The 288,358-nt window shown below is 36.5% G+C and overlaps 2 protein-coding genes and 6 long non-coding RNA genes across 8 annotated transcripts; 5 read left to right on the forward strand and 3 right to left on the reverse strand.

The window, feature by feature from the left end:
- Positions 1-10,024: 10,024 nt before the first annotated feature.
- Positions 10,025-154,483, reverse strand: LOC134757177 (uncharacterized). The gene is made up of 4 exons (XR_010130872.1): positions 154,216-154,483; positions 152,656-152,710; positions 54,513-54,567; positions 10,025-10,344 (listed from the first exon to the last, which is right to left on the reverse strand). It is a non-coding gene; the product is annotated as an uncharacterized lncRNA (long non-coding RNA).
- Positions 70,156-85,269, forward strand: LOC134757176 (uncharacterized). Its single transcript, XR_010130871.1, has 3 exons — positions 70,156-70,268; positions 79,078-79,147; positions 85,139-85,269. It is a non-coding gene; the product is annotated as an uncharacterized lncRNA (long non-coding RNA).
- Positions 154,484-154,564: 81 nt separating the features above from the next.
- On the forward strand, positions 154,565-184,419 carry LOC134757112 (uncharacterized). The gene is made up of 4 exons (XR_010130734.1): positions 154,565-154,646; positions 159,522-159,613; positions 164,839-164,916; positions 184,294-184,419. It is a non-coding gene; the product is annotated as an uncharacterized lncRNA (long non-coding RNA).
- A 2,628-nt stretch (positions 184,420-187,047) lies between these two features.
- On the reverse strand, positions 187,048-217,768 carry LOC101138784 (uncharacterized protein encoded by LINC01551). Its single transcript, XM_063697722.1, has 4 exons — positions 217,456-217,768; positions 211,355-211,416; positions 210,783-210,856; positions 187,048-192,347 (listed from the first exon to the last, which is right to left on the reverse strand). Exons 2-4 carry the CDS (start codon positions 211,400-211,402, stop codon positions 191,966-191,968), a joined length of 504 nt encoding a protein of 167 aa, XP_063553792.1. The 5' UTR covers positions 211,403-211,416; positions 217,456-217,768; the 3' UTR covers positions 187,048-191,965.
- On the reverse strand, positions 214,517-217,431 carry FOXG1 (forkhead box G1). Its single transcript, XM_019010253.4, has one exon. It carries the CDS (start codon positions 216,903-216,905, stop codon positions 215,436-215,438), a length of 1,470 nt encoding a protein of 489 aa, XP_018865798.2. The 5' UTR covers positions 216,906-217,431; the 3' UTR covers positions 214,517-215,435.
- A 1,005-nt stretch (positions 217,769-218,773) lies between the features above and the next one.
- Positions 218,774-226,530, forward strand: LOC129526563 (uncharacterized). The gene is made up of 3 exons (XR_010130733.1): positions 218,774-219,035; positions 221,680-221,822; positions 224,384-226,530. It is a non-coding gene; the product is annotated as an uncharacterized lncRNA (long non-coding RNA).
- An 18,795-nt stretch (positions 226,531-245,325) lies between these two features.
- On the forward strand, positions 245,326-255,181 carry LOC109023303 (uncharacterized). Its single transcript, XR_008671235.2, has 3 exons — positions 245,326-245,446; positions 254,790-254,944; positions 255,098-255,181. It is a non-coding gene; the product is annotated as an uncharacterized lncRNA (long non-coding RNA).
- A 3,763-nt stretch (positions 255,182-258,944) lies between these two features.
- On the forward strand, positions 258,945-263,432 carry LOC134757113 (uncharacterized). Its single transcript, XR_010130735.1, has 3 exons — positions 258,945-259,110; positions 259,942-260,062; positions 263,328-263,432. It is a non-coding gene; the product is annotated as an uncharacterized lncRNA (long non-coding RNA).
- Positions 263,433-288,358: the final 24,926 nt, after the last annotated feature.

Raw genomic sequence — 288,358 nt, forward strand, 5'->3', positions numbered from 1 at the left:
GGAAAAACGCTTAGCTACTTGAAAAAAAAGTAATAGGAGTTATTTCAAAGAATTTTTTATACACATAGGGCTACTAATAAAATGAGTTCAAGATATTTTGTTTCTATGAAGTGGGAAAAGCACAGGATGAATGGGGGAGATACATTCAAATGAGCTTTTTAGAAAGGAGAGAGTAAGAAACACGTCTGTTGGCAAATCATCCTTCATAAATAATATCGTGTTGAAAAATATAACTAATTATGTTATATATAAACTTGAGCAGGAGCACATTTCTGAACACTAGACCTTTTTATTACAGTATAGAAAGGAAAAATATGATTTTGTAGAGCCATTTTCTCAATGTTTACAATTAGAAACGAAAGGTGAATATTAAGTATATTTTAAAAATTACAATTCTTTAAACAGTTGAAAACTCTATGATCATAAAAACATTAAATAGGATTTAAATGATCATTATGTTTATAAATATATTAATGGCACAATAAAGGTAGCATTTTTCCCCTTAAATGCATTACTTAAAAAATCCGTAAAATGAAGGGAAATTAATATCAAAAATTTTTTTTTAATTAAAGTTTCTCAGTTCCTTGGTAACAATGTATTATAAGTAGCAAATGTGTAATTAAAGCAGTCATTATATGTATATTTAGATCATCAATATGCAGTCTTCAATTTATTTAACAGAAAGTAGAAAACATTACAAAATGAGAAGCTTTGTGATGTTTTTCTTCATTTAATTCTGAGCTTTAATCCCTCCTCCCCAATTGTAATGTATAAATTCTATAATTTAGCCCCAATCTAAAATCCAGGAAAGAAAATATTTAGGAGGGAGATAATCAATTCAAAGAAGGTAAAAATATTAACTGTGTCATATTACCAAGGCAATCAGAGAATGAAGGCACTGCTGTTTGAAAGTGGAAATTACCTGTAATTTTAGGATTTTAAATGAAGAACTCTATAACAGAGAATGCAAATTTGGAAAACTATCCACATAAACTGAAATGTCTTTTCTTTATTTTAACCTATTCTGCATGAGAGAGCACCAAAGTCAGATTATGCATCTACAAATTTGGAGGCCTTCCACTTCTGAGATCTGAGAAGAAATTGCTTCTCTATGACTTGGCCTCTGGATTTAAAAGTATAAAGAGTATTTAAATGCCATGAAGCTAAACAAGGGTTGCTAGAGTAGTCCATCTCTATGGAAAAAAATGGCTCCACCAACCTTCATAATGATGATAGCCTGGTTCGTGGACCCAGAAACATGGGCTCCAGAAATAAACTATCTTGAACAATATCTTGTGGTCCAAGAAATAGGCAGTGTAGACTTTGAAGTCCGAGACCAGATATCAAATAATGGCTTTGAGAATAAGTATTGGGAGAGTTACCCAACCTTTCAGTGCTTCAGTTTCCTTATCTATAAATATTTCGATAATAGCAGAATGTATTTCATTAGTGTTTTTGAGAGGTTCAGATCAGATGAACATGGAAAGATCTTGGCAAAGTAGATTATTTAAATATTATTAAATTCACGTTTGCTATTGATGCTTTTACATGAAATTGTAAGATTTGCTTAAGTATAATCATACTTTACAATTCAGGAAAACCCCATTATTTTCTGAATTAGTAGATTATCAAGATGGTATTATATGATGTGACATTATATAATAGGTAAAAATAACAAATATAATATATAATATACAATACAATATAACAAATAATTTTAGATCCAAAAGGAACCTTAGAGATTTTACTGCATAATCAATCACGACTCAGCTTAGAAATGTGAAGTGTATTCCCAAAATCAGTGTTGGGGTTTTTTTTAAGTGTAAAACATAGGTTCCAAAAGTAAAACTTAGAAAACATTTTTTTCCTCTCAAAACCATTAAGAGATTGGAAAGTGTGCTGTTCCATTGGACTCTCTATTAACTCTTTCTACTAATTCTATTTTTATTAGTTGAAGTAATCAACCTCTGTATAAATTGGCTGGTCTACCAAACCATTTAAGAATAACAGAAGGCCCTTGTGAAAGATTTGTACTTGTGTTAATGATGTCAGATGACAGGGTCAGGAACACACAGCAGAGATGCCTACTGGCAGCAGAGATATTTTTATATTATTAATCACATCCAAAAATTATCTTAGGAAAGTAGAATTAATATTCCCACATGCCATGGAAAAGCTGAATTGTTAATAGCCTCCCTAGGGCTTTGATTATTTCTGCGGCATCTTCAATGACTTTGTCAATGTTTAAACATTATAAACTATCACAATTTTTCCTCATAAAATGAAATCCAGTGCTTTGGAGGCCTTGCTTTCTTTAAAATAAAGGATGCTAAACTGCTTAAAAATTAATAGATGAGGCCGGGCGCAGTGGCTCACGCCTGTAATCCCAGCACTTTGGGAGGCCGAGGCGGGTGGATCACGAGGCCAGGAGATCCAGACCACACTGGCTAACAAGGTGAAATCCCATCTCTACTAAAAAAATACAAAAAAAATTTACCTGGGCGTGGTGGCGGGCGCCTGTAGTCCCAGCTGCTCGGTGGCCTGAGGCAGGAGAATGGCGTGAACCCGGGAGGCGGAGCTTGCAGTGAGCCCAGATCGCGCCACTGCACTCCAGCCTGGGCAACAGAGCAAGACTCCATCTCAAAAAAAAGAAAAAAAAAAGAAAATTAATAGATGAGGCCAGGCACGGTGGCTCACACTTGTAATCCCAGCACTTTGGGAGGCCGAGGCGGGAGGATCACTTGAGTTCAGGAGTTCCAAACCAGCCTGGACAACATGGTGAAACCCCGTCTCTACTAAAAATACAAAAATTAGCCGGGTATGGTGGCGAGCGCCTGTAATCCCAGCTACTCGGGAGGCTGAGGTAGGAAAATCGCTTAAACCTGGGAGGCGGAGGTTGCAGTGAGCTGAGATCAGGTCACCGCACTCCAGAATGAGACTCTGTCTCAAACAAACAAACAACAACAAAAAAATTAATAGATGATTGGACCATACAAAATTAGTACAAAATAATAAAACTGTAGAGATTGATTTATAGAGACCAACATCCCAGAGTAATAAAATAAGCTGGATAACTGACAAGTTCCTTCTTCAAGTTGCTCCTTTATTGATCAGGTGCTGCATTCTCCATTATTGTCATATGTTAAGGAGAAACAGATAATGACATAGTTCAGTTTGAAGAGAAGTAAATATATTAATAAGGTACTTAATAAATAAAAATATGATAGAATATAAATTTGTATTGACAATTTGATAATTAATAGTAAATTAATAATAGAAAAGTTTTCATAGTCATTAAAAGGATTGTGAATCTCTGAAACATGGGACACTTCAGAATGTACCTTACGATAAATGTTCAGCCTTAAGATGAATGTCATTCTCATTGGATTATAAACTGAGCTGTAACTGAGTTGGAGAAGCAATCTAATGAGCTGGATGAAAAAATCTGACTTCAAAGCCCAAGTAGACTTACAGGTTGAAACAAAATGAGGGTTTCTAAACAGAAAGGTGGCCATTAATGCCCATTCAATTTACTACAGATAGGTGGATGCGCACTTGGATGTAAGAATGAGGATTTATGTCTCCTGTGACTGTACCAAAAATTAATGCTTCAGTCATTATAGGTACCATTTGACAAATAATTTCTTTCAGGTCAAAATGTTTTATTCCTATATAAATAGGGAGAATAAATTCTATAATATAAATTTCAAGAATAGATACATAAGGCATCATTTTCATTCCAATAAAAATGTGTTAAGCCATTTTTTACTTTTCAAATGTATTGTCGTGAATTTTTAATAAAACAGATTTTGTTTAAATTTACCTAACATTTTTCAGTGCTGGCATTACTCGTCATAATATAAAGACTATCAGAGAACAAAACTTGTTTTTTAATTTTTTTGTTTTAGATCTAATGATTCTTAATTAGTGAATCAGAATCAGTAAGAATAGTAAGAATTTTAAGTAAGAATACACGGACCTTTGAAATACATATTCTTCAAAGATCAATGAGCTGTTACGACTATAGAGACTATAGAGATAAGCCACATAAAAATATGTGCCAAAGTGCTGCAAGCAAATAATTCAGTGTTCAAACCCAAATCCTAATATATTTTCCTTCATCTCTCCCTTCCTTCTATTTCTCATTCCTTTTTCTTTCCTTTCATTGACTCGTGAATGTTCACAGTCAATTGGGAATAACAAGCATATAAATAATATGTGAACTAAGAATAATAATAGCACAGAGGAGACAAATGGTTATTACCCAAGTCTGAAGGAGAGCCAAGGAAGCTTTAAAAGCAACCAAAATGAGTTGGACATTGAAGGGTAGCAGGACATTACCAGGTGGGTGAGGATGGAGACATTGGAAATTTTAGAAAGAAAAAAAATCTTGGCCGGGTGCAGTGGCTCACTCCTGTAATCCCAGCACTTTGGGAGGACAAGGTGGGTGGATCACGAGGTCAGGAGATTGAGACCATCCTGACTAACACGGTGAAACCCCATCTCTACTAAAACACACAAAAAAATTAGCCAGGCATGGTGGTGGGCGCCTGTAGTCCCAGCTACTCGGGGGACTGAGGCAGGAGAATGGCGTGAACCCAGGAGGAGGAGGTTGCAGTGAGCCGAGATTGCACCACTGCACTCCAGCCTGGGAGACATAGGGAGACTCCGTCTCCAAAAAACAAACAAACAAAAAACCTTTTACAAAGTCTTCTCAAATTCTCTTTTTTGGTTGTGTCTCTGCCCAGCTTTGGTATCAGAATGATGCTGGCCTCATAAAATGAGTTAGGGAGGATTCCCTCTTTTTCTATTGATTGGAATAGTTTCAGAAGGGGGAAACTAGTTCAACCATTGTGGAAGTCAGTGTGGCGATTCCTCAGGGATCTAGAACTAGAAATACCATTTGACCCAGCCATCCCATTACTGGGTATATACCCAAAGGACTATAAATCATGCTGCTATAAAGACACATGCACACGTATGTTTATTGCGGCATTATTCACAATAGCAAAGACTTGGAACCAACCCAAATGTCCAACAATGATAGACTGGATTAAGAAAATGTGGCACATATACATCATGGAATACTATGCAGCCATAAAAAATGATGAGTTCATGTCCTTTGTAGGGACATGGATGAAATTGGAAACCATCATTCTCAGTAAACTATCGCAAGAACAAAAAACCAAACACCACATATTCTCACTCATAGGTGGGAATTGAACAATGAGATCACATGGACACAGGAAGGGGAATATCACACTCTGGGGACTGTGGTGGGGTGGGGGGAGGGGGGAGGGATAGCATTGGGAGATATACCTAATGCTAGATGACGAGTTAGTGGGTGCAGCGCACCAGCATGGCACATGTATACATATGTAACTAACCTGCACAATGTGCACATGTACCCTAAAACTTAAAGTATAATAAAAAAAAAAAAACAAAAAAAACCAAAGTCTTCTCAAAGGACAGAATTGCTTAATTCTCTCCTCCTTGTATAACCTCAGTTTTTATGTACCTTTGGGGATTTGTATGCTGTCCTCCCACAGCTGCCATGTAAACAAGGTGGTAGCCATTGGCTTGGTCTTGCTCATTCAAGACATAATATACCTTTTCTCCTGGTAGTAGGACTTACTGGCTTTCAAGATTGCTCCTCTGAGGAAATAAGGCTTGGAAAGAAGTCGACTTTTAAAAAAATGAGATCGATTATTGTGTGTGGCTAAGTGAGAATCGACCTAAGGACCAAGGTCATAGATTAAGAAGAAACTTCGGAAAACAGTACCTGAAATTCAGGGAGAGTTAATTTTCCAAAACTTAACAGCCCAGTAGTCATTGCTCCTTAGCTTCTGAGAAAATATAAAAGAAGGAAGACCCTATTAATTGTCAGAATTTGGGAGATATTTTTGGACATAGTTTATAATATGCTATGTGAATCTAAAGTAGGTCCAGTTTGGCCAGGCGTGGTGGCTCACGGTTGTAATCCCAGGATTTTGGGAGGCTGAGGTGGGCGGATCACAAGGTCAGGAAATCGAGACCATCCTGGCCAACATGGTGAAACACCGTCTCTACCAAAAAAATACAAAAATTAGTTGGGTGTGGTGGCATGCGCCTGTAATCCCAGCTACTCTGGAGGCTGCCGCAGGGGAATCGCTTGAACCCGGGAGGCGGAGGTTGCAGTGAGCCGAGATCGCGCCACTGCACTCCAGCCTGGGCGACAGAGCAAGACTCCGTCTCAGAAAAAAAAAAAAGAAAGAGAGAGATACAGTTCGTACCTAACTCATAGAGATTTTAAAGATTTTATGAGCCAAAATTGCCTAATCTCCTAATTTCACCCTGCTCAGGATAAATGTCAAGGATAGGGAAAGTGGTGAGGAGATTTTAGATAACTTTACAAGTAATTACATAACAAGACAACTTACAACTAGTACCTAGAATGGCCTGGCACACAGTAGGTGTTAAGCAAATATTTATCAATAAGTAAATGAGTGCTTTTCTCCACAAAAAAAAAATGGAAGTTTCTTGTGCTATCTTGTCTCTTGACATTAATTTTACATCAGCTCTGTGGCATTAAATGGAGTAGGGAGTAAGCTAGCAAGCTTTTGGACTGAAAAACAAAGGTTCTTATATTCTTTGTTGGGATATTATTCTCAACCAGGAGGCACTCAGGATAATTAAATTATAAAGGATAGGTAATGAGAAACTTTGGGAGAAAACATATGCGTATATGGAGAGAGTGAGAGAAAAAATAGAGACTCCAAAAGATATATTTTAAAGTATATCAAATCTACAAAAGTTAGTATGCTTTTAATTTTATTATATATACAAGGGAATTTTGGTAATCTTACACTAGTTGTCAGAATAATCTCAAACTATTTAACTTCTTAAACTTTAATAATTTTAGGAACTATTTTAACTAAACTAAATTGCCTTCATGAACAAAATTTAAATATACTTATAGATACATTGTTTTCAGACATAGTGATACAAGGTATTGTAAAAGAGATTTTAGCATTGATACAAGTTGAGTGATATTATAACATCAAACAAATTAAAGTCTTCTTAAATTTATTAAATACCTTCATGTAGAGAACTGATGTCTTGGGATAGGAGAAGGTGCATTTGTTCTAGTATTTTTCTTCATTGTGGCAGGTTGAGATGAGTGACTTCGGAGCAAATTTTATAAAGAAAACAAAGCCTTGATTCCTAGCAAATATATATTTTATTTACATTAAATTATTATTCCATGTATTCATTTAGCAAACAGTTTTTGAGCCTCCACAATATGCTAGTCATCACCCCTGAGCCCCATAAATAAAATGAAAATGAAAATTCAGGGACACGAATGGAGCTGGAGGCCATTATCTTTACCAAACTAATGCAAGAACAGAAAACCAAATACTGCATGTTCTCACTTATAAGTGGGAGCTAAATGGTGAGAACACGTGAACACATAATGGGGAATCACACACACTAGGGCCTATTGGAGATTGGAGGGTAGGAGGAGGGAATGGATCAGGCAAAATAACTAGTGGGCACTAGGAATAATACCACAGTGATGAAATAATCTGTAAAACGAATCCCCATGATACAAGTTTACCTATATTACAAACCTGCACATGCACCCCTGAACTTAAAAGTTAAAAAGTCAAATAATAAAGTACTTAAAAATTTGAAATTAACAAAACTCAGGGAGTTTACTGTTTATTCAGTCAACCCTTCTCAGAGGACAGTCATGTAGCTAAGAAGACTGCCTAGGACTAGAGTGGAGTATCATTTTGGAGATGCAAAGAGGTCTCTGAAGAGAAAGCAGCATATAGAAAGGATCGTGGCTAACCACTGGGTAACTCTTCCTTGGTTGATCTGCCTTGTGTTGATTCAATAATAATAATAATAACACATTGCAGTGATAATATAGAATATTCATAAATGATAAACATTTTCAGAGAAGACTAGGAAATCAATGTCAATTAAGATTCAGGCTAAAATTTGAAGTTATGAAATTTGCTGGTGCCTTGAAGCTATTTGCTCACAGGAGGGAGACTTTCTGGAAGAACTCTTTGAACAGGTTTTTTTCAACCAACAAAACTTCATAATAGCATAAAATGAATGATCCAGATTTATAGCTTCAGGCAGCATCTTTTGATTACCATTTTGTGTATTATACCTGAGAAAAAGGAGGTGTAAACAATCAATTATATAAGATTCAAATATTTTGAAATCTCTCTCTCTCTCTGTCACATACACACACACACACACACACACACATATGAAACAAACAAAAAACAGAAAAATAAATAGAACGTGACCCAGAATTCTTGTTCTCTAATTGAAATATGTAGACTTCGGAGGTTAAGTAATCAAGATAGAAATCCTGCCCGTCCCATTTATTATTGTGTGATAATTTTTTATGATCCTCAGTTTCCTTGTTTGTCAAAATGGGGCTAATGATATTTTTGGCATTGTTTGCAAGAATTAGAAGCAATGCATGTCAAGAGCTATACACAATTCAAGTATTACTTGACCAGAGGTTTTATCTAAAAGAAAAGATGTCCATCCAGCTAATAGCAATATTTTTTTCAGAGTCAACAGTGTCTAGACATTTAAAAAGTGAAAACTCCATTTACTTGATTTCAAATCTTACTCCTGTATTGTTTTAAATTCATACTAATCTGCTATATTAATCACTTGGGCTTTTGAACACTTTTGTAGAAAAGACTTACAGAAGATTTGCACTTCATCCTTAGATGCTTTGTTAATTTTAATTCATTTCAGAAAATGTCTAAAGTCTTTAATGAAGTGCTATCTTCATTTATTAGTTGTACTATAATTCGGTGAACTTCAGCAGCTCAAAGTAAAAGGATGACATAATCAATTCTAATTGTTTTAGAAATGTTTTTGCCTTAATTTTTTTAAAAGCTCTAAGGTAATAATAGCACTTTTCATCAGCAAAGTACTTTATAAAGGTGAACAGGAAAAAGTGTTCTCTGGTGGTTCAATAAGACATTGAGAGTTCAGAAAATCGAGGCTGTTTCTTTCTCCTTTATTGACTTCAATGATTTTTGGATAACTTACCTAACATAGGTGGTGCTCTTCATATATAATGTTTCTTGCTTTACAATAGGTCAAAGAACTATTATCTGGCTACTTCTCTTGTATAGGATAATTAGATAATTCCCCCCACCATCTATGTCACCCTATTTCTTACTTGTCTTTTCTGGCTTTATTTCCTAGCTTGTATATCTTTTAGTATTTTATATATTGGGAGATAATGATGAATATTAATCTAAAATAAAGGCTTCAATTTGGAGACAGAAGACGATCAATTTAAATTTCGATTATCTCTTAAATTGGCTGCATGGCCTTGGGCAAGTAACTTTACTATTCTGAATTGTTTTCTTACATGTAGAGTTAGTGTTAATTGTTTCTTACAGCTGATCTAAGGAGTAAATTAAATATATTTGATATGTTTTATTATCACCTAACTAGGCCTCTGATTGGCTTCGTCATTTGGTGTAGTACTTGAAATCATAAAAAGGTTTCTCATCTTGCTTTTATAAAAAAAATACAAAATATTTACAATGAACCACTGTCACTGAAATTTCTACCTACTTTTTCTGCTTTCCCCAAAATACACACACACACACACACACACACACACAGCTTCTCATTATGTCTATTATCTCATTTCTTGATAATTCTCTTTCTCTCTTATGAATTCCTTTTTAGCCATGCTAGCATCCTTGCCTTCTCTAAACATACAGAATTACTCCTACCTCAGTGCCTTTGCACCTATTCTTCCTTTTTCTGGAAACTTCCTCCCATGGATAGCTTACTCTCTCAGTTCCTCCAAAGTTTTGCTTAAATGTTAAAATCTGATTGAGACCTTCTCTGATGATGCTGTATAAATTACCATGTTTCTCACTTCATTCTTCCAGCACTAGCTATCTCCTTTCCCTGCTTAATTTTTCTCTATGTGTATTAATTATCTATTGTTTTATATCAAATTACTTCAAAACTTCATGGCTTAAAACAACAAAAATTTATTTTTTTTACATTTTCTGTGGGGCAGGCAGGATTCCTGGCATAGCTTTACTACATGCCTGTGGCTCAAGGTCCCTCATGAGATTGTTTTCAAGCTTATGGCTGGGGCTGTGGTCTCATCTGAAGGTTTGTCTGGGAAAGAGTATACTTCAAAGTTTGTTCCTGTGATTGTTGGTCAGATTCAGTTCTTGTGGGTTGTCGGACTGACAGCCTCAGTTTCTTGAAGTCTGTTGCCTGGATGCCACCCTCAGTTCCTTGCCACATATGGCTCTCCATAAACTCAAAACACAGCCATTGGCTTTCCTTAGAGAAAGTGAGACAAAGTGAGAATTTCCAAGACAGAAGTGGCAAATGTTTGTAACCTATGCTCTGAACTGACACTTATACGATATTCTATTTATTAGAAATAAGTTACTAGGTTTAGCCTACGCCCAAGGGAAAGACATTATACAAGGGGGTGAATACTAGGGAGTGAAGATCATTACGGGCTATTTTAGAAGCTAACTAAAACACCATGCTTGTATGGAATTTTGCCTGTTTTGTTCATTGTTATATCCCAAGAGTTTAGAACAATGCTTGACACATAGTGTATTTTCTATACATATTTGTTGAATGCATGAATCTAATACAGAATCTGCATGTAGTTGGTGTATAATAAATGATGGTTACATTATACATTCTTAAATAAGAATTTTCCTAATCATTCTTGTTATTCCTTAAATTATTTATATTGGATTTGATTTTCTATGATGCTACTAAATTAGATAATAAGAAAGAGCATCATAGGGTGCTTCCTCTAAAATTTTCATGCTTTAGAGAAAATATACTTCCTTTGGCTATCAAAGCTGCAAATTATAGGAAGATCAGGATGGCTACATCAAAGACTATAAGAGACTAGTAGCAAAGAAAATTAAAGGTTGATAATACTCATCAGATTAGACTGTGTGTGTAGCTCAAGGCTTTGATGGAAAAATGAGGTTTATGGGGGAAAAAATCTGAAGATTTCTGATTCATAACAGCTATAAAATTTTATGTTTCTATTTTTATTTTCTTTTCTGAAGAAGTCTGGATTGCTGTTAAGGAATCAGTATTCATTTCTAAAAGCTCTTCTCCTTCATTAAATAAAGATCTTACCCTCACTTAGACATAGTTTACCAGGGATTTTATAACTTTTAATGTCATTGAATTAGGGAAATCCTAGAATTAGAAATCAGCAGTACAAGAACATCCAAAGCATAAAGAACATCTTGTTCCCATTTGAAGCTAGGTGAGATTCAACTGAAAAAAAGTATACAGTTTGATGAGCTCAACAACATCTGTTTCTCTTGTTTTTAACTGTTCTTGTGAGTTAATGAATAAATGACAGGTGCTGAAGGAGAGGAATGCCAATAGAGGTTGACTAGGAATGGGCTGCTTTCCTTAATGGCAACTGTGCAATGCCAGAAGGCCTAGATGTCCATCAAGCTGGTGGAAGATACTAAGCACCTATCCTGTGTGTGATCCAGGACAGCAGCCCCTGAAGACGAGCTGAGAACCACATCTAATGTGATACCTGTGTGATATGTCTGATGAAACAGGAAAACAATCACTCTTTGCATTTTCACTTTGATTCATCTTTGCTCTTTATACTGTTACTTCAGTTAATCAGTAACTTCTTACTTAAGTTATTCCTGAAAATAATCGGTAACTTCTTACTTAGGTTATTCCTGAAAATGTCAGTTAATAATTGGTAACTTTTTACTTATGTTACTCCTGAAAATGAGGTAGTTGTATGTTCAGGAACTGACACATCTACCTTTCAGTTATACTGGACCTGACTGCTTAAAGACCTTGTCATCATATTGAGGAGATGAAGATCCTTTTCACCTCTTGTGGCCATTGACCCCAAGAAATGGACATTAAAGTTTGTGCCCAAAACAGAAGGGTGCAACAATTGCATGTCTCAGTTGTACACTTACTTCTTCAGGACCACCGAGTAAGGGAAATCAACTGCACAAACACCTACACTCTGATGCTAATTTGGTCTATGTGAAAGTTTTAACTGAAGAAGGATGGAGACTCACACTCTGTATATTGGAGATGGAGGGAGTTGGTGAGGCTGAAGCCCCCTTCACTTCCTCCATGAACCCTATACCGCAAGGAAGGCAAGGAGTGGTTGTCTAATGGCCTTCCTTTGAGAAAACAAAAGCCTTGAGGGTATTAAGTGACTTTTCTTAGAACTATACAGCTTATTAACACCAGAATTGTAATTTTAAACAAGCAATCAGGAAGTACTGGAGAAAAAATATTTAAATGATTACACCAAGAATAAAAATAAACTTCTCTTTATCAGCAGTGAGATTAGAAAGATGACATTTTTTCTTTGATATTATCTGGAAGTTAAACTGATGAGTGTCTGAGAGAATACACTTAGTTTCTCTGCAAACAATTGAAATATTAGATCATTTTAATTATATTAAAATTACTCCCATGTAAGCTGCAATTGCATTTGTGCAGCAGCAATGGAATATGAGAAAGTGTAAGTGCAGGGGAGTTGAAGGCTTTAATTAGAATTGAAAAACAAGAACACTGATGTACTATTCCTTTTAGAATAGATCTAGCTTCATTTAATTTAGAATTCAAAGATTTGCAAAAGAATGGGACAAATATGGTTAGGCGAGAGGTAGCAAAAAAGTGTAAAAACAGTCAGCAAAAATATGCTAAATAAAAGCTGTTATTTACATTAGCACTTAACAGAGTAAACAAGAAAAAAGATTGTCGTACTAATAAAGACAAAGGTAACAATACAGTTGTAACAATTCAGGTTTAAAACTGTATTTCAATCATTTAGAAGGCATTAATAAAAACCGCTGTTAAACCAAATATAAACAACTGTGAAAGGAAAGATGTAGCGTTGTCTTGTGGATAGAGCATTGAACTAGAAATATCTTTCCTTGAAAATTCTTTGCAGCTGGGCCTCTGATTCCTCATGAGGCATAGGGAAAGGCACTTTATTCCTCAACGCCACTGTTTTCTCATCTGCAAATCAGAACCCATAAAAAATCTCAACCCTATATAACTCCTGGACATACCATGTGATGTATTGGTTCTATTTCAGATATGCAGAAACTTGCAAAAACATATCTAAACATTTCTTCTGTATCAATTTATTTGGCCTTGCTGCTTTTTCTCTATAAGATAAGACCAGGGAAGCTTTAGCACATTAAGCAAATCAAAGTAAAGTTGCTCTTTTGGAACTGAGGAATGCAAGGAACACCACCCTCCCACCTACTCAGCTACCCTCATTTGCTCCACTCTGTCTGCTTCTAAAAGGGGCTTCACAAAATCCCACAACTCTGTTGATTACAGTTCTAAAATTCTCATCTTCACGATGCTCACAGCTGAATATTTTGGATGAATCAAATAAATATTTTTCTCCACTTTTCATTCAGCTTTTTTCATGTATAGAGTTTTAATAGAATGATAATTTTAAACCACATTAAACCATAAAAGGTATTATTAAGATCCAAGCTTTAGAAATCATTTTTTCTTCTCAATCAAAAAGTAAGTAAAAAACAAAATTACTGAATCCTGAAGTTATGTTTCGATTTGTTGGATAAGACCAAAAATAAACATCTCCTGCAAGAATTCCTGCTTTTAAAGAATTCAATTCAAAGGAAATCCAAGTGTCAGTAAAAAACTCTTCACACTAAAAATTAAGACTTGATACCCGAGTTCTAGCCCTGGTTTCTTCTTTAATTGACCACATGGTTTTGAAAACTTCCCAAAATACATTTCCTCCATATTCCATATTTACATAATATGTAAAACGGGAATCATACATAAGTGATAAGCTGTATAGAGATAATGTTTATAGTGAACAGTGGGGTCAGGGATCATAGCCTCTTTGGTTATTTTAGTAAAGGCATAGCTTTTTTTTGGCTACATATTTTATGTATGAGAGAAAGAAGAGAATATACGTGTATATACACATATATACACATATATATATGTACACATACATACACATATACACACATATATACACATATATACACATATACACATACATATATACACATATACACATACATATATACACATATACACATACATATATACACATACACACATATATGTGTATATACACATATATATGTATAAAATTATCTACCAATAGATTTCTAATATGAAGTCTCGCTGTGTCTCTCTGAACTAAAACTGATTCTTGCATTTGTAATTTCAAATCACAATATCTGAGAAGAAACATGACCAGTGACTATCAAATGAGTCAGAAAACAAAAACGGTTATACCTCAGGACATTAAGATACTATGAATATAGACCCAGAACCCACGTACATTGGAAGGAAAGACATGTTAAATTATAAGACTTTTCTGTGATTTCAAAATTTTAATATGTTATTCTTTAATGGTTCCTTTATACCTTCTACTGCCCCTCCTTTCACTCACACCTGCTCAAAGTCACTCCTCCTCCTCTCTGCTCCTCCCTCCTCCTCATTTTCTTCAGTTCCACCACTGAATTTTCCAGCTCACTCATGTATCAAAGTTCTAATTGGTTTCTGGATTTTCAACAAACCTACAGTGACTTTTTCTTAACTTTGCCCACATAGTTACAGGACATATAATTATACTAAGATGTGGATAATGTTTAAGTCAGTTAAAAGAATTAATGTATATCCCATTAGATAAGAAGCTATTAGATGAATAGCAGCAAAGTGGGTGTTGGCATTCTTACACTTCTCTACTTAAATCTCAGAAAATTGAAATCATCAAAAGATAGAGCAGTTTGGCTGTCAATACTACATTATTACTCATGTCCTGACCAACTCTTCTTTGTGCAACGTTCATTTTATTATAATGACAACTAAAGAAAGGTATTGCATTAGCACTTTCTTGATCAGACCCTATTAAGGGTATTTTGAAGTAAATCCCTTCAAATTGTTTGAATGTAAAAAGGAGTCATTTTGATTATGTAGATGACATCTTCGTCATCTGAAAAGTATCAAAACAAAAATTTCTAGACTTTAAACTAAAATACACCCTTTTCTTCAGTTCCAATAAAGATGCAACACAATATGACATTAATTTTTAATGTACACAAAATTTTCACCATGTTTTATATAAAAACACATCACAGTCTGATATATTCTCTATTTTACTTGTAAATAATTCATTTATGGATAAAAGCTCTTAGGTTAGAATTTTAAAGTACTTTAACAGTAGAGTGTTTTATGTATACAGGCACACCTAGTTTTATTGTGCTTCACTTTACTGCATTTCACAGATTTCACACTTTTTAAAAATGAAGGTTTGCAGTAACCTTGCATGGAACAAGTCTGTTGGGACTATTTTTCCAATGTCGTGTACTCACTTCATGTCTCTATGTCACATTTTGGTAGGTCTAGAAATATTTTAAATGTTTCACTATTATTACATCTGTTATAAAGATCTGTACTCAATGATCTTTAATGTTACTATCATAATGTTACCCCCAGCCACATTCATGTAAGTTGACAAACTTAATAAATATTGTGTGTCTGACTGCTCCACTCACCGCCCATTCCCATTCCCCCATCTCTCTCCCTCTGCTCAAACCTATCTACTCCCTGAAAAACAACAATATTGAAATTAGGGCAGTTAGTAACCGGACAATGGCCTTTAAGTGTTCAAGTGAAAGGAAGAGTCTCACATCTTTCACTTTAAATAAAAAACTAGAAACTATTGAGCTTACAGAGGCAGGCATGTCAAAATCCAAAATAGGCCAAAAGCTAGACTTATTGTGCCAAACAGTTAGCCAAGCTGTGAATGCAAAGGAAAAGTTCTTGAAGGAAATAAAAAGCACTACTGCAGTGAACACACCAATGATAAGAAAGCGAAACAGCCTTATTGCTGATACGGAGAAAGTTGTAGTGCTCTGTATAGAAAATCAGACAAGTCACAACATTCCTTAAGCCAAAGCCTAATCCAGAGCAAGACTCTACCTTTCTTCAATTCTATGAAGGCTAAGAGAGGTGGGAAATCTGCAGAAGAAAAGTTGGAAACTAGCAGAGGTTGGTTAATTAGGTTAAGGAAAGAAACTGCCTCCATAACGTAAAAGTAGAAGGTGAAGCAGCAAATGCCGATATAGAAGCTGCTGCAAGTTCTTCAGAAGATCTAATTAAGATCATTGATGGAGTTGGCTACATTAAACAACAGATTTTCAAGGCAGATGAAACAGTCCTATATTGGAAGAAAATGTCATCTGGGATGTTCTTAGCTAGAGAAGTCAGTGCCTGGCTCCAAAGCTTCAAAGAATAGGTTGACCCTCTTTTTAGAGGCTAATGCAGCTGGTGACTTTAAGTTGAAGCCAATACTTATTTATCATTTCACAAATTCTAGAACCATTAGGAATTATGCTAAATCTACTCTGCTTGTGCTTTATAAATGGACCAACAAGGCCTGGTTAACAGTACATGTGTTTACAGCAGGGTTTACTGAATATCTTAACCCTACTGAGAACTATTGCTCAGAAAAAAACAATTCCTTTTAAAATACTACTGCTCATTGACAATGAACCTAGTTACCTAAGAACTATGACTGAAATGTATAAAGAGATTAATATTGTTTTAGTACCTGTTCACACAATAAGAATTATGCAGCCCATGGATTAAAGAGTAATTTTGACTTTCATGTCTGATTATTTAAGAAAGACAATACATAAGGCTATAGCTGCCACACATGGTGTTACCTCTGATGGATCTGGACAAAGTAAATTGAAAATCTTCTGTGGTCCTTAGACACAGGAAGGGGAACATCACACACCGGGGCCTGTCGTGGGGTGCGGGGAGGGGGGCATAGCATTAGGAGATATACCTAATGTAAATGACGAGTTAATGGGTGCAGCACACCAACATGGCACATGTATACATATGTAACAAACCTGCACATTGTGCACATGTACCCTAGAACTTAAAGTATAATAATAATAATAATAATAATAATAATAATAATAATAAAAGAAAACCTGAAAAGGACTCACTATTCTAGATGCCAATCAGAAGATTCGTGACTCATGGAAGGAGAGGTCAAAAGAAGTAAACTGAAAATCTTCTGGAAAGGATTTGCTATTTTAGATGCCAATCAGAACATCTGTGACTCATGGGAGGAGGTCAAAATATCAACATTAATAGGAATTTGGAAGAAGTTGGTTCCAACCATCATGAATGACTTGGAGGGATTCAACACTTCTGTGGAGGAAGTAACTGCAGATGTGGCAGAAATACAAGAGAACTAGAATTAGAAGTAGAGCCTAAAGATGTGACTGAATTGTTGCAACCTCATGATCAAACTTGGAGAGATGAGGAGTTGCTTATAGATGAGGAAAATGTTTCATTAAGATGAACTCGGGGAGGAGCCAAGATGGCCAAATAGGAACAGCTCCGGTCTACAGCTCCCAGCGTGAGCTACAGAGAAGACGGGTGATTTCTGCATTTCCATCTGAGGTACCGGGTTCATCTCACTAGGGAGCGCCAGACAGTGGGCGCAGGCCAGTGGGTGCGCGCACCGTGCGCGAGCCGAAGCAGGGCGAGGCATTGCCTCACCTGGGAAGCGCAAGGGGTCAGGGAGTTCCCTTTCCGAGTCAAAGAAAGGGGTGACGGACGCACCTGGAAAATTGGGTCACTCCCACCCGAATATTGCGCTTTTCAGACCGGCTTAAAAAACGGCGCACCACGAGACTATATCCCACACCTGACTCGGAGGGTCCTACGCCCACGGAGTCTCGCTGATTGCTAGCACAGCAGTCTGAGATCAAACTGCAAGGCGGCAGCGAGGCTGGGGGAGGGGCGCCCGCCATTGCCCAGGCTTGCTTAGGTAAACAAAGCAGCCCGGAAGCTCGAACTGGGTGGAGCCCACCACAGCTCAAGGAGGCTTGCATGCCTCTGTAGGCTCCACCTCTGGGGGCAGGGCACAGACAAACAAAAAGACAGCAGTAACCTCTGCAGACTTAAATGTCCCTGTCTGACAGCTTTGAAGAGAGCAGTGGTTCTCCCAGCACGCAGCTGGAGATCTGAGAACGGGCAGACTGCCTCCTCAAGTGGGTCCCTGACCCCTGACCCCCGAGCAGCCTAACTGGGAGGCACCCCCCAGCAGGGGTACACTGACACCTCACACGGCAGGGTATTCCAACAGACCTGCAGCTGAGCGTCCTGTCTGTTAGAAGGAAAACTAACAAACAGAAAGGACATCCACACCGAAAACCCATCTGTACATCACCATCATCAAAGACCAAAAGTAGATAAAACCACAAAGATGGGGAAAAAACAGAACAGAAAAACTGGAAACTCTAAAACGCAGAGCACCTCTCCTCCTCCAAAGGAACGCAGTTCCTCACCAGCAACGGAACAAAGCTGGATGGAGAATGATTTTGACGAGCTGAGAGAAGAAGGCTTCAGACGATCAAATTACTCTGAGCTACGGGAGGACATTCAAACCAAAGGTAAAGAAGTTGAAAACTTTGAAAAAAATTTAGACGAATGTATAACTAGAATAACCAATACAGAGAAGTGCTTAAAGGAGCTGATGGAGCTGAAAACCAAGGCTCGAGAACTACGTGAAGAATGCAGAAGCCTCAGGAGCCGATGCGATCAACTGGAAGAAAGGGTATCAGCAATGGAAGATGAAATGAATGAAATGAAGCGAGAAGGGAAGTCTAGAGAAAAAAGAATAAAAAGAAATGAGCAAAGCCTCCAAGAAATATGGGACTATGTGAAAAGACCAAATCTACGTCTGATTGGTGTAGCTGAAAGTGATGCGGAGAATGAAACCAAGTTGGAAAACACTCTGCAGGATATTATCCAGGAGAACTTCCCCAATCTAGCAAGGCAGGCCAACATTCAGATTCAGGAAATACAGAGAACGCCACAAAGATACTCCTCAAGAAGAGCAACTCCAAGACACATAATTGTCAGATTCACCAAAGTTGAAATGAAGGAAAAAATGTTAAGGGCAGCCAGAGAGAAAGGTCGGGTTACCCTCAAAGGGAAGCCCATCAGACTAACAGCGGATTTCTCGGCAGAAACCCTACAAGCCAGAAGAGAGTGGGGGCCAATATTCAACATTCTTAAAGAAAAGAATTTTCAACCCAGAATTTCATATCCAGCCAAACTAAGCTTCATAAGTGAAGGAGGAATAAAATACTTTACAGACAAGCAAATGCTGAGAGATTTTGTCACCACCAGGCCTGCCCTAAAAGAGCTCCTGAAGGAAGCGCTAAACATGGAAAGGAACAACCGGTACCAGCTGCTGCAAAATCATGCCAAAATGTAAAGACCATCGAGACTAGGAAGAAACTGCATCAACTAATGAGCAAAATCACCAGCTAACATCATAATGACAGGATCAAATTCACACATAACAATATTGACTTTAAATGTAAATGCACTAAATTCTCCAATTAAAAGACACAGACTGGCAAGTTGGATAAAGAGTCAAGACCCATCAGTGTGCTGTATTCAGGAAACCCATCTCACGTGCAGAGACACACATAGGCTCAAAATAAAAGGATGGAGGAAGATCTACCAAGCAAATGGAAAACAAAAAAAGGCAGGGGTTGCAAACCTAGTCTCTGATAAAACAGACTTTAAACCAACAAAGATCAAAAGAGACAAAGAAGGCCATTACATAATGGTAAAGGGATCAATTCAACAAGAGGAGCTAACTATCCTAAATATATATGCACCCAATACAGGAGCACCCAGATTCATAAAGCAAGTCCTGAGTGACCTACAAAGAGACTTAGACTCCCACACATTAATAATGGGAGACTTTAACACCCCACTGTCAACATTAGACAGATCAACGAGACAGAAAGTCAACAAGGATACCCAGGAATTGAACTCAGCTCTGCACCAAGCGGACCTAATAGACATCTACAGAACTCTCCACCCCAAATCAACAGAATATACATTTTTTTCAGCACCACACCACACCTATTCCAAAATTGACCACATAGTTGGAAGTAAAGCTCTCCTCAGCAAATGCAAAAGAACAGAAATTATAACAAACTATCTCTCAGACCACAGTGCAATCAAACTAGAACTCAGGATTAAAAATCTCACTCAAAGCCGCTCAACTACATGGAAACTGAACAACGTGCTCCTGAATGACTACTGGGTACATAACGAAATGAAGGCAGAAATAAAGATGTTCTTTGAAACCAACGAGAACAAAGACACAACATACCAGAATCTCTGGGATGCATTCAAAGCAGTGTGTAGAGGGAAATTTATAGCACTAAGTGCCCACAAGAGAAAGCAGGAAAGATCCAAAATTGACACCCTAACATCACAATTAAAAGAACTAGAAAAGCAAGAGCAAACACATTCAAAAGCTAGCAGAAGGCAAGAAATAACTAAAATCAGAGCAGAACTGAAGGAAATAGAGACACAAAAAACCCTTCAAAAAATCAATGAATCCAGGAGCTGGTTTTTTGAAAGGACCAACAAAATTGATAGACCGCTAGCAAGACTAATAAAGAAAAAAAGAGAGAAGAATCAAATAGACACAATAAAAAATGATAAAGGGGATATCACCACCGATCCCACAGAAATACAAACTACCATCAGAGAATACTACAAACACCTCTACGCAAATAAACTAGAAAATCTAGAAGAAATGGATACATTCCTCGACACATACACTCTCCCAAGACTAAACCAGGAAGAAGTTGCATCTCTGAATAGACCAATAACAGGAGCTGAAATTGTGGCAATAATCAATAGTTTACCAACCAAAAAGAGTCCAGGACCAGATGGATTCACAGCCGAATTCTACCAGAGGTACAAGGAGGAACTGGTACACCATTGCTTCTGAAACTATTCCAATCAATAGAAAAAGAGGGAATCCTCCCTAACTCTTTTTATGAGGCCAGCATCATTCTGATACCAAAGCCGGGCAGAGACACAACCAAAAAAGAGAATTTTAGACCAATATCGTTGATGAACATTGATGCAAAAATCCTCAATAAAATACTGGCAAACCGAATCCAGCAGCACATCAAAAAGCTTATCCACCACGATCAAGTGGGCTTCATCCCTGGGATGCAAGGCTGGTTCAATATATGCAAATCAATAAATGTAATCCAGCATATAAACAGAGCCAAAGACAAAAACCACATGATTATCTCAATAGATGCAGAAAAAGCCTTTGACAAAATTCAACAACCCTTCATGCTAAAAACTCTCAATAAATTAGGTATTGATGGGACGTATTTCAAAATAATAAGAGCTATCTATGACAAACCCACAGCCAATATCATACTGAATGGGCAAAAACTGGAAGCATTCCCTTTGAAAACTGGCACAAGACAGGGATGCCCTCTCTCACCACTCCTATTCAACATAGTGTTGGAAGTTCTGGCAAGGACAATCAGGCAAAAGAAATAAATAAACGGTATTCAATTAGGAAAAGAGGAAGTCCAATTGTCCCTGTTTGCAGACGACATGATTGTTTATCTAGAAAACCCCATTGTCTCAGCCCAAAATCTCCTTAAGCTGATAAGCAACTTCAGCAAAGTCTCAGGATACAAAATCAATGTACAAAAATCACAAGCATTCTTATACACCAACAACAGACAAACAGAGAGCCAAATCATGAGTGAACTCCCATTCACAATTGCTTCAAAGAGAATAAAATACCTAGGAATCCAACTTACAAGGGATGTGAAGGACCTCTTCAAGGAGAACTACAAACCACTGCTCAAGGAAATAAAAGAGGATACAAACAAATGGAAGAACATTCCATGCTCATGGGTAGGAAGAATCAATATCGTGAAAATGGCCATACTGCCCAAGGTCATTTACAGATTCAATGCCATCCCCATCAAGCTACCAATGACTTTCTTCACAGAATTGAAAAAACTACTTTAAAGTTCATATGGAACCAAAAAAGAGCCCGCATTGCCAAGTCAATCCTAAGCCAAAGGAACAAAGCTGGAGGCATCACACTACCTGACTTCAAACTATACTACAAGGCTACAGTAACAAAAATAGCACGGTACTGGTACCAAAACAGAGATATAGATCAATGGAACAGAACAGAGCCCTCAGAAATAACGCCGCATACCTACAACTATCTGATCTTTGACAAACCTGAGAAAAACAAGCAATGGGGAAAGGATTCCCTATTTAATAAATGGTGCTGGGAAAACTGGCTAGCCATATGTAGAAAGCTGAAACTGGATCCCTTCCTTACACCTTATACAAAAATCAATTCAAGATGGATTAAAGATTTAAACGTTAGACCTAAAACCATAAAAACCCTAGAAGAAAACCTAGGCATTACCATTCAGGACATAGGCGTGGGCAAGGACTTCATGTCTAAAACACCAAAAGCAATGGCAACAAAAGACAAAATTGACAAATGGGATCTAATTAAACTAAAGAGCTTCTGCACAGCAAAAGAAACTACCATCAGAGTGAACAGGCAACCTACAACATGGGAGAAAATGTTCACAACCTACTCATCTGACAAAGGGCTAATATCCAGAATCTACAATGAACTCAAACAAATTTACAAGAAAAAAACAAACAACCCCATCAAAAAGTGGGCGAAGGATATGAACAGACACTTCTCAAAAGAAGACATTTATGCAGCCAAAAAACACATGAAAAAATGCTCATCATCACTGGCCATCAGAGAAATGCAAATCAAAACCACTATGAGATATCATCTCACACCAGTTAGAATGGCAATCATTAAAAAGTCAGGAAACAACAGGTGCTGGAGAGGATGTGGAGAAATAGGAACACTTTTACACTGTTGGTGGGACTGGAAACTAGTTCAACCATTGGGGAAGTCAGTGTGGCGATTCCTCAGGGATCTAGAACTAGAAATACCATTTGACCCAGCCATCCCATTACTGTGTATATACCCAAAGGACTATAAATCATGCTGCTATAAAGACACATGCACACGTATGTTTATTGCGGCATTATTCACAATAGCAAAGACTTGGAACCAACCCAAATGTCCAACAATGATAGACTGGATTAAGAAAATGTGGCACATATACACCATGGAATACTATGCAGCCATAAAAAATGATGAGTTCATGTCCTTTGTAGGGACATGGATGAAACTGGAAACCATCATTCTCAGTAAACTATCGCAAGAACAAAAAACCAAACACCGCATATTCTCACTCATAGGTGGGAATTGAACAATGAGATCACATGGACACAGGAAGGGGAATATCACACTCTGGGGACTGTTGTGGGGTGGGGGGAGGGGGGAGGGATAGCATTGGGAGATATACCTAATGCTAGATGACGAGTTAGTGGGTGCAGCGCACCAGCATGGCACATGTATACATATGTAACTAACCTGCACAATGTGCACATGTACCCTAAAACTTAAAGTATAATAAAAAAAAAAAGAAAGAAAAAAAAAAAAGCTAAAAAAAAAAAAATATGAACTCTACTCCTAGTGAAGATGCTGTGAACACTATTGAAGTAACTACGAAGTATTTAGAATCTTATATAAACTGAGTTGGTGCAGACTCAGACCTTAAGAGGATTGACTTCAATATTAAAAGAAGTTCTGCTGTAGGTAAAATGCTATCAAACAGCATTGCATGCTACAGAGAAATCTTTTGTGAAAGGAAGAGTCAATCAATGTGGCAAACTTCATTGTTTCTTGTTTCAAGAAATTGTCAACCTTCAGCAACCATCATTCTGGCAAATCAGTAGTCATCAACAGAAAGGCAAATCCCTCTAACAAAAAAAAAGATTATGACTAGCTAAAGGCTCAGATGATCATTACCATTTTTTATTTATCAAGAAAGTATTTTTAAATGAAGGTGTATACATTTTTTTTTAGACAAAATTCTATTGCTCGCTTAGACTAAAATATAATGTAAATAAAACTTTTATATGCACTGGGAGACCAAAAAATTTGTGTGACTCACTTTACTGTAATATTTGCTATATTGCAGAGGTCTGGAAACAAACACATAAAACCTCCATTGTACGTCTATATATATGAAATTTTAAAAGACAAATTATAGAGCTTATAGTTTTCAACAATGAATAACATGCTTGGGTTAACAATGACTATAATTTGCACTGTATTAGGCTTTAACCAATTTTTTTCAAATCTCGAGTCTTTCCATCAGTTTCTTAATTTCAATTTTTTATTTTTATTTTTTAAATTATACTTGAAGTTCTGGGATACATGTGCAGAACTCGCAGGTTTGTTACATAGGAATACACTTGCCATGGTGGTTTGCTGCACCCATCAACCCGTCATCTACATTAGGTATTTCTCCTAATGCAATCCCTCCCCCAGCACCCACCCCCAGACAGGGCTCGGTGTGTGATGTTCCCCTGCCTGTGTCCATATGTTCTCATTGTTCATCTCCCACTATGAGAACACGCAGTGCTTGGTTTTCTGATCCTGTGTTAGATTGCTGAGAATGATGGTTTCCTGCTTCATCCATGTCCCCACAAAGCACATGAACTCATCCTTTTTTATGGCTGCATAGTATTCCATGGTGTATATGTGTCCCATTTTCTTTATCCAGTCTATCATTGATGGGCATTTCAGTTGGTTCCAAGTCTTTGCTATTGTGAATAGTGCTGCAATAAACATACATGTGCATGGGTCTTATAGTAAAATGATTTATAATCCTTTGGGTATATACCCAGTAATGGGATGGCTGTGTCAAATGGTATTTCTGGTTTTAGATCCTTGAGGAATCACCACACTGTCTTCCACAATGGTTGAACTAATTTACACTACCACCAACAGTGTAAAAGCATTCCTATATCTCTGCATCCCCTCCAGTATCTGTTGTTTCCAGACTTTTTAATGTTTGCCATTCTAAATGGCGTGAGATGGCATCTCATTGTGATTTCGATTTGCATTTCTCTGATGACCAGTAGATGATGAGCTTTTTTTCATATGCTTTTTGGCCGCATAAATGTCTTCTTTTGAGAAGTGTCTGTTCATATCCTTTGCCCACTTTTTGATGGAGTTGTTTGTTTTCTTCTTGTAAATTTGTTTGTGTTCCTTGTAAATTCTAGATTTTAGCCCTTTGTCACATGAATAGATTACAAAAATTTTCTCCCATTCTGTAGGTTGCCTATTCACTCTGATGATAGTTTGTTTTGCTGGGCAGAAGCTATTAATTTAATTAGATAACGTGTCAATTTTGGCTTTTGTTGCCATTGCTTTTGATGTTTCATTTGTGAAGTGTTTGCCCATACCTATGTCCTGAATTGTATTGCCTAGGTTTTCTTCTAGGGTTTTTATGGTTTCAGGTCTTACGTTTAAGTCTTTAATCCATCTTGACTTAATTTTTGTATAAGTTGTAAGGAAGAAGTCCAGTTTCAGTTTTCTGCATATGGCTAGCCAGTTTTCCCAACAACATTTATTAAGTAGGGAATCCTTTCCCCATTGCTTGTTTTTCTTGGGTTTGTGAAAGATCAGATACATGCAAATATGTGATATTATTTCTGAGGCCTCTGTTCTGTTCCATTGGTCTATATATCTGTTTTGGTACCAGTACCATGCTGTTTTGGTTACTGTATCCTTGTAGTATAGTTTGAAGTCAGGTAGCATGATGCCTCCAGCTTTGTTCTTTTTGCTTAGGATTGTCTTGGCTATACAAACTCTTTTTTGGCTCCATATGAAATTTAAAGTAGTTTTATTCTAATTCTGTGAAGAAAGTCAGTGGTAGCTTGATGGGGATAGCACTGAATCTTTAAATTACTCTGGGCAGTATGGCCATTTTTGTGATATTGATTCTTCCAATCCATGAGGATGGAATGTTTTTTCATTTGTTTGTGTCCTTTCTTATTGCCTTGAGCAGTGGTTTGTAGTTCTCCTTGAAAAGGTCCTTCACATCCCTTGTAAGTTGTATTTCTAGGTATTTTATAATCTTTGTAGCAATTGTGAATAGGAGTTCACTCATGATTTGGCTCTCTGATTGTCTATTATTGGTGTAGGAGTGCTTGTGATTTTTGCACATTGATTTTGTATCCTGAGACTTTGCTGAAGTTGCTTATCAGCTTAAGGAGATTTTGCGCTGAGACAACAAGGTTTTCTAAATATACAATCATATCATCTGTGAACAGGGACTATTTGACTTCCTCTCTTCCTATTTGAAAACGCTTTATTTCTTTCTCTTGCCTGACTACCTGGCCAGATCTTCCAATACTATATTGAATAGGAGTGGTGAGAGAGGGCATCCTTGCCTTATGCTGGTTTTCAAAGAAAAAGCTTCCAGCTTTTGCCCATTCAGTATGATATTGTCTGTGAGTTTGTCATAAATAGCTCTTATTATTTTAAGATACATTCCATCAATACCTAGTTTACTGAGAGTTTTTAGCATGAAGGCGTGTTGACTTTTATTGAAGACCCTTTTGCATCTCTTGAGATGATCATGTGGTTTTTGTCATTGGTTCTGTTTATGTGATGAATTACGTTTATTGATTTGCATATCTTGAACCAGCCTTGCATCCCAGGGATGAAGCCAACTTGATTGTGTTGGATAGGCTTTTTGATAGGCTGCTAGATTTGTTTTTCCATTATCTTATTGAAGATGATCACATCAATGTTCCCCTGGGATACTGGCCTAAAATTTTCTTTTTTTGTTGTGTCTCTGCCAGGTTTTGGTATCAGGATGATGCTGGCCTCATAAAATAAGTTAGGGAGGATTTCCTCTTTTTCTATTGTTTGGAATAGTTTCAGAAGGAATGGTACCAGCTCCTCTTTGTACCTCTGGTAGAATTTGGCTGTGAATCCGTCTGGTCCTTGGCTTTTTTTCTTTGGTGGGTTGTTAATTACTGCCTCAATTTCAGAACTTGTTATTAGCCTATTCAGGTATTTGCTTTCTTCCTGGTTAATCTTGGGAGGGCATAAGTTTCTGAGAATTTATCCATTTCTTCTATATTTGCTAGTTTATTTGTGTAGAGGTGTTTACAGTATTTTCTGATGGTAGTTTGTATTTCTTTGGGATCAGCAGTGTTCTCTCCTTTACCATTTTTTATTGTGTCTATTTGATTCTTCTCTCTTTTCTTATTAGTCTGGCTAGCTGTCTATTTTGTTAATCTTTTCAAAAAATCAGCTCCTGGATTCATTGATTTTTTGAAGGGGTTTTCGTGTCTCTATCTCCTTCAGTTCTACTCTGATCTTAGTTATTTCTTGTCTTCTGCTAGCTTTTGAATTTGTTTGCTCTTGTTTCTCTAGTTAGTTTAATTGTGATGTTAGGGTGTCAATTTTTGATCTTTCCTGCTTTCTCCTGTGGGCAGTTAGTGCTATAAATTTCCCTCTAAACACTGCTTTAGCTGTGTCCCAGAGATTCTGGTACATTGTGTTTTTGTTCTCAACAGTTTCAAAGAACTTATTTATTTCTGCCTTAATTACATTATTTATCCAGTAGTCATTCAGGAGCAGGTTGTTCAGTTTCCATGTAGTTGTGCGATTTTGAGTGAGTTTCTTAATCCTGAATTCTAATTTGATTGCACTGTGGTCTGAGAGACTGTTAGTTATGATTTCTGTTCTTTTGCATTTGCTGAGGAGTGTTTTGCTTCCAATTACATGGTCAATTTTAAAATAAGTGTGATGTGGTGCTGAGAAGAATGTATTTTCTGTTGATTTGTGGTGGAGAGTTCTGTAGATGTCTCTTACGTCCGCTTGGTCCTTAGCTGAGTTCAAGTCCTGAATATCCTTGTTAATTTTCTGTCCTTGTTAAATTTCTGTCTAATATTGATAGTGGGGTGTTAAAGTCTCCCACTATTATTGTGTGGGAGTTTAAGTCTCTTTGTATGTCTCTAAGTACTTTTTACCACTATGTAATATCCTTGTCTTTCTTGACCTTTGCTGGTTTATAGTCTGTTTTACCAGAGACTTGGATTGCAACCCCTGGTTTTTTTTTCTTTCCATTTCTTGGTAAATATCCCTCCATCCGTTTATTTTGAGCCTATGTGTGTCTGCACATAAGATGGGTCTCCTGAATACAGCACACCAATAGGTCTTGATTCTTTATCCAATTTGCCAGTCTGTGTCCTTTAATTGTGGCATGTAGCCCGTTTACATTTAAGATTAATATTGTTACGTGTGAATTTGATCCCATCATTAACGGTGCTAGCTGGTTATTTTGCCTGTTAGATGATGCAGTTTTTCATAGTGTCTATGGTCTTTACAATTTGGTACATTTTTGCAGTAGCTGGTACCAGTTTTTCCTTTTCATATTTAGTGCTTCCTTCAGGAGCTCTTGTAAGGTAGGCCTGGTGGTGACAAAAATCTCGCAGCATTTGCTTGTTTATAGGGATTTTATTTCTCCTTTGCTTATGAAGCTTAGTTTGGCTGGATATGAAATTCTGGGAAATAATGGCTCATAGGGTTTCTGCAGAGATCCACTGTTAGTCTGATGGGCTTCCCTTTCTGGGTAACCCGGCCTTTCTCTCTGGCTGCCCTTAACATTTTTTCCTTCATTTCAACCTTGGTGAATCTGATGATTACGTGTCTTGGGGTTGTTCTTTTCGAGGAGTATCTTTGTGGTGTTCTCCTGAAGTCTCCTGAAGCTGCTCCCACAGCCACCACTTCCCCTAGCTGCTCTGTCCCAGGGAGACACCTGACTGGGGCTGCTCCCTTTCTTTCAGAGATGGCTGCCCAGAGAGGAGGAATCTAGAGAGGCAGTCTGCCTATAGCAGCTTTGTGGAGCTGTGGTGGGCTCCACCGAGTTCAAACTTCCCTGCGGCTTTGTTTACACTGTAAGGGGAAAATTGCCTAGTCAAGCCTCAGTAATGGCAGATGCCCCTCCCCCTACCAAGCTCAAGAGTTCTAGGTTTACTTCAGACTGCTGTGCTGGCAGCAAGAATTTCAAGCCAGTTGGTCTTAGTTTTCTGGTCTCTGTAGGGATGGGATCTGCTGAGCTAGACCACTTGGCTCCCTGGCTTCAGCCCCCTTTCCAGGGCAGTGAACGATTCTGTCTCACTGGCATTCCAGGTGCCACTGGGGTATGAAAAAAAAAACTCCTGCAGCTAGCTCGGTGTCTGCCCAAATGGCCATCTAGTTTTGTGCTTGAAATCCAGGGCCCTGGTGCTATAGGCACCCGAGGGAATCTCCTTGTCTGTGGATTGCAAAGACCATGGGAAAAGCGTAGTATCTGGGCTGGAATGTGCCATTCCTCATAGCACAGTCACTCATGGCTTCCCTTGGCTAGGGGAGGGAGTTCCTCAGCCCCTTGCACTTCCTGGGGGAGGTGATGCCCTACCCTGCTTTGGCTCACCCTCCATGGGCTGCACCCACTGTCTAACCAGTCCCAGTGAGATGAGCTGGGTACCTCAGTTGGAAATGCAGAAATCACCTGCCTTCTGAGTTGATCTTGCTGGGAGCTGCAGACCGGAGCTTTTCCTGTTTGGCCATCTTGGTCCACGTCTGTATATCACTCCAATTATTTTTAAAACCTATTGTTACTAAAAGGAAACTCTGTGCTTGGTGTCAAAGACATTAAGAAATACAACAGGGTACAGCCAAACCTTAAAAACAGTTATTTTCATATGAGTTTACTGATTTTCATTGTTTTACAATGCCATTATCATTATAAGTATTATGATTAAAGTATGAAGAAAGTGTATCCGATTTCAATTTGAATGATGGTCAAAGATGGAGTTGCTCAATTTGACCTAAAAGTCTTACTACGATGAAACTTTGAGATGATTACTAGATTATTTTCTCTATCCTTAGGTAAAAACTAAAGTTCTCCTAACCCTGAGTTGTTTTCTCATTTCATTCTCCCTTAATAATATCACATTTTCACATCATCCTTTTCTGACCTTCACATTTATTAGGCCATTGTAATGGGGTTATTCAAATATGGCCTTGTAATGTGAACACTTCCAGAAAGTGTATCCTATTTAGCTGAATGGGAAGACAGTAGCCACCTACCTTACATATTACTGAAGAACAACAACTGGTAACTGGTGTTCTGTTTTCTAATTCCACAGTTTCAGTCAACTCACATAAAAGATGAAAAGCATATGCTTTCCACTAGTCACCTTGGAATAGAATATTTAGAGAGCAGCAGCATTCTTTCACTTGTACTGTTCAGTGCAGCACCTAGCACTTCTTGGGTGCTTAATAAATATTGAACAATCTAGCAATCAAGCCCTCCAGGCAATGGCTGCAGTTGTTATTCGACACATATGCAGACTGTACACAGTAGGAATTGCCAATCAAACAGCCAGATCTGAACACACAGAAAATAGCAGAGACAACAACAGCAGCATCACCTTCAAATACAAAGGACAATCTATATGTATATATTGTGCTATGTATGAATTTAATAGTATTCATGGTTGCCTTTGCATTCTACTCTGCATTTACATAACTCACCGCATGTGAAATTAGCCAAATGCTAAAAACTGTTCAATGAATATGCTTAACAAAAGGTCAACAGTCTCAAATCATTTTTTTAAATAAATGATGCATTTGCCTGAACTAAGTTCAAAATTGCCCTGGATGTGGGATATCTAACACTTTTATGCTATCAAACATGGAATTTCCTTGGTCCTACAAGCTAAAAATTGCTCACTCATGAATTCCACAAGTCTGAGAGTCCACTGAGAAATATGTCCCCTCATTAATATGTCTGATTAATAATTAATGTAAACTTTGCCTTTAGCACAAGATAGTACTTTGAATTATAAACCTTTATAATTAAGAACTATCATTTTGCTTTCAGACAATAAAGATGCCATTTAGTAGACTGCGTTGTTGCCCTTTCTGCAACATTGTTTTCCTGGGAGCCTTGAAGAGTTAATGAATCTCCAAATATCCCTAATCTGTGTGCAAAAATTTAGCTCTTCCTAAGGGATCTGACCCAGTTCTTTAAAATAAAAATTAAACCTCATATGAAAAGCAAGATAAATGAAGGTATGACTGTACTGAGGTGATAGGAAAAGCCTTAACATACTTATCATTTCCCTTCTCACCTACATTTTCCTGTGATACTTGCTCTTGTGTCAACCCTTTAGTGAATATTGCTTGAGCTGCTTAAAATTATATATTCAATGTCAGCTTTATGCTCTAAGGAATATTTAATGTGAGACATCATTCACTTTTGCATAGCAATTAGCTCTGTAGTGTGAAAACTGGCTTCAGGTGAATTCTACTTTAAAAAAAATGCAAGCGAGAACAGGAAGAACCTCCAAGCATGCACCACTAGCAGCTGGAGGGTCCAGTATATACAGAAGATTGTCTTATACACAGATCAATGGAGTCTATTTACTGTACAAAAAAATACATCCAAATTAGGAAAAATAAGAGTCCTGGGATATGTAAGACATGCACAGAACATGTTTATTCCTTTAAATCTCAAGAACATTGTGAACTTGACTCACACTTTGACATTTAAGAAGGCACTGAAAACACACTCAGCACAGTGAAGACCTTGTCTTTACTTGCTCTTTGAAATGCATCTTGATACACTCTTATTCCTCCTGACCAGCAGGTTATATTGAGTTACCTAATCCAAACATAGCACTTGGCTGATTTGAATCATTTATTCAATATTTACTGAGTGCTTATGATGTGCCAGGCCTAGTAACAGCTGCAAACTGTGAATAAGTAAGACATGCCCCCTCCTGCTCTTAGGAAACACACACTCCAGAAGAGAAGATAGATATACACAGATCATTACAATGCAGTGTGGTAAAGGCCTAAATAGAAGCATGAACAAAATAGATACTTGGGGAGCAAAAGCCAGGGAGAAGCTAATCAGAGCTGGAAAATAATAAGACAGAATATGTAGGTTTTAAATACAGTTAAAAGCGTGATCAAAGTAGACCGTACATTCCAGGAAAAAAGAGCAGTTGCCCATATCCTCTAATAATTTTTCCACTAGCTCCTTCACAACATCCAATTCTAGGGACACAGAGATTTCCCATTCAAGAGGATGGTGATGCAGAGTTATTCTTCACTCTAAAAGGTAGAAACACTTAGGATATCTCTGAATAACTTAATATTAATCTGTTTGTCACTTAATAGGAGGTGGATTTCTACTAATTTCCCTAATGTCAGCAAAAGTCATAGAGATCACTCTAAGCTTGGCACTAGATATATAAAGATGAATATAATTTGCTGCATGATCATCAGGAGTTTGCATTCCAAGGAGACAGACAGCTATATAATGATGGCATACTAACACAATCTGCTAAGTGCAATTAGGAAAAGATGCCTTCCATGCAATGCAAACATGAAAGAATGGACAATTAGCCCATCTAGGAAGGCATCAGAGAAGGAAGGATTCTTTAATCATTGAGTACTAAAGAAGAAATAAGAGATAGACAAAGAAAATTAGAAAGAGAAACCAGACAGAAGAACTGGATGAACTAACTCATAGAAGCACCAAAGAGCACTATACCAGCATCTTAAAAATCTTTTTTTTTATTATTATACTTTAAGTTTTAAGGTACATGTGCACAACGTGCAGGTTAGTTATATATGTATACATGTGCCATATTGATGTGCTGCACCCATTAACTCATCATTTAACATTAGGTATATCTCCTAATGCTATCCCTCCCCACTCCCCCCACCTTACGTATCATGGAGCATAAGGAAGAAGGCAAAGGAGAAATGTGAACCCAGGAGGTAAACAGTTACCAGATGCGTGCACAATATTACATGTTTTCAGAAGGAGCTCTGTATTATTATGGTCTAGTCAGTGGGCAGACATTTTATAAAAGAGAAAACAGAGATGCTAAAAATTTAGTCACTGGCCAAGGTTGCAAAAAATGTAAGTAGCAAAGCCAGAGGTCAGAGTCAGGTCGGTCCTCTTCCAGAGCCCACCCTTGACTACTATGACTCTGTAAGTGAGTTGTGGGGCTATTTTCAGGTCTTCCATCAAGTTACTTTGCCTTCTTGTTCCTCTCATTATCGATTGATGATATAGTGGGATGAGCTATAGCAAGAATGTGTTTGGGATTCACAAAGATGGAAAACATGAGATTGTTTGGAAGAAGAATGCCACACAAGTACTAATATGATGTCAGAAGCCAGTGTGATTTTTTTCCCACTAAAGCAACAGAGTGTTTTGAAATTAAAGTCATAATTGGACCTAGAATGCTAATTGGTGCAGCTGTACAACCTGATCAGTAAACAAAGATGACAAACAGAGAGAAAGAAAATAGAATGTAAGAATGCAGGGCAACTGAACATGTAGCCTAAATAATTTGAAGAAGAAGAGGCATGGGTGTAATATTAGCATAAAATATATAAAATAATGATTCTTAGGTGAAGGGAAATTAATTATATTATCTGGCAATGATATAATCAGAAACATTGGACTTCATTGGTGAGAGAATAGTAGCCTATATAGTAGAAAACATTTTAGAAGTAAGATCAACTGCAGAGTAGCAAGATTTTTTATATGTGGAAGAAAAAAGTACTTACAATTTTCACTTGCAGTTTTCCAGAGTAATTGAGTCTATTTTCTTTATACCAGAATCCTTCAACACTGGACAGGGGCTGATGAACATAGGTGACTTAACAGGGGTCCTTTCCTTTCTGCCGTAAGTTTTCAATGATGCTCTGATATCATATCAAGTTTCAAGAAAACACTCTCTTTGTAGCAATTGTAAACGGGAGTTCATTCATGATTTGGCTCTCTGCTTGTCTATTGGTGAATAGCAATGCTTGTGATTTTTACACATTGATTTTCTATCCCAAGACTTTACTGAAGTTACTTATCAGCTTAAGAAGCTTTTGGGCTGAGACAATGGGGTTTTCTAGATATAGGATCATTTAATTTGCAAAGAGGAATACAGCTAACAAGGGAAGTGAAGGACCTCTTCAAGGAGAACTACAAACCACTGTTCAAGGAAATCAGAGAGGACACAAACAAATGGAAAAACATTCCATGCTCATGGATAGGAAGAATAAATATTGTAAAAATGGCCATACTGCCCAAAGTAATTTATAGATTCAATGCTATTTCTATTAAACTACAATTGACACATCACATAACTAGAAAAAAAACTACTTTAAAATTCACATGGAACCAAAAAAAGAGTCTGTACAGCTAAGACAAACCTAAGCAATAAGAACAAAGCTGAAGGCATCACGCTACCCAACTTCAAACTATACTACAAGTCTACTGTAACCAAAACAACACGGTACTGGCAGAAAAACAGATATATAAATAAATGGAACAGAATAGAGATCTCAGAAATAAGACCACATATCTACAGCCATCTGATCTTTGACAAAAGTGACAAAAACAAGCAATGGAGAAAGGACTCCCTATTTAATAAATGGTGCTGGGAAACCTGGCTAGCCATATGCAGAAAATTGAAACTGAACTCCTACTTTACACCATATACAAAAATTAACTCAAGTTGTATTAAATACTTAAATGTAAAATCCAAAACTATAAAAACCCTAGAAGAAAATCCAGGTAATACCATTCAGGGCATAGGCACAGGGAAAAATTTCATGATGAAAACATCAAAAGCAAAAATTGACAAATGGGATCTAATTAAATAAAGAGCTTCTGCATAGCAAAAGAAACTATCATCAAAATGAACAGACATCCTACAGAATGGAAGAAGAGTTTTGTAATCTATCCATCTGACAAAGGTCTAATATCTAGAATCTACATGGAACTTAAACAAACTTACAAGAAAAAAACAAACAACCCCATTAAAAGGTAGGCAGAGGACATGAACAGACACTTCTCAAAGAGAAGTCATTTATGCTGCCAGCAAACATGAAAAAAAAGCTCAACATCACTGATCATTAGAGAAATGCAAATCAAAACCACAACAAGATATCATCTCATGCCAACCTCATGCCAGTCAGAATAGCAATTACTAAAAAGTCAAGGAACAACAGATGCTGGTGAGGCTGTGGAGAAGTAGAAATGCTTTTTTTTTTTTTTTTTTTTTGAGGTGGAGTCTCGCTCTGTCACCCAGGCTGGAGTGCAGTGGCGCGATCTCAGCTGACTGCAAGCTCTGCCTCCCGGGTTCACACCATTCTCCTGCCTCAACCTCCCGAGTAGCTGGGACTACAGGTGCCCACCACCTCACCCAGCTAATTTTTTGTATTTTTAGTAGAGATGGGGTTTCACCGTGTTAGCGAGGATGGTCTTGATCTCCTGACCTCGTAATCCGCCCGCCTCTGCCTCCCAAAGTACTGGGATTACAGGTGTGAGCCACTCCACCTGGCCCCGAAATGGTTTTACACAGTTGGTGGGAGTGTAAATTAGTTCTACCATTGTGGAAGACTGTGCGGCAATTCCTCAAAGACATAGAGGCAGAAATACCATTTGACCCAGCAATCCCATTACTGGTACATAACCAAATAAATACAAATCATTCTATTATAAAGAAACATGCATGCGATTGTTCATTGCAGTGCTATTCACAATAGCAAAGGCATGGAATCAACCTAAATGCCCATCAATGATACGCTGGATAAAGAAGATGTGGGGCTGGGGGTGGTGGCTCATGCCTGTAATCCCAGCACTTTGGGAGGCCAAGGTGGGTGGATCACCTGAGGTCAGGAGTTTAAGACCAGCCTGGCCAACATGGTGAAACCCTGTCTCTACTGAAAATACAAAAATTAGCCGGGCATGGTGGCATGTGCCCATTAGTAATCCCAGCTACTCAGGAAGCTGAGGCAGGAGAATTGCTTGAACTTGGGAGGCAGAAGTGGCAGTGAGCTGAGATCATGCCACTACACTTGAGCCTGGGTTACAGAGCAAGACTTTGTCTCAAAAAAAAAAAAAAAAAAGGAAGGAAGGAAAGAAGGAAGGAAGGAAGGAAGGAAAGAAGGAAATATGGTATATATACACCATGGAATACCCTGCAACCATAAAGTGGAATGAGATCGTGTCCTTTGCAGGGACTTGGATAGAACTAGAAGCCATTATCCTCAGCAAATTAATGCAGGAACAGAAAACCAAACACCACATACTCTCACTTATCAGTGGGAGCTTAACAAGGAGAACACATGGACAAAGGTAGGGGAACAACACACACTGGTGCCTGTTGTAGGGTGCAAGGGGGAAGGGAGAGCATCAGGATAAATAGCTAATGCATGAGGGGCTTAATACCTAGGTGATTAGTTGACAGGTGCAGCAAACCACCATGGCACACATTTACCTATGTAACAAATATTCACCTTCTGTGCATGTATTCTGAAACTTAAAATTAAATTAAATTTTTTAAAAGTTTCAAGAAAATACTGTCCAGGAAAATGGGTTGATGTACTCTTTGAAAGAACAATACTGTGTTAATAAAGACTGACAATGGAAGGAAACCATGATTACTCTCAAACACAACGACAACCCGACCCTCTCATTTTCTCCATTTCTAAGTGAAATGCTGGAGGCAGGGGAAGGTGTTGAAGTTAAAATAAGAATTAAAGAATTGGCACTGCCATGCATGCTCTTTGAGCTAATGTTATTAACATATCCTCTGTCCAGCAATTTATTCAGGTTAAACATCAGAAAGGGGTAAGGTAAGTGTCTATTTTTACAATACAGCTGGGGTTTGAAAACTTACGGTTTGAACACAAAACACGTTATTAAGCTGAGGTTTTTCAAAGCAGGAACATCTCATGAAATTGATTTGCTAGGGTTTCATTTGAAAATGTAATGACAAGTATTCAGTTGAAGACCAGGATCCCAATCTCTGCATGCATATTTATCAATTTCTTTTGGGGGAAAAATCCAGGTGACTCCAAATTTAGATTTTGGCCCTGATCTTGTTTATTTTGTACCTGAAACATGTTACATACAGCCTAGGTCAATGGGACAATAAGTCATTCTTTAAGGTAATTACTGAGTGCCTGCTATTTTAATTGAATTTTAGGGACAGCAAGATGTATGATGAAGTACATCATATAAGGGTCTTCAAGGAACTTGTAAAATTTTGAGAAAATAGGTGACTACATTAAAGGATTTTAATGTAAAGTAGTACAAGTGATTGATACAGAATATAAGAGTCAGCGGAGTGATAGAGAACATTATTCTTTACAATCTGAATCATGTTACATGAAATGACAGTAATTCAATCCTCAACTAGAAATCTCAACTAGACGTCAGTATTGCCTGAGTATGTTCACTCTCCACAGTTCAAAACAGCCGTTTGGTATCCTTTTCTCTCTTCTCAAACCATTAACATTCCTCCCCAACTCTAGGCTCATGACCCAGCTCCGTAATTCATTAAAGAAATAAAAACAGTCATAATTCAGATTACCTCACTCTCCAGCTAAAAGCTATATAAAAGCTTCCCACTGCCTTAAAATAGAATCCAAACTTTTACCTACAAGTATGCAAGGCTGCAGATGATGTCTTCTCTGCTTCCCTCTCCCTCCCCATTTTCATACTTCTCTCCACTCTGCACTCTTGGTTCCACTCTCATTGACATTTTACTTCCTTGAATAGACCCAACTTATTGCTGTCTAATGACTTTGTACCCACAGTTACCTTTGCCACAAATATCCTTCCTTTCCTTTGGCTTTCTCATGGTCAGCTTCTACTTATCATTCATTTCTCAGCTCAAATTCCACCTCTTAAGAAATGCTTTCCTAAACCTGGGTGTCCATCAACAGATGAATAGATAAAGAAAATTGGGTACATATACACAATGGATTACTATTCAACCATAAAAAAGAATGAGATCCTCTCATTTGCAACAACATAGATGGAATTGGAGGACATTAAATTAAGTGAAATAAGCCAGGTACAGAAAGAAAAACTTAGCATATTCTCACTAATCTGTGGTAGCTGAAAATTAAAGCAATTGAACTCATGGAGATAGAGAGTAGAAGGATGGTTACTAGAGGCTGGGAAGGGTATTTGGGAGTGGGAAGGAAGTAGGGATGGTTAATGGGTACAAAAATATAATTAGAAGGAATGAATCAGATCTAGTATTTGATAGCACAACAGGGTGATTACAGTCAACAATAATTTATTGTATATTTTATAATAACTAGAGAAGTATAATTTGAATGTTTATAACACAAATTATAAATGTTTGAGGTGACAGATACTCCATTTACCCTGATATGATTATGCATTGTCTGTATCAAAATATCTTGTGTATCCCATAAATATAGACATCTACTATATACCCATAAATTTTTTAGTGCCTTTCCTTACTATCTTATCTAAAGAAGCTCTACTGCATCCCTTCCCCTAAATTAAGCATTTTCTTTTGTATAGCTTATCTTGTTTTTACTTTAGGACTGTGGCTTTCTAAAATTATCTTGTTTATTTATCTACTTTGGTTTTGACTGTCTTGTACCACTGGAATGGAAGTTCTATTGGGAAAGGAACCTGTCTGACATCTCCAGTGGCTTACCCTATGCCTGATTTATGAAACTCAAAAAATATCTGCTGATTGAATTAATGAATGCATAACTAACAGAATGGCTAAGCCTGAAAGTAAATGTGCAAAGGAGAGCTATACAATGTGTGATATTTGTAGATTAATCCTTAGACTTGATGGAGCAGTATTGGCTTCCAAACCTGATATTCAAGTATAGAGACACTCTTTCTCCCTTTGTTGTCAGTAAGTGTATGGTTACCTTATAGCATCAGAAAAATCCAATTTATCTGTGGTTTGAGCTGATAGTCAAAGGAGTAACAAATATTTATTAAATGATATTGACTTTATATTATTTTCACCCACTAATTTTGCACTTATGTATTTTTATAATATTTCCTGTTGTCCAGCTAGTTGGACAGTTCTTCTATCAATAACAAATTTGTTAGTGTAATACAGCACAATTACATATTCATAAGTATGCCAAAGAATGCAAATACCCTTGAGTAATTAACGTTCTCTAGTTATATTACCCAGAAACCTATGGTATGACACCCTCCTCTAAACCCCTAAAGAATAAGAAGATTCTAGTTTACATGAGCTGTACTATCGAAAAGCTGAAAGAATATTTACTGTTGCATAGGATGTTATGCTTTCTTAATGAAGTGAAGAACACATTCAGTGAAATATGTATTTCTCTTAATGTTTCTTAATTTAATATTGAACATTTCTTTCTTTAAGTGGACTTTGGGAGAGTAAAAAGAAATCCAACAGATTCAAATTGGAGGAAGCAGTCAAGAGTGTTAAAATAATTCTCTACACATTTTTCTTTGCACACATTTAATTTACATGAATCTCAGCAATAGCTTTGAAAAGCAAGTACCTCTTAAGAGACTTTTAGTTACTTTTAGTACCACTCTCTGGGTTCTTATAGCCACTTTAAAATTAAGGTGGCTTGGGGAAAAACTCATACCATTCCTGAAAAGAAGCTCTTCAAGTAAAAAGAAAAAAAAAAAACCTTTTTTCTTCTCTTAATTTTATTCTTCCCACTATTTCCTTTAATGTACTTACTAATATAATGCAAGATAATGTTGCACATAAGTTCTGAACATGTAGTTTTGGACTGATAATTTCATAGGTTAGAAGATTCAGTCAGAACACTCATTAGATTACTATGTCTTCTATCCTATTCTATAATTTTTCTTATATCCATATGTCTATCCAAACACAAAAGACAGTGGCTGCTCTCTGCTGAGAAATGAAATGGAAATCTCCATTACAATACATTGTCTCCTGTATGAATGCTCTGCATTTCCAGCTGTCTTCACTGTATTAACTGATGTCATCTTGTAGATTTGTAGCCTTGTCTAAACTGCTCTTGCAATGACACTAATAATAAAAAGATACATCATGAGCAGCAGTTATTAATATATAACACTAATTACATAAAACATTGCTTTGTCTAGCACTACGATATTACATTAAAAACTGCCCTATCATCTTCACTTAACATCAACATAGTCTATACATGGAGAACTATATTTTGAAAGGGAACTTGGTTAACTCTTTTTAAAGTCTTATGAAAAGTGGCTTTGAAATTATGCTATATCACCAACCAAGCCATTATATAAATTTGCTTTTGTGAATGAAGATCAATCTGAGTAGCAAAAGTTTAATAATACAAAACGAATATGAATTATTCAAAAAGGAGCAAGCATTTAATGTTTTTTAATGAAAATGCAGATAATAAAAGTGGAAATGTCCTACCAATTTGGGGCTTTTTTGCAATTTTGTACTTCCCACTCATGTAACTATAAAAAATGCTTTGCAATATGGAAAGAGCATGGAAATCACCATTTTGAAACATACTGAATCAATGTATGCCTTTATTGGCTAGAACTTTTCTTGCTAATTGCATACTTAAATACCTTGCAGTCGAGAGATAGATTGGAAAGGGAGAGAATGTAACCAAATTTTATTAATCAATAATTTATAGTAGAGCATGAAATGTTTAAAATTCTATCTGGGATCACAATAAAATGTGTCAAATGGTCATGGTCTTTAGGACATTAGTCTTTCAGTAAGCCTGGCTAACTCTAGCAGTGCCCCAGAAATGGATATATGAGAAGAAACTCTAGATGTTGGCATCAGAATTACAACTGTGTTTCTCATTTTTCTGTCCGGTCATTCCCACATTTGGTTTTCTTGTTTTTTCCACCCTCCAGTTCTTTTAAAGTTATAAGTTAGATCTCAGTCCCCACCCACCTCCTTGGTTTGTCAATTGGTTTCTATTATCCCAACATATGTCAATATCCAAGATGCTATTTCTATTGTCTACCTGGTGGCTTTATGAACTTTGATCATAAGTAAGAGAAGAGGTACTATTCCTCCTCATCTTTTCACCTGCTCTTCATTGGGCCTTCCCACTTCAAACCAGTCACTTATACCTCAACTTTGTCCTTGCTAGGTCCTTCCTTGTGTAATAGAGGAACGAACAGGTGCCAGTACCTCTCAGGTGGTTGAGCCTCTGGAAAATGGTGGGGGGATGGTATCTAAAACAGAGGACTATCTCAAGGGCATCATCAGAGTATGCAGTGGATGCTTGATTAGAGCCTGAGGAATTTTCAGTGATTCAATCACATACATTGCTGAATGAGAGGGAATGTGTCACAGCTATCTGCAAATGTCATATGAGGCAAATGTGCACATGTTCTACAGAAAAAAAAGGGGCAACCAACAGGACTTCCATTTCCATAAAAATGTTACTTATGTGTTAGATTGAATGTTACATTTTTTAGTCCAAGGCAAAAGATTAATATCTATCTTAGGTTGTATCTGAGTGGAGAGAAGAATCCAACAAACATTGTTTAAGGAACTATGAGTCTAGACAACTTGGAATCTCTAGTTCTTAGACCTGGTATGTGTAGGGTACCTACTAAATTAATGAATGCTACACGGAAAAATAAATTAATAAAATAAGCTGGCATTCTAAAAAGAAAAATACAATTTCAACAAATAGGATCTTTGAAGAAAATGCTTTTCAAATAAAATAATGAAGAAATTGCACAAACAATGTGAATTTAGATAGGTAAACAAAGCAAGAAGAAAATAATATAATCTGTGTATGGGTAGAAATATAAAGACTATAATAGTTTTAAAATCAAGGAGGCAAAATATAGAACTGACTAGGAAAATGGATATGGCATAATGTTCTTTTTGGTCCTGTGAGCAGATCAACGATAACTTCTACTTATTCTGTACACTCTGAAAGACTGATAATTGAGGAGGTAAACTCAGTAAAGGCAAAGAATCTGTGAGTCACCAAAATAAATAAATAAATAAAATAGTCTGATTCTGATGGATTTTGGTTGGACTTAGAATGTGTTTTAGAGATACACTACAAAACATAGGCCCTTCAAAAGAAACAAGAATTGTATGGCGCATCTACCTCCAACTCTGTAGACTACTATAAAATTTTCAAATTTGAGGAATACTTCAAAGTAACCAAAAATATTATAACTTTATCAATCTGGTAAGTTCTCTGTCAGGACCGATTCATTTGCTATTTATTGTATTACCTCATTTGCTATTCATTGCCATTTGTACTTTTATCATCATAACTTAGCATTAATTACCACAGCATTAAAATAAAATTCCATTGTAATTCTATATTAATGGCATAAATGTCTCAAAGTGACACCTATGTTTAGCAATTTATTTTATCTATCAAACAGATGTCCATTTATTTTTAAAGACCTTTTCCACATAATTATAGGTAATGTCTAATTATCAAGTCAATATATTGATTATTTTTCATTAGAGTTATCTAATGGAGACTTGCCATTCTATTATTTGAGAACGAGAATTTCATCATTAATTGAATCTTGATTTTATAAATAAGAAAAAAATAATAATTTACTTTTACAAAGGGGCTTTTTTTCTCATTAGAATACACTTAGTTAATTCTATTCATTATCTAACCAACTATAAATTATCTTCCCAATAATTTTTAATATGGTTTGATATGTTCTTAAAAAGAAATCCTAATTATAACGCATCTCTATGTCAGTCATCTGTCAAAAGTGGTTTTAGTTCATAACTTTGACATGCAGAATATTCAATATTCTCCTTAATTCATTGTATATTTTGGCCTCTATTTTCTTTGCAAATATAATTAGTCAGCATATTGTATCTCTTTTGTCAGGAAAAGACAAACCTGACTCTAATCTTAATTAAATAATCCAGCCCAAAAATCAGATATCAGATCTGTATCATACAATAAGATTCACTTATTGAAGGACCCATTTTGGGAGTGATCCTTAGACTGCTCCATAATCCCTGGACTAGGGAAACCAAAGAGCACTACTGTCACTGAAAAATATCAGTTGGGCCAAGAGACTAGATCCAAGAAAATTTGACTAACAAACTCTGCAGCTTCAAACTATAGCTACACTTACTATTTAAAAAAAAACCCACTGTGTAAAAATTAAACACCTCTCATTTTTCTGTTAGCAATTATCAAACTTTGGAGTATGAAAGAATCACTAATTTCCAATCCCAGAAATTCTGATACTCATGGATCTGTGGGTACAGCCCAGCCACTGCATTTTTACCAATAGGTCATGGAATGCCAGTGCAAATGAATAATGTTCAACACATAGACAAATATCCTGAAACTCTAGAACATAAAATATTTTTAATAGAATAAATACATCTTATGAGGATATGCAAATTAATCATAATTTTTTCATCTCTTTCTGAGTTTAAGCTACAGGTTGATCACATTGCTCAAGAATCAGACCAGACTATTAGAAAGAGCTACAGAGGCCGGGCGCAGTGGCTTATGCCTGTAATCCCAGCACTTTGGGAGGCAGAGGCGGGCATATCATGAGGTCAGGAGACTGAGACCATCCTGGCTAACAAGGTGAAGCCCTGTCTCTACTAAAAATACAAAAATTAGCCAGGTGTGGTGGCACACACCTGTAATCCCAGCTACTCGGGAGGCTGAGGCAGGACAATTGCTTGAACCTGGGAGGTGGAGGTTGTAGTGAGCAGAGATTACGCCACTGCAATCAAGTCTGGTGACAGAGCGAGACTCCGTCTCAAGAAATAAAAATAAATAAATAAATAAATAAAAATTAAAAAAAGAAAAGAAAGAGTTACAGAAAGACATTTGGTCCCAAGGTGACACTGGACTCTCTGAACTTGAGGGAAAGTGTAGAATTCAAAAGGGTTCCAAAAAGAGCTGTCTCTTCTCCATCTACTAGGTTACTTGAGCCTATCTGAAAGGAGTTTTAAAATCCATGGATAGATAAAATCTCTAAAAAATTAACTCTTGCCAGGTGCAGTGGCTCATGCCTGTAATCCCAGCACTTTGGGAGGCTGAGGCGGGAGGATCACGAGGTCAGGAGATCAAGACCATCCTGGCTAACAAGGTGAAACACCATCTCTACCAAAAATACAAAAAAAATTAGTCTGGCTTGGTGGCGGGCACCTGTAGTCCCAGCTACTCAGGAGGCTGAGGCAGGAGAATGGCGTGAAGCCAGGAGGCAGAGCTTGCAGTGAGCCAAGATCACGCCACTGCACTCCAGCCTGGGTGACAGCACGAGACTCCGTCTCAAAAAAAAAAAAAAAAAAAAATTAACTCTTGCCTGTGACTCTAAAAATTTTACAAGCAGCTTTGAGGAAACAAAGTATGTTTAAAGCTTTTCAGTCCCAGTAATATTAATTGACGAATATTATAGCACTCTATAGAACACAGTGTGAATACTGAAACCAAGTGTTTGTGAATGCGTGTGTCAGTCCCATCACCTCAATTTAAAGATGTGTTACCTGCTATGATTTACAGGTACGAGGAACTAAAAAAAAGACACTACCACTTCACACCATGAAGTGGTCCAATCATACCCTGTTACCTGTGTTAATAATTAACAGTTGCAGAAATATAAGGATATAGGTCTATAATTCTCTGTTAATTATGTTATGTGTGAATATGCTAATACAACCCTGATTTTGTCTTAAGACTTCTAATGAAATTGAACTCAAATACTTTTTATAACCGAAAATATTTTAAAGTAAGTTTGAAAATCTAGAGTTCCTCTATTTATGACAAACCAACAGCCAATACCATACTGAATGGGCAAAAACTGGAAGCATTCCCTTTGAAAACTGGCACAAGATAGGGATGCCCTCTCCCAGCACTCCTATTCAACACAGTATTAGAAGTTCTGGCTAGGGCAATCAGGCAAGAGAAAGAGATCAAGGGTATTCAATTAGGAAAAGAGGAAATCAAATTGTCCTTGTTTGCAGATGACCTGATTTTATATTTAGAAAACCCCACCATCTCAGCCCAAAATCTCCTTAAGCTGATAAGCAACTTGAGCAAAGTCTCAGGATACAAAATCAATGTGCAAAAATCACAAGCATTCCTATACACCAATAACAGACAAACAGAGAGCCAAATCATGAGTGAACTCCCATTCACAATTGCTACAAAGAGAAAAAAATACCTAGGATTCCAACTTACAAGGGATGTGAAGGACCTCTTCAAGGAGAACTACAAACCACTGTTCAATGAAATGAAAGAGGACACAAACAAATGGAAGAACATTCCATGCTCATGGATAGGAAGAATCAATATCGTGAAAATGGCCATACTGCCCAAGGTAATTTATAGATTCAATGCCATTCCCATCAAGCTACCAATGACTTTCTTCACAGAATTGGAAAAAACTACTTTAAATTTCATATGGAACCAAAACAGAGCCTGTATTGCCAAGACAATCCTAAGCAAAAAGAACAAAGCTGGAGGCATCACGCTACCTGACTTCAAACTATACTACAAGGCTACAGTAACCAAAACAGCATGGTATTGGTAACAAAACAGAGATATAGACCAATGGAACAGAACAGAGGTCTCAGAAATAACACCACACGTCTACAACCATCTGATCTTTGGCAAACCTGACAAGAACAGGAAATGGGGAAAGGATTCCCTATTTAATAAATGGTGCTAGGAAAACTGGCTAGCCATATGTAGAAAGATGAAACTGGATCCCTTCCTTACACTTTACACAAAAATTAATTCAAGAAGGATTAAAGACTTAAACGTTACACCTAAAACCATAAAAACCCTAGAAGAAAACCTAGGCAATACCATTCAGGACATAGGCATGGGCAAGAACTTCCTGTCTAAAACACCAAAAGCAATGGCAACGAAAGCCAAAATTGACAAATGGGATATAATTAAACTCAAGAGCTTCTGCACAGCAAAAGAAACTATCAGAGTGAACAGGCAACCTACAGAATGGGAGAACATTTTTGCAATCTACCCATCTGACACAGGACTCATATCCAGAATCTACAAAGAACTTAAACAAATTTACAAGAAAAAAACAACCACATCAAAAAATGGACAAAGGATACGAACAGACACTTCTCAAAAGAAGACATTTATGCCACCAACAGACACATGAAAAAATGCTCATCATCACTGGTCATCAGAGAAATGCAAATCAAAACCACAATGAGATACCATCTCACACTAGTTAGAATGGTGATCATTAAAAAGTCAGGAAACAACAAATGCTGGAGAGGATGTGGAGAAACAGGAACGCTTTTACACTGTTGATGGGAGTGGAAACTATTTCAACCATTGTGGAAGACAGTGTGGCGATTCCTCAAGGATCTAGAACTAGAAATACCATTTGACCCAGCCATCCCATTACTGGGTATATACCCAAAGGATTATAAATCATGCTACTATAAAGACACATGCACACGTATGTTTATTGTGGCACTATTCACAATAGGAAAAACTTGGAACCAACCCAAATGTCCAACAATGATAGATTGGATTAAGAAAATGTGGCACATATACACCATGCAATACTATGCAGCCATAAAAAGGATGAGTTCATGTCCTTTGCAGGGACATGGATGAAGCTGGAAACCATCATTCTCAGCAAACTATCGCAAGGATAGAAAACCAAAGACTGTATCTTCTCACTCATAGGTCAGAATTGAACAATGAGAACACTTGGACACAGGGCCAGGAACATCACACATGGGGGTCTGTAGTGGGGTGGGGAGCAGGGGGATGGATAGCATTAGGAGAAATACCTAATGTAAATGACAAGTTAATGGGTGCAGCAAACCAACATGGCACATGTATACCTATGTAACAAACCTGCATGTTGTGCCCATGTACCCTAGAACTTAAAATATAATAATAAAAAAAGAAAATCTAGAGCTCCTATTTTATGGAATATGTCTGATATTACTTTTTCTAAAACATACATAGTATTTAGCTATAGGCTGTGTGTCTCCTTGCCAAAGTTAAAATATTTTTTTTTACAATCTAGATAAATTAGATGAATAATAAATATGACTGACATCAGAAAAATCAGTTCAATAGACATACAATTATTCACTTAATTTGGGGAAGAAGGGAAGTTACTAAAGATTGCTCCCATTAAGGACTAGATAGATGCAGGCAGCAACTGATGAATCAACTAGTACATCCTAAAGCATTGTCTTCAAATAAACTACACATTTTTACTGATTATATCTGCATATGTGTGAGTGGTTATACACCCCCATACACACACATTCACATACATATATACACACACACATATACAACACACATATATAAAGAGAGACATACTATTTTTTTAGATTATGTGAACCCCTAACAGTTTCTTTCTTAAAGTCTTGTACCAAATTGCCACAAACACCAACCATGATGTAAATAAAGTAGTATTTGTGAAAATAACTTTCACTCAAATTATTTTGGAGTAAAACTTACTAAATATTTTAGAAGCAATATTAAGAAAATGGTAATATTATAATATATTATGTTATTTTCTCTCACTTTTGAAGGAATTTGACTTCCTGAAGTCCACTAAGCAAGAAGAAAAAATAAAAGAATAAATTACTGCCTAAATGTCTTTTTAAACAATCTTTTCAAAATTATTTTTTGTTTTGTGGAATAACCCTTCAATTCAAATGAACTAAACAATGAAACTGGCAACATAAAATATAAAAAATTTTTAGCAGCTGAAATGTTTTTTAAAATACCTACCTATTTAATATTTACTTTCATTTAAAAGGTTCAATGCTTTATGGAAAGTAAAAGAAAATATTGAACTCACCAAGCTCCAGTTTATTTCTTTAAATTTAGATTTCAGTCTGCAGTGTGATGTATAGCCTTGTAAATGTATGACTTACATTTATATGATTAGTGTATCTGTGACAAACCTTCAACTGTCTTTTTTGTATACAGTAAATCATAATCAGCCTGTGAACTTTTATGTGGAAAGTGCTGTTTTACATTTATCAGGCTTTACATTTTCTAACTCTGTGGATCCAAGTAATTTACTAGGCACAAGATAGCACTGAGTAAACATTTGTTGAATTTTTTAAAACAGTAATTATAAAAACAGACTAAGTTAATATAAATAAAAATATTGAAGAGTAAAAATTTTAGAAATATTTAATAATATATATTAGTTAGAACAAATTCTGTCTATGTAAAGTTTGGCTAACAATAATTAGCAATATAAATCCCTTGAATTGGTAGCCAGACTCTCAGAGAGTGAGCATATAAAAACTTTATTTGAAAACCTATTAAAATATAGATAAACAGTTTTTGGCATAGAACAGTGAGGAGATGCAAGTAAGGACCACGGAAGCAAGATAAATTGAGATCACTCATTCCTGACATCATGATGATATTGCAATCTTGGATATCAAATATAGAAATTAAATCTAAGAAAAAACTTGTCTGTCTGGAAGGTGCAAAATTAACATCTAGAGTACATCAAGAAAAAAAAGTTTAATAATTGGGGAACCGTTGGGGGAAAAGATGGATTTTATGCTATTTTTAATATTAAGCAGGAATGCAGTTTATCATTTTTGGCATTCAGAAGTGGACCACCCATGAACCCCAACAATAGAAATTCGTGCTCATGGACTCCAACTCCAATTTCCTCTTCTTGTCGACCCCACCAACCTGCCCATTCAGAATCTATGGCCAGACTGACTGGTGAAGGGTTTTCCCTCCCAAAGTCGGTCTACAATGACTGGTAGAAGCGACTACTTCTTCAAGTGCACAGACACCAAGGCAAGGCAGCAAGGATAATAAAGAATCAGGGAAACAAAACATCACCTAAGGGACAAAATAAAACCCCAATAATAAACCCTCAACACTAGAGATCTATAAACTAACTGACAAAGAATTCAAAGTAATAATATTGAAGAAGCTCAGTAAGCTACAACAAATACAGATAAACAACAATAAAAATCAGGAAAACAATACAAGATTTTGGCAAAAATATAGAAAGCATGCAAAAGAACCAAACAGAAGTTCTGGAGCTAAAAAATACAATAACTGAACTGAATACTTCAATAAAGAACTTGAAGAGCAGCTCAATCAAGCAGAATAGTCAATAAACTCCAAGACAGGTCATTTGAAATTATCCAGTCACAGGAGAAAAGAGAATAAAGAAGAAATAAACTCTATAGAACTTACTGGACACTGTCAAGTGAACTAAAATACGCATTATGAGAATTTCAAAAAGAGAAGAGACAGGGAAAGGAATAGAAAGCTAATTTAGAGAATTAATGACTGAAAACTTGCTGAAAGTAGGAAGGGAAATGGACATTCAGATATTGAAGTCCCAAAGTCCTCAAATAAGTTAAACTTAAAAAAGTCTACAGTAAGACACATTAATGAAATTATCGAAGATGAAGAGACAGTAAGCAGCAAGAGAAAGCAACTCACCACATTCAAGAAGGCTTACATAAGACTATCAGTGATTCCTCAAAAGAGACACACAGGCCTGAAGATAGTAGAGTGATATAGTCAGCGAAAGAAAGCAAAACACTATCAACTAAGAATACTATACCTAGCAAAACTGTCCTTTAAAAATGAAGGAGCAATAAAGACTTCCCAGACAAACAAAAATAGAGAGAGTTCATCACCACTAGATGCCTTAGAGAAATGTTAAAGTGGATTTTTCAAGTTGAAATGAAAGAACACTAAACAGCAACATGAAAACCCATCAGAGTATAAATCTGAATGGTAATTGTAAATATATAGACAAATACAGAATAATGCAACCACTTTACTCTAGCATAAACATTAAAAGACAAAAGTATTAAGCATGACTATAACCACAAAAACTTTTAATGAATAATAATATAAAAACAAAGAAATTCTGGCATCAATAATATCAACTGTATGTGAGGGATGTGGAAGTACAGAGTTTTGTATGTAATTGAAGTTAAGTTGTTTTCAGCTTAAAATATACAATTATAATTATAAGAAGTTTTATGCAAGCCTCATGGTAACTACAAAGAAAAACTTCTAGCATATCCCAACGAGTAATAATAATACATAGAAAGGGATAGAAGTATGTAACTTTAAAAAATTATCAAATAACAAATACAACAAGAGAGGATAAGGGAAATAAGAGAACTACAAAATAGAAAACAATTAACAACATGGCAATAATAATTCCTTAGCTATCAATAATTACTTTAAATGTTAATGAATTAAACTCACCAATTAGAAATAGAATAGATAAATGGGTTAAAGAATTAGATCCAACTGTATAATCCATACAAGAGATGCACTTTTCATTTAGGTACACAAATAGGCTGAGAGTGAAGGAATTTCACTGGAAAAAGATACTTCATGCAAATGGTAACCAAAGGAGATCAGGAGTGGCTCTTTTTATATAAGACAAAATAGAGATATTAGTCCAAAACTGTCACAAAAGGCAAAGAAGGTCATTATATAATAAAATTGTCAATTTGACCAGAACTTATAACAATTATAAATAAATATGCATCAAAATCAGAGCATCTAACTATATAAAATAAACATTGACAGCTCTGAAGGAGAAATAGATAGCAATACCATAATAGTTGAAGACTTCATATCCCACTTTTAATCATGGAAAAAATGGGCAAAGAACTGAATAGACATTTTCTCAAAGAATATGTACAAATGGCCAACAGGTATATGAAAAAATGCTCAATATCATTAGTCATCAGGGAAATGCAAATTAATATCACAATAAAATTAAATTAAAACCTCACACCTGTTATAATGACTAATATTTAAAAAATAACAATTGGTAGTGAGGATGTGAAGAGAAAGAAACTCTTGTACTAATGGTGGCACTGTTAATTGCTATAGCCGCTATGGAAAAGGGTGTAGAGATTCCTCAAAAGAACAAAAATAAAACTTCCGTACAATCCAGCAATTTGATGTCTGGTTGTATATCCAAAGGAATAGAAATCAGGATTTCGAAGACATATCTGCACTCCTATGTTCATTTCAGCATATTCACAACAGTCAAGATACGAAAGCAACATAAAAGCTCATAAATGGATAAAATGATAATGAAAACGTGGCACATAAATGCAAGAAATATGACTAAGTCTTAAAAAGAAAGGCAATCCTGCCATTTGCAACAACATGAATGAACCTGAAGGACATTATGGTAAGTGAAGTAAGTCAGACACAGAAGGACAAATACTGCATGAAACCACTTATATGAGGTATCTAAAATAGTGAAACTCACAGAAACAGAGTAGAAAGGTGGCTATCAGGGGTTAGGGAATGGCGAAATAGAGAGATATTAGGAAAGGGGTACAAAGTTTCAGTTGCACAAGATAAATAAGTTCTACAGATGTACTTTACAATGTAGTGCCTATAGTTAATAATATTGTATTACATACTTAAATATTTACTCAGAGTAGATCTTAAGTGTTATTATCACAAATAACAACAATAACAAATTAATTAATAAATAAGGCAAGAAGGAAGAAGTGGATGACCCATGAACTGAGTTAAAAAGAATGCTGTATCAGTAAAGTTAGACGGCATATGGGATTGGAGAGAGTGGCACACAATATCCATTCCATCTTCCTTTCAACGTGTTATATTTCCAAGATTCCTTTGCAGATGGGTTGAGATGTTATCCATGCTCAAGCAATATGAGAAACTAACATGAGATTTGGAAGCAGGAGCATGGTAGGTCTGTGCTCCCACTGATTCTGCTGTTTCTGCTTATTGGCATGTTCATGGTAACACTGGACTTTTCTGTGGCAGCATCAGCAGAAGTCCCAGTGACGAGTGACCAACTTAATAGGTATTGAAAGCCAAAACGGAGCACATTCATTTTAGTACATTTTTCTCCTGTAATGAGAATATATGATCTGGAAATTGAGGGTGTGTTCTTTTGCAAAAATTTCCTTCTTCATCCCACAACATTGACCTCTTTTGATTTAGAGGCTATAATTTCCAAGAAAGTAATATTTCCACAAGATAGCACACTGGTTCCTACAACTGGAAGTTAAAACTACTAACAGGCTATTTGGGTGTCCTTATGACCATAAAGTTTTTTTTAAAAAAGAGGAGAAAAAAAGAGGTTACTCTGTTGGATAGGAAGATTGATCTTGGTTTTAAGGGGATTCAGGGTTGGTATTAAAGTGTGTATCAGGCAGCTTGTAAGAATCTGTGTTTTACAGGACTTGTTGGGATGTGTCATCAAATTACCATGTCCAGAGTTAAAAATTCATGTACAATTTCAGCAGTTCAAGATAGCCAAGGCCACCAGTGGCTCAGACCCATAAAGAATGAAGATTGGCTTTAACCCACCCACCATCTAATGCCATAGAGCTAAGGATATAACAGGAGCATGAAATTCAGAGTAGAAAAAGGATGCTCTGAATACCAATCATCATCTTATGACCATTCAGATAAACAAATGCCATATTTACTTCCGTTTTCTTTATGTATTTTATTCTATGTAGACATATTTCCTTTTTTATATTCCATTCTCCCACTTCATAGTATGTGTTGTTTTTTGATAACTTTATTAAATATGTAGACGGGAAGATAAGTGCACTGGAAGAGGAATTGACATCATCCAGAGGAGTCTATGACTAATAGAAGCTTGGCTTCTTTTGGGAACAGTATAAGTAGGTTTTATTTGTATGGGAGAATCATTGCATTGGATTGGGTGAAAATTGATTGTTGTAGATAATATTGTTTGGAAATGTATGTACATGAAGAGAAGCATGAATGGTCAGGAAATGGACAAACAGAAGAATAGTGGGAGTTCTGGTGGATTTGTGCTCACTGTCCACACCACCATCAATACTAAGCTTTCCTACACTTTTGATGCTGATAAGCTAAAATCCACATTTCTGAGTCTCTTTTGCAGATGGAACACAGAATGTGGTTTAGGTTTGGACAATAAAATATAGTAACGTGATATTTGAAAGGAGGGTAGTTTGAAAGCCACAGGTCTACCGTTTCTGTTGGTCAGCATAATCATAGGGGCCCTGGATTTTTCTACAACAGCATTTTCACAGATCCCAGTGCCCAATAATTTCTGAATATTGAAAGGCCTCCAGGCATCCATTTTTGCTTGTGCCAATATAACAGATGTAATGTGGCTCTGGAGTCAACAGTACATAGTTTTCTAATCTATGGGTTGCATACCTAAAGCTGTATTTCTAGAGCGTATGGTTGCAGTGACAGTACTACAGATCCTTAATTACAACAGAAGTAGAAATTCTCCGGGTGGGTTACTTCTGAGGTACTGGATCCTGTTATCCCGGCTTTCCAATAAATTTGTATGAACTTAATTCCTGTATTAAATCCTTTTCTGCTTTAAATAGCCAGAGTAGTTTCAGATATCTTCAACTTAAGCCTGATTCAAACAGATGGTATACTGAGAAAGAAACACAATTAACCAAATTAAACCATTCTATGTGATGAAAATCCGTCCTTTCTGAGCATAATGTGAACTGGAAACAATAATGTGTTGGGAATAGAGATAATTTCAGTAGAAACGATGTTGACTGATTTATCAAGAAATTAAACAGAGTTATAATTTTCAATAAGTTCTTGCTTTTTATTGTTTTATAGCTAAGTTAAATGACTTCATTAATATAACTAGTTCTTTCTTACTTTGAACCCTGAGCTATCAGCTTTATTTATTAGTCACACACGTATTTTTATTTGAATTTGAATTTCATATTACTTTAATAGTCACAGTTTGTTATTTGCCACTTATTTGCTTCTTATAAACTATATATTTATCCACAAATTTTGACACCTGAAAAGCAATGATGCATATCCATATGGATGTTTTCATACTATAGAGATGAAAAAATGTATGTTATACAGATGATAAAATCTAACAGTTTTAGGAGAAAATGTCCTTATCTGTAAACAGAAAGAAAACTCATAATTAGGTTCAGTTAAGATCAAGTATTCAAATATAAATTAAATACTTTTATATTGATTTAATTTTTGTTGTAATCTCCAATTCTTTTTCAAGTCAAACTGAGGTATTTAAAGAAAGACACTCAGAGACACAGTAATTGGGTCATGTAAGTTTCTGAAATGGTGGCTGATTACAAAGGTCCAATCTGGGGTTAAAGAGGGCAATTTACCTGCAGTTTACTCAAAACACCAAATGTCTGATCAATTTAGTAGTTATCTAGCATGGATTTTGTTTGGATCTCCTGCTTCCACTTCTTTTCTTCTCAAGATGTCAAAAATGTGGAGTTGTGCAACCTTCTTATACTACCAAGGTGCATAGAATCACAGGTAATTAAGAAATATAGGTGGTCAGGGAAACATTATTAACTTTATTTAGCTTTGCTTGCCTGAACTAAAGCAGAAAGGACTTTCAGCTCTAAATAGGAAAAGAAGTAAACATCTACCTTAAGTAGCAATGCAGAATCTATTTTCCACAGATACTGAGGATTCACATTATCAGTAATTTTAGCATAAAAACAATTCTAGTAGCCATAAATTGTACATTCAAAGACAGTTCACCATCATAACTACAGGATTAAAAAAAATTCCCATGTAATACCTAATATACTGTTTCTACATTCTATGTTCTAATTCTCTGGATTTATAAATAATGACTGATATGTTCACTCTAGTTTTAATTTGTGTGAGTCTGATTTTGTTTTCCTACCATTGGAGAGAATAGACACATATATGTGTTTGGAAGACAGGAGTTTCTTTAAGATTTAATTATAGGTATAAATGTCCTATTTGAACTAGGCAAAATGCGTATTAAAAATGAAAGTTGTAATACATTACTTACCAAGTTGATTTCCTATTTTGTTAGGTATTGCTAGATGTACAACCTTTTTAAAATGCTGTAATTTCAAAAAAGTGAAAAACAATCATTAGAATATTTCTTGGAAATAATATAATAAAATATCAAATGATAGTTTTTTCCCAAAATACCAGCCCACATACATGGAATAATTCGATGTTGAAAAAATAAAAATTGTATAATTAGGAAAATAGTTTACACATGATGGATCCAGTGACTGTTCCTTTGCCAAAGGCTTTCTTTCCTTTCAAATGTTTCTGGAAGCTTATAGGATAGAAGTAAATTGTATGATAAAATGACTTCTAAATATCTTGGAGCCAACAGTACTTTATGTTGTCTCATCCCTACAGACAGCAGGAAACCCTCTTGTTGTCTAAGACAGTGTTTGATAATAACCTTTTGCTCCTTGTTATATTACTTGAAGTGCTCATCATTTGAGATATGTAATGTGTTGGGAATCTCCTACTGTCCTCTTCAATTGCCACACACCATACCTTCCATATTCTCTCTGCAAGCCATTTTTTAAAATCCTACTTTCCAGCTGAGTAGATGGAGGCACACAATATTTTCTGAGTATCCCATGAATTTCACATATGGAATTGGCAAGAAAATATGTGCTGACCTGTCCACCCTACCCCCACCCCCATGTATAGTCATAACAGACAGCAAAAACAAAGTTATAGTTGATATTTCCCCCTTTATCCATAATGTATCCAACACTTCAAATGTTGAATAGCATCTTAGAAAAGAAAAATAAAATTTGAACTAGATAAGAAATTAAGTTGCAAAACTCCCAAGAAGAGCAATATCTTTTAATACAAGATTTTAAATGAAATTAAAAGCAAAAAAACAAAAAAAAAACGGAAAAATGTCTTGGTGGCATGGATGCTTAAATTTTGGCACTAAATGCAGTGTAATTACCTGAGTAGTTATGGTTAGCTGGTAAAAGGAACAGTGTTACTGAAAGAGACATATCTCGACTCTTTTATAATTGAGTAACAAAGTATAATTTTGAACTAGATCTTGAAGCCAAGATACAGCTAAAATTGGCATCTCTACATTATCAACAGTCAAATATCTATATATACATCTTACGAGAAAAAATACATGATTTAATCCTGAGTCTTTAATCACACATAAACACAGAAATATGCACAAAAACATATATACACTCATATATATGCACATATTAATACACACATGTAGGCACAAATACATACAATTTCCTTCACTTAAATATGTACACACGTACTCATCCATATATATGTGTACATATACACATACACACACAGACTTGCCCTTTCTCAGAACATATGGCAGGACACTGGCCTAGCCCTAGTTTGATGTCTTTTTATAAAAGATTTATGCCCCCTCTCCACCTTCTCTAGATTTTTTACAGCGCTAAAGCAGGGGTCAGCAAACTACAGTCCATGAGCCAAATCCTCTGTACTACTTGTTTTTCCAGGGTCTGCAAGCTAAGAACAGTGTTTACATTGTTAAATGGTTTGAAAAAAATAAAAGAGGCCTAATACTTCATGACATACGAGAATTATATGAAATTCATATTTCAGTGTCCACAAATAAAGTTTTCTTGAAACATAGCAATGGTCATTCACATATATACTTACCTAGGGCTGTTTTGAGCTACAAAAGTAGAGATATTGCTCCAGAGACTGCACGTGTCTCTCTCAGTGTTTCACAGTGATGCCCAGGACACTACAAATCCCAGTGTTACAGTTAACAATCGACAGCATTTCAGGCATCACATGTGTCTGCATACCGTGACATTTTACTATTATTCTTATTATGCATGCATATCCATTATGTCAAAACAAAAAAAAAAGAAAAGCTTTTAAGATATAGTGGAGTGTGGATTTGTTATTGAATTTGGTAAAATAAAATTTATTTACACTATAACTATGCTAAAAGTACAAAATATAAGTTGACATTACCAGAGCAAGTATTCATCATAGCAGCCCCAATTCACCATGATGGTTAGAAAAATTAGTAAATGCAAAATGGAATTTATTATCACGGCAGCATTTTTATACACACACACACACACACACACACACACACACACTCACATTGAAATGAGCATAAAACTACAGTTTCTGAGAGGTTCATTTGTTAGCCAAGCAAGGAATGTGATTCACCAATGGCGAGTTAATTAAATCATATTTGATTGCAACAGACAAATAAAAACGTCTATAGAAAATAAATTTAAGACTATTAGCCTTTTAGCGAGAACAGTTGTTCAACAAACTAAGGACAAGAGGTGAAAAAAACAGTAAGTTAAAAAACAAGGTATGAATATTATACTGAAATTCCTAGCAAGAATAAGATGCAAGATAAAGAAGTAAAAGGCATAAAATTGGAGGAAAAGAAGTGAATCAGCCTTTATTTGCAAATGATATAATTAGATATGTAGAAAATCTCACAGACACTACAAAAATCTCCTGGAACGAATAAGTGAAAATTGCAAGGTCACAGGATAGAGATGAACATAAAAGATCAATTTTATTCTTATATGCTAGCAATGAACAATTAGAGTATGAAATTCAAAGTCATCAACCATCTACAACAGCACAAATAAAAAAGGAAGTACTTAAGTAATAAATCTACTATACAGAAAACTACAGGACACTGATGAAAGAAACACATAATATCTAAATAAGTGGAGATATATACAATGTTCATAAATTGGAAGGCTTTATATTGTTAAGATGTCAGTTCTCTCCAATTTGGTCTATAGATTCAATGCAATCTCAATCAAAATCTAAACAAGCTTTTTTGTTGGTATAAGCAAGCTCATTCTAAACTCCATATGGAAAGGCAAAGATCTAAAATAGCCAAGATGATTCTGAAAAAGAAGAAAGTTGGAATACTCACATTACCAGATTTCCAGACTTATTATAAAGCTACAGTAATGAAAACAGTGTGTTATTTAAAAAAGTATAGATGTATGTTAACAATAAAACAGAATAAAGAGTCCACACAAATATAATCAATTGATTGCTGGCAAATAGGGGGAGGTAACTCAGGGGAGAAAGGATAGTTTTTCAACAAATGTTGCTAGGAAAATGGGATATGAATATGCAAAAAAGAATAGTATAGACACATACTTAACATCTTAAACAAAAGTTAACTAAAAATAGATCATAGACCTAACTTAAAACGTAAAACTAAAATTTCTAGAAAAATAATCTGCATGACCTTGGGTTTGGTGATGGTTTTTTAGATAAAATACCCAAAGCACAATTCATAAAAAAAAATGTGATTGAATTTAAAAAAAGAAGTAGTACTTTGGCAAACTTAAATAGTTTTGCTCTGTAAAAGACTGAGAAGAGAATAAAAACACAAATCACGGGCCAGGATAAAATATTTGCAAATGACATACCTGATAAATGACTTGCACTCAGCATATGTAAGTATAACTTAAAACTCAACAATAAAAATCAAGTTAAAATAGCAAAATATCTGGGCAGACACTTTACTCAAAAATGATATATGAGATGGCAAATAAACACATGAAAAGGGGATCAACATAATTTCATTAAAGAAATGCAAATCAAAATCACAATGAGATACCACTATACATCTATTAGAATGCCTAAAATTCCAAAAGTGAACAGTAAGAAATGCTGACTAGGATGTGGAACAATCGTAACTTTCATTCACTACTTGGAGAATGCAAAATAATACAGCCACTTTACAAGGCAGTTTGGCAGTTTCTTTTAAATTAAACATAGACCTCCCATATAATCCAGCAATTGCACTCCTAGGTATTCACCCAAATGTTTTTAAAAACCCATGTCCACACAAATACTTGAATGTCAATGTTTACAACAATTCCATGGCTTAGTAGTGGTAAAGTTTTATTGTGGTTTTGTTTAACCTCAGGGTCAAGATTGAATTTTTTTAATAAGAAGAAGCATACTCAACCAATATTATCAAATATGGAGTGGCTTTGGAAATAAGCTTTTGCTGCAGAATTGGTAGTGTTTATTAATAAATTCAAGCTAAAATTACAAGGAAAACAGTGGTTAGTTCATGAGAAATATACTATGGTAAAGTTAATTTTAAGACAACTAATACTGTTTGGATAACAAGTAAATGAAGCTGCTTTATACATTTCCCACAAGGACACAAGTTAAAACAAGATGTAAGATATCCATTCTCAGAAAAAAATAAATTAGTGGTTGTATTTTATGAACTCAGACTATATTTCCAGCAGTGTTTTTCAGGCTTCAATGCAAGTGCAAAGGAAATTTATATATTTCAAATGCCTTTTACCTGTGCAGCTAAAGAGTCTCCACCTAACTTCTAACTGGAAGTGACTAATCTGCAATGTAATGAAATGCTGAAGGGCAAATATCAACAGAAAAATCTAACAATTCTATAAATGCTTATAAGTGAAAAATGTTTAATTTGGGCCATAACTAGTGGACTGCTATCAGTATTTGGCAATACTTATCTGTGCAAAAAGATATTTTAAAAGATAAATTATGTAACACTTTCTTACAGATCAACTTTAACAGACAAATATGTGAAATTGATTTGATGAGGAATACTGATTTTGAACCAAAATTCAGCAAAATACTATCCATAGATCCAATTTATTAGAAAGTACATAATTATTATTACATTTTGAAATTATCAGTAAAAATTGTGGAAATTTTCTCTTTTGTTTATAAGTACCTATATATCTTCATTTTTGCCTGTTGAACCACAAAGCAAGATATTTACTATCTTGCCTTTTGCATAAGTTTGCCAAACTCTGCCATAGAGTATTTAACATCAGTGCCTTCCTAATTAGTTATGTATGTACTTGTGAGTGTATGTACATGTATCTTTTATGAGTATGAGTGTCTTAGTCCATTTTGCTGCTATAACAGAACAACTGAGACTGGATAATTTATAATGAACAGAAATTTATTGGCTTATAGTTCCAGAGGCTGGGAAGTCAAAGATTGAGGGGCCAGCATCTGGTGAGCACATTCTTGCTGCACCATCCTATAGCAGAAGGCAGAAGGGCAAGAGAGGGCAAGAGGAGTCCAAACTTATCCAAACTTATCCTTACCCATGAGGCTGGAGTTCTCATTGCCTAGTCACCTCTCAAAGTTCTCACCTCTTAATACTGCTACAAGGGCAATTAAATTTTAACATGAGTTTTAGAAGGGAAACATTCCAAGCATTGTATGTAATTGAGTAAACACTCAGGGACAGATCTTGCCCCTCTTCCACAAGGCATATGGACATATGATTAATTTTGTGTTGATAATTTGGAGATGCCTATGCATTAGCTACATCTTTGCTTCATGATCTAGTTCAAAGTACATCAAACAAACATACCACAAATTGGAAATGGGTGGGCAGAAAAAAGTGGAACTACGAACTTCTAGTACTTCTGTTTCCAGGCACTGTTCACTTCCATTCATACCATAATACTGAGCTGTTTATGGAGGTTTTAATTATCATTGTATTGCCTTGGAAATTTTTGAAATGATTTTTTTCATGTTTAAGTATGTAATAATTTTATTTGTAGAAAGTTTTCTGTATTTTTTACTTCCCTATATTTGTTTATTAATTATCTTCCTTTTTGAATAGTTTATGTCCCAGTATGCTCTGGTATATTATGAAATAAGAGTGAGTAGAAAACATATTCTTAACTTATTCTTATTTTTAAAGAGAATAACCATATTGTCTCAATTAAGTATAATGTTATCTACAGGTTTTAAATATACACTCTGTCATGCTGAGAATGAAATACACCAAACATAATTTTTAGTGTTTTAATTAAGAACAGGTAAAAATCATCTTCTCATCATTTATTGAAGTAATTATACATTTTTTGAATTATCTTTCCTACTAATGTGAACTATATTAATAATTGCTCCTACTTTATACTAGCATTCCTTGGCTGTGCTATATTCTATTCAGTCATAATGGAAACATACATAATTTAATTTTTTTTACTCTGTGATATGAGCTAAAATGTTACTTAAAGTTTTAATATCTCAATTTATGAATGAAGTTACTTGTCACTTTCTTTGGTTTGATCTTCTAACGTAGTTTATTCATTTTATTCCTAACTGTAACAAAGATAAGTTATATATTCTTTCTTTGAATTAGGATCATTTTCTATATAAAGAAATAATGTTCTTAATAATTTTTTCTTTAAAAAATTAAGTAACAATTTTTAAATAAATCTATCTGAGTCAAAAGTAAGACAAATAAAAAAAAAGAGTGCAATTTCTCAAATGTGGCCTGGGGTATACCTTCTTCAAAAATCATTTGAGAAGATTCTTAAAAATACCCCATTTAGACTTACTAACAGGGATACTTTATGATTTTTGTGAGCCACAGGCACTTCTGGAGTTCTTGATATATTCTGGATATTAACTCCTTTTCAGTCATATAATTTTCAAATATTTTCTCTGATTCTGTGGGTTGCCTTTTCACTCTGTTGATTGTGTCCTTTGGTACACAAGTTTCTAATTTTGGTGTAGATCAATTTATCTGTTAATTCTTTTGTTGCCTGTGAGTTTGGTGCAATATCTAACAAATAATTGCTAAATTCAGCATCATGAAGATTTTTCTTTATGTTTTCTCCTAACAGTTTTATAGTTTTAGCTTTTATATGTAGAACTTTTATCCATTTTAAGTTAATTTTCGTATGTGGTACAAAGTAAGAGCCAAATTTCATTCTTTTGCCTGTCCTTTTCCCAATGAATGATTTTGACATCCTTGTCAAAAATCATTTGTTCGTATATGTGAGTGTTTATCTCTGGGCTGTCTCATCTATTTTACTGGTCTATGTGTCTGTCTCTTGCAAGTACCTCACTGGTTTGATTACTGTAGCTTTGTATAAGTTTTGAGATCAGGTGTGAGACCACTCTGATTTTCTTTTTCAAGACTGTTTTGGCTGCTCAGAGTCCCTTGAGGTTTCATATAAATTTTAGGATTTTTTTTTTTTACTTTTGCAATAACATGTTGGAATTTTGATAGGGATCATATTATTATTATCATACTTGTTGCAAGATTCATAAAACTTAAGCTTGGAGAAGATAAGTTGCCGAATAAGAATCAACTCCTAGGCTGGGCCTGGTGGCTCACACCTGTAATCCCAGCAGTTTGGGAGGCTAAGGCCAGTGGATCACCTGAGGTCAGGAGTTTGAGACCAGCCTGGCCAACATGGTGAAACACCGTCTCTACTAAAAATACAAAAATTAACCGGGCATGGTGGCCGGTGCCTGTAATCCCAGCTACTCAGGAGGCTGAGGCAGGAGAATCACTTGAACTGGGGAGGCAGAGGTTGCAGTGAGCCGAGATCGCGCCACTGTAATCTAGTATGGGAGACAAGAGGGAAACTCCGTCTCAAAAAACAAAACAAAACAAAACAAAAAGAGAGAGAGAGAGAATCCACTATTAATCATTACACTTTATTTCATTTTTATTTTCACTAAACAAGCCAGTTCATCAATTTTGTCATCCACAAGGTACTTATTGGTGATAAAAAGTTTATATTTCTTCCAACTTTTCCTATCTCCTCTTTCTCTCCTTCCTCCTCCTTCTCCTTTTCTTATCTTCTTGTATTTTGTCTCATTTAATTATTTCTATTTCCATTTTATCTTTAGTGTTCAAGTCCAAAGGCTTTAGATATAAAAATTAGCATTTTTATTGCCATATTCCATTATTTACTTTTGTGGATTCTTTTTTTTTTTTGGTTTGCTGCCTTCTGTAATACTTTTACTAATGCTTATATCTGCACAAACTACCATTGTGATTTCGGATTAAATATATCAACATTATATTTCTGTTCTTTCTAGTTTTTTTTTTAACTTTCATGTCTTATGTTGCTACTATCTGGAACATATAGTTCAATATTACTAGGTTTTCCTTATTTGATGATCTATTAATATACTGTCAAATTATTTATTTCTTTTAATATTTATTTTAATATTTAAAACAGTGAAAGCTACTGTACCAAAAAGGATTATAGTAACCTCTTTTTCTTTATTTCCATAGGCTAAAGTACCTTAGATGATTCAAAAATATTTGTCCATTTGGTTTTAATAGTATCACTTAAAGGCAAAAGATTGCTAGAGCTTGTTTGCTATTCAGTCAATCATTTTTCTCTTCCAAGAGAACTATTTATATTTAGTGGGATAATTGATAGATTTATGTCACTCTTCTCTCATAGTTATTGTTTTGTGTTGTTATTGTTTTTGCTTTGCTTTTTGCTTATACAATTTCTGTGGTTTCTGCAGTGTAAAAGTTCATTTTAAAATAATCTAGTATTTTTCAAATATTTCTACCATTAATATATTTTACATCAGTCCCAAATAGTTTACACTCATTTCCACTATCTTAAAAAACATTAAATTCTGTCCCCAGAGAGATAAGAAATCCAGATACTTGAATGTGTCATATTCACCTGAAAATTTCTTTTTGAGGTTTTTATATTCATATAAGTACCTAATCTTTAGTTTAAGTTAAAATTAATTCTATTTTATTATATTAACCATACTTTTTATTAATGTTATCATTTCCTTATCTCTTGTAGATGTTTTTCATTTATTTTTAGGTTTTCATTGTCTCTTCTAGTGATCTTTAAGCTGTGAAACTTTAATGTCAAATTGTCAAGTTAATTTTTATTCTAAATTTAGTACTTAGAAATACTACTGATATTTCTAATACTGGTAATACTACTGGTATTTTTTTTCCAAAATTGTCAAGTAAGGTTTAAAGACACAATTTATCTCTTACATCTGTAAAATAACTAGTTTTACTTTTTGTAACTTGTAAGGATTATCACTGCTGTTTTCAAACCTATAAAACTTGAGAAATAGTTGTGTAATGCAGAGTCCACAAAATATAGACTGAGCCCAAATCTAGCTTGTGCTTCTTGTTATAATAAAGTTTTATTGGAACACAGCTATGGTCAATCATTTTTAAATATGTCGTCTATGGCTGCTTTCATGCTATATTGGCAGAGTTAAGAAGTTAGAAGTTATGACAGAGACTACCTGACAAGTCCTAACATATTTACTATCTGGCTCTTTAAAGAAAAAGTTCGCTGTCCCTTGGTCTAGAGGGTCTTTCATTTCAAGAAAATTTTCATTTTTCTTATTATTATTATTTTCAAATTACTAACTGCTACATTTCCTAAGAAATTTCTTGTTGTTTTTCTATTTCCATCATTTTCTCTAATATTGCAATCATCTCTTATTTTACTATAATTCAAGATCTTCTTGGTAGTAAGATTATAGCACCACTAATTTTTCACTCTACAGAATTAGTTTTGTTCTACACTTTAACATTTCTTTAAGCTACTTATGGGGTATGAAAGTTTAACACACGTTTTCCAAATGCAACTTTTTTTTTTTTTTTTTTTTTTTTTTTTGAGACGGAGTTTTGCTCTTGTTGCCCAGGCTGGAGTGCAATGGCAGGATCTCTGCGCACCACAAGCTCCACCTCCTGGGTTCAAGCGATTCTCCTGCCTCAGCCTCCCGAGTAACTGGGATTACAGGCACCTGCCACCATGCCCGGCTAACTTTTGTATTTTTAGTAGAGACGGGGTTTCTCTGTGTTGGTCAGGCTAGTCTCGAACTCCCGACCTTAGGTGATACGCCCGCCTCGGCCTTCCAAAGTGCTGGGATTACAGGCGTGAGCCACAGCGCCCAGCCTTAAACGCCACTTTTATTTGAGGACAGTAATTTTGTTTTCCTGTCTTCAGATGATATCGTAGATGCCACCTTTGGAAGGAACTTCTACGGGGTACCAGAATCTTCCCCTTATGATGAAATAATATTGTAGTTGGACTTGAGATTTGTCAGGCTTTTCAATTATTAAGGTTAATTTCCTGGCGCTGGGTTATAGTTTTTGTTTTTTGTTTGTTTGTTTTAGTCATTTTAAGTATTGTTGTATTTCGGAGGTAAGATTAGTCAAGAGGCAGAAACCTGCATCTTTCTGAAATTCATTTCTTGCTTCTTGCACTTAGATAATGTAAAGTAATAACTTATTTTCACATGATTTGTAGTAGGCAAATGGCTAATTTTGATATTTCATTCCTAAATCCCCTTACATATTTAATTAAATGATCCAGTCAAAGCTGGAAAAGACTGACATTATTCATTTAAAGCTTTAATGTGTAATTTTTAATTGGATTTTACCCCAACTTAAAAAGTAAGTAAAATGAATTCCATTTACTTAGCTCTTGGTAAAACAAAATAAAATGAAACAACAACAACAACAACAACAACAACAAATCCACAACCATTATAACTGAAAGAGTAGTTTCATCAACCCACAAAAACTTCTGGAAACTAAATACAGGAACTAAATCAAACATCTTGCTTTTCATTTAAAATTAACAAGAAGTTTTCTTTTTAGATTTGATTGACTATCTCAGTTTCTCATTGTTAATACCTAATTTTTAAACCCTGCTATAATTTTACCACCTCTGTCTTCAAGATATGATTGAGGAAGTAAGTGCTCACCACTAAGAGACTTTTTGTTACAGATATCACATTGCTAATTGTTGGCTAGATCATCACCTTGCTATTTTTTAATTTTTTTCCAGATATCATAAAAATATGTCATTTTTACATTATTATCCCATGAAACATACAGCATGTGCCTTTTCTTCTAAAACCATCTCCAAAGATAGGAGAATAGGTAAGTTTATTATGTGTACAAATAAGGAAACTAACATAATTAGAGCAAGTTTCTTCAGCTAGTAGAACCTAGTAATACTGTAGTAAAATTGTAACTACAGTCCAGGGATCTCACTTCCAATGCAATGTTGATTTTGTTTTTTATTGAAGAAATCTGTCTCCCATCTTAGCAAAGTATAATAACTGCTCTCATTCCTAAAAGACTTTCCTATGCCAGGTCAACTATATATTCATAGTTATAATATAAACAATGTAAATTGGTTTTATGTTCTCACTGTAAGTGCCAAAAATGCAATGTTTACAAAACAAAATTAAACAAACAAATATCCAAAAAATCAAGTATATCATGGATGGAATTCTAGAACATGTTAGACAGTGAGTTTTCTTCTTAAAAGTTCAACTTATACATATCTTAGATTCTATTTTTGGCCATACAAAGTGTTGGGATAAAAAATCAGAGTTAAGTTTCTTAAGTACTCAGAGGTTTAATTTTTGTAAAATGTCATGACATCTATCTCCTGAGCCTTTTGAGAGGATTCTTCTCAAAAAATTAATTCTATTTAAAAATTTTGTGTGTGTTGAAATAAATTTGAAGTCAAACTTATGTTTAAAAAACTAAATCATATAGCTAATAACCAGTGGGATCTTAAAGGAAAGCTTGTTTTCTTGGGCAAAGTTTGGAATCATTTTTCACAATAATAAACCCGAAAATAAAAATTATATATCCATCTTGGACTGAGATGTTATTAGGTTGCATTTCTAATCAAATGTAGTGTTTGAAGGAAACAAAACTTTCAACTAGATAAGCTCCTAACATAGGTTTAATAAAAACATTGCAAATATCCATGCACACCATTTGAACTTTTGGACGATTTTAGCATGTGTATGTACCATCCATGGAACAGTAGTCATCTTGGCTTTTTTTTTTTTTTTTTGGTGGGGGGAGGGGCAGCTACTGAAATTCTGGCTTCTAAAAATTTTTTTTTATATATATACTTTAAGTTCTAGGGTACATGTGCACAACGTGCAGGTTTGATTCACAGGTATACCTGTGCCATGTTGGTTTGCTTCACCCATCAACTCATCATTTACATTAGGTATTTCTCCTAATGCTATCCCTCCCCCAGTCCCCCACTCCTTGACAGGCCCCCGTGTGTGAGGTTCCCCGCCCTGTGTCAAGCGATCTCATTGTTCAATACCCACTTATGTGTGAGAATATGCGGTGTTTGGTTTTCTGTCCTTGTGATAGTTTGCTGAGAATGATGGTTTCCAGCTTCATCCATGTCCCTACAAAGGACATAAACTCATCCTGTCTTATGCCTGCATAGTATTCCATGGTGTATATGTGCCATCTTGGTTTTTAAGAAACAACAGGCAGCCGGGCACGGTGGTTCACGCCTGTAATCCCAGCACTTTGGGAGTCCTAGGCAGGTGGATCACGAGTTCAGGAGCTCAAGACCAGCCTGACCAATATGTTGAAACCCCATCTCTACTAAAGATACAAAAATTAGCCAAGCATAGTAGTGTGTGGCTGTAATCCCAGCTACTCAGGAGTTAGAAAACTTGCTTGAACTTGGGTGGTGGAGGTTGCAGTGAGCTGAGATCACACCACTGCACTCCAGCCTGGGCAACAGAGTGTAACTTGGTCTCAAAAAAAAAAAAAAAAAGAAAGAAAGAGAGAAACAACAGGCACATTATTTTCCCAAGAAAGGAGAAACAAATATGAATTATTAAAAATACAAAACACTTAATCACCCTGATATTTACGTCTTTTGTTGCCACTTCTTTAAATAAACAATGTGAGAGGTGGTGATGAAGCAAGTACAATAATGACCACTGGAAATTTATTTCTGTCCTGTGGGATTTGATAGTATTTGTAAAAAGTGAAAGCAAATCTTCATCATAATGCCAGGTATCCGTAGGTAGGAACTCAGCAGAATAATTGTTATCCACCTGCCATAGTATGGAATACTATATGTATAGGAGATGAAATTAGTGTATGATTTGAATCTAAAATGCATGCTTACTATTTCTAAAAATTTTAAAGCCTTTTTCCTTTAATGTAAGGATTACATAAATCAATAATGAGGGCCATTATTACTTAAGTAGTAGAATTGTAGCCTTTTATTCTATTTTCTCAGAAAAAAATGCATAAATTGTCAGATACACTCTTCTTAAAAATGTTTGGTTCTTTTTGTTAAAATTTATTGATGTCAGTTGTGTCAAATTCTGATCTTGCAGTCCAATTCTTGTTACTATTAATGTATATACTTTTGTAGTCAAAATTCCTTTGTTCTGCTATACTACCCTAAGTGCAGTTTTTATTTAGCACTTTATTACTCTTTTTTATAATTGTTTATCTTGGCCATTTTTTGTGAACTGTTGACATCTTGAGGGCAGTGACAGTGTCTAGAACAGTACCTATATTAACAAGAATACAAATATTTCTTGAATTAGTGAATTAATAAAATATTTTATACATTTCTCACTTGATAATGGTAAACATAGTTAATACATATTAAGTGGCTAGACTGGGCCAGACACATTCAATAACTCATTCAGTCCTCACCACAACACTGTGAGACAGGTACCATTACCACAAATATAAAGACTTAAAAAGTGAAACATAAAGAAGCTAAAGAGTGTTCTCAAAACCAAACAACTAGTAAATGGCAGAGCTGCGAATTGAAGCCACACAGCCTTACCCCAGAGAACATCATTTAATTACTGCCCTGGGCTAACATATTAGAATACCTATCTCACATAAATCGTATTACACACACAGGGTGAGATGGTGAGTGGAGGCAGCCTTCTGAATCATTGCATTTAAAAGAAAACCCTTTTATCCATGGGAAAAGGGACTTTTAAAGCCACTTGACATACGCCTGTTTAAATGAGTGTATGGGATCCATGTTAATGTCTACAAAATAGCAATAGGTAGAGTGTCCTTAAATGTTAAAAAGGAATGGTTAGTGAAAGAAATTGGCCCTACAAATATATTTTAGTTAACAAATATAATTCCTGAAATCAAAGTTCCTAAAAATAGCACCACTATGTCATGAATTCATCATACTATTGTGTTGTTTAACACAACAGCCCAAAGGAAACTATGTTTTATAATGTATATGTACCTTACTTTTAAAGATAACCAGAAAAATATAAATATTTTTGTTTTAATATTATTGTAAAAATTATCCTAATCTCAGAAACAATTGAACAGCAAAAATAAAAAATGGTTTACTTTGTTCACAGCAAGGGTACACCGACTTTTTGAAAAGCTTCTCAATCAATGTATAAGTAACTTCAGGAATTATACCAAATAAAGTTTGTAATAATTGCAATGCTCCTATTCACTGCTAAGTACAAGAGTAAGTTCATAGAAATCAGTTCTTCTTTATGACTTATGGTTTTAAGATTAAAATGGTTTTATTTTTCATTCTTAATGTACACCACTTGGCATTTTCTCTCATGTAATCCACAGCAACTTATAAGGTATTGTGATGGTTAATACTGAGTGTCAACTTGATTGTATTGAAGGATGCAAAGTATTAATCTTGGGTGTGTCTGTGAGGGTGTTGCCAAAGGAGATTAACATTTCAGTCAGTGGACTGGGAAAGGCAGACCCACCCTCAATCTTGGTGGGCACCATCTAATCAGTTGCCAGCGGGGCTAGAATAAAGCAGGCAGAAGAGCATGAAAGGACTTGACTTGCTGAGCCTTCCAGACTTCATCTTTCTCTTGTGCTGGATGCTCCCTGCCCTCAAACATCAGACTCCAAGTTCTTCAGCTTTTGGACTTTTAGATTTACACTAGTGGTTTGCCAGGGCCTCTCGGGCGTTTGGCCACAGACTAAAGGCTGCACTGTCGGCCTCCCTGCCTTTCAGATTTTGGGACTTGGACTGAATTCCCATCTCCTCAGCTTGCAGACAGCCTTGTGGGACTTCGCCTTGTGATCATGTGAGTCAATTTGCCCTGATAAACTCCCTATCATCTAACCTATTAGTTCTGTCCCTTTAGAGAACCCTAATTCAGGTACCATCTACAGAATAAGTTACAATTATTAAAGCATCCTCTACACAATTTCTTTGAAGACATGTATTCCTGTCAGTATAAGACCTCAATAGTCATGCTCTAAGCTTTATTACTAGGTCTGTGTCAATGAAAATTTTAATATCTTTTCATTTTGGAGAGTCTTTTCTTATTTCATCACTTTGTTTTGGGTATATAATAAACTTTATGATTATTGCTCTGTTATAGTCATTTTCCCATTACGTTTTTGATTCTGTAGCCAAACTAGCAGCTCCACAATTTGCAAGCATTTATTGATTTTAAGACATCCTGCACCAAAACTCTTTAAATTAAAACTTGTGAAACTGTACTCACCTAAAAATAACATGTCTCCCGCAATACGGTGTTCTATTAGACATAGTGTGGATGAGGCCCATACCTTTCCAGGACTCAGCCATAGATAATCAACTAGTTAACATTCTGTTTGGATTATTTTCCATTTGAAAAACCAGATAACACAATTAACTGCATACTTACATTCAGGATGTTTTATGGGAAAGGGTAATAGGTGTTGATGTATTTTTAATAGCATTTCCATTGGTAGGAGGGAGAAGAATAGTCACAATATCAAATTTGGAGAGATATGTACAAAACGAGCATCAAGTAGGGATGAGGAAAGAAAAAACAATTTTAGTTTTTCTAAACTAAATGCTAAGAATTTCATGCGTAGCAAACTGAATATTTATGTACTCTGAGTATTTATATTAAATGTCTCTTTGGGAAAGAAAAAGGTGCTATGTTAGATGCTTTGGAAGGATATAAACTTGGGTAAGAAAACTCTTTTTCTAAACTCTAGGAATCACTGTTCCAGAGGCTGAGTTCCAAACACAAACAACACAATAGCAATAGAATTCAGCAGGTGAAACTGATACTCTTCACTTAAACCTTGAGATCTGACCAGTCTGCACAGATCAGAAGCATGAAAACGCTAAGAAAACATTTGAGAGTTTAGAGGAAAGGAATATCCCATCCTGTTAAGGAAGAATTCAAGGTAAGAAACATATGATGTGCACTCACCTATGAAAAGCTAGGAATAGTAAAGTGTATCGCAGAGGGAAGAAAATACAGGAGCAAACAGAAAGACAAGACATACTTAGAGAGAGGCAAAATTATTCAATTTAAGAGTGTCAACTGCATAAAGGGGTTACTTACTACAAAATGTAGATAGCATTCACATTATAGGCAGATAATAAAAAACCTTAAATGTTTTAATAGGTTAGAAGTTTTGAAACCTATGTGTAATGCATTCAGCAAGTAGTTGAAGAGTCACGCCTGGCATTTAGACCTGGACCTAGTGATTTGGACATTACTTATGAAGAAATAATTGACACATATACATAACGGTCATGTATCAAGAAAGACAAACATGATGAAAAAAACTAGAGATTGGCTGAGAACAGATTCATGGTTTTTCTCTTTTAAGGTTTGCCTGTTTTATTTAGTTTATCTATGTTTATTTACATGATTTGCCTCTTTTAAAGGACAATAGTAGTGAAGAATAAAAAAAGAAGATGGAAAAAAATAATTATCAGAGAGGTGGAAGAAGGTGACATTAGAGAGCCAAGGAAAGGCATGGCATGGAGAAGACTCAGTTGGAAAAGGGTCAAACACTCCAGAGAGTCATTAGTCATTTCCAAGAAAGCAGTATCTGAAGAGTAATGGGAAAAGAAAGGCAATTGAGTGTGGAAAAGAGAAATCTACAAATGGAAAGTTGTCTCCTTGATATTTGTGTAGTAAATAAAAAGAGAGGGAAATTGAAGAAACAGAAGTATTTTTAGGCTAGAAGATACCTAAGTCTCTTCATAGACAAGTGGAGATAATCTAACGGAGTGAGATTGATGATGCAAGGAAAGGTAATAATTCACAAGGAAAAGAAGAGGGAACATAATAGGAGCATGGGGACATGATCTAGCTCACAGGGTAGGAGGAAGACCCTTTCCTCTGAGAAAGAATCTAAGTATGAAATAATAGTGAAATACACAGATATATTTTAACAAATGGAGAATAGCACATGGCAGAATATAATTTAAATGCTTTTGATTTTAAACACAGGAAATGGATACTTTGTTATCTATGCATGTTGAGAACAAACATAAGTTTGGGTTTTTCAGGCTGTAAACATTTTTGAACTCATTGTGATGGAAAATTTAATGGGAAATTGAACATTTTCTGAGAAATACAAATAATTGTTCCGATGTGGATCTAGTCAAAATTAGTTAACATGCATTTATAGTGGGCTTTATGTGCATAGTTAACAATACTCATACACACAGCTATCCACCTTGGGCACAAAGTATAGGACATAAGAAGTGGAGAATTTTCCAGGTAATGATAATAATAATAGGTCTGGAGAGGTTCATGAAATTAAAGAGATCATAGATTCTATAATGTTAAGGTTTCATTACATGGTTGACTATAATAAAGATTCCAGGTATGCAAACATAGACCAGTGTATTCAACGAATGAGAAGACTAAAGTACATTGTGAGGATGTGAAGCAGATTTCAAAAAAGTGAAAAGAAATGAAGGAAACCTGGGTGCGGTGGCTCACGCCTGTAATCCCAGCACTTTGGGAGGCTGAGGTGCATGGATCACTTGAGGTCAGGAGTTCAAGACAGCCTGGCCAACACAGTGAAAGCCCATCTCTACTAAAAAAATACAAAAATTAGCTGGGCATGGTAGCAAGCACCTGTAATCCCAGCTACTCGGGAGGGTGGCTGAGGTAGCAGAATCGCTTGAATCTGGGAGGCAGAGGTTGCAGTGAGCCAAGATTGCACCACTGCACTCCAGCCTGGGCGACAGAGCAAGACTCTGTCTCAAAAACAAACAAACAAACAAAATGAAGGAAGAGGATAACAAGTAATAATTAGATATTGTAAATACATTTGTTCCTTTGTGTGCCCGGTAAGAGAGCTAGTTTAAAGGTAAGCAAAGGGTCAAAAGGGTGAAATAAAAAAAATTAATCCTGTTAAAACACAAAATATAAAATCAATAAATGACTTGCTGTATTCCAGATGATAGAACTATCTGGGGTATACATATTTAGAGCATACATAAAATGAGGAGCAACTCCCCTCTTGCCAGATACAAAGTATCCTTAGAAAATGGTTAAGTTATGATGCAGGTATCAATTCATTTCTTTGGGTAAAAAAAAATGTGGAAATTTGACTGGTATCAAATGACATACTTGGTAAAATGAGATTGCTCAATTTAAAATTTATTTCCACATCAAAGCCCACTTGAAGTAATACAAAATTGCCTTCCATGACTTATCCCTGTACCCCAAAATCTCCTGCTAAGTGGGAATCCCAGCTTAGATCTTAGTATCCCTGGGGTGTGAAACTGTCCTTCAAATAACATAGAAAAAGCTGCTACTTTGTAAGTTTGAAATAATTGATACATTCCTTGTGATTGTGTAATATTACATTACATGGAAATATTTTGTTTTGAAGTGTTTTGATTTAATTTATAGAGGAAAACACTTAGCATGCATTTTGGAAAGTGTGTCAAGGCAATGAAAGCTTCTTAATAACAGAAATAGTCTCACTGGAAATTGCCTGACAAAGTAAAACATTTTAATGATGTCAACCTTTCTGAAGCCGAACCCAGTCATTGCTAAAATAGATACAATTTGTCTTTTAATTCAGTAATAATTCTAGTCCACTTTAAACTAGTCTTTCATAATTTTAACAATAAAAGGTAGTTTGCTGAATTAATATTATTTTAAAAGAATATTTATCCTTTTTATTGAATTTTTACAGCAAAGAACATCTAACAGTTATCTTTCATAAATTATACAAAATTAGTATTTTACCATTCCAGAATTCACACACATTTTGGTCTCCATTCAAGATACTTGAGAGCAGCATGAAATTAAATTCTTAGTAACAGAAGACTACTTCAAAATGGTGGGGAAGCCAGAAAAAAAAAAAGATAGGCTTGAACAAATTGCATGAAACAACAACTGAGAACAAATTACAGAAAATAATTTAATAAACAACCAGCAGGATATTTTAGTGATGTATCTTGGAAAAAGTAATTTCAGTATACAGAAGATGCACAAAAGATAGCTCAGGTCTAATAAACTTACTGAAAGCTTATATCCCAAATTCCATTTACCAAATTTGGATTCCACATCTAACATTGAGCAAGTGAGTATATAGATATGCAAATAAGAGATTAAGCAGAAGAACTTAAAATTTTATAAGAATTCACTCTTAAAATTGAGAATCTATATTTATTTAATCATACAGCAAATATTAATTTAGTGTCATCATGCTGGTATGGAACCTACAAAACTTAATAAGCCATGAATTGCTCACTGTTTAGTAAAGGAAAAAGACAAAGAAAAAAACAAATAAGTATAATTTAAATTTCTGTTTAGATTCCTGTTTTTTATTTGTCATGTTTATACTTACTTATGTAAAGAAATATGGTACAGTGTGAAAGTAAAATACTAGGTTTGTATAAAACAATGTAGTTATTACATAAATAGACTTCCACTGCTAACAACCTGAACTCAACTCCCAGCTCCATCAGTAACTAGTTGTTAAGTTACTTTAGGTTTCTCATCTGTAAATAGTATAATTCTTCCCTCAAAGAGTTGTTGTAATGAAGGTTGAGATAATGCATCAACCATCTATTAAAGTGCATTTGTTATTTAATAATCATGTGATAAATGTTGCTTAAATAATTATCATTATTTGTAGTATAGGTAACAGCTTTACATATGAGAAAACCATTAATTCTCTGATAGAGGCAGAGAAGGTATGACAGTGGAGATAATCTGTGAATTATACTACAAAGGAGGAATAAGAGTTTGCCAAACAAATTATGGAGGTGTTAGCGTACAAAATGTAGATGTAGAAAAATAAGACGTCATGTGTGGTGACATTTTTCTTAGCCTCTTTCTTCCTATCTACTTTTAAAAACTGGAGTTCCTCAAAATAAAATCCTGGATCCTCCTCTGTTATTTTTCTACATTCTTTCTAGGACACGTCAATTATTCCCTTGGTCATAAATGCCATCTAAATGCTGATTATTGCCAAATCGTGGTTTTGTTTGTTTGTTTGTTGGAGTGCAGTGGCGCGATCTCGGCTCACTCCAACCTCCGCCTCCCAGGTTCAAGCGATTCTCCTGCCTCAGCCTCCTGAGTAACGGATTACAGGCACGTGCCATCACACCCAGCTAATTTTGTTTTTGTATTTTTAGTAGACATGGGGTTTCACCGTGTTAGGCAGGATGGTCTCAATCTCCTGACCTCGTGATCTACCTGCCTAAGTCTCCCAATGTGCTGGGATTACAGGCGTGAGCCACCACGCCTGGCCTCAAATTGGTATTTCTAATTCAAATGTTTTTTTTGTATTCTAGTATCAAGAAATATATAACTTCCAACCATTCATTTCATTAACTGGCATCAATGTCCACACAGTGGCTCAAATCAGGGACTTGGTAATCATCATTTACCTATTCTCTGAGGCCATATATCAGCAAATCATTTTGATAACTCATTTTATCTCCAAAATATGTCTCCACTTGCTACTACCTCTTCCAATCTACTTCGATAGTTTACTTGTTTCCACTCTTGTTTTCTTCCAGTCCTTCCACAAAGAAGCAGTTATCTTTTTTTTTTTTTAATACCTTAAGTTCTGGGATACACGTGCAGAATGTGCAGGTTTGTTACATAGGTATACATGTGCCGTGGTGGATTGCTGCACCCATCAACCCGTCATGTAGTATTTTTCCTAATGCTATCCCTCCCCTAGCACCCCACCCATCTACAGGCCCTGGAGTGTGATGTTCCCCTCCCTGTGTCCATGTGTTCTCATTGTTAAACTCCCACTTATGAGTGAGAACATGCGGTGTTTGGTTTTCTGTTCCTGTGTCAGTTTGCTGAGAATGATGGTTCCCAGCTTCATCCATGTCCCTGCAAAGGACATGAACTCATCCTTTTTTATGGCTGCATAGTATTCCATGGTGTATATTTGCCACATTTTCTTTATCCAGTCTATCATTGATGGGCATTTAGGTTGGTTCCAAGTCTTTGCTATTGTGAATGGTGCTGCAATAAATGTATGTGTGCATGTGTCTTTATAGTAGAATGATTTATAATCCTTTGGGTATATGCCCAGTAATGGGACTGCTGGGTCAAATGGTATTTCTAGTTCTAGATCCTTGAGGAATTGCCACACTGTCTTCCACAATGGCTGAACATATTTACACTCCCACCAACTGTATAAAAGGGTTCGTATTTCTCTGCATCCTCTCCAGCATCTGTTGTTTCCCAGCTTTTTTTCCTTTTTTTTTTTTTTTTGGAGGAGGGGATGGAGTCTCACTCTGTTGCCCAAGCTAGAGTGCAGTGGTGTGATCCCGGCTCACTGCAAGCTCTACCTCCCAGGTTCATGCTGTTCTCCTGCCTCAGCCTCCCAAGTAGCTAGGACTACAGGCGCCCACCACCATCCCCGGCTAATTTTTTGCATTTTTAGTCGGGACGGAGTTTCACCGTGTTAGCCAGGATGGTCTCGATTTCATGACCTCGTGATCCGTCCACCCCAGCCTCCCAAAGTGCTGGGATTACAGGCATGAGCCACCACACCTGGCCTGTTTCCTGACTTTTTAATGATCACCATTCGAACTGGCATGAGATGGGATCTCATTGTGGTTTTGATTTGCATTTATCTAATGATCAGTGATGATGAGCCTTTTTTCCTATTTTTTTGGCCACATAAATGTCTTCTTTTGAGAAATGTCTGTTCATAGCCACTTTTTTATGGGGTTGTTTGTTTTTTTCTTGTTAATTTGTTTAAGTTCCTTGATTATGGATATTAGCTCTTTGTCAGATGGATAGATTGCAAAAATTTTCTTCCGTTCTGTAGGTCGCTGTTCACTCTGATGACAGTTTCTTTTGCTGTGCAGAAGCCCTCTCTCACCACTCGTATTCAGCATAGTATTGGAAGTTATGGCCAGGACAATCAGGCAAGAGAAAGAAATACAGGGGTATTCAAATAGGAAAAGAAGAAATCAAATTGTCACTGTTCACAGATGACATGATTGTATATTTACAAAACCTTGTTGTCTCAGCGCAAAATCTCCTTAAGCTGATAAGTAACTTCAGCAAAGTCTCAGGATACAAAATCATGGTGCAAAAATCACAAGCACTCCTCTACACCAATAATAGACAATCAGAGAACCAAATCATGAGTGAACTCCCATTCACAATTTCTACAAAGAGAATAAAATATCTAGGATTCCAACTTACAAGGGATGTGAAGGACCTCTTCAAGGAGAACTACAAACCACTGCTCAACGAAATAAAAGAGGACACAAACAAATGGAAAAACATTCCATGCTCATGGATAGGAAGAATCAATATTGTGAACATGGCCATACTACCCAAAGTAATTTACAGATTCAATGCTATCCCCATCAAGCCACCATTGACTTTCTTGACAGAATTAGAGAAAACTATTTTAAATTTGATATGGAACCAAATAAAAGCTCACATAGCCAAGACAATCCTAAGCGAAAAGAACAAAGCTGGAGACATCACTCTACGTGACTTCAAACTATACTACAAGGCTGCAGTAATCAAAACAGCATGGTACTGGTACTAAAACAGAGAGATAGACAAATGGAACAGAACAGAGGCCTCAGAAATAACACCACACATCTACAACGATCTGTCTTTGACAAACCTGACAAAAGCAAGCAATGAGGAAAGGATTCTCTATTTAACAAATGATGTTGAGACAACCGGGTGGCCATATGTAGAAAGCTGAAACTGGATCCCTTCATTACACCTTATACAAAAATTAACTCAAGATGGATTAAAGACTTAAAAGACCTAAAACCATAAAAACCCTAGAAGAAAACCTAGGCAATACCATTCAGGTCATAGGCATGGGCAAAGACTTCATGACGAAAACACCAAAAGCAATGGCAACAAAAGCCAAAATAGACAAATGAGATCTAACTAAACTAAAGAAGTAGTTATCTTCTATAAACACAAATTGTTTTGTGTCATATCCATTCTTAAAAATTGTAGCTGGTAAAATAATCAGTACTAGTTACCAGACTAAGATCCAGAAAGATCTATTTCCTGCCTAATTTTCCAAACATAGTTATTTCTCATAAAAGTTCAATGCACATTGGCTGTCTTTAAGTTTTGTGAAACAGGCAAGAGCTTTCCCATCCCAGTGATGTTCTCCTGGAATTCCTTGTACACAGTCTTCACCAGAGTAGGGCCTTCTCAGTCTACAAGGTTCTATTTAAAATATATCAAGTCAAAGGAGACCAGAAATGAATCCATGCATTTATACTCAACTGATTTCAACAAAGGTGCCAAAAACACACAATGAGGAGAGGACAATCTCTTCAATGAATAGTGAATATCTACATGCAGAAAAATGAAATTATACCCTTATCTCTTACCATACAGAAAAATCAATTCAAAATAGAATAAAGGCTGAAATTTAAGACACAAAACTATTAAACTTCTAGAAGAAAACTTAGGGGAAAACGTCAATGACATTGGTCTGGGCGGTTTTTGAATATGACCCCAAAAGCACAGACAACAAAAGAAAAAATAGAGAAATGGAATTACATCCAATTAAAAATCTGCAAAACAAAGGAAATGATCAACAGAATGAAGAGACAACTCATACAATATAACAAAATATTTGCAAACTATACGTCTTAAAAGGAGTTAATATCCAAAACATATAAGGAACTCTACTCAATAACAAGAAAAGACATAAGCTTATTTTAAATGGGAAAATGACCTGAATAGACATTTCTCAATAGAAGACATAAAAATGGCCAAAAAGTATATGAAAAAATGGTCAACATCACTAATCAGAGAAATAAAAATTTAAACCACAATGAGATATTACTTCACCCATGTTAGAATGTCTATCATATAAAATACAAAATATAACAAGTGTTGGTGAAAAGGTGGAGAAAAGGATATTCCCATTGGATGGAAATGTAAATTAGAGCAGCCATTATGAAAAACAGTATGGAGGTTCCTCAAACAATTAAAAATATGGCTACAATATGACATAGGTATCCCACTACCGGGTATATAGCCAAAGAAAATGAAATCTTATCAGAGATATCTGCATTTCCATGTTTATGATAGAATTATTTACAGTAGCCAAAATATGGAAACAGCTTGTCCCCATCAACCAATGAATAGATACAGAAAAGTGGTATATACATATATACATAATGGAATACTATTCAGCCATAAAGAAGAAGGAAATGTTGTCATTTGTGAACACCTGGATGAGTCTAGAGGACACTGTGTTAAGCAAAATAGGCACAGAAGGACAAATACCACATGATTTCACTCATACGTGGAATCTAAACAAGTTGACCTTATAGAAGTAGAGAGTAGAATACTGGCTACCAGAAGCTAGGGCAGTGGCAGAGGAGAGAGCTAAGAAGATGTTTGTCAAAGGAATCAAAATTTCAGTTAGACAAGAGAAATAAGTCCAAGAAATCTGTCGTACTAAGTGACTATAATTAATAATGATATATTGTATTATTGAAAAATGCTGAGAGTGGGTATTAAGTGATCAGACCACAAAGAAATAGTATCTATGTGAAGTAATTCATATGTTAAATTAGCTATATTTAGTCATTCTACAATATATATACTTCAAAACAATCTTGTTGTACATAATAAATACATACAATTTTATCTGTCAATTTAAAATAAAAGAAAATATACCTATTCAGAGTAGACTTATTCAGCCACTTTAAGTATCTACCACTTCCAATTTTTTTCTTTTATTACAGCTGATTTACAGAGATAGACTGCAGAAGGGCAAGAGTGAAAGCAGAAAATATTGCTAGTATATAACTCCAGGTAAGAAGTATCTTCTGTGTGTCCTTATGTCTATATGCGTTATATGTATGTGACAATAGTTGGTAAAAAAAAAAAAAAAAAAAAAAAGAAAGAAAAAAAAGTTCTTAATTGTTGGTAAAATTTTAAAAAAGAAGGAATAGTCACTTTCACTAGGCTGATAGCAATGTGTATTCAGAGAAATGAATGGGTTTGAGCTATTTGCTGGGGAATAGAACAAATAGGAATCGCTGATGGATAGAATGTGAAATTAAGAGAAAATAAAGAATGAAGAATTGCTCCAAAGATTTTTTTACTGGAGCTACCAAATTGAAGGTAGTGTCAAAACAGGGAGTGACATTAATTTGAAGGGAAGATATAAAGATTTTCATTTTGTACATGTAAAGTTTGATATGCATTTTACATATACATATGGATATATCAAATTTATGATTAAAGTATTTGTTTGAAGTCTATGTGTGATATTTGAAATAAATATAAATTTGATTCTTATCAGCATAGAGATACAGGATTAAAGCCATTGCATTAGAGAAAATACTCTGGGGGAAAATTTTATCATAAGCATAATTAACACTTATAAAACACATGTTAAGTCACAGGCACTGTTCTCAGCATTTTGTTCATATTTTCTCATTTAATACAATAACTCTATAAAGTATGTGGTATTATTACCCTTATTTTACAGATAATAAAACCAAAACACAAAAGTGTTAAGAGACTTGCCCACAGTCACATAGCTAGTAAGTGGTAAGGCTGGAATTTGAATGCCAGATGTCTTCTCCAAAGTGCAAGGATAGAGAAGTCCCAGGATGAAACTAACAAACAGTTGAGAAATCAAAGTCACCAAACACTTAAAAAGTGGTGGAGGAGCTAGCAAAAAATAATGATAAAGGGTGAAAAAAAGGAAAATCAGAACAAAGTAGTGTCACAGAGGGATGACTTTTTTTGTTTCAAAGTATAGGTTATCCACATTAAATTCTGCTGAAAGATAAAGTACAGACTATGAAGTGACCCCTGAATCTAACAACACAGAGAACATTGGGCTGCAATTTCAGTGGAGAAGTGGGAACAGAGAGTTTCTAAAAGTCGAGTATTTGAAGACAAGGCTATTGCATAGACAGTTACTTTGTGATGCTAATGCATTTGACACATGTAGAAGAAATAAAAGAATAAATAAATGTAAGAATGTAGTTTGATAATATGGAAGCACAGAAAGAGGGAACATTTAAAAAATGAAATTAGAGAGATACTAGGTACCATATCACAAAGGTCTCTTTGTGATTCTCTTTCATGATCTCTTCATGAAAATAACTGCAGTAATTTCTATTTTGTGAGCAAATGTCTCAATTTATTATTTCAGAATGACATACCAACCCTGCAAGGAAATCAGATCTTCATTTCTAAAGTATTTCATGGGAATATGTAATAGATAATATTTATAAATTTTAATCTCTCATCCTTGCAAATCAGAAGTTTAGTAAGAACAGATAATTAGTAAATCTTCATGTGTAGATTTTTAAAAATTAACTTTACATATAGTAAAATGCACAGATATTAAATATATCTTCTGTAGCTTTTGATTTATTATATTATGGTGTCAGAGATATTAAGTAATTCAAACTGGGATCAATCTAGTATCTATTCAAAAGTACTTCTCAACTATGAATCTTCCTCTCTGACCTCCTCACAAAATGAGAAAGAAAAAAAGTTACCAAATTTGGGAATAGAATGATTAGCTTTTGAAATCTGCAAGTGCTATACAAATGTAAGGTACTAAGATAAACTATATCTTAACCAGTTTTATAGTAAAATTCTTTCCAGGGAAATTATGCAAAAACCACATGAATAAACTGGATGTATATATGTAAAACTTTTATGAAAGCATCTGAAAGTGACAAATATCTCAGCAGGAAATAAAATAGTTAGAAATTCCAAGAAAGATAGAAAAATTTACAGTATTTATTGATGCATTCTAATGAAAATGTAATGTCTTCTTACTATTGAACCATTTTTAAAGGTCTTCTTGCCTGACCATTACTTTGCTATTTCTCCTCTCTTTGAACTTAAATGGTGGACTATGAGACTGACATGTTTCCAATGACTTCACCCCTGTTGTGCAATGATTAATCATCATGAATACAAGTTAAGATCAAGCCATGGGAAACTTGTCTTCTTCCATCTAATTTGATTAATGAGTTTTATGGCTGAGATGCATTGTGAAGAAAAAGGTAAAAGTACTCGAGGCAAAGTACGATTGTGGCACATCTCACATAAATTGTTAGGGAAATAAAAGCCATCTTGAACATAAAAATTCTATAGTTACAAAGTGACAAAATCACCTTTCCAAGGTAGTTATATACAATTACAAAAGATTGCAATAACCTCTATACCTGGAAAATAAAAGCTAATTAATCCTCTACTATGTATTATCTCGTTGATAGCTACCAACATACTCTAGTAGTCAGTGAGAGACTCATGCTTCCTTAAATTAATTCCTTTAAAAGCCCAATAGCATCAATCTTTCAGAAGTAATTAAGGTTGTTTGAATATTGACGTTGTCAGTCATAAAGCAATGCAGTTCCTTACTTAAGTAACAGAATTGCATTTATAACATTTAATTAGAGAATGGCCCATGACAGCTTTTTGGACTTTAATGATTCAGTGAAAAATGTAATAATCTCTTAACAAGTCAATTGAAAGTAAAGAGCAGCTTTGTCAATTTTTAAAATATCAATGCAGAACTACGAATAAGGTAAATTATTTTTGTTATGTTATGGACAAAATCCTTATTAGCACTAGGACTTACTCACTGTTTAAAATTAGCCCTGTTTTAAAACTCACTGTTTTAAAATTAAAACAACAATTAGCCCCAATTTTTAGGGATCAGATATGTTTCTGACCTAATGTTTGCATATTTGCAAACCTTTGTTTGCATATTTCTTTTAATCTATTGCTTATTGAAGCTCTTTTGGCATTTAATTCTGCTATAAGTATTCTTCCTCAAGTTTCTTTATTTTTAAATTTTTAATCGATGTTTATAGATTTCAAAATTCAACATTTTACTGTCATCATTCACAAACATCTTTTCTGATCTAACTTACATAGGAACAAAATGGAGAAGACGAGATATTACTGGTCCCTGATACAGTCTCTCTTAGTTATTAGATTCTAATATAATTCTGTCCAGATATAATGACCACTGTATTACTTTTCTAGTACTGCCACAACAAATTACTACAAACCTGGATCACTCATAGCAACAGAAATTTATTGTCTACCAATTCTGGAGGCTAAAAGTCCAAAATCAAGGTGTTGGCCCATGCCCTCTTCAAAGGCTTTAGGGCACAATCCTGCCTTGCCTCTTTCTAGCTTCTGGTGCAACCCGTAGCATTCCTTAGATTACAGAAGCATCACTCTTGTCTTTCCCTCTGTAGTCACGTGGTGTTCTCCTTGTGTCTATGACAAATTTCCTCTTCTTACAAGGAGACCAGTCATTGGATTAGGGCTCATTCCAATCCAGTATGACCTCAACTTGATTACATCTGCAATGACCTTATGCTCAATTAAGGTCACATTTATAAGTGCTGGGGTTCAGGATTTGAATATATCTTTTTGTGGGACACAATTCAATGCATAACTACCTACAGTAACCAGTTTTAAAATCTAATTATTTCTCATCACTGCAAATCATTACCTTAAACATTATTTATTAATAAGTTGATTTATATACTTTTACTAAAATATTAATTTAAAAAATGGTAACTGGTCCAGTGTATTTTGTGGAAGAAAGCTCCATAACAAAATTTTTAGTCAGTTTTATAGCTTCAATGAACACAAACCTTGGACATTTTATAATTTCTTATTAACATGGCATTGAAAAGTAACTATAGGCTGGTCCAAAGCTGGTGATTTATCTCAGTTGAATGTTCACAGTTAGTTACAGATTAAATTCTTTGTTCTACTCTTTCCTCCTTCTCACTACTACACTTGAGAAGTCTTAATGTTTTATAAATAAGTATACTAGGAAAATGAACAAGCGAACTACCATTTGTTTTATATGTTTTATATTTAGCAGTTAAAGGTATTTTCTATTTTTATATACTTTATCTCAGATAAAATTTAGACATGAGCCCAAAGCTTTAAATCTTTAGCACAATAGAAAATTTCACTATAACATCTGTTTAAAAGCAGATTGTATCTATGCATATGTAAAATTAATTAGTAAAAACCTTACATAATTTATAATTACATATAACTATATATACAATTATATATTATACATAATTTTAAAAGCAAGGAAAAAGATTAGATCATAGGGGAAATAAATGTACAAAAAATAAAGTTTATGAAACTTGAAATATATTTGGGATGTTAATCATTTCTTTGAACCAATTTTCTGATGTGCTATTAATTTTGGTCTGAGCTTTGTGACAGCCAATGCAAAGAAAGAAACTATACAGTGGATATTTTTTAACAAGCAATTATTTAGAAAATGTATATTTATTTCTGGTAGCAAGATTTGGGAACCAGTTCCCATGCTGGTGATCATAAACTTTAAAATTATGATAGAATAAACATAACTATAACTTTTCTACAGGTGTTACAATTATAATATCAAAGTAAGACCTTTTGCAGGAGTTTTAAAAAATAATTGAGCTTAATTCAGATGACTGTGACCAAAAGATTTCAATCCACACAGAAATCTCTCTAAAAGACTGGCATAATTAAAAGACAAAATTTAAAGTATTTGTAAATGGTTGGAGGGTGTAAATATTAAACATTTAAATGTTCAAATATATTTTTCATGGAAATACTCTTTAGATAAGTTTTGAAAGGCATAGAATTCTATTCTATCTTGCAAATGAAATCCTGTCTATATGATTTAATAGGACCTATTTTTACCAAAGTTGAAAGGACATTTCATCAAATAATAAAGATCTACAATTGAATACAGGTTAAATATCCTTTATCTGAAATGTTTGGGCCCAGAAGTGGTTCCGATTTTTATTTGTTTCAGATTTTGGAATATTTACATATGCATAATTAGATATTTTAGGAATGGAATTCAAGGGGAACACAAAATTCATCTATGTTTCATATACACCTCATATTCTTAGCCTGAAGGTAAATCTATACAATATTCTTCTTCTTAATAATTTTGTGTATGAAAAATGTGTTGACTGAGTTTTCAGTGTGACCTGTCACATAAAGTCAGGTGTGGAATCTTCCACTTGCAGCATCATGTCAGCACTCAAAAATTTTTAACAGGCCACCCTATAAATAGTAAGGAAAAAGATAATAATCAATACAGAACATATACAAATTTTGTGAACAGGAAATTAGCAAAAGAGTCAACATAAATGACAAATAAATATATGAAAGATGATCAAACCCATAGTAAACAGGAAAATATGAAATAAAACCATAAAGAGGACCTCTCTTAACCTAAAATCAGGTTGGCAGGAATTAAAACAATGATTTCGTTCAGTTTGGCTAAAAGATGGGGAAATGAGTACAGTATTACACTAAGTGTGAGAGCATAAATTGAAAGTTCCATTTGGGAGACTCTGTATCACCCAGCAAACTTTTTTATTCTCCCTAAAGAAAAGACCATACTTATATACAAGAGGATGTATATGAGGATGTTCACTGTAGCATTGAAATGGTTCGGCTGTGTCCCCATCCAAATCTCATCTTGAATTGTAGTTCCCATAATCCCCACGTGTCATGGGAAGGACCCAGTGAGAGGTAATTGAATCATGGGGGTGGTTACCTCCATGCTGTTCCTGTAATAGTGAGTGAGTACTCATAAGATCTGATGGTTTTATAAAGGGTTTTTCCCCCTTTTACTTGTCACTTCTCTCTCCTGCCACCATGTGAAGGACATATTTACTTCCCCTTCCACCATGATTGTAAGTTTCCTGAGGCCTCCCCAGCCATGTGGAACAGTGAGTCAATTAAACCTCTTTTTTTAAATACATTTCTCTGTCTCAGGTATTTCTTCACAGCAGGATGAGAATGAACGAATACAAGCATTGTAGCACAAAATTGCAAAAAACCTAACTATTCATCAAGATGGGTATGGCAAATAAATGATCACCTATCCATATTATGAAACACCGTGCACCAGTCAAAAAGAATGAAGTAGAACCATGTCATGTGCATTAATAAGAAACATTTCCAAGACATATTTTTGAGTAAAATTACCAGGTTGGTTACAAATTATTTAATGTTAGAGGTTATTTACCATTTTTGTTTGTGGCACTGTATTTCCTAAATTTTTTTTTTTAATTTCTGGAAGTAAATACTGAGCGGTTTGCAAGTTAAGACTTCTACAAATATGTTATAATTAAGATCTTATAGACAGCATATAGAAAAATGTTTATCTTCCTGTTGTTCACAGAAGAGAGTTATTTATCCAGCTGATACAAAAGAAACATTAATTTGTATGACATGACTTAAAGAGAAGGGATGGAAGAATGTGAAATTAGTTTATCCCACTAGGACATCTGCCATTAAGCTTCTTACCAACACCCGCTCACACCATAGTAAAAGGTTGTATATAAGCATGGGCTAAAGGTTTATACCGTGTCCTTGCAGTTTATTCCAAAGGCACTTCCAGTCTGTGGACTCAAAGTTAAAAAAAAAAAGGTGTGAACAAATTTATCTTGTTCTAGTAGATTTGTTCAGAAAATGATAGAGGATAAAAAGTATCAATAATAGGATAAGTGTGCCAAAAGCCTGCCTATGGTTGGTTACAGTATATAAATACCCAAGGAGTTTGGCCTGTAAGTAGCAGGCTTTAGAGATGAAAAGTCTAAAAAGCTACTGTGAGAGAAATGTAATCTTTCACTATTGGGGAAATTTCCTCAAGAGAAAAAAAGATGAGCAGCAGAAAAGCACATTATTCCTGAGTAAATCCATACATACCGATGACAGAAAAAATAGGATGCGGCCCCGTCTCCAAGACCGTAATCAGATATGTCACTAATGCCTTTGATACTTTATGAGGAGCTTTAGGTTTATAGTAATGAAATTTATATGATCCCCATTTGCTATGAAGTTAGTCAGAAAAATGCCTTTGTCACAGAGGATTTCTCACAGGGGATTTGAAAGAAAAGTATTCTAATTAACACTAGTGGTATCATAAACACCAAGTAGAACAGCTTTAACTAAAACTATATGTATAATCACAGACCCTCCCACCAACAGTGAAAAGTATAGCCAAGTAAAATGAGGAATTGTACAAATAAAATAAAACATAAAGTTTTTAAGCATTAAATAATGTAGCTATTTCAAAATCACACAAGTATACTTACTTTACTTCTAATATGCTTTACTTAAGTTTGAAGGCATGATTTTCTCTTTCTACTCAATTCCCGTTAATGAGTGAAGTTTGTCTAAGTGCTTCACACAGAAAGTGTCAAAATCAAGAAGAATCTGAGGATATCTTCAATAATAGAGATAACTCTATATTGATACAGCAAACAGGAACTGAAGACTGGCCTAAGTTTACACAGCTAAGACATGTTTATATCAGGATTCAAACCTGATCAACCTGGGTCTAAAGCCTGTGTTCTTCAACAAGTACAGAGGTGCTAAGAGTGGTTTTTGTTGTTGATTTTTGTGTTTTTGTTTTTGTTTTTCTGACACAGAACCTCGCTCTGTCGCCCAGGCTGGAGTGCAGTGGCACGACTTGGCTCACTGCAACCTCTGCCTCCCGGGTTCAAGCAATTCTCCTGCCTCAGCCTCCCGAGTAGCTGAGATTACAGGCATTCACCACCATGCTCAGCTAATTTTGTATTTTTAGTAGAGATGGGGTTTCACCATATTGGCCAGGCTGGTCTCAACCTCCTGACCTCGTGATCTGCCCGCCTCAGCCTCCTAAAGTGCTGGGGTTACAGGCGTGAGCCACCACGCCTGGCCCAGGAGTGGTTTTAAAATAAAGTGTCTCTGAAAAACATTCAATTCAAACTTGGTCTTTCTTGCAAATGCTTTGAGAAATTTATAATACAAATATTTATTGGTCACACCCTCAGCCAATTTTTCCTAGATACTGAAGATACATCAGCAGCTACATTTTTTAAAAGAATTGAAACATCCAATTTAGGTTACAGAACAATTTTGACTGGATACAAAGCAGTCCTATGCAAACACTTTTTATGTAGGAAAGATGCTGTTGACTTTTATTTAAAAAAAAAAAAAAGAAAAAGAAAGAAAACTGTTAGCCATACTAAGCAGGTATGCACAACAACGTGATTGCTTTGTAAGCTTGCATTGGCAACATAATTAATATTTAGTGCTTTAAGGAAAATATATCCAATTAAAATGAGATTCACAGTATTCCAATCAAGAAGGAAAATTAAATTAAAAGACAGAAAGCATAATATATGTTGTCATTTCCTGAAGTTTAGTAGAACTTTCCCATTTTTTTTCAGTTTCACTTTTTAATCCTGAAGGCATTACTTCAGTGTGTATACATTTATGCTAATCATATACCACAGCCATGGGTTCTTCTATCAATATGAAATGTTTTGTACTTGCTGTTTTTGTGCATCTTGTATTGTTATGTGCAATATACAAAATAATGTGTCTAACTATGCCATTTATGCTTTTGAAAGAAAAAGCAAATTACTTACTGAAGAGAATGGCATTTGCATGCATGTGTGTCAGCTTTCAAGCCATTTCCTTCTACAAAATATTGCTTTCTACACTTAGAAAATGCATCCATCCATCAGTTACAAACCATTTCAAAGCACTTTATGAATCTACAGAGCAAAATGTACTTATCTTACATTGGCAGTGTCCCCAGCTGTTACAAAATTGCTATTGTCCTAATACTTACAAGGCAATTTTAGCATCAGTTAATAATTTTACAGGATAGATAACTTCTAAAGCATTATAAAATGACAGACATTAAACAATAGCAACTTAGCATTTTTTGAAACAGTTCATGACAGCTTAAAAACTAAAGTGATTTTAATGTATAGTCTATGCAGTTTTAGTTTCTCATTGACAATTCCTTTAGAAGATAAAAATGTGAAAATCCTTTTAAATAGTGGGTAAAAGAATAAAACAAATTTATCTTTAAAAGATATTCAGTAAAAATCTCAATTAGGAATAATGTTTCAAATCTTCCTGTACAGCTAGTAGGTGACAAGAATTTGAATTTATTTAGGCAGAAAAAAAAAGTGATGGTATCATTTAATGGTGGGGTACCACAAAATAAAAAGGCATATCTATTCATTAAAGCTAATACAAAAAGAAAAATACAGTGAATAGCATTTTATATAAATCAGTATGCATTATTTCTTCCTAAACACTGTTTTCTATCAATCTTAGTTTAAAAGCTTCAGTTAAAGGAAATATCTGGGTAAATGTAACACATATGTTCTCTCTTACTCCCTTTGTTTAAGTTGTTGGGATAGCCACACAACAAATTTTTGGCTTGATACTTTACCACTCACCTTTGATAGCGAATGCCTTGATGGTACACAAAGAAAAACAGCTCTAAACAAATTACATTAATTGGTAGTTTGATACATAACGTGTAATCTCTCAAAGAAAAAATTCTTCTGATAAGAACCAATGTGCAGCAGTGGCAATTTTCACAAATGGACTTATTAAATAAAACCAATTATTCCATGAATATTCATAAAGGTCAAGTAATTGACCACATCATCAAAATACACCGCAAATTCTCTTAGTACGCACTTATCATCTTCTTCTCTATCACTGAGCACATTGATGTCACTTGGGATCATTGTACACCATGCTACTTCAGAAAATCAAGAAAACATTGAATTTTCCAAGGCTGTAAATTATGTTCACACATTTAATCCTTACAGAATGCTATTTGTACATTTTAATACTGCCATTGTCTCAAAATTGTAAAAAGTTCTGTAATAGGCTTAGGTAATTTCAATCTTCCATGGCACCAATATGCCTTAAGAAAAGTGTAATTTGAAATGTCTCAACTACTTTTACATTATGCAATGCAGGACATTTATTGAACAGTTGTATATTATAAGACATACAAATCCTTGTTTTATTACTACTGGAAGAAATACCTGTGACAAATAGACATTCTACAAGGCCAGCTCCATGAAGGCAGGGACACGTCTCTAACACATTATTTCATTTCTGAAACACACTGTGTGCACCACAGACATTTGTTGACTAATTGAGTCTCTCTGAATTGATTAAAATTAACTATTTTCAATCCTGCATTAACTATTTTTTATTTAGATTTTAAATTTCAAACTTTTTTTTATCAGTGTATGTACAGAGAATACTCCAGAAGAAACCACTAGATTCTGATTTAGAAAATCAAACAGCCACTTCTTGACAAAAATTGTTAACGAAGAAACACATTTTCTATCAAGAAAAACTATTCTATCATAAACTTACATGTCACAAACGTCAAGATATCTTTATTAAAATATAAAACTGACTCACATCTATAATGAAAATATAGGAAATGAAGGTAATATTAGGCATTTCTTTCTTTCTGCCTTTATATAGTATCAAATTAATAACAGTCCTACTTAAATAATTAAATATTGATTTACTGTTGCCTTTTCTAAGATGTTTATTAGTAATTGGTATAAAATATTGCAGGTTTATAAAACATAACTGAATTTTTAAAACACAAAGAAATAAATCGACACTGACAGGTTTAAAAATAAATAAAACTGTAACTTTTAAATGTCATTAAATGCAAACACTTTAAAATCTCAATCTCAAAATATGTGTCTGTCACCCTAATTTTTAGTAGGAATGCATTTAATGGTAGTGGTAATGAATTCCTACTAAAAGAAACAAAGAAAAACTTACTGGGGGACAGTGTGGATATTGGTAAGCCCCAATTTTCACAAAGAAGTAGCCAGACGTAACATTACCTTTGTCGCTAGGCTTTAAGGTGTTTCAGACCCTTCAGCATTTAGTCCTTGAAGCATGTTTGTATTATCTCTTTCTCAGATAAGCCTTAGGTAGGTTGCCACTTCCCTCCTCTCACTGTTAATATGTGCAGGCTTCATTACTAATAAATTTACTACCTTCTAAATTTAACCAAATAAGAAGCCTCTTTCTAGTCCTGCTCTCAAAAGGGAAGTAGATCAGACATTTGTGCTGCAAGGCAATAAACTCGAATTTATATCCTAATTAAACCCAAAGCCAATGCCTGGAGATTAGACTACCCTACTGGAGGACTCTACTGTAATTTTTAAGTGCATATAACTAGGAACTTTCCATGGATATTTACCATGTTCTTGAATCCCTAATCCTTAAAACACATTGCTAACTTAGTTTTCTTTGGTAACTTTTTATACATACCTGCATTGCACGAAATATTAATGTAAACAAAATACATTTTGAAGTGTTTGTATTATTCAGATGTACATCAACTGGTTTTAGGCAAGAAACCTTGAAGAGCAAAATATGGCAATTTGAGCAGGAAAATTACATGAGGCAACTACTAGCATGGTGTTATACATTTTTAATACAACTCTAGACACTATACTATTTTCAAGAAATTTGTCCAAAATTAATTTATTGAAAATGTCCTCCAAAGATTCCCCATTGGTTTGATTGGTCTAGTCTAAAAGCAGGCTGACCCAAATCTGAGGAATAATGCAGATTTTGATTTCTGAAATATCCTATACACTAAATAAACATGACCCTGCATCTCTGGAGTTTGCTAAGTCACTCCTCCCAGCCTATCCCAAGACCCATTTCACTGAAACTGTCATTTTGAACAGCCGCTTCAATGCTATTGTCTACTGAAGGGAAAGATGAATACACCTCGTTAGAAATAAATATTCAACCCTGTTAGAATCTACCCACAGCTTTAAGTTGCCCCTCACATCACAGTTAACACAAGCTAAGACTTTCTATAGGTAGTAACTTGACTAGCATATCTTGTCTGAGCCCTAGGATGACTTTTATCTTGACTATATTCAGCACATGTTAATATTTCAGCATGTACTCTAAAGCCAGAATACCCAGTTTTGAAGGCTGCTTTAATATTTTCGATATGTGTGACCTTGGGAAATAACTTGACCTTTCTAAATACTTTTCCTTATTTACAAGATGGGGATGATGATATTAATTACCACAGAAGATTCAGTTTAACCAATATAATCAATCTTAAGTGCTTTGACCAGTGCCTGGCACATATTAAGTATTCCACACAAGCTGGTTATAATTTTTAACATCATTGGCATTATCTCCTATTAAGTCATTCTTTATCAAAGTAACTCAGAAATCTACTTAACTCAGTACACTTTTGGGTATCTAGAAACTAGGAAATAATTTACTGAGTTTAGGAGATAGTACAGGGAAATAATCTTATTTGAAAGACAAGTTTTGATATTTATAATATCACAAAACTAATTTTAAATTATAAATTGTACAATTGTGTATCTTACCTCAGAAGAAAGCTTTAAAGTTAAAACCAATAATTGTTGCTTACAACTGCATATACATTTATAAAGTATATAAAATACATAATAACAATGAAACAAAGTTTATATAAACATCATAAGTGAAATGTGACCAAAAGTTCTCTGAACAAGAATTTGGAGGAAAGAGTTTTCCCAGTGAACAATTTGCAAACCAGGAGACACAACTTTCTATGTAAAACAAAAATGCATTTTAGAGAACTAAGAGAGCCATGGGATGTTAGAGCAAAACCTCCCACCCAGGTTCCTAATCAGGTCCCTTTATGCAAATGAAGGATTGAAGCTTGCTTAGTTCTGATTGGTTGGCACAGCTGACTTCTGATTAGGCAGTACAGCTGAGCTCTGATTAGTTGATAAAACTGAGCCCCAAATAGCTGGAGCAGGTGAACCCTGGTTGGTTGGTTTCCAGGCCCAAAACCAGAAGTCTCTGTCCTACATATCTTTCAAATGAGGGAAAGGAGTTTCCAGCGGCACCAATAGAAATTAGTTTAGCTTGACTGTAGAAGGGAGATTCTGTGATACTTTTACATCTTCCTGAACACACAGATTATGTGACTGCTGGCTTACCCAGATATGGCCATATGGTTCTGTTTTAACTTTGAGCACCTCAGTTAGCCACAGGGAGTCCATTTTGTCTGTGGACCAGGGGCATACTTTAACAGAAGAAAAAACATAAACTCTTAAAGTTTGAGGCAGGATGACTAAACCTTGTAAAAGTTAAAGGAGTTTCCGGAATATAAAGCACATTTCTACTATTCTTGCAATTATTGCAAATGAAAGTGTCGATGTTGTTTTTTATCCATTAAGCTTTCATTTATTTTTTTACTATGCTAGGTAAAGTTTATTTTGGTGACTTATTTACCTTGAACATGCAAACTCATGTGCTTTTCAAATAAAAATTTTAGGAATATAAGGATGAATTCAATCTTAAGCAGATTCATGGAATATCAGCATCTGATTCTCAATAAAGAGTGTATAACTTTAAAAACATCCATCATATAAAAGAATTACATTGAAAAGATAAATATATGGCTACTTATATTAACAGTTAGAAAAATTATGAAACAAATGGGTTTCAGAGAACTCTTTGAAAGCAGCTTCATGTTATGTTAGTCCTATATGAAAAATAGGTAAGATAATGTATGAAAAGGGCTTAACAGGCTGTCACAGAGTAAGATCTTAGTACATGTTAGCTGTTATCATTATGTTATATAAGCCATCTTTTTAATATTTGTTTCCATTTTTAGTATAAATTCTTTGATCAAGAGACACACAGGTACACTTGTTGTGTATGCTAGCGATATGCCAAATCATTGTTTTTTCCGACTCCGCGTTCACCCAAACGTGTCCCCTTTCAGCTTAATCATAACTCCACTTTAGATTGTTATTTCAAAACTGTAACAACACATCTTTTCCTAAGTTGAAGTTTATAAACATAGTAATAGTAAAATTTAAATTTCAATACTTAATAAGAAGATACTATTCAGTGAGCATTCAGTTGGCTACCAGATAAAAGATAGAGGGGTTGTGTCTTTCAGTTAACGGAGCAGATAATAATGGTTCTGGGTTTGGCATTATTATTACTGTACATGGGGAATACCCAGTAATGCCAACAGAAGATTTTTTGTTTTTCTTTTCTCTAGAATGACCACACATAATTTGGCAAAAGAATTTTACAAGAAATTAACAACCGTTTTGCCTTTTAAAATAGAATAACTATCCCAATTGCAACTATTTATCCCAAATTAAATGGGCCAAAAGTGGTATTTTTACTGTAATCTGCAACTCTAAAATAATGAAAAGTGAAAAAAATGCAATTGCTCATCCACAGATAGTGAATAAAAGAAAATTTAAAAATAGCAACTACTCAAGGCTGTTTGTAAAAGCAGCTGACACCTTCAAGATGAAGTGTCCTCCTTTTTCTAATGAATTAAATCAGTTTACCATTTTTGTTCAGTATGAATATAGAATTTTCAATAAGATTGAAACATAATCCTGTAAAAAATACAAGTTCATTCTTAGCATGTCAGCACATAAACAGAAGTCATAGTTTAAAAAATATAATTAAATGCACGTAAAAATTAGAAAATTAAATCATTATATTTTCTAGGTAAACAACATTTTCAGAATTTACTTTCCTATACCAGCCAAAATGCCTATACCTTTGACTCTAAGGCTTTGATTTTTCAACTAGCTCTAATATTGTATGAGCTATTTTCTACTATTAAATCTTCACATATATTACACCATTTGTTACTCATCTTTTGATCCCATATCAGTTTTTTTTAATGTTCACATTTCATATGAGGGAGATAGGATTCTCATGATAGAAACAGTGAATTTTTTGTTTGTCTGTTTTTGTTTTTGACAAGAGTCGCACTCTGTTGTCCAGGCTGGAGTACAGTGGCACAATCTCAGCTCACTGCAACCTCTACCTCTGGGGTTCAAGCGATTCTCCTGCCTCAGCCTCCCAAGTAGCTGGGATTACAGGTGTGCTCCACCATGCCTGGCTAATTTTTGTATTTTTAGTAGAGACAGGGTTTCACCATGTTGGCCAGGCTGTTCACGAATTTCTGGTCTCAAGTGACCTGCCCACTTTGGTCTCCCAAAGTGCTGGGATTACAGGCGTGAGCCACCGTGCACCACTGGAAATTGGGTTTTCTTCAAGAATTTTTTGAAGCATGAAAGTTTAGGTCATGAATAGCATTTTCAATCAGATGCCCTCGAATTCCAACACAGGTTTTCATCTCCCAAAGATCCTGTAGTTATTTATAATATGTATGAGCTTTAAGTAGATGGTATTTGTGATTATTTTCTAGAGCTGAAAACATTTTTGCTACTGAAAGGAAAAGTGGCAAACTTAAAGTTACCTATAGACAAACTTTTTCATATGATTGACAAACCCTTTTGGCAGGAAGGAGAATCATAGACTTTGCTATTCATAGATCACTCCTCCACATCTTTTTCCAACTTTTATTTTAGATTCAGAGGGTACATGTGCAGATTTTTTTCAAAGGTATATTGTGTGATGCTGAGGTTTGGAGTACAACTGAACCCACCACCCAGGTAGGGAGCATAATACGCAGTATGTGGTTTTTCAACCCTTGCCCCACATCCTTCCCTCCCGTGTCATGTATTCCCCAGTTTCTATTGTTTCCATCTTTACGTCCATGTGTACCCAATGTTAAGCTCCCACTTATAAGTGAGAAGAGACGGTATTTGATTTTCTGTTTTTGCATTAGTTCGCTTAGGATAATGGTCTCTAGCTGCATCCATGTTGCTTCAAAGGACGTGATTTTATTCTTTTTTCTGACTGCATAGTATTCCAGGGTGTATATGCACCACAATTTCTTAATTCACTCCACTACTGATGCACACCTAGATTGATTCCATGTCTTTGCTATTGCCCTACATTTCTTTAATACTATACTCAATGATTTGTGGTGAATATACTTCAAATCATCACCATAATACGCATTGACTAGTTGGTGTTTGTTAATATGTTATGGGGATACAAATGATGTATAAGATATCAAACTTGCCTTCAATGTAAGCAGAAAAAAAGTTAAACTTCTGGGAACAAAGTTGAGAGGATAGTCAGGTATTAAAATATATTAAGCTGTCTATAAGTGTTCCAGAAATAATATTTTTAAGTGCCTCTGCATCTTTTTTTTTTTTTTTTTTTTTTTTGAGACGGAGTCTCGCTCTGTCGCCCAGGCTGGAGTGCAGTGGTGCAATCTCGGCTCACTGCAAGCTCCGCCTCCCGGGTTCACGCCATTCTCCTGCCTCAGCCTCCCGAGTAGCTGGGACTACAGGCGCCCGCCACTGCGCCCGGCTAATTTTTTGTATTTTTAGTAGAGATGGGGTTTCACCGTGGTCTCGATCTCCTGACCTCGTGATCCGCCCACCTCGGCCTCCCAAAGTGCTGGGATTACAGGCGTGAGCCACCGCGCCCGGCCGCCTCTGCATCTTGAGTTAGTAATCATCTGAATTTTTTGCCCTTCCACACTTCTGCTATTTTATTCCCAGTAAAGGTTGAGGTTATGCTGCTTGAGGAGGGAGAAGGGAACGAACAGTATCAGTTCCTTCCAGGTGGGGAAATAGAAATCTCTTTCACCCATAGGGGAAGAAGCTATGAAGGACAGACAGAATTAAGGGACTGGCATGAGGTCAATCATCAGTGTCCTTTCTTAACATTCTCCCTTCTCCAAAGAATGGAGAGCTGGGAATGATACATAATGCAGAGAGTGTGTGTGTGTGTGTGTGTGTGTGTGTGTGTGTAATTTATTTGATTACATTCAGAACACTAGTTTGAAATCATTAATGACTTCAATTGATACAATATAGCTTTTCAAACCGCTGGAACTAACTAACCTTGATACAAATTGAAATTGTATTCTTAAAACACTTGAGTTATTTTAGAAGGGGCAAATTCATTAGAGTTCCACTTTTGCCAAGTTTTTTTTTTCAAATTTTTAAGAACAATTTTCGACTTACAGAAGAGTTGCAAAATACAACAGAGAATTCTTGTACCTCCTTCACCTGCTTCCCATAATGCTAACATCTTTTATAACTGTAGTGCAATTATTAAAACCAGGAGATTAGGCTAGGTGTGGTGGCTCAGACCTATACTCCTAGCACTTTGGGAGGCTGAGGCGGGCAGATCACTTAAGTCCAGGATTTTGAGACAAGCCTGGGCAACATGGCGAAACCCTGTCTCTACTAAAAATACAAAAATCAGCCAGGCATGGGGGCATGTGCCTGTGGTCCCAGCTACTTAGGAGACTAAGATGGGAGGATCACTCAAACCTGGAAGGTCAAGGCTGCAGTGAGCCATGATTGTGCCACTGCACTCTAGCCTGGGCTATAGAGTGAGACCCTCTCTGAAAATTGAATAAATAAAACTAGGAGATTAACAATGATACCATATCATCAACTAATATACAGACCGTATTAGAATTTTGCCAGTTTTCCACTAACATCCTTTATTATGATCTAAGATCTGATCCAAGATTTCATATTGCATTTAGTTATCATGTCTCTTTAGGGCGCTTGATCTGTGACAGTTCCTTAATATTGTTTTGTCTTTCATGCTCCTGACACTTTTGAAGAGTTCATACAAGATATTTTTTAGAATATCTCTCGATTTGTGTCAATCTGGTGTTTTCTCATAATTAGATTGTGGTTATTCCTTTTTGGCAAAAATAAAACTGAAGTGATGTAACGCCATTCTCAGTACATCATATCATGGAACATATGATGGCATAATATCTCATTACTAGTAATGTTAATGCTAATCACTAAATACTGTCTACCAGGTTTCTCTATTGTAATGCTAATATTTTCCCTTCATAATTAATAAATATCTTGTGAGAAAATACTTTGAAACTGTGTAAATATCCTGTTTGTCATCACTCACTAATTTTAGCATCTGCTGATGGTTTGAACAATATATATACAGACAGATAGATATGACATGTATTTCTGCGGTATTTGCTTAACAGTTATTTTCTATTTTCGGTATTCCTTCTACATTATTAATTTATATTCTACCAGAAAAGGGACCTGTGTCTTCTCTCCCACTAACTTACTTTTTCATTGATATATTTATATCCATATGAAACCATGATCTTTATTTTATTCTATGAGTCATAATCCAAATCTAGCATTATTTAAGTTGTTCCAAATTAGTCCAGCTATTACCATTGGGAGCTCTTTAAATTTTGTTCTTGTGGGCTCTTGAGATTCCTCTATCACTTGAACAAGTAAGTAAATACAATGTAAATAACAAGACCCCTGTTTCTGACTGTCAGAGAATGAGGTTACAAATGAGAATGGGAAAAGACTACAATGAACCCTGTAATGTTAAATTGGGGGAGAGTACAAGGGGGAGGAGTATATGAAGTAGTACCGTGGTTTTAAAATAGGAGCTATAGAGACATACATTCACGAAGTGTTGTTTCTCCTCCAACCCTATACCATGTTTCCATTTCCCCTTACGTTCACCTCTTTCCCACCCACCCCTGATATGTAACTAATCTCATTGGTTTCTCTTTTATCCTTCTTATAGTTCTTTTCCACAAATGAGCAATACATATTTTCTTATACCTCTTTCTTTCTTAGATGAACAGTCACATAGTATAGATGTTTTTGGATTTTGCTTTTTTCATATAACAATATATTCTGAAAATATACGTGACACTCAATTGTGTGCCATAGTTTATTTAATGACTTTCTATATATGGATATTTAGGCTGCTTCCAATATTTTGTAATTATAATAAGGAAAATTTTGAGAGATTCCCAGTGAACAGATTTGTTCTTTGGTCCTCAAGTAGCCAAGAAAAACTGTAAAGACCTTAGAGAAACTTCACATAAAACATAGCATCGAAGAGTATGGTGCCACAAGAGCAACAAATTAATAATAATCTGTGCTGGTGGTGGAGCATCAGATTCCTTGAGGTCCATACCTGTTATGAAGGACATGCAAACTTCCACATGCACAACTGCTGGAAATACAAGTCAATAAAAGGAGAACTGGGGCCACAGCAAAGACTATAGGTTGCAAGTATTTTATGACCGGAAGCAATGGCCAAGTTAACAATCTACAGGTGTAGATTCCAGGATGATGTTCAAATGAGAGCAATCCCTCAGTGGACTTCAGTGAAAAAAGAAAGAGTCCAAGTGGAATGAGGGTCCTCTCATGCCAAGGAGAATGACCAGAAGACAGTTCAAAACACCTCCATCATGAGCTTTCCTCTGTAGCCATATACCAACTTGAAAAGGAGGTGAGAAAAGACAGACCCTCTGAGGAATATTGGAAGAACTAACCCTGTTAGGGATTTTGAATTTGGAATTGACTGGATATTAGCTGACAAAGACGATTGTATTAATTACGTATTCCTGTGCAACAAATTACCTCCAAACTCAGTGGCTTATAACAACAACATTTGTTTTCTCAAATATCTATAGGTCAGGAATTCAGGAATGGCTTAGCTTAGTGGTTCTGCCTCTGGGTTTTACACGGAAGGGCAAGTAAGATTTTAGCCAGGGCTTCTATCATCTGAAGGCTTAATTGAGGCTTCAACATCTGCTTTCAAACTCATTCACATGGCTGTTGGCAGGAGGCCTCACTTCCTCACTAGTTACTGGGTAGAGGCCTCAGTTCCTTGCCACATGGGCATCTCTATAGGGCTTTTTGAGTGTGATCATGACATGACACTTGGCTTTCTTCAAAGTGAATGATACAGAGAAAGCACAAAGACGAAACTACAATGCTTTTCTGTTTTAATTTCAGAAGTTACACGTTGTCAATTTCACCACATTCCTTTTGTTCGAAGCAAGTCACTAAGTAAGCCTACACTCAAGGGAAGGGAATCAGGCCCCAACTTCTGAAGAAATAAGTACCAAAGAATATAGGAAATACTTTACACTCACCACAACTGTTTTACACTGGAAGAGATGAACTATCTATAGCTAAAAAACTAAAACTTCTTTTGTTCATTAACAGTAGTTGGACTCCAAAGCAAGATCAGTCCATAGTAAAAGAAATTGCTTTTTAAAAAATGTGTTATGTATAAATTGTCACCCTTAATACGAGGTAGATATGGAGCACTATGAGTTGAAGTGCTGAAAAAGACCACATACATTCTCAAATAACTTCTTCAAAGACTGAATTTATGCAACCTCCATAAAACCACAAATAACATAACTTATTCCATTTTCTTTCCCACAGATAATGTTGTAGAAAGATTTAAATTTTTATTTTCACAATTCTTGATTTCTACAGTAGAAAATAACTTAGGTTTTGAAATAAACCTTAAGAGAAAGATGTGGATTTAGGTATACTTTGGTTGGAATCTCATTTCTAGTTACTCACTACTTTTTGTGAAAGTTTCTCTACACCTCAGTCTCCTTATTTGCAAATAGAGATGCAATTCTCTTGCCTCAGCCTCCCGAGTAGCTGGGATTACAGGCATGTGCCACCATGCCCAGCTAATTTTTTTTGTATTTTTAGTAGAGATGGGGTTTCACCATGTTGGCCAGGCTGGTCTTGAACTCCTGACCTCAGGTGATCCACCCACCTCGGCCTCCTAAAGTGCTGGGATTACAGGCGTGAGCCACCGCACCCAGCCAAAGAGTTTTTATTTGGAAGCAAGATATCCTGGGTTAAACTACTGGTTCTAAACTTCTCAGAAGTGTAAAATCAAGCAAATCAATAACTTTTCTGTGCCTCAGTTTTACCATCTGTATAATAAAAATAGTAGTACCTATCTTTTAGGGCTGTTGAGAAGATTAAATAAATTAAAATAGCAAAACAAATGCGAACCTAGAATATAGTATTAAACAGACATTTGCTTTTTTCATTAACATGATTATTACTATTACTATTATTGTTACATTCTTTTTGCTTTTGTTCTTTGGAGCAAAAAGAGTTTTGGAAGTTAAAAGAAAATACCATTATTAAAATTATACATGATATTTTAAAATAATTTCCTGTGATTTTTATGTGTTATTCTTTCTGAGTTATTTTAGTGTATTAGACACAAGGTCTTGCCCCGTCACTCGGGCTGGAGTGCAGTGGCATGATCATCGCTCACTGCAGCCTCAAACTCCTGGGCTCAGGGGATCCTCCCCTCATCCTCCCAAGCAGCTAGAACAGTGGGGCCATGCCACAATCCCTGGCTGTAAGAAAAGATTTTATTTTATTTTTTTTTACAGTTAAAATAATATTTTATATTATATATATTTTGTCACGATTAAAGAAAATTCATAAAAGGAAAAGAACATTTGGGTTGTGGGAAAGGAAGCTGGTGTCCGGAGGGGATCTAGATGCTCCGGTGCTTGCATGATACTTGGCCCTGGGTTCTTTACATCCTCCCTTCCAGGTCCTGAAAGTCTTTAGTCATTCATTCATTCATTTATTCATTCATTCATTCAACTAATGTTTATTAAGCATGTGCTATGTGTTTAAGCTAAAACTATGGAATAGCTTGGGAACTACCAATTGTTGGTTAAATGCAGAATAGATTAGACTGAAATCATCAATACATGGAAATTATCAAATATTTTTTCTTTTTTTTTTTTTTTTTTGAAATTAACTAGCATACTTTTATTATGTAAAAGTATTTAAAATTTAAAAAGTATTATTTAAAATTATGTAAAAGCCATATGTTAAAGATAAAATTACAGGAATAATTAATATGTATTTTGAACTGATAGTAAAATAAAACATTTTATAATATGTGAAATACAGCTCCTGCCTTGCTTAATGGGAAATCTTTAGCTGTAGATGCATAACATCAAAGAAGAAGGGTTTACAAACAATAATTTTTTTTTACCTACTAGGGTTTCTACTGGGAATGCAAAGATATTTTAAAATAAAAAAGTAAATCAATGTATAGAGAGTAAGTTGGCCAGGTGCAGTGGCTCATGCCCGCAATCCCAGCACCCTGGGAGGCCAGGGCGAGCAGATCATGAGGTCAGGAGTTTGAGACCAGCCCGGCCATTGTGCACATGTATCCTAAAACTTAAAGTATAATTAAAATTTAAAAAAAAAAAGAAAGACACAAATTACCAGCATGCAGAATAAAATAAAGATTTTATTTTCAACCCCTAGACACTTAAAAAGAAGAATCTCAGGAAGAAGCCCAATGTTGTGGGTAGGTAAATTTCAGAGCTAGATGCCAAAAACTCAGTATCTCTGAACCGGTATGTGAATGTGTAATTGTTACTCTGTTATTTATGCTGCGGCCAATCCGAATAGAATAGAAAGACTTCAGGGAAGAAGAAAGGCTTATAGTGAATACTGTGGTCTTGCCCAGAGGGATCACACACCCTGTCTCTCCAGTTTTCTCCCCTCAATGTTCCCTATCCTCCTGCCATCTCTGGCATGATCACTCCAAATGTGCTATGCCTTGCCTGGATTTTCGATTCGTTGTCCCATCACTTAGTTCCAGCGATCTGTGCAACCTTCCACAGGGGTTGAAGTTTCTGTACTTAAGAGAACCTGCCAAGAGGCTGAGGAGCACTGTGTAGCCATGAAAACTTGGAGACACCCTAGGAGCAATTACTCTAAACTCGGGGAAAATAACACTTTTTTTTCATACATTTTTTTTTTAGAAAGCTTCGTTCAACTGAGAACTTTACACAAAAACAAAATCAGCTTAAAATATGCATTGTCACTGAGAAAATATGGAACTTAAGCAGGGAAATTTTAAAAGTCACAACTTTTGGCAATGTAGTAGTAGTCTCTTCTGGCTGATGGACGTCCAGCAATCTAAGTATCAGCCCAGTCCGACTACAGCTTATGGAAAAATCAGTCAAACTCTAAACAACACCTTTTCAACTGCCTGTGACCATAAGAATGGTCACACATACACAAATACTCAAATTGTTGCAAGGGCTTATTTAATTTTACACTTCATCTTTTCCTCAAAGCTCACCTTCTGGCATTCTCAAGGAAGGGCTTCAGTTGTTTCCAGGAAGGGGTGTCACTTTATCTCTGCTCACCTCACAGAAGTCAGAGACTTGTAAGCCATTTGAGGAAGATGGCACACCACCATTATTGATGCCATTCTCTTCTTTCTCAGGAAGATTCCCCCAGATCCCTCATGATATGAATTGTGTGCAGAAGTCTATGGCCAAGTGGGGATTCAGACATAGCCCTCTGTCCAACTCCAAGTAGAACTTTGGTAATACTATCAAGATGATAATACTAGAAACTAACTTGTACTAAAATGTTAATGACTTCCATATAATAGTTCCATTGTAAATGAAGTAATTTAGTACTTTAATTCCATTTCAATATGGGTATGATGAGATTTTTTCACTGAAAAGTCACTGCAGGAGATGTTATGGATGGTGTAGCTTTATGGGGCCTTTCAAAATGGAGAATTGACTTTAATGTGACAAAAATAATAAAGTATTGTATGTCTTGGCAAAGAAAAAAATTAAAAATATGGGAAGTATTTTAAAAAGGAAAGGTTAAAACTCACCTTTGCCTCTTTTTATAATTTGACAACTTCTTGAGTAAGCCCATAAACTCAAGGTTTCTCTTTTATTCTAAGCTGTAACGTGGGGTTGTCAGTATTTGACTATTTTAGATGATAAATAATAACTTTAAATAATGGGCGTAAAGCAAAATGTTTCACAAACGCATGGCGGCCTCCCATTTTTGCTGAAATTTTCTTTAGTAACAATAAATACCCTTTCTTATTTGCTTTCAGTTCTTAAGAAGAAAAATACTTGCACCTTCAACTATAATTTTCTTATACTCTGGAAAATCATCATCGAACTAATATAAAGTACCCTGACTTTCACCTCTGTTCTATGGTGACTTAAAGTATTCCTTTGCTTTCAGGTATAGCTCTTTAAACTCCAAAGTAGGTACTATTTGTCACATTCTAAGCTTGAGTCCATTGAATAAAAAAGAGTTTCAGTGAATTCAAAGGCAGAATCCCTCATCTCTGTTATCCTAATCTGTAGTCTTGGTACTCAGAAGAAAACTGAGACTCCACATTATCATTGAAAATATATGCTTTTCCTTAACTTCAAATGATATTAACATAGCATATGACTCAGTTAAGCTCCCTGAAGGGTAGGGAAAAAGTTATATTCTTCAACAAGGAGATAGAAGGAGAAAAGGTTTCTCTGTTGTAACACTAGCTAACAACAGGAAAGTGACAGGCATAAAGGTACCCAATAAAGAAGGCTAATTTCAAAACTAAAATAAAATTAGAAGAGAAGACCTGGTAGCCCAGTGACTAAAACTATTTTGTGAAAAAATATTAATGTTAATATCGAATAAAGTTTTCTTGGCAGTGATTCCTAGGTTATTAATTTTGGTACACTATAACTCTGCAATAGGTTTTTTACAACCTAGTCTAGAAGATGTTCTTTATATAGTAAGCACTATGTTCCCAATTCATTTCTTACCCTTGTTGTGTTTGCCACTCATCATAGAAGACATTGTTCTCACTCTGAGACCTGTTTAAGAAAATAAATAGCTCTCTCAAACTAGAAATGGGCCTGCTTTAGAAATCGCACCATCTAGACATAAATCATTGTATATGACTTTGAAGATTTTTTTTAAAAGGCAATGTGGACGATGGTCTATTCTACTGTCTCAAATCAAGGACACCAATTTGAAGTATTTCAAAATTTAAATAAGTATTTCAAAACAAAAAATAAAAAAACAGCAGAACTCTGTGGTTGGTGACATGTGGCCCAGATGAGTGTGCTAATGGAATCATTTGTACCCTTTCCGTGAGGCCAAGCACTAGCTAAAATCTTACCATCAACTTAACAACCTTCTACTAGTTCCGAGCCTTCTAAAAATATCAAGTTTTATCTTCAAGACATAACACAGATGTTTTTGAAAGTACAAAACAATATGTTTCATGACAACCTATAAAATCTATATTCTATAATTAGTGAGGTTGTCTTGCAAAATAGTTCATTTTTTAAATGTCTGCCTGTAAAATGGAACCCAGATTTTTAAAGATAATAATTCGCTTTTCATTTGAATTTTTTTATTATTTTAATTTTTTTAAAAGACATATCCCTTCTAAGCAAAAACTAGAAGTTTGGTATAAAATGATCTTGAAAACACAATGCCTTTGACTGCTTAAAGAGTCCTAAATTTTATTAGTAGGCTTTTAATCATTTAAAATGATAAAGAGAGTATCTTCTATTCATTTTCAATAGGACAAGGCAATATTAAAACGAGACCATTCCATCAGAGAAGCTTGATTATTTTCTCAGTGTTTTAAATTATGCATATGATTGGTGACACAAATGCATGTTTAAGTGGTTGCAAATTTAAAAAATCAATATTCCCAAAGAACTAAAATTATGCCCAATCATAAATAACAAATTAATTCACCTGCATATTTTGATTTACAACTTACCCTATGAACATGAACATTTTATAAAAGAGAAATATCTTTTCACATCAACTTGTATTCATTATATTTCATATAAATATAGCTCAAATCAAACACAAGACTTTTCAAAGAGAAAAAAATTAGAACTGTTCCTTGTTCTTTTCTTTCCCAGATGATCTGGTGTGCAATGTGGACTGCCATGTTGCACCAAACCCACAGCAACCAGGACCCATTGTTCCCAAGGGAAGCATAGCCTATGCGGGAATGCAATGGTGTGCTCTGCAAGGAATGTGGAAAATAGCATGTCACTACTGTACGGTACACAACAGACAATTATGATTCAACTGTCCAAATTATAATCAGTTTGACAAATGTCCACAAGCGTCTTCATTCTATTTTATATTTTCCCTAAGACAAGGCAATCACACAACCAGACAATTCCATCAGGGAAGCTTGTTAGCTGCTTAGTCTGTTAAACCCTGGTTGCCATAGCATCTAGAGTTGAAAAAGCTGCAGATTGGCATGAAAAAGCATGTCGACAATTGCCCTGTCACAGCATGCAAGCCAGGTCTGCTCAAAGGCAGCACACTACAAGTTTTCTTTCCCAGTTTGCACTACCCCATGCTGTTTAATAATATCCATTTACTGGTATTGGGATTGATCTAGCACAGTGTAAAATTCACGTCTAGTGAGACTTTGCTTTTCCCATGGAGTGAAATTCTTTAACAAATGGGAGTATGGCAATTAATTTAAAAATGTAATACTGTATATAAGAAGTATATTTAGATTTAATTGAGAAACTGTCCAAAATTTTAATGCACAGTTCTTTAAAGAGCCAGTCTTACTTGGCAATTTTTCAGTTGACTTTGTAGTCATTTCTGAAGCCTAGTTAGTCATACTTTGGAGATGACAGACAGCATTCAAAATTCAGTAGTATATTTTTAAACATGTTTTAATCGTGCCATAGTCATTTCTTCTTTATATGCGTGGTATAATTTAATTAAGGATATACATTTCTAAAATAACTATAATTTAATTAAAGATTAATATCATGAACATTGAAATTATAGTCTAGAGAGCAATGTGCATCAGCTTTTTTTTCCAGAGGGATCTTATACTTAATGGTGATAAATTACCACGTATTAATACGAAAAAGTGGGTTTCTACCAAAGAGTATTCAAACCCCTGCCAACTATCAGAATTACAGAGAGTACAGATTTTCAATAAAGTATGTTTACAAACAAGCAATGTTAAGTTATTAAACTATAAAAATATAAAAATATGTACATCTATTGTAAGACTTAAAAAATAATTTTTGCTTAGAAGTTTATATTCACATTATTCAGCCTTTCCTTCTTCCATTATCTCCTTCTATTCCAATATGTCACTTCAATTTAGGTTTTCTTTGATGCCACAAAGAAAAAAAATCTGAAAGTACATCCACAAGAACACAACCTAGCAAACCAATAAGGATTTAAAATATAGATATTTGTCTACATTTTCTAAACCATATTTTATTTCCATTGATATCCATTGCTTTACTCTTCTAGTGTTACAAAACACTGTTTTGTTGAGTATGAGTGATCTTTTTTTAATCTTACATGTGAAAAAACTTGATAGTTTATCATAATACAAGAAAGTGATGATATTATTTTAGAAATGCTGAAATTATTATTATTTTTCAGGTTCCTGAACTATTGAAGACCTAGTCCAGTTTTTTTTTCCCTAAACAAGATTAACAAGTATTTTATATAAAATAATCAAAGCATAACATCTTGAGATTTAGGTATACATATACAGTACCTATATTCATATATATACATACAGATAGATACATATGAAAATAGTGTTACTGACTGGACCTCTTAAGACTATAAAATCTAAATCCCTCATTTTCTAGGAATTCTCAAAAATCTCAAAATCTTGGGATGAAACTTGGTTCACATATGGTGTCCATGAATGTGTTTTCTTATACCACATCTTCCAGTTTTTTTTAAAAAAAGGAGAAAAGCTGTTTACTTGTTAAAGGTCTTTTTATAAGCTTTGATGACTCAAAAACACCTTCATTTTAACACATGAAATTTGGCAAAGAACTTAACCATGTTACCATTTGAAAGACTTTGATATTTGGAAAAAGAGAGAATTAAAAACAACAGAGATTGAGACTTAAGTTGGCTCTTGTGTATAGAACATAATTTTCTCAAGTATTTTTTTAGTAGAAGAATTTACTATGAAAACTTATCTGCCAGAATACCATAACATATCAAAGTCATAGTTATCTTGAATGAACAATGATAAATATAGCTGAAAACTTTCCTTCAGTGTATTAAGTTAAAAAAACAAAACATAAAACTCTTGGTAAAGAGATAACACATAAATGGATAAATATTTTTGTCAAGTAAAAAGCTTAACAAGATGTTGAGATAAAAATTACTCTTATTGTATTTTTCAAAAAAATTGTGTTTAAACTTTTTTGTTGTTTTTCCTCATTTCCTTATTTCACACTCAGTACAATGCAATACAGTCCTTCAAGTTGCACTGAAGGAGGTACCACCTCTTAACCAGCCTCAGGACATGTTCATTTTCCTACCGTTCTCAAAGCATTAAGTTTGAAGAACCTAAGAACTGGGTAGCATGGAAATGAGAGTTTATGCTTTAACTCAGAGTACCTTTGCTTTAGCCAGGATACCTCAAATCATCCCTGTAACCCAAATGCTTTTCTTTGTCTGTGATTCAAAAAACAAATGTTTGTCTTTATAACTGTGCTGTGTTAATATTATGCATTCCAAGTACATTTTTTAAAAAAATTAATTATGCATGAACTACGTTTTCTTTTTATACCTGATTTATTTTGTGTTCATTTTTCTACTCTAAAATGGGAAATAAAATGATTCTTTCCGAGTTGCTTAGATTATTTTCATTGGCTATCATGATTACTTTTGCATATCCTCTACAAATACTCTATCTTTCAGTCATTTTGACTATTCCCAAATTGTCAAATAGAAATTATACAAGAAAATGTCGATAAACCTAAGATTCCATAAAAAGATAAAACAACTTGACTTGTGGTACCAAATAATAGAAACGATTTTGCAATGCTATTAGTTTCTTTCACAATACTCAGTGTAAATGTCATAATAAAGATACAACACCATTTTATTTCTTAAAATAAATGCATCCCATTAATTCCCCATGTGGAATACTACCTTATACAAAATGTAGGTTTCATATAAACACATGCATTCTTGTGTAAGGTAGTTCTTGTTTTTCTGGGTGATCTTGCCTTATTCTGAAATTTTCTTCACCTGACTGAAAGCACATTAACTGCTAGATAGGCATCACACTGATGTCTCCATGCTGTAGCATACAGCCGTGAATTTGCTACGATCTGTTTAATCAGCAGTGTATTGATTTTCCGCAGCTTTCCTTCATTTTAGCCCCATAGCAGGCTTCTGTAATTTCCTTTGGACAAAGTGTAACCAAACTGTGCTAAGTGATGTTGATTTGCAGGCAAAAGTAAAGGGGTAAATATAAATTAACAAGCTATAAACATTTTACAAGTGGGGAGTCAATAAAAACAGTGTCTGCAGTTTCTTTTAAAAAAAATGATTTGAAGCAGATTGTTAACAAAGGTGTCCAAAGAAACTGACATGAGTCTGAGAATAATTTTTGCGCTTTGTGATTAAGAATTGATCAGTCTAAAAGCCTCGGATGCAACTGAATCACCCATAAGCTGCTGGCCTGAAAAGGCTCAGCAGGGGCTGGTATTTGTTTGTTAAACTCCCATGATTCCAAGTAGATAATTGGTCTGTGAAGTTCATGGCAGAATCTGAATTTGCTTTCTTGCTTCCCAGCTGGCTGAGCACTGGTTTATAGACTTCTGTGTACAAATTTAGCCAGCAGCAAACCTCACATCTTTAATATAAAAGGTGTTTTGTTGTGTTTTTCAGGTGCTGAGTGGAAAGCCCACACTCCAGAAGCTCATTAAAAGGGCCAAGTTACAGTACAGGTTTATTTCTGTCACAGCGTTTCTGAAAACAGTGACAAGGATTAATATGTTTCTTTAGTACTGGAAAAAACCTGACACAATCCCTTGTGAATCTGATCATCTGTTTCATTGCCTGTATAAGATTCAATCTCCTATTATATCCTAAAGTTACAGCTGTAAACTAAGGCTGGTAAGAATTCATAAGCTATTGCAGAAGCCTGCGGCAAAACTAATTGTTTTATTCAACAGTCACTTGTTTATTTATTATTTATTTCATACTCCCCTCCTATAATCCTTTTCCACTCTTCTTCCTCAAAGTCCAGATTATCTTGGTTCTTTGTCTGAATGCACAGAGCAAATACAGAAATGGGGAGCCCTGTTCCAGGAGTTCTCAAAAAACTTCCTATGGATCAGTGTTTTGTGGAAATACCCATTCTAAATGTTTTATAAAAATATTCTTACTCTCCTTTGATTGGCATAAAAATTCCTTGCTAAAAAGCAATATTTGCACAAATATTATAACCTTTGTTTTCTGTGTCATCATGTGACATTAAGCTTTATTTGCTAGTGGTTGCTATGTGTCTGACACATGATTTGCCATGTGGTACATGTAAATCACAGTAAAGTGCAAAGTATATTATAAAACAATTCTGTTTTACATCAAATTAGATAGGCAAATATCTATTTGCTATTTTCAAAAATTAAAATGCAATATGCTATATAGATACTATAAAACAAATAATATTTAACATTGAGAAAGCTCTCTCTCTCTCTTTCCTTCTCCTCTCCCTCTTCCTTCTTCTCTCAAGTTAATTGTGGAGGAATGTTTATTCATTATCTTCCAGTTTTTGTTATTATGAGAAATTATATGCTGCATTAGAATTTTAGATAAAAATATGCATATAAATATGTATATTCAAAATTTCAAACTTTACGTAAGTACAAAATAAGACACAAACAGAAAAATCCCTAATGATCCACTGTATACACCTTATAAATATTGGAAATTATTGCAAGAGCAGGCTGAAGAAGTACACTTTTGCCCCGTTGGAAATTAGGCATTAAGCTTCCTTTACTCTTAACAGAAGTTGTGTGCCTAATTCCCTATGCATCACAGACATTTTAACCCATAATAACTGATTGTAAATACAGTATGAAACAAGCTAGAGCCTTATTTGCACCTGCCAATTTGCTGCCCTCAAGCAGTAAAAACAAAAACAAAATGGTAGCAAAAGAACTGCCAAGCAAAACACACCCTGCCCCTCATGTACACTCCTTTCTATTTCCACAAACAAGACCTTTTGCCTCATGTTTTCCATCAACAAACTTAACTATGGGATTTCAAATAAACTTAAGAAAAAAGACATTTGCATGATAGGACTATAACAAAATAATTGTTAACATGGCCATCTCCTTCAAATGTGTCCCCTTAAAATAATGTTAGTACTGTAAGTGCTTTATGGCATTTTTAATTATGAAGTAACACATACTCCAGGAAATGCATATGTTGCAATGGCAGCCACTTATTTTTACTGAATAGCCACAACATTTGCGCTCAATTTTGATCATACGATAAAAGCCATGTGAGTCATTAAAAACAATATATCACAGATATTTTAAGGTTGGTTAAGTTGCATTCCCTGCTGTTTTTTCATTCCCTGAGCTTTCCTATCATACCACATTTACATAAATCATGGCAGCCTAATTATTTATGTTTCTATTTTTTTTAGAGCTTAAAGTATCTGTTAACTTTTTAGTGAGGATTTCCCTACTACCTTGATTTAATAAAAATAATTTTTGCCAAATGTTAGACAGTCTTTTAGTCTTCTACTGTGGGTAGTAGTGATTTGCATTATTATTGCATATATTACTTAACTTGCATTTTAAAAATGGTAACATAAGGCATATAATAGTGACTTGTAAACATAATGATATGCATAATTTGTGAATCGACAGCATTTTTTTTCCAGTGAGCTCAATATATGTTATTTGATGTTGACCCCTATTCTTTTTTTTTTTTCTTTCTTTCTTTTGAAACGGAGTGTCACTCTGTTGCCCAGGCTGGAGTGGAACGGCATGATCTCGGCTCACTGCTACCTCCGCCTCCCAGGTTCAAGCGATTGTCTTGCCTCAGCCTCATTAGTAGCTGGGATTAAAGGCACGCGCCACCACGCCCAGCCAATTTTTTTGTATTTTTAGTAGAGACGGGGTGTCACCATGTTGGTCAGACTGGTCTCGAAATCCTGACCTCGTGATCTGCCCGCCTCAGCCTCCCAAAGTGCTGGGATTACGGCGTGAGCCACCACGCCCAGCCTGATGTTGACCCCTATTCTTAAAATATTCAGTATATTGTGTACAAGAACCTTATACATCTTGATTAGCATTTTAAGGTTTTTGAGAACAAATATTATTTTCTCACATAGAATAAAATTGAGGAAAACTTCATGGACAAATAATTGATGGCTAAGTCAAAATAAGAATTCGATACTCTTTAGACTTTAGATTACACCTTGATATTTCTTGCCAAAGTCTTGTGATTTCCAGAGCTGGTAAACATGTGGAGATTTATGTTTTACTGGCTAGATCGCAGCATCCTAAGGACAGGGTGTCTTGTTTAACTTTTAACCCACATTAAACACATATTGAGTGTTCAGTAAATATGCACTAAATTAAATTAACTGAAACTTTCAGGACATACATAGCCAATATATGGCATCTTAGCAGATTACATTAATTCTTGGCACTTATGACAATGATGTTGACAGCTTTTCAGATTAGTATCATATTGCAGTTACAAATTCTTGCACATACTATATTGTGCTTTTAATGAAATATAAGATGAATAAGAATAAAAAACAGAATAGTAAGCAGTGTCACATTACTCCTATATATATATAAGGTTAGATATTTTAGGGAGGAAAGGGTAAAATTCTAAGCCTTTTTCGTGGTAAAAATGTAAAGTTTAGAATCCTATGAAACATTAGTGAACATGAATAGAGATATAAAAAGAATGCTATAAAATATATGCTTGCTATAGGTTTATGAGACAGTATTAATTCATATCATTCATTAAAATTACATATGAAAATATAAAGTTTCAATCATGTAACTATTTGATTTGAGTAAGTATGCAGCATGGCCTTATATTAACCATGGAAATGTATACTGAGAAAGAGACCAAGGCAGATACAATTTGTTTAAACAAACTTTGAAGCTACCTCTATGTAGCTTTAGTCAGTTAAAAATAGCCAAATGTTTCAAATTGCTAAGAACCTCTTAAAGGACAAAATAACAATTTTGTTCACATTCAAACTAGAAGAACATCCACAAAACATCCTCATGGTTACTTTGGACTATTCTTAGGGTTAGAAAATTTTTCCTATCAATGTCTGCTCTCAGATGTTAAATTCTAGAGTGGTAGGTATTAAATTATATTATGTAGGTGTATGATAAAAATCTGAGGCGTATTTTAAAAAGAAGGACACAATTTATGCTAACAGTGTCAATCAAACACTTAAAAGTACTGTTTATTTAGGATGATTAATGACTATCAAACATCTTTGTTGACTTCACTTTGCAGTTAAGTGGTGGTCTCAAGTTTATTTTGGTAATAAAGCACTGTTCTGGGAAATGAATTCAAGTCTTTAGTTCTCATCTATTTAACCTTTAGATTTGTGTTAAGTGGAAATGATGCTTTGTTCCCTCAATTTCCTTTATTCTGCATTGTACTACACCTTTTCACTGAAACACATTCAAACCAGTGAATTGGACACGTACTGTAATGTACTAACAGCTGTAGCTGCCCTTAGTTCAAGTAACTTCAGAAAGTTAAAATAAGTTAATGATCAATTGTCTGTGAATAAAGACTATTGCCGATCATAGTGTATTTGCACATACCCTGAACAAAATGAACTATTTTTGCTTTTTCAGCTTGTTCTTATTCTTCCACTGTTTTTAAAGTTCTTTTATTCAATGCCAAACACATGATGCTATACAATTATTTCAGTCTTCATCCAAAGAATATACATTCCAATTAATATAAATGTCATCAGTATAGGTGATGTGCTTTGGGAATTTTTTTTTTCTTTTTTGAGGTGGGAGTTTAGTTCTTGTCACCCAGCTGGAGTGCAATGGCACAATCTCGGCTCATTGCAACCTTCGCCTCCCGGGTTCAAGCGATTCTCCTGCCTCAGCTTCCCAAGCTGATTACAGGCGCCGGCCACCATGCCCGGCTAATTTTGTATTTTTAGTATAGACAAGGTTTCACCATGTTGGTCAGGCTGGTCTCGAACTGCTGACCTCAGGTGATCCACCCGCCTCAGCAATATTTACATGAGGTATACTTATACTTTTTTTTTTTTTTTGAGACGGAATATCGCACCATCGCCTGGGCTGGGGTGCAATGGCGCGATCTCGGCTCACTGCAACCTCCACCTCCTGGGTTCAAGTGATTCTCCTGCCTCAGCCTCCCAAGTAGCTGGGATCACAGGCGCCCACCACCACGCCTGGCTAATTTCTTGTATTTTCAGTAGAGACGGGGTTTCACTATGTTGGCCAGGCTGGTCTCGAACTCCTGACCTCATAACCCGCCCACCTTGGTCTCCCAAAGTGCTGGAATTACAAGTGTGAGTCACCGTGCCTGGCCTACGTATACATTTATCTCATAATTACAAATAATAATACCATGGATATGGTACTTACTTAGAACGATTTGTGTCCAAATCACAGATTGTTATTTTTGTTGAACTATTTGTTTATAAATTAAAAATGTGGTTATCTAATTAATTGAGTCTTCTTACAGGAAGCTATTCCTTTGGGGAGAAAATTATAACATCAGGTAGGAGATTTGCCCAAGTAACTTTCTCTCAGTTTTACGTAGTCAACAATATTTATTATGCTCCTACTTCATAATAGGATACTATGTAGATATTGTATAGGAATTGTCCATAAAAGGGGGGGGGTGCAGTGCCAGATACCTGCCCACAAAGCATTTTAGTATGTATTGGAGAACGAGGATATACATCAAGACTTAGCTGAACACTTTTATTAACCAAATAAGTACCAAATTGGTACTTATTTATATAAGTACCAATAAAATGCCAAGTGGAAGCACAATTAGAATCAGGTGGGATTAATCATGGAAAACTTTCCAGAAAAAAAAAATAGTTTTAAGCCAGATTTTGAAGTAATTACTATTTGATGGGAAGGCTAGGGACTAAATAAGCTCACCAGAAGAGAATTAAATGTCATTCAAGAAATTTTGAATGTCTCCAGTGTGCAAGCCACTATCCTCAGAGGCTCAGAGCTTCTTTGATAGACACAAGATTCACACACTGTGCCTGCCCTCCTGATTTCTCCATCCAGTGATGGAAATGCACAGGCAAACGACAATGGCATATGTCAAGACTCACAAGCAGAAACACAGGTAATATTTCAGAGAACAAAAAAAAAACTTGTTTGCCTACACTAATGATTCCATATAGAAGAATAAGAATCCATTTATGAAATGAGCAGGAGAGGATCACCAGTTGGCAGATGATGTTTAAAGCACACACATCAGCTAGAAACAGTTTCAGCCCTGAGAGCTATGAATCAAGAATTCCAAAATATCATCAATGTCCCAGGTTCCTTCCCTCTTTCTGCTCCATGATTCATAATATAAAGCTCTAGAACTCATAATCACAATATGTCTTCAACCCATAATACAGTGCTGGGACTGAATTCTAGGCAAAAGAAAAGGAAAGAGCAAGATATGACTGTGTTATTTTCGCATTCCCTTTTGAGGAGCTTTTATGAAAGACTCACCCTGTGACTTCCTTTTATACCTCTTTGAACCATACTGTGCCACCGAACTGCAGGAAATGCTGCCCTTGTTGTTTTTCACTGGTCATATTGCCACACCTAACAAATTAGACTTATCTAGTAAGGAAGATGAGAATGAAAATGAGATTGTGTTTACCAGGGTAGGATTGAGAAGTTCTTATTTAGAAAGCACTGAAAGTAAGCAAGAAAGTGCTGAAGAAGCATTACGAACAGAATAATGGGCAGAGGTTATGTTAATAATTGTATATAAGCTTTGGAAAAAATATGATTGGGCACAAGATTGGTTTTAGACTATTGAATTAAACAACAGAGGTAGTTTTTATTCAAATAGTTGTGTATTGATTCTGAAAATGGTAAACCTGAGAGACGACCTGAGGAAACAATCCTCAATACTTGTGAATGAAAACATATAGAAGAAGCAAAGGATATGTCTCTCTCTCTCTCTCTGTGTGTGTGTGTGTGTGTGTGTGTGTGTGTGTGTGTGTGTGTGTATGAGAGAGAGAAAGAAACAGAGACAGAGACAGATTATTTAAATTTATGTTTAGTTAACAATCAGCCAGTTTGAATCACAAAGACTGTGGTACAATTGTACAGATAAAGAAATCAGATATCTTTGAAACAGAAAAAAGGTGAAAATGCTTGAGTGGGAAAAAACACATGGGTAGTAGATTCCCTTTTTTTTTCTTTTTTTTGAGCTGGAGTCTCACTTTGTTGCCCAGGCTGGAGTGCAGTGGCAAGATCTTGGCTCACTGCAACCTCTGCCTCCCAAGCTCAAGTGATTCTCCTGCCTCAGCCTCCCAAGTAGCTGTTACTACAGGCCCACACCACTATGCCCGGCTAATATTTGTATTTTTAGTAGAGACGGGGTTTCGCTATGTTGGCTAGGCTGGTCTCAAACTCCTGACTTCATGATCCGCCTGCCTCAGCCTCCCAAAGCACTGGGATTACAGGCGTGAGCCACCCTGGCCGGCCTATTCCCCTCTTTTATATTAAGTTTTGTAAGAGACTAGGATGGGAACATCTCCTCTGAGACTACAGAGATGGGTGCAGAAGTGGAAATATATTCTAATAGGCCTGAACTTCCCTCTGGCAGACACGCATGCGCATGCACAGACATACCACCTTCCCCTTCTTAGCTGCCACTGCAGTCACTCGAATTAAAAATTTGAGTCCTCATTTTTTCCTTTCCTCAATACTCACATCCAATCAGCGGCAATTCCTATAAGCATTACTTGCAAAATATGTCTTGAATTTGACCACTTGTTATCCTCTCCACTGCTACCAACCTAGTTCAAGCCTTTTGCTAGGGTTACTACAACAGTATCTCACCTGATCACCCTATACTCTTATCCCTCACAATGTATTCTCCCCCTGACAACTAGAGTGATTTTCTTAGAGACTGTAAATCAGATTCTGATACTCACATGCTTAAAACTGTTAAGATAGATTTCTACTGCAATTAGAGTTAAAACCTTCAGATTCCATATCACGGCCTACATAGTCATACAAGATCTGACCCCTCAGCACGGTTTCACTCATTCTCTCTGTATTGGTACACTTTCTATTTCTTTAGTACATTCAGATCACTCTCACTGAGTACCTTTGCACTTACTGTTTGCCCTTCCTACAACACTCTTCTCCAAGAAGATTATACCCATATATCTGGTTCCTTCTCTCTCAGGCCTTCAGAGACCAGCCCATCTCAAATGGTTTCCTTCCACCAAGTCATTATCCCTGTGTTATTGTCTACATTATAACTTTCACTATCCAAAATATGTGCTTTATTCTATATTGTATATTGTGTCTACCCACTAGAATGTAAGCTCCACAAAGCGAGCACATTATCAGTCATTTGCATTATCGTTTCCCTGCACGTAAAGCAGCACTTGCCTCATAATAAGCACTCAGTAAATACTTGTGGAATAAATAAATGATTAGGATTGCTACTGGAAGATGTTCATAGCACTGTTTTTAAAATGAGGGAACTCTTTTGACTAGCTGATGAGAACCATGAACTATTAATACTCTTTTGCAATAGCAAAACTAAGGCCATAGCAGGAATGCAATAACTAACTATAGGCTATTGGGACATTCATTCTTGCACAGAAAATAGAAGGTAGAGGAACAGGGCTATTCAAGTTTGAAATTGAAGGTATATATAAAGGAATAACCGGATCAGGAACTGTAGTCTAGTAGAGTGACTATATAATCTGATTGTCTCAAGACAGTCTCGGTTTAAATCTATTGTCCCAACTTAATTATCAACCATGGCCCCTTGCATTCTCAACAGTGCTCCTGAGATGAAAAACTATATAGTCAATTTTAGTCTAGGATGCTACAGAGCTATCCATGGAGTTCCTACAAGCCAGTGAAAACGAAAGAAGATTCCCTGGTAGTTTTCTACTATGTTACTTTCTCCTCTGAAATACAGAAAAACTCAGAATGTTTTGCAAAGGCACAGGTCTCAAAGGGCTCAGCGTGGACATTTTCACCAGCTGCTTCGATGACTTTGCAATAAGCTATCATCCAGGGAACTCAGCCTGAGCTCCTGCTAAAGTATTTGGCATAAAAAAAAATTAACACTGCTACTTCTGATGAAAGAACAGCATGTACTTCACTGAATCATCAAGTCAAACCAAAGATGGAAGGAGTCCCAGAATGCCAGCTGGGCTAAGCTCCTGCTTTAGGAAGCTAAATACTAAAAGTTGATCTGGTCTCTAAGGGCATTTCCTTAACACACAGGTAAAATAGGCCATGTGAAGACTACATTATGGAAACAAACTATATAACTGTATAGCAGCTCTTTTACTGAATTTGTAAATATGGATGTAATAATTTTCCATTCAATTTCTGTAGCTTTCTTCAAACTCTGACTTTGGAGAGCAATATTTTGAAAACTAACATTTGACAGGTTGTCTCTGATAAACTCTTCCAATTTCTGCTATTAGCAGAATTAGTGTCGTAGATAAAATGAACATGTACTTCCTTGGAGCTTTATGAATGTTAAATCACTTAATCCTTAAAAAGGCTCTAGGAAGTAGATTCTTTTGCTATTCCAATTTTATAGATGAGAAATGTGGGCCTCAGTGAGATTAAACACCTTTTCAAAGATTAGGTAAACAGTAGAGTTAAAGTAGAATTCACATCTAGGATTGCAAACTAGAAGGCCTGTGTGGAGTTGTTGTGCTCTATTCTTTAAATTATGCTATCATTCAGTACACAGTGCTGTAAATAGGATGCCTTAAGTAATTGAAATAAAGAAAATATGAGCACTGTACCCAAAGGGATTTTAGTCTGAATTCTTCCTACTAGTTAAAAAAAAACCAAATTTATACAACAAATGATTAAAGAGATGTCTCACAATCTTTAATAGCATCATTTAAAAAAATCCCTTTAGCTTGTTTTAGCATACCGTCACAATTAGTAATCCCTCAAATGCCTTGTTACATTATGACAGCAATAGTAATAATCGTTGTAAACATGGATACACACACACACACACACACAGAGAGAGAGAGAGAGAGAGAGAGAGATGTTCCTCAACTTATGATGGAGTTGTATCCCAATAAACCCAATCATAAGTTGAAAATACTTAAGGCAAAAATGCATTTAATACACCTGACCTACAGAACCTCAAAGGTTGGCCTCGCCTACCTTAAACATGCTCAGAAAACTTACAATAGCCAACAGTTGGGCAAAATAATCTAACACAAAGCCTTTTATATTACAGGAGATATTCAGCATTTATTTTATAAGAAACATTTATTATTATAAAATGTTTATTTTATAGTAAAATGCTGAATATCTCATGTAATTTATTGACTACTGTACTGAAAGTGAAAAACAAAATGGTTATGTGGGTGCTCAAAGAAAAGTTTCTACTGAATGAATATTGCTTTTGTACCATCGTAACTTTGGAAAAATAAGTCGAACCACTGTAAGTTAAAGATGCTCTGTCTGTGTATGTGAGTGTGTGTGTGTGTGTGTGTGTGTGTGCATACGCTATGAGTCGGGCTGTGTTCTAAGTGTGTCACATAAATTAAGCTCATTTAATTTTCTTAAACTATTTCAATTTTTAAGATGAGAAAACTGAAGTAGAAACAGAGAAAATAACTTGTCTAAGGTGACATATTTTGCGAGTGGCAAAGGTAGGATTCAAACCCAGCTCTTCTGTCTCCATAATGTGTTTGTAACCACTATTTCTGCTCCCCTATTCTACATAAATTGATTGACAAATGGCTTTCTTTCCCTTTCTGAGTTTTTTTGTTTGTTTCTGTTTTTTAAGAGAAATCAATTAGAGACAGTGTTTAATAAATGGTGTTAGCAAAACTGACTAACCATATGCAGAAAACTGAAACTGGACTCCTTCCTTACACCTTATACAAAAATTAACTCAAGATGGATTAAAGACTTAAACGTAAGACCAACAACCATAAAAAATCTCAGAAGAAAACCTAGGCAATACCATTCAGGACATAGGCATGGGCAAAGACTTCATGTCTAAAACACCAAAAGCAATGGCAACAAAAGCCAAAATTGACAAATGGGATGTAATTAAACTAAACAGCTTCTGCACAGCGAAAAAAAAACTATCATCAGAGTGAACAGGCATCTCCCATCCTACAGAATGGGAGAAAAACTGGGGGCTAATATCCAGAATCTACAAAGAACTTAAACAAATCTACAAGAAAAAAAAATCACACAACCCCATCAAGAAAGTGGGCAAAGGATATGAACAGACACTTCTGAAAAGAAGACATTTATGCAGCCAACAAATATGAAAAACAGCTCATCACCACTAGTCATTAGAGAAATACAAATCAAAACCACAATGAGATACCATCTCAAGCCAGTTAGAATGGCGATCATTAAAAAGTCAGGAAACAACAGATGCTGGAGAGCATGTGGAGAAATACAAACGCTTTACACTGTTGGTGGGAGTGTAAATTAGTTCAACCATTGTGGAAGACAATGTGGCAATTCCTCAAGAATCTAGAACTAAAAATACCATTTGACCCAGCAATCCCATTATGGGTCCACCAGGTATATACCCAAAGGATATTATAAATCCATGGGGTATATACCCAATGGATTATAAATTGTTCTACTATAAAGACACATGCACATATATGTTTACTGCGTCACTATTCACAATAGCAAAGACTTGGAACCAACTTAAATGCCCATCAATGATTGACTGGATAAGGAAAACGTGGCACATACACACCATGGAATACTATGCAGCCATAAAAAAGGATGCGTTCATGTCCTTTGAAGGGACATGGATGAAGCTGGAAACCATCATTCTCAGCAAACTAACACAAATACAGAAAACCAAACACCACATGTCCTCACTCATAAGTGGGAGTTGAACAGTGAGAACACATGGACACACGGAGGGTAACATCACACAAAGGGGCCTGTTTTGGTTTGGGAGTCTAGGGGAGTGATAACATTAGGAGAAATACCTAATGTAGATGACGGGTTGATGGGTGCAGCAAACCACCATGGCACCTGCATACCTATGTAACAAAACTGCACATTCTGCACATGTACCCCAGAACTTAAAACATAATAAAAAAAGAAGGAAAAACCTGATGCTGCTCTTAATCTTGCAGCCCATCTCTTCTATGTCACTATTTCCTTTGTTTTCTAGCACAAAGCATAGTGGGTCACAGTGAGATCATCTAAGTCTATGCTACAGAATAAAAATCATTAGTTCACCACATAAAAATACGTGATGACATGTCCAAAACTTCTCTTTTCCTCTCACTCTGTGTGTAATGTCTAGGGGGCTAATGACATCCATAGAACATAAATTTTAGTATTTTGCCTGCTTAAACTATGGGGTTGTTTTTTAAAAAAATATTTTAATATGCTCTTCTCTTTTGTACTTTTCTGCAGATGATCTCTTTCCAGTAGAATCAAGGCAGCCATCTGCAGGAAGGAGAAAAGAGAGATAAACAGAAAAAGAGCAATGAGAAATAAAAGCTTTAATAACAGAAACGCACAGAGAAAGAAAGAGCTTCAGCTGATGATATCTAAAATAAAATTTTAATTTCAAAATGTGTTTAAAAGCTATTTTCAAGTTTTAAAGTAGGTTTGAAATGAATACTCTAAGAGAAAGAGAAGGTTTTATTAATTTTTCAATTTTCTCTCTTGGCTTTTTAAAAGACAGGCCTGCCCGCTTGGCCATATAACTTAATATAAGGGACATCTTCATAGGAGGATTACGAATAAATCATCCCCTTCTCACACAAATGAATTGTGAGATGACGGAGAAAGTGCAAGAGAAAGCAGGTATTCAGATGTGTCCTCTTCTTTCCTCTTTGGGCAAGATTAGAAATATTACATAAACTGAGAAACATACAGTAAGACATTTAAAAAATATTACACTCTGTAGGATCATTATACAAAATACTGAAATATAGGTTACATAGATGTTATTAGCCACCTAAACTATCTGGAGTTTCTATCCAGTGTCTTGTCTACAAAGAAATGGAAGTATGCCAGTATTAAGATGGCCCCAACAAAGAAATCTTGGTAGGACTACACAGAAGTAAAGACCTGAGCTAATACCTCAGAGTTATTCTGAACTGTTGCATAACATAGAAAGTACTCAGGATTTCCTTTAACTTTTGGATAGGGACAAAGAAAACAGCTAAATTGATACTTAGACACCTACAAGTCGGCCTAAGTGGTGAGAATCAAAGTAACTCCACAACACAGATTATGGTGCAGCTATCATAGGCCAGGAGCAGAATGGAGACTTTGACATAGAATTGGAAAGGTCCACAGGACTAGCAAAAACTAAAATGAAACTTGGTTCAGCCAAGGAGAAACACTAAGTCCTGATCAAGCTAAGAGACCAGGTTATAAGTTATACTAGTGGCAGGATTCAATAACATAGGCTGAAGGAATGCCCAAGAATGACACCACTTGAGACTCAGCAGGACCTAGTCCACAAAGATTAGACCAGTGAATCCCGGCCAAATCTAAGGAAGATGCAAAGAATTTCAAGTCAGAAGGGCCTGGCTACACTTGTACTAATAATCCTAGACTCCATCATGAAGGGGAAGGTCTGTCTCCAAGATCCCCGTCCCCCCCGAAAAAAAATAGTATTTACCAGATTCCACCAACCAGAAACAAAGTATACACCTATAAAAATGAATTAAATTATTGGAGTAGACTAAGCTTATATATTTGAATAAAATATAAGAGTTTTTAAAAAATTCAACACCCAGTAAAGGCAGGACCACATAATAAAATCATATCAGATCTAGAAATACAATTTTTAAATGACTCTGAATTTTCTTAGCATACGTGAATATAGTAAAATTAAATAAAATATGAAAATAAAAATACAACCAACAGAAACTTTTGGATTTCAGCAAAAGCAATGCTTAGAAGAAAATTTATGGCACTGAATGCATGCATTGGAAGAGAAGAAATATCTAAAATCAATAACCTAAGCTTCCACATAAGAAAACTAGAAAAAGAGGAGCAAATTAAATCCAAAGCAAGTAGAAGGAAATAACAGAAATTAGAGCATAAACCAATAAAAATTAAAAACAAAAATTAATACAGAAAATCAGCAAAACAACATTTTTTGTTTGGTTCTTTGAAAAATATAAACAAAATTGATAAATTTCTAGCCAGGCTAAGCAAGGAAAAAGAAGACACCAATTACTAATTTCTGAAATAAAGAATGGACCATCATTACTTATAGCATGCATATAGCAAGGATATAAAGAAATATTATGAGCATCTCTGAGCCCACAAATTTGATAACTTAGATAAAATGGACCAATTCCTGGACAGACAAAATCTATCAAAACTTACAGAAAGAAACAAAAATAAATTGAATGTTCTATATCTGTTAAATAAATTGAATCAACAATTAGTAACCTTCCTAAACAAAAATCACCAGGTTCAGAAGGTTTCACCAGTGAATTCTACCAAATACTTAAGGAAGAAATAATACCAGTTCTCTAAAATCTCTTCCAAAAAAATACAAGTAAAGGAAACTTCCTAACTCATTCTATGAGACCAGCATTATTCTAACACTACAACAAGACAAAGATATTGCAAGAAAGGAAAATTGTTGAGCATTAACTCTCATGAACACAAATACAAAAACTGTCAAATATTAACAAATCAAACCCAACAATATGTAAAGAGAATCATATACTGCAAATAAGTGGGATTTATTTCATGTATGCGGGTCTGGTTCAACACTTGAAAATCAATTACTGTAATCTACTTTAACAGGCTAGAGAAGAAAAATCCTATTATAATCTTATTAATACATGCAGAACATGTTCCCATATATAAGGAAACTCAATAATATGTACATACAGATACGAAAAGTGGAATTATAGGAACTGGAGACTCAGAAAGGTGGGAGGAGGATGAAAGATGAGAAATTGCCTAACGGGTACAATTTACACTATCCAGGTGAGGGTTACACAAATAGCCTAGAGTGCAGCACTACACACTATATTCATGTTAGAAAAAACTACACTTATAACCCATAAATCTATTTCAAAAATTTTAAATACTTGCAGAAAAAGCATTTTTTGATGGCCAACACCCATTCATGATTTTTTAAAGTCTTAGCAAAACAGAAATAGAGGGTAACTTCCTCAACTTGATAAGGAACATAGACAGATGCACACAAAAAAACTATGGCTAACAGCACAGTGGTAAGAAATTAGTTGTTTTCTTCCAAAGATAGGAACAAAACGAGTATGTCTTCTCTCACTAGTCTTACTAAACATCAGACTGAAAGTGCTAGTTAAACTCATGCCAAGGAAAAACAGATAAACTGAGTAGGACTATATTTCTTGAGAGAAAAGGGGAATTACAAGTTCTCCCCAAGATAATCAAGTCATGATTAAAGTGTTAAACATAGTCCAGGCATAAGAAAATCTTTTTATCTTTTTTTACATTTTTTTATTTTTTTATTTTTTTTTTTTTTTGAGACGGAGTCTCACTCTGTCACCCAGGCTGGAGTGCAGTGGGCAATCTCGGCTCACTGCAACCTCCGTCTCCGGGGTTCATATGATTCTCCTGCCTCAGCCTCCCAAGTAGCTAGGATTACAGGCGTGTGCCACCACGCCCGGCTAATTTTTTGTATTTTTAGTAGAGATGAGGTTTCACCACGTTAGCCAGAATGGTCTCCATTTCCTGACCTCGTGATCCAGTAATCCACCCATGTCGGCCTCCAAAAGTGCTGGGATTACAAGCGTGAGCCACCGCGCCTTGCTTGATAACAGCTTTAGTGTATGGGCTTGGAGTCATCTTTAACTTCTCCTGCCCTCTCATGTGTAATCAGTCACAAAGTCCTGTCCATGCTTCTTCAGTGTGCCTCACTTCTCAGTTCTCACTGCCATGTTCCTCATCAAATCTCATGCAGACTTTTAGCTCAGTGGTTCACAACCACTGTTGCACAATACAATCATTGATTTAGTTCTGTGCCCAGAAATCAGTATTTTTTAAAGTTTGCAAGGTAATTTTAACATGAAGCCAAAGTTAAGAAACACTGTTCAAACTGACTTCTGTGCCTTTAGTCTCTATTTTCTTTAAGCCAACTTATCTTTCTAGAACACAAATTTTAAATATAATTATTCTGTTTACAACACTTCAGTTACTTTCCATAGCCAGAAAAAATTCAAATTCCTTAGGATTACATTTAAAGACCATCAAGCCTCTGAATCTAATCAACATTTTCAATTTAATGTACACAGGCTGGGGCTCTGTCAGACTGGAACATTCACCATTGCTGGAAGAGGCCATTCATTTTCATGCCTAGTCTATACCACTGATTCTCATATTTTGGTATGCATGTGTAAAATATGGAGAAGAACTTACTTAAAATGCAAAATCCAAGTCCATGTACAGTATCATGCCCAAAAATAGCCCAAAGAACCTTCCTCCTACAAAGCAACCAGATCCATGATAAAACCTAGTTTTCTATATATTGCAAGGTCACAGTATACATAAGGGAAATTACCAAGGCCATCCTTCTATGGGAGAAAAATCTGTTTGCTAAACTTGGATTGGGTTCAAATGAGAACTGAGGAGCTTTCTGAAGGTAAATGCCAATATCAGCATTTTTATCAGGAAAGTCTTGAGCAAGCCTTAAGGAAGCAGTACTGAACCCAGGGCTCTTGTATTAGCCAGAGGTTCTAGAGAAAAGTTTAAGTAGTTTCAGGCTGATACTTTCTTTGCCTCAGGAAACAATCTTGATCTAACTTCAAGGAAGGGGACCTGAAACTTAAACTCTTATATTATAAAAGGACTCTAGGAAAAACCTAGAGTTGTCTCAGGTCAGTAATCTTCTCCTAAATAATGAAATGCTTATTTAATGAAGGAAAGAAGAGGTTGGTACAGTGGAGCCTTAGGTTTCAACAGTAGAGAGACATGAATACAATCTGCTCTAATAGAAGCTGAACACTCACGACATGTTGTGGTTGCATAGAGGTATCCAAGATTCTCACAAATTAAGATCAAACAAACATGAGCTCTCAATCAAAGATCCCCAGACATAAAACAAGAAACAAAACAAAACAAAAAACACCACCAACAAAAAACAAGCCATCACAAGTGAGTCTGTAGAAAAAACAAATAACTGATTTATTTCAAAATATTTCAGATATTGACATTATGAAAATCAAAATCTGAAATTTCTACAAATGAAATGTTTAAGAAAATAGAAGATGCAATTATAAAATTGCTGGGGAGTAATAAAAAATAAGCATAGATTTGAAAGGGGGCAAATTGAAATTTTAGAAATAAAAAATATAATTTTGTAGTTAAAAACCCAAATGTCATGTTTTATAGCATATTAGATAAAGCTAAAGTGACAATTAGTGAGTGCAAGGATAGATCACAAGAAATTATCTAAAATGCAGAACAGAAAAATATGAATGAAAGATTTTAAATATGGATAGAATGAGACTACATCACGTATCTGATTGGAATCCTAGAAAAAGAGAGAATGGATGAGAGGCAATTTGCAGGGATAACAGCTGAGAGTTCTCAAAAATTTACAAAAAATATGAATCCACCAGAAGTTCATCAACAGGTGTATGGATAAAAAAAATTTGTTACATTCACACAACTTATTTGTAGTGAAAATAAATGAACTACACAAATCAACATAAACAACTCCGAGTAACATAATGTTGAATTTTTATAAACAAATAGCAGATGATATACGTAATTATTTCATTGTTATAAAGCTCAGGCAGGAAAAACCAAATAGGGATATACACATTCTGATAAAACAACGTTTTTAACAAAAGGAAGAGGGGGGCTAGGTGCAGTGGCTCACACCTGTAATCCCAGCACTTTAGGAGGCTGAGGCAGGTGGATCACGAGGTCAAGAGATCGAGACCATCCTGGCCAACGTGGTGAAACCCCATCTCTACTAAAAATACAAAAATTAGCTGGGCATGATGGTGCATGCCTGTAGTCCCATCTACTCAGGAGGCTGAGGCAGGACAATCGCTTGTCTTGGGAGGCAGAGGTTGCAGTGAGCCAAGATCATGCCACTGCACTCCAGCCTGGCGACAGAGCGAGACTTCGTCTGAGAGAAAAAAAAAAAAAAAAAAGGGAAGAGAGACTGGGGGCTCACAGAGGAAGATGGAAGCTGCTGCTGAGAGGGCTTGCGGGTGTGCTGTGAGCTGACACCATGAACTCAGAGAAAGACTTCACACTAATCACGCCCAACATCATCTGAGTCCTCATTGACAAGCTGTACGAAAGGAAGAAGGGAGCGGAACTGGAGATCTAAAAGGTCGTCTGGGAGTTCACAGCCCAGAACACAGGGCAGATCACCTCTGCCCCAGGAGTTTGCTCTGTTTTAGCATCCCCATAGCTAGAAGGGGCCCATTGGTTTGATCACCAGCTCTATGCCACTGAACAGAAACTCAGGGTTCTACATGAAGAAGTCGATTGATCTGATGCTGACCTGCTTCAATGACATAGACAGCAGACTGCACTACTAAACTGGAGCTTAGTACATCTATAACTTCATCAAGGTCGTCCCAGGCACAGTGCTGCCACACTCAGCATTCTCTTTGATGGGCTAAATTGGCTGCTAATCACACACAATATGAAAAGCAAATCTGAGCTCCTACACTTCCGTTTTTAAAGAACATTGTGATTGAGAAAAACAAGTTTGACATAGTAGGCTCCAATCTTCTGTTGCCGGAGAGGATTTGGTCCAACAACCAGTAGGCCTGTCAGTTCATCATCACTTGGATGCTGGTTCTGGAGCCTGTACCAGATTTTAACCTGCTGGATTACCTACCAGAGATACTAGATGAACTCTTCCAAATTCTGGGAAACGAAGACAAAGAGATTCCAAAACTGTGTGAGGTGGTGTTTGGAGAATTCTTGAAAGAAATCAGAAAGAACCTCGTGTTAAGATGAGATGATCAGCATCCTGGTGATGCACTGCCAGATTGCAGACAATCTGATCCAGCTGACAGCCATGTGCTAAATGCAAGAGTTCATTTGACACTGGCAGTACCATGCTGCCCCACTCTTCTGGCATCCTGACTGCAATCTTGCCTGTTTGTCCTGCAATGAGCTCAAGAAAATCATCAAGGAGTGGCTAATGTGTGCCACCAGAACTTGATGAAGCTAGTCACTGCCAAACAGGATGGAGCTGGACAAGTCAAAGCCGTTGCAGAGGCAGGCAGAACCCAACCCTGCTAATTCCCTAGTAAAACAGGAAGACACAGACAGTGGTGGTCCACACGATTCTTACGCCCCTAGTTTCAGTAAAGGCATCTGTGTCTTTACTCCAGCCAGCACTGAAAGGGTCCCAGTGACACAGTGACTTCATCCCTTCACCACCACAGCGTTGGGCAAGTTCTGAATATCGACTCTGTGACATGGCCATTGAGATAATGATCAAGATTGCCATTCTGAACTAGCTCTATCATTTCTACATCAAGACTTCCTGGAAGATGCTCCAGTACATCGCAGCCTCTTCTCCATTCTGAGGTAGTAGGGGTTAGGACTTCAACATATGAAATTTTTGAGGGCACACAACTCAGCCCATAGTAAGTGACTGTGAACATGTTTGAAGGTGTGAATACATTTAATCAAATAGCCCCTATAAATTGTAAATAATAGTTCTATCCAGATCTGGAACAGAAATACAATTCTGAAATGTGGGGAGGCCTGAAATAAAGCAAAGTTACTCCTATAGTATTTTCATTTAAAGGAATGTGTAGAAGGTAATTCCAAGAAATGTCTCTACTTTGAAACTGGAGATAAGGTCTATACTGGGCATTTGTTATGGTCTGTATTTGCATAGAGTGTATTTGAGGGCAAAATTTATTATACGTGTAATTTAGAAGGAAATCTTGCAGAAACACTGCCTAGTTTACACCTCTATTCTGAGGAACATAGAGGATAATCATATTATCCTAATGTTTATATTAATTTATCTTATATACATAACATACTTTATTAACATGTTATTGTTTTAACAGATGAAACACTTTCGATCAACTTCTCAAATGTTTCTTCTGTCATATTTTGAAATGCTGCTTGCAATCACGCAATAAATTGAAATACAACTTAAGAAAGGAAACACAGGTGAAAGCTACAGTAGCTTTAAGCTTCCTTTTGTTTCTAATATGAACTTCTAAATATTTGCTACAAGGTTTGGAAAATTCAAACCCACCTGCAAAGATTATTGTTTCCTTTGCCTGATGGTTCACAATCAAATTCCTACTGTTGACTTTTGGTTCAACTATTGCTACCAACCAAAACCTCTTTCCCATAAGCTAAACATTTTCTGTTCACCAAAATTCATTTATAAAACTTGCCCATAACACAATTCCTTTTTTTCTAAACAAAAAAAACAAAATGAAACAAACCAAAACAATGAAAAAACAAATTTATTTCATCAAATATAATCCAACAAATCCCACCATTTAAGTACGTTTTAAGACCTGCAAGTAGAAATGTTTGCCCAGGTCTCATCTGCCTTTTCAAAAATGTAATACTTGTTAAAGTGAAGTAGCTGCCTGGCTTGCTTTTGTAAATTGAAACGTTTTCTTCTATTCAAAATATTTTATCTTAATGGAAATTATGATGATGCACTCACCATATGTAGTTCAATATTTTTTGAAATGATGGAATACTGCATATTCTTCACAAATATTGTTAGAGTAAACATTTGTACAACATCTTTGAGAGAAAAATCTGCCATATCTCTAAAGAAATATATAATATTTCTACTGTAATTCAAGAGGGGTTTGAATTGGATATGATAGATATATGCATACAGATATATGTTTAATATATTAGTAGCAGCTTTGTTTAATGCAAAAAGTTATTTGACACAAAATTGATGAACACTATTCAGCTATTTTAAAATTATAAATGACATAGCTGTATTTATTGTGACAAACATAAGTGTACAAGATATTGTGAAACAAGCAAAGCTTGTTGCAGAACTGTGTATAGAGAATGACACCATTTGTTCAAAATAGTATTAGGAGTGCTTGTTTCTGGGAAGCATGGTACTTTTAATTTATCTTTTGGAAATAGATTTGAGCACCTACTATTCTTACAGTTAAAATATATGTATTAGTCAATTCTCCCACTGCTATAAAGAAATACCTGGGACTGGGTAATTTACAAAGAAAAGAGGTTTAATTGGCTCATAGTTCTGCAGGCTATACAGGAAGCATAGCTGGAGAGGCCTCAGGAAACTTTCAATCATGGCAGAAGGCAAAGGGAAAACAGGTACATCTTACATGCCTGGAGCGGGAGGAAGAGAGAAGGAAGGCGGCTGGTGCTACACACTTTTAAACAACCAGATCTCGTGAGAACTCACTATCACAAGAACAGCAAGGGGGAAATCTGGCCCCATGATCCAGTCACCCCTCACTAGGCCCCTCCTCCAACACTGGAGATTAAAATTTGACATGAAAATTGGGCAGGGACACAAATCCAAACTACGTCAATATAGAAAGAGGTTTGGTTTGTTGTTCTGGAGACAGCCAGGCCGAAGGTGTAATGAATGGATGGTGGACAGACAAAAGGCCAGAATGGGAGGTGGGCAGAGAAGATAGAGAAAGAAAAAGTGGAATAAGAAGAAGAGGAGAGAAAAAGAGGAACAAAAAACAGTGGAAGAGAAGAGTGAGAAAGTGAAGAACAACAAAAATAAGAACAAGAATGAGAACAAGAAAGAAGAAAGGGCAAAAGAGAAGATAAAGAGTCCAAGTTAAGTAAAGGAAGATTCTGTTGGCATAGTGAGGTCTGCTAAATCTACCTATGTCCATCAGAATCGCACCATTTGATCTATTAAGACTTTCTTGGATAATGTAGACTTACATGAGAAATTATAGAAGTTGATTATTCAGTCTCTGAAAAGTTAAAGAACAAAAAATTAGATTCAAAAATGGCATGAGAAAATGTTTAGATTGATGTTTCCTCCCTCACGTCGTGCTGGATTATGTTCATTATTCTGACTGTGGTGATAGTTTGTTGGATGCAGACCTACGTTAAAACTTCTTAAATCTGCCAGGAGTGGTGGCTCATGCCTGTAATCCCAGCACTTTGGGAGGCCAAGGCCGGCAGATCACGAGGTCAAGAAATCGAGACCATCCTGGCCAACATGGTCAAACTCCATCTCTACTAAAAACACAAAAATTAGCTGGTCATGGTGGTGGGCGTCTGTAGTCCCAGCTACTTGGGAGGCTGAGGCAGGAGAATCGCTTGAACTCAGGAGGCGGAGGTTGCAGTGAGCCGAGATTGTTCCACTGCACTCCACTCCAGCCTGACAGCGAGAGAGTGAGACTCCATCTAAAAAAAAAAAATTAAAAAAATAAAATAAAACAAAATAAAATAAAAACAACTTTAAATCAAACACGGTAAATATGTGTCAATTGTTTATCAATTATAACTCAATAATGCTGGGAGGTTTTTTTTTTGTTTTGTTTTGTTTGTTTTTTAATGTTATAAAAGCCAGCACGGAACTCCTGGGTTCAAGCAATCCTTCCACCTCCGGCTCCTGAGTAGCTGGAAATACAGTCAGTCACCAGCAAGCCTGGCTACTAAAGTTGTTTTTAAAATCCTCAAGGTCAGGCGGGGTGACTCACACCTATGGTCTCAGCACTTTGGGGGTCCGAGGCAGGCAGATCACGAGGTCAGGAGATCGAGACCATCCTGGCTAACACAGTGAAAACCCGTTTCTACTAAAAATACAAAAAATTAGCCAGGCATGGTGGCACGTGCCTGTAGTCCCAGCTACTCGGGAGGCTGAGGCAGGAGAATCGCTTGAACCCAGGAGGCGGGGGTTGCAATGAGCCGAGATCATGCCATTGCACTCCAGCCTGGGTGACAGAGTGAGACTCTGTCTCAAAACAAAACAAAACAAAACAAAACAAAAACAAACAAACAAAAAACTAAAAAAAAAAAACTTTCTTTACCTGAACTGGGACATGTTGCATGGACTCTTGCAATGGCTTTCAATGGAATAAACAATGTCGATCAAATCTGTACCAGTATATATAGAAATGGTCACTGGTATTATAATATACGCAATAGATAAAAAAGAAAAATATATACCTTGAGAAGCTAAGATTTTATTAGTTTTGGAACTACTCTGTAAAGGTTTCTTACATCTTGGGTAAAATATTATGCTCCTTTCTAGTATGAAGACAACACCTGAAGCAAGATCATATTCCTGGGGAACTTTATTCCAAACAGATTTCTTTGCCCAGTGGATCAGTGGTCCCCAAACTTTTCGGCACAGGGTGTAGGGGATGCTTTCATCCTCAGATCATCAGGCATTAGTTAGATTCTCATAAGGAGCACACATCCTAGATCCCTCGCATGCACAGTTCACAACAGAGTTTGCACTCCTGTGAGAGTCTAATGTTGTCACTGATTTGACAGGAGGTGAAGCTCAGGTGGTAATGCTCACTTGCCCGCCACTCACCTCCTGCTCTGTGGACTGGTTCCTAACAGACCACAGACCAGCACTACCAGTCCATGCCCAGGGGTTGGGTACCCCTTCTGTAGATCATAGACCCCACAGAATGGTTGTTGCAATCATTAGAAAGCAAGACTTGATGAAAAAGGTTAGTATTAAACAAACCTGTCCTGGATTAGCATCTGTAGAAATGAGAATTCTGAAATTTAGGAAAACCTGTCTCTATCCATGGTTATGGTGGAACTATCATCTCAGGTGGAACCTCTGATGCATGCCTTACAATTCTTGAAATCATGCAGAAAGGGGGTGATGAGACCAAACCAACTGCAAAAATTCCTCTGAAAATATCACCCTACAGTTGCTTGTCTGAAGATATATCAAGAAAAGAGAAGGATGCTTGAAGAAAATTGAACATGATGCTGGGACAAGATAAAAACCACACTGCTTCAGGACTCGAACGTTTTAAACCCTGAAAAAATCCTTGAGTCCCACACCAATGATGAGGCATACAGTATTAAGAAGCTGCATAAAACCTTTGAAAGCTATCTGCTACTTGTTATCAACAGGCCAATCTGATCCCAGGGTTGAATCTCATGACTTTGGTATTCAAAATCTGTGACTGGAGTAACCTCATACGCTACACTATGTGTGTGTATGTGTGTGTGTGTGTGTGTGTGTGTACACACATACATATATATACACACACATACATATATATACACACACACATACATATATATACATACATATATATATACACACACATACATATATATATATATATATACTAAAACTTCTACATTCCATTTTCCCCTCACCACATCGGCCCATTTCCTCATCATCACTACTATCCAGAATGGGATATTGGAATCTCTCCATCTCATCTGGGCTGTGGGAGACATCATGGGAAAAATGGCTCAACACATTAAAATATTTAAAGAGATTTGTTGGGCTTCTATCAACATTGTCACAGCAGAAGTTCTGGATGTCAGAGAGAAAATGGTCACCATCACAGTTTCACCTGTTTGAGGGTCAGAGGCATTATCTTTACAAAACTAAAACAACAGAATGTATTTAACCCTCCCTCCAATACTTCTGCTGAAGCAGAAATATTCTCAGGAACTCTCCTCATACCACAGCAATTGAGATTCCCAGAAGTACCAGCAAAACCAAATAGAAATGTAGTGTTTCTATGCTGACAGAATAAGATAAACTACTAGAACAGGGAATAAACCAAAGACCTTCCTAAGCAACAGTCAGTTGGCCATGGGCATACAGGAACTTTAAAGAAGCCCTGAGAACACCACAGTAAGTTAAGAAGAGCAGAAAGAGAATCCAGCTAGTTTCACAAGATCAACACAGCATGAGGCAGAGGTCTGCCCAGCCACATGCCTCTCACCAGAGATTCTGAATGCTTCCAGCCATACGCACTACCATCCACAGAGTATACTACATAACTCTCATGACACTACCGTATTTAGTTGGACTGATATAAATGACCATGTTCAAAGCAAAGAAAAATTTACACTCTTTTTGTTCTTATGTAAAAGTTTCTGTGCATGTAAGTATTAAAGGGAGAAATATGTTTCAATGTGTGGTCTTAAGAATACATAAAGTATCCAAAGCATTAATACATTTCTAAATAATAATTCCTATAATCTGAGTAACTTCAATTTTTAATCATTTTTTTTCCTTTTAACACTTTAAATGATAAATATTTTATTTTGTTGTTTGTTCTCAAAATAGGTATTCTTTTTTTTTCCAAGTTTTTTTTTTTTTTTTTTTTTTTTTTTGAGACAGAGTCTTGCGCTGTTGCCCAGGCTGTGGTGCAGTGGCACAATCTCGGCTCACTGCAAGCTCCGCCTCCTGGGTTAATGCCATTCTCTTGCCTCAGCCTCCCGAGTAGCTGGTACTACAGGTGCCCACCACCACGCCCAGCTAATTTTTTCTATTTTTAGTAGAGACGGGGTTTCACCATGTTAGCCAGGATGGTCTCAATCTCTTGACCTTGTGATCTGCCTGCCTCGGCTTCCCAAAGTGCTGGGATTACAGGCGTGAGCCACGGTGCCTGGCCGTTTTTTTGTTTTTTTTTTTTAATTATACTTTAAGTTCAAGGGTACAGGTACACAACATGCAGGTTTGTTACATAGGTATACATGTGCCATGTTGGTTTGCCGCACCAATCAACTCATCATTTACATTAGGTATTTCTCCTAATGCTACCACTCCCCCAGCCCCCCACCCCCCAACAGGCCCCAGTGTGTGATGTTCCACGCCCTGTGTTCAAGTGTTCTCTTTGTTCAATTCCCACCTATGAGTGAGAACATGCGATGTCTAGTTTTCTGTCCTTGTGGTAGTTTGCTCAGAATGATGGTTTCCAGTGTCATCCATGTCCCTGCAAAGGGCATGAAATCATCCTTTTTATGGCTGCATAGTATTCCATGGTGTATATGTGCCTCATCTTCTTAATCCAGTCTTCCATTGATGGACATTTGGGTTGGCTCCAAGTATTTGCTCTTGTGAATAGTGATGCAATAAACATACAGGTGCATGTGTCTTTATAGTAGCATGATTTATAATCCTTTGGGTATATACCCAGTAATGGAATCACTGGATCAAATGGTATTTCTAGTTCTAGATCCTTGGGAAATCACCACACTATCTTCCACAATGGTTGAACTAATTTACACTCCCATCAACAGTGTAAAAGTTTTCCTATTTCTCCACATCCTCTCCAGCATCTGTTTTTTCCTGACTTTGTAATGATTGCCATTCTAACTGGCATGAGATGGTATCCCATTGTGGTTTTGATTTGCATTTCTCTGATGACCAGTGATGATGAGCATTTTTCATGTGTCTGTTGGCTGCATAAATGTCTTCTTTTGAGAAGTGTCTGTTCATCTCCTTTGCCCACTTTTTGATGGGGTTGTTTTTTTTCTTGTAAATTTGCTTAAGATCTTTGTAGATTCCGGATATTAGCGCTTTGTCAGATGGGTAGATTGCAAAAAGTTTCTCCCATTCTGTAGGCTGCCTGTTCATACTGATGGTAGTTTCTTTTGCTATGCAGAAGCTCTTTGGTTTAATTAGATCCCTTTTGTCTATTTTGGCTTTTGTTGCCATTGCTTTTGGTGTTTTAGTCATGAAGATTTTGCCCATGCCTATGTCCTGAATGGTACTGCCTAGGTTTTCTTCTAGGGTTTTTATGGTTTTAGGTCTAACATTTAAGTCTTTAATCCATCTTGAATTAATTTTTATATAAGGTGTAAAGAAGGGATCCAGTTTCAGGTTTCTACATATGGCTAGCTAGTTTTCCCAGCACCATTTATTAAATAGGGAATCCTTTCCCCATTTCCTGTTTTTGTCAGGTTTGTCAAAGATCAGGTGGTTGTAGACGTGTGGTGTTATTTCTGACGCCTCTGTTCTGTTCCATTGGTCTATACCTCTGTTTTGGTACCAGTACCGTGCTGTTTTGATTACTGTAGCCTTGTAGTACAGTTTGAAGTCAGCTAGTGTGACGCCTCCAGCTTTGTTCTTTGTGCTTAGGATTCTTTTGGCTATGCGGGCTCGTTTTTGGTTCCATATGAAATTTAAAGTAGTTTTTTCCAATTCTGTATAGAAAGTCATTGGTAGCTTGATGGGGAGGGCATTGAATCTATAAATTATTTTGGGCAGTATGGCCATTTTCATGATATTGATTCTTCCTATCCATGAGCATGGAATGTTCTTCCATTTGTTTGTGTCCTCTTTTATTTCATTGAGCAGTGGTTTGTAGTTCTCCTTGAAGAGGTCCTTCACATCCCTTGTAAGTTGTATTCCTAGGTATTTTATTCTCTTTGTAGCAATTGTGAATGGGAGTTCACTTATGATTTGGCTCTCTGTTTGTCTCTTCTTGGTTTATAGGAATGCTTGTGATTTTTGCACACTGATTTTGTATCCTGAGACTTTGCTCAAGTTGCTTATCAGCTTAAGGAGATTACAGGCTGAGACAACGAGGTTTTCTAAATATACAATCATGTCATCTGCAAACAGGAACAATTTGACTTCCTCTTTTCCTAATTGAATACCGTTTATTTATTTCTTTTGCCTGATTGTCCTTGCCAGAACTTCCAACACTAAGTTGAATAGGAGTGGTGAGAGAGGGCGTCCTTGTCTTGTGCTGATTTTCAAAGGGAATGTTTCCAGTTTTTACCCATTCAGTATGATAGTGGCTGTGGGTCTGTCATAAATAGCTCTTATTATTTTGAGATATGTTCCATTAACATCTAGTTTATTGAGAGTTTTTAGCATGAAGGGCTGTTGAATTTTGTCGAAGGCCTCTTCTGCATCTATTGAGATAATCATATGGTTTTTGTCATTGGTTCTGCTTGTGTGATGGATTACGTCTTTGATTTGCATAGGTTGAACCAGCCTTGCATCCCAGGGATGAGGACGACTTGATCGTGGTGGATAAGCTTTTTGATGTGCTGCTGGATTCGCTTTGCCAGTATTTTATTGAGCATTTTTGCATCGATGTTCTTCAGGGATATTGGTCTAGAATTATCTTTTTTTGTTGTGTCTCTGCCAGGCTTTGGTATCAGGATGATGCTGGCCTCATAAAATGAGTTAGGGAGGATTCCCTCTTTTTCTATTGATTGGAATAGTTTCAGAAGGAATGGTACCAGCTCCTCTTTGTACCTCTGGTAGAATTTGGCTGTGAGTCTATCTGGTCCTGGACTTTCTTTGGTCGTAGGCTATTAATTACTGCCTCAATTTCAGAGCGTGTTATTGGTCTATTCAGAGATTCAACTTCTTCCTGGTTTAGTCTTGGGAGGGTGTATGTGTCAAGGAATTTATCCATTTCTTCTAGATTTTCTAGTTTATTTGCGTAGAGGTGTTTATAGTATTCTCTGATGGTAGTTTGTATTTCTGTGGGGATCAGTGGTGATATCCCCTTTATCATTTTTTATTGAGTCTATTTGATTCTCTTTTCTTCTTTATTAGTCTTGCTAGCTGTCTATCACTTTTGTTGATCTTTTCAAAAAACTAGCTCCTGGATTAACTGAGTTTTTGAAGGGTTTTTTGTGTCCTCTATGTCCTTCAGTTCTGCTCTGATCTTAGTTATTTCTTGCCTTCTGCTAGCTTTTGAATTTGTTTACTCTTGCTTCTCTAGTTCTTTTAATTGTGATGTTAGGGTGTCGATTTTAGATCTTTCCTGCTTTCTCTTGTGGGCATTTAGTGCTATAAATTTCCCTCTACACACTGCTTTAAATGTGTCCCAGAGATTCTGGTACATTGTGTCTTTGTTCTCATTGGTTTCAAAGAACACCTTTATTTCTACCTTCATTTCATTATTTACCCAGTAATCATTCAGGAGCAGGTTGTTCAGTTTCCATGTAGTTGTGCAGTTTTGAGTGAGTTTCTTAATCCTGGATTCTAACTTGATTGCACTGTGGTCCAGGAGAGAGTTTGTTGTGATTTCTTATCTTTTATATTTGCTGAGGAGTGCTTTACTTCCAACTATGTGGTCAATTTTAGAATAAGTGTGATGTGGTGCTGAGAAGAAAGTATATTCTGTTGATTTGGGGTGGAGAGTTCTGCAGATGTCTATTAGGTCCACTTGGTGCCAGGCTGAGTTCAAGTCCTGCATATCCTTGTTAATCTTCTGTCTCATTGATCTGTCTAATATTGATAGTGGGGTGTGTTAAAGTCTCCCATTGTTATTGTGTGGGACTCTAAGTCTCTTTGTAGGTCTCTAAGGACTTGCTTTATGAATCTGGGTGCTCCTGTATTGGGTGCATATATATTTAGGATAGTTATCTCTTTTTGTTAAATTGATGCCTTTACCATTATGTAATGGCCTTCTTTGTCTCTTTTGATCTTTGTTGGTTTAAAGTCTGTTTTATCAGAGACTAGGATTGTAACCCTTGCTTTTTTTTTGCTTTCCATTTCCTCGGTAGATCTTCCTCCATCCCTTTATTTTGAGCCTATGTGTGTCTCCGCACATGAGATGGGTCTCCTGAATACAGCACACTGATGGGTCTTGACTGTATCAAATTTGCCCGTCTGTGTCTTTTAATTGGGGCACTTAGCCCATTTACATTTAAGGTTAATACTGTTATGTGTGAATTTGATCCTGTCATTATGATGTTAGCTGGTTATTTTGCCTGTTAATTGATGCAGTTTCTTCCTAGCGTCGATAGTCTTTACAATTCGGCATACTTTTGCAGTGGCTGGTACCGGTTGTTCCTTTCCACATTTAGCACTGCCTTCAGGAGCTCTTGTAAGGCAGGCCTAGTGGTGACAAAATCTCTCAGCATTTGCTTGTCTGTAAAGGATTTTATTTCTCCTTCACTTATGAAGCTTAGTGTGGATCGATATGAAATTCTGGTTTGAAAATTCTTTTCTTTAAGAATGTTGAATATTGGCCCCTACTCTCTTCTGGTTTATAGGGTTTCTGCCAAGAGATCCGCTGTTAGTCTGATGGGCTTCCCTTTGAGGGTAACCCGACCTTTCTCTCTGGCTGCCCTTAATATTTTTTCCTTCACTTCAACCTTGGTGAATATGACAATTATGTGTCTTGGGGTTGCTCTTCTTGAGGAGTATATTTGTGGTGTTCTCTGTATTTCCTGAATGTGAATGTTGTCCTGCCTTGCTAGGTTGGGGAAGTGCTCCTGGATAATATCCTGAAGAGTGTTTTCCAACTTGGTTCCATTCTCCCCATCACTTTCAGGTATGCCAATCAAACATAGATTTGGTCTTTTCACATAGTCTCATATTTCTTGGAGACTTTGTTCGTTTATTTTTACTCTTTTTTCTCTAAATGTCTCTTCTTGCTTTATTTCATTAATTTGATCTTAAATCACTGATATCCTTTCTTCCACTTGATCAAATCGGCTATTGAAGCCTGTGTATGCGTCATGAAGTTCTCCTGCCATGTCAGCTCCATCAGGTCATTTAAGGTCTTCTCTACACTGTTTATTCTAGTTAGCCATTCGTCTAACCTTTTTTCAAGGTTTTTAGCTTCCTTGTGATGGGTTAGAACATGCTCCTTTAGCTCAGAGAAGTTTCTTATTACCAACCTTCTGAAGTCTACTTCTGTCAACTCGTCAAAGTCATTCTCCATCCAGCTTTGTTCTGATGCTGGTAAGGAGCTGGGATCCTCTGGAGGAGAAGAGGCACTCTGGTTTTTAGAACTGTCAGCTTTTCTTCTCTGGTTTCTCCCCATATTTGTGGTTTTACCCAACTTCGGTCTTTGATGTTGGTGACCTACAGATGGGGTTTTGATGTTGATGTCCTTTTTGTTGATATTGATGCTATTCCTTTCTGTTTGTTAGTTTTCCTTCTAACAGTGAGGCCCCTCAGCTGCAGGTCTGTTGGAGTTTGCTGGAGGTCCACTCCAGACTCGGTCAGCCTGGGTGTCACCAGGGGAGGCTCAGTTGGAAATGCAGAAATCACCCGTCTTCTGTGTCGATCATGCTGGAAGCTGCAGATGGGAGCTCTTCCTATTCAGCCATCTTGGAACGGACCTCGATAAACACTTTAAATGTCAAGTTATTTGGGGGCAATCTAATGGTATGCAAAGAAACCTCAAATAATTTACACATCATAAAATTTGACTAAATTAAAATTTTAATCATTATTATTTTCTTTAAACACTGAAGGATAAACGCTTTAATGGACAAAGTCATTTTGAGGTGGTTACATAGTATAGGAAAAAACTTCAAAGGCACCTATGAAAAAGTCTATGGTAGTGGGAAGGGGGTCTGGGATGGGGCTTTATTTAAGTGGATACTCATAGCAGTTCTGGATAGCCTGCACATGTCTACCAAAGGGATACCATCTCTTAGAAAAACAAACTCTCTCTCTTCATCTCTAACTCACATACCCTTTTTTTGCTTCATAGATCTCAAACTTGTTTTTGTTTATAATTGCCTGCTTCTCTATCTCTTCCTAACTCTTCTCTCTTCCTTTCTTCTCTGCCCATATTCTTCATATTCCCTCATCCTCCTGTCTATATGCACCCCAGGCAAAGCAGTATCTCATCACACAAATAAAAACACAAAAATTTGTTTTAGACTATTTTGAATTCAGGTAATTCAAAATCATGAATGAGTCCATGGCATTTGTCCTAAAATTTTGAAGAAGGAAACAAAAATGTATGAGGTAGGAAGTAAAAGGAGGCACATACTTAGAATATATTTTGTCTATATAAATTATTATATATAAGCTATCAATATCCACTAAAATGATTTCTTTCTGTACAAAAAAGGGTAATACAAAATTAATAAGACCTTGTGGTCTCAGAGTGCTAAATAAAAACAAACTAAAACAGAAGGAAGTTAGAAAGGGAAGAAGGAAAGAAGGGATGAAGGGAGGAAGGGAGGAAAGGAGGAAGGAAGGAAGGAAAGAAGGAAGGTTTATTTTGTTTTGTTTTGTTTTTGACCTCAGAACATTACTCTTGTATTTATCATAGAGGTTTTGGAAGGCTGATGGCTGCAGCATTAAAAAGAATAAAAAGAAAACTTGAGGAAGAAAGACACCAATTGCCAACCTCAAGAAGGTGATGATCCTAATGGGCAACAATTGCTCTGAATTGTCTTCTAGTCAAGAACCTATATGACCTTCTGTATTAAACAGAGTTCTCGAGAGAAACAGGACCAACAGGATATATGTGTGGGTTTGTGTGTGTCTGTGTGTGTATGTGTGTAAGAGTATTATAAGGAATTGGTTCACACTATTACGGAGGCTAGTAAATCCGTAATATGCTAGGTGGGCCATATTTCAGATTTTAAATTAAGAATTCTTAACCTGTATTGAGAAATACCATCAGGGCTTTTTGTTTCAAAGAATAAAGTTGCACTGATTTATGTCAACAGTACATACCACTGTACCAGACTGTGGTATATTTCCTCTATTGCAAACAGAAACTTTTTCATTTGAAATTATTGCTTCTTGTTTTAGAGAAGTTATAAGTCAAAAGAAAAAAAGGAAAAATGGTTAGTGCCGTGAATACTTTAAAAATAATTCAATAAAGGGGTTTTAAAATGAATTTATTTTTCTTTTTTTTAAATACTAGTGTTTATTTCATTCACCAACATGATCCGTTTCCAACTTCAACTTCAACTGAAGCAAATGAGATTGCCCTTTTCTTGACCTTCCTAATCCCATACACTCATGTGCCAAGTTGCTTATATGATCACCCAAGGAGAGTTCATGCACAAGCAGTTTCCTCTCCTTCCTAAATCGGATACTGATAATTCTGTGGTCATTTTAACTCACACAATAATGTTATTTTAATTTTATCAACACTTTTTCATACTAACCAAAATATTTCTTTACTCTAATTGGAGTTTCAATCTAGAAATCTGAAGCTTTCAAAGCAAAGTCCCTACCAGAATTAGTATCAGGTAAATTCCTTAACTTATGCTCTGTGTTTTCATCCTCTTTATTCTTGATTCTGACATTGAACAGACTCTAAATAATTTGTTTTTAGTTTATCAGTTTTATTAAAGTTTATTTCAGTGGCCTATTCAAATTCTCACAATCGGCCATATGCGGTGGCCCATGCCTGTAATCCCAGCACTTTGGAAGGCCAAGATGGATGGATCTCATGAGGCCAGGAGTTTGAAACCAGCCTGACCAACATGGTGAAACCCCGTCTCTACTAAAAATACCAAAAGATTAGATGGGTGTCGTGGTACACACCTGTAATCCCAGCTAATAGGGAGGGTGAGGCATGAGACTCACTTGAACACAGGAGGCAGAGGTTGCATTGAGCTGAGATCATGCCACCGCACTCCAGTCTGGGTGACAGAGTGAGACTGAAAAAAAAAAAAAAAACCTCACCATCTTCCTAGAAAGACAACAACAATAACATTTATATTTTATTATGTTTTAAAATCTGATTACACATATATGAGTATAATCATATTACAGATATTAAAATGTAGAAGTGTTCTAAACTTCATATATACAATTGTGCATGCTATTATATTGTAACACACATTATTCACTATAGTACCACATAGTTCAATTTTATCTACAGAAATACATTTAGGTCACTACAAGGCTGCTACTCAAAGTAGCATATTTCAAACATCAGGATTGAATAATTTTTCTACATATTCATCAATTGCTCAAAATCATACCATATTGTATTTTGCTGCATATTTATGTGTCCAGAATTGGTTCCTTCCAGTGGGTTCTTGGTCTGACTTCAAGAATGAAGTCGGGGACCCTCGCGGTGAGTGTTACAGTTCTTAAAGATGGTGTGTCCAGAGTTTGTTTCTTCAGATTTCAGATGCGTCCGGAGTTTCTTCCTTCTGGTGGGTTCATGGTCTCGCTGACTTCAGGAGTGAAGCCACAGACCTTCACAGTGAGTGTTACAGCTCTTAAAGGTGGTGCTTCTGGAGTCGTTTGTTCCTCCCAGTGGGTTCGTGGTCTCGCTGACTTCAGGAGTGAAGCCGCAGACCCCCATGGTGAGCGATACAGCTCATAAAGGTAATGTAGACCCCAAGAGTAAGCAGCAGCAAGATTTATTGTGAAGGGCAAAACAATAAAGCTTCCACAGGGTGGAAGGGGACCCAAGCAGGTTGCCACTGGCTGGCTCTGGTGGCCAGCTTTTATTCCCTTATTGGCTCCACCCACATCCTGCTGATTGGTCCATTTTACAGAGCGCTGATTGGTCCATTTTACAGAGTGCTGATTGGTGCATTTTTACAGAGTGCTGATTGGTGTGTCTACAAACCTTTAGCTAGACACAGAACGCTGATTGATGCGTTTTTGCAGAGTGCTGATTGGTGCATCTACAAACCTTTAGCTAGACACAGAGCACTGATTGGTGCATTCTAACAGAGTGCTGATTGGTGCATTTACAAACCTTTAGCTAGACACAGAATTTTTACAGAGTGCTGATTGGTGCGTTTTTACAGAGTGCTGATTGGTGCGTTTATGATCCTTTAGCGAGACACAGAGCGCTGATTGTTGTGTTTACAATCCTTTAGCTAGACAGAAAAGTTCTCCAAGTCCCCATCCAATCCAGGAAGTCCCACTGGCTTCACCTCTCATTTAGACAATTACTTCCTACAGAGCATTTTGTATTTTCTGAAGTTTCCTGGAGTTTCCAATTCATTTTCTTTTTTTTTAATTGTCAAAAGAAATATGTGTCTTCACATTATTACTAAAATCATCCAGAGTTTTGTACTCATATTATTTGGTATAGTACATCTTTCTGAAAATGTACTTCTCATATCAATCTGACTACCAGTCTAATTTGGACTGATTGTAAATTTAATACATAGTTGTCAAACTTCGTGGCCTTTTTTCATTACATTTCTGGAATAGGTCTGTTGCTTCTTTCATATTTTTATCTTTCTCTTTCTTTCATTCTTTTTTTTGTTTTGCTGGAGCAAATCCTCAAGTAACTCCACCAACCCAAAGTCTGTATAGCATTAAGCTTTTAGTCTGTTGCAAAATACAATTATTTTTGCCATGTGGTAAAAAGTTTGGCTTTACTCCCTTGCCATATGCCTTTGCAAACAGGAAAAACATACACGTTATGTAAATCACGGATCAAATTGCAAGTTATACATTATCTTAGAGGTGGCTTATAAGCACCTATTCCAAGTGGCAGGACAAGTAACGGCCCAAGGAAGATATCATGCCCCAATCTCCAGAACCTGTGAAAATGTTAATTTACATGCAAAAGAAATTTTTTTCAGATGTAATTAAGGTTACAGACTTCGACAGAGAGATTATCCTAAATTACTCCAGTAGGTCAAATCTAATCACATGCATCCTTAAAAGTAAAGAACTTACTCTGGCTAAAGTCAGAGGAGATGCAGCAGGACAAATCAGAATATGAAGATGGAGAAGGAAACATGACAAGGAATGCTGGTAGCCTTAAGAAGAGACTTCCTGCTGATAGCCAGCAAGGAAATAGTACTTCATTACTAGAAACACAAAGAACTGAATTCTGCCAACATCCCAAATGAGCTTGGAAGTTGATTCTTAGTGGAAAGAGTCTCCAGCTAAGAACCCAGAGTGACTTCTACCTTGATTTCAGCTTTGTGAAATCAAAGAAATTGGTTGAGCCCACCAGACCTCTGACCTATGGAACTGTGAGGTGATAAATGTATACTGTTTTAATCCATTAAATTTGTGGTAATTTGTTATGGCAATGATCGAAAACCAATAGAGCAAGGCTTGCTCAGAAGATTCTTTGGTAACTTCAAGGATCTAGAGCAGAAGCAAAGAATTTACAACAATAATAACAACAACATAATGGCTAGGAAAGTGGAAGATAATTCACAAGAAGATACATTAATTCTGTCAATTAGCACTTTTCTCTTTAAGGGTTTGTTGCAAGTTGTCTCTAGAAAAAGACAGAGATTAGTGGCCGGGCGCAGGGGCTCACGCCTGTAATCCCAGCACTTTGGGAGGCTGAGGGGGGCGGATCACGAGGTCAAGAGGCCGAGACCATCCTGGCTAACACAGTGAAACCCCGTCTCTATTAAAAATACAAAAAAATTAGCTGGGCATGGTGGCAGGCACCTGTAGTCCCAGCTATTCGGGAGGCTGAGGCAGGAGAATGGTGTGAACCCGGGAGGTGGAGCTTGCAGTGAGCCGAGACTGTGCCACTGCACTCTAGCCTGGGTGAGAGCGAGACTCCATCTCAAAAAAAAAAAGAAAAGAAAAAGAAAAAAGAGATGGAGATTAGTGCACAAAAGGTTCATTAGGAGTACTCTTGGTAACCACACTGCAGAAGGCAATGGAAACAAGTAGAATTGATCAGTGGGAGAAACTGAACTCTAATGGAGTCTAAATGGAAGCCTCAGTGAAAACTACAGGGAATTCTGAAGCTGAATGACCCATCAGAATTATTCTGAGACAGGGTGAAGGGTTTGGATCTTTACACCCAAATAGTCACTTCAAGTAGTCATTGAGTTTATCAGAATTTGAACAAGAGTACTCTCTACAGTGGAGGTGATCTCTTGAGAATTTTTTTTTTTTCCCTGGCAGCGCTTATAGCAGCAGAGGGAGTAAGGCCTTCATTCCAGAAGGGGGATCTTGGCATCACTTCATACCATCCACTACATGGCTGCTATTACCAAATCTCCCACAGTTTATATTGTGTCTTTATATTGTGCCAAAAGGTTAATTAACATAACCAAGATCCCTGATCTATTCATGCATAAATTCACTCAATCAACAGATTTTTTAAAATTAAGTACCAAAATGTTCTAGGCACTATGCTTACATAGTTCGTTATTTACATACTTTGTAAGATTTTTATCCTTTTCAGTTTATTAACACTTTTTTTTATATCCCAGCATTGGGTCTGCCTTGGTGAACATATTCTCTACAGTAGTAAGAATGGGTATTACATCCCTGTTTTGTACCAATTAGATAAAGGCAATTGATAGTGTTGTTCCAATTTTCTAGGTCTTTACTGATGTTTGTCTGTTTTATCAATTGCTGAGAGAGAGTTAAAATCTCTACCTATGATTATGAAATTGTCTATTTCTCCCTTTAATCATGTCTCATTTTGCTTGGAATTTGCCTTGTGCTTGGATCAGCCAAAGATTTATGCAAATTTTATGCAAAATTTGATTTGGGGTTACCCTCTCCAGCTGCTTTCTTTCTAGTACATTCTCTCCTTACTTTCCAGTAGCCATGGTTGCCCTAAACTCTGTCCTCTGGTTCTTCAAATATGTAACATTTGAGTTTTCTAAAGGGATATCTGCTGCTGATCCCTTTGGAGAAAACTTGGAGGGAGATTTACAGTATGTACTTGTAGCAGTGATGCAGGGTCCTTCCTCAAAGGGAGCTTGGCTTATCTTTCAATTAAGGGGTTCTGAATCTGTGAACTGACTTCTTTCTTGAAACTGGGTGAGAAAACTATGACAACTCAAATCAGATGTTTGGATACCAGACTTAGAGTCTTTCCCATTACATAGCTCAAGAAATAGTCTGATAGGATGCCTATCTATTTATTTCCTAGGAACTCTGTGATCAATTAGTCACTACCAAAGATTTCTATGGGCAAAGACATTTTAATTTTTTTGTAAGTCTCTGCTGCCCTTTAGTAGTTGACATCCACATCTTGTCTTTGACAACTGTGTGGCCCCTTAGGCTTAGCTATTCTGGGCTCACATCATCCCCATTAAAGTTAGGGAGCCAATCCCAATGTTGAAATTCATTCCAGTCATATTGGGTCTAAAAATGAGACCAAGCACAAAGCTTTTCAAGGCTGTAGGTACTCCTCTCACTATATTAATGCCTGAGTGAAATGGACATCTTATGAAACAATCTTGAAGAGAATAAGCATTCCCTCCCAGGGCATCTAAGTGTGGTTACCACATGGCTTTTCAAGCAGGAAAAAGCCAGTCTCCTTGGACCCCGGAGGACAAGCCACTTTCACTGATAAGAGAGGCTCGGAATGGCATGTGGATTCAAGATTGTCAGTTTCATTTGGTTCCAACCAAATGTCCCCATTGCAGATGTTGGAATCCCATTCTTTTCCTGTCAATGTTCTAACTTTTACATGAGAAAGTTAGGAATAGTGTAGATTTTACCTATCGTTATAATTTAACAATGTAATTTTGCACACAATTAAATTTTGTGTTTGGTTTTCACCAATATCAGTCCTGTGGCTATAAGAAATAAGATGCTTTTATAAATATCATTAAAGCATTCTAGTTCTCAGGCTGTGATTTAAGCTGAAAAATAACGGATTTGGGATTGGTGTTTACTCTATAAGCACTCAAGTGCACACAAAACAAAATTTCATCCCACATTCCTGTCATTATCAGATTCAGTCCTGCCATTTGGTCATGTTTAATAACCACTTGAATTCCCAAAGCATGTGCTTCAGTTGGTGTTTTATGTCAATCCACAGCTAGTAGCTTAAGTAACTGTGATGACATTGCACCCATTTCCCATTGGCAAAGGAAGCTCAGCACCATGCTAAAGCTCAAGGGCATGGCCAAACAATCTCAAAATGCCGTTTTCAAAGATCTACCTCTTGCAACCCAACCACTTCTGATACCAAATGTGAATCAGTTTGGATGTATTCAGGAGATTAAAACAACAGCCAGGCGTGGTGGCTCACATCTGTAATCCAAGCACTTTGGGAGCCTAAGATGGGAGGATTGCTTGAGTCCAGGAGTACAAGGCAGGCTGGACAACATAGTGTGACTCTATTTCTACAAAAAATAATAATAATTCAGCTGGATGCTGTGGTGCATGCCTGTGGTCCCAGCTACTTGGGAAACTGAGGCAGGAGGATCCCTAGAGTCTAGGAGTTGGAGGCTACTGTGAGCTATGACTGAAGCCACTGCATACCAGGCTGGATGACAGAGCCAGACCCTGTCTCAGAAAAAAAAAAAAATGCCTGCAGTGATTTAAACATAAGTTTAATATAAATAATTACTGAGGTATGACAAAGGAGTAACTATAAGATTTTAAAAAATACCATAAGTCTCCCTAGGCCTGACGGAGAGGACCAAAATAAGGAAAAGCATGGAAAGGAGCTCTATCCACAAAAATACACTTCACACTTTACTGGAGAAGGCATAGAAGCATCCCAATGGAAGGCACAGAAGTTTTCTGACTTCCCAAAGACAGAACTGATCTATAGTTACTAGGCAAGCAGGAAGCAAACACATGAGGCACAGACGAATCAGTCAGGTATGAGGACACACAGAGTGAGAGGATGCCATGTGGGCTTGAGGCCTCAAGCAGTGTGTTGATAAGGCTGCAGGAGGGTGATTGCCAAGCCTAGATTGGGCAATGAGATTGCTGAGAAACTATACTTTATGGACACATGGCTATTGCAAAGAGCCAGTGGATGTCCTCCCACCTACAATGCTGGTACAACCTCTAGGTCCAACAGGGGAAGTCCCTTCTTCCTGCAATGTCCATCTAGGGTCCTTCACTGAGGAAGCTTAACATTGTGTTCAATGTAAAAGAGAAATGCTGACAGGAATTCTATCCATTGGTGTAGAAAAGGTTTTGAAGGGTGAATTTTGAGCTGAGAGGCAGTAAGTTGATATCAGGTACATCTCCTATATCCTTCACTGTCTCCCCTTTCCAATTCATTTATTATTCTTTTATTGAGCCAATCATATGAGCACTTATCAGGACTCAGGTGCTTTTATTCAGTGTGGAAATAACACATTAGGCAGGACAAAGCCTCTGGCCTCCTGAAGTTATATTCTGAAACAGGAGATAATAAATAAGCAAACGAATCAATAATATATTCTCAGATTATGATATAAAAATTAAAGCAAATAAAATATGTTTCTTGAGATTATCTTCTTCTTTTTTGTTGTTTTTGTTGTTGTTGTTGTTTTTTAGACGGAGTTTCACTATTGTCGCCCAGGCTGGAGTGCAGTGGTGCCATCTCAGCTCACTGCAACCTCTGCCTCCCAAGTTCAAGTGATTCTCCTGCCTCAGCCTCCCGAGTAGCTGAGATGACAAGCTCCCATCACCAGACCCGGCTAATTTTTGTATTTTTAGTAGATATTAGGGTTTCACTATGTCGGCCAAGCTGGTCTCGAACTCCCGACCTCAGGTGATCCACCTGCCTTGGCCTCCCAAAGTGTTGAGATTACAGGTGTGAGCCACCAAGCCTGGCAGAGAATATCTTCTTAAAAAGAAAAGAAAACAGAGCATGCAGGTAGACTGTGATTTAAGACATAGAGCTATTTTAGATAGGATGGTCATAAATGCCCTTCTGAAGAGATAACTTGAACGGAGACCTACTACTCACCATCAGCATCTACCAGCTACCACTTTTCCAGTTATCACTTAAACATCACAGTTGAATTATGTCGTCTCTTCCTCAAAACTATTTTCTAACTATCTACGGATATGGAGATTAAGAAGATCAAGACCACATTAAATAACAAATATACCAGGACAAATTTTAGAATGGAAATCATGTGCTAAACAAGATATAAAGACAGAAAGTTAATTGTCTAAATCGGGTAAACCCAAGGAAGGTGAGAAAAAGCTGTTTATTAGTTGGAACTTTGGTGCCTAGGGTGTACATTAGAGAGGTCAGATGCCATATATATGCCATATATATATGGAAAACTACAAAATTCTGGACAGCACACTTAAATTTAGTAATGGCTTCTAACCTATTCTCTGTAAGACTTGTTCAGATTCAGTATTTGATGAGAGGGACTTAGTTTAAAGGCTTCCAGTTCTTGAAATTCTACCTAGAGAGGTATTTGAATGTGTAAAATCAGAAGGAAGAGGAACTGATGCTTAAAAAGTAGCCTCTGTTAAGTATTCCAGGTCCTCCACATAGATTATTTACTCTTTAGAACAGGTATAATAGGGTAGTTTCAACATTGCACACATGAGAAACTTAGAATAGAATGTCTCTTCCCCTTTAGTAAGTTTCCTTCCTTGCGATGGTATAAAATGTTTCACTTGGGCTGGAGTTTCCCATGGGCAATTTTCTCCAGCCACAGATAGAATACTTCATAAATGAAAAAACTGTGCACAGTCCATCAATACCTGTCTCTGGGGTCCAGTTTGCAGGTTCATTTATCTTTCACACTAAGCTCTGTCCTCCCACTGACATTCATCAGAAATAAATTGTTTTAATTTCTATCTGGCACTTATTTTATTTATTATTTTTTCCAGAAACCTGGAAAAATAAAAGTAGATTGTGCTGATCTCTGTCAGAGGCACAAACATGAGATTGTGAGAGATTAAGTGTCTTGCCCAAGATTACATCAATTAGTTGGTGGCAGCCAGGATTCAAATGTGATTTTTGCTCTGCCATAATTCCTAAAGTCTGTACATGATAAATTTGTCCTTAGAGATTTGCATGAAAAAAACTATGGTTAAATAAATCTGGGAGTCATTACATACTATATCATTCTCTTAGAAATTTAGCTTGTCTAGTTACATACTAAAAGTTCTGCGAAGTTCTGGATTTAAAGGGAGAAAATTATGTTTAAATTGATTGATTATTTCCTTCATTCAACAAATATGCATTAAACCCTCAGCAAATTCAAGGTGTTCTAGGCAAAAGAAAGAGCACATGCAACGGCCTCAAGTCAAGAAAAAGCTGGCTTGTTAGAAGAATTTACAAAAGGCTAATAGTCCCAAAGTGCAGTAGGGGCATAAGAACAGTAAGAGATGAGATTGTAGAAGGTGGCAAAGGCCATATCAAACAGGAATTAATAGATCATCAAAAGAAATTTGGATTTTTGTTCTAAATAGAAACAGAAGCCATTGAAATAGTCAGTCTGACAATAAATGTATTTGGCCGCAATCCTATTTATTCTCATAATATTTAAATAAACATGTTATGCTGCTTTACACTCTGTTGAGCCCCTTGCATTAGACCGGAAGGTGGAAACTGTTAGTGACCAAGATGGGTTTTTAGTCTATATAGTCATTATAGACCTAACACCTAGCATAGACCATTCAAACAGTAGCTACTCAATGAAGGATTTGTTGAATGAATTGAAATCATGAAGGGATAGACAGCTATTACATTTGACAAATGTTTAAAAGAAATAGAAATGTTTTACCCTGACATGTAGAAAACATATGATCAGGGAAGAAGACATAAGCCTTCAAATTCACAGTGGTGCCAGAAGACAAATTAGACTCACCAAGTAAGCCTCAAGAAGGTGTACCTAGGAGTAATAAGAGGTAGTTATTGAGAAGCCGACAATGAAATGCACATGTCATGAAGTAGTGCATTTCTCATCACTTGATGTTGTCCAACAGAGAACAGAAAACAGTTATGGAGAATATCACAGGAAGGATTTCTTCATCAATTGAAAGCTGGATTATATACTTTAAAAATATCTTTCAACCCTAAGATCTGGGATTCCATTTGGAAAGAATCTGAAGACAGAAAAGAGTAGGTGAATTGAGTGTGGCTAGAGAGAACTTCTGAACAACAAAAATGTGTAATTTAGCAAACTTTTATCTAAGAGAATAAAGGTAATTATTAAGTGTAAGATGTCAATATGAAGATATTATTCTACTCCCCAGTCTGACACTAATATAAAACAAACAAAAATAATAAAATGATAGAAAAACAATATCATCTATAAAGTCCATAAAACTCCCAGAACTGCAAGTCAAAAACCTGTAAAATCTGTCGGTAAAATTAAGGGAGAATTCCAAGAGTTGACACATACGTCCCCTGATTTCATGTAGGCAGAGACATAACCAGCCAACCTTTACCTACAAGGACTCATTCTAAAACACAGGGAAGCCTGGGAAAACGAGGAATGGAAACTAATTTAGGGAAAACAGGATGTGAGGAAATGATCATGAGAATAAGCTCCTTGAGAATTCAGGAATTCTGAAAATATTTCTGACATAATACACAAGAAAATGTTAATAGTTGAAAATTTTAGGAGATGGGTTAGGTGTGTAGAAAAGGGAGTACTTCTAATTTCACTTCATACCTTTCTCTACTCTTTGAGCTTTTGTCAGTAAAGATTCATACAGTTTACATTTAAAACTAATTTCAGAGGGATAAAAATGATGAAAGTAATTTTATGCTGAATATATGGAAAATGATTTAAAGGAGACATATCTTTAGAGCTATTATAAATTTGAGTAAATGAGCAAATTAAGAGTTCTCTAAGGAGGAGGTAACAGAATAGACAATATAAAATGTATTCTACTTCTAGATTCTACAATCCTATTAAAAAAACAAGTTCCATTAACCTGAACTTTAAATTTGATTGGAACAATTAGATTCTCACCACTCTGTAGGAACATCTGGTAACTAGTCAGAAATAACTTGTACTCATTAATAAAAGTCTAGCCCTCCCATAAACAATAAGCATAAGTACGTGTACTAGGTTTAGGTCTAGGCTGAGCAACAGCAGAGATTCTAAGTGCATGTTCTTCCTATTCTCTAGAGTTTAGGTATGTTGCCCATGAGTAGTACCTTAAGAGACAGATTTCAATGGAAAAAAAATATGAGTGAGTGAGAAGATATTTTTTCCAAATTCTAAAGTTCCGGTGGATTTCAGCTGATGAGCATATTTTGTCTTATGCTAAATGTATTACTTTGAAAATATTGTTGTGATTGCAAAATATTTTAAAGGGATATTTTCTTTTAATGCCATTTAAAGAAAATGACCTGGAGCTTTGCTGAAGTAATTCCATTGGCCTTTCTCTTTTAAGAAATCTACATTCCACCCAAAGCATCTGTAGGCTACAGAATATTATCAGACAACTAATACATCCCAATCAGACTGAATTTATTTATAGACAACGTTCTTTTTGCAATGTTAGATGCCTCATTAACTTGATTCAGCTTGTGCATAGCAAAAATATTCCCTCCCTCTTCAGATTTTTGATAGAGTGAATTATAATTTCTTGTCTCACTCATTATAAACCTTTAGTTTGGAGGACATTTCAGAAATGTGTAGTGCCACTTATGTTAATCCTGGATTACTTGTCCTGGATTAATTATGTGCTGTATTTGTTTTTCTTTGGAAGAAAAATGAAGTGGCATAGTGACCATTCTTACTTTTTACTTCACATGAAAAGTAAGTTAAAATTTAATTTTGCCATAAACATCCTAAAAGAAAATGGAATGCGAATTTGTACTGGAGTAGATTTCATTATTGTCATGATAGTGGAGGTAGGAGTGGGAAGCATCCTGGAGCCTTAATAATTCAGCTTACTTTAAAAATCTGTCTATCTGAGAGCAAAGCTAAGGACATACTGTGAAAAATGAACACATATAACTCCAGTATTATGATCCACATCTTCAAATTTTGAAATTTCCTTTTGAATATATCACTATGCAACTTTGGGTTACATGCTCTTTTAATTTGGTTTGCACTTCTGTAAGTGTGGGAGGAAAAGGATTTTTCTTTCCAAATCCTCCATTACAATTATTTTAAATGTATCAATTTTAAATGAGGTTTAACAGGTTAAATTGAGCTCAGGAAAAAGATAATTATTTAAAATACTAACTTCTATTTATCTTAAATTCAACATTCCATTTTTTCAATGAATATTCCACAAATAAGTAAGTGTATTTGTTTGTTAATATGAAGTAGTCATAAATTATACTGGGAAATGTTTCCACATTTTGTTTTAAATAAGATAACTTCGTGAAGAGGAAGTTTTTTTCTTTAATCACAGTCTGCAATGTTTTAAATCTACAATTTATAATTTTAGTAACCTGTTGTATATACTGGGATATACCTAATATAAAAACATCCCGTATATATTGTTTTTAATTCTCTGCCAGCTAAGAGAGAACACACTTACTATCTTGTGGTTCTGATACTATCATAATTATTTTAATCAAACTTGACCACAGAATTAAAAAAGTTATTTCATAGCTGCATCTAAATACTTGAAAATGCGCAACATAACTGGGAATACCTTGTTTCAGGACTTCTGTTTCTAGTCAAGGAAAGATGTAGAAAATCTTTTCACCCTGCAAACAGAAATTTTAAATGCTTTATTATAGGTATTATAAATAAACTTCTGTTCAAATGAAAGGATTAAAAGGATTTCTCTAAGTATTAAATCCCTTGTGTTATTAAAGAAGAAAAAAATAAGAAAAAATGATTTTTACAAGCACCTCCACTCGGGGCTTTGTAATCAAAGACAATAACGTTCACTAGGACTTTTTTTCCTCTTTCAGACCATAAGCGGTCCTGAATCCATACTGTTTGATAAAAATTCTGATTCTCACAAGAGTCTGGGGATTTGTACGAAACAGTATGACCTACGTTCATCAGATGGAATACTTTTCTTTGTGATGGGAAAAGGACTGGAGAACTGAAGTGGTTTAAAATTAAGATGGAGTTTCTAAACTTGTAAAATTGCTCTAGTGCATGCCAAATGGTTTGGAGTATGGTTTAAGCATATGTGACCGGCCTGTTGATGAGCTGTCTTTTTCAGGATACATATATGAAAAGTTATTTGTAAGCTGGTCCTAGAGAAACTTCAAGTTTACCTGATGATCAGGCTTTGAGACTTCAGGGCACATATGGCATGCCCAAACTAACGACCATCCTCTATTCTAATCACAGTTAAAGTCAGCTGTGGGAGGCTGCCGCCCTTGAATGGTTTATAATCAGCTTGAGACATGAAACTGACTCATTTCTGGAAGTGTGGGGGCTGTTCTTTCACTCTTTTCAGTACATGAATGCCACCATAAAATAAGATTAAATGCTCTGGGGTTTTCCCCGCTGTTTCCCTTCCCTATTTGTTACCTTTTCATGGTATGTGGGCTCATACTGTATTTATGTTTTCTTAGCTTCAAATTATCTCACTCACAGTTTTGTATTGAACAGCCTGCTTTGCCCTACTTCTAAAATAGGACATATATTCCTATTATGTTATATTTTCATCACATTGTTTTAAAGAAATGAACACCTTAAAAGTAAATATGTATTAATACTTAAACTCGTTAAAGTTAAGTATCTTCCTTGGTGTCCCAATCTATTCAATGTCATCTCCTGGGAGATTACTTGTGAGCTTCTTTCATGTTGTCTAAAGGTAGCTGTAAACTTGTTCTCTAAAATACTATTATTAAGAAATCCCATTGAAATTATAGGCTTTTTTCCTGAGGCTTCCAAACTTTAAGCTACAGAGTTTTATTTCCTTCTCTTAAAAATGTCTTTGGCCTCCTAAATTATAGACACACATCTTCTAGAATTTTATAGAGATTTACCTTACTTGAGTTATTGTTCCTACGGATTTTGAAAAATCTTTCAAAGATCTGTCCTACTTAAGTTGCTCTTGCCTTGAACTTCAGCTAATCTTCCTGAGCAATATCATAAGGTAAGAATCTGATATGACTCTATTAGTCTGAAAATCAGACCAAAAGGCAACTGACTTGTACATATGAAGCATACAGCTTATTGTTACGATAGAGCGAAATAAATATATGAAAAGATAAATAAAAAGGTACTTTTAAAAATGTTTACCTACCATGGACACAGGAAGTGGTGAACTTTTTGAAGTCCCCCAAGTTCTTAGAACAGCACTGTTGTCAAGAGTGTTGGCGGGGCGCCGTGGCTCACGCTTGTAATCCCAGCACTTTGGGAGGCTGAGGCGGGGGGATCATGAGGTCAGGAGTTTGAGAACAGCTAGGCCAACACGGTGAAAGCCCGTCTCTACTAAAAACACAAAAAAATTAGCCGGGCGTGGTGGCGGGCGCCAGCAGTCCCAGCTGCTCCGGAGGCTGAGGCAGGAGAATGACGTGAACCCGGGAGGCGGAGCTTGCAGCGAACCGATATCGCGATACTGCACTCCAGCCTGGGCGACAGAGCGAGACTCCCTCTCAAAAAAAAAAAAAAAAAAGTGTTAGGTATATATTACGGTATATATATTAAGGCAGACCTGGGTCGGTCTCATACTGGGTAAGGTGCTGCTAGTTCTTGCTATGGTAGAAAGATATATCAGGCTTTCAGCCGGGCGCAGTGGCTCACACCTGTAATCCCAGCACTTTGGGAGGCCGAAGCGGGCGGATCGGGAGGTCAGGAGATAGAGACCATCCTGACTAACATGGTGAAACCCCGTCTCTACTAAAAAAAAACAAAAAACAAAAAAAAAATTAGCCGGGTGTGGTGGCCGGACCTACAGTCCTAGCTACTCGGGAGGCTGAGGCTTTTTTTTCCGAGTTTCGCTCTTGTTGCCCAGGCTGGAGTGCAGTGGCGCGATTTCGGCTCACTGCAACCTCCACCTCCCGGCTTCAAGCGATTCTCCTGCCACAGCCTCCCAAGTAACTGGGATTACAGACATGCGCCACCACGCCCGGCTAATTTTGTATTTTTAGTGGAGACGGGGTTTCTCCATGTTGGTCATGTCTGGTCTCCAACTCCTGACCTCAGGTTATATGCCCACCTCGGCCTCCCAAAGTGCTGGGATAACAGGCGTGAGCCACTGCGCCGGGCCAAGATTCTCTCATCTTTAGCATAGTGTCTCTGCCTCTTACCTGCCCTGGATTAATTGCTCCATCTGAATAACTGGTTTCTGCGTGCTTCTCAGTTTCTAAGCAGTCACTCAACTCTGACACTTCTGCTTCCTCTTTAACCAGTATCCTTAACATTCTCCCTCATTTTTGACAATGTACTCATCCTGATTATGCAAATGATTACAAATCTCTATCTGAGATATTTGAATCTATAGTTTTAATCTCACAGCACTGATCATCCAGTACCTACAGTACATTCAAGTTATAAGTTCCATGGAGGTAAAAATTCTCTAAGTTGTAACTGTATAAAGGCATTAAAGCATGACACTCTAAAGGCATTAAAGAATCAACAAAAGAATGATACTTCTGGTATTAATATAGCTGCAGAAATCAGGATTCTGCATTTCTTTTCTCAAAAATAATTGAAAATAGAAAAAATTTTTAATAATCATGCGGAACTCCAATTTTTGGCAAATTGGAAGACATTTACAATCATAGCTTCCAAATTGATGAAAGAGATCACAAAAGCTATATGGGATAAAACAAAAATTAAAAACTGTAGAGAGGAATATAAGCAAAGAGGGAGCCTTATAATATCAAATCTCAAAATTTTCTGGCAAAAGATATACTTCCTGAAGAGGAGGGACAAGCCCAGAAATGCAAAAATCTATCATCTTATTTCTGCTATGGGTGCATGAACTGGAGTAAGATAGACTGGCAGCAATAGCATTACTGGACCCAGTCTGGTTCCAAGAATAGAGGAAGCAATAATATACAAATAATGACACAGACACTGCACATGTTCTAAAGGCGTTTTTCTGTGGTATTTGAGTAGAAAGGAGACTTTTTGTTGTGAAAGCCAGAAAAATTACATATCAATTCCTACTGTTCTCCAGCACAAAAATATCTTGCACATATTAAGAAATACGAAATAATTCAACAATAGATACTGAAAAATAGGAAGACATTAAAGGAGGAAGAAAGTAAAGTATAGGCAACAAAAGAGAAGAATACTTAACAGGAAAGCGTGAAACAGCAAGTAAAATCATAGCAAATATTTTAGCAAGCATTTTAAAATATTTTATAGAGCAAACTCCACTATGAAGGAAGACACAAAGCAGAAAGACAGAACTCAAAGAATAGACAGCAAAACAATAAAAGAAAATAAATTGCAAACTGGCAGGATTTGGAAAAGAATTAGAAGAAAAAAAGCTGTCACTGATTATGACAGAATTCAGTACAGTACATGGGGTTTATGCTTCTGTCATGATAGGGTGAATGGAGCAAGACTTAATTGTGCACTATAACCAACTAGAAAAATAGAAAAAATAATGCAAATAAAGAGTTTGCAGACATCCTACAACACATATTATATGATTATAGTCAGTAAGAGAAGAAAAAAAACTTAGGTGAGTCTTGTAATCAAACTGGATTTCTCCACAGAAGAACTTTCTGAACCACATTGTCAGGAGGTAGATTCCAAGCAGAGCTAGGTGGTTACACTGAGTTGTGTAGACAGAGATCAGAGTGCTTAGAGTTTTTGAGCCTGAAATTTTGAATGGAAGACAACAGGAAAGGAGAGAACATATAAATAAATAAATCAGGAAATCTTTACAATCATCTCAGAGTCAGTTGCTGAACAAAGTCATGCGTATATAGGCCAAGGCAAAAAGCAAAAAGGAAGCTGTGTGTCAAACAATTTCCAGCTCTTACGCAGGTCTGGGAAAAGTTCAAGTTCCCAGAAGCCAGAGTATACATTATTCACTGAATACTCAGAACTTTCTATAGAAATACCAAGAGGGCTATAGTAGGCATACAGTAAAGATTGTTCTAAATTCACCCTACTAAAGCCTTAAAGAAAGGCTAGAATGGACAAAACTGGACTGCAAGAAACTTAACTGCCTGCCAGAACAAAGAGCAACATATTTTGAAGGAAGACAAAAAATATGACACTCAACAGCATGAAATTCATAATGTCCAGCACTCAATCAAATGCTGTTATATACATGGAAAAGCAGGAAAATTAAATCCACATCTAGGAGAAAAACCAGTCACTACAAATAGATCACAAATGACAGAAATGAGGAAATTAGCAGACACCAACTTTTAAAAACCTACCAAAACACTGCTCAAGCATGTAAAGAGTAACATGAACATGATGAAGGAACACATAGAATGGAGGACAAAAAGTGTCAAACTTCTAGAGAAATAAATGGATTAAAGAATAAATTCACTGGATGAAATTAACAGTAGATTAGGCATGATAGGAAAAATATCAATGAACTTGAAGACAGTGGTAGAAACTATCCTAAATACAGATCAGAAAGAAAAAAGTCTAAAAAAGAATAAGTAATCAAGTCCCAGTAACTTGGAAAACGATATTAACTGCTGTAACATTAGTATAATTGGAATTCATGGAACAGGTGAGACACTGAGGGTCAGAAAAAATATTGGAAGTAATAATAGCCAAAATATTTATAAATTTAATAAAAATAAGAAATCTTCAGGAACAAAATTAATAAACTCCAGTAGGATAAACACAAAGAAAAACATACCAAAGTACAACAGGAGGGAGTTGTTAAAACCAGTAATAGAAAGAAAATCTTAAAAGCACCCAGAGGAAAATAGACACATTGCATACAAAAGAACAAAGATAAACATGAATGCACACTTCCAGTCAGAAACTATTGAAATCAGAAGACAGCGAAACATTTTAAAGTGCTGAAAGAGAAAACAATCATTTCAAGCTATAATTCTATATCCCCAGCAAAAAAATCCTTCAAAATTAAAGGGAAAATGGACATTTCTTCAGGCAAGGAGTTAATCTATATATTTTTTAAGTTAATAAAAGATTTCAGGGAGCTAAATATATATATATACACACATATCTATATCTATATCTATATCTATATCATCTATATTTATATATACCAAATGGAAACTTGTACCTATATAAAAGAATGGTGAGTACTTGAAAGGGTAAATATTTTGATGAATATACTTTTCTTTTTAAAGATTTCTTTAATTTCTTTAAAGTTGAGTATGTAAGGCAAATATAGAAACAAAATTGATTGAAATTTTATGTAGAAATAAAATGTGAGACAAAAATGGCACAAAAAAGGGTGGGATGGAAACGGTATAATATTATTTGAAGATACTCTGTGATAAAAGTGTATCAGTCAGGGTTCAGTCACGTCAAAGAAACCATAGAGAGTAAGTATAAGATAAAGTTTTAACAGCGTAAGTATAATATAAAGAAAACATTAAAATCTGTTGTGTTTAGTTGTGTAAAGAAGCAGATGGAAGGGATATGAAAGGAAGTAACACTGTTCTGACTATGTCTTTTTGAATAATTTTCATTTTGGAAGTATTCTTCATGTTCAAAAACTTAAACTAAATCAATATTTAACAAGAATGGGGAAAAGATCTAAAACTAATGCAAACAAAAACAAATGAACCCAACTGTAATTCCAAATAAAAAATACTAAATACACTGAAAAGAAAAAATAAAAGAACTAATACAAGTAACTTTTGATCACAAGTATTTTGATTATACACTCAATCCAGGTTAAAAAAAACAGAACTATTAAGAAATCTTGAACTCTTATTAGTAGGTTTGTTGTAGTACAGATGATTGAACAAATGAGCTGATGTTATTGCAAGTGAGGGTGTCCACCGTGGAGGCAGGGAGATAGAAATATAGAAAAATCTTGTAGGTTTAGTTTGCAAATGAAAGTATTAATATGAACTTTTACTTTACTTAGATATATACATACACACATGCATATAAATATCATAGCTCTGTTTGTTGGAGAGGTCAAGAAGTAATAACACACCAATAATGAACAAAATTTCTGCCCAGATCTTGTTTTCTAAATGCTATTCTCCACTAAAGATACCAGGGGAAGTTCAACATGAGTCTGGATGATCTTGTTGAGTCAGGCGCATAGTGCTTAGAAAGAGATGTCAAGAACCCATAGAATCCAGCCTGTAGGGTCTTCCATTCAATAAATCCAGGAAAATTTGAGCATCAAAACAAATAAGGTGGTAATAGAGTGTAACCCAAAGATTAAAATATGAATCCATAAGTCTATACTGAAGACAGATAGAAGGAAGGAAAGAGGAAGAAAAGGATCTTCATTATAGTAACCTTTGACTGACAAATATGAAGAGAGTGATTGATAGAGTTAAAAAATCATTATTTTTCAAATATCATAGTTAAGATTGGGTCAGACAAGAATCATCAATGGATGCTGAATGTAGGAGCAAAATTTTAACGAAAAGCAGGTTATTTACATGGTTTTTAAATGTTTCTCTACAGAATGCCTATTAGCTGCATGAGGGGAAACAGTAACCAGAAAGTAGAGGACTGGACAACATCTGGACCAAGGGATCAAAATTAATATCAATAATGTGAGCTTATGGACATGATGCTGTAAAAACAATATCACTTTTGTGTTAGTCAAGCCAAGTGTGCTTAACCTGAGTCTAATCATAAAACATATCTAAATTGAGGAACACGCTATAAAATAACTGACCTGTACTCTTCAAATAACTCAATGTTGCAGGGCGCGGTGGCTCACGCCTGTAATCCCAGCACTTTGGGAGGCTGAAGAGGGCAGATCACGAGGTCTGGTGATTGAGACCATCCTGGCCAAAATGGTGAAACCCTGTCTCTACTAAAAATACAAATATTAGCTGGGCGTGGTGGCCTGTGCCTGTACTCACAGCTACTCGGGAGGCTGTGGCAGGAGGATCGTTTGAACCAGGGAGTCGGAGGTTGCAGTGAGCTAAGATCGCACCACTGCACTCCAGCCTGATGACAAAGTGAGACTCCGTCTCAAAAAAAAAAAAAAAGACAAGAAAAGAAAAGAAAAAAAGAAATAAATCCATGTTATGAAAGATTTGTGTATGTTTGAGAAAGTTTCCAGCTTAAAATAAAGAAATTATAATTAAATGTGATATGTAATCCTGGATTAGATACTGTACTTGTATTTAAAAATGCTACAAAATACATTATTGGGAATATTTTGTTAAAAGTCATAAGAATTTTCTATCAAAGTTAAATTTTCTAAATTTGATAGCTACACCTTGATTACATAAGAGAATATCTTTTTCTTAGGCTATCAACTCTAACTACTGAAGTTTTAAGTGAGAAAAAGTGTTAATACATGCAACTGACTCTCAAATGAGTTAGAAAATTAAATCACAACTATTTATTGGACTTACACAGATAAACCACCTTGCCACAAGAATATTCATAAATTATTTTCAAATTTTGAAGGAATCAGGACAAAAAGAAAATGCTTCCACCTTTTTTCACAAAAGTATACTTTACCAAATTGCTGTAAACTATACATAGCTTAAAAGTGAGTATTTTCTTAAATTGGAAAACAAAACATTTAAATAAAGAATCAACAATGTTTCAAATAAAACTTATAGAAAGAAAAAAGAAAAATAAATCACATATAAATACAAATTATACATACACATATATCTCTATAGATAGAGAAAGCGGTGTTACTAATTGTACAAATACTAATACATGTTCTAAGATTACATTTACTAATTTAATAAATATACTAAAATGTTAAAATTTATTTTTCTTTTTTCCAGTTATATTGAGGTATAATTGACAAGACTGCATATAATTAAGATGTATAATGTGATAATTTGATATATTTATATATTATGAAATGATTACCACAATCAAGCTAATTAATACATTCATCATCTCACAGTTACCTTGTGTATGAACACTCAAGATATACTCTCTTAGCAAATTTTATGTAAACAATGCAATATTATGAATTGTAGTCATCACACAATACATTAGATCCCTTTTATTACTGAAAGTTTGTACCCTTTGACCAACATCTTCGCTTTTTCCACCTCTGACCCAAACAAATTCTGGCAACCACCATTCTACTCCCTGCTTCTGTGAGTTTGAGTTTTTTTAATTTAATATATAAATGAGATAATACAATTTGTCTTTCTATGACTGGTTTATTTCACACAGCATAATGTCCTCCAGGTTCATCTATGATGTCACAAAAGGCAAGATTTCCCTTTCTATGGATGAATAATGTTCAATTGTATGTACAATATGTACCATAATTTACTTTTCAATTTATCCATCAATAGACATTTAGGTAGCTTTCATATGTTGGCAATTGTAAATAATGCTGCAACGAACATGGGAGTGCAGGTAGCTTTTTGAGATACTGATTTCATTTTCTCTGGACATACACTCAGTAGTGAGATTGCTGGACCATATGATAGTTCTATTTTAAATTTTAGAGGTATCGCCATAGTGTTTTCCACAATGACTGTGCCAATATACACTTTCACCAAAGTGTACAAGGGAAACATACCATCTCTACACCATCACCAACACTTTTTATCTCTTGTCTTGTTTATAATAGCCATCCTAACAAGTGTGAGGTGATATGCATTTCCCTAATGCTCATTGATGTTGAGAAACTTTTCATATACCTGTTGGTCATTTGTATGTTTTCTTTGAGAATATGTATATTCATGCTCTTCACACATTTTCTAAATGAGTGGTTTTTGTGCTATTGAATTGTATAATCTCCTTGTATTTTTTTAATGTTAACTCTTTATTATATATATGGTTTGCAAGTATTATCTTCCATTCTGTAGGTGTCCTTTTCATCCCATTGGTTGTTTCATTTGCTGTTCAAAAGCTTTTTAATTTGATGTAATCTCACCTGTCTATTTTTGCCTTTCTTGCGTGTGCTTTTGTTATTCTATCCAAAAAAATCATTGCCAAGACCAATGTCAAGAAACTTTGTCCCTATGTTTTCTTCTAGAAGTTTGTAGTTTCAGGTCTTATATGCAAATCTGTAATCCATTTTGAGCTCCTTTTTGTGAATAGTGTAAGAAAAGAGTCCAGTTTCATTTTTGTGGATATCCAGTTTTCCCAAAACAATTTCTTGAAGAGACTATTCTTTCTCCATTGTGTATTCTTTAAACAGTGGCAAGAATTAGTTGATCATACATGTATGAGTTGATTTCTGAGCTCTCAATTCAATTTCACTGGTCTGTGTATCTGTTTGAGGGAAGTGCCATACTGTTTTGATTAGTATAGTTTTGTAATATAGTTTGAATTCAGGAAGTATAACATCTCCAGCTTTTTTATTCTTTCTCAAGATTGCTTTGGCTATTTGGAGCCTTTTGTGGTTTTATTTGAATTTTAGAATTGTTTTCTCTATATCTATGAAAAGTGGCATTAAAATTTTGATAAGGATTGCATTGAATCTGTAGATCACTTTGGGTAGTAAGGACATTTAACAATAGTAGTTCTTCCAGGCCATAAACATAGGATAGCTTTCCATTTTATTTGTGTTTTCTTCAATATCTTATAGTTCTCAGTGTTCAGATCTTTCACCTCATTGATTAAATTAAGTCCTAACCAATGTATTATTTTTGATGCAATTATTAAAATTTCTTAAATCACTAAAGCTTGGAAAAGAATATCTAGGAGTTTTCTGTAATATTGTTGCAACATTGCTGTAAATTTGAAATTATTTCAAAATTTAAAAATTGAAAATATATTGGTATTATGTCATTTACAAATATGTGACAAATACCAGTCAATGTTGTAATAATACTGTGATAATAATAATAACATAATAAAACTAAAAAATATAATGTGAAGTGAAACAATATTTGGGGCATAAATTACTTGCACTAAATTTCTTCTCTTTCATATCAAGAATTTAATAAACTATGGCATAAAGTTTTATATGAAAACATAGAGTGATACAAATCTATTTGGCAAAGTTGAGATGATAAAAATTAGAAAAAAAATTTCATATTTGTGCTGGGAGTTTGTCATGGAGCAAGGTTGGAGAGAGACCTACTTTAAATAAATAAAGCATTGGAAATATCTTGGAAACAGATAATCAAATACCTCACGTTCTTACTTATAAGTGGGAACTAAACAATGGGTACACACGGACATACAGAGGGAAATAATAGACACTGGTGACTCCAAAAGGAGGGAGGGCGGAAAGAAGGGGAGGGTTGAAAAATTACCTGTTGGATACAATGTTCATTATTTGGGAGATGAGTATACCAGAAACCCAAACCTCACCATTATATAATATATCCTTATAAGAAATCTGCATAAGCACTTCCTGAATCTATAAAAATTAAAAACAAAAATAAAAATAAAGCATTGGCAAAATGTTCACGTGTGTGCATCTGTGCATGCATACACACACACACACACACACACATACACTCCTACTTAAATAAACCATATGATGCATTTGAAGTCTGCAAATAGTCACTATTTAAGCTGTAGATGTAGATCTTGGCAAATATTCTATGACAAGTAAATAAGCAATAAGAAATTATACAGTAGCTGGGGTAGACAAATAGGAGAGACAGGACAGATACATAACACCAGGGATTTTTGCAAAGGCAACCTGAAGCAATTGATTCTGTCAGCTTAAGTTGCTCTCACATTATCCTTAAGCTGGTGAGAGTTGATTCTGACTGAGCTAGACCTGTAGTAATAGAGGTTTGCTGAAAATAAAAATTGGAAAACTCAGTCTGGCATTGTAGAATGCAGGAATTGTAGCAAGTAGAGTGCTTAATAAGAGTTTGTTTAAATAAACTTTTATTTTAGAACAATTTTAAATTTACTAAAGAGTTGTAAAGGTAATACAGAGAACCCCCATATACTTCATACTGTTTCTCCTACTATAAGCATCTTATTAGTATGATACATTTATCACAATTAATAAATAAATGGTGACATATTATTATTAACTAAAGTCCATATTTTATTCAAATTTCCTTAGTTTTCATCAAATGATCTTTTTGGGACTGAGAGTCCATCGAAGATGCTGCATTAATTTGTCACATGTTCTCAGGCACCTCTTGGCTGCAACAATTACTCACACTCCTTGTTTTCAATGACCCTGACAGTTTGGAGCAGTACTGGTCAGGTATTTTGTCAATGTCCCCCTTTGGGGATTTGCTTTATGTTTTTCTTACAATTGTACTGGAATTATGTGTTTTGGAGAGGAAGAACATAGAACTGTCTTTTTCATTACATCATATCAAGAGTAGGTATTATCAACATGAGTTGTCTCTGTTAATGTTAATCTTGATCACTTGGCTGTTTGTCAGGTTTCTTGGCTATAAAGTTACTCTTTTTCCCCCATTTACATACTCTACCCCTTGGAAGGAAGTCGCTATGCACAGTTCACAGTTAAGGACTGAGGAAGAGTTATGTTCCATCTCCTTGAAGGTAGAGTATCTACATAAATTATTAGCACAGAATATTTGTTTATTCTTTATTTGTTTGTTTATTCATTTATTTATATCAACATGGACTCCTGGATGTTTATCTTATACTTTTGGCTATAATCCAATACTATTTTATTAATTTTGTTGCTGAAATCATTCCAGCTTTGCCCATTGGGAACTCTTATGTTTCCTCTTGACTAACCCGTCACTGACTGATTGACTCTCTCTCTCTCTCTGTGTGTGTGTGTGTGTGTGTGTGTGTGTGTGTGTGTGTGTGTGTGTGTCTTGAGCACTTTCTTACTTTCTGACACTACAAGGTTCTCTCAGTTCATCTTGTATGTTTTCTGCTTCAGTCCTAGAATCAGGCGTTTCTTTAAGAGGCCCTACTTCCTCTGATTGGATAATTCTAGAAACCGGTATTTGAATCTGAGGTATGTTTGTTGCTCCTGTGTATCCTTGTTTCTAGGCTCTCTCAGCTAATAGAATAAGGAAATATACGTGAGTATATTGACCTTTGTATATACATATATCTGTAAATATTTCTAGGTGTATCCATCTGAATCTATATTAAGCTAAAAAATGAGTTCATATCACCCAATGGATCATTCTAGTCTTCTCTCATTTATCTGTATCCTCTAGCTTCAACAGTGAGACAATGACTTCCATCATTCAAACATCCATTGACTTAAATGTTTAATTCTAATGTATACGTGTAGTGGTTTTAGAATCGTTAACCCATTCTACCACAGAAAACAAATATCAACTAAAGTTCAATACTTACATGAAGTTTATTTGCTGTTAGTCTTACAGACTCCACTCATTTTCAAACTTTCTTAAGCCAGAACCCTTTCTCCTTATTTTTTTAATGAGATTGTTTTGTACATGTTATGCCGTTAGATTCTTTTGTCACAGTATGCATTTCATTCTGAGAACTCCCAACCTTTCAAAGGATTTTTTAAATTTGCATATATTAAAGTCAGTTATTGTGCTATAAATTGTATGGGTCTTGACAAATGCATGCTGTTGTGTATCCATCACTTGAGTATCATACATGATAGTTTCATCATCCTTTAGGAAAAAAGTCCTAATATTGATAGCAAAATGCATTCACTTACTAACTGGCTCTGTAGAGCCCTACTAAGTCAGGGAATTCTGTACACGCATAATGAATATTTCGACATGCCTTTGCCTATGCATTGAAAATGTGAACAATTTTTTTCTTAATAGTTTAGGTTTCATCATTTAAAATGCTATAGGTGATTTTGAATAAGAAAATTATACATTTTTTGCCAGGCGCCATGGCTTATGTCTGTAATCCCAGCACTTTGGGAGGCCAAGGTGGGCGGATCACCTGAGGTTGGGAGTTCAAGACCAGCCTGACCAACATGGAGAAACCCCGTCTCTACTAAAAATACAAAATTAGCCAGGTGTGGTGGTGCATGCCTGTAATCCCAGCTACTCGGGAGCCTAAGGCAGGAGAATCGCTTGAACCTGGGAGGTGGAGGTTGCGGTGAGCCGAGATCGCGCCATAGCACTCCAGCCTGGGCAACAAGAGCGAAACTTCATCTCAAAAAAAAAAAGGAAAAGGAGAAGAAAATTGTACATTTTTTGCCCAAAACAAAAATGTGTTCACAAATTTTATTTTCCACCATTTGGAAATGTGTCTATAGGCATACAAGGTCAAGCTTATAATTTTCATAAATGTAATTTTGCAAATCTCATAAAAACTAAAACTCCTTTTACATAATGTAATGAATAGGTGATGGTGGCATGCATAATGCAATTTTCACAAATGAAGTTAAATGTGAGTTCATATTTCTGTATTCAAGAAAAATATGAACTAACTCAATAAAGATGAGCAATATTAACCTTAAGGAGTTAATCATCAGAGTGAATGAGGGAAAATAGTATAATTAGCAATATATGAAGGTAGTCATTAAGGTGAACCAAGGCACATAATATAGTTTCCCATATAATATAAACAAAAACCAAAGTTCCCATAGCAACACAAACTTTTCTCCAACGTACACGTACTATACATTGGATTACTGGTTAGAGCTTTAATTTACAGTTTCTTATCCATTTGTGTAATAAGGGCATATTAACATGGTTCTGAGAACAATAAGATTTATATAGTCACATTCAGCTGTGTTTAGATTTGCTACCTTCAAACTTAATTTTCTATTTAGTTGACATTCCCTAAAAATATGCTGGCATTTTAGATCAATTTCATTAAAAGTCACACTGATCTTATTTGTGGCAATGTTTGTAAGCATTTTTATTCTTTAGCTCGCATGTTTTAGGATACACATGTCATGTGGATGTGAAATTTAATTTTAAAAACTTTGATGATTAAATATAGTGATGTTAAAATATAAACTTATTTGAAAATTAGGAAATTTAGTAGCCAGCCCCAAATTTTTTCACATAAACAGTAAAATAATAGATGCCACACAATAACATTCTTTGTTAAAGATGGGCAATTATTTTTTGCAAGAAAATTTTTCTCTTCTCTAATTCTAGCTCAAATAATGTATCCCATTATAGCTATATTTTTATTTTGAATTTCTTCTCTATAAACAAAATAGGGCTACTTAAACATTTACATTTACAAAGAATTTTACAATCATTTATATACTAATATTCATAAGATTTTTGTGACTGTGCTAGATGGGTGATAACTACAATTGTATTTTATATATGGAGAAGGATGCAAATACATAAGGTCACACAACAATGATAAACTGGCAATATAGTAGTCACCCAGGATATTAACATTAAAGTCCTACATTATTCGTAGTAGATGAAGAAGACTAGGGGAGAAACCTTATGTTTTATTTCATATTCACACATTTTATTCATCTAGAGGTAAACACCTATGCATTTTTATTGAGAACTGACAATTGAATGCTTAGGATATGCTGAAGAATTTTATTGGTTCTCTATCTCAAAGAGAAATGGAACTTTTTGAGATTTAAATTATTGATATATTTTGCTCATTGTAAAATGGAAAGAGTTTAAGAGAGGCTTTTTTTTTTTTTTAACTAATCTATCTGTCCTTAAATGCAATGCTCTCTAAGATTTGTCTCTTTTGGAATTATATTATGACAGGGACAGGAGAATCAATCTTTAAGTGAAGTTTAGTGTGAAGTCTCAAAACTAAAATATTTTGGAATTTAAATTCTCAATGGCATATAATTGAGCATCTGATATGGATTATAATTTAAATAGGCTGTATAAAAATACAAAATTCATTGCAAACTTTCCAGAAAACATAGATTTACATTCTTCCATTAGTTAAAATATCTTACTTAATAAGCATATATATATATATGAGAAGCTGAAAATAAACTTCAGAAGCTGAAGTTTAGTGTAAAGCCTCAAAACTAAATTATTTTGGAATTCAAATTCTCAATGGCGTATAATTGAGCATCTGATATGGCTTATAATTTAAATAGGCAGAATAAAAATATGAAATCCTCAGCAAACTTTCCAGAAAACATAGATTTACATTCTTCCATTAGTTAACATATCTTACTTAATAAGTATTAATATATTTATATACATAAAATAAGAGAAGCTGAAAATAAGTGTATGCCATCTATCTTTGTTTTTACCAATATTTATTTTGTTTTGTTTTATAGATGGCATTAATATTTTAGTTTTTTTTTTTTAGCACTTAAAGATGTTCTCATTTGGTACCAATATAAATGGTTTCATTCATGTTGCTGTGAAAATGAAAACACAGTGTCAGAATGTGAATTTTTTTTTTTTTTTTTGAGATGGAGTCTCTCACTGTTGCCCAGGCTGGAGTGCGATGGTGTGATCTTGACTCACTGCACCCTCCATCTCCTGGGTTCCAGCAGTTCCCCTGCCTCAGTCTCCCAGGTAGCTGGGATTACAGGCATGCACCAGGACACTCGGCTAATTTTTGTATTTTTAGTAAAGACAGGTTTTCACCATGTTGGCCAGGCTGGTCTCAAACTCCTGACCTCAGGTGATCCACCCGCCTCGGCCTCCCAAAGTGCTGGGATTACAGGCATGAGCCACCGGGCCCGGCCCCAGAATGTAAATTTTTAAACCAAGATGTCCAATTTCAGGAAGATAAGATCATCTCTTTTGAAGACAATGATAAATATTCAAGTTTTCCTTCATGAAGGTAATGTTTTTTGTCTAAGTCAACATACTTTACCATTTTTAAACTTTTCTCATCATATTTTTGACAGCAGGTTTTCCAATTTTGACAGCTCTTTAAAAGTAATTTTAACAGCCGAGTGATTTCTCTTCTAAGCAAAGTCAGATTATGTGAAATGTCAATGTAAAAACTATACACTTTGACACATAATCATTTTTAGTTGAATTTACTTATTAATTTTGCTTGCTATTACTAATAAAACATAAGTGCTTAGCTAATTGTATTGCTTTTTGAAATGTTTTAAAGGTATTTAAAACTGTATCCTTTTTACTACAAAATGTCTCATTTCATCACAATCACTTGCCCTTCCAAAAATGAAGAAGTGGGGGGAGTAGCGGTGCTAGGTTGATATAAGGCAATTGAAAAGCTGAGAAAAACGGCTACTGTAAAGTAAAAGTCAAGCCCGCATTAGTCCTAACCAGGATTATGATAAGGACAGAAGAATCTGTATCCCCTGGGGATCTTTTACAAAATATGTGCATGCCCCATCTCCCCATACCCACACAAAGCTATCGTCTCAACATTATAGCTGAGGTTCTGATATACTCTCAGGGTAGGAGGACAAATAATGTCTTTTCACCCACCCACCCTCTCACCCGGTAGCAAACCTCTGGAAACAATTTAAATAAAAATTGGCAACTACCTTGACTGAATTAATCCAATTAATTTCTTCAATTCTTTATTTCACAAAGTGTTGCAGGAAGTGAGATAATTATATGACAAATATAAACAAATGGGTTGTCAGTTAAAAAATTATCTTCTCTTGATAATATTTGCTCTACTCTGCCCGGCGCGGTGGCTCACACCTGTAATCCCAGCACTTTGGGAGGCCGAGGTTGGCGGATCACTAGGTCAGGAGATTGAGACCATCCTGGCTAACACAGTGAAACCCCATCGCTACTAAAAATACAAAAATTAGCCAGGTGTCCTGGTGCATGCCTATAATCCCAGCTGCCTGGGAGGCTGAGGCAGGAGAATCGCTTGAACCCAAGAGGCTGAGGTTGCAGTTAGCTGAGATCTACTCTTCTGTTTCATGATCATTTACTTTGGTGATTGAAAGCTTGTTTTTTCACAAAATGACACTGTTGTAATTGTAAAGAAAATAGTTTTACAGAAGCGGATTTCATTTTAGTTGATGATCCACCACTATGTGTTAAGTCTCATCTGACCATTCTTCCCACCCCCCCACTTTTAACTTTTATTTTAAATTCTGGGGGTACATAGGCAGGTTTGTTCCAAAGGTATATTGCATGAGATAATGGTTTGGAGTACAATTGAATCCATCACCCAGGAAGTGAGTATAGTACCCAATAGGTAGTTTTGCAACCCTTGCCCCCTCCCTCCATCTCCCTTCTAGTATTCCCCAGTGTTTATTGTTTCCATCTCTATGTCCACGTGTATTCAACATTTAGCTCCTACTTGTAAGTCAGAACATGTGGTATTTGGTTTTCTGTTTCTACGTTAGTTCATTTAGGGTAATGGTCTCAAGCTGCATCATGTTTGTAAAGGACATGATTTTGTTCTTTTCATGCCTGTGTAGTATTCCATGGTGTATGTATATCTGCTTTTCTTTATCCAATCCACCATTGACAGGCACTTGAATCGATTTTATTTCTTTGCTATTGTGACTAGTGCTGCAATAAACATATAGGTGCAGATGTCTTTTTAGTAGAATAATTTATTTTCCTTTGGGTACAAACCTAGTAATAGGATTGCTAGGTTGAATGGTAGTTCAACTGGTAGTTATTTGAAAAATCTCCAAACTGCTCTCCACAGTGGCTGAACCAGTTTACATTCCCACCAACAGTGTGTAAGTGCCCTCTGCAGCTCTGCCAACACTTATTACTTTTTTAACTTTTTAACAACATCCATTATGACTAGTATGAGATGGTATCTTGTCGTGGTTTTGATTTGGATTTCTCTGAGGATGAGCAATGTTGAGCATTTTTTCATATGTTTGTTGGCCATTTGTGTGTCTTCTTATGAAAAGTGCCTGTTCAGGTCCATTGTCCACTTTTTAATGAGATTATTTGGTTTTTGCTTGTTGATTTAAGTTCTATATAGATTCTAGATATTAGGCCTTTGTCAGATGGATAGTTTGTGAATATTTTTTCTCATTCTGTAGGTTATCTGTTTACTGCTCTGAAAGCATCTCTGGCTGTGCAGAAGTTCTTTAGTTTAATTAGGTCCCACTTATCAGTTTTTGTTTTCATTGCTTTTGAGGATTTAGCCATAAATCCTTTGCCAAGGCTGATGCCAAGAAGGGTATTTCCTAGGTTTTCTTCTAAGATTTTTGTAGTTTGAGGATATGCCCACAATTCTAAGAATAAGAATTGTATCTAATGTATAGCATAAGAAATTCTATTAATAATGAACTAAGCAAAATTTAGTAAAGTCAGATTGTTTTTATTGGAAAAATGTATTCAGAAATATACACTGTCTCAAGTATTAAACTGGATTCTAAATCATCCTATGTCCCCAATTATTTCAGAAATACTCCATCTCACTTTAAATGAGTAGATTTGCCCTAGAAGAATTAGGAGCATTAATTACATTTGCAATATTATCAAGTAAACAAAGAAAAAAAAATGGGCCAGGCTCAGTGGCTCACACTTGTAATCCCAGCACTTTGGGAAGCCGATGCGCGCTGATCACGAGGTCAGGAGATCCAGACCTTCCTGGCTAACACAGTGAAACCCCGTCTCTACTAAAAATACAAAAAAAAAAAAAATAGCCGGGCCTGGTATGGGGCGCCTGTAGTCCCAGCTACTCGGGAGGCTGAGGTAAGAGAATGATGTGAACCCGGGAGGCGGAGCTTGCAGTGAGTCGAGATCGCGCCACTGCACTCCAGCCTGGGTGACAGCGTGAGACTCCATCTAAAAAAAAAGAAAAAAAAGAAAAAAAGAAATTGTAAGTTCATTTAAGCACTTCCTAGTACATAACATCACTGAGAGGTTGTACCCCATCGTCTGTCTGATTCCTTCTAATGTTGGGGAAGATATTACCACCATAAAATTTTTCCGTTTTTCTGTGCAGCTCTTGGTTCTAGAAAATTCTTCCTATAAGGAATGATAATTTACCACCAACCAGTTTTCATTTGTTGGCCTTAGTGGTTCTAGCCAATTAAGCTATTTACTTTTCATGTTGCTTTGTTCAAGTCTCTATGCTTCTCTGGGTTCATGCTTCATCCTTGATGTAGTCAGCTAGCATTCTTCATCCTTAAAGCTGATATCTGTGACTCCAGTTCTTTCATTGCTCTAATTTATCCTGAAGTCTGTGTCATCTTGCCTCCCTTCTCAGAAACCTTCAATGGCTCCCAGTTTTCCAGATGAATTAGGTACAAACTCCTTAATTTGAGTGAAAATTCACAGATGAAACTGGTAACTTGTATTGGCTCTGGAGGAGAACAGGTCACTTGGTGGGGCGTATGGGTAGACATTTTTACCAGATTCTCTGTTTCAAACATTTTGGAAGGTTTCTAAAAAGCTTATAGGACCTATGACCTGTGCCTTATAGGGCTAATACAGTTAAAAATACTTTGCTCAATTCAATTTATTTTCAACAACCAGACGTGTCCCTCACTTCTCACTACCACTCCAGTGAAATTTCTCTCATTTTGGTCAACTAAATCATTCTAGACCTCACTTTTCTTGATCTCATCATGGTTAGGCTAACTAAGCTCTTATTTTTGAAATTCTCCATTGGCCTTGCAATGCATGTTTCTCCTGCCTTTTCTCCTTCTACTCTAACTGCTTTTTCCTAGCCTTCTTCATAGGCCCTTCTTTCTTTGCTCATCCTGCAATTGGTACTTCCTATAGTTCGATCTTAGGTTTTCTTGCTTATTCGTTTATTCATTCTTCTTTTATGTCTTAATTTGGTTTTCGCCATTGCAGACTCTAAGTCAGCTACTTCAAGGCAAACAAATTATTTTGTTAGTAATGCCAGAAAGCACAAATTTAAAAAAATGGAAAAAGCAAAACATAAAAGAATATGTTGATGAATGGGTTTCCACTGTGGGAAATTGAAGCCGAATCCATTAAAAACTCTTTAATGTATCATGTAGAGTATGTCTCAGAATTGTTCAACTGAGAGAGAACCTGAGCATTTATCCCCTGCCTCACATCCTCATTTCCTAAGGTTGCCCCTAAGGACATTAAATTCCGGCCACCCTGTATGATGTCTGAGCAAGCTCTTATGGCATTGGAAAAAGCTCTTGGTCAGAGAAGTGGAGATTAAGGAGTTTGAAGTAGAAACCTGCCAGTGATAATAAAAACTATCCACTGGGACTACAAATGAATTCAGAGAATATGAAGTGGAGTGTTACAAAGCTATATTGAATGATCTTATCTGTACTCATAGCTTCATATACTACCTATTTACCAATCACTATCAAACATTTATCTTCAGTCTAGATCTCTCTTTTGAGTTCAAAGGCTCATTGGGCTTTGACACCTGAATATCAAAGGAGCATCTCAAAATCAACTTCACAAAACTAAGTTCATCATCTTTTATTTAATTGTTTTTTATCTCTAGAAGTCATCCTACACCTCTTCCTTTCCCTACTCACAATGCATAAAGTCAAAAATGTTATCAAATCAACCTCTAAATTTATTTTAAAGTGACTTTAAATACCCCCATTGCCAGCACCTTAGTTTAGGCCCTCATCAAAAATGTTTAGCCTGGTCTACTACAAAAGCTATCCAGCTTGTTTTTCTGCTTTGAATCACCTCCTAGCAAACATCCTCACAGTTGCCAGAATTATTTCCATCAAGCATGTAAATTTGATCTTCTGACTTTGGCTGAAAATACTTCAATAGCTCATCATCCCCTCCAAGAAAAGTCCCAGCCTTTTAAAATGGCCTCTGAGGGTTTTCGTGATACTGCATTTGACTACTTCTCCAGCTTCATCTTCTGCCAAAAGCTCTTACACTTCTGCCACTTTGCATGTTCAGTCCCTGTATCTGGGGCTTTCTTACTCATCTTGTCTACCTCACTAATGTCTCCTCAGATGTTAAGACCTAGTTCACTTCATCCTCTTTGGGAAGCACTCCCTGGTTCTACCAAGTAGAATTCAGTTTGACAAACACAGGAACAAAAAGGGCATGTTAAGAAAGGCTGAAGAGAAAAATTTCAAATCCAAAGGAGCCTGGATACAAAATCCAACATTTCAGTCAAGCAGAAGGGAAGAGGGACAGAAGAAAGCACTTGCCAGCCAAACCTTCCCGCTTTAATAAACTTTACTAGAAGCCTTGCCTAGTGACTTGTACTTAAATTTGTTTGGCCACAACTGTGTCACAAGGTCGCAGCTAGCTGTAAGGGACGAAGAGTTTATACAGATTTTTTTAGCTGTGTACCTGTCCGTAACAAAATTAGGACTCTGTTAACAAGGAATATGAGAATAACGGATTTTTTTACTGTTAACTATCAGTGTCCTTAGCAATAGTTGGCATTAATACGTTCTCATTATAAATGAGGAAATTAAGATGTAAAGAGCTTAAGTAATCTGTCCAAGATCACAATTAATAATTAAATATTAAACCTAAACAGTCTAACTCTAGTATCATTGCTCACAACACTCATACATTTACTTATTATAAATATTTAGGTTCTAATACTTTGGTCATCCTAACCCTTAAAATATGGATGATATGTTTGTTCCTTAGCATCACTGCATTGCCCAGAACAGGATTTTACACACAGAAAATTTTCAATATATGTTTCTGGATGATGATGAAGATGCTTAAAAATGGTTTCATTTCTTAAAATAACTGATAACTTTCATGTTAACACATGCACGTTTATTTGATTGAATTCATGTGTGTATTTCTGCTCCCTTCAAAAATCTTATTAATGACAAGAACAATGGGATGGGAGAAGAAAAAGATAAAATATACCAATGAAATTTAGAAATTGCGGATAGAATAGGATGGTAGAAACTGACTTGCTAGACTACATGCAAGGACATCCAACGGAGCCAAAGCCAAGATGAGTTGCTGGACTAAAAAGAGAGTGGTTAATTAAAACTTTGCATACCTGCTTCCTCTTCTTTGCTGACAACCCAGGTTGGCCCCTTCTTGTAGGAGATTACAAGCTTCCTCCATAAAGAATACTAAAATTTGGGGATCTCCCACAGAAGTGCCCTAATCTCTGCATTATCAACTGATGTGAAACTCACTACACAGTACTCCCCAAATATACAGTTTTCAAACAGCATTTTGGTGCTCTTTAGTTCTCAAATATTAATGAAAAGCCTCTGATATTAAATATAACAATTGCAACAAAAAGAAAAAAGTATTACTGAGAGGAAACAAAATCAAGGAGTAGAAAATTTTACTATAATTAATATCCTGAGAAAGATGAGTGAATATTTGCACCAATAAACCAAAAATGAAACATTCAGAGACCAAGAAAGAGTTCTGTGAAATATTAAGTAAGACAGCCAAAATAGACTATCATAAATTCAAGTTGGGATGTATGTGAAAGAAGAAAAAGTCTTTCAGAAAGCATAACAAAAAGGCAAAGAGATAGAAAATAGTTTTTTAAAAATCCTAAAATCAAAGAGTCAGCTCAGGAAAGTAAAAAACCAAATACCAGGATTTCCAAAACAGGAAAAAAAAAAAACAACAAAAAAAAAACCATGAGAGAGGAAACTATCAGGGCAATAATACAAAAATATTTCCCAGACCCAAAACACATGAGATTCCAGATTGAAAGTCACAACCAAGAATTCAGCAAAATTAATGAAAAAGTCCCACACCAAAGACACATAGCATTACAGAACTTTAAAATGGGAACAATAGACACTATGGACTACTAGAGCTGGGGTGGGGGATTTGGGTTAAAAACTCCCTGTAGGGTACTATGCTGATTCTCTGGGTGATGGGATCGGTACTCCAAACCCCAATATCTTGCAATCTTCCCATGTAACAAATGTGCACATGTACCCCCTGTATCCAAAATAGAAGTTAAAAAGAAAAAAATACCATAAAAAATCCTAAAAAAAAGAAAAGAATCAACCCCGAGAAAGAAAAAGACAGAAAATAGAGCATATACAAAGAATCAAGAAACATAATCATATCTAACATCTCAATAGCATCACTCTTAATAGAAGGTGGAAAACAATGGAGCAATAATTTTCAAATTCTGTGAGAAAATTATTTCCAACCAGACTATCAATCAAGAGCAAGAGTAGAATACAATCATTTTTAAGTAATTCCTAAAATAATTTTTCTTCTAGGTAGCCATTCATTCTCAGGAAGGTATTAAAGGATATACTCCACCAAATGAAAGAAATAAGTCAATGAATATCAAATCCAGGAAAAAGGGAATCACATTTAGGAAAGAGAAAAAAGTAATTTCCAGGATGATGAAAAAATGTTTGAGAAAAACAGCTACACAGTAGGCCTTGGCTAAACTAAACAAAACTGCCATAGAGCAGTCTGGGCCAGAAGAATAGATATCTTCAGAAAACAATAATAAAAAAAGGAAATACATATGTTATGTAATGTATTTGGGTATAAAAAACAAGATTTATAATTTTGGTAGAAAGTTGGCTCTGAAATAACAATGGTCACATAAAAAAACCCAACTAAACAAATGTAAAGTAATGTAATTATGAACCAAGCTCCAGGAAAAACAAAAAGTTGTATTAGAAAGTAAATGCAGTCAAGGGGGCATACACTTAAAAGCTATACACAGTATTTATAGTCAAAAACATATAACCACAGAATGTTGCTTTTTAATAGCTTTATTGAGATAAAATTCATGTATCATAAAATTCATCCTTTTGAACTGTACAGTTTGGTGTTTCCAGTATACAAATAGAGTTGTGTACAACCATCATCACTATCTAAATTTAGAAAATTTTCATCACTCCACAAGGAAACCCACACCCACTAGCAGTCACTCCTTATTCCCTCCTCTTCTGACTCCTAGCAGCCAGTAATATATTCAGTATCTCTACAGATTTACCTATTCTTGACATTTCTCATAAATGGAATTATATAGTGTGTGGTCACTTGTGGCTGGCTTATTTAAGCACAATGCCTTCATGTTCATACATGTTGAACATTGAGACACTGATACTGATACATAGCATATATCAGTACTTCATTTATTTTTATTGCCAAATGTTTCTTTGTGTGGATACACCATATTTTGTTTATCCATTCATCTGTTGATTAACATTTGTGTTGTTTCCACCTTTTGGCTACTATAAATAATGTTTTTGTATGAACATATATTTTTATTTCTTTTGGGTACAACCTAGGAGTGGAAATACTGAGTGCCATGATAATTCTATTTTTAGTATTTTGAGACATTTTCAAGTTGTTTTACAAAGTAGTTGTATGACTTTACAGTCTCACCATCGATGTGTGAGTTTCACTTTCTCTACATCCTTCTCAATATTGTTATTGTTTGCTGTTATTGTTGTCTTATTTTAGCCATCCTTGTATGTGTGAAGTAATAATTCATTATGGTTTGATTTGCATTTCCCTAATGACTACTTATGTTGAAGATTGAGTATCTTTTCATGTGCTTATTGGCCATTTGAATATCTTCTTTGGAGAAAGGTCTATTCAAATCTTTTGCCCATTTTAAAATTGAGTTACTTGCTATTGTTGAGTTGTAAAAATTCTTTACATATTATGGATGCATGTTCCTTAACATATATGTAATTGATAAATATTTTCTCCTAACCTATGAGTTAGAATATACTTTTAACCTAAAAATTTAATATAGTTATGTTTTTAGACTAGAGTTGTAGGAAGTGATTTTATGTGTGTGTGTGTGTGTGTGTCTCTGTGCAATGTTTGTATGAATTTAGGGAGGATGTTTCCTCATCCAGCAACTAATTGCACTTGAGAACAGAACAACAGCAAATCCAATTCCTGCAATTGAGTGCTATGATGGTTTTCATATTATAGCACAAATAATAGGAAGTTGGTGAAAAGAAATTTTCAATGCCTCTTAGTATCTCCACATTCTCTACTCTGTCTCCTCTACTCCTTATCCCTTACTCTACAGATGTATAGTAGGGAGCTGAGAGAGAAAAAAAATTGGATATTTCTTAAAATGCTACAGTAATGACAAAATAAAAATTGTCTACTAAAACTGAAGAATTAAACAAGTAAATTTGACAAATCAGGCTTTTTCAGATTAGCTTTTGAGAAAAGGATTTTCCTCAAAATGTCCTAGAGGAATACAACTTCTTCATGGAAAATCATTGTCAGGCTTTTAGGAGGAAACAAGAGTCCAAAAAAATAAATAAATAAAGATTTTTATGATGGAAACTACCAAAAATCTAGGACAGTGTCCATAGTCTAGTATCAGTAATCTAGGACAGTATCCATAATCTAGGATATGCTTACTTTATGTTAACAGAATATGTTTATCAGATGATGGTTCTTGAAATCCTCTTGAATCTTACCATTAAAGATCATAGGAAGAAATATTATGTTTTTATGTGCCTATATTCATTTTTAATTTTCCAATGTAAAATTGCATTTATTAAACATCCATGTATTAAGTACTTATTATGCACAAGCACAAAATGTAAGCATGAACAAAGTAGACACAGCCTTTGCTTAAGTCCCATCCCTGGGGTCATGGCTAGCAGAGTAGACCCTTATTAATGTTCATACCTTGGGGACTAAATTATATGATGTGTATACAAAACAGAATAAGACAAACAACCTGCCTGCAGTAGGTTTAAAGTGTGTTTGTAATAAGAGGCTGAAAAACAAAAAGATACTTTTACAAAGTATGATAAGTGTCGGAGTACAGGTAAGTATATCACTTAACAAAGCCTGCAGTTAATGGAAGTGGTCAGAAGACTATTAAGAAAGTATCTGTGCTGAGACTCCAAGAACAGAGGTTGAAAAGTTGAAAAAGGAGTAAAAGTACACAGCACCAAGGGAAAAGTAGGTGCAAAGGTCTAGAGGGGAAAGACATATTCACACATTCCTTCCAACTATACATATTTTTTTTCTCTTCTTTTCTTTTCTTTTTTTTTCAGATGGAGTCTCGCTCTGTCGCCAGGCTAGAGTGTGGTGATGCTATCTCGGCTCACTGCAACCTCCGCCTCCCGGTTTCAAGCGATTCTCCTGCCTCAGCCTCCTGAGTAGCTGGGATTACAGGCGCCCGCCACCACGCCCAGCTAATTTTTGTATTTTTAGTAAAGACGGGGTTTCATTATGTTAGCCAGGATGGTCTCGATGTCTTGACCTCGTGATCCATCCACCTCAGCCTTCCGAAGTGCTGGGATTATAAGCGTGAGCCACCGCGCCTGGCCCCAATTATAATTTCAAGTATTTCAAACAAGGAAGTTTATCACTGACAAAATAAGATAAAAAAAAACAAAATTATTGACATCATGGGGCATGCATTCTAGTGAGAGAGACAAAAATGAACAAGATAAATAAATAAAATATATGTTAAATGGTAAGAAGAAAAATAAAACAGGAAAGGTCATAAGAAGCACGAAGGAGTGGTTGAATATTTGATAATGGGTTAAGGAATGATGCATTTGTATCTGCATAAAGGAAAGGAGGAGCGTGTGTATGTTAGTATGCCTGTGGAAGGGGACGTGTTCCCAGCAGAGAGAACAGGAAATGCAAGTTTCCTGAGGCATGAACAGTTTGCGTATCCTTGAGAAACGGAGGCAAAAGTGGCCAGACAGAGCAATGAAGAAACAGAGTAAATGAACACAAAGTCAGAAAGGTAAGTAGGGTCTTGTCTATCTTTGCAATGATTTTGGCTTTTAGCCTGAGTGAGATGAGGAAAAAAAAAAATAGTGAGAAGTCGAGCAGAAAAATGACATTACCCACTTCAGATTTGAACATTTACTTGCTACCAGTTGAATAAAACCTAAAGAATGAGAAGGGCAGAAAGTAGCCTATTGTAAAAATCCAGGCAAGATATGATGATGTGGACTTGGGTTGTGGCAATAACAGTAGATGTAAAAAGTAGATGAATTTGGGATACATTTTGAAAACAGCCACCAACAAAAGCTAATGATAAAGCGGGTGTTTAAGTGAAAGTTAGCAGCCAAAGACTAGTCTAAAGAATTTTGGTCACTTTGGGAGGCCGAGATGGGTGGATCGCAAGGTCAGGAGACTGAGACCAGCCTGGCCAACATGGTGAAACCCCGTCTCTACCAAAAATATGAAAAAGTAGCCAGGCATGGTGGCGCACGCCTGTAATCCCAGCTACTGGGGAGGCTGAGGCAGGAGAATCGCTTGAACCCGGGAGGCGGAGGTTGCAGTGAGCCAAGATCGTGCCATTGCACTCCAGCCTAGGCAAGAAGAGCAAAACTCCGTCTCAAAAAAAAGAAAAAGAGAGACAGAATTTTGGTTAGAGCAATTGGGTGAAAGGAATTGCCTACCCCTGCAAAGGAAAAGACTAGGCGAAGACCAGGTTATGGGAGAGTAACAGAAAGTTAATTCTACACATGTTGAACTTAAGATGTGTATCTGCTACCCAAGCAGAGGTATTTTATTGGCAGCTATAAATAGTGGAATTTAGAAAAGAAATATGACATATTTATATATTTATTTATATATGTATAGATTTATATATTTTATACTTCTATATTTTACATAGAGTATGAATATTTTATATATTATCATATTAAATATACTTACATATTATATCAGTGTATCAATGACAAAGTCTTGAGAAGAATGAAATTCAGCAAAATAATTATTAAGCATAGAAAAAAGAATTGATGTGAGTTCTGAGCCTAGAGACTCTATGACATTTAGAAGCCAAGGAGATTGGGAGGAAATTAAAAAATCTAAGAGGGAGCATCCAGAGAGATAGGAAAAACATAACAACGGTGTAAGTTTATTGTTTTGGAAGCCAAGCAAAGAAAGTGTTTCAAGGAGACAGTAATCCATTTTGTCAAATGTTAACAAGGGTTCAAGTAAGATGAGGACTGAGAATTTAGCAACATGGAGTTCATGGGTAACCTGGATAAAAGCAGTTTTAGTCGAATTTTGGTGCTGAAAATTCCTTTGGAATAGATTCAAGAAAGAATAGAAGGAGAGAAACTGGAAACTTCATGCAGAAGCATCTTGATATGGTTTGGCTGTGTCCCCATTCAAATCTCACCTTAAATTGTAATAATCCCCATGTGTCAAGGGTGGGTCCAGGTGGAGATAATTGAATTATGGGGGCAGTTTCCCACATACTGTTCTCGTGGTAGTGAATAAGTCTCATGAGATTGGATGGTTTTATAAACGGGAGTTCCCCTGCACAAGCTTTCTTGCCTGCCACCATGTAAGATGTGACTTTGCTCCTCATTCACCTTCCACCATGATTGTGAGGCCACCCCAGCTGTGTGGAACTGAGTCAATTAAACCTCTTTCCTTTCTGAATTACCCAGTCTTGGGTATGTCTTTATTAGCAGTGTGAGAACAGACTAATACACATCTTTTTTCAATAAATTTTGTTGTAAATGAAATTAGAGAAGAGGAAAGACTGTAAAGGGAATAAGCTGGAAAGGGAAGTGGAGTCAAAAGGGAGGCCTTTAGAAATGGAAGTGACAGAAACATGTTTACGTGCTATGTGAATCATCCAGTAGTAAGGGCAGTATATGTAGTGTAAGAAAGAAAAATATGTGTGGTGCAAGAAAGAGAGTTGCTGGATTTACATCTTAAGGTAGGCGGGAAGGGAACTGAATCCAGCACAAAAATTGAGGGCTACACTTTGTTAGGAGTATGGAAATGAAAGTTCAAGTAAATTAGCACAAGTACACTTAGGTCAATAGATGTCGATACAGAAGCTCATGCGAAGTCTCTTCTGTTTACTTCAAATTTCTTAGTAAAGTGGAAATCATGGTCAACCACTTAGAATAAGGATGGGGAAAGAGGTGTAGGAGATTTGATGGGAGAAGGTATAAAATAATCATCTAAGTTTTAGGAAGGAGCTAGAAAAATATAGTGTGATTGCTAGACAGCATAAAGGAGCCACTTGAGATGAGTGATTCTAAACTTAAGGTGAGCTCAGCATTGTTTTGTATTTTTTCTCCAATTGCATTCAGTTGCAAGTGGGCAAATGCAGAGTAGGTTGAGGGTTTGATTTAACAAGTTATATTTTATCCAGTTGATCATAATGAAGCAAGAGTAGAGCAAAGAGGTAGGCGGTGTTTTCAGGGAAGTGACTATTGTTGACATAAGGTCTTTAGAAGGTCACACCAGTTTAAAACCAAGACACATTTAAGCATCTTTGGATTTCATCAGTTGCTGTGTTTTATGGTATTCCTTGATAGCATGGGGAAACAGCATGGGGGAAAAAAACACAGTTTGATGTGAAACTTTTCATTTTGTGGTTCTAAAATAGTTGCTTTTATTCTCCGCAGGTCTTTAAATGGATTCATTTGAAAATCAGAGTCCTCCATTATCAATAAAAGTATTATGATGTGGCTGCTCTAGAATAGCAGAAAGTTAAAAAACAAACTTAAAATCAGACAACCAGTAATATTAAATTTTCTCTGGGTGCACATTATTTAGTTCCTCATTAACTTAATTGTTTTCCAGTAAAAGTGAAATGCACAATATGAAAATTAAATAATATTACATGTCAGAGTTTAAAAGAAATATTCATTTAACATTGGAATAGGTTTTTTTCCCCAGGAAATCTTGTTCATTTATTTTGTGAGAATTTTTGTTTGTCGCTATTTGTTCAAAACATAATACAATTGTGAGACCCAGTGCCTGCTGGCAAAGTTGGAATAGCTGTCAGCAGGAAATGGCAAACTAATAATAAGTGCTGGTAAAATATTTATATTATAGTTTACTGGGAAGCTGAGTGTAGTTTTGTATTTCATTAGTGCTTGAGGCAGTACATAGTAACATTTTTTTTTTGCTCCAAAATAAGTGGATGGAATTCTAAATGGTATAGTAACTTATCTTTCAACTATCAGCTGGGGAAAGAAAGAACTAATAATAATAAAGTCCTTTACTAGTTGAAATTTAAGAAATTTTAAACGAGGTCTATAGGGCAGTAATTAGCAGCATCTCACATTCAGTGTTATTGGACACTAGACTGCTGGATCAGCCACTTCTGTATGCGGACTAGTAATTTAGCTCTGGTTCATAATTTTCAATAACAGAGCTATTCAAGAGGGAGGGGTGGTCTTAAACTACCAGAGGACTCAGAAGTATGGTGATGTTCAAGTACAACACTATGTTTATGTACTCCCCAAAGTGTATCAAAGCTCAGATCCAGAGAAATAAAAGAAAAGTCAAACAAAACAAGCATTAGACTGCGTAAAATAAGGTATGGACAAGGCAAACAGGTGAGGCATTGTTTAGGTGGCTAAGGTAGATCAATATCTATTCTTACAAGCCAGGAATCCTGCCTGCTTTCCTCTGGCGCTCTGCAGATCATCTTACGGCTTGCAGACAGACTGTCGCCTAACCCCAACTGACAGACAACCTATTTCACCCCTGTACAAATCATACCCATCTTCTTTCTTTGTGGTTCACTGAGGGGAGAAAAAATATAACTGCCAACATAAAATAATACCAGATTGGTTTTACTAAACTTTAACATCCCTGTTCATTAACTTAATTTCAAAAGGACTGGTCCCCAATTTCTCTTTTATATATAATTTTAACCTACTTAATAAAATCCAAGTGTATTGTGAATATAACTGTGTGTGTGTGTGTGTGTGTGTGTGTGTGTGTGTCTGTGTGTGTTTGGCTAAAAGAAGTGACCAAATTTATCCAAATAGTGAACATATGTAAGTGTCTGGCACATAATAATCGCTGAATAAATACTAGTTTAAAAATAAACATTAGTTATATCAATATTTCTATCATAATAATTTTGAAAACCTAACAGAGGAATGCACAGATAATCAATGAGAGACTGAGGGAATAAGGGTTTATACGCACCTTGTATTTCATAGAACAGGGAGGCAATATTTCAGCAATTTTGAACACATGTTTAACAAGCTCATGATAGCTAAACTTTGAACAAACATGAGAAAGTCAGATTGTTGGTGGGGCGCAGTGGCTCATGCCCATAATCCCAGCACTTCGGGGGGCCGAGGCGGGTGGATCATGAGGTCAGGAGTTTGAGACCAACGTGGCCAACCTGGTGAAACCCCGTCTCTACTAAAAATACAAAAATTAGCCAGGTGTGGTGGGGGGTGCCTGTAATCCCAGCTACTTGGGAGGCTGTGGCTTGAACCCGGGAGGTAGAGGTTGCAGTGAGCTGAAATCGCGCCACTGCACTCCAGCTTGGGTGACATAGCAAGACTCTGTCTCAGGGCGGGGGGAAGAAAAGAAAGTCCAATTGTTTATGTTTTGTGACATAGTAACGTCAATTTGTCTTGTTCTGATAAAGTACAAATTTATGTATAACTTTTTGTAACCTTTTAGTTTTTCTGTACAGTGTTCTAATTCCAATGGGAAAACCAAATACAGGAAATTGTTCTCTAAAAATGTATAACGCTTTTGTTCTATCAAAAATAGTCAAAATATAAAATCTGTTTTCTAATTCCATCAAATTTAGATTATCCAGACTTCCATGCAAATTAATCATTATATAAATATTTTACTTTACATATATAATTCTTATTGAGTTTCTTTTCACTTCATAGGTTTAACTAAAGAGAATACCTTCTACTGATGTAACAGCAATGGTAATTGGTATAAATGCAAAAGCATGTGCAAAGGAGAAATCACAAAAAAGGCCACTTATTGAAATAAAACCTATTAAAAATGTACATTATCCTCTTGATTCTGCTTTGGCAAATGGGGGCCATTTTGTATGTTTCATTCTTGAGCATAGAATTTACTGAGACTTACCATTTTTCATATTTGTGTAATAACTTAGATTTTAATATATCCAGATTTTCATACAGAAACCCATCCTGTTCTTTTTTTGTCCTCTGAGTTGACTAATAAAAGGAATGGCAGTTTTAGCATCATATTAAAAGTACTAAAAGCCAAAACTAAGATCCTTATTATAGTGGTTGTAAAAACTTTGGCTGAATCTTGAAAGTGGAAAAGGTCATATTTTGCAGACTGGTGCATATCATATCACTAGATAGTAAGAATATGTCTTTTCATTGCTGCTACAGTTTTCTGCTTACCTTTTTATGGTGGAAGAAATGTAATTTACTTGTCAGATTGAAACATTTGATATAAATCCTTATCCTATCTTTTGAACTAGTATTTCTGAAACACTACATTATAAACAAATATCATGTTTAATTAAACAACTACTTTACTCCTAACTGAACAAGAGTGTATGATTATATTAATTTAATAAAAAGCTTTTGACTAGAATTTAAAAAAAACATTTCAACTCAGCAAGAAATATGATTTTACTAATTTAAAATTGAGCCATATGATCAGAATGTAAACAGAATATTTTAAGTTCCTGTCTTCAGGATATAAAAAATACTTTTAAGAGAGAAAACTAATAAGATTTAGAAAATATTCATTTACATTAAAATTTCTTCTTCAACCTACTAATCTACATGCAAAACTAAATTTAAAAGTCAATTAACAGTTCACTATAATGCTAAAAACCTATTTTAAATATAAACAATTGTGATTTTTACCAAGAGATTCGTTTTTCTTTTGTGTGTGTGACTGATTTTTCACAGCTAAAGCTTACCAATTCTGAAACATGTTAGTACAATTCTAATAAGAATAAAAATAAGGTGAGGTAAATTGAATAATTAGGCATACTATACTGTATGTGATTATGTGTGTGTGTGTTTATGTGTGTATGCATAAAAATATATATTTAAATATATAATGTACATGATTCTTTGAATTCCAGGAATTAATTTTATCTTCAGACTTCAACATAGAAAATAATAGATTTACTGTAATCACTCAAAGCCACTTAATGCTGAAGGTCAATTCATTTTTACAAATTTGTGGGAATAAAGAAAAACCAAAAACTGGGTTCTGACCTAATCAAAGCCATAAGTTGTTTGTTAAAATATGCATTGCTAGCATCCTAATTATCTCTATTTGTGTTTGTTTAGTTAGATAAACAAATGAAACATTTCTGATCCAGATGTGACTATCTCAGCGCTGTCATTTACCTTTCAAGGATCATAGAATTTTTGCTTTTAACACATTCCCTTGAGTACCTACATGTTTTCATTATAAACTAGAGTTGAGAAAACATGTCAGATGCTAAATTCAAAATCCACCATGCAGGAAACATGGAGAAATATAACAACTGTTTTGGAAGAAAATGTCTTGAAGTCAACTTACATAAAATCCTAAATGATTTGCCAATGAATTTTAATTAACATTTACATTACACACAACTTCAAATGCTAAAATAATTTCTGCATAACTACTATAGAATCAAATTATTTTTGTCAAATATGCATAAAACCTTAAGCTGAAATGTATATGTTCTATAATATAAAAGTTTAATGATAAAAATGTAGAATTTATAATGCCGATTTAAGATATGAAACAAAAGAAATAAAATAATTTAAAGTCTAGAGCACTTAAACCCTTTTAATACTTAACACGATATAAAATCTCATACAGAACATGCAGCACTCAAGGTAATAATTTTGTATATGAATATTCAATAACTTGTATGTCCAAGTAGACTGAAAACTTTAAAATTCTTTAACAGGCTCACATTCGCTAGAGTAGGTGAAAATGAAAATTTTACGATGGTTGTGTAAAGGGTAAAATAACTCAAATTGTTTTCTCAGTAAATGCTAACACATCTTCATCAATCAACTGCTATTCTTAAATATCAAGAAAATAACTTGTATAATACAAACAATATAGTCAACAAAAAGCTATATACAAAGATAGCTAATGCAAGATCACTGAGCTTATAATACATAAGGCCAAAAATATTTCATCCCAGTTCTTTTTATTTTTTATTTTATTTAATTAATTTATTTATTTGAGATGGAGTCCCACTGTGTCACCCAGACTGGAGTGCAATGGCATGATCTTGGCTCACTGCAACCTTCACCTCCTGGGTTCAAGCAATTCTCCTGTCTCAGCCTCCCGAGTAGCTGGGGCTACAGGTGTGCACCACCTTGCCCAGCTAATTTTGTGTGTGTGTATTTTTAGTTGAGACGGGGTTTCACCATGTTAGCCAGGATGGTCTCGATTTCCTGACCTTGTGATCCGTCCACTTCGGCCTCCCAAAGTGCTGGGATTACAGGCACGCACCACCGCATCTGGCCTTATCCCAGTTCTTATGTGGCTGCATACTTAATATATTTCTACTTAACAAAATAGTAAAATGCCATTTTTTACTATTTAATGTATATTTACAAACATTTTCTCTCACAGAATTGTTCAATTAAAAATATGCATTTCTAATTAAATAACTAATGTATTTATGAACATTCATTTTCAACTTTTATTTATTTAATAAAGGCTAAAGTTGGTTAGGCTGGCATAAAAAACAAAATTATGATGTTACAATGAACTCTCTAGCCTCCTTTAATTTGCAAACAGGTAATTATATGAAAAATTATAAAATGCATGCACTAAAAAGCAGTTGGAAAACAACAAATATTTTATATAAGAATTAATAGTGCTATAATCACTAGAAGCAGAAGTATGTACATGAATGTATAATCATCTAAAGAATGTCAATCTTTTGTTTCTTTTATTTCAGGAGGCCATAATCCTAAACAAATTAATGCAGTGATAGAAAACCAAATACCTCACGTACTCACTTCTATGTGGGAGCTAAACATTGAACACATATGGGAACAATAGACACTGCAGACTTCTAGAGTGGGGAGGTCGAGATGGGAGTGTGGATGGAAAAACTACCTATTGGGTACAATGCTCACTGACTGGAGGCAATGTACTCATGTAACAAGCCTGCACATGTACCCTGTACCGAAAATAAAAGTTGAAAAAAAAGTCAGTCTTTAACTTCACTTAATAACTAAAATGGCCATTTAAAACTGTATCTAAATATGTATCACAAACATGTCTTTTATTAAATATGGATAATAAAGGATATTTTAATCTCTAATAAAAATATCAACATATAATGCCAGTTTCATATATGCATATTAATTATGAGAAAATAATTAAAATAGTGATTTCTTACAAAGTAGTATCAATATAGTTGAAAATACTCTCAGTGGAAAGGAAACCATTAAATATACACAACCAGTCTCCAACAGATTATTGGTATTAATAAGTAAATTGTTTAGAGTGCTATTTGTTATTATTTGGAATTTATTAGGCAAAGTGTCAAATAAGCAGGCAATATGAATCTCTTTCCTTAACCATAATGAGTAAACACTGTCATGGAAACATTGAAAGTCTTTCATTTGGAAAGACCCCAAGAATTCATGAGCTGAAAGGGTCTTAATATAGGGAACTCTTATCAGTAAAGTGGAACTTTTGAAAAAGCATATTTTGGAGTATCATAGTAAAGTTTACATTGTGTGTAAAGTTTAATGTCACAGCAATTCTTCATAGAAAAAAATCTTAAATCTAAGATTGTCAATTCACTTTTCGAGTATTGTAGTCACTTAGAAATAGCAGTTAAAATTGAAAAAAAAAACCTCTTAAAAGCATTGACTCTTATACTTCATTCCAACTAAACAATTCACTATTTACTTATTTCACAGTTAATCTCTATGCTAAATCTGAAAGTATGCTCTCAATAACAACTATAATAAAAGAATGTTGGGATAATGACACAAGATGATAAAAGCAAGGAAATGCTCATTTAAGGATATAGTCTCTGTCATATATACGAGCTTTAAGTAGAAATGAAGTAGGATAAATGCTTCACAAAAAGTTATCCAGAGAATTCCTATAGAACAAAGACTTATCAAAAGGTGATACTTTCCAATCCTTGTTGACAAAGACTTTCTAATATAAGATATATTGTTCTATAAAACTATGTGCAAATTAATTTCCTAGGCAAGAGTTCCTCACCATCTTTAGGTAAGTGAAAATTTATAGAAGAATCGTAAAACTAATTTTGTTAGTGGCAGTGTTTGGTTAATTAGTAGGGCAGAAGTAATGCTGTGTGTTCAGCAAACCCATTTTTTTTTTTTCCTTCAGATAGGGTCTCACTCTGTCACCCAGGCTGGAGTGCAGTGGCACCATCATGGCTCACTGCAGCCTTAACCTCCCGTGCTCAAGCAATTTTCTAGCCTCAACCTCCTGAGTAGTTGGGACTACAGGCGCATGTCACCACGTCTGGCTAGTTTTTTAATTTTTATTTTTTGTAGACACATGGTCCCACTATGTTGCTCAGGCTGGTTTCAAACTCTTGGATGCAAGGTATCCTCCCATCTTTGCCTCTCAAAGTGCTGGGATTACAGGCGTGAGCTACTGTGCCAGCCCATTTCTTTTTCCTCCAAAATACACAGCTAAATTATATTCCCACACCTCCCCTGCAATTAGGTTGGGTCATGTGGTTGACTTCAAGTCAATGGGATTAAGGAATTATCCTGCTGGCTCTCCAATAAGCTTTCTTCCTTCCTTACCCAATGTTGTGTATCCTTTGGAAGACTCCAAAGCCCTAAAGAATGGCAGAGTCACTTCCAGGGTTCCTGAATGACTAAATGGGACTCAATGAAACAGATTCACTCCACTCTTCACCCAACTTGCACTGGAATGTGATATGAGGGAATAATAAGTCTTGATAGTATTAAGCCATTGAGAGAGATTTGGGAGAGTCTAGAAGATTACTCATTCATTAATTTATTCCTCAAATATTATGAATGATAAAGAATTATAAAGAATAAATATAAGATCTGATACTTCAGAGGACGGCAAAGGCGGGACCGTAATCGATCTAAATATTAGAGTGGGAATAATTTCTAGAAACTATATGATCTCGAGTATTCTGCAATTGGTCCCTGTGAAAATTTTGCTGCCCAAATCATATCCTGAATCAACATCATCTTATTATGATAATAATATTATTACTCTTAGTGATAAAATGTCAAGGCATTATTTTACATTCATGTCCATACTCTGGGCACAGTGCTAAGCATTTATGTGAATTATTTATTTTAATTTTGAAGTGACCATACGAGGGAATTTTAATAATACACTCTTTACACTGAGGAAATTGATGGTATAAAAGTAAAGGTGATCTCACATCAAATAAATAGTGAATCCAGGATTCAAAAGAAAGTTTTTGACTCTATGGCCATTCTTTTAAGGTAGACAATTTCATTGTGGGTGATATTTGGTTCCAACAAATTATTGTTTGAACAATGATAACTTACTTCAACGATTCTCCTACCCATGTAGTTGTATGTGCACTTTGTATATCACAGAAAAGGCTAGCAAGAAAACCTGAAGTTGACAAGTTTATTATAATCCTGGCTTTACCCCTCATACTGGATACTTTACACCCTGATGTTTATCAACATGCCAAAAAATTATCCATCAAATGGGGGTACACAGCAAAGAAATCACAGGTTGGGCTCCATGGCTCATGCCTGTAGTTCTAGCACTTTGGGAGGCCAAAGCAGGCTGATTGTTTGAGCCCAGGAGTTCAAGTCAAGCCTGGACACCATGGCACAACCCCTTCTCAACAAAAAATACAAAAATTAGCCGAGCGTGGTGGAGCATGCCTGTAGTCCCAGCTACTCAAGAGGCTGAGGCTGGAGGATCACTGGAGCCTGGGAGGCGGAGGTTGCAGTGAACCATGATGGCGCCACTGCACTCCAGCCTGGACAACAAAATGAGATTCTGTTTCAAAAATAAAAATAAAAATAAATAAAGAAAGAAAAAACAAAATTATAATGTTTTACCCAGAAATTATTCATTTATGACAAATTAACTGTTATGAGAAAAACCTCACTAAAGGCCAGGATCATTGCTCACTAAAATGTTTCTACCATTATAAACAGTATATTTGAAATTTGTGTGATTAGTTTGTGTTCTTTTAATCTTTTCTGAGACAGGATCTTCCCATCTTGCATGAGCCAGAGTGCAGTAGTGCGATCAGCTCACTGCTACCTTGAACTCTTGGGCTCAAGTGATCCTCCCACCTCAGCCTCCCAAGTAGCTAGGACTACAAGCACGTGCTACCATGTCTGACTAATTTTTTGGGCGGGGGGGGGTAGAGGGGGATATAGACAGCGTCCTACCATGTTGACTTAGTTGGTCTCAAACTCCTGGCCTCATGTGATCCTCCTGTCTTGGCCTCCCAAAGCACTAGGATTACAGGCATGAGCCACTGTACCCAGCCCTGACGGATGTATTTTCTAAGAACACAGCTACTTTGACAGCTAAATAATAATCCAGAATGTTGTTTGAAAAACATGAATTCTGAATGAAAAATTTTTATGGATAGAACATTTAATAACATCAAGTTTAATTAGCCTGATATTAATTCACAATAGTAGTGGCCTTGTCACTGGGACTGAAGTCCAGTGGAATAAAGTCCCCACCCTCATCTCTGAATCATATTTGAGTAGGGCATTCTTACGCTGTTTCTGGCTTTTCTTTAGTAGCTTTCATGGCTAAATTTTTTTTCTGTAAATATGTAATAGCTTCTATTAGTTTTTGTTAAAGCCTGCTGGATAGGAATTAATCTGTTAAGATAACTTTGCATATATTTTGCTGATCTATTTTGTGTTTATCTGCAATTTTAACAATCAAAGGGCAATCTCATTTTGTGTTCTTTATTTCAAATTTCTTGCTCGTGCCTTTCTCATTATAATCTATAAGAACCAACAAGAACTGAAAATAATTTCAGGACAAGAGAATGTACACTGAAAAATCCTGGCTATCTATGAGAAATGAGTGAAGATAAATAATTGCAGCTGTTCTCTTTTTCTTTCACTTAAGGTAGAAACAGTGTGTTCACAGAATTCAGTTAATTATTACAATACACATCTTGATTACCATACCAAAACTCTCCAAATTCTTCCTATAAGAGGTACAATGTTTCTTTATAATGGTGCCAAACTGGTACCAATGGTAGGCAACAACTGCTGCACTGGAAGGAAGTAGTTCATAACTAAAAGCTAATATACAGTGTCAGAGAAAAGTGGTGCTATATCAGTTGCACTCCATCAATAAAAAAACTAGGTCTGTTCAAGCTTTATGCTGCCACAGTGCCGTGAACTTCAAGAGCATTATCCAGTGGCTATAGTCTTAGTGTTCCTTTTTCCAACTAAGCAAATGCCAAGAGGAGTGACTTCCCACAAGCAAGTGTGTAGGTGACAGTAAATGCAATAATAAGACTAATTAATCCACTGGGTGCTTCAAAAGTGGAATGAGTCAGCCCGACAGAAACATATAATTTTTGTTCCTTTATTATTATTTCTTCTTTACCTGTGGAGCCAGAGGCAAGGAAGATGACCAAGAATTCAGACATAGGAGAGATCTGGATAAACTCAGGAACCTGTCTAATAGTTTAGACCCTGGAAGATACTGTAGAGGAAAGTTGTTTATTGTTGTTGTTTGTTTTTTTTTTTTTTTTAGTGCTGAAGTAACTTTCTCTGGAGACACATCATGAGCACTGTAAAGAACGTTGTTCCTCCCCAAATGCCTTTCTTCCTGGATCCAGCTACTTTTCTTTGAGTTGGAGAACTCATACTTGAAAATCTCTGATTGACAACAGCACACTGATGAGTAGATATTATTTGATGGGAAGCTGATGATCATGCCAGCCTTCACTGTATTGACTAATGAAAAACCTCTGAAAATAACAACATGAAAAGGACAAGGAAAAAGATTATCAGTATAGAAAAGGCAAAATTTCTTAATAAGAGAAATAAAGATAAAAACCTGATTACCAAAGCAAAAACAATTTTAAGGTATATTAATACCACGTTTGCAATTTTAAAATTGTTATGGTGATTTGCTATGTTGTTAAGTTCACCAAGTTTTATTTTTATTATAGAGTTAATTTAATTGATAATAAAATGAAGGAAATTTTATTTAAATAAGTATTGTCTATCATGTCACCATAAAAATTTGGTAAGGTCTGAATACTCAAGCTATTTCAGTAAAGCAAAGAAAGGTAAATTACTTGTGCATAACCGAGCATGTGCAATGTTATCCCACACATACACAAAAGTATGATTAAATAAATAAAAGGAGCCAGGTGCAGTGGCTCACAGTACTTTGAGAGGCTGAGACAGGCGGATCACCTGAGGTCAGGAGTTCAAGACCAGCCTGGCCAACACGGTGAAACACCATCTCTACAAAAATACACACACACACACACACACACACACTAGCCAGGCATGATGGCAGGTGCCTGTAATCGCAGCTACTCGGGAGGCTGAGGCAGGAGAATCGCTTGAGCCCAGGAGGTAGAGGTTGCAGTGAGCCAAGATCATGCCACTGCACAATAGCATGGGTGACAGAGCGAGACTCCATCTCAAAAAAAAAAAAAATAAACAAATAAATAAATAAAAGGAAATAAAAGGAATTTAAAAGAGAAAATTCCAAGGAAGTTTTGGAAAAAAAAATCTTACAGATTCTACACATCTAATTGTATTACTGTATTTGATTATTAGCAACGGTACAACTATAAAAGATACGACAATACAAACCAAACTCAGCAACTATATGGTTTCATTTGATTCTGCTTTAAAAGTTTCTGTAGTCAGCAACAAGATGAGCCATATTAATGGAGAGAAATCAGAAGAAACACAAAATTCTAAAAGAAAAAATACATATACTCCACAGAAAAACTGGAAGAAACAGCTGATAAAACACTTAAAATAAGAGATCACTGCTATCTGGCTAAACTAATGAGTGGGAAAATAACTCAAAGAAGAATGAAAACTTTATTATGTCTCCACTACTAATGAACAATAGCTTGGGATACTTATCTAAAAACTGTACTTTTTTTTTTTTTTTTTTTTGAGACAGGATCTCTCTCTGTTGCCTAGACTGGAGTGGAGTGGCACAATCATAGCTCATTGCAGCCTTGACTTCCAGGGCTCAAGTGATCCTCCTACCTCAGCCTCTGCAGTAGCTGGGATCACAGGTGCACACCACCTCAAAAAACTGTACTTTTGGACAATGACTTTTGGTTAGTGGTTGTTTTGAACTCTGTAACTTAATAGTATGTGCATAATAAATAAATAAATAAATAATGGGCCAGTAAACTTTTCCTGATTACTTTCAAGAAAGAATCTGAAGCTTGATTATAATGGTGGAGGAAGCTTCCATTTTAGAGAATAACTTGTTAGTCCTATGTAATTATATTCTGAGAGACAAGATTTGACTTTCAAGTCCTAAAAAGTCATTATCATGATGCTCTACTTTAGTCATGTAACTGCAGATTTGTAAGGGTTTTCTTTTCTAAAAACAGGAAATCAAAAGGAATAAAGTACTAGCCAAATTGACAATGATTTCTTTAAATTTATGGGAAACGCAGTGCCTGTAGTTCATTATTTCAGTGACACATTTGGTTTGTCTTGTCAATAACTATTAAATGGGGGCAGTATATAAAGACGAAGAAGCATTTCATCTTTCTCCATCAGAAAAAGAAAATGCATTTATCCTGTGAATTACCTGTACTATTTCATGCATAGCACCTGTATTGCTGCCACACATCTGTGGAAACACAATATCAGCCAACTGTTAATCAAGGATCACTTCCCTTCAAAGTGACTGATGATCCACTGTTAAAACAGCTTATAAAAATAACTTCTTTGAAAAGGTGCTTCAGGGTTTTCAGACACATCTTACCAGTCCTGCTAGCTTAATGCGTGTTTGAAAGTTAATTTCTCATTAATATTTAAAGAAGAAATGGCTTTGGAACAAAATTTAAATAATCCATTTTATTTTAGAAATACAACATTATTGGCATTATTTTCATTTCGATTACAAGGAGTGATAATGTCCAAGATTGGCTTTTAAAACTGTTAATGAGCCCTGGCAATGCGAAAAAGATATGGATTAGGTAGATGTAATGAGATATGATTAAAGGGTGCAGGCACTGAAGGGTGTTGGAGAAATTCTATTCAGAAAGCGTATAATTAGTGTCTGATAAAACTACTTAGTAGATGAGATTTTTGAAGAAGAAAGGTTAAGATAAACACATACTTTATGACAAACCTGTTTAATTTTTCCCCTTTGGTTCTCTTACATACTCAATATTATGTTGAAGTTTCATACATAAATAATGTTTGTCGAATACTTGATGCAATTCTACCAGACAATTAGAGTGTTTTAATTGCCAGACAGGAGAGAAGAAAATGTGTTGAAACATCTTATTCCATTTTCAGTGTACATTTCTTTGTTGATTTATGTAATGTAGCTAATAATATGCAACCTATCCAGGTTTTAAACAAACAAATGAACTTCTAAAAAGCAAGCTTTCCATAAGTTGCTAAGCAACTCCAAAGGCACATTTTATTAATTTAATAAATAACATTTAGATGAAGACAAATCCTTAAGAAGATTTCTAACTTTATTTTATAAAAAGTAGAAAATCCAAGCAGGTACCCTTCTGATTTTCTTGTTTCTAAGGCCTCAGGGGTAGGCAAAGTTACTGGGATATTCAGAGTTATATTTGTCTCACTAAGCAAAAGATTTCTTCGATTGAAATTGTTGCCATAATAGAAGTTAAGACCTGGGACTCATGGTGCAGCTCTCCAGAGTTGGAGCTCATGCTTCATTCCCATAACTGAGGGTTTTCCAAGCTCAGAATGGCTGACATTTTGGACATAGTAGTCTGTGGTTATGGGGGTCCTATGAATTTAACATGTTCAGCAATACACTGGTCCTCTATCTACCAGATGTCAGTAGTGGCCCCAGAGGGGCTGTAACTAAAAAATGTCTCCAGACATTGTGAAAAGTCTCCCAGGGGAGGAAAGGGACAAAAATCACCCCAGTTGAGAACCACTGCAATTGCATAATGGGTGGATATGCTAAATGCAAAAAAAAAAAAAAAATCTAGAGCTTAACTGGTGATGAAAATATTTTGGGGTTAGTTGCCTTCTCTCAATGTCTAACATCCCCTGTCACTATCAATAATGAAGAATAAGGGGGTAGTACTGATTCCAGTGGTACTCTGGCTTTTGTTCTATGCAAGATTCATTCCTGATTTCATCATTTCAATGCAATTTCAATTGTATAAAAATTGAGGAGAAGGGATGTAATGATAGCTCTGACTATAGCCATTCTCTAACAGTACCACATTCCAGAACTGCACTAATCTTTTCTCCTGCAATTTTCCCTATATTCAGTTGCTGGCTAGAATCTTTATTTATTTATTTATTTTATTGAGACAGAGTCTTGCTCTGTCGCCCAGGCTGGAGGTCAGTGGCGCGATCTCAGATACACTGGTAGCCTCTGCCTCCCCGGTTCCAGCTATTTTCCTGCCTCAGCCTCCTGGGTAGCTGCGATTACAGGCTTATGCCACCACACCTGGCTAATTGTTGTATGTTTAGTAGAGACAGGGTTTCGCCATGTTGGCCAGGCTGGTCTTGAACTCCTAACCTTAGGTGATCCGCCCACCTCGGACTCCCAAATTGCAGGGATTACAGGCATGAGCCACAGCGCCCAGCCTAGAATCATTTTTAAAATAAAACTCAATTTTAGTAATGTCATCCTCTGCTCGTAGGGCCACCATGGGTCTTTATTACCTCTACTATCAAATAGAAACTCCTCTGAATGGTCTTTAAGTTTTCCTTCAATTTACCACCAAACTCCATCTCATCAAACGTCTTTCTCATCTTTATTTATGCCCCCTTTATTCTTCTTACACACAATCAACTTGCATATTCCAATCTCCACGTGTGACATATACAGGACAAATTCATTTCCTAAAGTTTTACTAATTATTCCTTCCTTTACTTCTTATCAATATCATATTCTATTATAAGAATGACAGGACTGCAATTATTGTGAGGTAATTATTTACTGAATGCCTTCAATATGCCAGACACCGAATATGGGTTAGTAGCTCTTTCTATCAATTTACATTTCATTATTTTGCCCAACCAGATTGTAAGTTCCCAGAGGGTAGGAGCAGGTCTTATTTGTATCCCTCTGACACCTCTTAATAACGATGCTAATAAATATGCTTTATATTGACTTGCAACTATAACATTTCAAATCACTGTCATGATTACTAGCTCACTGGTTATATATTTTGAGTATTTTACAGTCAATGAACGTGGGTCATTAAATGCTCTAGGGAACAGACTGTGGATTACACAACCAGTGCTGAGTAGATATGCATTTAAAACATGATGAGCAACTGAATTCAGTCTCACAACTTCACAACTCTTAACTGGTTACAAAAAAATTCTTTTGGCATTTAAACACAAAAGTTATTATACAGAACAAGAACTGCCGAATGAGGCAGAAGACAACACGGAAGTGAATTAAACTATAATACAGCAGCAGGAAAAATAAAAGAGGAGTCGTCGTTTCTGCTTCAAATTCACTACGAGAATTTAAATTCATTTCATAAGGTCTTGACCTCCTACCAAATAAAGCTGTTTTAAAAGAAAGCAAAATGCTGGGCACAGTGGCTCATGCCTGCAATCTCAGCAGTTTGGGAGGCTGAGACGGGAGGATCACTTGAGGTCAGGAGTTCAAAACCAGCCTGGCCAAAATGGCAAAAGCCCGTTTTTACCAAAAACACAAAAATCAGCCGGGCGTGGTTGTGCACACATATAATCCCAGCTACTCAGGAGGCTGAGGCAGGAGAATCGCTTGAACCTGGGAGGCGGAGGTTGGTTGCAGTATGCCAAGATGACACCACTGCACTCCAGCCTGGGTGAGAGTTGATAAAACTCAAAAACCTAAAAATCACAGCACTTTACCTCATATGTAGAAAGAAGTCCAAGAAAATATTTTCAGCACAGGTGCGGTGGCTCAGGCCTGTAATCCCAAAACGTTGGGAGGTCCAGTGGGCATATCACCTGAGGTCACTAATTCCAGACCAGCCTGGGTAACATAGTGAGAACCCCTCTGACAAAAAATTAGCTGGGCATGGTGGCGGGCGCCTGTAATCCCAGCTACTTGGGAGGCTGAGGCAGGAGAACTGCCTGAGCCGGATAGGCAGAGGTTGCAGTGAGCTGAGATCACGCCACTGCATTCCAGCCTGGGCAACAGGGCAAGACCCTGTATCAGAAAAAACAAACAAACAAAAAACAACAAAAAAACCCTATATATATACATTTTTTTTCCCAACAATTTTTGGTGATTTTCCCCACACCTGTTTTGGGGAGTCCCTAAATAAATAACACTTAAGTGCCTGTAAAAACCATGTATTTATCAACTTTTCAACTGAATTCAGCCAAAAACAGAAGTCACCTGATTTGAAGATACCCATTAACCCTAGGCACAATATGCCTAAAGACAGAATATCATTTATCCAGTAATTCTTTCAACATGTATTGCGTGCCTACTAAGTGCAGACACTGGCCTAGGCCCTGGAGGCCTAAATCTCAGTTACTGGTATGAATTTGTACAGGGAATTCAGAAAGGGGCAAGTGATCTGAAAAGCCAAAAAAGATTTGTCTTCAATGAGCCTTTTCTCTCCACCTCTAGCTTTCTCGACCCTCAAATTTAAGGAAGTGAAAAAAACTAAAGGACATTCAATTTTTAAAGAGAAATTAAAGAAACAAGTTTAGGATCCCAGCAGCCACCTGGAAGATAGAGAAAACAGCTCCCAACGCTATCCATCATCCATGTGACTGGGCGGAAGTGCAGGAGAGCAAGGGGGCCGGAAATGCAGGGCCCGGCGCGGGGGAGGGGAAGAGTCACGGCCCGCGAGGGTTGGAGACCGGAAGTGCAGGTTCTCCCGTGCGCGGGAGAATGTCGCTGGGCAGGGCGTGACTCTAAACTCAAGCCGCACGAGGCCTCTCAGAGGTTCCTCTCACCACAAAGCCCCATCACAGTACAGAAGGCTTTTTGCAAAACAGTGATTTCTCAGCTTTTCCGAAGAGGTTCCTAAATGTGGCTGTAACCCTGACGTGAGGTTTGTAGTGAAGGGTCCGCGCTCTTCTCCCAGGGTTTTCTTAGGCGAATTGGCGTCTCCTAAACCGGACGGGGAAGTGAACGGACCCCTGGGCCTGGAGCCACGCGGGTGGGGTCGGGGTTGCTGAACTGCCCCGCTAATGCGGAGCGCCGCCCCCTCCCTGAAGACTGAAGGGGAAAGAGGGACGGGGTCCCGGCGGACGCGATCGCAGAAAGTGGTCACTCGGGGGCACCGGAGCTCCGGCGGGGGCACCGAAAGTGTGTCTGTTGGAGTGGTTGGCAGTGGCGTTTATTGAAAGAGGGGCGCATTATTCTCCCCTCCCTCCTTCCCCGAAGCCTGGGCGGCTGGCGGCGATCAGGGCTGAGAACTGGCTCCGGCCTCTGCGGGCGCCCGAGGCGCGGGTGGCGCTTTGTGAGCGGCCGCTGGGGCGAAAGGGGTGCGGGGACGTACGCAGGGGGGCTCTTTTTAAATTGAGTTGTTAGAATAAGGTTGTCTTCAGTTTTTTATCTGAGGTATAGAAAAGAAGCTAGAAACTCGGAGTCTTTCTGTCTCTGCCCCAAATTAATTGAGAAATTGTCAGCCTGCCTTGCAAATACACTTCTCTTTCCTTCTCTCAATCTTTTTCTCCCTTCTCTCCCCACAGAGTCGCTCCCGCCCCTACCTACATCCCACACATTTCAGGAGTCCCCTACGTATTCTACAAAACACAGAACGACCATATGAGCCACTTCAGTCCTTCTCAGCATTAGGTGACTGATTTACATCAGAATAAAACAAGAGTTTCTTGCTGGTTTTAATGTAATTAAAATGCACCATCCCTGTATGTTCCCAAAGGAGTGGGAGGAAAAGTGTTTGGACAGGGGACTGATCGTCAGTAGGTTTTCACAGCGTGGTTTATAAAATCACTTTTAAGCTCTCTTCCACCTAGTTGTCACTGAGAATTCGGTTTGAGAGGAAATGACTTTCTAGACGATTTTTCATCTAGATGATTTTTCATCATATTCAACCAAGAGTCTTTCTCATCCTCTAGCTCTCTGAATGTCCAGAAATGTAATAGAAACTCTGCATTGATTTCCAAAGGTCTAATTTCCAGAGGAGCCCTAACTCTCCTGTCCTGCCTACATTGCCTGCCCTCTAACATCCTGGGAATGGGAAGTAACACTGGGATCGGTGGCGGCAGAACTGCGGACCCTAACAACTTCAGATTGTTGAAAGGGGGAGGGGAGAATGGAAGAGAGGAATGGAAAGGCAAAAGAAAAAACATTTGTGTTCATTTACACATTTCCTGTGCAGAACAAAAAAGTCCCACCATCAGCAAAAGAAGTCTCTTCCTCTAAAATAGCAGCCAAAGAGAGAAAATTAGAATATGCATAAAGTCTTTCATTTTCATTCGCACAGAGCACGATTTCCAATTTCCGGCAGATTTGTATTTAAACTGCTCGATTAATCCCAATTTCTGAACAGCATTTTACTTAGCATTTTCCCAAAACTCACCTAAAGAGTTATTATTCCCCTCCCATCACCCTGTTTTGGAGCCTCCCTTTTCCCTATTCTCCAACTGAGAATAAGAATTTCATTGATAAGACTGCAACTTTATTTTTCCTGTCCATTGTTTTCCTCTTAAAACTAGACTGATGCATTGGACCACACTTGAATGCAAGCTGGTTGTTGTCTGTGAAGCCACGACTGCAAACGAGAGCCTGTTGGAAAGGATATGTTTTTGAAATGTGTACCTAAAAGAGAATAAACATGATAGGGCCAATAGACTCTTGCAGATCCTCTCATGTCATCAAAACCTTTCCCATTCTACCCAGGTCATATCTTTTCACCACTAGCAATAGCTGAGATGCTTGGACATAATCCACCCTCCAAACCTTTCCTTCCCTCACCCCTTTTAAGGAGCTTGATAGACGATCATGCAGTTCTCTTCAAAGGAATATTTACTCTTAAATATTCAGAGTGTCAGTCCATTAAATCCCCCTACAGCCCATTACTAAAATATTTTGCTTTGCCACTTGTGCAACAGATCTGGCTGTATCTGCCTTGAAATTTTCTTTGTTGGAAAAAATGTTATTGAGCTTCATTTGAATATCTTTTCTGAAATATCATCTCTTGACTTGGGCTTACGGCTCCTGCTTTTGAAACTGTATATGTTTATTTTACTTAGTAGTAGAACGTTAGAAGAAGAAAATTACTGCATCTTGACTTACTGAAAAAAAAAATATAAATTCTGTCAACCCCTAAATTCCTCACTCTTGCACACCCCAAGACAGAAAGAACCCTTTATTTGATTCATAATGTAATCTAAGCAAAATGTAGTGGTTCTGGCTTTCCCTTCAGTGTTTATAGATCGCATGTAAATCCCAATTATGAGTAATCAAAAACTTAGAAATACTACTATTTGTTCAGCTTTCAGTTTCTGTAAAGAACATACATATTTGAAACATATGCAGCATGGTATATGTAATATAGGTGCATAAGCATTTAAATATATGGTTTAAGTATCTGGTTAGCTAAACAGTCATTAAGATACTGGGATACAGAAGCATATTAATTTTGTTAAATGGGTCCATAAACTCTGCATGTGTAATAGTGTCTGCATGACTTACTACTTAGAAATAACTGCTTTTATTGTTTCTTTTTCTGTCATGACAAAAGTATTACACAATTTATTTTAGTTATGCATTTTTCTGTTGAGTTGGAGGTTCTCAGTTATATACTATTAAAACCAAAATGTTGGAAAATAAATTCTCAAAGCCAGTCGGGAGTAAATGTAACAGGATTGAAGGCCACATTTACTGGCAGTGCTGATTTCTTTTCATTTTCTTATTGAAACAAATGATTGTTTCTTAATCAAAGGAACAATTAAAACAAAGAAGAAACTATCATAATAACAGTGTTTTTAAAATAGTATTTTAATTAGAATTTCATTTTATATGGAAAGCTCCTGTTTGATTTCAAGTTGCAGAACTGTACTTCCAGAAGAGTTGGAGTGAATTTAGTAGTTATGATTAGTGCAGTGAGAAAGCCTGGGGGTATCATTGAAGAATAGATTGATACATAGTTACAGCCAGAGCTGCATTTCTCCCATTGCAGACTTAGGCGAGATAAGACTGAACATCACCTCAGAGAATTTATCATCAGAAATGGAAGCTCCTCATTCTTTGCTGATCTTTAGTGAAATAATATTCTCATGAGCTGGAATTTTTCTCATACTTTTTACAATGAAAAGACTAGGAAGAAATGAAATGAAAGAGGATTGTTCAGCCTCCCTGCCGTGAAAGGTGAAAAGACAGATGCATGGTACTACAGCAGGGAAGTTGTATCCTTTCCCCCCCACCCCCCTTCTTCCTTCAACTACTGTTTGGTTTTGGGATAGTGTGTATATATAAGTTTGAAGACAATATCTTCATTAAAATTTTCTAAAGGATAAAACTTGCTTTAGATATTTTTGCCTTTCTCTTTATAATTTTTAAGGTGTACAGATCTTGCTTTTACATACATTACTAGGCTATATTACTTTTCAAGAAAACAGAACAAAGAAAATATGTTCAATGGTTACTCTTCCTTGACCTAAAATTGTCCTTCTATAGCTAAGATCCTTCTCCCTTTGGCCTTAGCTGCTGGACTGCCAAAGAATTTCTGTCTCAGTCTCTGTTCTCTTCCATAATCACCCTTCCTCTCCTAACCAGCTTTCTTTTCCCTCTCACAAAAGAAGGAAGTTAGTTATAAAACAACCTGCTTTCACCTCAATATCTTCCTGATAAATGTTGAGTCTAATTCCCTCCCAATCCCTTTTTTAATTTTCGTTCATTTTCTTTTTGGGGGATAATGGTGCCTGGGGGTTCATGAGATGGGAAGAACATGGGGCTGAGAGGAGAGTTGGATTACTGCAGACACAGACTCGCTAGCAGATACTTTCAAGCCTAGTCCTAGGAACTGATGGCTGTTCTTTCACCTAAACAATAAACCTTGGCAAGTTTACAGCTCACAAAAGCATTTTTCCCTTCTCCTGAAGAAATGGGCTGAGATTTACTTGCCAGACCAACACCAGTTACTAACATCTTTAACCTGCTGTCTTCCATCCAGGTATACTCCCTTCACTTCATTATCCTCTTTATGTCTCTCTATCCCTAAAGGAATCAAAACAGTTCATCCTGGGGGATCTAATTCCTACTTCTTATGTCTTGCCCTATGGGCTGGCTTCCTTAGGGCCAGTGATCACTTTGGACTCACAGGAACCTCAGTGACTCAGCCCCTCTCAAACTCCTCAGCGTTGTGAACTTGCTTCCCAAATAGGACAACTTGCCCACTCACCAGCAGGGCTCCAGTCAGAAGGCACCTGGTCCTTCTACCCAAGAATCCTTTCACATGTCTGCCTCCGCACCCAGTTTCCCGTCCCCACCCCCCGCCAAGGTTGGTTTATTTGGGAATGTCATCTGCAGGGCAGCATGTCCATAGCAATAAAGGGGAGTGGATACAAAAATACTCAGTGCCATTAAAAAGACCTACCATATTAGACCAAGGGAGTCTCTATTAGGAAACTTGGGTTGGAATAGATCATCCATTTAACCAGTGAAACAAGAAATCAGAGAAATGCCTGACTGCAGCTGTGAACCACAAATTTCAGACTGAAATGGATTACATCTTCATCCTGTCAGCCAGATAAATTATTTTAAAATTGTTTCTGCTATTATTTGCATTATTATTATTAACAGTTTATTTTTGTCATTATTGTAATTTTTGTTATTTATTTTTGTTGTTGTTGCAGCTATTATACTATTCAACAGAAGTTTAGAAAGATTAGTCAGATTAATTAGTTTATTGGTAATTTAAAGCTGAAAACTAGTAATTAAGCCAAAAACTAAAAATGATCAGGGATGATTCATACTAATGTAGGATTTGGGAGGAAAAGAACCTAAATTTTGGACATAAAATTTGGCAGCTGTGAAATAAATAGGACTTGGGGATAAAAAAATATGATAACTGAAATTTTCTTAGTCATTCAGTCACTCCCCCTCCCCCAAATTCAGCTAAGATTATTCTGTATTTGCTTGGTAGAGGAAAAAAAAAATTCTATTTGTTTTTGTTGACAGGGAACAAGGATCCCATGTATGTTCTTCATGTGATTTGCATTTTCATGTGGATTCCCTCTGCTCAGGACCAACCAAACATTTAAGATCACTCCCCTCCAAGTTTGAGTCTTTCATCTCTTTGCTCTTGTTAGGCACCTCTCTGAAGAGGGTGCATCATATAAGACAGGTATACAATTTCAGCCGTCTCAGACAGATTCCGTGGAATATAAATTCAATATTGCAATTTTCTTCACAACATGCTCTGTTCTCTTTCAAATATAATTAATGTTTTGATAGCATAGTTCTTTAACTACATATATACACACAAAAACAGACATACCCTCTAGCTTTGCTGTTTGTGTATCTAAAGCAGAAATGGATGCGGTTCTTTGAGTGACTCCTGAAATTCCTCAACTCCAGCCCACAGAGAAGAAATCTGTTTAGGTAAAGACTGCACAGTCTGTTGCCTACCCAAAAATATTTAAAACAATTAAAAATTGTAAGCCCCTAGGATTTAATACTAATTTTTCTGTTAAATTTCCTACAAAATGAAGGATATTCTGAATTGATAATCTGATACGGATATTTACTAGAGAACAGTTAAAATAAACAAAAACACTGTCCTAAAACCCTGGTTGTCTTTTCCAAGTTTTGATGATGGAAATTGAATTTCAATCTCTTCCATTTTATCCAATTGGTGCTAAATTGACAGATGTATAAAAACTAGCAACCACAATAACATAACTACAATGACTTACATAAAAAATTGCTTACTCTATCAAATACCTCAGCTGTATGTTTTAGCTGAATTAACTCTCTTAATTGCTATCAGTTGTATATAGACATATTTGTATGTGAAGTAGATGGTCACAACAGACAGACACAGATATGTAGATAACATTATGGCCAATAGGAGTTAAGTGAGTAAATGCTGAGCTTCCACATTCAAGTGTACTATATCCCTAAAATTTCATTTCTCCAAATGGATTACAATTAAAAGAGAACAAATAACCTTGCAGATTGCAGGGAATCATATATTTTCTGTCTTTCATATAGAAAATATGTACTATATAATACTTAATCCAACAAAAATATAAGCTTTGGTCTCCCTATGTTGTTACTGAGTTGAAGAAGCTAGATCTGTGGCACTAGAATACTGATTTCCAAGCATCATGGCCATTTTGTTTGAATTGTGAATATATAAACAATGCTGGTAGGGGAAATATTTTACACATTTCTTCTTTCCACAGATTTTTTAGAGGGAATGTGTAAAAGATCTTATAAAAATCTTTTGAAGTTTTTTCATAATCTTCATGTGATATTTAATATTTGGAATTATGAAAGAAGATAAAAGAATCAAAAAGGAAGGGAGAACACGCGACTGATTTCAAATAAGTCTTCTTACTGAATGAGAAAGAAAATATTTTCCAGTGCAGTTTTGCAAAAAAAGGGGGAGGGTATAATCAGTGAAAATCTCATTTGTATTTTTTGTTATGATTTTAGATAATAGCCAAATAGGGTTCCTTTTCCATTACTTTCCTCCAAACTCTTTTCTTTGAAAGCACAAATGTGCAAACGACTTATACCTTTATTCTCTCACAGGCTAATATACAAACAACAAATATTTTCGTTAAATGTTTGATAGAAAAAGCCCTTACAGGTCTACAAATTCCATCTTAGTACAAGACTAAATTACCAGTCCAGTTGTTTAGATACAAGTAACCTGACATCCGCCTTTAGTGAGCTATAAAGCAATATATAAAAGGAAGATTTTTACAACATTGATCAGCAGTGATATGTGAGCTATCAAGAAGAAATTATCCCTCAGACATTTTATATTTGTTCTGATTTATTTCTCCTTATTCCTTTCTTCCAATTTGTTCTTTGAGAGAGACACGACTAATTCTCTGATTCTCCAAATGAGGTTTTGTTTGGCTCAGATTAATATTAAAGAAGATCACATACACGGTCGAAAAATATTGTTATTTTTCTTTAATGGGGAAAATTGGACTCCCGCGTGTCAGATCTGTGGATTTCCGAAAGGCAGTGGAAATGGTACTGACATCACTTTGCACTTTAACAATCGGATTTGGTCAGGGTACAAGTTGTTTGTTTAACCCGACAGCTCGGTGCACCCCGTCGCACGCTTTGCACACTCATTAAAACGATTATTCACGACCTGTCGAGTGTTTTCGGGTTCATTCACAGGAAAGGCTTGGAACGAGGGACAGCAATTCAAGTCAACACTGTCCACTACCCCTGTGCACGTGAGGACGAGTTGCTGCGTGCGTAAAAAGACGAAGGGAGGGGTGGGTGAGTACGCCTTAGCTATAAGTCCCGTTCATCCGATGCTCTGGAATCTCAATCTCGACAGAATGCCAAGAATGCTTGGTCCTACAAGGACCACGTCGTCGCTACGTTAACTTCAGGGGCTTGGCACAAGACAAAAAAAAAAAAAAAAAAAGGAAAATAAAATAAATAAACTCAAAACTCTCCCTCTGCTCCTCTTTTCAACCTTCTGCAAAACTTTTTAAGTCCCAGGACTCGCCCACCTTCTGTCTGCAGCCACCCGCGGGACTGAGCGGCTCCACCTCTTACAGCGCTGACGCTAAGGATAAGTAGTTTCAGGAAAACTCGCCAGGGTGAGAAGATTAATTCCTTTTCCATCTCCCAAGGCCCCATCGTTCTAAAAAAAAAAAAAAATTCTTATATTCCTGCACGGACTGGGGGTGGTTGCTTGGCGCAAAAGATGAAGAATAGGGCTGTTAACAGTATTTGCTAAATGTATCCACACTGTTAACAAGGAAGAATTACTCCTCCAGACTTCAATAAAAGTCCTATAACATGAGCATTAAATAGCCCTCAATAAATTAGGTCACTTTTTTTCTCTCAATTTTAAAGTTATCTTTCAATATGTTGTAATGGTGATAAGAGAGGCACAGACATTAACGCATCTCGATATCCCACTGTTGCTCTGTGCTTATAAAAGGCACATTACGGGGTCTTTAGTTTTCCTATTTGTTCAAATGAATTCTGATATATAACATTCCTGTGAGATATTAGTTCAAGAGAAATGTCTATCTTTGTAAGTTATAATCACACATAATGCTAAATAATACAAAATATGAGTATATATATAAACTATATACTCAAGAACTCCAGATTGTCTCATTCAGCCTAAGCACCCCTGGCATAATTTAGAGTTAATAGATGTTTTAAAACACATGTCTATATTCAAATGATTGCTACTTGATTTTTCATAAACAGCATTAATAAACCCAATGGCCAGCTTATTGTTATGAGGGTAACTTCATCATGCCAATGGAAAAAGACAACCAAGCTCATTTAGCAGTTTCATTCTATTATATCTGACATCACAAAATCATCTATTTTTCTATTTTATTGAAGCACATCAATACAATGTATGAAGAAAAGAATGGAAGTTTTCAAGCAGCATGAGGTTTTAATCAGAAACAGATTCCTAATTGCTAAAAAGCAAGTATGAATAAGTAATTTCATAATCTCCTTGGGTTGCCATAATTCACTATCAGGTTTACTTAAAATGGATCTGTCAAGTGTGTTTCGCTTCCTATATAAGCTCTTTCATTAAAAGCAACCCACGATAATAATCAAGAGGCAGATGCTGAAATATGTAAGTAAATAACTGAAAGTCTCTGCATAAATAAACACAAATCAATGTAGTAATAGACAACACTATTGATGTAGGAATGATCGATTTTAGTTTTCTAACCTGCAATCAGAGCTTGCAATGTATAATTAAAAGTATATTTTTCAACTCCACTAATACTACTACTAATGGAAAAAAAATTCTTTCTGCCAGTTCTACCTGAATCTACTTTATTCCTTCTAGTGTATTTCTGATGGGATGGGAGGAGTACTGTTTTTTCTGCGAAAGCTTTGCCAAACTTTAAAATGACATCATTAATTATATAAATTGTAAAAGTATCAAATAATAAAATTACCACCTAATTCTTGCTCTGAATTTTTCAACCTTTATCCCAGCCTCTAATTATTCATTCAGCACATTTTAATAGGAAAAACACACAATAGTGCTTATTATTTTTAAAGATCTTTTTCAACTACTGTAGTACATTTTGGTTTAAAGATTCTTTGGGCCTTTTGTTAAAACAAATAAGTTGTCATTTCCTCAGTACACTATGGAAGCTCTCACACCTATACTTGTATATGGAAGCACCATGAAGCAAGCAAGGAGAACAAAAACTGCATTGTTTCAAATAATGATTGCAAAACAAACTAGTATCTGACTCAAAGAAATAAATATACTTTGGATTTCTAGAAATTCACATCTAAAACAATGTTTTAGATTTTGCTAAAAGTTAAATTTTCTTTTTGAGAATATGTATCCCTGGAAGGCCGAATTGATTTAGATTAGCAAGCACCAGTATGTGATGAGTTTGAATATTTAGATTCTGGAGAGTAATGAAAATACAGTGCTCATATTTTTTCTTCATCAACAAAGATGCTTATTTACATTCATTCTTGAATCCAGGCTTCTCAAGCACAAGCCTTTAAAAGAATGTCTTCTTTATGAAATTCAGCTACTTTGAAAGGGATTTTTTCCTATGTGATATCACTGGCACACAAATATTGATTTTGATTGTCTTTATAATATTGTATCACAAAACACTCTCTCAGACTTCTTTCCCATCCAGGACCAAGAATTCAAGGGCAACCGAATCCAAAAGGAAAATATCATCAGTTATTATTTAGGGCTAATTTAACAGATAATTTAACTTCAAACAACAATGATCAGGTCATTAAATTTCAGAGCAATGAGAAAATGAAAGAACTGAGAGACAAGTCTCCATAACCCCATTACAGATTTTAGTCTTCGTGCTCAATCAACAGAATCAAAAACGTCTACGCAGGAAGATACGTTTTCACCTTAAACGCATTGATTCAAAGAATGAGACAATAGGAAGAGATGAGGAGGAATAAAGTTGAAAGCGACGACTCCAGTTTCTGGGAGTGCCAGCGGAGTAGGCAAATTCAACCTAAGCCGAAAATGAACACCCAAATATGTTTGTTAATTAAACACTCCCTCTCATTCCAAAACGAATCTCAAATCTGTATATGTCCAACATGCTTTCCTCCTATGCGGCTTTTCTGCAAGATAAGGAAGATAGGACCGAAGATAGGGAAAAAGATTACATGTGCTAAGCAACAGACCACGAAAAAAACACGGGGCATTTTATTTTCCCTCCCACCCTCACAAACATAATTTGTGAGTTATTTGTTATCATTTTAAATGCCTTTTCTGATCACAACACTTTCAGAATGTCTGCCTACCTCAAGGTTTGATAGAGGAGCCGGTGAAGGCGGTGTTGAATCATAGAAATTGAGTCTTACTTGCAGGGGAGGGCGGGTGAGGGGGGAGTCAGAAGTGGACCACCTCTATTCTGCATCGCCCTTCCTTCCCATCGCCTTTCCCAGACTGAAGATTACAGCCTGAGAATCTCCGCACTCGCGGGGTACTCTGCCCACCGGAGTCCCGGCCTCCCTCTGGCCAACAACCGGCGCCTTCAGTGCTCTGGGAATTCCCACCCCGAGGCTACCTGTTTTCCTGTGAGACCCCTGCACCTTGGACCACAGGCTTGGGCAGAGAGAAGCAAAATGGGGTAGAAAGCGAAGGGCGAGTGGGGTAACAAGTGGAGAGGAGAAGAGATGTCCATTACAGAGCAAATAATTTTATCTACTAGCTGAGAAGTGCTGAGATCTGAAACCGCACCAGGTAAACAAAAGGAAACAACTTTGGGAGGGGAAAAAAGGTTGGGGGGAGGTGGTGGCACACAGAAGATTAAGAAGAAAGGGAAAAGGTAGGGAAGCGCGCCAGCCAAGGTTCTGAAGTCACTTTTCTTGGCATCAGCCAATATGAGCTACCCAAACGTAGAGCTCTGCTTGTCCTGGGCAAGAGCGCCCTCATGTTGCTGCTCCCTGCGCAGCGCCCGGCTTCACCCTCTGCGGGGATCGCCGCCGCAACGTCCCGAGAGCGCTTCTCCTCTCCTCCTCCGCCACCGCGCAGCCAGGGCGGCCCCAACTCAGCAGCTGAAGTTACTTCTCCACACCGGTTCAAAACCCGAGAAAACAACGCTGCCGGGTCCCTGCCACAACGACTTCAAGTCCCGCCATTATGCCACCTCTCCATCTTCACCCCGGAGTCCCTGAGGCGCCGGGAAAGCTAATTAATAGGACACCGCGACGAGAGTCCCAAATTCGCTTCCGGCCGAGCCAACCTGTGTCTGGCGCGTGCTCTCAGCCACTCTGGGACAGAGAGGCTCTCGAGCGTACTACCGACGTCTCCTAAGTGTGCATTAAGAATCAATTATTTGCCTGAGATTTCCAAAGCCAGGAACTGGGATATTCCCAGCAGGGACAAAGTCAAGCCCAGAACGGTGTTCATTTCCCTAGTCTTTCGAAGAGACAGAAGAGAAGACTCCCACACGCACCCAGTGCCTCACCCGACCCGGAGCAGCCCGGCTAAATCCGACCGGGACCCTGGTGTGACCCAGGCCAAGGAGCTGGGGGCGGAGGGCCAGCTCTGGGGAAGGTTGGCTATGTTAGTGTGCAAATAGAGAAGGGCGATCCAAAGAAGAACTTTAGAGAGAAGCAGGTTCTTGGCTCTGGAGCAAAGAGCTTTAACTGAAATAAGGATAGCTAATAAACCTGTCTTTGAGCGTTAAGAACGTCCTGGAAGTTCCTGTAGCAACCATAAGACTCAGAAATCATATTTCCACGAAATGAATTAATTTACACTTTAGGACCTATTTCAGTCTCCCACTACCCCTTCTCCGTATAATTTTTTCTCGTTTTCTCTCCATGTTCCTTTGCCGTGTCTACATCCTTTTGACCTGGGGATTCACCGTGATTTCTGTCAACGTGGAAAAAAATTATGCATCCTTTCAGCTACGTCTGTTGGTAGCGAGCCTGCTAACATTTTCTAAGAAAAGATGAACACTTAAGGCCAGGACCCCAAAGTCAGGCGTTGAAACTCAGTCCAAAGCAGTCAGTTACACATATTCCCTACCCTACCCCTTCCCCTCTGAAAAGCACTTTCACTTACGGATCTTGCTGTAAGAGCCATTCCAGTCCTGATATCCTTTTCCTCGGCATCCTTCGGACAACCTCAGGCAGAGCCTTAGGTGGTGGGGAAAAACAAAAACAAAACAGTAGAAATCGGGAGGGAGACAAGAGGCACAAAACATAACAATACATCATCTATTTGCCAGCCTGGAGCCCCCTTGGCCTACATCCTCAGGATAAGGCCCCTAGAACTGACCGCTAGGGTGGGGAATGGGTGCCTTTGGGAGCCAAAATCTGAGGTGGGTTATTTTAACTGCTGGTGATTGAAGGGAAAGGGCCCTGAAGGGAGAATAGAAAAGGGGAATGATTGGTATAGAGAAAAGAAATCTTAAAAAAAAAAAATGCACGCAAAAGAAAATCTAGCATGAAGTACTAACTGGGAAAGATCTCTAGCACCTTTTAACTCTTACAGGTAGGTAGCTCTTAGGAAGAATGCAGACGTGTGTGCCCAAAAGAGAGAATCTAGATGACCTCTATTCTTTCCATATCTCCAGGATCTGGCCTTAAGTAGAAAAATAAAGAGGGGAGAATTTTAATTCAAGTTTCACCTACCCTGCTTGTTGGAATGGCTGCGCAGATTTTCATGCTGGAGAGTTCCATCTGTCTGGCAGAAGCTGAAGTGGTGTTGGGGGCAGGTTATCTGGTGAAGTAGGAATGTACAGGAACCCCGCCCTCTAGGCACAGTTACACAACCCCAGCAACCCATCTCAGCCAGTTCTAAAACCTCTAATGATCTTCACCTTCACCCTTTGTTAGTCTAATTCTCCAACAGGCTTTTAGTCTCAAACACAACCAACCACTTTAGCTGTTCATAAAATTAATTTCTCAAAACCAAAATTTTCCCAGTGCATGCAAATTCCTCAACAATGTTGTAGAAAATACACTTTTTAAAAAACTACACTTCTATAGACTTCTAAATATATTGAATTTATCCACATATTTGGGTGAAATATGCACCAACTTAAATATATATTAAAATCAATACACTATGAGACTAAATTTTTGCCTCTCTGCCTTTGATTTTATGCAAGTCACATAAACTACATGAAGACTTCCATGACCATAAGGATATTTGTATTAAACCTTGTTAGTTCTAGACTTCATGTTCACTTGGTTCCCAATTTTGTAACAGCCTGAAGAAACATATTTGAAATAATACTTTAACTCCTCTAGTTCAATTACATCATTTTCTCAGTGTTTTACATATTAATATTTTTTGTTAACTTTACAACAGACAAATTCAAGTAAAATACTTTAAACCTGGAAATAAACTTTAATTTGGGATTTCAAGTTTTAAGTTGTGATCAGTTTCAGTTCCAAAATTTCACAAAGGACAACCTTCATCTTATTAAGAACAATTATAATATGAAAGAAAATAATCCTCAAAAGTTTTGAAGTGTATTTCTGACATAAACTAATTTTAACGGTCAAAGTTGGAGACAACAAATAACACAACATTACAACCCATTCGATGCAAAAATGTATTATATGCCATGCCAGGCTGTCATGTGTTTTTTGAGAAGATAAGTTGAGGGATGATAGGATAGATCAAGGGAAATGAGATGTTCATATTGGGCTTCAGGAAGCCTTTACAAAGTTCTCTCTCCATATATCCACCTTCGTGTCTAGTACACCTAACAAACTGCTAGTCATATCCATTATATGTAATTTGGACATGGGTCCAAGCAGAACTCCCACTCCAATACTTCGTTTCTATGAATTCAAAGAAATCAGTTTTACTCTTGACTTCAAAGTATGATGTTAGCCATTAAAATTCTATTTATCTGTCACCCAAATAAACACTTATAAATACAAATAAGTATACTTATTTAATGTGGCCAAAAAAAAAAATACTCATGCAGGAAAACTTTCTTCTATATCTATACCCCTTTACCTTAGCACAAGAGTTCAACTTTCTTTTTAACGTTTGGTAAGCTAAATTCTATGTTTCCCCTGTGATAATACATTCTTATTCCACAAATAAAATCCATGGCAAAAGCAAACAATAAATCGTCACCTTTTTTTCAGCTTGGACACATGTCTCTCTTTGAGCTATTTTGGTTCAAAATGTGTAATGGGGATTTCCTTTGCCTAAAACCATTCACTTGGACTTTATTACTATTTTTAATTTCAGCCATAAATTTGACTTTTAACACAATAATTTTTTGTGAAATATTTTTATGCTTCATTCTGAAGAACTTAAATTTCAAGAAAATTTGGACCTCTGGTGAAACTGTTTTCATACTAAGAAAATAAAATCATGTCTAATTGCTTAAAGGAGATAATTAAACTAGCTGTCTTGGCTTATTTTTGTCCATTCCCCATTTGTGTGTATTTGGTTCCAGCTCTTTTAATTTTCCTGGCCCTTATATATTTTTCTTAGGCCTCTCTCTCTCATGCATTCTTTTTGGTGGTAATTATTTTTTCACCATAAAGATCCTCTCTCTCTCTCTTTCCCTCTCTCCACTCCACAGTCCACCCCCTTCTATTTTCCAATATTAAGTATTCAGCATTTCAGTTTCAAATCTATTCCAGTAAGCTTGCTTCTCCCTTAGGCTTTTTTTTTTTTCCTCCCCCTGAGCAACTCTCTAAGTGTTTGCTGATAACATCTTAGGGCCAGATTATTTTTCACTGGGCCCATTGTAAGAAGTAACCAGCTTATTCCAATACTGCAGAACACATTTCAGACTATACAATTGTAACAAATGAACAACTTGTCCTCCACAGATTCACCACAGGATCCAATTAGTTACTAAACCTTTTACTAGGGTTTTCTAATTATTTTCTGCAATTATAGCGATTGGGCTGCCTGAAACAATTCAAAAAATGTTTTCATTTTGTCTCACATATATACGCATATACAGTATATGCATACATATGCATATGGAAAGTTAAAATTATGACTGTAAACAAAAGGAACAAATCTCTAGATTGAATTACACAGACATTTAAAAGGGAATCAAATAAATACCTCTACGTTGTAAAAATTAAAAAAAGAGGCATTTTACTTCTGAATATCTAGAATTCTAAATTGTTATAATTTTAAAATAAAATATAAACATTGATCTGCAAGTCATTAAACAGGTGATCACTTCAGCAAAATCTATATTGCAACTTCAGCACATCTTTATTAGAACTCTTTCATTGTGGGTAAACAGCCACAAAAATAAATGCTGACTTAGAAAGTATAAATACAAATATTTAAACAAAAATGTTTGCAGCATTCATAGCGCAAATTGTACCTGAACTGAAGGGCTCTGTGTGTCTATATATATTACATATGTGTGCATTATATTCACTTCTATCTAACCATATACATATATTTATTTATAATTTGCCAAGCTCTATTAACAATATACCTGAAACAAAATATATAAAAGGCATTCTATTAACGGATTTGGAAATAAACACAGGGCAAAGAGCTATGCACAGAAAATTAAATTATATCTCTTTTTGCTGTATATCCACAGAAACTTACAGGTATCAGCTGAAAAGCCTATACTTTGTTTAAAGCTAGTGTTTATTAAATAGGCTGCTCCTTGTAAAATTTGTTCACAAAGGGAAAAATACTATTTTCATTTTTAGAGTCAGTTCAAATTAAAGGAGCAGTTTAAATTTTAGTTTGGCTGAAAAAGCCTTTGAATTCCCTATAAGTTGATTGGTCTTTTAAAAATTAGCTCTACTTAATAAAAGAGACAAAAGTATCAAGATATATATGAATTTAGCCTATTTTTTATTTCTGTGTGTTCATAGTAAACATTTTTGTAAGTGACAAACACGGGCATATGACCACAGTATCACAATCAAGAAATTTTAAGACAACATTAACAATCACTCAAATTTATGCGGCATTTGCGCAACACAGGTTACATATTTGCAAGGTTTACCTATAAGTACAATAGGTATTAACATTTCACTACATTTAGAAAAAATAAAAGTGACCTGTTAGTGACCACATACATCAAAATATACACAACACAAACTGAAGGCAATCGTTAATTTTGTCCCCTTCTGATTCAATTGAATGGGCAGTGTTGCCAACTGAAACAACTTTCCTTTTTGTTTGTTTTAATACTTAGTATACCAAGTGCATTTTCTAGAACCCAATCTTTGGTCTAAAAGTAAACAAAAGAAAAAAAAAACAGTTCTTTAAAGAAAAGGACAAAACAATAAATGGCCAAAATAATTTCTTGGGCACCTTTACTACGAATGCTTTTTAAATACAAATTACAGTTTAACATTTTAAAACTCTCCCCATAATTTAGGTTGTTCTCAAGGTCTGCGTCCACCATATAGTTCCATGATAACTTATAATACTGCACACATGGAAATCTGGCGGCTCTTAGAGATAGACTTGTCAGGTTTGAATGAAATGGCAAAGCAGTCACTATTTAGATACACATTCTACTATAATTTTGACTTCCAAACCTTATATTCTACAATGTATTCTCCCCACATTGCACCTCGCTGACACTCCACACCTTGTTAGAATAATAAACAACCCTAGAGACTGAACAAACGTACAGAAATGGGAGGGGGGGCTTAATAAAAAATACCTGGACTTATTTTTTTAATTATCATTTACAATGCAAATGTGTGTAAAACGTTCACTTACAGTCTGGTCCCAGGGATGTTAATGTATTAAAGGGTTGGAAGAAGACCCCTGATTTTGATGTGTGAAATAATCAGACAGTCCCCCGGACAGTCCCGTCGTAAAACTTGGCAAAGAGGGTCTTAAAGACTCACAGGGCAGGGTCGACGGGGCCTGCGGCGACGTGGAGGAGGACGCGGCCCTGGCGCTCATGGACGTGCTGCTCTGCGAAGTCATTGACGGGTGCGGGACGTGGGGGAAAAAGTAACTGGTCTGGCCCGCGAGCAGGTTGACGGAGCAGGGGTTGAGGGAGTAGGTCCCGGAGCAGGGCACCGACAGGCCGCAGGGCACCGAGGCGGCTAGCGCGGCGGCCGTGAGGTGGTGCGTGGCGTACGGGATCTCCCCGTTGACCAGCCGGTCCACGCTCAGGCCGTTGGCGGTGGAGAAGGAGTGGTTGTTGCCCAGTGAGTTCTGAGTCAACACGGAGCTGTAGGGCATGGGGTGGCTGGGGTAGGCCGACGTGGTGCCGTTGTAACTCAAAGTGCTGCTGGCGCGGGGGTGGTGCAGGGACAGGAAGGGCGACATGGGCCAGTAGAGGGAGCCGGCGCGGTCCATGAAGGTGAGGCCGGTGGAGGTGAGGCGCGCACCGCGCTTGAAGGCCAGCTTGGCCCGCGAGGTGGTGGAGCGGCGCCGCAGCTTGCCCGTGGTGCCGCCGATGAACACGTCGTCGCTCGACGGGTCCAGCATCCAGTAGTTGCCCTTGCCCGGGTCGTCGTAGTGGCGCGGCACCTTCACGAAGCACTTGTTCAGGGACAGATTGTGGCGGATGGAGTTCTGCCAGCCCTGCTTGTTCTCGCGGTAGTAGGGGAAGTTCTTCATGATGAACTCGTAGATGCCGTTGAGCGTGAGCCGCTTCTCGGGGCTCTGCCGGATGGCCATCATGATGAGCGCGTTGTAGCTGAACGGCGGCTTCTCGTACTTGCCGTTCTTCTTCTCGCCCTCCTTGCCCCCCTCCCCGTCCTTGCCGCCCTCGCCCGCCCCCTTCTTCTCCTCCCCCCCGGCGCCGGCGCCCTTCTCCTTCTCGTCCGGCCCGACGGGCGCCAGCTCCCCAGGCCCGCCGCCCGGCTCGCCCTTGCCGCCCAGCCCGTCCGCTTTAGCCCCGTCCAGGGCGGCGGCCGGTGGTGGCGGTGGCGGCGGCGGGAGCAGCAGCTGCTGGGGGCCCTTGTCGTCGTCGGCGGCCGGGGCGCCCCGCGTCTGGGGGGGCTGTGGTGCCGGGGGCGGCGGCGGCGGCGGCTGCTGCTGCTGCGGCGGCGGCGGCGGTTGCGGGGCGGGCGGCGGCGGGTGGTGGTGATGGTGGTGGTGGTGGTGGTGGTGCTGGGGGTGGTGGCTGTTGTGGTGGCCGTGGCTCGCGTGGTGGTTGTCGTTCTGGACCGCCTCGGGCACCAGGCTGTTGATGCTGAACGAGGACTTGGGGATCATTTTCACCTCTTTCCTATCTCCCATGTCCAGCATCACCCAGTCGTCGGGGGGAAACGGCGGCGGCGGCGCGGGAGCGGGACAGCGGCGCGGCGGGCGGCGGCGACCGGTGGGTGCCGAACGGGGCGCGGGGGGCGCGGGCGGCAGCGGCGGCACTGAGCGCTCCGGCAGCAGCGCAGTTGGACCGCAGGCTCGGGCGCTGGCAAGTCATGTAGCAAAAGCAGCAACCACCCCTCAGGAATTAGAAAAAAAAAAAAAAAAAGGAAAAGAAAAAAGAAAGAAAGAAAAAAGAAACAACCACCGCCCCGGGGGTGAAGCTCCCTCGCTCCCAACTGTACTTCTTGGTCTCCCCCCCCACCCCCCGCTCCCCCCCCCTGCTGCTTCCTCCTCCTCCTCCTCCTCTCGCAGCAGCAGTCACAGCAGCAGCAGCAGCAGCCCAAAGGGGGGGAGAGCCGGGCGGCGGGCGGGCGCGTCCCGGAGCGGCCGCGGCGAGGCTGGGGAGACAGCGATCGAGGCGGCTATAGCCACAATTAATTTTCCGAGCTACAGGCGCACACTAGGGCTGTAAAAAAATTTTTGGTTTAACCTTTCCTACCGCTGGGCCAATCAGAGCTGGCGGCGTGCGGGAGCGTCTCTCTCGCCGTCGACCAATCGGAGGGGCCGGGCCCACCCACCCCCGCCCCGCCCCGCCCGCCGGCTGCCGCCCCCTCGGGCGCTCGCCTCCCCCTCTCCGCGGGCCTCGGACCCCGAGGCCGCGCGGAGCCGCGTAGGGATACGCCGGCGGGAGCACGCGGTGCCGCAGCCCTTCCCTGCGCCCCCGCCACCCCCTCCACCCCGCCGGCTCCGCTCCACCGAAATTCCCCTCCTAGGGCCAATAGCTCACATTTCCGGCTTCCTCCTCATTGTACTGGGTCATTTTCGTTTAAGCGTCAATATTTGTCCTTAGTGATTAAAGTTTGTATCCAATTTTATTTTTGAAAGCGGGGGTGGTGGTGGTAGTGGGAAGAGTGGGAGTGCAGGGAGAGGATGCGAGAGGGCAGGAAATGGAGGAGGTAGAGGCGAGGCACTACTTTTCCGAGTCGGCCCTGCAGGCCAGTGTCTGGCATTTCTGAGCCAGCAGGAAAATTGTGCCCTTTGTAGGTAATAGTCTAGCGCAGCTTTGGATAAGGGGGGAGAGAAGGCCCACCGCTGGCGTGTGTGCGGGGGTGTCCTTTACTTCGGGGGAGGAGGGTGTGGGAGAGCTTTGGGAGCGATGAGATGAGGAGGAGGAAGTGGGCAGAGGAGCGCGGGGCCAAACAGGGGTTACTTACTCGATTCCTGAGGCCTGGGCGGCGGCGAGCTCCGGGCTCCGGCGCCGCGGGGAAACCGGGCCTGGGGCTCCGGGTGCTGCTGCGGCGGCCGGGGCCGCTCAGTAGTGGGCGCCTCTGATGGCCTTCCGAAATGAGAGGTGCCCAGAGAGAAAACAGTACCAAACAATCTCGAAATAAATCAGGTAACACATGCTATATACGTGTGTCTCTTCCTTTTCCTTCTCTCCTGCTCCAGACCGTCGCTCACGCGCGGGGTGACTCGATGTCGTTTTCTCCTCGCCGCTCCAGCCTCAGCTTCTAATCCGAATTGGAAGCGGGTAGCTGCGAGCGATCACCCTGGAAATATTTTCGTTTTGCTTGTTGACATTGGAGGGAAAATAAGGGTGGGCGTCTATTTCTTTCCGGTTTTTTTTTTTTTAAGCCTTCCTATTTTCACTCCTTTTTTTTCTTTCCGTTTCTCAAATGCTTTTATTTTGTGCGGGCCTCATTCCTGAAATAACAGTATACTGAAGCCAGCTCTTGCCAACCCTGAGTGCTGCTGGAAAGCACCGGGGAGCCTTGGGAACGTGGATCTCACAGTCCCAGCTTCTTGGGCTTTGGAACTGGGAAGGTTCGGTTGGAGGTTGAAGTGAATGGGGAAATTGCGAATCGGGGGCTTTAAAAGGATCCCGTGGCCAGGGGCAGGGCTAAGGCCCAGCATTTCCCAGGGATTGGAATTTAGTGGGGAGCACATTGATCAAAGGCTGTTTCATCCCACATGGGCACGAAACATACCACATTTTACGGAGGATGTAGCCCCAGAGAAGAGGGAGGTGGAGAAGCATAAATGAAAAGCACCTTTTCCTTCCTCTAGAAGGTAAATAATTATAAAATGTAAGCATTTCTTCACTTGGATAAACTTTCATTAAGATATCTGGCAGATTTGGTATTTAAGAAAACGAAGGAAGGAAAATTGGTGCTTATGCTTGATCCTAAAGTTAAATTGTAACATGAAGAATGCGGTTGATGAATACTCAGGATAATAGGGGGTTATTCCATCCTCCCCACCCCCAGTCTTAAGAAAGAGAAAGAGAGAAAAGGTTGGGGGGGGGGGGAGGAAACTGGAGAGAATAATAGATAATTACAAATAGCTAGTGAATTTTAAATATGCATCTATTAGGAATGCCACAAAGGAGCTTTGAATATTGGACTAACCTCAAATGTCCTTCCACTGTATGTATGTATCTTTTCCTATGTCTACATATCTTCTCACTTTAAAACAAACTGTATTTACATGTGGAAAAATTCAAGGGTTCCAACAATCAGTGTTGATAGTGACATGGTCCCAAACATTTATTTCCAAGCTCTGGATTTCTCGCAGGGCCGGGTGAGCTAATGGGCTTTGCCTACCGGCTGGAGAGATCTGTGGGCCTTCCCCTTCCTACTCACTTTTCCTCCTCCCACTCTTCTCCCCTCTTCAGGCCCGTTCTTCCTACTTTTCCTCAACTCTCCTTCCTCCCTCCTCCCTCCTTCTCCCTTAGCTCCCCCCACCCCTTCCCCCCACCCTCCATTCCTCTGTCTCTCCATTCCTCCACCTACTCCTCCCAATTTCTCCCCCTACAGCCCCCCTTCTCACCACCACTTATAATGGCACACAGGGCTCCCTCTGAGGTGGACGGCCCGGTACGTTTTCGTAGTCGGTCTAGCGTGAAATGATTCGGTGTAACCGGATTCTTGGGAAAGGACAGGTTACGTAAACATTTACTGATGTGGAGTAACTATACTATTTGTACTCTGATATGCAGGAAGGAAAGTGTTGATTAACACAGAAGAAAAAAAAAACGAAATTAGCTGATTGCATGCTCATAAGTGCAAGCTGTCATTGAACTGCTTTTAAAATAGACACAGCTGGGTGTTTGTGTTGAAAAATTTCTTGTGTTTTTGCTAATACTGAAATAAGCATGATTTTGTATACCAAACATTTTCAGATCATTAAAATTTGTAATCTGTGCTGGTTTTAAACACAAAGAAAAGAAACAGAATCATTTCGATGTAAAATTTGCTGATATTATATTAACTCAATCAGGTCTGTACAAATTGTGCATTGTGCCTCCTAAAATCTGTTTGATCAATTTAATACACAAAGTGCCAAACGTGGGTATTGTTTGTTAACATTGGACATTTTATTCAAATCCGAGCTCAGCAGCAAACTGGAGGAGCTTTCCTTCAATACAACACCAGCTCTGACTGATGAATTTTTAATGTTTTAAGGTGTTTCTTAGGTCAAATCTGAGCGTGCATTGTTTTGTAATCTTGTATAAAATTTTAGCAGGTGGAAATAAGTTTTTCTTCTGTTTACTTTCAAATAGCAAAAACTGGGGTTTGCTAATGAGCACTGTAATAATCTGATTTTATATGCTAGGAGCTCATGTTGACTGGGAAAATGTTTTTCATTCAAATTAAGGCTATGTTATATAGTTTAAGGATTGCATGAATGCAAGTCTCTCAAAATAGGATATTCTTATGGGCATAAATAGTATATAGTTTAATGTAATATTTAAAAATCTATTCTTCCTAATGACAAAAGTTATTTGTAATCTGGCAAGAAGTGAGTTTTAATTCCTTTTAATAATTTCAATTGCACTTTATGTCAAGATGGTGATATATATATATATATATAGCTTGTTCAACAAAACATGCACTGTTTACTCAGCACCCCGTGTTTGTCTCAGCAATAGCTTTTTTAAAGAACTGCTACTATCTGAAATGGAGGGGGAGGGGGGTCCTGGACAGAGTATTGTGCAAGTTGAAAGTCTCTGGATGGAGCTTTGTATATCCTACCAGCCAATTTGGGTGCAAATTGGATTTGAAGGCCTGCCTCTGTCCACCTCGGGCCTCTTCCCTAAGCACTGGAAGCCCAATCTTCAGCCCCACTCAGTCACCGTGATTACCTTCAGAAGACAGAGGGAATTCAGTTGTCTCAGACCTGAAACAAATTCTCTATCATTCTAATTTTTTTCTCATGATGGATCTAACCTTGATCTCTCACACAGACATCTACAAATGTGTACTACTAATGAATAAAAGCAGAAGTCAAAGTAAATGTAATTTTCTGGTATATATCACAGTAAACTTCTCTCTTGCTCTGTCTGCAGTCCCCCAGCTCTCCCAAAGAGGTCAGGCCCCGTAAAGAGTGAGCAGTTCCAATGGAAGAATTGGTTAGGAAATGAATTAGATTATTCCTTCTGGAGTTTTAATTAATAACCAAGGCTACACAGCATACTTCATCCGAGTAGGGAGCAGAACATTTCATTTTTCCATTTGGCGGTGTTATTTAAGTATTCTTTAGGGCCTCTTTCCTGTTTTCAGTCAGTGATCCTCCTCTTTTCTTCTTGCTAGCTGCTGGTTGAAGGAAGGTGGGCCCCATTTACCTAAAATCCACTCTGCTCTCCATTCCCTGGACAGGGTGTCCTTGGAGTGGCACCCAGCGCCAAGCTCTAGCTAAAGTTCTCTTCCTGCAGATGCACAGAGAATTTCTGACCTTGTGACGTTTGGGAGTGAGGAGATCCCATACAGAGGCATCCAGGTATTTCCAGAGATCCTGTGGCAGGTGAGGTCTGCCCTCGCTGGAGCCAACTCGTCTATAATGTCTTCCTAACAGCAGGTAATGGTGCTAACATTTAGTGATTAGAAGTTACTCTTTAGCGTGTTGTATCCTCGTTCTGTGGGTTTTGGTTACAGGTTATACGATTAGGTTTGCGAGAACAGTAGTGAACTAAACTTCTCAGTAAGAGGTCTTCACACCAGGGAAGTGTTACTTTTCTGCAGCAGCCCTGCCTCGTCACTCATTAGGGAGCTGCAGGTTGTCAGCGGCTGCTCTCAGCGCGCGCACGCGCACCCTCAACGTCCCCGGGGGCGCGCACATTCGCGCGTGTGTGTACACACACACACATACACACACACACACACAGCACTAAAACTAAATTAAGAAGCCGATGATTAAGACAAGCGTCTACTAGGCCTGTCATTTCAGCATCCTTCCATCATAACATTGTGGCACCGGCAATTTTGCTTGAGAACCTCGAGTAAAAAAATCTATGGGAGAGCCTCGTCTATGAGAGTGGAAATGTTTAGCTTGTATAAGCTAGGGAGCCACTTTAAAAGTGAGAAAGTCCAAGGTGAAGAAGAGGACCAGGAGGAGAAAGAGGACAAGGATGAGGAGAAGGCCTTGACAGAGACCCCTGGGACTCTCCAGGCAAGTCTCTGTGACGCTGCCAGGTGTTCCAGGCTCTCTGAAGCCAAGTACGTACGCAGCCAAAAGAAAAGTCCCGTGATCTTCAGCAAAATGTGCATGGGAGAAGCTTTGTCCCGACATTAGCCAAGGGAGAGCCAGGCGTGGAAAGATCCATGACAAAATACCACCAGAGGGCCAAGGGACTTTAGTCTCTGGAAAAACTTCTCAGTCGAATACTCTGTACATCTCTTGTAAACATTGTAAACATAATGTCCACTACCCTTTTACTTGTTTCGCGTTCTTTGCCAGTGCCCTCCAGAGGGTGAGTGATTTGCTGAAGGACTTCAGTCCCTGATAGTGTGAGGGCAGACCTGTTCCATTTTTAGACCTGATCCAATTGTGAGAAATGGTCCCACACAGCCTGGGGAAGTGCCCCTGAGAGGCCGATTCCTATTTTTCCTCTAGTTACTCAAGGAAATGGTGTAGTCAGTCTTTCAAAGGAGCTAGGGGAAGCTCCATAAACAACCATAACACAGCACAACAAAACAAAACAAAGAGCTGAAGGGGTGTTGCTGAACTAGAATGAAGGAGGCTAGAGCTCAGGTTCTTAGTTTTAACCCCCAGCTCTATCCCATAAGGAAGAAAGTGAGACTTGGCAAAAGCCAGCCCACAAACAATACTACCTCGGATTTTCCATCAGTGGGGCACCAAAACAGGAAAAAAGAAAAAAAATATATATATATGTATATATATCAAGCTGAAAGAAAAACTTACAGGGCTAAAAATGCTGAGCTCTTAAGAGCTGGAACTCCTAACTATCCCATCATTGTTCTTACTTAGTTGGAGCTTCAATGTGATTTCTAGCAGAAGCCTCAATCTTCTTCTGGAAGTGTTACAGGACCTTTTAGAGAAGGGGTGTGTGTGTGTGTGTGTATGTGGGGGTGGGTGGCGGGTGAACCAAGACTTCTCTTTTGAAGCACACCTCCAAATGGTCCCCCAAATTCCAGTTGTGTGAGAAAAGATGGAAAGGTCTGACTCCTTCGCAATTTTTAGCCGGTCACCTTCGAACTAGTCACCGTTCAATATTTAAATGTACACGGAAAACATTGAACAGTTCAAGGTCCGTATATGAGATTAATAAGTATCTTATAGGAAATGCTTGCACCCACTGAAGGTCTGAAGGAATGAGAGGAGAGAAAACTTCATGAGTGGGGTAAGCAAGCCAGGAAGCACGCAGAGAACCCTTCACCCCAAATCTCCTTTTGCGTAGGGAAAGTAATATCTACTAATCAGATCTATCTACTTCTTTCAAAAAACCTGCGTGGACAAACCAATGGGCAAGTTTTTACTCTGTGCTCATCTTACACCCACCTGGCCCTCACTCTCCGGAGTCGGTTCCAGTAGGTCTTCCTATCCCAACCCTCGCTCCTCCCCCGCGCCCCTTCTCCAACACGAGGCCATGGAAAATCTGTTGGAGCAGCGTTTCTCAAAAGGTCCAGCTTTTCTCCCTCCCCTGCCTTGCCTCTTGAGGCTGTAACTGCGAGGGTTCCCTTCGAGGAGCTTCGCGGAGCTGGGGCTCCCAGGTCTGCGCGCCGCTGCTCCCTGCGCATACCCGCGAGCTTGCCCGACGCTCCTTTGTTGCAGACGCTTGCCGAACGCAGTCGAGCCAGAGGCCTTGATTCTAGGCGTCATCTCTCTAGATGTCCCCCCTTAAAGTTGCCTTTTCAGCCTAGGTATCTCTTTTTTTGGCACATAAGACCGGATACACACCAAATCAATTTTGGGCTAAGAGGTCATCTGCCACGGTAAACGCGGGGATATAGAAAACAGTTAAAGGTTTCAAGTCTGTATTGCTATAAAGCACATTTCAGAGTTAAAAGACTGGGGTGCATGCAGGTGACGTTAATTCGAATATTCAATTACATGTAAGGGGTATTGAACCCAGTGGGGGATAACAGTAATACCCGTATTTCTCTCTCGCTCTTTGGAAGGAGTCGCCTGCGGGGAGGAGAGGAGAGGACAGACTAAGCTACGCGTAGAGCGGCATCAGGAGCAAGTTACCGTTAGCATGTGTAAACAAAACAACTCGACTCCTCTGTGTCAGAATCAACAACATCAAAGGTGTCTGTGGGGGGTCACTTTTATTTTTAAAACAATCCTGGATTCTTGTTCGGCAATTTTAGTGTCTTCCTTCTGGGTTTGTCCTAAGGCACGCAGGAGAGAAGGTAATGTTCGAGAAAAAAGCTGGGTCGGCAAGTTTGGCTCCGGAGCCTATGAACTATGAATCACCGCGGTGAAGAGGTTTTCTTTTTTCTTTCTTTTTTTTTTTTTTTCCTCACCCTCTTCTTTTCTCCCGGAGCGTGAACTTGTTAGATAAGATAGATGAGGCTACAAGGAAATAGAAACGCTGAAAAAGCCCAGCTCCTTTGGAGAGCAGCCTGTGGGGCTGGCAGGCGGCTGCCGCGCGCCCTCCCCCAGCTGAGGGGCACCGGGGTAGCTCCGGAGCTGTCCCAACTTGGGTCTCCTGGGCCCCCCGCGGGGCCAGACATCACGCTCAGATCGCTGCCTTGGCCATCTTACCTTTTGGCCATAGAATAAACACCCCGAAAGACGAGAGAAAGGCCTCTGTTTGAGCTGAGTGTCTGCTCTCCCGCTCGAAACACAGAACAGGGCCCGCAGGTTTTCCTAGAGGAAGTCCCCATCACAAAACAGTCGGACAGTGGGAGACGCTAGAGAATTCTGGAATTACACATGAAACATTATTTTCCTAATTAATTAAAAATAATTCTCTTTTCCTATTTATATGCATACACACGCTACTGATTACACGTCCCTATTTACTTGAAAAATTGCTTGGAGTATCTTTAGTACACAATGCTCATTCTTTGTCCCCTTGAACATTTACAGCTGATAATGTGGCTGGTTGGGATCAATTAGCACTGGATTTTGCCCCAGGATTGCTCCCCAGGGCGGACAAGTGGAGCCAGCTCATCTCCAGCGACTTTTACTTCGCTCACGTGCATATCCACGCCAGGGCTGCAGAAGCATTTCAAAATCCGCAGCCTTGGTTTCACTTGATTTTGTTGTTGTTATTGATAAATATTGGGTCATACACAAGCCACTTGTCAGAGCCTTTGGCTCCATCTCGCAGCTGCAGCTCCTAGCGGGACGTTGGAGTCTTGTCCTAGGAACTGGAAGGATTTACTGGGAAAAGAATTACACATTCTCTGCTCCTTCAGTTTTGGAGATGGTCCCTTAAGATCATATCATATCGTCTGTCTGCTTGCTGTCACATTTATTTCTTGATTGTTCTGATATGTGAACAATGGGAAGGTGTGTGCATCTTTTCCCCCTGTCTTTTTAAAACAATTATTGAAATGGTTTAAAAGGGGGGGAGGGGAGAAAGTATTGATCCCAGTTCTTTCCGTATATTTGGAACCAAAAGAACATAGGCAAATGGATAATTGTTTTAATTGTCGGGGTGGGGGGTGGGTTGGTAGGCAGGACCTTTGGGGTTTGTGTAATTGGAGTAATAAATACAGTTTATCTTTTAGCTCCGCCGTATATATTCTTTCCCTTGATACATATTGCACATGAAATGAACACATGGTCTACTTGTCTTAGCATGTTTGAAGCCCCAGACACCCAACAGTATCATTACAGGAAAAAGACAGAGCCCCCAAAGACTGCAGGCAGGAAGGTGACTGCCTTTGGGGCCAATGGGGAATTTATCTTGACGTTGAACTTTTCTGGGAAGTGCACCCACTCGCTCAGACTCCCTTGCTGCGCAGAGTTCAGGTCTTCCCCATGCTGAAGAGCAGGGAGGAGGTGTGGAAAAGAACAGCTGATTTTTGACATTTCAAAGGGACTCTTTCTATTTATCAGTGTTACCGAAGTGTACGTTACTGGAGAAACAACAAAACAAGCATAGAGCTGCAATTTTCAAGAAAATATAAAAATAAAAAAGTAGCAGATAAGATGTATAATTCAATCAAATTACACAAAATTGCTTGAAAATCTAGAACAGTAGCGATCCATTATGCCTCTGTTTTATTAGTGACAAGTACAATTACTCTAAAATAAAGAACACTGGTGAATATATAATTGGCTGTAATCATGTTAGTGTTTGAATAAAAATGACGGGAACATTTAACACTTTGACAACAAAATGTTCAGAAATAACTTATTTATTCAAACAGTTTTTATTTTCCACCAAGTGAAGGAGAAACACAGTTTGCTTAGGAAAATCAATGACTTTTCCCTGCAATAAATAAATATCCAAAAGGGGGAAAACAGCCCCACACCTCTATATTATTACTGTTATTATTTTTAACCAGCAAGAAGCTTAATCCTGTGTTTGAAGTCAGCGCTCATCTAGCGGTTGTTTGGTGCCAAAGTCCGCCACCTAGAGGAAGAGCTCTGCAGCCCAGAACCCCTTTTCCCGCGGTGACCTCGGGAATCAAAGTTAATATTCCTTTGCAAATTGCTCTCCAAACTAACTCCCCCTCCCTTTCCTCCTCACGTCCCCTTTCGCCCTACAACATCGTCACAATATTTTCTTAGTAATTGCTCTGCACAATTGACAGAAGCGCCGCGTCTCCGGCAGCGCTGTGCTCTCCCAGGAAAGCGTGAGGGCGCGTTGGGGAAGCAGGTCAGGGAATATTTGGTTCTGGAGAGACAATCCACTTTCATCCACAATGGTCTAGAGCAGCCTGACTTGGGGGCTTATAAAGTGACGGCTGATGGAGGCATCGCCACATTCCAATGCATTTTTTAACCTCGGGCTTTCTTAGAAAAAACAACTGGGATCCCCAGGTACCGCGGGGCTATTCCCGACTTTTCCCCAGCGCCCCCACTCCCCACCCCAAACGCGAAGATCTGAGATCTCGGCTTTATTTAATCATCTACTCAGTTATTGGAGCTCAGTGGGTCCTTTTATTCTCCTAGGTGGGTTGCTTGAATAACTGAGTTACAAAGGTATTAAAGAGGAGGCCGTGTTTGCAGGGGTCCCCCTGTGGTCAGGGAAACCGACTCTGGAGAACCCCCATGTTTTTACACTGAGCTGAGCCTCCGAGTTTCAAGAAACTTGGGCAGTGTGCGAGAGAATTTGGGGTTGTACTCGCAAGCACCAGGAGCCTTTTTGGATTTTAGTGTTGGTGGATCCTATCGGCTCCTCACACAGAAAAGCCAACCTCACTCTTCAATCTCGAGCTCATCCTCTCAAGTAATTATTGGGGAAGGGAGATGCTAAACGAGGGAGCATGGGGCTCTGGGAAGAAATTTAACAACAGCATTCGAGCGCTCAGATTCTCCTTAACACCAGTGCTGCAGATTCTGCTGCGATCCCCGCTCTGGCCCTCCAGGAATGTCTCCCCGCCCCACTCCTCCAAAGTTTTGTTTTAATTGCTTTAGGGCACTTAGAATATTGTTCAAGTTGAGGATTTCCTAGAAAGGCGAGGAAGATAGAGAGAGTTGATTTAGTTTTGAAAAAAAAAATTATTAATCATAAGACTTCAGTTGGGTTTCATTTCTTCTAATTTTCCTTCCTGTCCCCTCCTTCCCTCCTTCCCTCTTTCCCTCCTTCCCTCCTTCCCTCCTTCCTTCCTTCCTTCCTTCTTTCCCTGCTTTTTCTTCCCTTTTCTCTTTCCTCTCTCTCCTTCTCCCTTTCCCTCTCTCACTATCTCTATGTGCGTCTAACTGTATCTCATCTACCTCCCTAAATGTGAGAGAAATGAAGCCTCGTGAAGGTGATGGAGGTGACCATTTTCATTCTGACTTCCAGAACCTCCTTAATTGTCAATTCTTAGTCCCAATGCTGGAGTTTGAAAGACATCCCGGAGGTGATTCTTCTCCGTCCCAGAGACGACCTCAGAACCATGGTCTAAGAAGCTATTTTTCTGACTGTGAAATTATTTTTTTAAGGCAGCTGAAATAAATATATATTTTTAAAATAAGCCTCTGAAACTGATGCCCCGGTGCATGCTTCCTCTATGGATTGAGGCGCTCCCTAAATTCACTCCACCCAACCCCCTAGGAGCTTAAGTCCTCAGAAATGTTTTGTTTTATGCAAAACTAGCGCTTCCACTCTCAACTCCCAGGTCTATCATTCCTCTCCCGCATTATATTAACGGCGATGTTAGCCTTCCCCTACGTGTTTAGGCTGCTAATGCCGGCCACTTAACGCAACAAAAATGCTCATCTGTGGAGATTTTCCCAAGGCTAGCTGCAATGTTGGCTCCTTTTTCTTTTCTTTTCAGGGCACGTCCATTCCTCCCTGCCCCCTTCTTCTTTTCTTGAGATGGGGACTGGAAAAGGGGTCCAGCAACTCTAAGCGAGTGTGTGAAGTTTCCCCCCTTTCTCTTGCCTGCCAATCCGTCAAGCGGGGTGGTGAATTTTTGGTTTTCTCTAGAGAGCAGGACTATGGAAGCTTCAGCGTAGATTGGTTGCCTCTCTTAGTTAACTTGCCTTCTTCTTCTTCTTTTTTTTTTTTTTCTAGTCATGACTTTCCTTTCTCCTCACCTTAGTCGGTGAAAGCAGTTGGGGATTGACCTCACAGTCCTTCTGCACCCTTCCTAGCCCCAGGCTTCTGAAGAAAACTCCACTGGCTTTCTTTTGTATTGACAGGGAAGCTGGGTTGGAGATCTCCTCTGTATTGGATTGTGTGTGGGTGTTGTGTATGTTTGCTTAGTTTTAATAACTTTATAAGGGAGAGTCTCCTGAGCTTGTTGACATTTTTCTTCTATGGGGAGATTTTCTGGAGCACGGAATCACCTTAACTTAGATAATGACCGTCTATTAGGCTTCTTACCCTTTCAAGTAAATTTAGCCTGGGAAAATCATCTGCCCTCATGATTAATACATACCTAGTGTCCAAGGAGAAGACCATCAGGGGCAATGCAAACTGAAACTGACTTAGAGGGTAATAAATATTACCCAGTGGGTTTTGACTTAAAAAGATGAATATCGTCATTGTTCACAGCTGGAACACGTTTACTTCTTAAAAGCTGGTGAAGTGTAGACGTGAGAACTGTTTTCCCGACTCTGGCTCTAGCACTCTTTTCCTATGGATCCTTAGGCAAGTTACTTCATCTTTCCAGTTTTTTCTTAATCTGGAAAGTAAGTGACCTGCAATCACTAATATATAAAATATCATTCATTCATCAAATTCCCAACAACACTACCACTAAAATATAACTTTAAAAACCATAAGAATCTTTAGAAAAATTTTTTGGGGAGGTGGGGCTGGGAAGCGGGAAGAAAATCTCATTCTAACAGCAGCAGCGACATCTAGTGCCCATAATGCTCAATAGTAGCAGTGAAGGTGTGGGATTGTTTACTGAGTTTTTGGAGGGGAGAGCCATGGAGGCTTTTCTAATAAATCTTGACTGTCTGTCGGGCACACAATAGTCTTTTGATAATAAAAAAAATTCTAAGCTTTGATTATGGTAATAAGACATAGAGAGACAACGGTTTTTACCTCAAATCTGCACATAGGGCAATTAAAGTTTGTTATGAGTATTCTTCCAATGCTTTAAATTCCATGTCAAGGAACTAGTTCTAAAAAGTAATTTTATTTTGAGGGGGGTTGCAATTTATTTACCAAATTTTCCAAATTATCACTAAATATGTTTCTACACAAATACTTAACAAAATTAAAAAAAATTTTTTTGATATTTTCTTTTATCTGAACTAACCACTTTGATTGGAGATAATTATCTAGTGAATAGCAGGGAACATACTAAAAATAACACCATGTTTTAAGTAATCACATATATGCCCTGTCTATATTACCTTGGCTGAAAATATTTTATAATTCAAAGAAATGGAATTCCTATGTCTATATGGATTCTGTTTCTTCTTCTTACAGCAAAGATTAAATGAACTATCTGGGCACAGGAAAAATCTTAGCAATGGTAGAATGCAGAGCCCCAAACTTTTCAGAATAACAATTTCAGCATTTGCTTGGCATTTAAGATGTTAGACAGAGAGAGAGAGTAGACCTCTTCTCATTCCCTGTGACTGTAAGCTGGCCATGTGCGTGGGTGTAGTTTGTGCATGCACTTGCTGAAGTGTGTGTTTAATTTCCTAATAGCAAAGCAGCTGATGACTACTGGTATATGGATTCATGTTTTGTAACTTTAAGGGAAACCAATTTTGTTTATTCTATTTTATTTTTCACCAATATTTCCTAGATTTTACTATAAAATTTGGTCACTGGCATGCTATCTAGCTAGTTCTAGAATAGTAAGATAAAGTTGTTAACACTTAGGGGAATTTGCGGTAGTCACAACACTTCTCTTGAACCTTAGTTTTCTTATGCACAAAATCAGAAAGTTGAATCTGCTATCCCTTATAATTCAAAATATTTTTAAGTCAATAAATCATCAACCTTCATTTGAGAAGACTCTCTTCTGGTGTCTTCATTGTTATTTGCAACTCTTCTGTATCACTCCTGAGTTCTCTAGTTAGGCATCTCATCAGAAATGAGAATTGATGAGCCAGCCCTCCATCTTCTCTATCTTCCTGTCTTGTTCTTTCCCTTTTTCTGCTTTTAAAAATAACAAAAATCTCAGACACTCTAGTCACCATTTACTAACTCATTGGCATGCACTCAGCTCTCCCTTGCTATCCATCCAGAAAAATCATAATGTGAGATAGGACCAAACTGAACACAAAGCTGAGGCAGCTGTATTCAAGTTTTCTAACATGTTCCCTTATCCTCATGGTGATGATTAATTATTATTATTATTATTATTATTATTATTATTATTATTATTATTTTTAGGAACCAGAGCCAAAGTATTCTGGCTGCAGATAGCCCACATTTTTCTCTCTGCTTCTGTGTCCCTGTGAATAAATTTCTTCAGGAGGATGCAGTAAAATGTCTCCAAATTCAATCTGACTAGGAACATCATTACACACTTTTAGCAATAAGAGTGTTCACAGAAGGCAAATATCACTCCGTGATGCAAATATGCTCAGCATTTAATATAGACCTCAGGGAAGCTGAAGACACACACACATACCCACGCACGCACACACACACACACACATGCATGCGTGTGTGTGTTGTGTGTATATATATACACACATATATGTATAAATGTATGTATATGGAGTATCATATCTACATTGACCTGGGTTGATAGAAACAAACAAGTTTGTTACAGGGAAAATTCTAAATATATCAAAGGTTTCTTTCTTAGATGCCTTTTTGTTGTTCCCTAGAAAACTTCTTAGTCTTCCTACTACTTGGACTTTTATTTAAAATTCCTTATGCTGTACGAAGTTCATAAGACATGTTTTATTCTGCAGATTTTTCACAGACCTCATAAACACAGGTATTATTCTATTTTAGAAGTGAGGAGGCTGACCCAGACAGACTAAATTACTTGCTTAAGATCACTCCACTAGGAAGACGCAGAAAAGGAGTGTGAATCCTGGCTTTGGACAGGCCGCAACTTACACTTGGTCATTTTTAGGGTTGGAGCCTTCAAACTGGGAAACAAGGGGATTGGCTGAGGCTGTTCATTAAACTTCACCAGGATTCCACCGCATATATTTGAGAAATCTCAACTTTTAAAGAATTTTGGGACCTCTAGTCTGTGTTTGCTACTCCTCATTCATGTATGATTTTCTCCTCTTAACACTAACAATTTTATATTCTTTCTACAGGAAGGATAATCTTTGGAAAAAAGGTTGTACTCTAAACATTTTTGTTAATTATCTTGGAAACTAAGATTTTAGAGTTGGAGGGAATCTAAGACATTTTGTGATTCAGCAGCTCTGGAGTAAGATGATTGTCGAATCAATGGCTCCTGAGAACTGTGTGAAATGGGAGTCCAAATTATTGTGAGTTCTCTGGTGTTGCTTCCTACCCATCTCCCTGGATTTTTGGCTTTATGCATTAATACATTTGGTTACTCCATTCTTGCTGGCCACCCTGTGGACTAGTTTTCCAAGCGGCTGCATTTTCAGCAGCACACTGTGGACCTAGCCAAGCACTTTACTCTCAGCTGAGAGCTGTTAAGCCTTCCTGGATCTATTTTCTCTCAAATAGCTCTCTGCTGCCCTCAACTGGTGTTCAGCCACCAGAGCTAGCTAGCCTTCAGCATTTACACGAATCCACCGTACCCTGGCTTCAAGTCAGATATGGGAGCATCATTACCACACTGTTTATGGCTTTTATAGCATGAAAAAATAGAACCCAGGCCCATTCACATCCACTTATGCCTCAGGTTCTCACTTTCTACAAGTTTGCAGATGGGCCATGAAGGAGAATATCTGATTTTCACTTATGCGTGCTGGAGTATTTGGAAGGGCTTACATGAAAATGTAAACTTTTTCTTTAATTATCAAATTGAGATACACTTCAGCTGATAGACCAAATTTTTGAACATGTTGCAGTTAGTCTTAAGAAATATGAAACATTTTGTCTTTGATGTAAACAAGATATAGAGAATCATATGAAATCCATGAATTACTTGTAAACGTTCTCATTTGTTCAATAAATACATAGCGTACACATACTGTATGCTAGACATTATTATTGGTGCTAAGAATATAGCATTGGATAATGGAGGCAAAAACCTCTTCTGCCTTTATTAAGCTAACTTCCCAGTTAAGGAAAATAGACATTAAACAAGTAAATAGGTAAAATACATTTTAAGGGAATGTAACATTTCCATATCTATTTCCTACCCCAAGTACTGTAGCGATTCCATGTTTTTTTTTTTTTTTTTTTTTTTTTTTTTTTTTTTTTTTTTTGAGACGGAGTCTCACTCTGTCGCCCAGGCTGGAGTGCAGCGGCGCGATCTCAGCTCACTGCAAGCTCCGCCTCCCGGGTTCATGCCATTCTCCTGCCTCAGCCTCCCGAGTAGCTGGGACTACAGGCGCCCGCCACCACGCCCGGCTGATTTTTTGTATTTTTAGTAGAGACGGGATTTCACCGTGTTAGCCAGGATGGTATCGATTTCCTGACCTCGTGATCCACCCACCTCGGCCTCCCAAAGTGCTGGGATTGCAGGCGTGAGCCACCGCGCCCGGCCGCGATTCCATGTTTTTAAGAACATTTGTGGTAAAGTTAAAGAGGCATAACTAGAGTTTATACAGGGACCATGCATGCTATAAATATTGGATGCGTTATTTATTAATGAATTCATAAATTTCTTGTGAATATAGTGTAGATATATGAAAGTGTTTGATGCAGATGAGTGTTTGAACCTTTCAGCTGAAGAGACGTTTTGTCTTTTGTTTCTATACCAATCTCTCCTGTTGAATTGCCTTATGGTTGGAATATCACTTTGTCACCCCCTGTAATAGCTGCCACTAAAGTCCTTGCTATTGCTGCTATTAACGATGGTCTCTGGTTATTATCTTTACTTTTCTCTTTGTTTTTATTCTGTTCTCTTACTATGTCTTTTGCTTTTTTCTGCAGATAAACTCTGATAGATACCACTGACCAAATAGAATAAGTTTTCCCTTTCTTATGTGGTGGAACTACCAATCATAACTAGGGAGGTTTGATCACCTGATTTTTTTCTCACTACCAGGTCTATTTGAAATGGGTATTTGTCCTAGGTAAAATGCAGCTGATTTGGAAGAAACCAAAATATTAATCAAATAATAACCAAGTGGTAGTGGCAATTACAGATACACAGCTTCTAAGTAATATGTTTGTATTTAAATAAATAAAATAGTCCAAATTCTGAAAAAAAAACCCTATAATATAAAACTGAGTTTGAGTTGCTGGGTGAGAAGCTTCATCCTTGCCGTGAATAATTTTTCTGTGTGGAACTTTCCAGTTTTGTTTTTATGATGCAGATGTCTTCTGCTAGGCAGACATGACACCATCTCACTGAACCATGTAGGTCAGCACAGGGTTAAAAATATGACGTACCTATCCTTATATGAGTTAGAAATGTTTATATTTATTAACACATTTCTTGAAATATCTTTAATTTTTGTTTACTTCTGATTTTATATATCACAGACTTGCTGTAAAAAATTTCTAGTATATTATAAAGAAGAAAATAAACATAAATCATCTATTAAAACCTATATTCTAAATAATTTGGATCATCTTGTGGGTATATTTTGTGTTCAGCCTTTTGTTCATTATTGTTATACTGTGAGCATTTCCATATAACTATTTTTAAAACCTACAGTTACAAATATCTATATTAACCTATGGATAATGATAAACAATTTAACCACTGTCCATTAACCATTGCTTCACATTTAGGTGGTTTCTAATTTTTCATTATTAAAATGACTTGAGATATATATCTTTGCACATAAGCTTTTTCTCCAACTTTGATCATTTATAATAAATTTTTTAAGGGCAAGGTTTTTTTTTTTTTGGTGGGGAGGGATCACATAGTATGAATTTGTAATAAACATTTACCATATATTGGTGAATTGTATTTCTTTAAAATTGCATTACTGTGGCTGGGTGTGGTGGCTCACACCTGTAATCCCAGCACTTTGGGAGGCCGAGGCAGGTGGGTCATCTGGGGTTAGGAGTTCAAGACCAGCCTGGCCAATGCAGCAAAACCCCAACCCTACTAAAAATACAAAAATTAGCCAGGTGTAGGGTTGCATGCCTGTAATCCCAGCTACTCAGGAGGCTGAGGCAGGAGGATCCCTTGAACCCAGGAGACAGAGGGTGCAGTGAGCTGATATAGTGCCACTGCACTCCAGCCTGGGCAACAGAGTGAGACTCCGGCAACAACAACAACAACAACAACAACAACAACAACAACTACACCAACAACAACAACAACTACAACAACAACAGCAACAAAGATTGTATTAGTGTACATTTGCAGTGATCTATAAAAGTGACTGTTTTGGCTGGGCGCGGTGGCTCACGCCGGTAATCCCAGCACTTTGGGAGGCCGAGGCGGGTGGATCACGAGGTCAGGAGATCAAGACCATCCTGGCTAACACAGTGAAAACCCGTCTCTACTAAAAATAGAAAAAATTAGCCTGGAGTGGTGGAACGCGCCTGTAGTCCCAGCTACTCGGTAGGCTTAGGCAGGAGAATCACTTGAACCCGGGAGGCGGAGGTTGCGGTGAGCCAAGATTGCACCACTGCATTCCAGCCTGGGCAACAGAGTGAGACTCTGTCTCAAAAAAAAAAAAAAAAGTATCTGTCTTAATGAACCCTCACCAAATTTTAAATTTTCTTTTGCCAGTTTAAAAGGAGAAATATAATACCTATAACTAGCTTTAATGTACTTTTCTTTATGTACCAGCAAGATTGAAAGAAGTTTCTACAAATATTTATTACATTTTAAATTTCATCTTTTATGATCTTTCTGTTGTCTTTTGTCCATTGCTTATTTGAATTTTTGTGCTATTGTTATTCATTTTAAGGGCTTTTCTAGATAAAAATATTAACCGTTTGTCATCTGGCTCAAATATCTTTTATAGTTTTTATTGGTCTTTTTAGCCTATTTACAATATTTAGTTATACACAAATGTAAGTTTTATGCATATTCAGATATTGAAAATGTAATGAACTTGAAACTTAAAACCTGGGTTTGAATCTATCACTTTGTGTCTATGTGAACTTGAGTAAATTATTAAACCTCTGTACTTTATTTTTATTTGATATAAGATGGAGTTAATAATGCTAATTCTCTCATAATGTTTTCTGAGGATAAAATGCGTTAAATTTATAAGGAATATAGTTTGAAGTGTACCAGGCAAATGGTAAGCCCAAAATTAAGATTGAATATTTTTATTATTGTTTACAGTATTCAAATTTACAAATGCAAAATGATTTTTATTACTTTAATATTAGTATTTTACATATCTAAAATAAGTTAAATATTAAGTAAAGTTTTATTAACTAAATATCAAATATAGCTAAGAATTTTGTATACCTAGTTTTTTAAATGATTAACGAGTATTCTGAGGAAAAATACTATTATGTCTTATTCATGTACTTAATACTAGTTTTATTCATTCAAGAGATATTTGTTGAACTTTTACTACATGCCAGAAACTGTAGTTGAACAAGATAGTGAACAAATGGATGAAAACCTTTGCTTTTCTGCAATTGATGGAGAAACCATAACAAAATACATTAGTATCATGAAAAATATAATAGAGAAGAATAAAGGAGATAAGAAGTGCAAAAAAAGTGCTTGCAATTTCAAATATGTTAGCCAGGGGAGATCACTGAGTGTATTAGTTTTCTTTTGGTGCCTAACAAATTACTACACATTTAAGGCTTAAAACAACATAAATTTATTTTTTTTCCAGTTTCTGTGGGTCAGATCAAGAGTCTAGACACAAACTACCTGGGTCCTTTGCTCAAAGACTTACAAAACTGAAATGAAGGTATTGACTGTGCTCTGGTTCTCATCTGGAATTCAGGTTGTTGATGGAATTTAGATCCTTGTGGTTGTAGGACTGTGGCCTCTGTTTTCTTGCTGCCTCTCAACTAAGGTCACTCTCAGCTCCTATAGGACAGATCCATCCATCATAATCTGAATAATCAACCTTTTGATTAGCTAAAGAAAGGAGTGTTGGCGATCAATTGCATCAAATGTTGCTGATAGGCCAAGTAAAATGAGAAGAGAAAATTGACTGGATTTAGCAATACGAAGGTCATTGGTAATCATGAGGAGAACAGATTTGTTAGAATGGTGGAGGCAAAAGCCTCTTGGTTGGTGATTAAAAATGAATGGGAAGAAAAATTTGAGATAGTGTATAGACAGTTTATTGAGCAGGTTTGTGGAAAGGGAAGCAAGAGAAGGAACATTAGCTAGAGAGGAGGTGGAGCCAAGACAGGGTTTTTTTAATGGGAGAAAAGTATGTTTAATTGCTGATGGAAATGATACAGTAGAGAGGTAAAAGTAAAATCTGATGGCATAGGAGAGAAGGGGTAGAATTGCTGGAGGAAGTGAGATGGGATCAAGTGCCCAAGTTGGAAGGGGTTGGACTTAGATGGGAGTACTGATAGTCGTCTTTCATTCCAGGGGGACAGCAAAGTACATGGATTCTGTAGGTTGTGGGTATTCTCTTCTGATTACTTCAGTTTTCTCAATGGACTAGGAAGCAAGCTAAAACTGCGCATGATAATGGAAGTGCTTGAAATATGAGTAGGAAAGATTAGGCATGAAAACGCCATCAAGAAGAGTGGGAGAGTAAAAGACCAGGCAAATTTAATATGATTGCCAGACAGTGTTATGGACATATATGAAATGCATGGTCATGAATGTAAATGAAACCAGTTTACATGCTGTATGTTTTCCTAAGTCATGTTAGTTGCAGGGCCTTCAGAACTAGCAAGACAGAAAATAATATGTAACCAGGGTTGTGATTCAGACAAATGACTCTGAACAAGACAGGTAAGGGAATTGGGGATGCAAAAAGGAGTCACTGCAATGATTGGTCATGGAATTTAAGCTGGTAAAAAGGGGGGAAATAGAAGGGGGAGAGAAAAGTGAAAAGCATAAATTGAAGACCTACCAAGCACTATGGTAAATTATTAGAATAAATTAATACAAGCTTTTCTTTAAAACTGGCTTTCTGATGACTCTAAGGCTGTGCTGTATAAAGTAGAGATGTCAAGTGATCCTGAGCTTTAGCTCCTCATGAGCTGCAGGTAACTCCCATCACAATGACTTATTTTGACAAACTCAAAGCACTTTCATAGCTCCTATCCCTTGGTACACTTATGAGGGAGGCAAGGGCAGGAACTAATATCTTTGCTTTTTATATAGATGTAACATCTTTGTTTTATATCTAGATATGCAGAGGTAAGCATAAAGAGAGGATCCCTGGACACAGTTTTTAATTTAATTTAATTATTTTATTTTATTTTATTTTATTTTATTTTATTTTATTTTATTTTATTTTATTTTATTTTATTTTTGAGATGAAGTCTTGCTCCATTGCCAGGCTGGAGTGCAGTGGCATGATCTCAGCTCACTGCAATCTCCGCCTCCTGGGTTCAAGCGATTCTCCTGCCTCAGCCTCCTGAGTAGCTGGGACTACAGGCGTGCGCCACCACGCCCAGCTAATTTTTGTATTTTTAGTAGAGATGGGTTTTCACCATGTTGGCCAGGATGGTCTTGATCTCTTGTACTGTGATGCACCCACCTCAGCCTCCCAAAGTGCTGGGATTATAGGCATGAGCCACTGCGCCCGGCTGACACAGTTTTATAATATACAGAGGTGAAATTATTGCTAACTCAAATCACTGTTTCTCTGTGTGACTGCTTTCAGCTTCCTCAGTTCTAGTCCTCAGCAACTCATGCTGCCCTATGGTTGTTCCACATTCCCCACTGCAATCGTCTTCTCAGGATTTTAGTCAGCAGCCATGCACTGTAATTTTCTCTTTTCCCAGGCTTCCTTCATTGAAAACTTCCTGTGAAGTTCTCAGTTCTATTGAGTAACCCATTAACCACTTTGGTAAACGAATTCCAACTTGACCTAAGTTCTTAATCTTGTTATCTGTCTTAGAGTGGTAGTTTTCAGTATGCTCTTCCCTCAACCCACAGTAAGAAACACACATCATGACCTAGGTCACAAATACATGTATCTACATACACACATACACAGCTGAAACAAAAATTTTCCAAAATACCCTTATTACTTGTGATACACTCTGATAGTTTCTATTCTATTATATTCTATTTAAAAATTTACTGGTTGAGACTCACTAAGCTATTTACCAACTACTAATGGTTGATGGACTGCAGTTTGACAATAAAAGGGGCTTTTGATGCTTATAATGCGGGTAGGCTATAATCATGGCTCATAACACATTTAAGTATTTTACAAAATAACTCCTAATTGAGACCTGATAGGATATGTGTATTTTAGTAGCTGAAAAGAGCTGGAAATTAGCAGTTAGTAGAAAGACTATAGAACTTCGAAAGACCCAAATCCTATACTTCATTCTAATACTTAATAACTTTGACATTGGTTTCTTATTCTACCCTCTCTCATGTTCCGTCTATCCAAAATGGAGTTCAAAACACCTGCTAGGTGTAACCCTGAAATTTATTCTTAAGAGCAAGTGAACTGTAAGTAATGGAGGTTTATAAATAGCAAACGTAAGACTCTCTAATTTTATTTCTGGGTTGGGTTTATGTTGGAACTCTGAAGGTCAGGCAAACCCTCCAAAGATAAGAATATTCCCTGTCACCAACTGCTTTGATTGATCTTAAGTTGCCATATATTGTTCAAATATGTTGAATTATTTGAATATTATATTGTTTCTCATGTATTCAAATAAAATTTATCAGAAAAATCTTTTAAACTTAAAAAATTATCTACTTGATATGATATGGTGTCTAAAGCTTTTTATGCACTTTAACAGAAAATGAGTCATGGTTTTTTATTAGGTTTTGAGATAAATCCACACACCAACCTGGAAGGCATAGTTCTAATACAGCTGCTGTACATTTTCTTCACAGCTTATTTGTGATGTCATTAGTCATTGTTAGGTCTGTTAGTCAGAAGTTTCACATCTATAATGAGACTCACTTGTGGTCATCATTTTTAGTAATTATTTAAAAAGATGTTGACATACAATTTTGTGTGTTGAAATTCAGTTCTATTCACAGATTTCTCCTTCTGTTCTTCTGCAAATCAACATGGATAATCTCAAAATAACAGTGCCTCTCTACACTCTAAGGATTTAGGATGTGTCATCATATTAATATTTTGCCCTTTTACTATTTCCATTAATTAATTTAGCCCTTTAACTTTTACTGATCAATGTGGACCAAATTTTAATTGCAACATTGCTATGAAATAATACCAAATTAAAGCTGATAGTGTCATGCTGTGAGCTAGTGAGAGATATTAACATTTTTGAACACGATAAGTTGATTTAAAACCAGATGGACTTGTAACCAACTTCAGAATAATGTTCAAAATCTAGTTGTGAAGAATTTTGAATATTGCATTAATGGTTCAAGTTTGGGGTGTCTGATAAAATGCTGGTGGCTTGGAAACATGTAGCTTTACATTATCTCTATCCCATTATACTGTTATTAGAAAGTTAAAACATGCAATGATGTAAAGAAGGAATTCAGTAGTGTATCTGATAAATATCTATTAATTCCCATAATGGATTTAAATATTAACTTTAATATAGACTGTGCAATACGGTTGATTATTTACTCATTAACTAAACATTTAATCATTATCTACTCTGTACAAGATACTATACGAGGTGACGAAGATAGAGTGTTGAATAAAATTTAGTTCCTACTCCAATGAGACTCAGAGTCTGGTGGAGGAGATGAACACACAGTCATATGTATAGCATAAAATCAGTGCCACACTGGAGGTATGTACTGGGTGGGTTCTATGGAAGTACAGAAGAAAGCCACTTGAGTCTTCAGATTGTTTCATGGAAGAAATGTCATTAAATCTCTGTATTCAAAAATTATCTTAAAAATTTATCGATATTATACGTGAAAACATAATAATAATCAAATAATTTAGAAGAGCTTATGATAAAAATAACAGAACTATTTCTCTTCAACAGCTATTTGGATTCCCGGCTGTGAACTCTTTTAAATACCTTTTTAAAATTTTCTTTCTTTTTTTTTTTTTTTTTTTTGAGACAGGGTCTCACTCTATCATCCAGCTTGGAGTGCAGTGGTGCCATCACAGCTCACTGCAGCCTCGACCTCATGGCTCAACTGATCCTCCCACCTCAGCCTCCTGATTAGCTGGGACCACAGGTGCAGCCCACCATACCTGGCTGATTAAAAAAAAATTGTTGAGATAGGGTTTTGCCATGTTGCCCAGGCTAGAGTTTTAAATACTTCGTTTGCATTTCTTTTTGTGATTCCTTCATGATACTAATTATATTATACTTATTTTGGGTGGTTTAGAGTTATTTATCATTTCATTACTTCCACAGGTTACTTTTGTGATAATAGTAATACCCTAACACATTATGAGATATTATCATCCCCACTCTTTCATCCACCTTTTACCTCCCTTAGTTCCCACCATTTATTAGCTAACCTATTTTTATTTTATTAAGACTATTATAATTTGTACTTTGAAATTAAACAGCAACCAAATCTCTCACCCTTTCTCCATGAATTAAGTCTGGAAATTTACATTTTTATGACTATGCTGAGTCATGCATTGTGCTATGACAGAATACATTCTCTTTTCTCACTATCAATTGCTTAAAACCATGCCAGAGATTTATTTTTTTTCCATTTGTATCATAGCCTTTTACACAACTTTCTTCCTTTATTTTCTTTAGGTTAGCCATCAACTTTTCTTTCTTTCTGTCTCTGTCTTTTTTGGCTTCACTGTATTAGCACATTATTGTTTTAAAGAGGTAACATGTCTTTATTGTGTTTTTCACACATTCTCCCAGTGATTCTCAAATGGAGGTCTTTTCTCACATGCCTTCCTCCTGACACCATCCATCCTTCCTGCCATACAGGAATATCCTGCATTGCTTTCCTGGGTGTGACCCACACTTTTTTCCTGTCTCTCCTCTTCTTTCTTCTCTTTATTCTCTTCTTTTTTTTCTTGTTTTGTTTCTTATTTTTCTTTATTTTCTTTAATTTCTTTATTTATTTTCTTTAAAAGGTATGTGGTAAATACATACCATATTAGCAAATGCTTTTATTCTGATGTGTGTGTGTGTGTGTGTGTGTGTGTGTGTGTGTGTGTGTATCTGTATGCGTGTGATTGAACTGGGTATATCATTTTTAAGTCAAAAATATTTTCTCAAAAACTGTAAGGTTTTGGTCTATTTTCTTAGCATTCAGTGTTGGTGATAAGTTTAAACTAATCCTTTCTCTCTCTCTTTTTTTTAATAGAACCTGGGTCTCACTCTGTCCCCTAGGCTGGAATGCAGTGGTGTGATCATGGCCCACTGCAGCCTTGAACTCCTGGACCCAAGTGATCCTCCCATCTCAGCCTCCCAAGTAGCTGGAACTACAGGTGTAAGCCACACCTGGATAACTCATTTATTTTTAGATAACCTGTTTTTAATCTTGGAAGCTTTTATGATTATCTCTGGGTAGGGGTCTTTACATTCCACTTGGCATTTTTCACTTTAAATTCTCGTATCTTTCAACTTGGAAGAATTTGATTCTATCAGTTCTCTGTTGATTTCTTCTACTCCGTTTTCTGTATTCACGTTGTTTTTGGGTTTCTATTACTCAGATATGGGGCGTCCATACCACTTCTATAGGTCTTTTATCTGTTCCCTCATGCTTTCTGGCTCTGCATTTCTGCTTTACACTGTAGCAGAGTTCTCTACTGTATTTTCTAGATCTTTACTGTTAATTCCGTTTAGTAGTTTGTTCTGCATTTTCCAGTTGTTAGAAATCTGTTATTATTCCTCATTTTTTGAAAACTTCTTTCCTACATTCTTCTTAGTTACGTATTAATTCTATTTTTGTGCATTTATGTTCTTATTTTAGTGCTGTCTCAGGAGAGATAAGATGTATTGCTAAGACCTAGTGTGAATTTGAGTCAGAACTATAAGCAGCAACAGGTTGTTTTAGGGTTAAAGTAACAAACTAGAAACAGTAGGGCCACAATTTGCTGTTTTTTTTTTTTTTTGATGGAGTCTCAAATCTCGCTCTGTCACTCAGGCTGGAGTACAGTGGTGTTATCTCAGCTCATTGCAACCTCTGCCTCCTGGGTTCAAGTGATTCTCCTGCTTAGCCCCCAAGGGTAGCTAGGAGTACAGGCACACGCTACCATGCCCAGCTAATTTTTAATTTTTGGATTTTTGGATTTTTAGTAGAGATGGGGTTTCACCATGTTGTCCAGGCTGGTCTTGAACTCATGTCCTCAAGTGATCTACCCTCCTTGGTCTCCCAAAGTGTTGGGATTACAGGCATGAGCCACCGTGCCTAGCCTGCTGAAATAATTTCTAGGTGTCATATCATGGAGGGTCTTGTAGATACACTCTACTAAGGACACTGGACTTTTATCTTAGAGGCACTGAATGTTCTAATTGTGAAAATAGTATGATCTTGTAAAGAAGATATATTTAAGGACTAGAGGCCAGGAGGACAGTTAGAAGCCTGTTGAAAGAATTTATGTTAGTGATAAAGATCTGATCCAAAGCAGAAAGATCAGAGAGAAGATGAGGCAAAAATAATAGAGATACTACAGAATAAATTTCCAAAATTGAGTAAAAATATGAAGACAGGAAATGCTAAGAACGCCAAATAGGATAAAGGCAGAGAAAACCACATGTAGTCACATCACAATAAAACTTCCAAAAACCAAAGATGAAAAAAAGCAACCTTAAAAACAGCCAACAGATAATCAAACAATATATATTACCTTCAAAGGAGCAAATAAAGGCAAAATAAGAGTGTTACCTTTCTTCTCAAAATGAGTAATGAAATCCAGAAAATAATAGAATGATAATCCTAAAAAAGCTAAAATAAAATACGGGACAGCTTATAATTAAAGCCTAGTCTCTGTCTACTTTTGCCTAATGTACTATGTCCCTGTTCATTAAGGCAATATTTTGTCTTAATGAAATGTCCCTGTTCACTAAGAAAATATAAGAAAATACTTTATTCTCTTACAATTTTGTGGAGCTGATGTCCATAAAATGCATCATTTAAATAGTTAATTTTGTAAGATGATGGGCTTGGCAGAGTAACTGAGATTTAAATCCTTGCTGTTTAATCTGTTCTAATTGGTTAAGGGTAATGCCCAATTTAGAAGCAAAAAGTAAAATTGCAGATTTGTTTTTAACTCCCTTCAGTTCTGAAGTTTAATAGTTTCAAAAACATCTCCTTTATTATACTTACCCTAAGAAAGTTGACTCTTAGATTAACTGTGGCAATATTTGATAAACATAATAATGCCAATATTTTGATGAAATGAAAATAATTGTGAATAGAAGGCTGTGTGTAATAAGGGGATTATAAAGACGTAGGTTCAGAGCAGACCTTTATTTATTTACTTAATAGGTGAGTACTGGTTCTGTTGCCTAGTAGAGTGCAGTGGCTATTCACAGGCATGACCATAGCACACTACAGTCTCACTCCCAAATACTGGGACTACAGATGGGCACCACCACACCCAGCTGTAGAGTGGATCTCTTTTTTTCTTTTTTTTTCTTTTTTTCCCGAGACGGATTCTCACTCTGTCGCCCACGCTGGAGTGCAGTGGCGCGATCTCCACTCACTGCCAGCTCCGTCTCCCGGGTTCACGCCATTCTCCTGCCTCAGCCTTGTGAGTAGCTGGGACTACAGGCGCCCGCCACCACGCCCAGCTAACTTCTTGCATTTTTAGTAGAGATGGGGTTTCACCGTGTTAGCCAGGATGGTCTCGATCTTCTGACCTCGTGATCCACCTGCCTTGGCCTCCCAAAGTGCTGGGATTACAGGTGTGAGCCACCGCGCCCGGCCGAGTGGATCTTTGTAAGAACTGTGAGATAGCAGATATAGAATTAGGGCTGTGCAATTTTATGTCCAGATAGACTATTGTGACAATAAAATTGACCTCCATGAGCTCTGGAGTTAGATTTCCTATGTAAAAACTCCAGCTCTTCGATTTACCAGCTGTGTGACCTTGGGACAAGTTTCTTAATGAATCTGCATTTCACTTTCTGCATCTGTAAAACCTTTTAAAGATTGTGGCATAAATTTGTAAGCATACTCCAAATGTTAAGCCTTTATTATAATAATGAAAATTTGGCAAAACAAAGCTGATGCATTCGTAGTAATTGTGTAATGTATTTATTAATATTTTGTTGGATTCTGGTATCTGGCCTAGGCAAAGGAAGTATCTGAAAATCTTTACATTTTATGTAATGTTAAAAGAATGAAAAGAAAAACAAAAAAAATTATCAATATATGCTAAGAATTTTGTTGACAGTCCACATATATAATTTTCTTAACCCTAAAATGAATTTATAATGTAGGTGTTATTTTTTGTTATTTTACAGACGGGACAACTGGCTTAGAGATGTTAAATATCCTGGATTATTGTCAGTTTAACAAAATAATTTCGGCTATCAAAGATCAAGTGGGATAAATTTCAGAGGAAGAAACTGAGCTCCTTGCGTAAGTCCTAGAAAAAACATAAAAGGTGGTTAACTGCCTCCATATAAAGCTGATTTTTTAAAAAACTTTCATTTTAGGTTTAGGGGTACATATATGGAGTTGTTATACAGATAAATTGTGTATCATGGGGATTTGGTGTACAGATTATTTCATCACCCTGGTAATAAGCATGGGACCCGATAGGTAGTTTTCCGACCTTCTTCCTCCTCTCACCTCACCCTCAAGTAGGCACTGGTGTCTGCTGTTCCCTTCTTTGTGTCCATGTGTACTCAATGTTTAGCTAATTCTAGCCTGTAGATTTAATCACGAATCTCCTGTTAACAATGCTGTGTTGCTCCCTTCTTTGGCTATTTCAACTATCTGCTGATTTCTTTTCTTTTTACTACTATTTCATTTGCAGTGGAGCCAACCAATCCTAACAAAATTGAATAGTAGATAAATTATACCATTTCATCTGAAGAAATACCTGTCTCATTTTTACTTTTTCTCTCACTCTATCCTCTACTAAAAACTGTTTTCAGATAAACTTCTGAAACCAATCATTTATAACTGGATATAAATTCAAATTATTTTTACTACTCAGAATATTATCTCAAGCTAACTTGAATTGGGTAATAAAAGACATTTTACTCTATTAAAGAAAAGCTAGGCATTTCCTGAAATATCAATTAGTTTGGAAGCAATTCACCTATATGTCATGCAAACCCTAAAATAAAATAAAAACATCTAGACTGATTATGTATATTTTCCTGTTGAAAAAGATCTAGATGATTTTTTAAAATGCTAAATGTTACTTTCTAATAAGTATTTTTTAAAAAGTTGGTCACCAGACTGCCCCTAAGCAATAAGAGATTTCCAAATTTTTATATAAAGTGGAATTATGAAACCTAATTATGTACAGCTGCTGTTCTACCATGTTTGGGTTACATTGGTAGGAATACCTGTTAGCTGTACATTTTCAAAGATTGCTTATACTTGGAGATATGAATGTTTGGCTACTCCCAGTTGGAGCCAGGCCTATATTGATCAAGGATAATGAAAGGAAGTACTGATGATGGTATTTCTTTGACAGTTTCAGTTAACAGGAAGTATTAGTCTGAATTAGGGTGTAACAAAGGGAACAATGATTCAGTAAGTTAAAGAAGATAGAACTGGTTTTGTCCTTTACATAAAAATCCAAATTGAATGTTTCAATTCTGCTCCATGAAGTTATTCAGGAATTAAGGTTCTTTCCATTGATTGCAGTATTATCCTCTAGGACTGTCATCTTCTGCATGGCAGAGACAGGGTCAGCTGCCATTCCAGCTGGTGATAAGGGGAAAGATAACATGGAAGCATACACATGGTCCTAAGACTTAGGTCCATAAGGGACACCTATCACATTAAATTCCATGGAGAAAAGAAGTCCACTATGAAAAGGAGGCTGGAATATTACATTTAGTCCTGCATGCAGGAATAAAAGGAGAGTATCTTTTGGTAGACAACTAATACTCTCCACTTCATGGTTTGTGCTGTTTGTTGACCCTATTGAAGTTTCCTGATGATGTGCAGTCTTTTCTTTGTGAAAAGGATAAAGATTGATACGGTTTCTGAATGGACCCTTAAATTGGAGGAATAATACCACCCTTATTTTTCTGTAGACTGTGTTTTACACCTGCCTATACTGTGAAAAATAATAATCTTTTATTGGATAAGAGTCTCTCCATTCTTATTTTCTTCAACTTATTTGGTCTCGGGAAAATAGGACCAATATTAAAGCTGTCTTGTGATTTACCTATGCCTTGTGAATCTGTTTCTAGTCAGTTTCACTTAGAAGGAAAAGGGCCAGATTCTACCTCTAATTCTGCAAGGAAAAATACATTCTTAGTAGATCTGAATACTTTTTAATCTACCCTTTTCCTGAATTAGATTCAAAAAGCTTTGCTTACTAAATAGCTTATAAAGTGTCTTCTTTTGAAATAACCTGTACGGATAACTTTGACAGGGAATTTACTAGGGAAATTAAACAAAGCTGCCTTTATTGTTAATGAATAATTCTTCAACTACAATTTAATATTAGATATACTATATTTAAAATGAAGAGAGTAATGTTCATTCTTGTAGGATAGTGATTATTTTCTAATTTTCTATTAGGACCAAACTTATGTTTTGATGTAATGTTGGGTTTTGTATGTCACAAGTCTCCAGTAGATCCAGAAAGGCCCTTTTCACCTGTTACTATGCTCACTTACTAGCTGATGTCTAAGTTTCTCTACTAGAAATTATTTATCTTGGCTTAAGGCTGTACCTTGCTAAAACCCAATTATCTGTGAAAAAATTAACCTTTTAAACTTTATAATCATTTTATATTTTGTTCCGGCTGAATTTGTTGTTGAGATTTTTGAAAATGAGCTAGCAGAATCCTTGAGGTGGCTGTGAGGGGGTCCACTGACTATGGAAATGAACACAAAAAGATTTTTGTTTAAAAGATGAATTTAATTTGTGAATTTTCTCTCCATTGTAGGTCACTTTGAGTTCTGGCTGGCTTACAGAGGAAAAAATAGAGCTGATCATGACCATTATAAAAACGTATTATGTGCAAAAGATGTACATCATTCCCTGAATATTTTGGTTTTTATTTCAAATTAGAAAATTACTGTTGTTGATTTAAATAAAGGACAGCATCAACAAAATCATCATGAATTGGAAATAGTGAAATTTAATTTTTATAAATCTGTGCTAAACATTTTAATGGAAATATATTTTTTTCATTTGTGGCACTTTAATGAAAAATGTAGTGGTGACAAATTCAAACAATAAGTAAAATAGGATTTAAGTTATATGTGTTAATAAGGATATTGATCTACTGTTGATATTCTGAAGCTATTAGCAATCAAATGTTACCATTAATTTTCAGCCCTTGAGCTACTACTTAGTTTTCTACTCACCAGTTCTACCTTTTAAAAAATTGCAAACAACATGGCTGTATGATGAGGGAAGAGCTTTACCCCTACTTGGACAAAAAATAGGCCCTGCTTGTAAGATTAGTTGAATGTTCAGGTCCTTGTAAGTTGTAAAGAATGAAGTTTAAAAATTTGTGTTAGGGGCCGGGAGTGGTGGCTCACGCCTGTAATCCCAGCACTTTGGGGGGCCGAGACGGGTGGATCACGAGGTCAGGAAATCGAGACCATCCTGGCTAACACGGTGAAACCCCGTCTCTACTAAAAATACAAAAATTAGCCGGGCATGGTGGCACGCGCCTGTAGTCCCAGCTACGCGGGAGGCTGAGGCAGGAGAATGGCGTGAACCCGGGAGGCGGAGCTTGCAGTGAGTCGAGATCGCACCACTGCACTCCAGCCTGGGCGACAGAGCGAAACTCTGTCTCAAAAAAAAAAAAAAAAAAAGAGATCAAGACCTTCCTGGTCAACATGCTGAAACCCCGTCTCTACTAAAAATACAAAAATTATCTGGGCATGGTGGCGTGCACCTGTAGTCCGAGCTACCCGGTAGGCTGAGGCAGGAGAATTGCTTCAACCTGGGAGGCAGAAGTTGCAGTGAGCTGAGATCACGCCAATGCACTCCAGCCTGGGTGACAGAGTAAGACTCCATCCCCCCAAAAAAAGAAAATGTATTAGGTACATTTTTTTATACTTTACATTTGATTTAAGCCATTATCGTGACTACCAATAACTCTACTGCTGTGAATCCTTGAAATTTAATGTTTAGATTTAGATCTAATAGATAACTGTATTGTCAACTCTGTAAATGCTTGGCCATTTTATTAATGTTGCTATTTTCTAGTGCTTGCGTATAGTAGACAGTAAATAAGTATTGAGTGGATGTCCAATAACTCTTTGTCATTTTAATTTGTAAGTAATTATTAATTCTTTTTCTTTAGGATACAGGCTAAACAAGAGTCAAAGGTAAGCCAAATGAGCTGGAGAACAGAGGAGAGATTAGACAAGGGCAAGTGTGTATAAGGTGGTAAAAGAGTACCCTGAGATAAATGTAAACGGTGTGCAATAGAGGCTTAAATGATAGAGCGCTTGTACACAGTTTGGCAATTCAGGAATGCCTCCAGTAGGATATGGCATTTGAGGTTGAACCTCGCAGGGTTTGTGTGGCTGAGTGGTGAATTGTGAGGATAGTCATGGCAGAGAGCACATTCTATAAAGATTAGAGCAAATTCGGATATTTTCCATCTCTGACCTTGTATAGTTATTTTACAGCACTTGCGTCACACTATGTTTTAATTATTTTGTACTGTTTATACCTCTCATGCCATCCACTAAATTATAAACTTCTTGAGGGCTATGTGTTATTAAGTCTTGTATTTTCTGCTAAGTCTATGAGTGCTCTGTATACATTAATATTTTTAAAAAATTACTTTATATCTTTCAAGTTATCAAAGATTTTATAGTTTTACTAATTACATTGAATCTAGTGATTAACAAATGAAATAGCTCCTCGAATAGGCTGCACAATCAAGCATTTCTAAAACAGCAGTTTAGAGCTAAGGCACTGCAGTTAGAATTGCCATCTTTAAATACTGGTTTAGCTATTAACTAACAGATCTTGACAATTTGTTAACCACAGTGGACTCAGTTTTCTTATCTATAAAAAGGGATAATATTAATATATACCTAGTAGAGCTCTGTGGTAGAATATAGATTGCTATAAATACTTTGCTACTCTTCCTTTTGAAAGATGGAGTCTAATATTCATCCCTTTGAGTCTGGGCTGGCATTTGTGACACTCTTAACCAGTAAACAATAATGGAAGTGATATTGTGAGACGTTTGAGGCTAGATCATATGAAGCCCTGAAGCTTTTGCTGATCTCTTTTTGAATGCTGCTCTTAAAAATCTTTCTGTTGGAGGCTTTAACCTCCACATAAGAAGTTTGATTACTCTGAACCTTTAGCCATCATATAAGAAGTTTGACTACTCTGAGACTCAGGAGACATGGGATCTCATGCTGGAGATCCATGCGTGGATTCTCTGGTTAACATTACTAGCTGAGCTAAACTTTTTGGCCATTCCAGGCAAGGCATGAGACACGTGTGTTAAGCCTCCTGGTATCCTTTATAACAGCACATCCACCAGGTGAATAGCATCTGGTGATCTCAGCTGACTTCATGTGTAGAACTAGTATCACCCATTATAACCCAACTCAATTTCTTGACCCACTTTCATTAACCATAAAATAATGGTTGTTGTTTTAAGACACCAAGTTTTGAAGTAGTTTATTACATGGTAAAAAATAACTGGAACAGGCTATTATGAAGATTAAATCATTTACTGTATATAAAACAGCACAGTGCTGGGCACATATTATGTATTCTATAAAAGTTATTGCTATTATGATATTATTACACCATAACCACAATTATAAAGTCTGCATTTGTGTGTGTCTGTGTATGTCATGTGTGTGTATGTTATTTGCAAGTACTGAGAAAATGGACTTGAAATGAAAGCCAATAATATGCTGCACTTTCATGTAAGAGAAGCTTTAAGTCATTTTTTTAAAGATAGGGTCTTGCTATGTTGCCTAAGCTGGACTCAAACTCCTGGGCTCAAACAATCCTCCGGCCTCGGCCTCCTGAGTAGCTGGGACTAAAGGTGCACGGCACTATGCCTGGCTGCTTTAAGTCATTATTCTATAAAGAATTCTTTTCTTTTTTTTTCTTTTTTTTTTTCAAGATGGATTCTTGCTCTGTTCACCAGGTCAGAGTGCAGTGGCATGATCTCAGCTCACTGCAACCTCCGCCTCCCGGGTTCAAGCAATTCTCCTGCCTCAGCCTCCCGAATATTGGGGACTACAGGCATGCACCACCATCTCTGCCTAATTTTTGTATTTTTAGTAGAGATGGGGTTTCACCATGTTGTCCAGGCTGATCTCGATCTCCTGATCTTGTGATCCACCCCCCTTGGCCTCCCATCGTGCTGGGATTATAGGCGTGAGCCAGAATTGTTATCTTTCCCTGACTAAGAATTAAATAAGTTTTTCTTCTTCAGGTTTTTTCTTTTTTTCTTCTTTTTTTTGGTCTTAGTGCCTTCTCATGTCACTCTATACTGCCCATCTGAACAGGCCATCTGACTGATCTTCACTACTTCCTTCGTTTCAGTTACCATAAATTCTTAATGAATTCTAAATATTTACCTTTAGACCAACTTATTTTTGAATTTCAGATGTGAACATTCAACTGCTTACTGAAAATCCCCATCTTAATGTCCCACAGGAACCTCCAGACCAACATAGTCAAAACTGAACCCCTTAGCTCCTTATCAAATTTCCTTATTTTAATTCACTATCCATTATTCGTGTAAGTCAAAACCTAGGTTTTTAACAAGAAGTCTGGCTTAACATCACAAATCACATTGGCACATGTTCATTAAAATAGGATCTGGTCTAGGTAATTGCAAAGTTTAAGGCTTTCATAATGTAGCTTATATATCATGATACTGAACTGTGTTTTATGAAGCAATAATACATTATAAATAATGCAGAAAATTTTATAAAGTGCCTGATTTTTGGGATATGCTAAGCAAACTACAAAAGTTTGGCACATCTTGGGATTTAAGCCTTTTCTATCTATTATTTTTCCTGCTCTAGCTTATTGAAACTTGTGACTATAACCTTCCCATAAATTTTAATCTGAAGATATCAAATAGCCTTATAGATTTAACTTGTTTGCATGTTTCTTAATGCTTTGAAACCCGTGAAGTAATCAAGACTATTGCTTTTTCTAGTTGGCACATAGCACCTTTTGTCTCCTCTCCATAGCATTGTCAAGAAAGACATTTTATTCTACACCAGCCATTTATGTCCAGTCCCACTAGTACTCAAAATCTTGAAATTTTAAATTAAATTTAATCAGGCTGTTGTACAGAATTATTTCCACTATCCTAATGTCATTATGCTTCATATCATTTTAATTTATATTTAAGTACAATTTTTGTTTGTAATTTTTGGTGCTCTGATCTTTAATACCTGGAAATAATTTTAGCAAAAATTTATGTGGTTTACATTTGGGAAATGCTTTATCTTTCTGTTGAAGATTCACGATACATGCTAACATACGTAAACTCTGAAAAGTAAAAGCTTGTGGAAAATTATACTTGTTTAGGTTGTTTAATCCAGCAGTTCCCATGGAATGTAAAAAATGAATAACATTTGTCATACTATTTACTATTTAGTTTGAGAGACCTGCACCTTTAAAATTGATACTCAGCTTCATGAATACCTTTTCTACTTCAGGGACTACATAAGAGAGGAAATCTTTCATTTGTAAACATTCTACTTTGTAGATAATATGGGAGTCTTTTTCCTTTTCTTAAATGGCTTCCCTCATTGCTCACCATTGCTTCAGATGACTTCCAAAATTCCTTGCTAATCAGTTTTAGGTGGGCTTGCTTTCTGAAGGTGAGTTTCTCTCTTTCCCCTGTCCCTATCCTTACATTGCCAAGTCTGTGTGTCCTCTTTCTTCTGCCTTTTTGCTTTCTTCCTTTCCTTTCTGACATTCTAGATTTTGTCTTGCTGATATTCTTTCAGCTTTATAGAATATTATTTTTGTGCAACCACAATGATTTTACAAGAAAACACGCATTAAGGGATAGCTGTTTACCTCGGGATGCTTCAGTTAACAAAGTATTTTACGTAGATTTCCTTTAGTCTGAAATCTCTGTACTTCAGATTAGTTCCATCCCCTGACTTTTCAGAAACACATCAGTTGTATTAAAACGAAGCATATCTGTAACATGCTTACAAGTATGTGCTAATGTAACAGCACTAAGAGAAGAATAGTATTTTGGCAGATAAATTTTTAATTAATTGCTTTAATAAAATCAGCTAAAACTCTATCCTCCTCACAGCATAGAACATGTACTTCAGTTTTTAGGTCAGCTCCTACAAGACAATTAACTGGCAAGGAAGTCAGTGCTCTTCATTACATGGATACAACAATATCAGAGAACTGTTAGAATAACTTAAACTTCTCTAATGAGCTTCAGAGCTTTAATGAGAAGATTTTCTATTCTTATGTGATTAATATTGCTCTGTGATAGAAAGAGAACTTTTTTTTTTTTCTGAAAGGAAACGTAGAGCAAAAGAGTTCAAGATAAATGATTCAGAGGAAGTTAAGAAGTGGTTAATCCCTTATAGCCCAAAGGGGCTTAATTATTGATAACTAGTAACTGCCACCAGCATAGGTAGGCTCTCCAAATAATCATTATAGCCTAGAATAAAGTAACAAAAACTATTTTTAAACTACCAGCATTTTAACCATTTATTTTCTGAATTCAGTCTATCAAGCAATTAGCTTAGATGGCTATAAAATTGTGTGAGCTTGTGAACCTATAAGTTTAGAGACACTTATGATTCACGATTAGTCTTGAAAATTTTTTATATAAAAATAGTCCCAGTAAATCACTAAGTCAAAATGGACGAACTGGTTCGATGTGTGTGTATGTGTATGTCTAGGTACACAGCTGTGTGTGTGTCTAGGTGTGTAGCTGTGTGTGTGTCCACACACATTTTGAAAATCAACAGGTTAGCAGAAACAGGATGACGAAGGAAGAATGAGAAAAAGAGATCGTTATAAAAAGTCACTGATAATAAGCAAAACATTCTTAGGATATGTTGGTGTATGTAATCAGTGGCCTTTTTGTACAAATACATCTTTTTTGACATATTAGCTTCCATTGACATCAACTGAAGCAGATTTCAGAATGTCAAGGAGAACTAGTGAGAAGTAAACGTGACTGTAAAAGTAGTGGAAGTAGAAGCAGTGAAGATGTAGAGAAGTTTGTGAAAGAAGTAAAATAGAGGTAGATGGTCATCACATTTAAATAAAGGTTAGTCATGCACTTTGAACAGACACTGGTCAAAGATATTTAGGAAAATAGAATGGATTTTAAATTTTAATTGGGGAAGCTGATTGTAAAGAAGAAGGAGTAAAAGCAAATACCAGAATAAAAACACAAGAGAGGGAAATATTTCGTTATTGGTTTCAGCTATCTCCGAATGTGTGTTTAGGTTTCAACTTCAGCAGGAGACATCAAATTTATTCAGAAGAAGAGCTAAATTGATGATGGCATATCAATTCAAAAGCTATGCTTTTTGAAGCTTTTTGGGAAAGACATTCTCCTGTGTGCTGTCTTTTCACTCCCACTGGGCCACATAAGAATGGGCATGGAACCCTTCCTTACCAGTAGGTAAGGGGCCCCACACAGGAAGTACTGGGCTTATGGCCTTATGTGGGAATATCTTTTGCTGTTTCAGAATCAATGTGTAGTTCTTTGTTCTGCTTAAGTGGGTGTTTCAGTAGTCCTCAGACATGTCCTCTCCCCACAATTTTTTTTCAGATACCATAGAGGAGAGGCCGAGGTCCTTCCACTGCAGCACCAAGTGGGGTATATAAAGCCACACTGCCCATGAGGGCTGTGGCGTGAGTCAGCTAGCCGTGAGAGACAGATGCATTACAAAGGGATGGATTTAGTGCACTCTTTCCTCTCTTACTGTGAGTAGATGCTGCACTTCTTGAACCTGGTGGGAGTGTGTGTTGTCTGTTCTCAGAGACCTTGAATCATACACAGTTTTTTTTTTTCACCCCCTGGGTGGCATTTACCTCCTTTTAACATTGGCTACACTCATGTAATATTCTGTCCTGCAGCACAGCCTGAACAGCCAGTGAACGATGAAACAAAACTTCTTCCCAAGCCTCAATGAGGATTGTGCCATAGTTTGAAGGTAGGAGAATTTCAAGCCATTAATCGTCTATGAATACTGAATACCAGTGAGAATGGCTCCTTCAGGTCTATCAGCTTATTGCTGCTTCTGTGTTATTCTTAGGCCAAAGAACAATGGTCAATCCAGCAATCAACTCAGATTGGCTGATTTGTGCCTTTAGTCCAGCCTTCTCAGTTGGACCACACAGCCATTCTTCTCTTCAATTTCAGTGTCTTTCCTTCAGGAATTCTGTCAGGAATAAGCAGCAAGTTTCCTACTGCTCTGGGTCCTCCTTAGACCCTTCTTATTTCAGTTCAGAGGAATGAACTCCACATCCTGTCTTAAACTCCACCTTCCTTCTATTATTTTTTCATATTTGACATTGATACTCATTGAAACTAGAATCTGAATTATTGCCACCAAAGATATTACCTTTTTTTTTTTGCATCGGAGAGCTTAATCTTTAAAATGTTCTGTGAGAGATGGGAATGGTGTACTATCTTTCTAGTGTGGCAAAAGAAGAGAGAGTAACAAAATAATTGTGTTCATATTAAGATTATTTGAATATAAATATTTTGCCAAATTTGTATTTAGGTGTCCATGTTATTTTTAATAATTGGATTGATATAAGTAGATCTTAAGAAATGCCAAAAAAAAAACCGTTTTGTCAAATTGGAGTCAAGGAGGCATGGAAATTCTCTTCATTTGCAGTACTCCTAATTTCCTGCTTATTCTGTGGTTGAATTTATATCAACAAAGAGAATTGCAGATTAAGGTAATTAATCAGAAATTTTAATTAAGAAAGGAATGGAAAAAATAAGTAAAATTTCCTGTAGAATTCTAGGGTTTGACATCTACACAGATATATTCATTAGGTAGAATAATAAGTCTTTTCTTTGCTCTTATGAAAATATTGTTCTCTAATTGTCAATGAGCATAAAGTAAAATGAAGATAGATTATACAAATATCCTTATTGATTAAAAGTTTAAAATTGCCAGTGCCCAAGAAATATGCCTGAATTCAAGGATATCTTATTGCAAAGAATATCTTACTGCAGTTTGTTTTTTTTCCTTACTGTAAATAAAGGGTCAACCAACAGCTAATAACTCACAACTGCATCTTTTCTTGTTAGAACATGTCGCCCAGCACTTTTTGATTAGATGTTCTCAGATAATAGCTGGGGCAGATTGACCAAAGGAGAGCAATTTTTTTTTAAATCAGGATAACATAATGATTCCATCACAAACTTTAGAAAGGGCTATGGATATCACCAATTTTCTTTTTTTGTCTATTAATAGTGCTGTATCTTTAGTGGAATTGAAGACATGACCTTCTGCAGGTTTCAATACAACTTTATAAAAGGCTGTAACAATGCCTTTAAAATCAAATCTATTAACTGTTCTACAGAGAAGCCAGTTTTCTAGTAACTTGGCCATAACTTAAAGACAGGGACTCTGAAAACACCAAGCATCTGCCTGCAATCTGAATTATCTCTCTGACTAGATTCAGTAATCTTGGCTCTTCCCTGCATTTAAGTCATTTTGTGTACATCAATTTCCTCACCTGTGAAAGAAGAGAGTTGTCCAACATGTTCTGATGTTCTTTCAGTTCTGAGTTCTTTGGATAATTTGATTGGAGCCCAAGAGATGTCCTAAATCTGACTGGCATGCAGTAAATGTTTGTTGATTGTGAAAAAATATTTGACTTCCAAATGGGTTGTAAAATATCTCGTGTGGACATACTGCAGCAAGTTAACACTTATAATTTTGGGAGCAGAATAAATGTAATTAAGTCACAAATGCAAATGAATTCTCTGCTTATTTAATTCAAAGAGAAATAGTTGTCTAAAAACAATCTGACCCATATACTGGTTGAAAATAGTAAGCATTATTTTTTTATGAAGGGCCAAGTAAGTGGCTTACATATATTAAATGTAATAAATGTATTCAAAAAGATTTTCACCTAGTTGAACTGCATTTATACTTCATGAATATCACTAGCGTAATCATTACTTTAAAAACATATAGCTGGAGAAATAAGCATTTAGACAGGTAAGAAAACAGACTGAAGTTTTAAATTTTATTTTTAACAGTCATTCTAAAAGAATTATTTATCATTATATATTTGTATGACTGTTAAAAGTTGAAACAGAAAACATGGAAGTATGCTTTTAATTGATCATTGTTATATATAGAGAATGAATTTAAAAATTTATGCATATAAAGTTAGTAATAATTTTTTGAGCACATATAGTTTCCTACATACTTACCTATATTTATTCTTTAATCCTTGTAACAGCCCCATGAGCTATCTACTATTATTATCATCATTCCATCTTGCAGGTGAGGAAGCTGAGGTCTAGAGACGTTCATTAATTTGACTAAAGGCACACAGTCAATAAATGGTAGAGCCAAGGTTTGAACCCTGGCATTCTGGTTTTATGCTTTTAACCAGCTGCTTATTATTGGTATCTTATTGTGATGATTTTGGAAAACACTACTCATTTATTTGAAATGTATTAATAGTCTTTATTTACAAATTTAATAAAGAAAAAGTTAACCTTTCCATATGTTCAAACAAGATGCATAATTTTCTCATTTATCATCCGCAGTTTCTATTTCTCTATGCTTTGTGAAATGAAAAGCTGTAATATCAAATTTTTATTTTGTTTTAATCATTTGTATGATTTGCTAGCCTTTGTGCTATTAAATAGAATGTATCAATGCTTTTTTAGCATTTAGTATTTAATAGGTAGGGAACCCATTTCTAATGAATTGCCATGAGTTGAGAAATACTCTGTATGTACTCCCTGAAATTATAAGTAGCCAATACATGTCTCTATACATTCCTTTAGGAGGCCTTATTTTGTTCTGTTAGAATTATTTTAACTCAAAATATATTTTGTTTATAAATGATTGGATCATCTGTTTTACTCAAGCAATTGACATTGAATCACATTAATATTACTTCATTTTTTATTCAGAGGTTTTAAACATCTTTCCCTTTTACTGTTTTTAAAAACTTAACACTGACAATTTTTATATCTTGTGATATAAAATATAGTAAATTATAATCAAATCAAGAATAAGAATGAGAAGAAAGGAAGAAAGTTGAAAAAAATCAGTCAAATGGTGTACAATGGTTTCTTCTTTAAGTAAGGGAAATAACAGCTTGTTTACAATGGAATCTATCTATTTCAAGACCTTTTAAGAATAATTTCTGTTGCAAAGTGAGAACATTTGAAGTTCCATTTGAAAAATGCAGTACTTCTGCCCTGGTGAAAATAGATAAGCTTCCAAGATTCTTCTTATGGAAAAGATAAGCCTGCTGCTACTACTGCTGCTGCTGCAGCTGCTGCAAAAAGGAAAAAAAAAAAGTCTTAAAAATATGTTAGTAGACACATATTAGCAGGAGAACACATATTAGCAGTTCCCTAGGGCTGGAAAAACAAGCATCTGCCATTGATTTTGTACTCAATTGAACTTCAGAGAGTCACACTCTTACATTATTAGATGAGGAATTATGTGGGTTTTAGTGAATTCTCAATGAAACCTATATTTTAAAAATTAAAATATTTTGATTTGCTCAATCTTAAACTTAAGTTGTATCACGTTAGTCTTATCCAAACTCATTCAAAATGTATATGGGATTGTTTCATGAAATTTTGATTTTTTTTGAAAATTTTGCATTTCAGAGTTGTAAATATAGCTTATCTGAACTCTGGAAGTCATACTGTTCAGTGTTCCTGAAAGTAATGAAAAAAGTTATCTAGAATATGTACATATCAGTTAGAATGTTTGTGAAGCAAGTGATTGAAAATTTATTATCTTCCAGAGATGGCATCAAGGTGAGTTGATTCAGCAGCTTAACCTTGTCATCCAGCATTCCAGTTCTTTCAGCCTCTCTACTCTGCTGTCTGCAACAACAGTTTATACAAAGGCTGGTTTCTTTCTCATGTGAGATGGCTTTGTGTTTGCCCAGTGTGTGTGTGTGTGTGTGTGTGTATGTGGCAGGGGGGCTTCTCATGTGTATAGGTGAATTAAGTTGGAGTTATTTAGGAAAGGGAAGAGCAAAAAGGAAGAAAGAATACTGGGTAATCATCAATGCCCAACACAGGAAAGAGTGTAAGTAAATGAAACCTCTGTTTTTTAATGATAAATTTTGCATGTAGCATGTTCTAGTAAAGTTTGGCTCCACTGAACTTGTATTACTTTGTAAAATACTCAAAGTCATATTGAAAAAAAAGTTCTCTATTACTTCCCTTTTGGAATTCAGTTATGACTCCTTAACATAGAGGCTCTAAATTCTTAATTATATAGCTGTGAAATGGACTTTTAAATGGAATGTAATTTTATACATTTGTGAGCTTTTATTGCATTCGTTTCTTATGGCAGAGATTGCTCCTTATTCTCACAATCTTTATTTGGGCCATGGCTGTTCTGCATATAGACTACTTGGCAGCCTCCCTTAGAACTAGGTGTAGCCATATGATCAAGGTCTGTTCATGGGAATATAAATGGAAGTAATGTGTACAACTTCCAGCCAATGCTTTCAAAGGAAAGGTGTGACACTTTAGGGCTGGTAGAAAGAAACAACAGTAAGGAGCCTAGATACCTGGTAAGTTTTAAACAGAAGACCTAGTGTATCAGCCTACATAATTATGTCTATCTTGTATAAGCCATTTTAAATTTAGGCTGAACTTATATCCTAATGCAGTAGATAACCAATATCAATAAATTATCTAGAAATAAAACATGATTTTCTGTTGTTTTTTGATTTTCTTTTAGATGAAGTCTTGCTCTGTTGCCCAGTCTGGAGTGCAGTGGTACGATCATAACTCACTGAAGTCTCAAACTTCTGGGCTCAACCAATCCTCCCGCTTAACCTCCCAAGTAGCTGGGACGACAGGTGCATGCCACTACGCATTGCTATTAAAAAAAAATTGTAGAGATGGGGTCTTACTATGTTGCCCAGGCTAGTCTTGAACTCCTGGCCTCAAGCAATTTTTCCATCTTGGCCTCTGAAATGCTGGGATTACAGGTGTGAGACACCACAAGGCCTGATTTTTTTTTTTTTACTAGAAATTGGATTACAATCCTTCTGAGTACAATATAAAATACATTGCTTGTTGTTGAATAATTTTAGGAATGGAGTAGCATCATATGGAGCTTCCAACATTCTTATTTTGATTTTGTAGTTTTTTAATAAACACAGAAGACTTAACTGTTTTGAATGAATTTACCCATTGCAAGCAATTAACATCCAATCACTTTACTTAAAATAATCAAACCATTTGTGTATATATATACAGGATATATTTCTACTGTTTACTGTCTCAAAGCATTTTAACAAGCTATTGTGCTGGCAGAGTTAATTAGATCTGAAAACTGGTATAATAAAAACAATAAAAAACTGTAAGAATGCATTAAAATAGAACACCAAAATAATAGAACCTAAGGTTTCTAAAGTTGTATTTGACTAGTCAAATGTTCCTTAATAACTGGATGCATCAGAATACATTGTTCATTATAATATTAAAGGCATGTAATGAAATGAAAATTGAAGCAATAGAGAATTCAGTATGCACAATTATTTTAAATTTAAAATCTTACCCATAATGAACATAGCTAAAAACATAAAAGACAAATGATAGAGAAATTAAAAGCAATTATCAAAGGAATTCTCAGCAGAAATTTCTGATTTAAATTAAAGCCTATGATTAAAAATCTCCTGCCTCTTTGTCCCTCTCCCCTCTTCCCACAATTCCTTACTGCCTCAGCACCTTGTAACTTACATTTCTTTTCTTTAAAGACAATCATACTATGCTTGATCTATGTGGCAGGAATGAACATATCAACTTCACATTTTATCAACTTTACATCTTTCTGGTTCCTGTCTCTGTAAGCCCTAATGCTTAACTTGTGAAAGAACAAAGATGGAAATACTATTGAGTAAGGTCCATGAAAAGTGGAATTATTTTTCACCTACATAAATGTTAATTTTGTAAATAAAAAAGAAGACCATTTCAGATTTTTTAAAAATTGAGGCTTGAAATGGAGTACAGTGTATTTTGGTGGCCAGGCCTGGATTGTGATTATCTAGGTACCCTAAGTAGCAAAAAGATTATGGTCCCTCATCCCCAGATAATAAATGTGATGCATTTATTTATTTAATCAAAATCTGTTTTTGAATATTTGCTCAGGCACTCTTCTAGGCACTGAAGACACAACAGTTAACAAAATGACTTGTTCTTATTATTTTCACATTCCAATTATTTAAATCAGTACTAATGATAAAAGAAACATGTGGCAATTCAAAAAAAAAGTCACATTTCAGTTGATAAATCCTTTTTGCTTTTTTGGGAAATATCAAATTATTTTAAAAAATTTCTGCTTTTCTTTTTGCTTCTACATTGTGCATGTACTTAAATTTCATATTGGCTATTAAACACTGACACCACTTATTTTCCAAGTATTTTTTGTTCATTTTTCAGATGCCACTGGTAATTAGTTATTTTTCTTTTATAGTAAAAAAGCTAGTATATTTGTTTACCCTTTTTGAAGAAATTGTAACTTCTTAAGCTCTAAACTGAACAACTTGAACAAAAAACTAGGGAAACTTGATGTGGTTTTAAAAGTTAAAACCATTAATTGTGTTTTACTGGAGGATGCTGCCAATTAATTTTGTTTGAGATTCTTTATTCTTATGTTTATATAATACAGTGCGTACTTTAGAGGGACATATCCCAGATTTTTTTCAATGTAATATCTGATACATACAAAAGAATATATGTAATGTATGGTCAAATTATTAACCATAACAACAAAACAAACAACAAGAATGCAGTATATTAGCCTAAACACTACATCATTAACAATATTTTTATTTGAATTATTTAAAGAAAAAATAACCTTTTTCGTCAGAGACATTTTTCCAGGTTATACGACCCACCCCCAACTTTTTTTTTCTTTCTTTCTTTTCTTTTTCTTTCTTTTCTTTTCCTTTTTTTTTTTTTTGAGACAGGATCTCACTCTGTTGCCCAGGCTGGAGTGCACTTGCATGATCATATCTCACTGCAACTTTGACCTCCCTGGCTCAAATGATCATCCCACCTCAGCCTCCCAAGTAGCTGGGACTACAGTAGCATGCACTATGCCTGGCTAATGTTTTAAAATTTTTGCAAAATTTCTGGCTGTGTTGCCTCCTTATATTTTATCTGATGTCTATACAATATTAGACTAGGCTAGAGTGTTGCCTTAAGGAATATTTCATTTTCTACTTTTTAAAGTGCTAAAAGTAAGTTTTATTCTGAAATAAGTCTGAGTGTATAGAAAAGTTGCAAGACCAGTATAAGTGACATTTTATCTAAACCACTTAAAGTGAATTATCAATGCTGTGCCCCATCATTCCCAAATACTTCATTCTGTAATCCTTACATTCTTCTACCAACACAGTAATGAAAAAATTTTAAAAAACCATTGAAACATTACTAACATCTAATTTGTAGTTCCAATTTTTTTGCCAATGTCAGTAACAAAAAGTTCAATGACAGATTGTATATTTCATTTAACTGTCACTTAAAAAAATTAAATAGTTTTGTTTTTAGAGTAGTTTTAGCTTCACAGCAAAATTGAACATAATGTACAGAATTTTCAAGTACCTTCATCCTCCCCCAATAATCTCCTGTGCTACAACTGTTGAGATCCTGCAACACAGTGATGCGTTTGTTATAATCGATAAACCTGCATTGATACTCAAAGTCCGTAGTTCATCTTAAAGTTCACTCTTGGTACTGTGAAATCTACGATATTTGACAAATGTATAATGACATGTGTCCACCTTTGTAATATCATACAGAATAGCTTCACTGCCCACAAAAATCTGTTCTCCATCTATTCCTCCTCCCCTCCCACCTAACCTCTGGTACCCACTGATCTTTTTACTGTCTCCACAGTTTTGGCTTGTCCAGAATGTTACCTAGTTTGAATTACATAGTACGTAGCCATTTCATAATGGCTTTTTTTCCCTAGTAATATGTATTTAAGTATCCTCCATGTCTTTTCATGGTTTGATAGCTCATTTCTTTTTAGTGTTGAATAATATTCCATTGTTTGCATGCATTCTAGTTTATATATTGATTCACTCGCTAAAGGACATCTTGATTGCCTCCTAGTTTTGTCAATTATGAATGAAGTGGCTGTAATCTGTGTTCAAGATTTTGTGTATACATGCATTTCCAACTCATTTGGATAGACACGAAGGAGTGCAATTGCTGAATCATATGGTAAGAGTATGTTTAATTTTGTGAGAAATTGCCAAGCTGTCTTCCAAAGTGGCTGCATGATTTCACATTCCCACCAGCAACAAATGAGAATTCCTGTAGCGCTTTGTTCTCACCAACATTTGTGTTGTTGGTATTTTGGATTTTCACCATTCCAATAGGTGTGTAGTGGTATCTCAGTGGTGTTTTAATTTGCAATTCCCTAATAACGTATCATTTCATATGATTACTTTCCACCTATATCTTCTTTGGTGAGGTGTCTGTTCAGGTCTTTTGCCCAATTTTTAAAATTAGGTTTTTTGCTTTCTTACTATTGAGCTTTGGGTAACCGTCCTTTACCAAATAAGTCTTTTGCAAATATTTTCTCCCAATCTGTGGCTTGTCATCTCACTCTGCTGACTTTGTCTTCTGCACAACAGATTCTTTTAATTTTAATGAGGTGCAGTTTATTTATTATTTTCTTCATAAAATCACACTTTTGATTTTGTATCTAAAAAATCATCACCACCTCCAAAGTCATCTGGATTTTCTTCTGTATTTTCTTCTAGGGTTTTATAGTTTTGCATTTTACAATTTAGTCTGTGATCCATTTGGAATTAATTTTTGTAAAGAGTATAATGTCTGTGTTTAGATTTATTTGTTTTTAACATGTGAATGTCCAGTTTGTGCCCATACCGTTTGTTTTAAACCTATATTTTTTTCATTGTATTACCTTTGCCTCTTTGTCAAAGATCAGTTGACTGTATTTATATGGGCCTATTTCTGGGCTTTCTATTCTATTCTCTTGGTCTGTTTGTCTCTTTTTTTTTTTTTTCTAATACCATACTGTGTGGATCACAATAACTGTACAGTAAGTCTGGAAGTTAGGTAGTGTTAATCCTCCAGTTTTGTTTCTTTTTTTCTATATTGTGTTGGCTCTTCTGGAGCCTTTGTTTCTCCATATAAACCTTAGAATCAGTTTGTTGATATTCACGAAATACCTTTCTGGGATTTCAATTCAAACTGCATTTAATGTACAGATAATTTTGAGAACTGGCATCTTGACAATATTGATGCTTCTATTCATAAACATGCAACATCTCTCCATTTATTTAGTTCTCCTTTGATTTCTTTCATCAGAGATTTATAGTTTCCCTTTATATAGATGTTGTACAAACTTTGTTGGATTTACCAAAGAATTTCATTTTTTGGTGCTAATATAAATGATATTGCAATTCTAATTTCCAATTCCATTTGTTCATTGCTGGTATCATATGTTATTTTTTAATCTTCTTCAAACTCAGTCTCTCAGTCTTCCCTAGTCTTTCATAACTTCTACATTTTGAAAATTTTATGTCAATTATTTAATAGAATATCTCTAAATTTAGGTTTGTCTCATTTTTCAATGTAATTGGATTCAGGTTACGCATTTTTGATAGATTAGAGTGGTGCTATGTTATTCTTATTGCACAGGTCTGTTGGGTTGAGTGAGGTGAGTTAAATCATTCCTTTTTGGCCTCTCATAATACTGAAATCAAGTGAAAGTTGGCCTGAGTCATCAGAAGACTTGTCTTGGCTGAATGTACAAGGTGCTCACTGACATATACAGATCTAAAGTTGAGTTGGACTGGTCTGACTGTTGGCTGAAAGCTCACCTGGGGCTGCCAGAGGTCTTCAACCATAGCCTCTCCATGTAACTTAAGCTTCTTATATCATGTGCCTAAATTCTGAGACAGAGGAATAGAGAAGAGAGAAAGGAAGAGCAAGAGAGAGAAGGGGAGTTCCGAGTGTCGATTCCAAGAAACTGAGGTGGAAACTGCAAGGCTTCTTACACCAGAGCATTACTTTTTGTACCAGAACATTACTTCCAGTGTATTCTATCTGTAAAGCAAGTTATATTTAGTTCACATCTTGATGTGAGAAATAGCATTGTGTACAGGGAAAAAGAACTTGATAGCTATTTTGGTAGACTATCTGATAAAGATGTTTCTGGGCTGAGTTAATAATGCTATGTTGGCTATTTATTTCTGATTTGCTAGTTCTGTCATTTCTTCTACATTTATTAGTTAGTCTTTGCGTCAGTTGGGGTTCCCTAGGGAAACAGAACCAATAGGATATATCTATATCTTTACCTATGTCCCATACACACACACACACACATCCAATCCACACACGCATGTACATTCAATCTGTTGATAGCCTGACTAGAACAATAGGCAAAGGCAAGGGGAAATTCGTATCTCTACCTGACTGCTTCAGCTGAAATATCAATCAGTCTCTTCCTGCCCTACACTGGGACCAACATCATGAGCCCTCTGGTTCCCAGAACTGTAACGCTAGCTTTCCTCTTTCCTGGGTCTCCAGCTTTCAGACGGTAGAATCATGAGACTTCTCAGCCTCCTTAACCATGTGAGCCAATGCCTTATAACAAATATCCTACAAACATATATATATAAATGTATACATACAAATATAATAATATCATACAAATATAGATATATATATTTATATGTATACATGTAATTACATTTAAGAACATTTAAGGCTATTTACATGTAAAGAAAGGAAAAATAATGTAAATATTTGTTTTCATCTGAAATAAATGTCAGACACTGTCTTTGTTTAAAGAAATAGTCGTTTTAAACTTTGGGCAATGCTGCCAATTACATTAACTTACAATATTATTTCAATTGCATCACCAGAGTAAAATCTTAGAGTATTATTTTTATCTAATAAATTAATAACATCCACATGGCTTTATTGTGCTGTTATTTCAACTTAAAATGTAATTCCAAAATTCATAGTTAATTTTAAGGTAGACTAATTCTAACCTGAAGCAATCAATAAATAATCTTTTGCTATTTGAAATTTATCTTCTTAGAAATTAAAATGAGTATTGACAGAAAAGCAGAAACACATGGTAACCACACAATAGTTTTTACTTATGTATTCTTGGCTACATGTAAATGTACTTGTTCTTCATTCAAATTATGATGGTAAAATCATTCCTGTATAAACAATATTTTAATATATGCTTTCTAAGTTTGATTAGATACATATTTTAGAATTAGGGAAATTTATTATGGCATTTTTTTTTCTTTTTTTTGAGATGCAGTTTCGCTCTTGTTGCCCAGGCTGGAGTGCAATGGCGTGATCTTGGTTCACCACAACCTCTGCCTCCTGAGTTCAAGCAATTCTCCTGCCTCAGCCTCCTGAGTAGCTGGGATTACAGGCATGCACCACCACGCCTGGCTAATTTCATATTTTTAGTAGAGATGGGGTTTCTGTATGTTGGTGAGACTGGTCTCGAACTCCCATCCTCAGGTGATCCTCCCCCCTCGGCCTCCCAAAGTGCTGGGATTACAGGTGTGAGCCACTGTGCCCGACCTATTATGGCATATATTAAGGAGTCCTTGGGAAGAGTAGCTCCAACCAGCTCCAGGGTTGGCTAATTAATTGCATCAAAAATATCAACAACCCAGACTCTTCCTCCCATTTAGTTCTCTCATCTTTGGATGTAACTACATTTCTCAGATGTGTTTCCGTTAGAATGGCAGGATGGTTTCCACTGTTCCAAGTATCACATCTAGACATGACAATGCATTTTCGTTGGATTTTTTATTTAAGTCACCATTTTCAGATGTACTGTAATTTTATCTATACTCTCATATAAACCACAACCAAAGTCTAGATGTAGAATATTTTCATCAGTCCAAAGCGATTAATTTTGTTGTTAATCATTTTCCCAAAATATAAAGCCCTGGCAACTGCTATAATTTTGTCCCTATACTTTTCTTTCCCAGAATGTCATATAATGGAATCATGATGCATGTGGTCTTTTGTTTAGTTTGTATCTTTCAAGGATTCCATTTTTACATTATCAGATTTACCTGTATTTATGTCTCCTCTTTCATTGCTGCTGTTAGTAATTTGTCCTCTCGCTCTCTGTCTATTTTCTTCTCCCTCTAAAGAGTGGTTACGTCTTTATCAATTGTATCATTTTATTCAAAGATCATTTTTGGTTCATTTTTACATATTGTTTTATATATTCTACTTAACTGATTTCTGAGCATGTTGATAGTGTTCTCTTCTGCCTATGTTGAATTTAATTTGTTCTTATTTCATTGTTTTTATAAGGAGACACTTTGATTATTGATTTGGAATTCTTATTTTCTTATAAAATCATTTAACACTATAAAAACGTTCCCTAAACTTTCTCTTAACTTCATCACACAAATGTTGATATGTTGTATTTTCATTTCCATGTATTTAAAAATATTTTCTTTTTCTTGTGTTTTTATGGGTTATTTCAAAATGCTATTTAATTTTCAAGTGTTTGTGGATATTTAATGGTATACTTTTGTTATTTATCTTTATCTTAATTTTTGTGAATTTAGAACATATTTTGCATGTTTTCAATTCTATTAAATTTGTTAAGACTTGTTTTATAGTCCACAATATATTCTGCCTTAATAGAGTTCCATGTGCGGTTAGTAGAGTTCCATGTGCACTTGAACCTCAATTAAATCTAGGTTCCAATATTGTTGTTCCAGTCTTCTGTATCCTAGTTAATTTTCTGTCTGCTTATGTTATCTATCACTGAGAGAGGAGTATTTTTTTTTTTTTTTTTTTTTGAGACGGAGTCTCTCTTTGTCCCCCAGGCTGCAGTGTAGTGGTGTGATCTCAGCGCTCACTGCAAGCTCCGCCTCCCGGGTTCACACCATTCTCCTGCTTCAGCCTCCCAAGTAGTTGGGACTACAGGAGCCCACCACCACGCCCGGCTAATTTTTTGTATTTTTAGTAGAGACGGGGTTTCACTGTGTTAGCCAGGATGGTCTCGATTTCCTGACCTCGTCATCCGCCCGCCTCGCCCTCCCAAAGTGCTGGGAATTACAGGCGTGAGCCACCGCGCCCGGCCTAGAGAGGAGTATTGGTGTTTTCTCGTGGATGTTTTCTATTCTTTCAGTTCTACAGCCCGCTTTAAGAAAATAGCAAAGCTCTGCTTTGTGTGATACACTGTGAAATTTGTCATTTTTTTTGTTGAATTAATCCCTTTATCATCATATAATGTCTGTATTTCTCCCCTAAAATATTATATGTTCAGAAGTCTACATTTCTGGTAAAATGTAGTAACTGATTTCATTTGGTAGTGTTTGCATGATATATATTTTCCATATTTTATTCATCTTTTGTATTTTTTAGTATCAATTGTGCATATATTGGCTCTGATCTTTATTGTTTCTTTCCCTCCACTAATTTTGGGTTTGGTCTCTTCTTGTTTTTTTAGTTCCTTGAGGTGCATCGTTAGGTTGTTTGTTTGAAATCTTTCTATTTTGATGAAGGCATTTATTGCTATAAACTTGCCTCATAGTACTCCTTTTGCTGTGTCTGAGGGCTTTCAGTATGTTATGTTTCTATTTTCATTTGTGTTAAGGTATTTTAAGAGTTCATGTTGTTCAATTTCCACATATTTGTACAATTTTGAATGTTCCTCTTGTTATTGATTGTATTAGTCCATTCTCACTGCTACAAGGAAATACCTGCAACTGGGTAATTCATAAACAAAAGAAGTTGAATTGGTTCACCATTCCATGGTCTGTACAGGTAGCATGGCTGGGGAGGCCTTAGGAACCTTTCAATTACGGCAGAAGGCAGTGGTGAAGCAGGCACGTTTTCACATGGCTGGAGCAGGAGAGAGAGATAAGGGGAGGTGCTACACACTTTTAAAGAACCAGATCTCCTGAGAACTCATATCACTACCGTAAGAACAGCAAAGGGGAAATCCACCCCCATGATCCAATCACCTCCCACCAGGCCCCTTCTCCAACATTGGGGATTACAGTTTGACATGAGATTTGGGTGGGGACACAAATTCAAACCATATCATTGACGTTTAGTTTTATTCCATTGTGCTCAGATAAGATACTTGATATGATTTTGATTTTTAAATTTTTTTTGAGGCTTATTTTGTGTTTTAACATATGGTTAATCCTGGAGAATGCTGCATGCATCGATGAAAGAATGTGTATTCTATAGCTGTTGGGTGAAATGTTCTGTAATTGTCTGTTAGGTCCATTTGTTCTATGATGTAGTTTAAGTATGATGTTTCTTTGTTGATTTTCTGTCTGGATGATCTGTCCAACGCTGAGAGTGGGATGGGGAAGTCCCCAACTATTATTGTTTGGGGTCATCTCTCCCTTTAGATCTAATAATATTCACTTTATATATATGGGCACTCTTGTATTGGGTGCATACACATTTACAATTGTTATATTTTCTTGCTGAATTGATCTCTTTTTTAGATAATGTCTTTTGTCTCTTTTTACAGCTTTTAACTTGAAATCTGTTTTGTTTGATATAAAAATGGTCACTCCTGCTGGTTTTTCATTTACATTTACCTGGAAAATAATTTTCTAGTTGGGTCTCTTTCTGTTTTTGGAAGAAGAGCTACAGTAATTTTATTGCATCTATATAGTATGCTATAATACCCTTCAGCTTTTAAAAAATGAGGAGCTGAAATGAAGGTACTAAATTAATGAAGGCACTTAAGGTACTGAATGAATCAAATGAATATATTGAAATGGAACAAAATCCCATGTATATTGTTAAACTACCTAAACATTGTGGGCAATATGCATAATGTTATATCACTTGTCTTAAAAAGAAATAAATAATATGCTTATTGATATGTTTGGGCTGTGTTCCCACCCAAATCTCGTCTTATTCCCATATGCCCATGTGTCATGGGAGGGACCTGGTGGGAGGTAATTTAATAATGGAGGAAGTTACCTCCATGCTGTTCTTGTGATATTGAGTGAGTTCTTACAGGATCTAATTTTTTTTAAAATCCATTCAGCCAGTCTACATCTTTTAAAAGGGAAATTTAATTTATTTGCATTCAAAATTATTATTGGTAGATGAGGACTTACTTCTGTCATTTTATTGACTTTCTCTGGTTGTTTTATATATCATTTTTTCTTTTTTTCTTCACTTACTGTTAAGTTTTGTGGCTGAGTGGTTTCTGTAGTCATAAGTTTTGATTCCTTTCCTTTTCTTCTTTGTATATTAAGTATACCAGTGAGTTTTATAATTTCACATTTTTATTTTTATTATTTATTAAAATTTTAGATTTAGGGGGTACATGTGCAGATTTGTCATATGGATATATTGCATAATGCTGAGGTTTGGGCTTCAATGAAACCTGTCACCTAAATAGAGAACATAGTATCAAATAGGTAGTTTTCCAACCCTTGACACTCTCTTTCCCTCCCCCATTTTGGAGCTCCCAGTGTCTCTTGTTGTCATCTTTATGTCCATGTGTACCCAATGTTTAGTTTCCATTTATAAGTGAGAACATGCAGTGTTTGGTTTTCTGTTGCTGTGATAATTCACTTAGGATAATGGTCTCCAGCCACATCCATGTTGCTGCAGAGGACATGATTTTGTTCATAAAAATGGTTGCTTCGTATCACATGGTGTATATGTACCAATTTTTTCTTATCAAATCTCCCTGTGTGGGCAACCAGGTTGATTCTATGTCTTTGCTATTACGAATAGGGCTGCTTTATCATGTTTTAAGATGGTGGTTATCATCTTTTCATTTCCAGATGTAAGACTCCCTTGAGCATTTCTTGTTAGACTGGTCTAGTGATAATGAATTCCCTTAGTGTTTTTTTTTTTTTTTGTCTGTGAAAGGTATATTTCTCCTTCATTTTTTGAAGTATAATGTTGCTGGGCATGATATTCTTGTTTGACGATAGTTTTTTTTTTTCCAAGACGTTGACTGTATCATTTCATTCTTTCCTAGCCTGTAAGGTTTCTCCCGAAAAATCTATTGTTAGTCTAATGTGAATTTCCTAATATGTGACTTAAGGCTTTTCTCTTGCTGCTTTTAAAATTTTCTCTTTGTCTTTGACTTTGACAATTTGGCTATAATGTATGTTGGAGAGGACCTGTTTTAGGTTCTGGGCGGTTCTTTGAGCTTCTTTACTTCATCACTGTACTGACACTTCGGATGTTTTCTGCTGTTATTTTATTAAATATGTTTTCCTCAACTTTTTCCTTCTCTTCACCTTCTGGAGTGCCCATAAAACAAATGTCTGTTTGCTTAATGATGTCTCATAAATTCTGTAAATCTTCTTCATTCTTTTTAATTTTTTCTTTGTCTGCATGTGTTATTTCAAATGACCAATCTTCAAGTTCAGAAATTCTTTCTTGTGCTTGATCTAATCTGTTGTTGAATCTCTCAATAGATTTTTTTATTTTAAATATTAAATTATTCAGCTCTAGGATTTCTGTTAGTTTTTAAAAAATGATATCTATCCCTTTGTTGAATCATTAAGTCATGAATTGTTTTCCTGATTTCATTTATTTATATGCAGTCTCTTGTATCTCACTGAATTTTCTTAGACTGTTATTTTGAATTCTTTTTCTGGCATTTCAGGTATTTCCTTATGATTGGGATCTCTTACTGGAGAATTATTGTTTTCCTTTGAAGGTGATATATTTTCTCGCTTTTTCATGGTTGATGTGCGTATACAGTGGGTTAGCCAACTTGAGGTCTGGCTTGTGGGCTTGGAGCCATGGAGCTGTTACTCTGACTGAAAGCACAGGCACACTGTTGTTCAGCCAGCATGTGTGCGTGCATGTTAGGAGCAGCCTTGTGGGACCACTTACAGGCCTGGTGAGAAACTGCAGGGCTGTTTCTCAGGCCCGAGACACAGAAACAAGGCTGCTCAGCTGGCCTGGTGGTATGTCTCCTGGGGGCATCCGATGGGGCTATGATGTGGCTGGAGTGCAGTGGCGCAATCTCGTCTCACTGCAAACTCCGCCTCCCGGGTTCACGCAATACTCCTGCCTCAGCCTCCCGAGTATCTGGGACTACAGGTGCCCGCCACCACGCCTGGCTAACTTTTTGTATTTTTAGTAGAGACAGGGTTTCATCTTGTTAGCCACGATGGTTTCGATCTCCTGACCTCGTATCCACCCGCCTCGGCCTCCCAAAGTGCTGGGATTACTGGCATGAGCCACGGAGCCCCGCCAAGGGGCAGAGTTTTAAGCTTAATCTTGCTGGACAGAGTTTTCCTGAGTTTCCAACATTGTGCTTACCTTATAGCCAACAGCAAATTCTGGTTTTCCAGTCTTTTGTTGAGAATTTTGCATCTATGTTCACCAGGGATATTGGCCAACAGTTCTTTTGTGTGTGTGTTTGTGTGTCCTTGTCTAGTTTTGGCATTAGGGTAATTTTGGCCTTATAAAATGAGTTTGGAAATATTTCCTTCCCTTCATTTTTTTGGAGGAATTTGAGAAAAATTGGCATAGTTATTCTTTAAGTTTTGGTAGAATTCAGCTGTGAAATCACCAGGTTCTGGGCTTGTTTTTATGAGTTTTTTTTTTTTATTACCAATTCGATTACCTTACAAGTTTTTAGTCTCTTCAGATTTTTTATTTCTTCATAATTCAGTCTTCTTGGGTTGTATGTATCTAGGTATTTACCTATTTATTCTAGATTGTCCAATTCGTTGGTATATAGTTATGTATAGTAGTCTCTTATGATCCTTTGTTTCTCTGTGCTATCATTTATAATGTCTCTTTTTTCATGTCTGATCTTATTTATTTGAATGGTCGCTTTTTTTTCTTAGTCTAGCTGAAAGTTGTTAATTTTATTTATCTTTTGAAAAAACATCTCTTTGTTTTGTTGATCTTTTCCATTGTTATTCTAGTTTCCATTTTATTTATCTCTGCTCTCATCCTTATTTCCTTGTGTCTATTAATTTTTGGCCTAATTTGTTCTTGTTTTTCTGGTTCCTTCAGGTGCAAGGTTAGAGTGTTTATTTGAGATCTTTCTTCTTTTTTTATGGAGATATGTATTGCTATAAACTACTCACTTAGAACTTCTTTTGCTTCTTTTGCTGTATCTTATAGGGTGTGGTATGTTGTTTTCCCATTTTCACTTGTCTCAAGACATTCTAAAATTTCCATTTTATTTTTTCATTGACTCATTAGTTGTTTAGGAGCATGTTGTTTAATTTCCATGTATTGGTAAATTTTTCAAAGTTTTCCTGTTATTGATTTCTTGTTTTATAGTATTGTGGTTAGAAAAGATATACTCTGCCTGTATATTTTTAAATAATTTGTCTTCTAGTTCACATTTTCTTTTTTCTGGTTGATCAATTTTGCTATTGGTGATCTCTGTTGCATTTTTTAATTTTGTTCATTGTATTTTTGACCTCTAATATGTTTAAAATTAATATTCTCTCAGTTAAATTTCTCGATAAATTTCTGAATTGTTTCTTTGTGTTTTCTTGACATTTGCTGAGCTTTTAAAAAACAGCTATTTTGAATTTTGTCAGTAATTTAACTCATCTTCTTAATTTTAGGGTTAGTAACTACTGGTCCCTTATTTTTTCTGTTTGGTTACAGTAAGTTTCCCTGCTTCTTATTGTTCCTTGTGGTTGTTTGTTGGTGTTTGCTATTGAAGAATTAGGTGTTTATTCCAGTTTTTGCAATTTGGCTTTGTCTAGAAATGTCTCTCAACAGTAAGCCTGCTCAGAAATTCTGAGCAGATCATCTTGTGTAGTCCCTAAGCCCGGGACTCCTGCAGCTGGTGCTGACTGGGCTAGCATCCTTTGATTTTCCATGGCTGGAGCAGTGGCTGACTAGAATGAACTTGGGAAAGACTCAATGAGACCACCTAGGTTGTTCAGAGAAGCTGGCCGAGATTTGAGCTTGGAAGACCTGTAGACTGTGTTTCTTACAGTGTAATACTGTTGGCTAGTTTCCTTGGTGTGGTGTTTCCATTGGCCTGAATGCACAAGGCAAACACTGAGAACTGCACACTTGTTGCTGTGAGCCCCATCACTACTGTTTGTTTTTAACTGACCTCTGCTGGTCTAGTCTTGCCAGTACTTTCAAATATTCTCATGGAGCAAGATAGGAGTGAGCATCCTGCAGATGCTCCAGACTTCCAGAATAACGGGCATGCTGAATGTCTGCCTGTAATTCACTTTTCCCACTGTAGAAACTGTGGGTCCTGAAAAATTCTCTGTGTGTGATGCTTTGCTGGCTGGGTGGAGCAGTGACACAGTCAAAGAAAATTGTTCCATTTATTCTTTGGCTGTGGCTTTTCTTGGTTTTGTGGTCCAAGCAAGTTTCTTAGCCTCCCTCCTGTGTTCTGAGATATTCAGGGTGGTATTCTTGCCTATGACTGGTTGCTAGTTGAATTTCTGTGGAAGGAGGGAATAAAGTTGGAGAACTGTCTTCCTGACACCACTGTGCTGCTGCTTTACTCTTGACTATTTAAAACATTGTAATTCAACCTGACAGTCTATTTCTTTTGATTGCAGTAATTATTTAAGTCTTTAGTGTAATCATTAATAGGTTATGTTTAAATCTGCTATTTTTAAAGATTTTCCACCTCGTAGTTCTTTCTATATTTTGTTCTTTTTTCTTCTTTAGTGTATCTTTGGATTAATTAATTTGTTTGTAATTTCATGTTCTACTGTTGGCTCATTAGTTATAACTCATCTGTAGTTTTGGTAGTTGCTCTGAAGTTCACAATATGTATCTTTATCACATTCTACCTCTAAATAATTTCAAAAGCTTCATGTACAGTGTAAAAATCTTATACTGGTATATTTTTATTTTCTCCTCTCTGCTACTACGCTATTTTTGTGATACATTTTACACTGACATGTATAAAGAAGCTCACACTAATTTACTTCTGCTTTACAGGAGGGGTTGGCAAACCTTTTTGGTAGTTGGTCATATAGCAAATATTTTAGGCTTTGCAGACTATACAGTCTCTTTTTATAACTGCTCAACTCTGCCATTGTAGCTCAAAAGCAACCACAGAAAATTTATAAATAAATATTCAGGCCTATGTTCTAATAAAACTTTATTTACAAAAACAGGTAATTAGCTGCATTTGACTGGCCAGCCTTAGTTTTCTAAGTCCTCTGTTACACCACAATTCCATGAATAACATTAGTGTAGAAATGCAATGAGACAAACCTTGCCTGAACAAGAGAGATTATTAATGGTAGCCTAGATCAAAAAGAACTGTTAAAGAAAAAAAGATCCAAATTTGGTCTATGATAAAACCTGCTTGTATGCTATAATTGATAACATACTTTTAGTAAAGTGTTAGAATTCCTAATAAAAATGTTTACACTCTTTAATGTCATTAATCTTTAGTAAGATTGGAACTTTTCTTGGGAATCCATTTACTTAGTCAAGGGACTAAAAGTTGAGCCTAGTGACTTTTAGCTGAATATATATTTTCTTTTGTATCTACTGTGCCATGAGGTGGCTGAGAATTGAGGCAAGCTGCCTCACTAGAAGAATCTTATACAATTGGTTGTTTGAGATGAAGGTTCTTAGAGGGTCATTGCTATGCAACACAAACGTTTGTACACTTTGTGCCCATTCTCTTAGGTCCATCCACATGCTTCTTCTGCAATCCTCTTTGACTCTGATCTTTTAATTTTGATTTTTCTAAGCCCTTAAACAACCAGATAAGCCATTTGTCACATTCCAGGAGTTCATATATATCTTTACCTCAGGTTACTTCATCTTTCTCACCAAACCGATGATCAATTTTACCCTTTAAAGCTCTTCCGAATGGGAAAATTTCTCTTCAGTGTTGTACTTCAGCATCACTTTTGAGTGTGACTGTAGCGTGGGAGGAGTATATTTTTAGTCTGCACAGCTTATTGAGCTGATTGATCCATGAATCAGGCCTGAGTTGTTTCTTCATTTGTCAGCCTGTTGTTGGAAATTTCCCATGAAGTCGTAGGCGTGAGATGAGGGGGACACTGGTTAAAAAATATTGGTAAAATGGGTGTCTAGGACAATCCATTTAAATTATGTGTGTCCTTTTGTCCTGCTCAGGCTAAACCCTGGAAAGAAAATTTCCTGTGGTATGATGAATTGATGCTTTGCCTGCTCAACATTATGAATTGGTGGGTTTGTAATGTGCTTCTGACTCATCACCCTGGCTGCCTATTTACTTGTTATCCCATGTTAAAAAAAAAGTGCTTGAATTCTACTAAGACCGAGTACATTTCACAAGGTTCCTTTTGAACTGTGAATAATTCTTTACTGTAGAAAACAGCCTTGCACCAGAATCATAGGGGACTTATCTGTGACTTTCTTAGTGTTGCTTAGCACAGACTCCATCCAACACACTTATTTCCACAGATATCTCTAACATCAAGTGTACTACTGGTTAGACCACTCAAATTCAGGGCGGTTTATACTGCATCTTGAATGTTTGCTGAGCCCCTTCTTGCTTTTGGTCCCGCTGATAACCTGTTTCTTTAAAATGGTAAAAGAACTGAAGTAGTATTCTCAGGTACCAAAAGTGCTGTCTGCAAAGTACAAGGAAGCCTACCAGTAGCATTGTCTCTTTCTTCGTGACAGGAGGTACAAATTTGCAATAAATTCTTCTTTATCCAGCATGTTCCAGACAACTAAACCCCTGAAGCTTACTGATATGGCTGTTCTCTTAAGTATTGGTTGGGGTTATCTTCCATCTTCTAGTGCATATATGTCCGGGTCATCCAGATGTCTTGCTACTTTCTGCTCCCCAGGCCCAACAATATAATATCATTAATATTGTGTACCAGAGTGAAGTTCCACAGAATGTCTGTATGATTAATGCCTATGGTATAATAGAGAGCTAAAGAGTCAATGTAACTCTAGGGGAAAACTGATAATGTACATTGCTGTCTGTCCCAAATTAATGGGAATAGTTCCTGGTCCCTCTTTCTGCTGGGGACTGAAGATAATGTAGTCGAGAATTAATAGTCACATATTATGTGTTAGAAGCTGAGATGATCTGTTCTAGTAGAGATATCACATCTGGAATAGTACATTATTTCTTTATGGAATGTACCATAATTTCTTTATTTTCTGTTTGTGAGACATTAGGTTTTTCCAGTTTAGGGTAATTATAAATAGAGCTGTTATAAACATTCAGGTACAGGTTTTATTGGGAACAAAGGTTTTCACATCTCTAGGATAGCGATTCATAAGTGGGATTGCTGGATCATATGGCCAGTGTATGTTTCACTTGATGAGAAACTGACAAACAACTTTCCAGTGTGGCTGTACAATTTTACATTCCCACCAGTGAGGCATGATAGTTCCAGCTGCTCTGCATTCTTACCAGCACTTGGTATTGTTAATATTTTCTTCTCATGCTAATCGGTGTGTGGTTGTGGCTTTAATTTGAATTTCCCTGATAAATAATGATGTTGAATATATTTTCCTGTGCTTATTTGCCATCTCTGTTTGTTAAAATATTTTGCCCACTTAAAAAAGTTGAGTTGTTTTTTTATTTTAGGATTTTGAGAACTATTCATACATGTGGGGTACAAATTCTTCATCAGATAAATGATTTGTAAATATATTCTTCCATTCAAAGGCTTCTACTTTCATTCTCTTAACAATTTCAAAGAGCAAAAGTTCTTTTTTTTCTTCTTCTTTTTTTTTGAGACAGAGTCTGGAGTGCAGTGGCATGATCATAAGCTCACTGCAGCCTCAAACCCTTGGGCTCAAGACATCCTCCTGCCTCCACCTCCCGAGTAACTGCGACTATAGGCATGTGCCACCATGGCTGAGTTTCTTGTTTATTTTTACTTTTTGGAAACAGAGGTCTCGTTGTGTTGCCCAGGCTGGTCTTGAACTCCTGGCCTCAAGCGATACTCCTGCCTCTACCTCCTAAAAGTGCTGGGATTGTAGCATAAACCATAACACCCGGCTCAAAAGCTCTTAATTTTGAGGAAGTTTAATATCATTTTTTTCTTATAAGGATAGTGCTTTGAGTATCGTATCTAAAAAATATCTGCGTAACCCAAAGTCACATGGATTTTTATCTTACGTTTTATAGTTTTAGATTTTACAACTGTGAACCATTTGAATTAATTTTTGTATATAGCGTGAGACAGGGATTGAAGTATGCAGTACTACCCCCTTATCCGTGGTTTTGCTTTCTGTGGTTTCAGTTACCTGCAATATAGTACAATAATACGTTTTGAGAGAGAGAGAGAGAGGTAGCATATAAGCATATTCACATAACTTTTATTATAATATTTTGTTATAATTGTTCCATTTTATTAGTTATTATTGTTAATCTCTTACTGTGCCTAATTTATAAATTAAACTTTATCTTAGGTCAGTAGGTATCATTAAGAAAATAGCATAGTATATATAGAGTTCAGAACTGTCTGCAGTTCATATAACCACTGGGGATCTTGAAGCATTTCCCCTGTGGATAACTACTATATATCATGTAGTATAAAACTACTATATATCATTTAGTAATATAACATATATATGTGTATATATATGTGTGTGTGTGTGTGTATACATATATATATATATATTATACCATGTATTCTTTTACATATGTCAAAACTTTGGATGTCTGAATTTTTCTGCACCATTTGCCAAAAAGGCTATCCTTTCTTATTTGTATTACCTTTAAAATTTAGTAAAAAAATCAATTGGTTATATATGCATAGATCTGTGTCTGGACTCTCTGTTCAATTGATTTATATGCATGTCTTTTTTCCAATACTACACTATGTTGATTATTGCAGCTTTGTAATATGTCTTTTTTTTTTTTTTTCTGAGACAGAGTCTTCTTGCTTGGTCACCCAGGCTGGAGTGCAGTGGCAAGATCTTGGCTCATTGCAACCTCCACCTTCTGGGCTCAAGCTGTTCTCCTGCCTCAGCCTCCTGTGTAGCTGGGACTACAGGTGTACGCCACCACTAGTTAGCACACTAACTGGGCTGAAAACCCAACCTAAGAACTCATTATAAAAGTGGTAGAATTACGAAGAGGCTGAATTCACAACCAAAACAAGTATCTTATGCTAAAGTCAGGGAACTCACAGGGAAAGAACAGAAAGGAATAATATAGAAAGAGACGGACTCTGAGAACTAAAGTGAAAATATCTGGGTGGATAACCAATTGGCTAATTTTTTGTATTTTGTAGTAGAGACAAGGTTTCACCATGTTGACCAGGCTGGTTTCAGACTCCTGACCTCAGGTCATCTGCCTGCCTCGGCCTCCCAAAGTGTTGGGATTACAGGCATGAGCCACTGTGTCCGGCCGCTTTGTAGTATGTCTTGAAACCAGGTAGTGTATGTCCCACAGCTTTGTCTTCCCTTGCCACCTTGCTTTAGATGGTTAAATACTGTTACCTTGACTCTGCTATTTCAAATTTTTATATTCCCATTGAATCTACAGAGCCCATTTCTGTAGCAGACTCCCCTTTAATTGACCCTGGCTTACAAAGGATAGCTACTTATGACCTTCCCTTCTCTAGTACATTTCTTACAGCTTTAGTGAAAAGAGTCTTTTGGGCCTTCCTGGGGGAACATAGTAAGCTGGAAGATTCTCTGGTCTTATCTTTTACATTCGCTTCTACCTGTCTGCATCTCTGAGTCATTTCTTCCTTCAGTATTCTGCCAACATGGTTTTTGCATCTTCACTTCACTTATCATTAGTCATATTTTTTTTCTTTGAAGCTTTAAGGAGCTTTCCCAGCTCAGCTGTGTTTGCCCAGGCATTATATCTGAGTCACAGGAGAGTGCCAAATTATTAGTAAACTCTGTCTTTTATTCTTTCCCATTTCCCACTTTGTCCAATATTCTTTAGATGCATTTCCAATTGTGTTTTCCCACTCAGTTGGATCCATTTTCAACTCAGTTTCTGCTAGCATTTATTAGCCAGACCCTGAAGATTTTGGGAAACATTTTTTTTTCCTCATAGCAGAGATCGTATTTCATCTTTGAGTCATTCGGAGACATGTCCCTAGTTATTTCCTAGAAGCAAAATGGGAAAGTAGGGTATTTGATGAGATGAGAGAGAATAATATTTTCAGGCATCCTCTTCAACCAAGGGCAGGCTACATATTCCTCAAGGCAAGAGGAATGGGCACTTCTTGACTAGACATTTCAAGCCAATGTGTTTGATTTTTCAAGTGTATCCACCCAAATATTCTCACTTTGGTTCTCAGAGTCCCTCTCTTTCTATATTATTCCTTTCTGTTCTTTCCCTGTGAGTTCCGTGACTTTAGCATAAGATACCTGTTTTGGTTGTGAATTCACCCTCTTTGTAATTCTACCACTTTTAAAATCAGTTCCTAGGTTGGGTTTTCAGCACAGTTAGCATTTTGGCTATAGGAAGTGAGGATGTCCTTAAATGCTTTTATGGATGCCTTTTGACTTGTACACTGCGTCCTGAGTTGGTTAGTGGTTCCATCTGTACCTGGTCACTTTGTTCTTTCTGGCTTCAATGACAGTTAAAAACAGCCAATCAACTCTGCAATCCTAATAAACACCGTTGCTTTCATCCTGTATTACATCCCAATTCAATATAGGTATAACTCTTAGACATTTTGTTACTACAGCTCACCATGGGTTACTACCACCTTGCTTCCTATTGGCAATGGGATCATTTTAACCATCTGACCAGAATGATCTAATTTCCAGAATTTAATTCACAGGGTCCAGCTGTCTTTTATTATGTGTCTTAGATCAAGTTTTCCCAGAATTAGACCAAGATATAAGAATTTGAGTATAAATAGGTTATTTGGGGGTTGATCCCGGGAAGCACTGATAGGGAAAGAAGTGAGACAAGGAAGAAAAGGAAGCTAATAAACGGTGTGCTTTTGAGTCTGTTATTACTATGGGCAATTCAGAGTTAATTTTGTTGAAAAATCTGGAAAGCAGCGCATAAAATACTGCAGGTATCCTACTAGAGGAATGTGAAGCTAGGCTATTTATACTCCAGCTGCTGTCTATCATTTTCTGAGTTTCAGGAGTGTTAATTTCCTGGCCCTTTTAGGCTGTGTTATAGATGGGTATCTGGAAGCCACTACTATGTACTAGAATAGCAAACCTTGACACAAGTGAGAAACACTTAACAGTATCTACCATAATTCAATTCCATAAATGGCTGTTTTTAGTATTTGTAGTATGTATTAAAGTTATTTTTTAACATTTCTTTTTTAATTGGCTACGTTAATTTCCTGGCTGGTGTTTATTTTTGGATTTTTAGGTAGAAATCCTAAAATCCACAAATAATGATTATGGTAAAACTTTCACCCCTATGTTATAAAAATACTTTCTATTTTCCTTTATTTCTTCATCAATTAAGTCCTCAGAGAAAACTGTTGAATAGTATTGATAATAGTGCCTCCTGCTGTTAATCCTGACTTTAGTCAGAAAGTCTCAAAATTTTGTTAGGAACAATGTTTACTTTTTATTTTTATATACTTCTGAAATATTAAGAAAATGCCATTGTATTTCTGATTTCATATAAGATTTATTTATTACTATTATTTTATGATTTAAGAAATGTTCTCATTCCTCTAGTTGTGTATGCATCTTCTCTCTCCTCTCTCTTAATCAGGTTTAACAGATGTTTGTTTACTGATTTCTCAAAAAATCAGACCCTGGTTTTCATTTTATAGTTCTATTGCTTTATTGGCTTCTAATAACTATAGTATATTTTTAAATTTTATTGAGTTTTTCTCCTGGTTTATTTCACTTTTCAGACATTTTGAGTTAAATCCTAAGTTAATTTGTTTGTAATTATTTGTTCTTTCTTAATAGAAACGTAACTGTCCTCTTCTCTCTCAATTTCACACATATTTAGTGCATGACCAAGAAAGACAGTCTCTGTTCACCAAAACTTTAGTCAGTCTCTTCTGAGTCTTCTGCTTGGTGAGGCCTGAACTTGGACTTTCCTCTCTGTCCTTGTAGAACCCGGTTTGGGCAAGAATCCCACTAAGCCAGTTCAATAATTACCTATGTGGAAATGGTATCATATGGATTTGGATAAGAAAATCCTTCACCTATAGTATCTGACCACCCTCAATACCTTATCAACCTGGCCTGCCTTCAGCAATAATTCTATCGAGTCAGCTTGGCCAGAAACCAGTTATCCTTGATGTTTCAGGAATTTTGCCTCCACTGACCCCATCTTACTTCTTGGTTGTAAATCCCCACTTGTCTTTGTCAGAGCTGGAGTTGAGTCCAATCTCTCTCCTCCACTGCAAGACCCTGTTGCAGTGGCCCCTACACCACCCTGTTGCAGTGGCCATGACACTCCGTGAATACAGTCTGCCTTCCATCTTTAACAAATGTCATAAATGTTTTTTTCTTTAACATTAATATGCTACATTGTTATACAGGTAAACAGAATTCTGAGTTTCTGATGTATCTGAGATTGTCCACAATTCAGTACATGGAGGTTACTTTAGAATTCAGTTCTGAATTCAGACTTTAGGAGAACTAGCTCTTTGAGTAAAAAGTACAAGAAGCATTTACAGAAAAAAAACAAAATAAAACAATAAACCCTATCAGATTACCAGTTACCAAATGTTATTAGGTTGTTCATGATGGAAAATAAAACAATTTTATCATATGATTACCATTTCCACAATTATATATCTTCAGACATTAGCATTATAAAAGTCAGGGGATATAGTTGTTCTTATAGGAAGTCAGGAACTTATAGGAAGTGCTGAAGATCGCATTCATTCTGAAGAACTAGTTAGTGTACTTATTATTTTTAGTTTATCTCAAAGTACGGTGTTCATCTGCCCAGCACACCCTACTGTTGGCTGTGGGATGATTGCACTTCTTTTTTTTTTTTTGTAGGGGGGCGGTGGGGGACAGAGTCTCCCTCTGTCACCCAGACTGGAGTGCAGTGGTGCAATCTCGGCTCACTGCAAGCTCTGCCTCCTAGGTTCATGCCATTCTCCTGCCTCAGCCTCACAAGTAGCTGGAACTATGGGCGCCTGCCACCACGTCCAGCTAATTTTTTTGTATTTTTAGTAGAGATGGGGTTTCATCATGTTAGCCAGGATGGTCTCAATCTCCTGACCTCATGATCCGCCTGCCTTGGCCTCCCAAAGTGCTGGGATTACAGGCGTGAGCCACCACGCCCGGCCTGATTGCACATTTTTATTTATAGTGATAGCAATGTAAAGTGTCAGTTTTGCTGCCACAGAGAGCAGGAACAAGGTCAATTACCTCCAAGTTGATTAAAGTCTTTAGAATAGTACCTTTTATATTGTAGGCTATCAGTGACTATTTGTTGTATAGGAAGTGTAGTCTAAGAAAAGAGTTACAATGTAACTTAACACATTTGAACCCCTACACTTATGAAACTCTTAGAACAGAAAAGCATATTTCTGATGACTAAGTTTTAAAAAAGTAGTGATGCATTTAGGGTATGGAAAATGTATTAGAGAATATGCATTTATTACAACTAAGGAAGTACTAGGATGCTTGTCTTACTTTAAAGGTAATTATAGAGAAAAGGGGAAATTCAAAAGGTATAAGAATATCTTTCCCACATTTGCAGTATATAATTAACAAACTTCTCTACATTTATTTAGGAAAGAAAGTAATAAACCACTTGTAAATAGTGGTAGTCTTGCATTCTGTATACTTAAATGTCAATTATCTGAACATAAATTTTCTCCTGTTCTTAGTTACACGAGTATGTTTTTGAGATAATTCAGAGACAGGTATTATTACCATTGTGGCAGTTCCATTTTCTATAGCTGTAAATGCATTAATGTAAAACATGGAGGATAAATGAAGAGTTCCACCACCATTGAAAACTGTAGTGCATGGAAGTTAAATCAATATGTGGCTTTTAAAAACACAACATGGTGATAGCAGAGAAGTGAAATCTGACTGCATTCAAGGAAAGTGACAAAAATGGTAGGTGTCTATTAAAATAACAATCACAGGGAGGAGAAATAAGAACATATCTTTTCCACGCTTTGATTGCATGATGTTCTGCCTTTTGATTTCTCAAGATTAATAACCTCAGTAAGGAGGAGGCTTTTATAAACATGTGTGAATAATGACAGATTTTAAGAAAATATAGAGAGGGATTTTTTTCTTCATCATTTGAAATAGACTTGCTTTTACACTGTTAATTTTTTGGCAGCTGGGATAGTGTGCTCATATGTCACCTAGGTTAATTCAGTTCTCAGTAACTAATGCCAATGATAGCAACTTCCTTTTGAAGCAATTTAGGTATTTAATTATGCCACAGATCAATCATGAAACAAAACACATATCCAGGCATTAAACAGTAAAATGTAAATTCAGCCCTTACTATTCAGGAGTTCAGGTAACATCAGCAGATATCTTACCAGGAAACATCTCGATGGACAACTTAAAAGCTGTAGTAGATGATGAGAGATTGACAAAAAAATGTCAGAGAACAATATTATCACCATAAGTTAAAAGATAATGGTAAAAATAAATAGCAAAGTACCATCGTTCTAAATAATGTGGTCTCTAACTGAATTTTTTTTTTTTTTTTTTTCAGACAGAGTCTCGCTCTGTCACCAGGCTGGAATGCAGTGGTGCGATCTCGGCTCACTGCAACCTCCACCTCTCGGGTTCAAGTGATTCTCCTGCCTCAGCCTCCCGAGTAGCTGGGATTACAGGTGCGTACCACCACGCCCAGATAATTTTTTTTTGTATTTTCACTAGAGACAGGGTTTCACCATGTTGGCCAGGATGGTCTGCCCATGAGGTTGACCTCGTGCTCTGCCCACTTTGGACTCCTAAAGTGGTGGGATTACAGGCGTGAGCCACCATGCCAGGCCTGAATTGTATTTTTAACAGTTAGTGCTTATCTTAAGGGAGTGCCAATAAAAAGGGAAATCTAGGAACCCTGTAATGAAACTTATGGTCATGTTATGCACAGTTAATATGCTTTTAAGATATACTATGCATAGTTTTAAGGTGTTATAAGTTTATATACATCTTTTTGCATACTAAGATATAAGGTAGATACCAAATTACATTTGATTATATTCTGGAAAATCGATGTTGAATTGGTTGTTTGAAACTCGCAGCTTGTTTTTCAGATAAACATTGTTATAATTAAGATTTTTGTCTTTCAGCCCAACTCACAAAGTAATTTGGTCCACAATGTAGGTTAAATCTTGTCAAACAGAAAATAGATGAAAACAATTTAAGTCAGAAACATAAATTAAAATTAAAGTCTAAACTTCAATAAGGAATTATTTCATTTCTTTTTTTTTTTGCTATTTAGTGCTCAAAGGGAAGTGAACTTGTTTACAGAATTAAATAGAGAAATCTGTGGAGTTTTTGAAAGAGACTTTTGAACACTTTTATAGATATTACACATTGAAGATAGATATGATCTCTTTATACATATATTTGATGTCATTTTCTAACATAACTCTCATATTCCTTAAAACATGTGAATTGTTAGAATTCTTCTAGCCTGTACTAGTTTATTAGGGCTGCCATAACAAAATACTACAGACTGGTTGGCTTAAACAACAAAAATTTGCTTTCTCAAGGTTCTGGTGTCTAGAATTCCAAGATCAAGGTGTTGGCAGGGTGTTTCTTCTGGGATCTCTGTCCTTAGCTTGCAGATGGTCACCTTCTCACTGTGTCCTTATAAAGTCTTTCTTCTGTATGGGCACATGTTTGTGTCCTAATCTCCTCTTATAAGGACACCAGTCATAGTGGTAACCTCATTTTACTTGAATTATCTCAAAGACAAAACTACACTTGTACCCTTTAAATTTATACAAATGTTTGTAAAAGACTCTATCTCCAAATAAGGTCAATTCTGAAATACTGGGGGCTAGAGCTTCAACATATGGATTTTGGAGGGGATACAATTCAGCTATACCATAGCCCTGATTGGATCATGGTTAAGTTGGATAGCTAGAATTCTTTTAGCCTTAGTTACATTCTTGTTAACTTAAGAAGGAAGAATAAACATTAGAGAAGAAATGGAGGTCAGGGGATCCATGAAAAGATATTCTTTTTATTTTGTCACAAACAAAAATATTTGGAAAGAAAGAGTGTGCATGTATGGGATTAACCGAGCATAGAATGGCCCTGAGCAGGGAATAAAGAGATGTTAGGGATACCATTGGGTCAGTTTTCTTTTGCAGATAGGTTGCTGTGCAAGGAGAACAGATACGAGGCGGGCTGAAAAGCTGGGCTGGGGTCTAGAGGGGAAACAAGTGTGCAACCTGCTGTTTGCATTCACAGGCACGTCACAGACTGAACATGAAAATCTAGGAGTTGCTGTAGATCACTTACATCAAGGCATCATTCATTTGATAAGAGAGAAAACTTTATGGAACTGAGGTTTTGGAGAGGAATGGCTCTGTGTTTGAAATTTGATTATTACTCACTAATTGTGTAAATTTGGGCAAGTTATTTTTATCTCTCTGAGTCTGTTCTCTTATCTGTAAAATGTGGATAATATTGTCTATATTAAGGGAATAAAGCATGGATATAGAGTATCTGCATTATGGTTAGTCTTTGTAAAATGTAGCTATAACAACAACAACAACAATGATATTAATAATAATTCACTTATTTGTTTCATTGAAGCACATAATAAACTCACAGATAGGGTAGATTAAAAAATCTGACCCTTAGAAATAAACAGACATACACTTAATGACATGAATTTAATGTATTCACTTTCTAGGCCTAATGTAACAAATTACCACAAATTTGGTGGTTTAGAACAACAGTAATTTTATTCTTTCATTATTCTGGAAGCCTAAGTCTCAAATCAAGGTATTGGTAGTGCTCATTCTTTCTGGAAGCTCTGAAGGAGAATCTGTTCCATGTTTCTCCACTAGCTGCTGGCAGTCCTTGGTATTTTTTGGTTTGGAGGTTCATTAGTCTAATTTCTGCCTGTATCTTCACATCTTTCACTCCTCTGAGGAAACTTGTCATTGGATTTGGGGTCCATCCTAATTCAGAATGATCTCATCTCAACATCCTTGATTTAATTACCTTTGCAAAGACCCTTTATCCAAATAAGGTACCATTCACAAGTGGACGCATCTTTTGGGGGACTACCATTCAATCTACTACAAGAGAGAAATAATATAATTTAATAAAACTTTAAGGATAATTTAGCTAATACTATTAGACATTTGATAAATGCTTTATAAGTTAGGTTTTTAGCTCATTTAAGGCTTTATATTTAAACGAAAGCATGAAATAAAATTAAAAGTATTTTTTGTTTTATCAAATATCTAATTGATATTAAATTAGATATAGATTATAATAGGTAGAATCTGACACTACAAATGAAGTAGGATTGGGATAATAATAAGTTGTAATAACTAATATTGATTTCTTTTTTGCATGCTAGGGCATATTTAACACACAATCCTTTACCTTAAATAATCCTTGGCTGGGTGCGGTGGCTCATGCCTGTAATCCCAGCACTTTGGGAGGCTGAGGCAGGCAGATCATGAGGTCAGGAGATAGAGACCATCCTGGCTAACACGGTGAAATCCCGACTCTACTAAAAATACAAAAAATTAGCACAGCATGGTGGCATGCGCCTGTAGTCCCAGCTACTCAGGAGGCTGAGGCAGGAGAATCTCTTGAACCTGGGAGGTGGCGGTTGCAGTAAGCTGAGATCACACCACTGCACTCCAGTCTGGGAGACACAGTGAGACTCCATCTCAAAAAATAAATAATAATAATAATAATAATCCTCATAAAAACCATAGGGAACACAATGGTGAGACTAAAATAGCTTGACAAGGCTTCCACATTTGAAAAATTTTAATGACAGTGGATGAAATTCACCATGACTTATAAATATCTTAAACTTGAAATTTTATTGAATAGGTAATGAGTCATAGTAAAGACTTTTAAAACTATGACAGGCCAAATGATCACATGGGAGAAGGTAACAAGATGGTTTTCTTCTGAAGGAACTTTCTAGTTTCCTGAACATGAAAGCAATGAATTAACATGAAGCCTGTTCATTCATCATTTAACAAGAGAGCTCTTGAAAGATTGAGGATTTCTTCTGGGTGTTGGTATTGACAAGAAAAACAGAATGCTTCACAAAATGGCAGCACATGGGA

Source organism: Gorilla gorilla, chromosome 15 (assembly GCF_029281585.2).
Source record: "Gorilla gorilla gorilla isolate KB3781 chromosome 15, NHGRI_mGorGor1-v2.1_pri, whole genome shotgun sequence".
NCBI classification, from domain to species: Eukaryota; Metazoa; Chordata; class Mammalia; order Primates; family Hominidae; genus Gorilla; species Gorilla gorilla.

What these genes read in the sequence shown, in the direction of transcription:
- LOC101138784 (XM_063697722.1), bottom strand. Translation starts at nt 211,402, where the DNA reads ATGGAACTCTCCAGCATGAAAATCTGCGCAGCCATTCCAACAAGCAGG. An exon ending in CAGCCATTCCAACAAGCAGG is followed by an intron (nt 210,857 to 211,354) that starts GTAGGTGAAACT and finishes CCACCACCTAAG; the next exon opens with GCTCTGCCTGAGGTTGTCCG. An exon ending in TGGCTCTTACAGCAAGATCC is followed by an intron (nt 192,348 to 210,782) that starts GTAAGTGAAAGT and finishes TGTTATTTTCAG; the next exon opens with AGGTTTTTCATTAGTCAATA.
- FOXG1 (XM_019010253.4), bottom strand. Translation starts at nt 216,905, where the DNA reads ATGCTGGACATGGGAGATAGGAAAGAGGTGAAAATGATCCCCAAGTCC.